The sequence below is a fragment of the Notamacropus eugenii genome, chromosome 5, assembly GCF_028372415.1.
Source record: "Notamacropus eugenii isolate mMacEug1 chromosome 5, mMacEug1.pri_v2, whole genome shotgun sequence".
NCBI lineage: Eukaryota > Metazoa > Chordata > Mammalia > Diprotodontia > Macropodidae > Notamacropus > Notamacropus eugenii.
Genome location: NC_092876.1, coordinates 399,697,597 through 399,985,954, shown reverse-complemented (window position 1 = coordinate 399,985,954; position 288,358 = coordinate 399,697,597). Strand labels below are relative to the sequence as shown.

The 288,358-nt window shown below is 38.9% G+C and overlaps 2 protein-coding genes across 4 annotated transcripts; one reads left to right on the top strand and one right to left on the bottom strand.

The window, feature by feature from the left end:
- The first annotated feature begins 63,184 nt into the window (after window positions 1–63,184).
- CHST7 (carbohydrate sulfotransferase 7) lies at window positions 63,185–130,107 on the top strand. 3 transcript variants are annotated; one of them, XM_072614551.1, is made up of 3 exons: window positions 63,185–66,162; window positions 66,690–66,813; window positions 87,775–88,258. In XM_072614551.1, exons 1-2 carry the CDS (start codon window positions 64,688–64,690, stop codon window positions 66,766–66,768), a joined length of 1,554 nt encoding a protein of 517 aa, XP_072470652.1. In that variant the 5' UTR covers window positions 63,185–64,687; the 3' UTR covers window positions 66,769–66,813; window positions 87,775–88,258. The 3 variants fall into 3 exon arrangements, with proteins under 3 accessions (XP_072470652.1, XP_072470653.1, XP_072470654.1); XM_072614552.1 differs by lacking the exons at window positions 66,690–66,813; window positions 87,775–88,258 and adding an exon at window positions 129,318–130,107; XM_072614553.1 differs by lacking the exon at window positions 66,690–66,813.
- On the bottom strand, window positions 94,330–287,612 carry SLC9A7 (solute carrier family 9 member A7). Its single transcript, XM_072614549.1, has 17 exons — window positions 287,203–287,612; window positions 210,430–210,629; window positions 198,206–198,283; window positions 192,158–192,234; window positions 189,784–189,896; window positions 167,247–167,352; window positions 166,356–166,497; window positions 162,772–162,877; window positions 159,887–159,975; window positions 159,581–159,694; window positions 151,313–151,424; window positions 144,179–144,332; window positions 127,274–127,333; window positions 119,113–119,176; window positions 111,355–111,437; window positions 103,078–103,183; window positions 94,330–94,845 (listed from the first exon to the last, which is right to left on the bottom strand). Exons 1-17 carry the CDS (start codon window positions 287,462–287,464, stop codon window positions 94,597–94,599), a joined length of 2,115 nt encoding a protein of 704 aa, XP_072470650.1. The 5' UTR covers window positions 287,465–287,612; the 3' UTR covers window positions 94,330–94,596.
- Between the last annotated feature and the right edge of the window lie 746 nt (window positions 287,613–288,358).

The following is a 288,358-nucleotide window of genomic DNA, read 5'->3' as shown; positions in this document are numbered from 1 at the left end:
CTGAATGTGGATGGCATTTTCCATCATGAATCTTTTGGAATTGTCTTAGATCATTGCATTGCTGAGAAGAGCTAAGTCTAACAAGGTCAGTCATCACGTACTGTGTACACTGTTCTGGATCTGCTCATTTCACTCAGCATCAGTTCATGCAAGTCTTTCCAGGTTTTTCTGAAGTCTGCCTGCTCACCATTTCTTATAGAACAACAATATTCCATTATATTTATACGTCACAACTTGTTGAGCCATTCCCCAATTGATGGGCATCTCCTCAATTTCCAATTCTTTTCTACCACAAAAAGAGCTGTATTTTTGTACATGTGGTCCCTTTTCCCTCTTTAATGATCTCTTTGGGATACATACCTAGTAAGGGGTTTGTTTATGTTCATCCTTCGTTGCCGAAGAAGACCACGCCATTGCAGAAATTATGACATGACTTGCACTTGACTTTGTTTTGAGTGAGGGAGGGTTGTGCAGGTCACCAGCCTCACTTCTCCTCCAGAGTCATCTGAGTCCAGAGACCTGATATTCCTCAGGATGACTGGAGATGACCCAGAATGCACTGGGAGACATGGGGGGGAGGCCCTTTAGGACAAAGTCTTTGAAGGCACTCATTTAGGGTGAGGCAACGCCCATTCATTGAATAGACCTATTTAAGAAGTAGCCAGGGCATGGCCCCTTTAATGGGACTTTAAGGACTGTTTAAAAACTGCCTATTCATATCCTTTGACTATTTTTCAGTTGAAGAATGACTCATAGTCTTATAAATTTGAATCAGTTCTCTGTATATTTGAGAAATGAAGTTTTCATCTGAGATGCTTGCTGTAAAAATCGTTTCCCAGCTTTATGCTTTCCTTCTAATCTTGGTTGCATTGGTTTTGTTTGTACAAAATCTTTTTAATTTAATATAATCAAAATTATCCATTTTGCATTTCATAATGCTCTCTATTTCTTGTTTAGTGATAAATCCTTTTCTTCTCCATAAAATGGTAAACTATTGTTTGTTCTCCTAATTTACTTATGGTATCACCCTTTATTGTCTAAATCATGTACCCATTTTGATATAGGTACATTTCAAATATATAACATGTGTTATCATTTAATTGTGTCTAACTCTTCCCGATCCCATTTGGCATTTTCTTGGCAAAGATATTGGAGTGGTTGGCCATTTCCTTCTCCAATTCATTGTATATATGAGGAAACTGAGGCAGGCAGGGTTAATTGACTTGCCTTGCCCAGAGTCACACAGGTAGTAAGTATCTGACGCCAGATTTGTGCTCAGACAATATGAGTCTTCCTGAATTCAAGCCTGGCCTCTATCTGCCAAGCCACTTAGCTGCCCTGGTGTACCTCACCAGACATTTATCTTCAGCTGTCAGTGAGACTTTCCAAAAACACAGAAATAACACATTGGCTTTAACCCCTCAATTCTTATACTGGATTGATTCCTAAGCAACTGGCAACTAATGGTTAGGATTCAGGAAGAAATTCCAGCAGTACTTCTAGTTTCTTAATAGCAAATGTTCCTTGATCAGCATTTAGCGCAGTGCCTGGCACAAAAATAAGAACTTAATAAATACTTGTTGATTTGACTTGTATCCTTAAGCTTTATCAACTAGACGACTATCAGTGCCCTGAGCAAGCCTAACTTTAGACCACATGAACCCACCGAGTTTTCTTTTGAATTAGATTTAATTTTCAAGAAACTTTTCCATGTACCCAAAGTTATTCTTCCTAAGCAGGCAGTTTACATATTTCCTTCAGGCAGAAGACAGTTTCAGATTGTTTTCTAGTCCTGGAAAACTTCTTGTCTCTAAACTCTTAAAAAAAAAAGGCTGCCCTGCAGGGTGCATTATTATATTAGCCAGTAAAACTACTTTAGCTTCATCTTTTGGCTTTTAAATGCACAAAATGTGATGTCAGATTGTTTTCCTGCTGTTTCTCTGAAAGAATTTGCATAGCAGTATTTTCAGTAATGTGACGGGGGATTTTCAGTTAGGTGAAAAGAGTATTTTCTTAGATGTGGTAACTAACAATTACCACAGAGGGAATTTATCCATTTCTCTTTTAGGACAGACTCTTGGTTTCTTCTCCAAGAGGTTTTCTATAGAGAGGCATCAAACAAATGAAATCAAAATTAACAAAGGACCTGAGGTATTGGTAAGGAAGCACACTAGGCAAATAGCCCCTGAAGGTTTGATCATACCAGTCCCTTATTTACTAAACTCCCAGGACCAAATATAAAACCTTCTCTTAGACTTTTAAAGCCTTTTATAATCTGACTCCCTCCTTCCTTTTTAGTGTACTCACACCTTAATCCTTTTACTCGATGATCCTTCTGGGTATTCTCACATCACAGGCCATCTCATGGCATACTTTTTTTACTGGCTGTCCCTCAAGTCTGGAAATCTCTCCCTCCTCTTCTCTCTCTTCTGGCTTCTCTGGTTTCCTTCAAGTCTCAGATAAAATCCTATATTTTGCAAGAAGCCTTTCCCAATCTCCTTTAATGCAAGGTCTTTCCCTTCAGATTACTTCCAGTTTATCCATTATGTATCTTGTTTCTGCATAGTTTGTGTCCTTAGACCATGAGCTTGCCTTTATGTTTCTAGTGCTTTGCATAATGCCAGCACATATTAGGTATTTGGTGGATGAGTTGGAAAGAAAATTAAAAAGGCAGAAGGGGAGAAAAGAAGTTTATTTACTTAAAGTCACTTATCTGACTTGAACAGGGATTTTGTTTTCCTCAGGTCATTCACCTGACCAGGAAACTTGAAAAGCATGATTAAAAAAAAAAAAACTTGGAAACTCTATTTCAAATAATTGCAAATAAAAACTGTTCAGATCTATTAAACCAGAAGGCAAAGTTAATATATAGACAGTTCACTAATTAAGTCCAAAGAAAAAATCCCAATATCTTATCCAAATCCAGAGCTTTTAAGTGAAAGGAAAAGTATTTCAATTAGAAATTAAGAGTTTAAATAACAAGCAACCAGTCGGGCTCACAAGATCTGGAAGTTTCTACAATAAATGAAAGGAGATAATGGAATACACTTTTCCAAAGGCAAAAGATGAGGCTTATAAAAGTGGATCTTAAATGGAATAGAGAACATTCAAATATTCCTGATGAAAAGGCCAGAGATGAGTAGAAAATTTGAAATGCAAACATGAGTGAAGGGAAACCTAGAAAAGTAAATTCATTTGAATAACTGGAAGGAGTTGTATGATGACGAAATAGTAACATTTTAAAAGGGGAAAAGAGACAAGTATCCCTTGATAGCCTTATTTTCAAAAGCCATTGAGGAATTATATTAGACAGAGGACCTAGAGTTGTATTGTTTCTCTTCTGATGGTTGTAAGATAAGGGTAAAAGAAAGACATTAATGCAGAAAGAATAAAGAGACCAAACTTGAAGTTTCTCATAATTGGGATGAATGAGAAAGGAAAAGGTGAAGAGGAGTGGACCTCCTATGAACCTCACTCTTGTGTAAACTGGACAAAGGAAGATTGAACACATATATACAGAGTTTGTTGTCATAAAATATTAAATTCCAAAGAGAAACAGATGGGGAAGGAGTGGGGGTCTTAAGAGGGAAGATAGTATTGAAGAAGGATTAGTCTTAAGAAAAACAAACTTCAGCTTTAAAGGGTGGAACCTGAAATACAAATAAAGAGGAAAAAAAAGTTAAAAACGAATGATCAGAGTCAGTGCTAGTGGAGGATAGGAGAGCAAAGGAATAGAAAGAGATTACTTCAGTTATAAACTCCTGGTCCGGATCACATTTCTTCTTTTTACCACCTTCTTCTTTGTGGAAAGGCAGGGATTCTGAGATGAAAAAGTAACTGGAAAAAAAAAATCCACTTTAAGTTTCTCTGATGACCAAAGGAAATGGACATTGGACTCAGATATGTAGGAACAAGAACCATATGAATGATGATCAAGAAACGTGATCAGGAAGTTTTCAAAAGTCATCAATAGCTATATTTTTAAAATGCTCCAAATAACTGATGGAGGAGGTGTTTCTAGAGGCCATCTCTCTTTTAGTTCAGGTTTCATGTTAGGATAAAATGAGGCACTTGAAAATTATTGAACAGCTGACAAAAGGAGATTTACTTTGCTCCAACATAACAACAAGTTATAAAATAAGTATATATATAGAGCCCCTAGCTTATCTGGATGCAACCCCCTTCACCTTCCTATGGAAATGTTTCTGGTCATGAGGCAGGATATGGTGAAGGACATAGTGACTCATTTAGTTTTTGGGAATCCACCAAATCCAAGAGGGCCTAGACTTCATGTGACCAGGAAGCTGAGCCAGGGAAGGGGAGGAGGAATGGGGCAGAGATAAGCAAAAGTGATGAAAACAAAAAGAAAAAAAGAGGGCCATCTGAAATATTTTTTAAAAAATGCCTATGTAGGGAGGCTTTTCTGGTCATGTTCAGATCATCTAGCATGAAGGTACCTAGAGGAGTCTTTATAACATGCCCAGATTGCCTAGCAGGGCAGTGCTCTGTTACCCCTAGGGTAGGATAGGGGTAATCTCCTTTGGCTACCTAGCCTTAAAAGGCTGTTTTTAAAACATGCCAGAATGAGACAGTCTCTCTCTGACTCCTGCTTTTTCCTGTGATCCTTCCTGCTGAGTCCAAAGGGTGAAGGCTACAGTTCATCTACAGCTTGGGTGCCATGAACTAAGCCAGTGAGAGGGGAAGAACTTCCTTCCTCTGCTTGACCTCTCTGAGAAATGGACCTGGATGTTTGTTTCTGTTCTGTTAAATAAAACAGAAAACTCCTTCTCAGTCTCTAGTGTTGGTAGGGGATCCCCTTCAACCCAGGATTCCAAGCAGGATGTTGTAGTCAGTCAACCTGGCCAGGAAGCCCTTGAGAAGGCAGGGTGCCTGGGACTTGCGCCAGAGACAGGTTTGGGGCTTGGACTCAGGACTGTGCTATATGTGAACTGAGTAAAGCTATGAACCTGATCCCCTTCTCTTCCCCAGGAACTGTGGAGGTACAAAAGAGGAAGAGGATTATGCCTCCCATGTACTAAAGAGTTAGTGTCTACATCTTTTATTACATCTTTTGAAGTAAATATTTCTTTGTAAAAGTGAATCTGTTAGTGGTTAAATATAATTAGAGTTTTAGAGACAACTTTCCATCCCATATGCTTGGGAGAATGCAACTGGAAGGGGCAGCCGAAACAACCCCTAGTTCTCAGAAGAATCCTGGGTAAGGGGTAAAATACTACATCCCTGCTCTTCCAGTCATTGAGGGCAGGTATAATCAGTGTTATACCTAGAAGACAAAAGAAAGTTCAGAAGGAAGCACAAATAAAGCTAGCTTTGAATGTAACATGTTGAATTTATTATGTGCTTTTTAAAAAGCAAACTATATGGAAAAGATTTTTGGTTTCATATATAATTCCCCTTTTCAAGTTCTATTTTATGTAGAGAAAGGCTTGTTCTGAGGTGTTCAGAATAAAATAGTAAAATTTTTAAAAATTTGGCCCCAACATAAAAATGTTTTATATGACTTCACATGTATAACCAATATCATATTACTTGCATTTTCAAGAAGTGGAAGAAAGGTGAGAGGAAAGGACAGAATTGGGAATGCAAGTTTTTAAAAATAAATGTTAAAAAAGCTTTACATTTAATTGGGAGATATTTGACAAAAATAAATAACATTTTTTAAAATGTGGTGCCTGCCAAATGCTTAGCAAGACACAACCATCAAATTTATAGATCATTAGGATTACACATCAGAAACTTGCTAGCTAAGAGGAAACAGATTTCCATACTACAAATACACACTTCAAAACATCCTTGAGCATTCAAGAAATTAATGGTAATGGAATCAGAGTATTATCATCAATGGGACAGTTTCCCACTATCACCAAGATGTAACGTTGATCTGTAAAAATTTAAATATGTTTTAATAGATGTCAATATACCAAATGTTTATAATCTCTAAGCTCCATGGAACAAAAAGCTTTCAAAATGTAGAGACTTAGCAGAATAGATCAAAATTGTGTGGAAACAAGATGAGGTAATTATCCCATCATTCTGTCTGCTACTTGAGTTTCATTGATGATGCTTTCCGTAAGTCTATAGAAAGTGAACCTCCCTCCCAATATTTTTAGACAATTACAAAATGCAGTCATATTCACCTGTGCCACATCCTATCCCCAAATACCGACCTTTCCCAGGACTATTTCTATTTGAACCCCAGCAAAAATATAAGAAGAATGAGATAAAAATAACTGACATTTATATCACGCTTGGTTTTTCCCCCACACATTTTCGTTTTAGATCTCATAAGAACCCTATAAAGAAGGTTTTTGTTGTTGTTGAGTCATTTCAGCCATGTCTGACTCTTTGTGACCTCATCTGGGGTTTTCTTGGCAAAGATACTACAGTGGTTTGCCATTTCCTTCTCCAGTTCATTTTACAGATGAGGAATTGAGGTAAACAGGGTTAACTGACATGTCTAGGGTCACACAGCTGGTAAGTGTCTGAGGCAAGATTTGAACTTAGTTCCTCTTAACTTCAGGTCTGGTGCTCTATCCGCTGCACTACCTAGCTTCACTACATATAAAAAGATACTAGAGTCATTTGCCATTTCCTTTTCCAACTCATGGGGAAACATCCACCACTTTATCCTAGCAACTAGTCATGAATGAAGTGAGGAAAGCCGAGGTTGAGTCAAAAATGATTCTCAGATTTAGAGAGCTAGAAGGAGAATTAAATGAGTGAAACCAAGAGAGAAGAGCCTTATTCATATGTTGTTTTATTTGGTCTCTTTTTTCCCTAACTAGATTATAATGATTAAGATCTCCTTGGATTCCTTGACTCTATCTTTTCCTTCTTTGGTCCTCAAGTCTTTAGTTGGTTGTTTGTTGTTGTCCTTTGTTCTTGAAGAGGACCAAAATGACATCACCATGATAAAATGAAGTTTCAACATGTCTGACTGTGGCTAATCAGACCAATACAAGCTCGGAATGCTCTACCACAGGTTGGGCATAGATAGTCTGTGTGAATATTTGGGGTAAGTACTCCAAATCTGCACATCCTGCGTTTACTTTCTGCTGTCTCAATTTTGCTTTGCTCATAGAACACAGCACCCTTTCTGATGTGGGCATGCCATGTTGAGTGGTCTGGTGCCAGTGTCTTCCATGTCGCACAACCAAATCCAAAGTTCTTGAGAGAGACCTTGAGAGTATCCTTGTATCGCTTCTTCAAACCACCATGTGATCTACTGCCCCAAGAGAGTTTTCCATAAAATAGTCTTTTTGGCAAGTGTACATCTTGCATTTGAACAACGTGGCTAGCCCATTGGAGTTGCACTCAGTGAAGCACAGTTTGAATGCTTGGCAGTTCAGCTCAAGCAAGGACTTCAGTGTCTGGTACCTTATCCTATCAGGTGATCCTCAGAATCTTCCTAAGACAGTTCAAATGGAAGCGATTCAGTTTCCTGGCATGACACTGGGAGACTATCCATGTTTTCCTGGCATACAACAATGAGGTCAGCACAACGGCTCTGTAGACCTTCAGTTTGGTAATCAGTCTAATACCTCTTCTCTCCCAAGCTTTTCTTCAGAGCCTCCCAAGCCCTGAGCTAGCTCTGGCAATGCATGTATTAACCTCATTGTTAATGTGTACATCCCTGGAAAGTACACTACCAAGGTAAGTCTCTTCTCCTTGCAATCACCTAAACTATTAGATGCCAGTGTTTGCTGCAAGGGTGCATCCATGAAGTTTTATTGTGTTTAGGTAAACGGAAAACAGTGTTGATGATGAGAAGGTCATGCGATGCACAAATCTTCATTAGTAAATGACCATTGCTGTTGCTGTTTCCAGCTCCATTTCTCCCTAGAACTCCCTGCCAAGTCTGGTAGTCTGAGCCTACTCTAACATTAAAGTCACCTAGAATTATAAATTTGTCCTCTTTTGGCACAATGATGATAAGGGCCTCTAGGTCTTCATAAAACTTTTCTTTGACCTCATCAGGGTTTGTCATGATGGGAGCACAGGCACTGATGATGGTGGCATGGTGTTTTCCTGAGAGTGGCAATCGCATTGGCATAAGCCTTTCATTCTCTTTTTGGCAGGCATACCAGCTTGCTGACTAGATTAGTTTTAATTGCAAAACCCATGCCAGCTTCATGGCCCTCCCCTTCACTGTGGCCACTCCAGAAAAATGTGTATCCAGCTCCAGCTTCAGTAAGCTGGCCTTCATTTGCCAACCTTGTTTCACTCAGGTCTGCTATTTGGATGTGATACCTGTTGAGTTCTCTTGCAAAAAGAATGGTTTGTCTTTCAGGTCTACTGGATTTTTTGTTGTCTATGAGCGTGTGCATGTTCCATGTGCCGATGGTGAGTGGAATCATCTTTGCAGATGTTTTTGTACATTTTGTACATTGTTTTGTGTTTCAACCACATAGTGGGATTCCCTGCCTGCTGCGATAATCAGGCTAGGGTTGAGTAAACAGACAATTATTAGGGCACCTTTTCTAGCTCCTTTCCTCATACCAGGAGGTGAGCAGTACGATCCTTAAAAAGCTGCTCAGACACCCAGGGGGCTGCCGTGTCCCACAGCTGCTTCCAGTGAGAAACAATCCTATGGCCTAGGCTACCTGTATGCAGGGTTGAGACTATAGCTCCCAGTGTATCCACACCTGCTGCTTCATCACTTGCCTGTTGCCACAGGACTTTGAGGCATGATAGTAAAATGGTATGGGTGATGTCTTTTGATTTGTGCATAAATTGGATTTAAGTGAGGCAGAGTTGTACCGAGTTGTCGGTCTCACTCTCTCCTCCAGTCATCATAGTCCAATAGCAGGACAGAGTCAAGATGGCTGGCAATGGATGCAGTGGATGACCTTGGCATCTTTGGTGTCTAATTGAGCTCTAAGCATTCCACATGCCTTCATGGCCATTGGAACAATTTGTTCTCATCTGCCCATTCCATCAGAGGCAGTCTTCCCATTCGTGGGATAGACGCTCCCCCCACAACTCACCAATGAGTTTGAGAACCCTTGGTTACCCTCAACCTGGTTTGGCCCATCTGCCCAAACAGGTTACCGGGGTGTGGCTACTGTGTATGCTGAAGCTTCTTGGAGTCACAGGTGAGAGTTGGTGGAGCAGGTGAACACCAAAGGTGGAAAGAGCCCCCAAAAAGGGCTCAGCAGTCATCACACCAAGGTACTGGTCTTCCCTGCACACAACCTACACCCCTCAAGTCTTTAGTAGCTTAGTGCTGTAATTAGTATAAAAAAGATATTCAAATTTTTTCTAAGGGGGGGATGTTTGGAATTAGGAGGTAAGAGGAAAATAGGATTTAGGAAGGGTGAGGAGATCTAGGAAGAAGAGAGGGAGATCAAGCTGATGCAGAGAAAAGTACAATTGCTAAGAAGGGAATGGACAGAAAGCTTTGGCTTCTTCTATCACACTCAGTTGTCACTGGTTTCAAAACATCAGAGAAACCACGGTTCTGCTACATTTATTAGAAAGGGCAGCTAGGTGGCATAGTGGATAGGATATAGGTCCTAGAGTCAGAAGACTCATCTTTCTGAGTTCAAATCTGGGCTCAGGTACTTACTAGCTATGTGACTGTGGGGGCAAGTCACTTAACTCTGTTTGCCTCAGATTCCTCATCTGCAAAATGAGTTGGAGAAAGAAAGGGTAAGCCACTATAGTGTCTTTGCCAAGAAAACCCCAAATGCGGTCATGAAAAGTCAGATGTGACTGAAAACAACCAAACAACTAAAACATTTATCAGCATCCAAGAAATTTAGAACTGGAAGAAATGTTAGATGTCATCTGGTCCATCCCCTTCATTTTACAGATGAGGAATTGAAGCGTTGGGAGCTTAAGCCTAAGGTCACACTGGCAATGAAATAGATACAAATCCACAAATTCTGATTCTTGAACTCAGTTGAATGGAATGAAGTGTTTCTTAGAGGAAGCACTGCATGTAGGAATGGTCTCGTGTATGGGTGAAGTAGGAAATGTGATCTGAAGAGTGCAGGGACTGTTCAGTTGTCTAAAATATCTCCTTTACTGGAGGTTCTCCTGGACATTTTGTTCTTATAAGCAAATATTTAATCCTTTACCTGCAAAACAAAATTATATCTCTTTAGGGGCTACTGAAGTAATGTTGTTTATGGAGAAAGAAAATTAAATTGTCAACAGTTGCCTCCCTAGTTCTCATTTAACTTTTCATTTTTTCTTTCTCTCTCTCTTGTCTGGCCATCTCCTGCCTCCATGCCTATGAACAGGATACTCCCAGTGATTTTTCTAGAATGTATTTTATGCCTTTTGTATTTCTTATTTCCTTCAAGGTTCACCTCAGGTATCATATCCTTTGTAAAATTTTTGCCAATTTTCCTCAACCAAAAGTGTTCTCTTCCTACTCAAATTTTTCTAGAACACTGTATTCAGATACCTCCATCACACCCTACTTTGCATTTTTATCTGTGTATTTGCCATATCCCCTCCCTGTACCACCTCCAGTAGAATCTAAGCTTGGACCTCAATAAAAGTTGAAAAAATGTGCCTTCCTTTCTCCTTGGCAGACATAGGAGACTATGGTTGTGGAATATTGCATATGCTGTCAAACTGTTGGTTGGTAGAGATGTTGAGTGGAAGAGTTGATGGGATTAGTCTTCCAAGGTGCAGTGTCACAATGGTAACATGATCTTTGCATATCTATAATGGGACCTTATAAGCTAGGTTAAAGAGAATGCATTTTATCCTAGAGTGACTGAAGGTTGTATTATTTGTTTGTTTTAGGAGGAAAATGAGTCAGATTTATTCCAAAAGAAAGTTGTGTTGGCAACTCTATGCATGATGGATCAGAGAGGGGAGAGATACCAAAGAAGAAGATGTTAAAAGTTCAGGTAAGAGGTGATGAGGGCCTTGCCTAGTCTAATAGCAGTGTGAGTAGAAAGAAGAGGAGAGATGTGAATTTTGTTGTGGAAATAGAATCTCTAAGACTTGTTAAGTATTTGGTTGGGTTTGGGACACTAGTGAGGGAAAAGAGAGTCAAAGATGGTCCTAAGGTTTCAAGCCTTGGTAACTAGAGGTTATAACTAAAGTATAGAGGTACCCCTAACAAAAAAAAGAAAGAAGTTGGAGGAGGGACAAATTAAGGGAAGTAGATAATGAATTTGTTTTTGAATATGTTGACTTTGAAGTGCTAGCAGGATATTCAGGAGGAGATACCTTATAGGCAGTTGAAGGTGAAGCACTGGAGCTCAAGGGAAAGACTAGGCTTAGTACAGAACCTTGGAAGTTATCTACATTATAATTAAAATGAAATTTGTGGGGAAACTTTACATCATGACCATAGAACAATGCTACTGTGTCTTAAGACGTATAAGGACGGGGTTCTCTTTCCAACACCAACTGTCCTTGCTCTACTTATTTAGTAAATACCCTTTCTAAAAGTGAATTAACTCTAGCTGATAATTAATTGAGAGTACACTAGAGGGGGATCATAGACAACAAGACTAGAAACTATAGTGATTCTCAGGAATACCCCTGAGAGAAGCAGTCAGTTACTGTTTGGGGACCTGGCCCATTAACATGAGTGGAAATTGGGACAATAATCTATAGGGAGTGCTATACATGCATTTAACCTTGTATGAATTCATCTCTTCACGTTCTTAGGATGATGACTTCTTTGACAAGCTCCACTCCTTCCTTCCATCTTTCCCTCACTTCAGTGTCCACCTCTAAGCTGAGCACAGCAAGTGACCCAGGAGCAATAGTTAATATCCTAAATTTAACCATTCTATGAAAATTCATGGTGCCTTCTATGTTCCTGTTTCCTTATTTTTTCTTCCTAACAACCTTCTTCCTCAAATTTGATCTCAAGGGATGATCATGTTCCTGAATGCAAGCTAGGGGAGAGGTCTACAGTTTGGAGGAAGAGGCAGTACCATCTGGATTCTATGAGTACCTGCTATTAATGCTACCTCAGCAGAAATCTTTGTGATAGAAAAATGCCAGCAATGCCTGAGTACTAGTGAACCAGCTTCTCTTCCTTTCTCAAGAAAGGCCTGGGGCCACTGATTGATTGCTTTTGAAACTGCCCCTGGAAGGAAAGTCCTTCTCACAGGTTAATCCTTATTCAATTTTTCATCTATCTCATTTTGGCCAGTGAGTTACGAGAGAAGGAATTTCCCCACCAATTAGGTTTTTTCAAGAAAGCAATGACATTTCTAGCTATTTAAAAAGTGGTAAAAGCATGTGAAAATGTTGAAAAGACACTAACTTTATGATTGGAAGACATGACCTATAAACACATGCCTATTGATGGCAACATGTTGGGAGCAAAGATTCAAAGGTCTCATTGGCCATGAGATAGCAAGAACTGTGAATTACCATTTCCCACATATGCATCCTACACCTATACCTCATTACTATTGTACTCCAAGTTTGAGACCATTCTTTCAGTGGTCACTGTATTTGTTGAGCAGTGAACCCAAGGTTTTGGGGGAGATTATTTTATACCAACTATTTATGCTATGCCATCTTAGCAAAAACTTTTGCTAAAACCTAATTAAATCTACTGGTTAGTTATTAATGTGCCACAAGTAGGAGTAACCATCTACTTGACTACACCTAGAAGCAAAGAATCCTCAGCCCTCTAGACTGAGTGCAAATTGAAGAAGGAGTTGAAGAACAGGTATTATCCAATGATTCAGTGAGGAAGACTGAGAAAAAGGGAGCTGGAGAACCAGAGGAAAGCAGTGTTGTAGAAGCCAAGGAAAGAGAGAGTTTACAGAAAGGGGTACCCAATCATGTTGAATATAACAGAAAGAGTATGAGGACCAAGGCTATTAGACCTAGCAATTAAGAGGTCACCTTTTAGAAAGCATTTTCAATAAAATGTGGTCACAAGTCAGACTGCAAGAGGGAGAGGAATGAAAAGGTGGTGAGGAAGCAGATTCAGTGAGTACTCATATTCATTCTAAGAATTTGGCATTGAAGGGATGTCAGAATTGAAGGACAATTTTTTTTTTGAATGGGGGACCTGAGAACTTTTGTAGGTAGTGGGGAAAGAGTCAGTAGACAAGGATAAATAAAGATGAAATAAATTGGATGATCAATAGGGGATAGTTTCTGGAGGAAAATTTTAAGGGATGAGATCAAGGGTATAAGTATGTCTTGTCAAGTAGAATATCGATCCCATCTTCTGAGGCTGAAGCAAAAGAAGATAGGATAGATGAAGATTTAAAAAAAACTCTGAGGTGTGAAGGCTAGAAAATGAGAATACTCATGCCAGACAGCTGCAGTCTTAGAAAAGTAGAATGTGAGGTCATTGTTGAGAGAGGTTGAATGATAGCAGAGGTTGGTAGAGTGAGAAGAAATTTTAGATTTATTTCTGAAGGGAGAGTGATAAGAAGTTGCAACCTGGGGTTCAAGTTTCCAGTGTAGGAATGAGGTATCTTACTTCTATCAAGAGAAAAAGAGTCCCCAATCTCACCCAAAGGGAAATTTCCTGAAGTCTCTAATGTAGTAAGCTGGAAATAATAACATGCTCCTCTACATTTTAGCTTCTTCCCAAAGTCTTTGTTTCCCTCCAGGTTCCACTTCTTTCTTTCTTTTTTTTTTTTAATTTTTTTAATTTTTTTATTTTTTTAATGTTTAACAATCACTGCCATACAATTGCGATTTTATCCCGTTCCATTTCTTTCTTGAAGAGAGTCTAGACTACAGATGTTCTCTCTCAGAAGCTGGAAACTAGAAAGAAGGCTCATCTTCAAGCCCTTGACAGTTGCACCCTTTATATAGTCATGGAGCATCTAGTAAACTTTCTTTCCACCAATGGGGAGAATCTTATGCAAATACCCATGCTTAAATCCTGGGTTACATAGCCAATCAGAAATGAACAAAAGTTTACCATGCAGCAGTAAGGGACCTGCTATGGTTAGATAGTACAGATTGGTACAGTTATATTTCTTGTCTTCTTCTAGCAGTGTTTGGTGTATCCAGGTTAGAACTGCCAAGGTGAAAACAGCAAAAGAATAAGAGGGTGAAGAGTTCAAGGATAAAAGATTATATAGATTTATGGAATTGTAGATTTAGAGCTTCAGTCAGCTTAGAGGAACAATGGATAGAGTACCAGGCCTGGAATCAGGAAGACTCATCTTCTTGAGTTCAAATTTGGCCTCAACACTTAACTAGCTGTGCGACCCCTGGACAAATTACTTAACCCTATTCGCCTCACTATCCCCAACTGTAAAATGAGCTGGAGAAGGAAATGGCAAACCATTCCAGTATCTTTTCAAGAAAATCCCAAATGGGTTCATGAAGAGTGGGACATGAATGAAAAGTGAACAATATTTAGAGCTATAAGGGATCTTAAAGATCGTTGAATGCACCCTCCTCATGTTATAGATGAGGATAATGAAGTCCTGAGAGGCTAAGTGATTAATCCAGAGCTACACATAGCTAGTAAGTATCTCAGGCAGGATTCAAATCCAGGTTTTTATCTGCTCCAGGTTCAATGACCACTTCTCTTAACTACCTTACCTCTGTGAAGTAAGGGAAGTGAGGTCAAAACAATGGTAATGAACTAGAAGTACAAGTAAGGATAAAGGAACTGGAGAACCCAGTGAGGACCAGGAGGGTTCAGGAGGCATAAAACAGTGGAAGAGGTGGAAAGACAGAAGATTCTGATCAGAAAGGGCAATTTCAGAATCCAGAATCTTGGAGGTGAAACAGTTTGAGGTGATGTGAGGTCTAAGGTATGATTACCTCTTATAAATGACTGAGACAGAGTAGAGGTAGAGGGAATAGAAGTTTAGAAAGTTGATACTTTCATAGCTCCTGAGCTGAATGGCAGCTCCTCAGTTTCTCTTTCAAGTTCATGCACCACTAGGAGGATCTGCTGCTGGTCAGCCTGGTGAGGACCCCCCAGGGTTGGCTTCTTAATACAGAAGCTCTCCAGGGTTGTTGTGTTTGTCCTTCATTCTTGAAGAGAACCATGACATCAAGATGATGACATGACTTGCAGGTGACTTTGATTTGAGTGAGGGAGGGCTGTGCAAGGTCACCAAACTCACTTTTCCTAAGCATTCTGGATCCGGTGGTCTGATATTCATCAGGATGACTGGAGGTGGCCCAGGATGCACTGTGAGACCTTAGCCCTCCAGGGTACAACACTCTTGACTGAGATCTATGATATTGGTTGGAACATAACCCAGTAGGCTGAGAGGCAGGGAGAGGTTAGATGATTTGCCTTGGGTCACACAGTTAATAACTGAGGCAGGAACTCAAGCACTCTATATAGTATTGCATCATCTAGATACCAGCTGCTGTTCTCTTCTAATGATGGCATTATACTATCCCTGCCTATGGTCTCTCTGCTACAGACCACTCACTTGGACATGTAATCTTCACTGATGCTTTGCCAGATGTTGCCCAGATGTTACTCAGATGGATGTGGCACATAGTCTCTACTGCTGAAAGAAATCCCAAAGGTGCTAAATTTCTGGTTCAGTTGAAATCTTTGGCTATCTCTTCCTTGAACGAAGGGGAGTCACTGCTGAACCCTTTCAGTCCTTAGGTCTCGTTTTTTGTTACTATTACTCTTTGAGGAAAAAAATATTGAAAGTTTTCATTTCCAGGGATCAGCCACAAAAAAAAAAAAGCCTCTCCTCAGCTCCTCTTATCTTGTTCCCTCAGAGCTTTTGCTACTGAAGTCTCCCTCCCCAAAGCAAAATTCTCATTCAAACTCCTTAGAAAAAAGAACAGGGTCCTCCCAGCTAGTTAATGACTTCAGACATTCTTTTATTTGGCTTAAATCTCTTGATCATTTGCCTTGGGGACCCTCAGAGTGAGGCCAGTAAAAGAAATAAACTACAAATTAGTCTAATCCAGGAAATGAATTGATTCTCATTTTCATTTAAACATAAGGGAGAGATATTATGTTGAGAAGTAGGAGTAGGCGAAAAAGCAGATCTGGCTCCCTAGAAAATAAGCTCTTAAATTTCTGATTAGGAAGACTTCAAAATTTGGGGCTGTGGGTTTGAAGTGTTGCTGATGCAATGTTGAGTAACTGTTCCTTCAGTGTGCTATGGAGGAAAAGAACATATTTCTAAGTGCAAAAGAACAAACATTTCCCTTTTTATTTTTTCATCTTTCTTTCCATTGTATGTCAAAACTCTAACAAATAGGTTTATTTGAAATACAAATATCTGACTTCCTTTTGCTTCCTTCTGAGATTTCTCAAGTCTTTACTAACTTTGATTTCAGAATTTGCTTGTTTTTTTTCTCATAGCACTCATCTTCCCACTCATTTTTCAACTCCCTGTTCCACATCTCCTACTCCCTTTGTTTCTTTTTTTAATCTTATTTAATATTTTATTTTTCCCCAATTACATGTAAAAGCAATTTTAACATTCTTTTTTGTTTTCAAATTTTGAGTTCCAGATTCTCTTCCTCTCCTTTTCTCCTCCATTGAGAAGGCAAGCAATTTGACATAGACTATATGTCTCCTACTCCCTTCAACAAGGTTTATTTCATCACGCTTGTAGTCTGTCTGTGTTTTCTTTTCTCCTATATGAAGATATAGAAGTGCATTTTTAGCAATGACTATCTTTTTTGCAATCAGTACTTAACACACATTTTTGCATTTCCTTTTAGATACAGTTTCACTTTTCCAATTTTATCTGTTGTAAAAATAAGTACTTTTATAATGAGTCTCTCTTGCACTATAACCCTTGCAAGCTGCTGTAAAAAAAAAAAAATTCCTAGGGAAGGCTAAAAGTAGAGGGAGAAAGAGTTCACAAAGTTATTAACCAAGCCTCTGTTCTAGCGTAGTCATCTGGAGACTATTATAAGGATTAAGATATACCAAAGAGCTTTCTTTTTATTCACATTTCCTGCTACTCTTGTCTATTCATGTTTTCCACTTTATTTTCCACAGAAGAATTTAATTATTAAAAGCTAAAACTTTTTTTGCCAATTAAACTTATAAACTTCCCAAAACTTCAGTGGTTTCAAAAAACACAATGGTGTCTAATTGGACCCTTCCGTCTCTTTTCCCCCAAAGATTTGTAACTACAAAACATTTTCTACATTTTGTACTATTGAGACTAAAAAGGTCTTTTTCCGAACCAAAGTTCATTCTTTATTAAAATTATTAAACAGACATTTGGGACCATTTTTCTTTCTTCATACAATTTCCACCCCAAACCAGTTTTAGTCATGTCCATTTATGTTACTGAACTGAGCACACACAGGAAGACAAAAGCCTTAGTCTGTCTCCTGTTTCTTCCTTGCATTCATTACTCTTTGTTTTGTACTTAAAGAAGTGCAAGGAAGGGGAGTGAGTATTTTGTTTTATGTTTTTGAGGGAGTTAATTTTCACAGAGTAAATTTTTTTTGGCAAAGTTTTTTCCTTCTATAGCTATTTATGACATATCTATAGTACTTTAGATAAAAGACAGGTTTCCTTCCCTGAAAACTCCTAAACCATGCTATATGTCGTAAATGAAAACTTCTAAAATGGGGCTTCTTCCTATCAGCTTGCCATGGAAATGTCCAAACACTGATAACAGCTTTTATAAAATCCCATTGAAGTTCTAATCTATGATGTAGATTTTTTCTACTTCCTGCATTGGTAATTTAAGTGTCAGTGACATAACAACAAATATCAAATCTCGTCCTCATTTTGTGATAATAGATCATGTTCCTATGCTACTGTGAAGTTCACAATGTGATGTGGTATAGAGAACTAGTCAGGAAGACCTAGCATACTAGCTATGTGTTCTTGGGTAAGTCACTTATCAGTTCCCTAAACAACTCTTCAGGTTGTAAGTTGCAGAACCAGGGCCAACCTGCACTGGTGGAAGAATCCTCCAGTGAGATTTCCCCATACCAACAAAATCACAGGGTTACATTCTTTCCTGTAGATTCTATCCTTTTCTTCCCAATAGCCCTGTGAGGAAGGCTTTGGTGTGCACAAAGAAGGGGCTGCCTGTGGCCACTCTATAAAAGAAAGTCTTTTTGTCCTCATTGACCTGTCATCAATTATTTTCTTCATTTGTCCAACTGGGGAATGAAATAGTAATTGATATAGATTTCTAAGCTCTAAATTACAATTTGATTCCTGTTTTAAGAATGTATTTTAATTAATGGAGTTTAATACTCCTCTGAGTTTTGCATTGCAAAGCCTTTTGACCAAAGACTAGAAATGTACAAGATGCTATGTTGGTCACTGTCAGGGTACCAAGAAGAATGTGACATGGTTTCTGCCATCAAGGAAACTGTAGTATGTTAGCAAATATATGTACACAATAACAAAAACTTGTAAAAATTCGTTAAGAGAGATATGTCTTAATTGAAATGAAGGTGAAGTGAGGCACACAGTTCTTAACACCTTCAATTTATTGATAAGGCTAGCAATTACCAATAAAAGGGGTCTCTTGACTTCTCAGTCAGCCAAAAGACCGGAAGGTAAGGCTTACTAGCTTTCACATGATTTTGGGAAGTAAAAGTCTGAAGCATCGTAGATGATGGAAAACAACATGACTAGGGTGAAGTCAGGAATGCAAGACTAGCAACAACCCCTCCTTCCATTTTGTTGCCATGGAAGCTCATTGGTGATTAGTTAGTTAGAATTACAGTGGTAACAATCCAGACTTTCTTGAAGAACAGGCAGCATTGCAGAGATAACAGACTTTCTGGTGCCCATCTGCATCTTGCAAGACTTATTAGGAGGAAGATAGGTCTCCCTTAATTGTACATGAGCTGTAAGATGGAGACAATACATTTCTTTGAATTAAGGTGATTTATGGAATCACTCAGTTCAGAGAGGAAAGCTGCACTTCTGGATTTAACTCAGAGAAAAAGAAACATGGCTTAGGCAATTTTTATAACATATTTGAAGTAACACAGAATAGAATCAATTATCAAATGGAATCAGAATCAATTTGATTTTTCTTAGATATGTCGTACTATGTGCTAGTTCTAAGGAAAGTCAGATTTCTTCCCATGGAAGAGACTGAAGAAACTGAGAATGAAAACCTTTGGCACTACTAATAATGAAGGGAGGGAAGAAGGAAAGCAACCAAAGAGGAGAAGGAAGAAGCAGTCAGAGAGGTAAGAGGAGAACTGCCAATAATTGCCAGTTGTTTCTGGGATTATAAAAACAACCCTCATGAGATCAACCTTATATTAGGTAGGTCAGACTTTTGAAGATGTCTTTATAGATCTATCATCCCTAGCTAAGGACTTTTTTTTTTTTAGGAAAGAGAAATGGCATATTTTTCCAGAGGAAACATATCTTCATTTTTCTGCTTTACTTCATATGACATATTTACCAGATGCCTAACCATTCTAGTCATCCTTCTCTGGAAACCATTAAAAAATAGTACCTAGAATTGAATATAAATATTCCAGATGGCATCTTTCCAGTCTAGGAGTAGCACGGTAGACAAGGTGTGTATTGTCTGGTATATATTCTTTTATGTTCACTTTTTCTGGTTTTTGTTTTGCTGTCTATTTGGATAAATAGGTTTCTTTACTGTTTACTGTATGTGTGTATGTTTATCGTGGAATTGGTATTTGGTGGGAAAGGAGTCAAGTCTTGGATATAAAGCTTGGGGTCCTCCTTTCCCAATAAAACAATAGAGATCAAAAATACAGCTTGAAGTTAAAATCACCTCCCCTAGAATAATACTATCTAAAGGAGCAGATATAATTCTAGCCTAGTACCCTGTGTCTCTGAGGAAAGCAGAGGGTACAATCTCTGGCTCCAATTTCCCACTTTCCCTCCTGGCAGGAATTAAAATCTTCTTGGAGACTTCAAACAAGTCTTTCTTGGAGACAATAAAACATAAAAAAAGAAGTAGGGGGGAGATGCTAGAGATACCTACTCTTGCCTCCCTTCAGGCTGCGGGACACCCTCTGCTCCTGGTCTCCCATCCTGTTTCTTTTTTGAGGCAGCATCTGTTTGAGGCTGTTTTTCTGGGGGGCCACTTCTGCTTTTTGCACCCTGGAGCAGCAGCCAGAGTTGGTGGTGCCAGTTTCACTTCCCTCCTGCCTAAGCACTGCCAACTCTCCTTACCTGCGGGGGTTTGTACTCTTTCTATCTCTCAAGATAACAGGGTTAGCTTGTCAGTCACCACTGGCCAAGACAGAACACAGAGTTAGAATGGTTCTCCAGGAAGTCAAGTGGGAGGAATGCTTGGGGTTTCTGATCATCACTAAACAGTGTCTCTATCATCTTGTGACACCAGCAAAAAATAACACTATTTGTTACCCTAATTTCTATAATATGTCTATCAATTAATTTAAAAATGGCATTAGCAGAGGATTCTGGGAAGATGGCAGAGTAGGTCAGAAAACTTTCAGCAAAAATAAACAAAAGTTAAGGTAAAGCAGTTATCCTTCTAAGACAACTTGAGGAGACCCCAGGAAAGACTGGATCTCCAGGGATGGACGTTTGTCCTGAGTGAAGTGCAAACACATCCAAATTGATTCTTGGAAATCAACAAACCACAAACCCTGGGGGCACCCTCAGGAATTTTTCATTTTTCATTTCATGGACAGTGTGAGGTTCAGAAGATTGAGTAGGAGAAGACTGAAGGACCTTCCACTGTTGAGGGACACCAATCACAGGTGTACTGACCAGATGCATCCTGGGCTATGGCAGGGGGGAGAAGGAGACAGCACATCCTTGATGAGTTCAGTTGTAGCGGGGTGGGGACCCTGCTGCCTGTAGGCTCTTGCAGGAGAGTAGAGTCCCTGGATTCAGTTCCAGGGAAGAGAGGACAGTGGTAGTCTACAGTCATCCTAGGGGCCCTAGTTATGGCTTAGGGGTGGGGAGGAAAGCTCAAGGTTGGGCCCTGAGATGGACCTCAGAAAATACACCTTGAGTTTAGAACTTGGTTATATTAATAGCTGCTTAAAATAAAATAAAACAAAATTAAAATTAAAACCAGTAAGGAAAGAGAAAATAACCCTATCATAGGTAGTTACTATGGAGATAGAAAGAGCTGGGGTTGCGACTAAGGGTAACTTATGCAGCAAAGTTAAATATAATCCTGAATGAAAAATAAAAGGACATTTAATGAACTGAAAGACTTTCAGGTATTAATGACAAAAACAAAAGAATTTAATGAAAAATTTGACATATAAGATCCAGGAGAAATATTATGCAAACATTAAAGACTAATTTAAAGGAATTAATAAAATCGTTTACTTCTTATATGTGAAAATGTTATCAGTACTCTTATGACTACCATCATTATGTAGGTAGTTCAAAAGAAAGGCTTGGACTGAACTGTGCATGATGGAGTGATTCTAAAAGAATAAAACTGTAAGGATAGTTAGAAAGGAACAATTATCTCACGCAAATGAGTCATAAAAGGAAGAATTGATTCAGAAGAAGCAAGTAGTGGGGAAGGGGATAGTGCTGGAACCTTAGTCCCATTGGAAATGGGTTAAAGAAGGAACAACATGTATCTAGAAGGTACAAAAGTCTTCTAAATTCAGAAAGAAATAAGAGGGCAAGGGAATAGGGTAGGGGGAGAGGATAAGGGAGGGACTCTGGGACAGGTGGGTAGGTTAAGGAATAGGAAAGTAAAGTAGCTGGTAGAAGTAAAGTAGAGGAATGAGGAGGGATAGGGTAAATAAAGTGAGAAAAAACAGGGAGGAGGAAAATATAAAACAGGTAATTACAACTTAGAGTGTGAATGAGAAGAATTTACCCATAAAAGAGAAAAGGATAACAAATTGAAATTTTGAATTCAGCAATATGTTGCTGTCAGAAAACACAATAAAAATGAGAGATACACACAAAGATAAAAATAAAGTACTAGAGTAGAATTTATTATGTGAAACAATAAGGGATAGTAATCCTGGTCTCAGACAAAGTTAAAGCTAAAATAGATTTAATCAAAGCGGAAAAAATATGGAAACTACACTACATGTCACCAATAGTATTCAATATTATTTTAGACTATTTAAAATAACTAGACAGTATCAGCCTGAGAATATACCTGCCAAAACAGACTCAAGAACAATATGAACATAAACATAAAATAACTTTCATACAAATGAAGTCAGATTTGAATATTTGGAGCAATATTTATTGTTCATGGGTAGGTAAAGCCAATATAATTTTTTTTAAATGGCAGTTTAACCTAAGTAATCTATTTATTCAATGCCATCCCAATTAAATTACAAAAAAAAAAAACTCACTAAAAACCTGTCTTACTAAGTTAGAAAAAATAATAACAATTCATTTGGAAGAGCCAAAGGGTCAGAAATTTCAAAGAAACCAAGGGAAAAAGATATAAAGGAAGGAGATCATCAGTATCAGGCATTAAACTATATTATGAGGTGAGAACATCATTTAAGTGTAAAACGGATAATTTTGATTATTTTAAATTAAAATTTCCTTATATAAATAAACCCAGTGTAGTCAAGAATAGAAGAAATGTAGAAGATTGGGGGAAAACTTTCAAAGACAATCTCTCAGATAGGATGTGATTGTGTTGGAATGCTGCTGTGGTGTAGGAAATGATGATCTGGCTGATTTAGAAAAACTTGAAAAGACTTGCACTTATGAAGGAAGATGCTGTTTATCTCCAGAGAAAGAGATAACCAGTGAAAATATGCATAGTATGCACTTACATATATGTGTATGAGTATGTATGTGTATGTTTATTGATATCTATATATAGAGAGATATAGATAAATATCTACACTGAATTGTAGCCTTCTTTGGGTGGAGGAGGGAGGAAGCAGGGAGGGGGAAACCAAAGTAGAAAGCAAAGAACAAAAGAAAACCTATAAGGAAGCAGAGACAAGCTAGGTAGTATTAAAAACAATGTGCAGTATTTATTATACAGATTTTCTTAAAATGGAAATGTTTTCTATTGAGCCCTTTCTTATCTTCTGCTGTGTACATGGAAATGCTCTTTTTTCCTTTTCTCATTTTGCATTTGTTTAAAATGAAGAAAAAATTTACAAAAAAGTAAAATGAAAATAAGAATGGCATTAGCTTTATAGCACTCTGTTGGGAAGTTTTGTGGGGCTTTCAAAGCGTAGGTGGAGAAGACTTAAGAAAAGGATTGGTAGTAAAGGTTGAACAATTGATAACAGTCTGGAAAACTTTTCAGTGAGGGAAATGGGAAATATAAATGAATACAAACATGATGAGGCTGGATCTGTACCAGACTTTGAAATCATCCTTACCCTTTTAGGGTATTCAATTTTGAGGCAAGAATGAAAATGTCACAAAATTATAGACTGTGCAAACATCCAATGGAAATTATCTTTGATAATTGAAGTATGATCTCTAGAAGAAATCTGGTTAGTTGAAGCTGAAGCATAATTCTTTTTTTTTCAATTTATTTATATATTTTTAGTTTACAGCCTTCAGTTCTACAAGCTTTTGAGTTCCAAATTTTCTCACCATCCTTCCCCTCCCCCCTTCTCAAGATGGCATGAAGTCTGATACAGGCTCTACATGAAGCATACATAATTCTTGTTGAGTGGCAACAGAGTCTAGGAAAGAGGACCAGATTTAGAGTCAAAAGATTAGAGTCTGAATTCTGGCTTTAGTACTATAAATATATATATATTTGTATATATGTATATATATGTATATATATATACATATATATGTATGTATATGGTACTTTAGCTATCAGATCTTGGGCAAGTCCAGAGTTCTGCTTTCCTTATCTGTTACATGGACATTTGAATTAACTCCCAAACAATCATATTAACCAACAGATGCTTCTGATTGTATATACACAGACAAATTTCATTTACTTAGTTCTTGATATTTGTGGAGCATTTTACTCTATTTTTTTAATCTTTTGATTTTATTCTAACACTTGGTATCTTACAGAGTTATTGATTTCTGTTTGATCTATCCTACTTTTCTGAGAGTCTATTACTTGAATAAAGTTTACTGCTTTCTGTTCTAAGCTATTTATTCTCCTAATTCTTTCCTGTCAAGCTTTTATTTTATTTTTAATCTCTTACATTATTTCTAATAGGTATTCATATAGTCCTTGTGGAAAATTCTTTTCTTTTGAGTCACTGCTTGAGGTTGTTATAAAGTTACTTATTCCTTCTTTTTGCAGATTTCTAGATCTATAAAATTTTTTTATAGTGGTCAATATTTTCTTTTATTTACTCATCTTTCCAGGTTTAGTTCCTGAATTGGGGCTTTATGCAAGAGTTAGGTTCTATCTCATTCTGTGCTTTTGGTGGAGCAGTCAGCCAAAACTTTTTTGGTTTCACCCTAAGTCTTCTGGTTTCTATGCTGACCTCTACCTACTGGCATTATGGCTCTCTTTCCCAATCCATACTCCCAGATCTGTAAGGTTCAGAGCACTGATACTTCCCACTATATACTCTCTGGATAGAGTGATAAGGACTTTAGAATCGCTGAGCCTGGGGTGCCACAGTTTGGGCTTTGCCTGGCTACATGGGATGTTAGTATTTCCCACAATTTCTTAAATCCCTGCCCTGAGGTTTTTTTTACCTCCCTGGGTCTTCTGCTCTAGCTTCTTTCAGACACAGAGGCTTGCAGATGATGTATGTCTCTGACCTGCAGCTAATCATGTGGAGAGAGCAGATTTGTTTACCTTCACTGGATCTGATTTTTCTGGTAGCCTCCGTAGTTGTTGTTTTCAGGCTTCTGGTTGACTTTTTCTACAGTTCTGGCATGGAAGACTTTTCTCATTAGATTTCTTAATCATTAGTTCGTCTGGTAAAAATTTGGAACTGGGCTGTCTGCCTCCATTCAGCCAGCTATCTTGGCCAGAAGTCCTCCTTTCTTTTCCAGGAGCTCACAAACCATCTATTCAATGATCTGTTCATAAATTTTTTTAAGATTAATATCATTCTTACTAATCTCTAGTTTCTGGGATCAAATCTCTTTCCATTCTTAAAATCAAGGTTTTTGCCAATCTCCAGTCGATAGAATCACAGATCTAGAGTTAGACGAGACCTTGGAAGCTATCCAGTTCAATCTCCTCATTTTGTAGATGTGGAAATTGAGGTTGAACTGAAACAGGAAAGCTAACTGACACACCCAAAGTCACCCAGGCAGGAATCATAAGAGTCTGGGTTTGGACTCACATCGTCAGATTCCAGAACCAGTACCAGTTCAACTGGACCACACTATAGTCTTTTGGTACTTGTTCCATTCTCCCTGATCTTAGAGATTACAGATAGTGGATCTGTGGTTCCATCTCTAAGTTCCTTCAGTCCTTTGAGACAGAAATCATGAGGGGTAGCTAGGTCAAGCAGTGAGTGGAGCACCGGCCCTGGAGACAGGAGGACCTGAGTTCAAATCCAACCTCATACATGTGACACACCTACTAGCTATGTGACCTTGGACAAGTCATCCAATTACCTTGCCTTCCCCACTCCAGAAAAAGAGAGAGAGAGAGAAAGAGAGAGAGAGAGAGGGAGGGAGGGAGGGAGGGTGGGAGAGAGAGAGAAATCATATAATAGAATATGAGCTTCCTAAGGCAGGGACTATTTCATTTTTGTCTTTGTGTTTTTGGAACCTAACATAATGCCTGGCATGTAGTAGGTACTTAAAAATGCTTGTTAATTGATTGCCTGGTTGATGTTTAACAATTATTAAACATTTATAAGCACATCCTTGACTTAGAAGATCCATGATTTACTTGATATAGCTTTTCCCTTCACTGATGTAGATCACTATGCCTTAGCATATGGTTTCATGAATTGAAGTGCCTGAAAAATGTCATCCTCTACTATCTAAACTTCTGATGATGAGACTCTGCACTTAGCTAGCCTAGGACTCAGACAGCAGACATATTAGGCTCTTGCCAGATCCTTATTATGGCTGTTTCAGGTTGGTGTATTGGTAATTTAAATGGGAAGATCTTTCCCATTCATTAATAGACCCAGATGACCTGCCTGGGTCACATAGAAGTCTGGCTCACATGAGTCTAAGTCATATGGAGCCTGTGGTGGGAGGAATTTGCTAAATGGGTGGAACAGGAAGGGTGGGACAGGAAGAGGTGGAGTTAGAGCAGAGCTGAGAGGAAATTGGTCAGAGAGCAGTCAGAGCTAGGAAGGATGCAGGCTGCTGGTTAGTGTGAGTGATTTTTATGATTGTTTGTGATTTGTTTAAGGGAGCTGGCTTGTGGGAAGCCTAGCAGGGGAAAGGCTTGGGGATGGTGTTGTTCTCTACATTGTTACTATGTACAGATTTTTGTTACTATGATGGATTTGGCTTTCTGGTGTCTGATTAATGTTTTGGTTCTGTCTTCCATGTGGAGAGTCTGTTGTATTGTGTGATTCAGAATTGCTCTGGGATGTTCATGGCCACTGTGGGAACTGTGAATATCGCACTGGTGCTACAGTTGGTAGCCCCTATCAAGGCCTCTGTTCTGGTAGAACCCAAGGTCAAGTTCATACTATGATGAGCCATCAGGGCAGAATTTTAGTAGAGGATTCTATACTAACTTTTAAAATAGTTGAGTCACTGGAACATGTTGTGACATCATACCAGTTTCTTGAATACACACAAGACTTCCATTAATACATTCAGTCAAAGGGTGTGCTGATAAATTTTTAGCAACTGGTTCTCAGAAAAGTACAACATACTTTTAAATTTATTCTGAATTATTAACATTTTTGTTATCATTTTCTGAAGTCTAGACAATCAACAAAATAATAAATCAAGTCCTGATTTGTAGCTTTTACTAATTTCTAAGGTGTAAATATTCACACTGAAAGTTTAACAAGGGAGAAACCTCCAGCACACCTCTTACTCCAACTTCCTCTGTAAGTTTCTGAAAACTTCCTTTCCAACCCCTCAGCCTTTCTGAGTTTGGTGTTATCTGCTAACAGAATGAGTCAGGCTTCCTATTCTATTATGGACCCGTTGTTGTATCCCCCTAGGCTGACAGTTATAGGATGAGTGATATATGCAAATACTTAGCAAAATGTAAAGTCATAAGACATTTGCTTTGCTCAAGAAAAAGGAAAAAGTGTTTTGTTTCGTTGTTGCAGTAATGGACCTTCCTTTAATCCTTGGGACCTAGCAACCCTTGATTACCAAGGGCAATTCCTCTGGACCTGAATTTCTGCCAAGATCCAAGTTTCTTCTCTCTTTTTCTGTCTCTATTTCCACTAAACAGAACACAGCCATGGCCTCTTCATTAGGAAACGTTTACCACGCAGGCCAAATACTCTATCTACTAGAAGGCCTCCTCTAGAGCTCTCTAGTCAGAATAAAAAGGACATACTTTTGTGGAAGGAAAAAGTAGGGCTCTCAAATTTATGGATAATTGAAATTAAGTAATGCATGAAAGCTAACATTTACTAAACCTCTACATTTTAAGAGCTACCAGCTGTTGACTAAAATAAAATAACTTACATGTAAATGCTAGTATACACTAGGAGATATAGAAGATGCTCTCTTAAATGATTAGATAAAACTAAATCTGTTCCCTTAGACTAATAGTTTGTAGGTTTGTGATTTGTAATACCTTTACTTCATACTCTAAGACCTTGAACTTTTATGGTGCTTACTGTTGATCTAACATCACAAATTGTATTTTGACTTGTTTTGCTTTTCCATTTGGTAAACACCATGTTCTTGATTTGTAACTTTGATACAAATCCTGTAATATGAGGTAATTTCCAGTACTTTCTGGAAGTATTTTAATGAAAATCCCTAATACTTCAACTTTTTGTGTGTGTCAAAAGAGGACACTTATTTGACAGAGAGAAATCTTTCTAATGGGCAGCTGTCTTCCAAATAGCTATTTGACATAACTCACAAAAATATTGCTTCTAAAACACCTGATCATTAAATACAATGCTGAGTGACTCAGTTTATTTGCCTTGATATATTATACTGTGATGACGTCTTTAAAAATCTTTCATAGGATCATAGAAGCAAAGATAGAAGAGACCTGAGAGGTAAGTTAGTCTGACCGTCTTATTTTCATAGATGAGGAAACTGAGGCAGGTTAAGAGACTTGCCTAAGGTCACAGACATAATAAACATTGGGAGCAGTATTTGTACTTAGGTACCTTGTCCATGTCTAAAAATGTGTCTCTTTCTGCATTTTCATAGGCATAATCATGCCTCATCACCAGTCTTCCAGAGTCATGACTGATCATTTTATTGGCCAGAATTCTTATTTCTTACAAAGTGGTTTGACATAAATTATTTTCTGGTTTCTGCTTGATTCACTCTTAACTGGTTCATACATGTTTTCCTGAGTTTCTGCCAATCCACTGTTTTCATCATTTTTTATGGCATAAACATATTCCAGAGCATCCATGTATCTTAATTTGTTTTCTTCTTCTTTCTTCCTTTCCTTCCTTCCTTCCTTTCTTCCTTCCTTCCTTCCTTCCTTCCTTCCTTCCTTCCTTCCTTCCTTCCTTCCTTCCTTTCTTTTTCTTTCTTTTCTCTAAACCTTGAACCCAGTTCACTCTGAAGCTCATAGATTGGACCACAATAGGTCCCTGTCCAAGCTCCACTTAATGACCCTCCTGGCTTAGAGTAAATGTCAATGGTAACTGTTTCTCTTTGGAACAGCAACCCTGAGAGTCTTCCCTACCTCCCAGCTTATTTTTTTCTTTTTCTTTCTATTTAAAGGGACCATCCCTTGACTCACTTCTTAAAGAGGCCTATTCACTGAACTGGTCACTACCTCACTCAAAGTGAGAACCTGAAAAGATGTTAGCCTAAAAGGGCCAAGGTCTCCCAGTGCATCCTGGGTCATCTGGCCACTGGATTCAGATGGCTCTGGAGGAGAAGTGAGGCTGGTGACCTTGCATAGCCCTCCCTCACTCAAATCAAAGTCAACTGCAAGTCATGTCATCATGTCCCTGATGTGATTCAAAATGAAGAACAAACACATGTAATTTTTCCAGCCATCCCCCTGTTATTGGGCATCTATTTTGCTTCTATTTTTATTTTGCTAAAACAAAAGTGCTACTATAGATATTTTTGTACATATGATTCTTCTTCCTTTCTTGGATCTCTTGGATCTCTTTAGGGGTATATGCCTAATGGTTGTATCACTAAGTCAGAGGATAAGTCAGAGTTTTGGGGATGGGATGGTTCCAAATTTTTTTCCAGAATGATTAGAAGAATTCATAGCTCCACTAACAGGGCACTAGCGTATATATCCAAATGCCATTTTCTTTTTTTGTCAACTTTGCAAGTCTGATGGGTATGAATGCTAAGCAGTACAGGGCCAAGAACTATTCCAAGGTGACAACGAACCACCATGACTGCATACTGAGTCCAGCCATTCAATGAATTCTAAATTCCTTTCTATTCCATTGTCTACCTTACATCTTTCTATCTTGTCCACAAGAATAACGTGAAATATTTTGTTAAATTCTATAGGATGCAGTGTGATGCCATGATAACGGTTCTAATTTGGAGTCATAGTACCTGTGTATTATCTGTGTTACCTTAGGTGAGTCACAACTTCTGTGGAATTCAGTCTCCCCATGCATAAATAATTGGATGACCTTTAAAGCATGTTCCATCTCCAAAGTCCATGATCCTATAGATTGGCAATCTAAGCAAAGTAAACCTACAGAATTTCCCTGGTCTACCAAGAAGTAAGGTTAATCTAGTATGACTTATTTTTGTTGAAATTGTAATGATTTCATGATTATGATCTCCTTTTCTAGATATCTACTAGTCATCCATTTAATTATAACTTTTAGAATTTTTTTTCCAGATATCAAAAGCAAGATCACTAGTCTATAGTATGGTACCTATGTTCTCATTTGTTTTGTGAAAATTGGGACTTTACTCTCTTCCAGTTCTGTAGCCTCTTTTCCCACAATATTACAAAAATCATTTACACTCCTATTTGGCAGTTCTTTCAAAATCCTACGATATAATTAATTTGTTCTAGGTGACTAGAATAAAGCAAAGCTTTCAAGGTGCTCTCTTTCTCTTTAATTATCTGAGGTTTCAACTCATGAGTCGTTTTATGTACTGTCCTTTTCAAATCATGAGTACCTATTAACATTTAGTACACATTTATTTTTCAGATTGTTTAAAAAGGTCGCAATGGAACAGGACAGACAGCTGTTGAATTTTGATAAAGTGAAGGGAGAAGAGAAGGGCAGGCCCAATTTGAGAGAAGTCTGCAATGTAGGTGCTTGAGAGTTAGAACCAACATGAGGGCACTTGTGGAACCTCATAATAGTAAGGATGTTATAATGGATAGAGAAATGGTTTTAGAGCTAGGAAGACCTGTGTTTACACTGCACCTGTGACACATATTGTCTGAGTGACTCTAGACAAATCACCCAGCCTTGTGGCATTGTAAGTAACGTTTTAAACCATAGGTTGCAGAAGAGGCATCACTTTCCCATCCAGAGGGTTCCCTATACCATGAAATCATAGATCCAGTCTCTATCCCTTATTGAAACCTTAACATTTAGCAAGAGAGAATTACAAAAGCAGAGGCAGGCTAAAGATAAACTCTGCCTTCTTCACAATTTTGTCCAGCCCTGACTGTATTGATCATTATCTATTAACATAAGTATCCTTTGTATTTTCTTCCACTTTCTTCTGAGGTGCATATGAAAGAAAAAGGAGATGAAATGAAAAAAAAAGATGGTTCTGTTACTTTGTTCTTATGCCACCTGTATACTTGCTATGCTCTCTAATGGGATAACCCAGGCACCACCAGGTGATGCTAATCCCTGGCTAACTTTCTCCAGGGATACTCTTTAGCCCGCATCAGGATTCTGACATTTCCTTGGGCACTTTGCTGTAGGTGATTTGTATCAGAAGTGGTCAATACCAGGCATCTTATAGATAAGCAAGCAAGTGATACATTAAATATATGTGAGTATGACACTACAAACTCAACACTAATAGCAAATGCAAAACAATCAACAATTGTACCAAAGGGCCGAATTTTCTACCCAATTCCTCAATTCGAACCATTTAACATGTGCAGGGACAAAGGAAAATACAGATAATCTCATCACACAGTTTAACAAAGTTAAGTTCAAACAAGTCAACAAATGAATGATAACTGGAAAAAAACAATGTAACCCATACTAAGAAATCAGCAAAGGTTAGGCATCTAATAGCCAAGCAAAACACAGGCATTCATCTGGATGGGATATGGAGCACAGATGGGTTCTTATAAAATCACGTCCCTTTTTGGAAGAATCAGTATGTGCCCAATGTCCCATACAGATAGGCATCCGTATTTTCTCTAGTTGTTAGATACCTGGCCCTCACTGATCACTTAGCACGGGATAAATTGAAAAAAAAAATTTGTTCTATATCTCTTTCTGAACGTGATGTTTCATTAACTTTACTTGTGGTTTAATCATAAATATATATGTGTGTGTGTGTTATATATATATATATATATATATATATATATATATATATATATATGTATGTATGTATGTATATACATATCTGTAAGACAGATAAACAGCTTTCCTGTAAAGCACACAATAAGGCTGCTAGCATAGGTTCACTCTTGATCTGGTCAGACAGGAAAGACACTAAGAGAACTTCAAAGGGGTTAATAATCTTACTTTATTCTACTCTAGTCTTCTCAGGAGAGTTGCTGATAATGGAAGCACAACTCCTACAGAATCCCCTAATCACCAGTCTCTCGAGGGCTTGAGAGAAGGAGGGCAACTACCCCTATCTCTCCATGGAGGTAGTTTCCCATTCACTGACCAGTGCCCACCTGCTTTATAGGGCAACAGAAAGAGAAGGCATATTGCCAGCAATAGCCTCACAAGCTTACATCACCTCATCTCTGTATCTCACTTGGAAGTCACAGTGAATGTTTATAATTTAAGCACAAATGTTTATATTATGTATCATTATATAATTCTGTGCAAGTGTGGTGGAGATGTTTTGAACTTTGATCGTGAGAACTCATATCTAATACCTGAGAACAAGAGATTATTATGGCTATGGATCCTGGGAAACTGAACTCTGAGAAATAATAACAAAAATCTACTTGACATACACTAAAATCCACCTTACTTACAATATCACACACACACATACATATATATGTACGCCCATCCAGTATACCCTTTTGTGTGTACTTTTTGTACTTTAGTGACTCCTTTTGCCTCTGTGTATTTTTAATCAATTCATATTGCTTCTCTTTCTCCTCACTTCTGCTATTACCTATTTTTGCCCATAGGCTGGGTAAGAAAATTGAAAGAAAAATGAAATTTATTTGTTTTGCCATTTTTAAAGAATATGTGGTAAAGCACATTTGAAAAGATGGGAAAAGAGCTGAAAGTCGGGGTATGCTAGAGCCAGCTGCAACCATCTCTCAAGAGATGATTGTAAAATTGTCAGTGTAAGCATTTGCATCTTGGAAATTAGCAAACTGCTACAAATCAGGGCTTGACATTGTTTTGTTCATTTTCTAGACTTAAGAAAAAAGTGATGGAGAAAATGTTGATGATGCAGATTAAATTTAGAAGTATATTGTGCATAGTTTTTCCCTCAGATAGTCAGTTGTTAGACATTTATCAGTAGTCTCCTGATTGAAAGTCATTGGCCATAATGAGGTTTCTGTACTTCCTAAAGTTTGAAAAGGAGTAAGTAGCAAGGCAAATTTCTATGACAGAAGGTTCTTAGTTTCCAGCAGAGAGTGGAAAGAATCTTGGTTTAGGTATTTTAAGAGAAAACCTCTATCTTGTTCCAGTGCTGTCACTGATTCTTTCATTCTGGGCAACACACTTGGATAGTTCCCTAAATATTGTTTACAAAATGGTCTTAAGAAGATGATTATTGAGGGCAGAGCCAAGATGGCAGAGCAGAAAGATGCATATACTCTAGAGCTTCCCCCACAGCCCACAAAAGACTGTCAACAAAGTCTAGAACAGCAGAAGCCACAAAACAACAGAGAGAAAGAGGTTTCCAGCCAAAGGTAACCTGGAAGGCTGACAGGAAAGGTCTATCTCACAGGACACTGAGCAGAGCTGAGCAGAGCCCTGGCCACATGGCACTGGGAGGAACAGGATCTGAACAGACTCAGAGCAGAGTTCCTACAAGGGAAGGTCTCAGATACCTCAACCCACAAGCAATAAAGAAAGCTCCAAAGGTCAGTGGGGGAGGGCTTTCCCAGCTGGGCGAGAGGAAACAGGGGTTTCTCCAGCAATAGCCCCAGGCGATAGCAAAGACCCTGACAGCAGACCGTAGACAGCTATGGAAGCCAGGAAGCAAACTGGATCCATTGTTCAGGCAGCTCAGCTTAAAATCTCTGGCAGTAGGGAGTAGCTGATCTAAACCTCAGCCCTGAGAGACAGCCCCGCCCCCACCCAAAGCCTCAGGGAAATCTAGCAGCTGAGTGGAATCTCAGCCTTGAACTTGATACTGAGGAGAGGCAATAGGACTGTCCTCTTGACAAAGGATTCTGAAGTCAAGTAACTGGCTGGGAAAATGCCCAAAAAAGGGAAAAAAAATAAGACCATAGAAGGTTACTTTCTTGGTGAACAGGTGTCTCCTCCCATCCTTTTAGATGAGGAAGAGCAAGGCTTACTGTCACAGGAAGTTAAGGCCCCTGCCTCCAGGGCCTCCAAAGTGAACTTAAATTAGGCAGTAGAAGAGCTTGAAAAATGAGTTAGCAGGTTGCTAAAGGAGAACCAAAAAAATGCTGAGGAAAATAATATCTTTAAAAAGAGGCTAACTCAATTAGAAAAAGAGGTCCAAAAAGCCAATGAGGAGAAGGAGGCATTAAAAATCAGAATTAGCCAAATGGAGGAGAAGGTTCAAAAGCTCACTGAACAAAACAGTTCTCTGAAAGAGACAATTGAGTTCAGGGAAATGAATGACTATGAGATAAACCAAGCAGTTAGAAAACAAATCCAAAAGTTTGGAAAAATAGAAGATAATGTGAAACATCTCATTGGAAAAACAACTGACCTGGAAAATAGATCCAGGAGAGACAATTTAAAAATTATGGGACTACCTGAAAGCCATGATCAAAAAAAGAACCTAGACATTATCTTCCATGAAATTATCAAGGAAAACTGCCCTGATATTCTAGAACCAGAGGGCAAAATAAATATTGAAAGAATCCACTAATCACCTCCTGAAAGAGACCCAAAAAGAGAAACACCTAGGAATACTGTGGCCAAATTTCAGAGTTCCTAGATCAAGGAGAAAATACTACAAGCAGCTAGAAAGAAGCAATTTGAATATTGTGGAAATACAATCAGAATAACACAGGATTTGGCAGCTTCAACATTAAGGGATTAAAGGGTTTGGAATAGGATATTTGAGAAGTCAAAGGAACTGGGATTAAAACCAGGAATCACTACCCAGCAAAACTGAGTATAATACTTCAGGGGAATAAATGGTCATTCAATGATATAGAAGGCTTTCAAGCATTCATGCTGAAAAGACCAGAACTGTATAGAAAATTTGACTTTCCAACATAAGGCTCAAGAGAAGCTTGGAAAGGTAAATAGGAAAGAGAAATCATAAAAGACTTTCTAAAGCTGAACTATTTACATTCCTACATGGAAAGAAAGTATTTAGGGGGTGGAGCCAAGATGGCGGAGTAGAAAGATGCACATACGCTAGCTCCGAACCCACAGGACATAAAATATCTGTAAAAAAGATTCTGGAGCAACAAATTCTGGAGCAGCAGAAGCCATAGAACAATGGAGCAGACAAGATTTCTGTTCCAGAGAGACCTGACACGAAAGGTCCGTCGCACCCTGGACCAGGAGCTGAGCCCAGCCCTGCCTTGGCCACCTGGCACCAAGAAGAGCAGATCCAAGCAGGCTTCAGGGACAGAATCTCCAGTGGCCACGTGGGTCCCTCCACCCACAGGTGACAAGGGTCGGTGAGAGAGTCTTTTTGGGTGGCCAGCAGGGGAGTGGGGTGTCCCCGTGGCTCGGGCCCCCTCGGGAGACAGCAGCAGAGGCAGGAGCAGACCAGGGCTCCCCAAGCAGGCAGGAGCCCTGATCCATTGTTGAAAGTTTCTGCATAAACCCCTTGAGGGAACTGAGCCCTGTGAGGTGACCCTGCCCCCACCTGAGCACCTGAACTTGATCTCACACTGAATAGCAGCCCTGCCCCCACCAAAAGCCCTGAGACTGGGAAGCAGCATTTGAATCTCAGACCCCAAGCGCTGGCTGGGAGGATCTGGAGGCAAAGTGGGTATGGAAAGAGAACTCAGAAGTCAAGTCACTGGCTGGGAAAATGCCCAGAAAAGGGAAAAAAAATAAGACTATAGAAGGTTACTTTCTTGGTGAACAGGTATTTCCTCCCTTCCTTTCTGATGAGGAAGAACAATGCTTACCATCAGGGAAAGACACAGAAGTCAAGGCTTCTGTATCCCAGCCCACTCAATGGGCTCAGGCCATGGATGAGCTCAAAAAGGATTTTGAAAATCAACTTAGAGAGGTGGAGGAAAAACTGGGAAGAGAAATGAGAGACATGCAGGTAAAGCATGAACAGCAGGTCAGCACCCTGCTAAAGGAGACCCCAAAAAATGCTGAAGAAAATAACACCTTGAAAAATAGGCTAACTCAATTGGCAAAAGAGGTTCAAAAAGCCAATGAGGAGAAGAATGCTTTCAAAAGCAGAATTAGCCAAATGGAAAAGGAGGTTCAAAAGCTCACTAAAGAAAATAGTTCTTTCAAAATCAGAATGGAATAGATGGAGGCCAATGACTTTATGAGAAACCAAGAAATCACAAAACAAAACCAAAAGAATGAAAAAATGGAAGATAATGTGAAATATCTCATTGGAAAAACAACTGAGCTGGAAAATAGATCCAGGAGAGACAATTTAAAAATTATGGGCCTACCTGAAAGCCATGATCAAAAAAAGAGCCTAGACATCATCTTTCATGAAATTATCAAGGAAAACTGCCCTGACATTCCAGAACCAGAGGGCAAAATAAATATTCAAGGAATCCACAGATCACCACCTGAAAGAGATCCAAAAAGAGAAACTCCTAGGAACATTGTGGCCAAATTCCAGAGTACCCAGGTCAAGGAGAAAATATTGCAAGCAGCTAGAAAGAAACAATTCAAGTATTGTGGAAATACAATCAGGATAACACAAGATCTAGTAGCTTCTACATTAAGGGATCGAAGGGTGTGGAATAGGATATTCCAGAAGTCAAAGGAATTAGGACTAAACCCAAGAATCACGTACCCAGCAAAACTGAGTATAATACTTCAGGGGAAAAAATGGTCTTTCAATGAAATAGAGGACTTTCAAGCATTCTTGATGAAAAGACCAGAGCTGAGAAGAAAATTTGACTTTCAAACACAGGAATGAAAAGAAGCATGAAAAGGTAAACAGCAAAGAGAAGTCTTAAGGGACTTGCTGAAGTTGAACTGTTTACATTCCTACATGGAAAGACAATATTTGTAACTCTTGAAACTATTCAGTATCTGGGTACTTGGTGGGATTACACACACACATGCACACACACATGCACACACACATAGAGATAAAGTACACAGAGTGAATTGAAGAGGATGGGGTCATATCTTAAAAAAACGAAACCAAGCAGTGAGAGAGAAATATATTGGGAGGAGAAAGGGAGAAATGGAATGGGGGAAATTATCTCTCATAAAAGAGGCAAGCAAAAGACTTATTAGTGGAGAGAAAAAGAGGGGAGGTGAGAGAAAAACATGAAGTTTACTCTCATCACATTCCACTAAAGGAAGGAATAAAATGCACACTCATTTTGGTATGAAAACCTATCTTACAATACAGGAAAGTGGGGGGATAAGGGGATAAGCAGGGTGGGGGGGATGATGGAAGGGAGGGCATGGGGAGGAGGGAGCAATTTGAGGTCGACACTCATGGGGAGGGACAGGATCAAAAGAGAATAGAAGCAATGGGGGACAGGATAGGATGGAGGGAAATATAATTAGTTCTTACACAACACGACTATTATGGAAGTCATTTGCAAAACTACACAGATTTGGCCTATATTGAATTGCTTGCCTTCCAAAGGGAAGGGGTGGGGAGGGAGGGAGGAAGAGAAGTTGGAACTCAAAGTTATAGGAACAACTGTCGAGTACTGTTCTTGCCACTAGGAAATAAGAAATACAGGTAAAGGGGTATAGAAAGTTATTTGGCCTTATAGGACAAAAGAGAAGGTGGAGACAAGGGCAGAGAGGGATGATAGAAGAGAGAGCAGATTGGTGATAAGGGTAATTAGAATGCTCGGTGTTTGGGGGTGGGGGGAGGAGACAAAAGGGGAGAAAATGTGGAACCCAAAATTTTGTGAAAATGAATGTTAAAAGTTAAATAAATAAATAAAATTTTTAAAAAAAGTATTTATAACTCTTGAGACTTTTCTCAGTATTTGGGTAGGTGGAGGGATTGTACATACCACACACACACACACACACACACACACACACACACATAGAGTACAGGCTGTGTTGAATTAGAAGAGATGATATCCACAAAAGAAAAAAGATGTAAAAAAAAATAAAAGAAGATGATTATTAACATCCCCAAAAGTTGCCACCACTCTGTTCCCTTCTTGAGTGGTGCCTAAAATGGGACTGCTAGGCAAATGCCAATTTGTAGGAGGTTTAAATCTTGGGTTTTGTATATCTTTGTTCTGTCTGTTCTCCATTTCCTTGAGTAATTTAGGGTTCCTGGTAATCCATAGAAATTGCCTCAAAATATGAGGTGTGCCTATATAGTAGGAACCAAATGAATAAGTCAGCTAATCGACCTCCAAGTTCATTATCACATTATAATAAAGCATATACACTTTAAACATGAAAACTTGGAAGTTTTGACTTTTCTTGCTACGACAGAAAGAACTGTTTGTATATTTATACATCTGATCATAGCATTAATAGTAAGTTAAACACATGAACTTGAATGGCTATCAAACTATCCTAGAAAAATTATATACCTAGCATACTACATCATAGGATATACTTGGCATTTAGGGGAAATTGTTTGAAATTATTTAAAATGAATGATGCAAAGTAGATTAAATCTTTGAAAAGGAAGTAATTTTCCCCCAACCTAGCTTAAGTTACTTCAGTTTTTGCCTGATTGAATATAGAGGCCACATGGACAGGAAAGTTACATAGAAATCAAGGCTTCCAAGATACCTATTTTAGACTTTCCCCCTAGGTACTTTCCACCACTTTCTTGTAGGGTTTATCCAATGGACTTCCCTTTTCCATTTTTTTCTCACTTCCAGAACAATGCCAATTATTGCAGGTATCAGAGAGGATATTGCCCTACGGCAGAGTCCTTCCTCTACCACTTTCCTAATAATACAACCCACCACTGATCTATGTCTTCTCTTGTCAACCTTTTTTTTTCTACATTTGCCTAGAAATTTGTTCACCTACTCCTCCAGGTACCAATCACTTCAGGTTTCCAACTCCCCACTTTGAGGACATGTAGACTCCGTTCCTCAAGCACCAAATCCTCTAGGCCTCATGCACTGTCAAATCCTCATCTCTCTTCACCCACCATCTCTTTATTGACAAAAGCATTCATTAGTGGAACCTCCTCCTGATGGTGTACAAGCCCAAACCAAGTCCTTTGTCCCTTGGACCAGGCGGTCCCTAGTCCCATTTGTCTGAAGGACCCTGGAAATCCTGGCCTTGGGGGGCTTCTTGGATTCCCCTTATTTGATTTAGCATTCTCTTGATGTGCAGGTCACCTATTCTGGTGCTCCCTACCTTTGCTCCCTTCATCTTATCAGGATCCTATAGTCTGGACTACCGGCCACTCCCATCAGGAGTGGCCTGGACTTGATCTACATTCTGGGCTGACTTTCCCCCTATCAAGACCATCCCTGGGGTCCCCAGACTACTTGGTGACACCTGGATTCTTCTCTCAGTTTTTTTCGGTATTTAAGTTCCATCTCGCCTCCATAAAGATGGCTCAGATTCAATCCAGCTCTGACTTCGGCCTGCTTGCTAGTACAAGCTTAGGCTCCTTAAGAGTCAGCTCAATATGGTGAATCTTTAACAAATTTTGGGTTTTTTTGGCTTTAAAAAGGTTTGTGTCGAATTCATTAGAGCAGGACCCAGAGTGTCGGTATTTTGGGGTTCCCAGCACCCCAAACCTCAACACTCCCACCTCCCGAGTGAGATTTCCTTCCTTTCCCAACATCCATTTTCAATCCTCCCCGCCCCCTTCCAACTTACTCATTCTCCTGTAGGCTCTTGTCTTTCTCAGACCATAGTGGTTACCTTCTTCTCATTGCTAGCCTTTGATTTGACCCTTGTGAATCATTCACTCATCTCTATCCCCCTGCTCCCCTCCCCACCCTTATGTACCCTCATATATTATAATGTCACTTGTAGGCAGGGTGTCACCAGATGCTGTCTATATTATCATCCCTCCAGCTATTCATCATTACCTCTATCAGATTTCTGACTTCATTCCTGTCTCCTTGTGTACATTTAGAAAGAAGTCTCTTTTTGTTGTCATTCTGTATCTGTAGCTGTTGCTATACTTGTCTGATGTTCAGCGTTTGTCCTTAATCATAACCTGTATGGTTAAGCTCAGATATGTGGAATAGACTACCCTGAGCTATATTCTGAGCTCCATTGTTCTTCAGAATACATTATCCAATCCCCTCTTATTTTTTTTCTAGTGGAATTATCTAATGTTATTTGGATGTCCTTTCTTATTTCAAGTGTTTCAAGACATTTCTCCTAATAACTTGCAGGATTCATTATTTCTGAATTGAATTGTAAATTTTAACCACCATGTGTCTTGCAGTTTGCAGCCTTCGGTTTTTTCTCTTTTTTTGGAAGGAGTCTGGGAATTTTTTTTATTGGAATTTAATTTTCTATATTTAGAAATTCTGACTAATTTTCCTCTGTTATTTCCTTCATTATGATGCTAAGGTTTTGGTTTTTTTTTTTTCTCCTGCTGTATTCTTCTAGGAGACCTATGATCCTTAGATTGTCTTTGTGCATCTTGTCTTCTAGTTCAATATGTTTTGCTTGCATAGTGAACATATTTTGTTTTAATATTATTATGTTTTGCTTGTCTTCTTCTAGATTGTCCTTCACTTCTACGCATTTAAATTCTCAATTTATTGTTCTCTCTTTTTGTTTCTTTGGTCAATCTTCCCATTATATATTTGTTTTTCTATTCTGTTCATCATTTTTTATTGGGCAGGACATGCATTCTGCTCTCATAATTCTCATTTCTCTTTTAAAACATTCAGAAATAGCATGTTGTAATTCCACATTCTCCTCAAATTCCATAGGATCTTTTGTCTCTTTGAGTGTTAGATCCTTTTCTTTGCACTATTTATTCATAGATGTCTGAACTTGTTTTCTTGATCTGGAGGCCATATTTCCTTCTGTTGTTACTGTTTTTCCTGTTGATTTATCTGTTTATGTTTAAGATGGTTGTGTTTTCTTCTTCCTGAAATCTTTAGTACTTTTAGTCTTTTCCCCCCATTATTTTCTTTGTCACTTACTTCCTAACTCCCTTTTGTGTGTGGTTTCTGAATCTTCCATACTAGGCAATTCATGGTTCACCAGCATGGATTTCCCCTCAACTGAGTTTTGGGTGGCCTGAGTCAGCCCCCATTGGATCCTGTGCTCTTTCCTTTCAGGGTTGTCAGAGTGCTGCTGCACAGACCCCTACATGAATGGTGTCCTGCCTCACTCCCTCCCTGTTTATCAGTTCTTTGGCCTGGCAGTTCAGAATCTGTTTTCTCTGGCACCAGCAGTTCACAGCCTTGCAGGGCTTGTGCTTCCAGGTTGTAGCATCCTTCCCTGCCGCCTCCCCACTTTGCTCCTACGAGGGCTGTGACCAAGCTGGATCTCAAGGCTTGAGCAAACTTCTGCATCCTGGATCTGGGATCTCCATGACACTGGAAAGAGAGAGTGGGGACTGGGGGTAGGGGTGAGTTTTAATGTAAGCCTGTGGGTATATCTTTGGGTATGTTAGTGTAGCCTTGATGTTGGTAGTGTGGGAGGTGAATGAAGGGCACTGAGTGAGCCAAGGGTCAATGAGCATCAGTTCCTGGGTTTGGATTTATTTTTTTCCAATCTTCTTTTAGATTCTTGATGTCTCAAACTATACAGATAATTGATGTTGTTTTATTTTTGGGTGCATAATTTCTGTTTTGGAGAGGTTCAAGAGGTCATGGGCATCAGAAAAAATGTCTGGTCTTCTATCTTGTTTCTCATGTCACCTAGAATTGAGTCCAATGTATACATTATTCTATGCTAGTAGATATGCTTTGTTATCTTTTTTCAAGACCAGCTTTGTTTTTCCCCTCTATTATTAAGTTCAATTTCCTTTTAGTGGCATTTTCATTAATGCTGTAATCACTGTTAAATTGTTCTTTGGATTCTGCTTATTTAGCTCTGTGTCAGTTCATATAAGGTTTCCCATGTTTCTCAGAATCCTTCATTTTTGTAATACTTTTATGTAAGGATTAAGTGGTAGCTCCATACGTAGTTAGATCTGCCTATGATCAAGGACCTGTCCTTGTGAATGGCTAGATGGGAAACAGAATAGATACCTCTAGCTGCTTTTTCCTTCACTCTTCTCCAGTGGAGACTTTCATTCTTGCCAAGAGGGATACTCTTGGTTAGAAACCACCACTCTGCTTTCTTCAGAGAGAGAAGTACCCAGGACAGAAGATTATCTACCTACTCTTTTACCTATTTTTTTTTTGTCTAGGGGATATGATCTGTTCCATCTAACTTTTGATTGTTTTGTCATTTTGGGGGGAAGAGGGACCCAAAGCTCTAAACCCAAGACTTGACCTTTTCCCACTTAATATCAGTTCCACAATGAATACACATAAAGAATAACAAAGGAACTCATTTATCCAAATTGTCACAAAGATGAATCAGAGAAACTATACATAGGAGAATATATACCAGACAATTCAGAATGAAGGAGCTATCTTACTGGGAGTGAGATAACTCAATTTAACAAAGAGAGAGTGGCCTGGATCTTACTCAAGGGGAATACTCCCCATAGTCTCTAGAGTAGCAAGTTGGGAATAGGGACATTATGGAGGCTACCAGTGGGGTTGGCTTCTTCCATCTTCTCCCCTGAAACTGGAAGCCAGGAGCACCTGAATGATGAGTTCCCAAAGTGGGACTAGTGAAGGCTGGAACTCTCTTGCCTCTCTCCAAGTCTGCCCTACCCCTCACACAGGCAGGGCATTCACCGATAAGGACAGAGCCCTATATCGATCGGATTTAGGGCAGGGGTCATACTTACTACACTATAATATTCCATTCCATTCATCTAGATTAGCTTTTCCAGACATTTTTCAGTTACTGAACAGCCACTTTAGTTCTAGTTCTTTACTCTCATAGAGGGTGTGGCTATGAGTATTTTAGTATGTAGTGGATCTTTGTTTCTGGAAACATCCTTAAACTGTTCTATGACCAGTTCTATACATCTTAAGCTACAAAGATTTGTGGAAATCCTTCTGCCATACTCACTAAACTGTAGCAGGGAACATCATTTCTGTAGCAACATTGTTTCTCAAGCCCTAGCATGATAATAAGTAAGTTTAGAAGAGGGGCTCCAATAACGCAGAATCAGCCAAATTCCACCATTGTGGCTTAAGGTATTGGGACTTCACTTCCTGGGAGGGTAATCTGATCTATTGCAGGTGATTAGCAAATCATGACTCAGTGGTTGGGTAGTGGTGGTGATGGTGGTGGTGTTTCCATTTGCATTTTTAGGAGGGATAGGAAGTGAGGAAGTGGTAACTCTTATGCCTGTACTTGGAATACAAACATAGTGTTTGTTCTGGATCATAGGATCATAGATTTTGTGCTAGAAGAAACCTTAGTGATTAATAAGTCTACCTCCCATTTTTACAGAGGAGGAAACTGAGGCATAGAGAGGTTACGTGATTTACCCAGGGTCATACAACTAGCAAATGTCTAAGGGAGGATTCAAATTCAGGTCTTCCTGGTTCCAAGCAAAGTACTCTATCTACTATACTACGTAGCTGCACTACTGAGATGGAAAAATTGTTCATGAGCACTCTAGCTAAGAATGGACTCTGCTGTGATTGTGAACTAGTTCTTTCCTCAAATATTTAGTTGACCTAAATTTTCAAAGTGGCATCGGAACCCATTCAGGTAGCAGAGCTTAACTTTCAACACTCATATGATTGGAAATAAAGTTCTAACTTTTATTGGCTGGTAATAGAGGGCAAGTGGTATCTGGGGAGTAGCTGCTAATTAAAAACAGTTTAATGGGTATCTTCTCTTAACTTCCCATCAGAGAGATTTTTAACATAAATTTGAATGGAGACTAAGTAAGTTCAGCAGAGGTGATCTCATTATTTTGCACCTGCTGAGCTAGTTGCATCTATATTGCCCCAGCTAAGGAAAAATACATATCTAGCTCCAAATAGTGAATATCATTAAGTGAAAACATCACTGCATAAGACTATAGTGTTTAGCAACATATTCCACTTCTTTAAACTCAGATTTTGTTTCAAAGAATATAAATGAATTTTCAAAATAAATGAAAGCATTCATCATTAAATGTGCCTTTCTCTGATCATTTCATTTCTTCCTTGGCCAAATCTTGGCTAAGTCCATAAAATGGAATTCATCAAGAAATTAGGAGTACAAAAGGTTATCTATGCTATACAGGAATTACTCTAAAATGCAGGAATGCTAAAATAGAATTTCCTAACTCTTCAAAACCCTTTCTCCACAATGAGGCCATCAGATGGTTTCTTTTGTGCCCCTGGTCTGCAAACCACCTTTTTATCTACAGAAAACAAACAAACAAAACAAAAAATAAAATAAAACAGCAAAACCCCTTAACTAGGGCCAAGCATGTAGAAGGCAAAGTTTTCATTCAGACATGCTACGCCCTTTTCTTTCTGTGTCTTGGCCATGGTGCTGTCCATCCCTGGAATGTATTTCTTCAACTTTGTCTCTCAGTCTTTGCCATGACTAGAACAGATTCTTTCAACCACATCTCTGTCTGATAATATCATTCCCTTCCTTCAAAGTTCAGGTCCTCTTTGTCTTCCTTGAAGTCTTCCCTCATCCTTCCCCTTCCTTGAAGTTTCCATTCTATTCTGTTTGACATTTAGTAATTTTCCAAGTGGTATCATAGGCATCTGAATACATTTCATATTCCTTCTAGACTGTAAAGTTTCTAAAAGCAAGGATTGTATCTGTTTTCATTTTTGTGTACCCAGTGCCTGATCTCTTTTTGTGGAGCTGATTTTATCATGTGCTGAAAGTTAGTAAGAAACACTATTTAATAGAATATTTGTCATTTACTTTGCTCATGATTGTGTGTTTGTCCTTTGTTCTCAAAGAGGACCATGACATCAGGGAGATGATGCCATGACTTGCAATTGACTTTGATTTGAGTGAGGGAGGGCTATGCAAGGTCACCAACCTCACATTCTTCTCCTGAGCCATCTGGGTCCAGGGGTCAGATATTTATCAGGACAACTGGAGATGGCTCAGGGAGACCCTGGCCCTTTTAGGCTAAAGTCTTTTCAGGTTGTCACTTTGATTGAGATAATGCCCATATAGTCAATAGGCCTCTTTAAGTAGTTACTCAAAGGATGGCCCCTTTAATTAAAAAAAAAAAATCAAACTGAGAGAAGAAGACTCTCAGGGTTCCTAACCAAAGGAAAAACAGTTACTATTTAGTACTTACATTCACTTTGTGCTAGAAAGGCAGAGACTTATTGTTCAGTCTCTGAACTCCAGAGTGAATTGGGCTTTGAGACTGGGTCTTTGAGAAAGAAATTAGCCAGTAAACCCAAGGGGGAAAGGGCAGCTTTTGGCTATTAAAGTGTACCTTCCAGGGGCAGAGCACACCCCACCCCCACCCCCACCCCTACCCCCAGGTAAGGAGGTATTGTCTCACTCAAAGTGAGAACCTGAAAAGACCTTAGCCTGAAAGGCCCAGGGTCTTCCACTGAATCCAGGACCAGCTGTCCTGATGAATATCTGGTTAGGGGATTCAGATGGTTCTGGAGGTGAAAGTGAAGCTGGTGATTTTGCACAGCCCTTCCTCACTCAAATCAAAGTCAACTGCAAATCAGTTACTTGAAAATCAGTAAGGGCCTATTGAGTTGCCTAGCTGGATGCAGCTGGCTAGTGTCTACCATCAAAAAGAGATAAATATAGTTCTAAGACTGTAGCTTAAAAGCTGATAGACCCATCCCTCTATCTGGAGTCTGTGAATTTATTGTTTTGAAAACTTTTTTTGATAAGTAGATTTCAATTTAATTGGTTTCCTTTCTACTGCTATTTTCATTTTTTTGTATTTAAAAACATCTTTTCTAAAAAGTCTATAGGTTTCACCAGTCTGTCTGAAGGGTCCAGGACACAAAACTAGTTGAGAACCCGTACTCTAGTGGGCGGAGCCAAGATGGCGGAGTAGAAAGACGCACATACAGAGGCTGCCCCCACACAGCCCATAAAACACCTACAGAGAGGGACTCTCAATGAATTTTGGAGCAGCAGAAGCAGAGAACAACAAAGTGGAGGAGATTTCCAGCCCAGGGTGACCTGAAAGACCTACAGGAAACATTAGTTGCACTGGACGTTAGATGATGTTAGAAGAGAGGGAAGATTGGTGATAGGGGCAATTAGAATGTTCAGCGTTTTGGGGTGGGGGGAGGGGAGAAATGGGGAGAAAATTTGGAACCCAAAATTTTGTGGAAATGAATGTTGAAAAGTTAAATAAATAAATAAATTTTTTAAAGAAAGAACCCCTACTCTATGAGATAGAAACCCTTCCCATTGGCAATCCAGCAGATGGCAGCAGAAAAAAGGTTAAAGACAAGCAGGTGGTAGCAGACAGCAGCAGCATCAACAGCAGAGATGGCAGAGAGAGAATAGTGGAGAGCAGCTCAGTGGAGATGGTCAGAAGAGAGTAGATACCCAGCAAATGCAGTGAAAGAAAGACGAGAGCATCGGAGAGTCATAGATCGGTTGGGAAAGTATTTGATGCCACCACCACTGGACCCTGACTTTTCTGCAGTATGGGAGGCATGAGCTGTTCTAGCCAGATTCATGCATACCTTATTTTTTTATTGTGCTTTGAAGATATTGGGAGGGTGGGGTGTTTTTGTGTTTTGGTTTTACAAATTGAAGGTTTGTGGCAGCCCTGTCTTGAGCAAATCTATAGGCACCATTTTTGCAACAGCATATGCTCATCGCATCATGTCTCTGTGTCCCATTTTGGTAAATGCTGCAATATTTCAAACTTTTTCATTATTATTAAATGTTATGATGCTCTTTGGTGTCACTATTGTAATTGTTTTGTGGCACCAAGAAGTGTGACCATATAAGATGGGGAACTTAAATGATAAAAGTTTTTGTGTGTTCTGATTGCTCCACTGACTGGCCCTTCCTCCATTTGTCTCCCTCTCCTCAGTCTTCCCTCTTCCCCAAGACACAACAATATTGAAATTAGGCCAGTTTATAACCCAGCAATAGCCTCTAAGTTTTCAAATGAAAGGAAGAGTCAATTGATGTGGCAAACTTCATTGTTTTCTTTAAGAAATTTCCACATCCAGCTCAACTCAACCTTCAGCAACCACCATCCTAATCAGTCATCAGCCATCAACATCGAGGCAAGATCCTTCACCAGCAAAGAGATTAGGACTGGCTGTAGGCTCAGATGATGGTTAGCGTTTTTAGTAATCAAATATTTTAAATTAAGGCATGTACATTACTTTTTTTAGACATGATACTATTGCACACTTAATAAACTTCAGTATAGTGTAAACATAACTTGCATATGCACTAGGAAACAAAAAATCCATGTGACTCGCTTTGTTGCTAATATTCAGTTTATTGTAGTGGTCCCTCTGTTTTATTCTGTGTATTTAAAAATGCTTCAATGGCCCTCTTTTCTTTCTTTTTTTCTTTCTCTTTTTTTTCTTTGGTGACCTCATCTCTAGCCCTTCCTCTCCCTCCCTTATATCCCACAAAATTAAAAAGAAAAAGAAAAGAAAAAAGTTTTTATAACAAATGTGCATGGTAAAGGAACTAATTCCCACATTGGTCAAGTCCAAAAAAATGTATTTTATTTCTGTATTTTGTAGATTATCCAAAGATTGTGGTATTTTCAAAAGTAATCATATTTGAAATACATCTTGCTCTCACTCCCATCCACTGACTGTTATAGTCCCTGGCTTCTTTATATCTATCTATCTATCTATCTATCTATCTATCTATCTATCTATCTATCTATCTATCTATCTACCTACCTATCCATCCATCCATCCATCCACCCACCCACCCACCCATCCATCCATCCATCCATCTGTTTGTTTTTAGCTTTCAACACTTGCTTTTATAAGATTTTTGAGTTCTAAATTATCTTTCTCCCCAAGACAGCATGCAATCTGATATTGGCTACACATATATTTCCACATTAGTCATGTTGGGAAAGAAGAGTCAGAACAAAAGGGAAAAACCAAGAGAAATAAAAAACAAAAAAGCAACAAAAGAAAGAGAAAATAGTATGCTGAGATCTGCATTCAGATTCCATAATTCTTTCCCTGAATGTGGATAGCATGAGTCTTTTGGATTGTTTGTTTTGGATCACTGCATTGCTTAGAACAGCTAAGTGTAACAAAGTCAGTTATCACACAATGTTGCTGTTACTGACACAATGTTGCCGTTACTGTTACAATGTTGCTGGCACAATGTTGCTGTTACAATGTTGCTGTTACTGTTACAATGTTGCTGTTACTGAGTACAGTGTTTTCTGCTCATTTCACTCAGCATCAGTTCATGCAAATCTTTCCAGGTTTTTCAGAAGTTTGCCTGCTCCTCATTTCTTATAGAACAGCAGTGTTCCATATACTACAACTTGTTCAGCCATTCCCCAATTCATGGCATCCCTTCAGTTTTCAATTCTTTGCCACCACAAAAAGAGCTACTATAAATATTTTTGTACATGTGGACCCCTTTCCCTTTTTTATGATCTCTTTGGGATACAGACCTAGTAGTCATATTGCTGGATCAAAGGGTATACACAATTTTATAGTTCTTTGGGCATGGTTCCAATTGTTCTCCAGAATGGTTGGATCAGTTCACAACTCCACCAACAATGCATTAGTGTTCCAATTTCTCTACATCTTCTCCAACATTTATCATTTTTCCGTTTTGTCATGTTTGATAATCTGACAGGTGTGATGTGGCATCTCAGAATTGTTTTAATTTGTATTTCTCTAATCAATAGTCATTTAGAGCATTCAAAAAATGTATGTCTTATTCTGCATCTTGAAGCTTCCGTCTCTCACAGGAGAGAGGTAGCATCCTTCATCACCAGCCTAGTGGAATCATGGTTGGTTATTGCACTCATCAGATCTCCAAAGTCTTTCTTTCTTTTTTTCTTTCTGCAAGGCAATTGGGGTTATGTAACTTGCCCAAGGTCACACAGTTTGTAAATTTGAAGTGTGTGAAGCTGGATTTGAACTGAGGCTCTCCTGAACTCCAGGGCTAGTGCTCCTCTACTGTGCCTCCTAGCTGCCCTCCAAAGTCTTTCAAAGTTACTTTTCCTTATAATATTATTTTTATTATATGAATTGTTCTCCTAGTTCTACTTTTACTCTGCATCAATTCATACGAGTCTTTCCCTATTATCTCTTTAATAGTTTTTAAAAATTATTTTAATTTTTATCCAGAACTTAAAAACACCAAAAAGAATGGGCATTCCTGTACATAGTAGGATAGAAAAAGAGAATTGCACATGAAACAGTACATCTTTATTATGTACAGTTAGCTTTTCTTTTCAAGTATAAGATAAACTTGTAGCTATCAAAGATGTTCTACTTGTCTTGCCTCCCTCCTTTTCTTTTCTCTCCATTAAAAAAAATGCCTTAATGACTCTTTTTTCTCTCTTGGCTACCCTATTACTATCTTCTCTTTGATCTCCCACTCACCCTCCCCCAATTAAAAAAAAAGCTCTTCCTATTAACAAATACACATAAATAAAACAAATTCCCACATTAGCTAATATGCAATGTATAATGTATGTCTTCTCCAGCATCTTGAGTCTTGTCACTTCCTGTAACCAGTGAGTGTTTTATTATGAGTTCTCTGGAACTGTGATTGGTCATTGTATTAGTAAGAGTTCTTTGGTCTTCAAAAGTTGTTTGAAAGTCTTTCAACATTGTCTTTACAGTGTTGTTATTACTGTATAATTATCATTTCTCTCCTTCTACTCATTTTACTTAGTATCTGCTTACATTTACTTCCCAGGTTTTTCTGAAACCATGTCTGCCATCATTTCTAACACCACAATTATATTCCACTACAATCACAGACCATAATTTGTTCAGTCATTTCCTAATTAACCTCCTTAGTTTCCAGTTCTTTGCCATGACAAAAAGAACTATTATATTTATTTTTGAACATATGGGTACTTTTCTTCTTTCTTTGATTTCTAGGTGATTGGCATAGTAGTTGTATCACTAGGTCAAAGACTGTAGAGTCTGATAACTTTTTTGGGTCAAATTCCAAATTTCAGAAGGATAAGAATAATAACCTCAGATATCTGAAGAGTTTGAGATCTGAACTGATGGAGGCAGGTTTACTTGATGCTAATAGACCTATGCTAAGAAAGCAAGTAGTTCTTTTCTCTCTGGAACAGTAACTAGGGACTGATGTGTGGTATATTGTTATGCCAAGTTGATACCTGTAACAGATGATATGAACATGACTAAGTACTCCCAAGGTTTGTTTGCAAAATATGATGAACTCTCGTCCTCCCAGATAAAACCAGAATATTTATTTGAAACATTGCTATCAGGATACCAGAAGGCAAGATTTGGTAAGGTACTCATCACTAATCCAGGGAGGGCTGACATTTCTCTCCATTAAGCCTCTCCAGGTGTAAGGTTCCCTAGGCAAGTTCTGCCCTCTGACTGTCTCTCTCTCTGCTTGCTTCTTTCTCTGCATACTTTTCCACCTTTCCCTCCAGGCAATACAATATGTACTTTTCCAATCAAAGACTCCATGCTGAGAAGTTTGGAAATCAGCACTTAATTGGAAAGATGTGGGAATCTCTGTGGCCCTGGAACAGATCTTGATTGGTTCTGTGCCAAAGCTCCACATGAGACCTCTTAATGGGTGGGGAAGATCTTATGTCCCATTAACCTTACATATATCCATATGTGACTTGGGCCTGGGAAAGCCCAAGCATTAAATCTATTGTATTTTTGTGGGCAAATTTCTATATGGAAAAGTATCATGTCAAAGTACAGATGTAAAGAGCAGCAGTATAGAAATTACTTTCTCTTCTGGTCAGCACTTTCCATTTAGCTTATGGGTGATATGTTGTTATGAAGAGTAATACAGTGTCATCTGAAGATTCCCCTGATCCCCAAATATTGCTGCAAACTGCAGCCCCAGTTGTGACAATCAGTGGTGGATGTTCATATGGGCACCAAATCATTGGAGATGATATGAATGGCACAAGGCTTGGCCTGATCACAAGAGCAGATTCAGTGGTTCAAGAATCAGTGAAGAGTGCAGAGGGTCTGGACAGGCTTGGCTAGATTATGCATGTTTACTAGTAACCTCTTGGCCCCTTGATGAACATTACTTGGAGGCCATCACCATCACCTTGTTTTTAAATAATTAATAATAATAATAGTTGCCATTTACATAGGATGTCAAGGTTTGCCTAGCACTTTATATGTGTTATCTCACTTGATATTTACAACAAATATGTGAAGTAGCTTCTGTTATTATTCCCATTTTACAGATGAGAGAACTGAAACTGACAGAGGTTCAGTGATTTGTCTAGGGTCAGGAAGATAGTAATGCTGAGGAAGTACTTGACCTTAGGTCTTCTCAACCCTAAGTCTGATACTCTACCCAGTTGCCTTGGTGACATATGAAGTTCTGGGTCTTGGAGAATCACCTGGCACTCTACCCTGATTACCTGAAGCCATGCACCTCTAGTATTCCAACAATATCAGGAATAGTCAGTTTCATTTATGTTAGGCAATGACCAGACTATTATGAAATATAAAGTATCCTAGATTGTAAGCAATGGAAAATACAACAACACTATACAGTAACCTAGAAAAATAATGTTCTCAAAGATTAGATCTAGGACTAGGCAGAAAGTGTATGTGTCCAAACCAGCTGTTTCTATCAAAAACACCTGGAGAGACAAAAGCTGCCTTCCTCAGAGCAATGGGTCAGAGTGGCTTTTAGAGGGTATGGGGTCAGAGATATATAGTTGAGGTCATATGCCACAGATGAACTCCTGAAGTTTTTATTTGAATTGGAGAGGTGAGAATATTTAAATGAAATTGGTACTACAATCATTGCTTATGTATGTACATCAGGTGGGCTGATCTTTTGTGAAATGAGGACAGTGAGAGAGCTCAGAAGTAAAAAGCCAGGTAAGGCCTTGGGGAGGTTGAAGTGGTTTGGTTATAAAGGTCTGATACTCTTTTATGTTGCTTTTTTTTTTTTTTTTTTTGGTCTCTGTACCGTTTCCTTCCACTTGGGTGGGCTTTGCCTGTTGTGACAAGATAAGTGATTGGGATAAACATACCTGAAATAAAATTTGTGCTGGGTCAGATGCTCCCATAGCCAGGGTGACTAGTACCCTGACTGACTCTCAGTTACATCAGTTCTGGGCTTTCTTGATTTTCAGGTTCTCTGGAAAAATTATCCTTCCCTCTGTTACTATACTCATTGGTCATGGGCCATAGAAGGAACTGGATGCTATACTTAGCATCTTGACCCAAGTTAGGCTTTACAAATCATAACTAGATGAAACAGTTTAAGAAGTTTAAGTACTGTGTGGTCTGGGGCTAGGAGGTTTTCTTTTTCTTGTATTTCTAATTGTGTACAACTACTATGTTTATTTCTGAATTTGTATATTTTCTTTCTATTTGTAAGTAAACCCTATCAAATTCATTCTTATGGTCTAGAGTCTGAGGTAAAAGGGTAAAGAGGGAATGAATGACAGATTAGGGCATCTAATTATGGTGACAGTAGCAGAAGGGGAGAAAAACAATTAAGGAAGGGTCCAGAAGTTGTTAGAACCCACAGACTGTCAGTGTCTCATGTTGCTGGCTAAGAGACAAGGCAAAAATTGGCAAATCTTGAAAAGGAGAAAGCCCTGGGCCCAAAAGCAGGGATATCCTAGTCTGGATCTAAAAAAAACCTGGTGCCTTGGGAAGCTCAGATTTGCAAGGCTTAAGACCCGGAACAGAAGCCTTAGTATGTTTCTGGCAGTGATAGAATGCCAACTGCTAGACCAGAAAAACAACAAGCTTAGAAAAGCCCAGGTAGATCTCTTATACCTTACTTAAATATTTCATTGTTGGTCAGATAGAACTAGATGTCACACCTCCTTATAGTCATTGCATGAGTCATGCTGGCTTCTGGGACATCCAAGGTGTCCATTCTGTACCTGGGCATTTTGTTAGATGTTCTGAGTCCTACTAAGGAAAGCATCATAGTAAATAATTATTTCCTCAAGAAATAGTAGTAATTCCATACACAGAGTTACCACTTGGAGATTTAGTCATGTACTCACTCTCACCCTTGCTCACACTAATTTCTTTATGGTTTAAATTTTAAAGATTTAATTGGTTGTTCAATAGGTCTAACCTTATATGCTTACGTTCAGTATTTCAAATCTTATAATAAGAGAAACTACTTTTATAGCATTTCCCACAATAGATGCTATTATTACTATTTTTATTGTTAGCCAGGATTAGAAGAGTTGAGGCCCAACATATTTAATGAGGTCAGTCTCTACTTAAGGGCCCGAATCTATCAGAATGCAGCCCACACAGTGTCACCACAGGGTGTCCCCCTCTTCATTCCGGTAGGCTGGGGGACTTGAATGAGATATTCAGTGGTTCGGTAATGACCTTTTGTGTAGTTAGCTAACATGTAGAAAAGAAACAAATGCTTGCAAGAATAAGTGGAGGATGGGAGGAAGTGAGAGGGAGGAGAGGAAGGAGAGGGAGAGGAACCAGAGGGAAAGAAACAAGAAGGAAAAGGAGGAGAAGAAGGGGGAGAAGGAGGAGAAAAGGGGGAGAAGAAGAGAAGGGGGGGGAGAGAGAGAGAGACAGAGATAGAGACAGACAGACAGACAAAAAAAGAGACAGAAAGAATTATTATCATATCCTGCCAAGGGTAATACATATATACATTAGAAAGTAAGATCCAGGAGGATCACTTTCACTCACTCATCTCTCACTCTAATTGGCCAGCAATAGGTCCCTAGCCAAGTCCTACTTGGTCATGGTTTGGGCCTAAATTGGCTCAGAATGCATGTAAATAGCAATTGTTTCTGTTTGGGCCAGAAACCCAGAGGGTCTTCCTCCTCCCACATAGATTTTTTATTTTTGACTAAGTAAAGAGACCATTCTCAGCCTCATTTCTTATTAAGCTTTAAGCACTGAATGGGCATTTCCTCAGTCAAACTGAGACCTGTTAAAGACCTTCCCTCACTTAAATCCAATTCATTTGCAAATCTTGGTATCACCTCCCAGAGGTCATGGTCCTCCTCCAGAAGGAAGAATAAACAACCCAAAGAACCTAGAGGGCAAGGACTCTCACTTTTTGTCTTGATACCCCAGGGTCTAGCACATTATCTAGAACCTAGTACGTGTTTGCTGTTGCTGAGTCGTTTCCGCTGTCCACTGGGGGTTTTCCTGGCAAAGATACTGGGTAGAGCGCTGCTTCCTTTTCCAGCTCGGAAACTGAAGCAAAATGACTTACCTCAGATCACACGGCTAGTGCCTGAGACTGGATTTGAACTCAGGTTTTCCTGACTCCAGGACAGGCACTTTATCCACAGCACCACCTAGCTGTCCACCAGGGGCTTAAGAAATGCATATTAATTAATTATTAATACGGATGCTGAAGAATCAGATAATAAGTAGCTGATTAAGAAACACTTATTAATTGATTCCTCAATGTTCATATTCAGTGAGTCACTAAAGTAAATCGATTTTTCCTTCAAAATATCTCTCCCTTTCCGTTGTTATTGTCATCACAACAGGAATAAAAGCCTGGTTTTTATAACTTCACACTTATTTTGCACTTCCTTTTATTTGTTTTTTTACTCCATTAGATTGTAAGTTCCTTGAGAGCAGAGACTTTCTTTTTCATATTTGTATGTCCGGTGCTTAGTACAGTCCTGGCACACAGTACACACTAAATAAATGTTCATTGACTGACTGCTAGTTAACGATTGGGAAGACTGATGGAGTTAGGGAAGACCACCCTACAAACTGTTCTCCCTGATTCCAATTCACAACACTACTGTATTGTGGTATTTGGAAGAAAAACTTCAAGTTAAAATTTAGCCTAACAATATTCCTCAAATTCCCTTCTCATCATATCACTCCTTGACCTGCTTAAGAAGTCACAATAACCTCTTTTTGTGAACTGAGATTTCTAAAGCCCTCTAAAAAAAAGTTTTCTAGAATCGTTTCCCATTGCTCTCGAACAAACTCTCCACTGAAGTCACACTAACCTGATTGAAGGAGATGGGACAGAGCATCCTTCACACATACAAAGCCTGTTCCTGTTCTCCTAACGGTCTGCCACGCCAGTCCTTTCCCCTCAGTTTTGCCTGTCAGAACCTTACTCATTCTGAAGTGCTCTGCTTGTATACCTTCGTAAATCCTTCCCTGACTACAGCCTGTATTGATTTCTTCCTTCCCTGAACTTCTCTAAGCACTTAGTCTGCCCTATACCATTTAATATTTATTATATTCAGTCTTGTATTGTTTTCTACCGTTTTCCACGAGTCCCTCTTATATTCCCATTTTGGCTGTGAGATCTTAGAGGGAAGAATCATGATTTTTTGTTTTGTTTGGGGCTCACCTAGGCCCATCAGTATTTGATTGAGGCATTTGCAGTTGTCTCTATACACATCTATTCAATGCTGGTAGTTAAGGTATTGCAGGTCTCACATGATCCTTCTTTTTAACTTATTCCTAATTTTTCCCAAGAATCAGGAAAAATGCAGCATGGTGCAGGAAGAATGCATCCAGAAACAGAACTTCTAACTTAGCAGATAGCTAAAGGATCAGTAAAAAGCATGTTTTTAAAAATAAGTGATTAAATGATGTTTTAGTAAATAAAATTAAAAACTAAGCTTGGAAGCACAGACCTTATACACTGCCCCATCTTTAAAAAACTACAGCATTTCTTAAATAGAATTGGAGCATCTTATCCCTGTGTTGTGCTATTTTTAATAGGAATCCCCCCTTTGGCCTTTTCAGCCTACACTGTACCTGTTTTATTTCCTGCTGGAACTCTACTTCCTTCATCTTCCCAGTCTTCTTACACTTTAAATACTCTCTGCTCCTCAAGTATTCTGAGATAGAGTGATACTGGTTTCCTTGATGTTCCTGGGGCAAGGTTCTCCATCTCCTGCGCCTGAGCACTTTTCCCCAGCACTTAGCATAATGCTCAACATAATGTTGTTCAGTAATCTCCAACTCTTCATGATCCTGTGGACCATACTGTCCATGGGATTTTCTTGGCAAAGATACTAGAGTAGTTTGCCATTTCCTTTTCCAGTGGATTAAAGCAAACAGATTAAGTGACTTATCCAGAGTCAGATAGCTGGTGTCTGAGGCCAAATTTTAACTCCGATCTTCCTGGCTCGAGGTCCAGTGCTCTATCCACTGAGCCATCTAGTTGCATCTTATGACTGGCAAATAGTAGGTGCTTAATAACTGTTTATTCACTGACTGACTGGCTCTCTCCCATTCCCTCCAAAGTAAGGGGAAAACATCTTCTAGATGGGTCAACTCTCAAAGAGATGTTTGTTGAATTGGATATGTGTAAATCCTTGAAAATTAATATTTACCTAGATTTTTGTTACAATTCAATCCCTTGAGCATTTATTAAGTGCCTACTATGTGCTAGGCACCAGGAACACAAAGGTAAAACCAAAGAGAATCACCCTTAAAGAATAGTCCAAGGTCATTCTTAAGAGAAAAGTTTGATGAAGAGAGAAATTTTATTCTGAAAGATTGGGGAAGAAGCCCCAGAATGGTAATACATTTAAATTAAGAGAGATAGGGAAAAGATTAGAAAAAGGAAGCCAAGAGTGGTCCAAACCTTACAGAACTATGGGTTAGGGTGACCTTACAAAGAATTTTCAGTGGGGAAAAAAAAGTCAAGATTTGATATAAAGGAAGAAAACTGCAGGAGCAAACTTGCCTGGGTGGTTTTTATGTGTATATTACATAAAGGTAAAATAACAAAGTCTTAAAACAGGAAGGTTTAAATTTTCTTTCTTCAATTAAATGTTTTAGAGCATATTAATTAAGTCACCAGACTCTCTGTCTCCTCTGGAATTCTTAGGCATCCATTAAAAAAAATTCTAAGTTGCGAGACAGGCTTTTGCTGTCAGCAAGAGAAATTCTCTTTGCCTCAAGAAGATTGGTAATTGTGTTTCTATAAAATTCAACTTTTCATACACCTTGTGATCCTGAAGGATTTCGGGGGGAAAATCATCTTGTTTTGTTTTACCTAAGGATATCAGTATTTGATTGATGAATTGACAGTTCTCTCTCTATATACGTATCTTTTCAATTCTGGTACTTTGGGTATTTCAGGCCTCATGTCATCCTTCTTTTTAACTTCTTATCTTCCCCAGGAAAAGTGCAGCCTACTGCAAGTCCATGTAAAAGCAGAACCTTTAACCTGGCAGTGGAAGTGACAGTAACCTTAAGAGTCTTAAAATTTGGAAGCAAAGTTAGGGTCCTCTCAAAGCAGGAATCCCTCCTACAGTACCACCTACAGCTTAAACACTTAAAAAAAAATTTTTAGAGACAAGAGGAAATGATTTGTCCAGGGTCACACAACTAGTAAGTATCAAGTGTCACGTGTCTTGAGGCCTCTTTTGAGCTCAGGTCCTCCTGATTCCAGGGCTGGTACCCCATCCACTGTGCCACCTAGCTGCCCCATCTCAAATACCTTTAATGACAGAAAACAAACTACATTTGGAGGCAACCTATTCTATTTTCTGGCTACTGTATTAGTTGGAAAAATCTCTTTATCTTGCTTGTATCTACCTTTCTCTAATACATATTTATCACATTTGTATAGCACTTTATGGTTCATAAGTTATCTTCCTTACAGTAACCCTGTGATACAGCATGATTATCTCCATTTTACAAAGAAACTGTAGCTCAGAGAAAGTCAGTGACTTGCCCACGGTAAGAGAGTTAGTATATGTTGGATATGCCAAAACCGCTGGCTCAAGTTTCCCTCTCTGGAATGACAAAGAGTAAGTCTGTGTCCTCTTTCACAAATCTGACCTTCACCTCACGCTACTGTAGCAAAAAGAATACTAGAGTGAGAATTAAGAAACCTGGCTCATAGTGCTAGCTCTGACATTGGCTAGCTGTATGAGTTAGTATAAATCAATTAACTTCTCTCAGCTTCAGTTCCCTGATTCGGCAAAGGAAGGGGCTTGCCTCAGGCATCTCTGGAGTCCTTTTCTGCTTTAACATTTCCCTTTCTGAATATTCAAAGACTCCTCCAAGGCTCTCCCTATAAACCTTTTTGCTCCAGCCTAAACATTTCCAATTTCTTCTACATGCCTTATATAATTTCCTGATCCTTACCCCCTTTATTTGACTGCTCCATTTAAAGTGTGATGCCTAGAGTGGGACATAATACTCCTGATGTTTCTTTTCCTGCAGAGTATCTTGGGACTATCAGATTCATAGAATTTTAGAGCTATAAAAAAGTCATAATCAAGCTCAAAGCGTTAATTGTTCAAATAAGAAAACTGACCCCAGAGAAATCAAGTGACTTGCTCAAGATTACAGTGGTAAAAATCAGATGCTTGAATGTGGACATCATATTTCTATTAATGCAACCTGACTGAACTTTTTTAGCCACTCAGTTAAACCAGGACTGAAAAGTTCATGTCACCTAAAAATCTCTTTACTTTTGTGTGAGGTTGTGGGAAACAAGGAAGTTCTGTTCCCAATTTTGGGTGATCAGGGTTGTTGACCTAACACAGTCAGGTCAGAAACTTGTGCACAGGCTTGAGGAGCTGTTTGAGGGAAAACCTATCAGAGAGGAGAGAACATGAAGTCATGTGGCAATGGATGGTGTCACAGGAGGTCCAAAATTCGGAACCAGTATAAGAAGCTTTCATTAGTCTGAACAAGTGGTAGTCTTCCTGTAGCCTTACTGGGAAGCTACCTGTTCATAATGAACATAGAAGGCACTCCCTCCTCTGAACTCTATTTTAATAAAATTTTTTTGTGTTTCAAGTGCATCTCTAACGAGGTTTTTAAAAAACAGGAATAGCTGCCAATTGCATTATTACAACTTGTGGTAATGATGGGATACAGACTCTGGGAAGCCCCTTGAATCTTTCCACATAATCTGGCTTTTCATACCCAAATCTGTTACCCTTAACCTAGCCTAGCCTGACCCTTCCTTATCTGTTACCTCAGGATTGCCCCACCTGCTTCCCACACCAATCCTCCTTGGTCTATTATCTCCCCATTGCCTCCAGCTGTTTCCTGCTCTTGATCTCCAGTCCCATTAAGATCCTCCTTGGACTCCTCCTCAAGACCCTCCTTAAACCCCTCCTCCCATCACCCCAGGCTACTGGTTGGTTGGCTGGTTGTTGTCCTTTTTTCTCTGAGGAGGATCAAAATGACAACACCATGATAAGCTCAAGTTTCATTGTGTCCCACTGTGGCTGGTCAGACCTATAAGAGCTGGGAGTGCTCTACCACAGATTGGGCACAGATAGTACTCAAGAACATTCGGGGTGGATACTCCAAATTTGCTCATCCTACATTTCCTTTGTGGTATTTCAATTCTGCCTTGCCCATAGAGCACAGCACCCTTTCCGATGTGGGCAAGCCATGCTGAGCAGTCCTGTGCCAATGTCTCCTATGTAACAATCAATTCCAAAGTTCTTAAGAGAGACCTTGAGAGTGTCTTGGTATTATTTCTTCTGACCACCATGTAATTGCCTGCCCCATGTGAGTTCTCCATAAAATAGTCTTTTTGGCAAGTGTATGTTTTGCCTTGGAACAACTTGACCAGCCCATTGGAGTTGCCCTCTCTGAAGCATAGTTTCAATGTTTGGCAGTTTAGTTCAAGCAAAGACCTTAGTGTCTGGTACCTTATCCTGCCAGGTGATCTTCAGAATCTTTCTAAGACAGGAACTGATTCAGTTTCCTGACATGGCACTGGTAGACTGTCCATGTTTCAAAGGCATACAACAATGAGGTCAACACAATGGCTCTGTAGACCTTCAGTTTGGTGGTCAGTCTAATACCTCTTTTCTCCCATACTTTGCTAGATACTCAGACTACTAGACCACCCCCAGACCTCTCCCACAGTCTTTCTGTTTCTAAGTTCTATCTAGCCTCCATGAAGGCGCTCAGATTCAATCTAGTGAAGATTCTGTCTGGCCCTCTTGTGAATACAAGCATCACAAATGGTTAGGCTTCTTAAGAGTCAACCCAATATGGCGAATCTTTAATAAACTTTGTTTTCTTTGGCTGTAATAAGGCTTGGGTCGAATTCATTCGGGCAAGACTCTGGTGTCGGTATTTGGGGGTCCCAAGCATCTCAAACCTCAACATTATGGCTCCCTGACCTCAACAGTTCAGTACTTTAAAAAAAAATTTTTCCCATCACCCTTTTTATAATCATTTCATATAAGTTCACTAACAAGAAATGTTTAATATTTATAGTAATAACTTAAAATTATACACGTTTTAGTTTCATTGTTATAGAAGTGTACTAGGGGCTACTTGCTCTCATTCTCCCTCATTCTCTCTTTAGGCTACATATTTTACAATAATATAAAAACACTGTTTTAGTCTGAAGTCCTTAGTCTAAGGAGAACTTTAATAGTCTTTAACTAGGAGTTCAGAAACAATGTCTTGAACTGAAATACTTTTACATTATTTTTATTGAAGGTCTAATCAGTTTCTAAAGGGAGAGGTATCATTAGTAGCCCAGTCTGCTTCAAAGACTCTTCATGAAACTGAGCAGATTAAAGAGCAAAACTCCTTTGATTAGTTTGACTAGGAGCATCTTGAGTTTATTTTTAAAATTATTTATTTAGTATTTTATTTTCCTCAATTACATTTAAAAACAATTTTTAACATTCTGAATTCCACTTCCTTCATTGAGAAGGCAAGCAACTTGATACAGATTTTACATATGTAGTCATGCAAAACATATTTTCATATTAGTGATGTTGTAAAAGAAAATATAGACCAAAAAACCCCCAAGAAAAATGAAGTTTAAAAAAGGATGCTTTGATCTGTATTCAGATTCTATCAGTTCTTTCTCTGGGGATGGATAGCTTTTTTCATCATAAGTAATTCAGAGTTGCCTTGGATCTTTGTTTTGCTGAGAATAGTTAAGTCATTCAGAGTTAATCATCTAATATTGCTGTTATAATATGCAGTGTTCTCATTCTATTCACTTCACTTTGCATCAGCTCATACAAGTCTTTACCAGTTTTTCTGAAAACATCCTCCTCATCATTTTATATAGTACAATAGTATTCCGTCACAATCATATACCATTACTTGTTCAGCTGTACCCCATTTGATGGGCATCCTATATATTGTGGTGGCTCTTTGTCCCCAGAAAATAACTGATATAAATATATTCATACAGACAGGTCCTTTTCTGTATTTTTAAAATCATTTTTGGGGATAGAGAACTAATTGTTGGATCAAAAGGTATGCATAGTTTTATAGCACTTTGGGCGTAGTTCTAAATTGCTATACATAAATTGCTGTTCACAATTCCACCAACCATTGGTGTTTCAATTCCCTCCAACATCTGTAATTTTCCTTTTCTGTCATACTACTCAATATGATAGGTATGAGGTGGTACCTCAGAGTTATTTAATTTGCATTTTTCCAATCACTAATAATTTAGAGCATTTTTTCATATGGTTATAGATCACTTTGATTAGTTCATTTGAAGACTGACTGTTCATATCTTCTGACCATTTGGGGAATGGTTGAGTTTGTTTTTAACTAGAAAAAAAAGGAAAATTCTTAGAGGTAGTAGTTAAAGGGAAGGGACTAAAAAGTTTTAGGAAAATAATTTTCCAGGGTGCACCAAAAGTTAAACTGTTGTTCTATTTGATGAATGGAAATTGCTGCCTAAACTTTTTCCTCCTGTTTAATCTTATCAAATTTTTTTTTTTCAGAATATTACAAACTGCAAAAGGAAATAGTCTCTTTGGATCTCTCTAAGCAGTGATGCTTTGAATCATATAATTAATATATTTGTCTCTGGCACATTATAGAGTGCAGAATTTTTTTTTCACAGTTTTTATAGTATTTTCACATACTGTAAGAAAAGGAATTTCTTGTGTGACATCTGGGGGTGACTTGTCGGTTGGATTGCATTTTTCTGATTATTGAGGTGATAGAAACACTGCTATGTGTTATAGCTGTTTGTATTTCCCTTGTCATTTCTTTGGTCAGAGGATGGGACTGACTGGGGGAGAAGAGTTGGATCATAGAATTTAGAAAAGGAAGAGAAGCTTTAGGAGTGGTCTAAATCCAACTCTCATATTACAGATTATGAAACAAGGCTGAGAGAGGAAAGGGGACTTGCTCAAGACCTGGGACCCATCCTGTGACTCTAAATCCTGTGTTTTTTTCTCCTACATTCTTTTGCTTTCTTAGATTGCTAGTGATGAGCTGAAATACAAGTATATGACCAAAAAGGAGGGTTCCTGTTTGGTTAAGAGTAATAGAATGTATTATTATGTTTTTACTAAAGTCTAGTTTGAACCAGGTGGATGAATTAAATTTTTTTCTTCTTTATTAGGGATAAAGACTTTCCTTCTGGAGATTCATGAGGGATCTAGGCCTTCTAGATCTGTGGTTTATTCTTCATTCTCAAAGAGGACCATGACATCAGGGAGATCATGACATGACTTGCAGTTGACTTTGATTGGAGTGGAGAGCTGTGCAAAGTCACCAGCCTCACTTCCCTTCCAGAGCCATCTAGGTGCAGTGGCCAGATATTCATCAGGATGACTGGAGATGCCCAGGATGAAATGGAGGATCTCAGGCCTAAGGTCTTTGAGTGAGGCAAAGCCTATTCAACAAATAAGCCTCTTTAAGGAGTGAGTCAAGGGATGGCCCCTTTAATAAAAACATAAATAAATAAACTGGGAGGGGAAGATCCTCAGGGTTGCTAGAAAAAAGAGAAAGAATTACTATTTACTCTGAGCCAAAAGGTCTAGATAAATTTAAAGGTCAATCTAGGTCTAGAAAACTGTAGCTAGATAGAGCAGCTCACAAAGTGTAGGCACTACCTGGTCTTTGATTAGCTCTTTTTCTTTGGCATACACCTCTAAATAATCTTACCTTTGTGAACCATTTAAAAATTCATACAAAATACACACACACATATACATAAAAAATAAATATCCTGGACTAGTTCCAAAGAAAACCTAATATAACACTTCAGATGCTGGAGGTTAGGAAGGCCTAATTGTCCTGGGATGAAACCTATGAATTAAGTATCCTTTGATCCTCAAAATATCTGCACATTTTGCTGAAGAGGAAACTTAACTTGAAAAGGTCTAGCGACTTGTTAATGGCCAAAGAGTCAGTGACTGGCCAAGCTGGAACTGGAATCCAGTTTAGGGATTGTCTATCACACTAGGCTGTTGCCCCTCTAAAAAAAAATCATATTTCAGCAAACTATTCCTACCCCCTATTCTTCCATGGGATGGTTGAGATTTCTATGTTTCATCTGTTGTCGAGTTACTTCAGTCCTTTCTCACTCCCCTTCTCCCCTCTTTGAGGTTTTCTTTCCTTCTCCAGCCTACTTTACAGATGAGTTAACTGAGGCAAGTAGGCTTAAGTGACTTACCTAGGATACACAGCTAGTAAGTGTCTGAGGCCAGATTTGACCTCAGGAAGATGAGTCTTCCTGACTCCAGGACCCCCCATTTTGCTACCTAGCTGCCCACATTTCATTGAAGTAATAAATAAATCATTCAACTCTTCTGATCCTCAGTTCCCTCATCTGTAAAGCAAGGATAACATGGGCACTATTTCTTGTAAATCAGTTCCGGATTACTGTGAACTATTAATTGTTTTTAGTGGCAAGAGACTACTATAGTATAGTAGAAAGTATACAATACTTGGAATCAGAAAACCTGCATTTGAATCCCAGCTCTGTGGGTAAGTCACTGATAGTCTCGGACCCTACCTTTTTTCTTGTAAAATCAGAGCTGAACTTAATAATCTTTACTAAGGTCCCTTCCAGTTCTGAATCCTATGATCCTATAACGGAGATTCCAAACCTCTGAAAACAAACCCAGTAAGAACTTGTCTACCTTTCTCGTTGTCTTCTACATGCTCTTCTATTGGTTATTTCAACAGCATTCTGTTTGGTGGTTCCGGACCTGTAGGATGGGAAAATGGGGGGCCATCTCACTATTTCTGTAAAAGTACTAACATAGTCAGCTGTAAAAAAAAAAACAAAATCTAAAACAGAAGTCTACACAAAGTTCCAAAGGGAGGAGCTTTAAACTACTGCTTGTGAAGCTCTATATATCCACCCATTTATATCTATCTATCCATCCCTTTATATCTATGTCTATCTATCCATCCATTTATATCTATCCATCCATTCATATCTGTCTATCCATCCATCCATTCATATCTACCCATTCATCCATTTACATTTATCTATGTTATCAATGTAGGTATGTATGTATCTATCTGTATCTATCTATCTTTGGGACTGCAAGTACCTTAGTTTTTATCCTAGGGCAGTGGGTGGGAGAGGAGTGATGCGCGTAAGTACGCAGACACCCGAGGCTGGGGAGGCAGGAGAGGGAGCGGAAGAGACACGAAAATGATTGGTCGGAAGTCCAGCCCAGGGAAAGTTTAGCTGCAGGCCTTTCATCCATCCATTATGCAGATCCCCACCACACCGCACCTCAAACTGTGAGCTCAGCCTAGAGCACATGCTCCACCACCTGGCGTACGCGGAGGCCCGGGCTCCGAGAAGGGTGGGGTTTGTATACACACTACCCCGCTTCCACCCGACCGCTGGGTGTGGAAAAGTGAAATCTGGCTCTCGGGGCTCCGGCGGGTGACCCCACCCCCAGCGCCCCGCCCAGGTCTTCCTGGGCTAAGAGATTGCGGGGCCCCCAGGAGGGCTCCCCTTCCACCCTAGAAGGGAGCAGTTGTCAAGTCTCCCCCCATATGTGCCCCGCCCCCCCGCAGGCACAGGGCGGAGTTGCCCGAAGGGGTGGGCGGAGAGAGAGGGCAGGAGGGGAGGGACGGCCGCCGCTGGGCTCGCCTCCCTCTTCCAAGTTTCGCTATGTGGTTGCACTGCCCGCGTCCTCCCGCTCCGCTAAGTGAGGAGAAGCCGGCCGAGGGGAGCCCAGAGGCATGGCCCGAGGGGCAGCGCGGCCCGCCAGGAGGTGAGAGGAGAAAGGGAGCCGCAGCGGGCAGGACCGCGGGAAAGGGGCGCCCTTGTCCTCCTGCCTCTCCATCACCCCCTTCCCCGCCCGCCTCTTCCTGGTTCTCGGGCGGCGACCCGGAGCCCCCGACTGGGGGTGAGGGGGCCAAGGGCAGGGCAGCCTGAGGAGCGCCAGGGGCAGGAGCGGAGGAGCGCTGGGGGCAGGAGCCGCGGGGCCGGGGCGGACAGCACCGACATGAAGGGGCGGCGGCGGCGGCGGCGGCAGCATCGGAAGCTCGTCTTCTTGCTCGTCCTGTACACTCTGGTCCTGCTGCTGCTGCCCTACGTCCTGGACGGCCGCAAGGGCGGCGAGGGGGCGGCCGGCCGGCGCTGCCCCAGCCTTCCGAGCAGCCTGGGAGTGTGGAGCCTGGAGGCGGCGGCGGCCGCCGGGGAGGAGGCGGAGGCGGAGCGGACTCCCACTTTGATCCGGGCCGGAGGGGCAGCCTCGGGGAGCCTCGGCAACGGGAGCGACTCCTCCCGACGGCCGCCGCCGCCTCCGCGCGAGAAGCAGCACGTCTACCTGCACGCCACTTGGCGGACAGGCTCGTCCTTCCTCGGGGAGCTCTTCAATCAGCACCCCGACGTGTTCTACCTGTACGAGCCCATGTGGCACCTGTGGCAGGCGCTCTACCCGGGCGATGCGGAGAGCCTGCAGGGCGCCCTGCGCGACATGCTCCGCTCGCTCTTCCGCTGCGACTTCTCCGTGCTTCGGCTGTACTCCCCGCAGGCGGACCCCGCCGCCCCGGCCCCGGCCTCCGCCAACCTCACCACGGCCGCCCTCTTCGGCTGGAAGACCAACAAGGTCATCTGCTCGGCGCCCCTGTGTCCCGCTGCGCCCAGGTCGCGGGCCGACGTGGGGCTCATCGACGGGGCCGCCTGCGAGCGCAGCTGCCCGCCCGTGTCGCTGCGGGAGCTGGAGGCGGAGTGTCGGAAGTACCCGGCCGTGGTGATCAAGGACGTTCGCCTGTTGGACCTGGGCGTGCTGGTGCCGCTGCTGCGGGACCCTGGCCTCAACCTCAAGGTCATCCAGCTGTTCCGTGACCCCAGGGCGGTGCACAACTCCCGCCTCAAGTCCAGGCAGGCGCTGGTGCGCGAGAGCATCCAGGTGCTGCGCACCCGCCAGAAGGCGGACCGCTTCCAGCGCCTGCTGTTCGCGCAGAGCGTCGGGGGCCGCCCGGGGCCGTCCCTGCTCCGGCCGCAGCCGCCCGGGCCGCGGGCGGACTTCCTCCTGAGCGGGGCCCTGGAGGTGATCTGCGAGGCGTGGCTGCGGGACCTGCTCTTCGCCGGGAGCTCTCCTGCCTGGCTGCGCCGCAGGTACACCCGGCTGCGCTACGAGGACCTGGTGCTGGAGCCCCGCAGCCAGCTGGCCCGCCTGCTGCGCTTCACGGGGCTGCCCACCCTGCCGGCCCTGCAGGACTTCGCCCTCAATATGACTCGCGGCTCGAGCTACAACGCCGACCGACCCTTCCTCATTTCGGCCCGGGACGCCCGGGAGGCGGTGCACGCGTGGAGGGAGCGGCTGAGCCGGGAGCAGGTGCGCCAGGTGGAGGCCTCCTGCGGCCAGGCCATGCGCCTGCTAGCCTACCCGCTCAGCGGAGAGGAAGGGGCCGCCGACCAGGTGCGGCAAGGGAAGCCTTCGGAGAGGAGCCGCGGGACGCAGAAGCGCCCCAGGTAAAGCCCCTGTACGGCCATGGTGCAGAGAGGGACTGGCGATCTAGTCCTGGAAGACTAGCTCAGGGCGCTTTCGAGTGAGAAACACTGTTATTTTGTCAAGAAACAAGCTTTCCCCTTCTTCCTCCAGGCCCTCCCCCATTTGCCTGGAAAGAAAACAAAACAAAATCTTTTTTTTTTTTAACAAGCAAAACAAATGACCACATTGCCGGTGTTCAAAAGTGGGTGTCCTCGATAGCATCTTAGATCCATTACTCCCTGTCGGGAGTTGAGCCCCCTTTCCAATAACTTTTTAATGCTCTGAAAACCTCACAGTTTTCTGTGGGTCTCGGATTTCTCATCTGTAAAATGGGGCGATTGGGCTAGTTGAGATTATCTTCCTTTTCTAAACCCTTGGCATCCCTCCTCCCACTGTGGGAACTTTAAAGCAGGGGAAGTAGAAGTTTGGGAGTATTGTCAAAGTTTGTCAAAGAAAATTCTTGTTAAAGGACTCTTTTTTTTTTCTTCTTTCTCTTTGTAAAGTTTAGATGCCAGGTGGATCCTCCGGCCATTTTTCTGTTTTGTAAGTCCTTGGCTCTGTTTGTTATTGTTGTTAGGACCTGCTAACCAGCCCTGATTGAGCAGAATGTGTTGGCAAAGAATTTGGACAAAGTAAGGAGTCAATTTCTTGTTCGGAAGGCTGATTTCAGACATTTCCCCTAATTGACAATTCTCTTAGCTGGGCAGAGAATGCTTTTCTCACGTGTTGTAGAGCAATGCAGAATACAGTATTGTAAGACTGAGGATAAAGATGAGGAAAACTAGTGGTGGGTGGAAGGAAATGACTTGTATTTCCATTCATTATTTTATATTGTAATGGAGCATTCTCCTGGGACCCAAGGGCAAGCAAGATTGAGCCTTGAAGTTGGTCAACCAAAAGAGTTTTGGGTCGGGATCTGTTACTGGGGATTTAGGATTTTTAAAGTCCCAAGGACTGATGTTTTTCTAAACTCATTAGATGGTTTCCTCAGTCAGTTTCTTTAGGGATAGGGAAATCCGCATTCTTTCCCAACTTCCTGGTTGAAGAGAGGTCGAGCACTTTTTTTTTTAACATCTCAACATCCTTTCACCAGTTTATCTTTTGCTTTTCTGATTATAACTATCATTTTGATTATTTTGGTAGGCTTTTCTGCCTTTGCAGCATTCCTCCTCCCCACCAACTTTTATTTAAAAGTCAGCTAGTAATCTCACGTTTTTACTTTAAGATTTGTATTTGTGGCAGCACTGTAGTGGGGTCAGGATTCTGAATTCAGAATCCCATCTCTTCATGGAATGTGCTTTTGGAACCCTGAGAAAGTCACTTAACCACAGTGGGCCTTAGTTTCCTCAAACATAACATGAAGAGGTTGCACTAAATATGGCCTTTAAGGTACTTTTTAGTTCTAAATTTAGGACCCTGTGAGGTCAGGGAGAGGCATTGGTAAAATAGGCTCTCTTAGAATCAGTCAGCTTGAATTTTTTAAGCTCCTATTTTTTTGCCTCTCAGGCATTGTGCTGAGTGCAAAGAAAGAAAGGCAAAATAGTAATATAGAAATATAAAAAGGCAAAAAAATAGTTTCTAATCTCATGGAACTCATAGTCTAATGGAGGGTAAACTTTATTACAACCAAGATTATGTGTGTCTGTGACATAAACTGGAGGTTCTCCAGAGGGAAGGCACTAGCACTAAGGGTGATTATGAAAGGCTTCTTGTAGAAGGTTGGAATTCAGCTAAGATTTGAAGGAAGTCAGAGAAGGTAGGAAGTGGAGATGAGGAAAGGAGAGTGGCCTATGCTGGGGGGTGTGGGGGGAGACAGCCAGGGAAAATATTTCAAATTAGGCTGAGAGACAGTTTTAGAAAACTGTGAAGTTCTTTGGTGGAAATATGATTTCAGAACTGTGGTGATCCTTCTCATTTCCTCACTAAGGAATTACTGCTCAGCTTCTGTACACAGCTTTGATGACTTCACTTTATTTGGGGCTCTACAGTTTACAGAGTGACTTCCTCACAACAACCCTAAACAACAGCCTGTCTTTCCCTGACTTTTGTAGGCACAGGAATTTTAGAGCTAATAACCTTTAAATACAAATTTATAATTAAACAACTTAAGTCATAACCTTTCAGTGCTTTAGGCCTCCAAGGCTGTGTGTGAATTACAGAAAAGGTTTCTACCTGCATTTCCTCTCTGAGAGTTCCCTTTATGAATGAAATCACAGATTCACTCTCTATCCTTTTTATCTATAACTGTAAATACAACTCAGGGTTGTAGAATTGAAATGGAAAGGAAACTCTAAACCTGCAACTTTGCCCTGCTGTGTAACGGATGATTAGAGCATCTTTTTGTCCAATCTGTTTATACAAGATTACTGGGTGAAAAGGAGTTATGGTTAAGATGTGATAACCAGTTCCTTCATCGATGGCCTGACAACCAAGACTGAGGAAACCTTTGGAGCTGAAGGAAAATCATTTAAGTTTTTCAGACCATTGTCAAAGTACAGACCCTCACTCATATTTGCTTTTTTTTTTTTAATCAGCCATGTTAAAGGATAAACTTTGCCTTTTCTGTGGTGCCTCTCCTTCAGAACCTCCCCTTCCCCCCATGTCAAAGATCAAGCTCTTTTGGACCCTTCTGGTAGGATTGGGGTTTTTTGTTCCTCTTCTTTGATTTCATTGTTGTATGGAAATGCTGATAAGGAAACTTACCACAAATTCAGGTCAGCAACTGTGCTGTAGTGTATTATAGCTTTAGAGTTTTCCTGAGACAGTAAGATGAAGAGACTTTCCTAGGGTCACCCAGCTGGTTTTTTAGAGCATTGGCTCTAGAGTCTGAATGCCTGGGTTAAAAATCCAACCTCTGATTTTTATTATGTGTGTGACCTTGGAGAAATCACTTAAGCCTTCCTGCATCTCAATTTCACCTGGAAAATGAGGAGGTTGAAGAAGGGAGCCTCTGAGGCCCCTTCCAGCTGTGCCATGCTGTTGAAGCCATGGGAATAGGTGAAATTATCAAGGAGGAGAATAGAGAGGAAGAGAAGTAATGACAGAAGCCAGAAGAAAGAGGAGGAACCAACAAAACAGAGAGGAGGAATAGAGAACTAGGAAGAGAGAAATCAGAGTTCAGTGTCAGCAAATCCAAGGAAAATAGAAAAGATGAATGTTGACATGGTGGTCAACTTCAGTAAGTACTCCTGAGAGGTCAAGGAGGCTAGAAAAAGGCGACTGAATGGGATGGGGAACGAGATATGCTAACTAACGTGTACGATCTTGGGCAAGGCAGTAGGAGGAGTCCGGAACCTCAGCGGTACACTAAATGCTCTATATCACTAACCACTGGCCTTTCACAATACCTATGGACACCCACAGACATAAACATATCTCTTTCCTTGAGAAATCTCTGTCAGCAGCCCAATGAACGTCCGAGATGTCTGCTTCAGGCTGACTAAGGGGCTGTTTTTGTGGCTATTTTTAAAGCTCTCCCAAAAGACCTTTTTACCCTTTTAGTAGGAAGGTAAATCCTTGTCAGAAGGTGGTATTTCATTTAAAAAAAAAAAGATCTTTGCCACACCAGAATAATAATATTCAAAAAATATTATACCCTTCACAGTAGTCTGCATGGGAGGTTTCTTTTGTACTCCTGTGATAACTTCCATTGCTTCCTGTATTTTTGAAAATTTACTGTGGGACTTGCGCTCAGTGCTTGTTGCTAGCATGTTGTTTTGAATGTTCTTAGTAGTAATTATTTTTTTTGCCTTTCAAGGCTTAGTCTGATTTTTTTTTCCCTGCAAAGGAACCCAAAGTCATTTAGACTCAAATTGGATTAATAATCGGGGTAATATTAATTTTGATTTGAAGAAAAAGAGGTGGCATGAGGAAGCCTATTTTTCTTATGTATGAGGCCCATAAGTTGTCTCAAGGGACAGTTTGCATGAAATACAAATATTCAGCAATACCTCCAGCAGCTACAACATCCCTGGAACACAGATATTTCAGCTTTCCAGGACAAGAAAAACCCACCCTCATTTGAAAGCATAAGTTTGGGTAATGCTTATTAAAAACCTCCCTCATTCCCATGTAGTTCTGCCACTTGTATACATTATAAATTATATTATAAATACACAGTTGGATTTTTAGGTACTTACTATACTCATGTAATAGGTGACCTTGCCTAAACAGCTCTAATGTTTGGGTGTTCTTTCCATTGACAAAATGGTTTTTGATTTTGAAAAAAGTCCAATTTTGGTATGAGATTTTTAAAAAATATCTTTCATCAGGGCAAAATGGTAGTAGAGGCAAAGGTACCATTTTGACACTTGGGTATTTTCAATAATCAGGAAGCTGGAATATAGTGAGGAGTCAACCTCACATTGAGGTATGGGTGGAATTCTTGTCATAGTAATAGCTGAGATCAACAATTGTGGCTTCTCTCTTAACTTTGTTAAGGAGTAAGGAGGTCTGTTATCTGTCACAGCTTGCAGTGAATTGGTTGGAGGAAGAAGATGTAAGTTGCCTGGGCTTTTCTCTGCTCCCTGGCTTTCTATTAAACAGCTATCCTTGTAAGCGGTGCCATCTTTAGTTGTCCTGATCTGTATCTCACCGTTGGACCCAGATGGCCCTGGAGGAAAGAGTGAGGCTGGTGCCTTTGCACAGCCCTCCCTCACTTCAATTCAATTCACTTGCAAGTCGTGACATCACCTTCCTGATGTCATGGTCCTCTTCGAGAATGAAGGACAAACAACCACAGTCCCTGTAAGGGCTGTTGTAAGTTTCCTGGCTTCCTCCCTTCTCTGGGAAGGAGCTGCTGATCATGTGAGTAAGAAGTGCCCCGGTTGGAATTAAACAACTTCTGCCCCAGTATTTGGACAGTGAATTGTTATTTGGAAAGAACACAGAAGCAGGAGGACTTTTTCAGGAGCTAAACAGGAAGCACCCTAATTGGCTAAAAATTGCCAAGCTCAGCAATGTTTCATGAGAAAGGGTGTTCTTTAATGCTTTTTCCCTTCTCCACAGGCCTGTTGCCAACAGCTGCGTCTGTTGTGCTTTGGAGCCTATGATGTTCAGGCTGAAGATCTAGTCCCCTAGTAAGTGCTGAGATGGAAATCCTAGCTGACTGAACATTTTAAAACTGGAGGATTAAGAATCATATAGAATAGGACTAACACAGTGAATTAATTTCTTTTTTTACCCAGAAGTTAACAAACCCCAAATAAACCTGGGTATTTCCATATACATAGCAGAACAGAAAAAGAGGATTAACACATTGAATTTCAGGGCTAAACACAGAGTTCTCGGATTCAACAGATTTTATTTTTTCAACAGTGAGAAGCTTTGGTATAAAAATGTATCCTGAGAATTGCAATTATGGTGGTGGAGAAATACTGTTTTCCTTGTTGATCTTGAACTTCCTTTTTTGAACATTATGTTAATGAGACTTGTCCAGAATACCACTTCTCCTGCCTGGTGTGTAAGAACAAATGGCATAGTGCATTGTGATCTTGAGGATGATGGTGGGAAGGCAGTCTGAGGCAGGCCAGTCCAAACAAGTCTTATAGCGGGTCTGTGCTCCATGGGCCAGGAAGGGCTGTTTGCTGCCAGCACTTTGAGATTAACTATTGTTTAGACTGAGTTGCAGATATCTTTAACTATACATTGCACATGCCCAAAAGTAGTTACCTGTAATACTGGGAAATAAGCCATGGAACAAGTCTGAAGTGTCTTGGAATAAATATATGGGTACTGTGGCATAAAAAAGAATAACATTGCCCTGATGTCCTGATTTAATATTCTTTAGGACTCACTGAGATGCCAATCTTGAGGAATTCAAAAAGATGAGAGGTTAATCTGAGGATGCCATTAAGTGACTCCTACAAAAATAAAAGCATCAAATTTTAAATATGAATGAAAGTAGATTTTGCCCCAGAGGAAAGCCATATTTTTTTGTCATATGTTCCCAAGAAGGGAGTTGCTCTTCAAAGAGGAGAGGGCTGTTGAAAAAGTATCAATGCAGAAACACATTGCTTTAGGGGGTCTTCTCTGCTCATTTTTCCTTGCTTTAGTAGAAGATGAATTGTAAGTGCAGGAGAAATAGTCATTTGCTTCACACCTAGGTAAGTCCTAGTAGGATTTACCCACTATCAAAACAGAGATAGCCCTCAGGGGACTGAGACAAGTTGGCCTGAGATGATGGACTACTGTCTTTTAGCAACTAACCTCTTCTCTGCTGTGATGACTTCATAGATGACTGGCTCTTTCCCCCTCCCAGGGGTAGTGTTAGGGAGAAAGGAGAAATTAAAATGTCTGAACTTGGCTGTTTGTTAACAGTCCTCACTGTTTAGAAGTAGACTGAGGGAGTGGGAGTGGAATTGGGGTTACTGGTTTGGACAGGGTGATGATTGAGTTTAGATCTGCAAAAGGGACCTTTAGAGATCATAGAGTCCACTCCTCTCATTTTCCAGATGAAGAAACTGGGAGTCTAGAGAGATTATAACTTGCCCACAGTCACACAGGTAATCAAACTCAGGTACATTCATTAAAAATGTCCTATTTGTGGAGTAGAAAAATCTATACCAAAGGCCTGTCACTAGTTGATCCTGAAATTCAATTAAGCTAGTTAGTCAGTAAACATTTATTAAGTCTCTACACTGTGCCAAATGCTGGGGATACAATGAACATCAAAACTTAGGCCTTGCTTTCAGGAAGCTTATTTGCAAGTACATGAAGGAACTAAGGGGGGAGACAACATGCAAATGCCTATTAAAAAAACAAGGTAGATACAGGATAAATAGAAGATAATTGGTAGAAGAAAAACACTAAAATTAAGGGGAATCAGGAGAAGCTTATAGAGGTGTTATTTTAGCTGGAATTCAAAGGAAGTCAGGGAAGCCAGGACGCTTTTGCAACAGCTAGTGAAAGTTCCTGGAATCCGCAGGGTGATGAATGTCTTGTTCAAGGAACTGCAAGGAAGCCAGTGTCACATGGATTACACAGTGGTGGGGTGTAAAGTATGAGAAGACTGCAGAGAAGATGGGTTGTGGCAGATTTTAAAGGACTTTGGATGCCAAATAGAGTTTACTGAGTGGGGTGTTAGCATGATCATAGCTGTCCTTTAAGGAAGATCATTTAAAATTATTTTATTTTATTTTCAGGTCTGTACTTTCTCTCCTATATCTTCCTCTCTCCCCATACCTCTTTGAGAAAGCAATGAAAACAAAACTCACTATAAAATATATATAGTCAAGCAAAGTAAAACAAATTTCTACATTGTCCATGTCCAAAAAATACCTTGCTCCCCTTTCCCCCCCATTCCTTTCTCTTTCCACACAGAGTAGCTTTTTGACATATATGGTACTTTGTGGTACCCTTTACATTCAGGATCACACAGCTACTCTGAAGCTGCATTTGAATTCAGCCTGAAATCAGCCTCTGATTTCTTATCCCTGTGTTCTCAGCCCCATGTTCTTGTCCCCTACGCCATTTAGCATAAAATAAAGCAAAATACAGAAGGTTACAAAGGAAACAAGTTGTATTCATATAAAGGTGTTATTCCCATCCAGGTTCACAGATCTCTTGAAATCTACTCATGGATCAAGACCCTCTGGTATTCAGCACAGATTAATCCAGCAAGCAGTAGTTAAAGGCCTACAACATACAAAGCACAGTGCTAGGGGCTGGTGATACAAAGACAAAGCACAGTAGTCCCTTGCTTGCAAAGACTTGATCTTTTATTGGGGAAGAATCACTGTCACAGTAGCTTGGCAACTAGGTGAGGCATTCCTTGACCATGGCAACTTGTGAAAGAAGTAAAAATATTATGTGCAGGGGACATATGAACGGTACAAAAATGTTTAAGGCAAGGCTTTCTGCTTTCATGAATTCAGGAAGCAGGGAAGATAAGGACATCACAGTATAGTCTAAAGAGCATTGCTTGCTCTGAAGCTGGAGACCTGATCATAGACCTGACTCACTACTTGACTACTTGGGCGTTATGGGCAGTTGCTTGACCCATCTCTTCTGTTTACCCATTTGTAAAATGAGGAGCTTGGGCTAGCTCTCATAAGATCCCTCACAGCTATAAAAAAAATGATATGATTCTGTGCATATAGACAATTATAAGTTAGTATATGATAAATGCCCCAAAGTGGAACACAGGAGTTAAAAGAATTAAGATTTCCAGTTGAGGTGATCTCTGAAGACTTTCTAAAGGTGGGATAGTATTGGAGTTGGGTCTTCACTAGGCACTATGAAGGGGACAGATGGGTATTTAAAGTAGAGGGAACCATGTGAGCAGCAGAAGTCAGGACAGCTTTGGGAAACAGCCGTCTCATTTGGTTGGAGCATGAAAGTTTGAGTTTAAACCAGAGGTTCTCAGATTTATTGGCCTATTGCTTCCTTAAAAAAAGAGAAATTACTCAGTGCCCTCCAGGAAATCTACTTTCTTTAACGCTTTAATGTTTTTTTTTGAAATTTACATCATTTCAAAAAAATAGAAAATACATATTTTTAAAAAGACATCTTTAAATTTAATGATTTATTGTAAATTTGTGGGGTTTTTCCTCTATTGAAATTTGATGGTGCAATATTGCATCATGTAACTGTATAGTATAGTATTGTATTATAGACAAGTCATTACATGCACATATTCTTGCTGATGATTTCTGGACACTGCATGGCACTCTGGCCTACCAACACTATCTTGTTAAGTCCTGTCAGTGGACTTGACCATTGATCAGTTAGTTTTAACTCATTTTGTGTGTTTATTTGGAAAATAATGTAATCACCACTACTTTAACTCTGTTACATAACAGCTGTAACATGTACAAATGGTTTTTCAAAATATTTTTATCTCTTCTTTCCTTATGCTTCCACTGCCCCCTTATTTTTATTCAACACCCCCCAATTGCACTGAGGCAACTGCTGCCCCTTTGGATTGTTCTAGCACCTCCCCTTGCCCCCCCCAAAGTGGGGATATATCACCCAAAACTTTGAAAGACCTTGAATGTGAGACTGAGGAGTTTGAGTCTTATTTCCCAGGCACTAAGAACTTTTGAGGTTTTTGAGGAAGGAAATGACAGGACCAAAACAATGCTTTAGAAAAAGATTATTGTAGTGTTCAGAATGGGTTAGAGAGAAGAGTCACTGTAGCCAGGGAGACCAGTTAGGAAGCTATTGCAGTAGTCCAGATAAGAGGTAATAGCATGTGAACTAAGCCAGTCAGAGTGACACAGATACGTGAAACACTTTGAAGGAAGAACAGTTAGGGCTCAGAAGAGGGGCAGATAGAGGCATCAGAAAATACTACAAGATTTGGAGCCTGAGGGGTGGGAACCATGAGTACCATTCATCAAAATTAAGGAAGTGAGGAGAGGAATGGGTTTGGTTTTAGACACTGAGTTTGAAGTCTAGAAGCACATGCATTTAGAAATGCATCACTGTGGCAGAACTGGCAAGATAGTAGTGCTGGGGATATAGATTTAAGAGTTATCTTGAATAGGTGTGTTAGTTAAAGCTTTGGGATTAGGTGGCATAATGAAGGGAATACTATCTGATGTAGAAAGGGGAGAGAATTTAATACAGAACTTTGTGGAATGCTCACATTTAGGCAGATTTGGGGAAGATGGGACCTGAGAAAAGGTTATTAGATTTGGTAATTAGGGGAATCATTGTTAACCTTGGGGAGAATAGTTTTGGGAGACGTTGAGAGGGAGGAGGATGGAAGGAAGCCATGTTGCAAGGGGTTGAGGAGAGGGTGGCTTAAGTAATAGTTGTGTGGGCAGACTACCCTCTCTGGGGGTTTGGCAGTGAAAAGGAGAGGAAGGATCCTCTTGTGTTGGCCAACTAGTTTAACTGAATGAGGGGTAGAGTGATTAGATCAGAGCCTGGGCAAGAACTGGCTCAAATCCAAGGACACAAAATCTTATAATGCATCTGATAGCTTAAGGGGAGTTGTGAGGGCTACTCTTCCTCTTTCCCTCTTTAACTTTCTTGATAGAAGATAAGGACGCATTCTGACGTTTGATGATGAGTCAGTCTGAGAATAAGGTAGAAATAGAGAAGAAATGATGGAAAAGATGAAAATGAGGATTAATTATAGCTGCCCAAGAAATAAAAGGCAGCAAGATTTTGATATGAAGGTACGTGTGGCATTTGATTGAAGATAATATTTTTTCCTTTAAAAAAATTGCATTTATTTTTCTCTTCCTCCTATTCCTTCCCAATTGGAAAAAAAAAGAAAATCAAAGCTCTTGTAACAAATATACAGTCAAGAAATGTAAATTCCTGAATTGGTCATGGCCAAAAATGTGTGTCTCATTCTGCATCTTGATTCCATCACAATGCTAGCATGCATTAAGTTCTTAACTGTTTGTTGACTCTGGAATCATGATTGGTCATTGGATTAGCAGAGTCCTTAAGTGTTCCAAAATTGTTTTCCTTCTTACTATTATTATTGTTTAAATTATTCTCTTAATTTTGCTCACTTCACTCTTCATCAGTTCCTATGTCTTAGGTTCTCTGAAATCATCCTTTTCACAGTTTTTTTCTGGAGCAGCAGTTTTCTACTAAATATTTTATTACTATATTTTCATATAGCCTAATTTGGCCAGCCATATCCCATTTGATGGCTTCCAGTTCTTTGCCACTATAAAGAGAGCTGTGAAGCTAATATTTTATCAAAGATATGACTCGGGTAAAGCTTGTTAATGCTGCATAATAAGGATAAATTATTAAGGCACACTACTCAAGACTCATGTTAGTGGCATTTGAGGAGTTATGTCTGCTAGTCCCTTGGGAAGGGAAGAGGGTGGAATCTGGTTTTATTAATATAATGACCCATGTCCAGTCCCTTGGGGTGGGGGATTTGGACTCTGCACGCATAGCTACCTTGTTAAACCATAGCCTTTGAGGTGGGAGCACTTTCTGATCCCATACAAGCTAAGATAATTTTTCCTTAAAGGTATTGAAACCATGGTCTAAACTTGGTTGGCTCAGGGGATTTAAAGGCTCAGGTTGTCAGCATCACTTCTGGATCAGATTGAATACAAAACAGCCACAGGTTTACTGTGAAAGAGCTTCAGGTGCCTTCTCTGATCTTGGCAGATTGATCACAATAGGTAACTAGGGGAAGGGTGCTTGGCCCAGCTGAATGAACTCCTGGGGTCCTCAGTGAGTAGTCTGGTTGAATAACTTTCTCCTGTTAAGTAAATTTCCTTTTCTTAACTACTGAATAATTTACTAGTCTCATTTTGTTGTAGTATTGAAACTAAATGGCTTGAGGATTGACCTGAGTCCTATCCCAGAATAGCCTCTATTAAGTGTTATGGAGATTTAATAAAGCCCTTAGATAAATTTAGATGTAGTCTAAGTGGTTGTGTTAAGGTGTTGGATCCCTGAAATAGTGACACGCAGGTCCTGCCCAAATGAATTCGACTCAAGCCTTCTTTCAGTCAAAGATAAAAGCAAAGTTTGTTAAAGATCCGCTATATTGTGTAGCTCTTAAGGAATCTGAACATTTGTAGCACTCGTATTGGCAAGCCGGACAGATTAAATGTGAGTACTTTCTTTTTTTTTTTTTAAATTAAATTATTTTATTTGTTTTCAATGTTTGACAATCACTTGCATATATCTTAGGTTTTTTCCTCCTCCCTCCTCCTCATTGCCCCTTCTCTCTCCACTCTCTCCCTGAGATGGCGTACAATCTTATATAGGTTCTACACGTACTTTCCTATTAAATACATGTTGCATGGAAGAATTAAAATGAATGGGAGAAACCATAAAATAAAACAAAACAAAACATAATCCAGAAGAAAGTGGTCTGTTTCTATCTGCGATCCAATTCCATAGTTCTTTCTCTGGATGTGGGTCCATTGGAAATTTTTTAAGTCCGTGCATTTCAATGAAGTACTAAGTCTACCAGAAAAATTCCTTCTACATTGTGATTGTTTCTGTGTACAGAGTTCTCCTGGTTCTGCTCCTTTCACTCAGCATCAGTTCATATAAGTCCAGGCTTCTCTGAAGTCTTCCTGTTCATCATGTCTTATAGCACAATAGTACTCCATTACATTCATATACCACAACTTGTTCAGCCATTCCCCCCAATTGATGGGCATCCCCTTGATTTCCCGTTTTTGGCCACCACAAAGAGAGCTGCTATAAATATTTCTGTACATGTGGGACCCTTTCCCATTTCTGTGATCTCTTTGGGATAGTGTTCCAGAAATGATATTGCTGGGTCAAAGGGTATGCACAGTTTTGTACCCCTTTGGGCACAGTTCCAAATTGCTCTCCAGAATGGTAAATCTGAACACTTTCATGGAAACAAATATGATCTTATATACAGAAAGACTGGGAGGGATCCAGGGGTGGCCAAGTAGTCTGGGGTGTCTTGAGGAGGAGTCTAAGGAGAATCTTGATGGGACTGGGGTGACTAGAGGTCAGATGCCAGGAACCCAGAGAATGGGATTTTGATAGGATCAAGGGTGGGAAGTAGCCGGAGGCAATCTAGAGGTAACAGACAGTGGAGGGCTAGGCTAGATTAAGGGGTAATAGACATTTTGGCACAGCGAGGATTCCAGGAGAGTTCAAGGGGGTTCCCAGACTCTGTATGCCATCAGCTGCACAAAAGAGGGAACTTCATGAAGTATAGCCAGTTCTGTTATAATGTGATATATGCATTACTAAAAAGGCATTTGTGCTACACACAATTGCACAAATCTCCTGGGGTTTATGGGGGGAAAAATGGGATTAGGGATGTAACACTCAAAAACTTTGTCAGTACACGTTAAAAAAGATAGGTATTTAATAAAGAATAGTGTCAGATAATTAAGAAATACATAAATATTAAGTAAACAGTAATCCCTTCCATGACTTTGAACTGTAGCTGAACCTGCACCCCAACTCCTTTAGGGTTGGTTTGGCAAAGGTGACAGCTATGAATGAGAGCTACCTCGGTGGGAAGCAACTCTGGGACACTGACCTGTAACCATGACTGAAAGGGGTAGGTGGAGTGGGTACATGCCAGCCAGCTCTCCTCTGCCCATAGCATCTATTGCATCAGGAGATATACAATAAATAGCGTTCTTTCCCTTGAAAAAGATCAGAAGTTAACTTGTGAAAATGTGTGTCAGAAAGGTTGCAACTTATGGGTTGTGATAAAGTGGTGTAGCGTTCTTCTTTCTCACTGCTCGTCCCAGACAAAATCATGCATTAGGTCAAAATGTGCTCAAATTTGTTCCCTGCTATGTCAGTTGAGTGGGAATAATTTGCACTTTCAAAACAAGCCTTACAGTAGAAGGGAATTTTGGGTGATATGGAGAGGGTTAAGGACAGAATTTGGAGGATGATGAGAACTAAAGCATCATAAGTCACAGAGGTGGAATTTTCAGTGTATGAATTAGAATTTCAGTTGAAAGAAGTTTTTTTCCTTTGTTTTGTTTTTTAAAGAACCAGGGAGAATTGAGTCTGGAGGCAGAAGGAAAAGAGCCAGTAGAGAGGAAGTGTAGGTATGAGAGGAAGAAAAGAGTGTGACTCATGGAAAAAGAATTGAGAAAGGATGAGGTCAAGCCTGTAAGTAGAGGAACAACTTTTCTGCTGAAGTAAAAGGGGAAAGAAAGAAGAAAGAGAACATGAAAATAAAGAGCATTTTGAGGTGCTGAGAAGCGAAGTTGAAAGACCAACCACTACAGGAACAGAGATGAAGACAAGGAATGATGAACTGAAGACTCAGTTGAGTTGGTGGTCTTATGATAGACTTAGAACTGATATTTCATGAGGTTCTTCAGCAATGCTAGAACCCAATGACTTGGGATAGATGTTGAGGGTCACAGAGCATTGAGAATGACAAAAAAGGCAGACAAGAGCATGATGAATTCAAGGACACTTGAAATCGCATCCAGGCGCGGGGAGTGAGACGAGTGAAACCAGTAGAAGATTGATACATTGGAATAATAAGAAGCAGGAAGACTGACATTAAAGAGTGGTTTCAGTAGGTTTGCACATGGGAGAGGGGAAAACAATTTACATAACAGTTCTAGGAAGGGATTAATGGAAGCAAATACCTTGGGATCCTCTTCGCGTCTTCCTTTTTTTTGGTTTATTTCCATTCCCAATTATGATTGTTGTTTGTGTATTTATGTTTTTCCTCTCTTTGTTTCCTGCCTTTTTTATAAAGATTAGGGTGGTAAGAGATAAGAAGTTTAATACCAATTCAGTGTAATATGCTTTCTAAATTCTTATCCTTTCTTGGTTTTTACCATATTTTATTTTTGAATTTTTGGTTCTGAATTTTGGCTGTAATACTTCTGGGTGTTTTCACTTTGAGTTTTCTTTAATGAGGACTGGTGGATTTTTCCAATTTCTACTTTGCCCTCTAGTTCTAAAAGATCTGGGTGATTTTCTTTTATTATTTCTTGAAATATAAAGTCTAGGATCTTTGTTTTTGGTCATGGCTTTCTCTCCCCAGTCTCTTTTCCAGGTCAGTTGTTCTTCTGTGAGATACCTTACATTTTCTTCTAAAGACTGGAGACTTGAAAGCTTTGAGTGCTCCCCAACTGTAGACTCAGGGCAAAATCTGATCATTGCTTTTCTTATCTGAGCTTTGCAGGCTTCTAACTTAGGTTTGAGCATCAGCAACATTCTTCTTGACTTCTTTCTGATTGAAAGTTCTAGTAAACTGTTGCTGGACTCAGCCACTATCAATCAGCTAGAAAGTTCTGCTCATTCAGAGTGACGGAATTGCAAATTCCAATTTGGTGTGGGATTCCTTCCCTGACTATTTCACTTCAGGTCTCAGACTGGAATGAAGGTTGGAGCTGAGACCCCATTCTGCTCCTGGGGTCAGAGCTACACAGCTACTGTTTGCTTCTGAATTTGTTCCTTGATTACTACACAGTCTAGGACCTGTTGCCATCCCTTACCATGGAATACTGTCCATCCTGGATCTGTGACTTGGAACTGGGTAAAGAAAACAGAGCTGCCCCTTGGCATCTATTCCCACATCCTACACAAGGTCAGGGCCTTTCTGTATGGATCTGGGATGTTGCCTTTCCATAGTGCACAGCCTTGGTTTTCTTTCAGTTCCTGTGCTCTGAAATGCTTCCAGTAGTGCATCCCTGATCAGACACTATCCCCAAAGCCCACTGACCTCTTTGTCTTGCTATGCTGGAAAAATTACTGTGATCTTATTTTGGGTTTTCCCAGTCAGGACTTGTTCTGGTGATTTTCTAGATCTTTATGGAGGAATTATATTAGAGATGCTATACTTCTTTCTTCCTGTGCTGTGCCATCTTGGCTCTGCCCCCAGGGAACTGAGATCATAAGTGGCAAAATAGATCTGCATTGCTAGAGGGAGTTGCTTACTACATGTGTGAATCACAGATTGGACCAAAAAAATAATAAAGGAAAAGGAAAGAAAAAAAATAGATGTGTGGCTAAAGTAGATAGTTATTGGAGTTCTTTTGTCAGTGGAGATAATGAAGTCTCCAAGGATTTTGACATGAGCCCAAAATGTCACAGTATAGAATGGAGTATAAATGTATTATGGAGGCCATTAGACAAAGATGTGGCATGAGCATATGGTGTGGACTTCAAAAAGAGATGTGGTTGAGTTTGCTGGGGGAGGACATTGACCTGGAAGTGGAGTCAGCTGATTTCTCTTATTTCACTGAGTTGGGGAAGTCAGGAAAAACCATAAAAAGTAGTTCCTTTCCAGAAAAAAGACGGGGAACTTAGTGTTTGTTTTTCTCATTCTACGACATACTAGAGGTGATTACAGTTAAATACTATTAGGATTATCATTCATTCCCATTAAATTGATTCCCCCTCTAAGTACCTAGGTATAAAGCTATGTTGAAATATTTTTTTCAAATAGAAAAAGCTCTGTTTAGACTGTAAGACTGTTTAATCTATACTCTAGTTTCAAATCTACATGGCATCAGTCTTATACAACTATCCATTGACAAGTGTGATTGGTTTAGTAATAGTTAACAATAATAGCTAGCATTTATATATACTGCTTTAAGGTTTGCAAAACAGTGTACAAATATTATCTCATTTGATCTAACAACTCTGGGAAGTAGGTACTATGTGTTATCCTCATGAGGAAACTCAAGCGGACAGGTGAAATGATTTACCCAGGGTTGTACAGCTGCTAGTGTCTGCAGCTGTATTTGAACTTGGGTCTTCTTTTGCCTCCAGGACCATCCATTGCAGCATCTAACTGCCTTTTGCTTTATAATAGTGCCTATAGTGGATCCATGGTTTCATCTGGTGGGTACTCCCTCCACCAGTGCACATCCCACTCTGTCCTTTCTTGATCATATTTTTCCATAAAGCTTCCATAGAGATACTGCTCAATGTGCCGTAAGATTTCATTTTTGAAACAAGTAGAATGTTGGCTCCTCTAGGGCAAGAAGTGCAAGCCTCTTCCCCTCCCCTCCCCCCCTTTCCTATTCCCAGTGTCTAACAGTGTTTGCTGGGAACATAGGCAGTCAGTAAATGTTTACTGAATTGAATTAGTATAGTAGGGTTACGGCTGAAGCACTGGGACGGTCGATCCATTGGTCTTCATTTCCCCTGTGACCTGCCCTTTTTTTTTTTTCTCCTTTTCGGTATTTAAATAGGCTCATTGAACTTTTTCACTGTGGTGGTGTTAGAGGGTAGATCTAATGCCAGTAAGATGTTAATTCAGATTTGATGTTGGGATGAAATGAGGCACTTTTAAGTCATTGAACAGTTAATAAAAGGAGGTTTTATTTACTTTGCCCTAACACAGCCTTGCACTTACGTTCTGTAGAGGTCTTTCCCCCATCACCTTCTAGCATCTCCTGGTCTGGTCATCAGGGCAGAACATGATTTGTGTGATCTTCAGACATTTCCAATTTGGGGGGGATCCTAACTTCACATGGGTGGGACTTACGGGTTTTTTTGTAACCTTTTTTCCCCCAATTACATGTAAAAACAATTTTTAACTTTTTTTTTTTAAATTTGAGTTCCAAATTCAAATTCTCTCTCCCTTTTCCCCTTCTTCAGAAGGCAGGCTGTTTGATATGTTATATATGCAAAGACATGCAAAACATTTCCATATTAGCCATGCTGCAAAAGAAAACACAGACCCTTACCTCCCCCCAAAAAAATAAAATAAGAAAAAGTCTGCTACAGTGTGTACCCAGACTCTGTCACTTCTTTCTCTGGAGGTGGCTAGCATTTTTCATTATGAGTCCTTTGAAATTATCTTGGATCATTGTATTTCTGGGAATAGTTAAGTCATTCACAGTTGATCACTTTACAATATTGTTGTTACAGTGTACAATGTTCTGGTTCTGCTCACTTTGCATTGGTTCATGTAAGTCCAGGTTTTTCTGAAAGCATCCTGCTCATCATTTCTTGTATTCCATCACAATCACATGCCACAATTTCTTCAGTCATTCCACAGTTGATGGGCATGCCTTCAATTTCTAATTCTTTGTCCCACAAAGAGAGCTACTATGAATCTTTTTGTACATATAGGTCCTTTTCCTTTTTTTTCCCTCTCTCTGAGATACAGACTTAGTAGCAGTATTGCTAGGTCAAAGGGTATGCACAGTCTTAGAGTCCTTTTGGTATAATTACTAATTATTCTCCAGAATGGTTGGGTCAGTTCACAATTCCACCCAGTTTATGCGTGGGACTTTTAATACCCTTAGGAGACCAGGAAAGTTGCCCCAAGGAAGACAGAAACTTTGTTTTGTCTTTTAGGGAAAAATAATTTTTGTTGTGACAATCAACTCCTCACCTCCCCCCAAAGTTAAATATGGTCAAGGCAAATAAATTCATTGGCCATGTTAGAAAAAGCCTGTCTCATTATGCACCTACTAGGCCACATCACCTTGCCAGGAGGCAGGAGACATTGTTCATCATTAACCTTGTAGAGTCTTGATTGGTTACTGTGCTCAATAACAAGTTTTCTGAAGTTTTCCCAAGTTAATCTTTACATCATTGTACTCATTGTGTAACTATTTCTTCTGAATCTACTCATGTCACACTGTATCAGTTCATTCATATCTCAAGTTCTCAGAATCATTCATATTTCTCATAGTGGAATAACATTCCATTCCATTTCACATACCACAGTTTGTTAAAATCCCTCGATTTCCTGGGCACTCACTTATTTCCAGTTCTTTGCTAAAATTAGATGCAGAGCTATCAATATTTTTGTATAGATGGGTCTGTTCCTTTGTCTTTGATCTTTGTGGAATACATGCCTAGTAGGCATTAAGATCCCTTATATACTATAAATAGCAAAGCCAGGATTTGAAGTAAAATACGTTTATATTTGGAGCTTATCACAGTTTAAGATGATGGACTAAATCAGGGGTGGGGAATCCACCGCCATGAGGTATAATGTGGCCCTCTAGGTCCTCAAGTGCAGTCCGTTGACTGAGGACCAAGAGGGCCACATGTAGCCTTGAGGCCACAAGTTCCCCACTGAACCCAATTTCTACCAGGCCACTTTCTAATCTTAGTAGCAGTCTTGTTGAATGGAATCCTCCTTCCACTAGTTTATAGCTTTGGGTTTATCAAAAATTGGATTGCTTTACCGGTTATCTTTTCTATTAACCAATACCAAATAATTCTAAGGGGCCACCAGGCTGCCTAAGCAGGGAGCGTACTGGCCCAGGTTGGAAACAGAAAAGGTCAAGGTTTCCATGCTGATGAGTATTGGAATTGAGTCCAGTATAACCATTATATATCCAGCCTGGGGGAGACAGAGACCCCATCTTCCCACTAAAACATTCCCCCCCCTCCAAAAAAAAGGGGTGCACATCAAAATATTGACTTTTGTTTATTGACTATTGGCTAAATGTTTACTGATATCTGAAAATGTTTTATCTCATTCTTCACTTCTCTGCTAACGAATTGATTATTCTGTTATTTTACCGAAGCTATTGTAAATTCAGAGCTGATGATCTGGGATTTTCTAAGTAAACCGTTTACGTAGTCTGTAAATAGGTCTGATTTGTTATCCTTTGCCAGTTTCATATTTCTCTCTCTGGTCTTGTTGCTAGCATTTTAAGAATGTCAAAGCAGGGCCCCTTTACTTATGGGGCACATGTCAGAGTTTCACAGTTGCAAATACAACTAATACATGGTTTTACATATAGAGTGAGACATAAACTAGTTTTGACTTTACTTTTTGACATTACTTGGGTAATTTTAAAGTGATTCTTTTTAAGTCAGTCAGAGGAAGAGAAACATTCACACACTTTGGTGACATCTACATAAACTCACGACAAAATATTTTTCAGCTGAGGATATCAGTGTCTCAGTGGATCAGCTTTGTAATATACACTATAGCATAATGGGTGCATTTGTAGAACTTAGATACTAATGGTGAAAGTTTGAGCTAATAAAAGAACCCCCAAAGTGAGCAAGTTTTGAATTTGAAAAGAGGAAAGAAACAGTTTGTGAATTATTTATTTTTTGTGTTAATGGAATGACATAGAACACATAAATGTCACATTAAAAAAAAACCCAAAACTATTTTTATACATGTTCTGAAAACTTCACAATATACAGAAACCCTGATGAGACCTGAAATTCATTGCACTAAAACAGTTTTTTCAGTCTTTTATCATACTAAATATCTTTATATATATATGTATATATATTACTGTTGACTTTTGAGAGAAGTAAAACCTGCATTTTGCTCAGGGAGTGAAAGTCTAGGCAAGTAGAAGAAAAACATTTTTATCATAGAGTATATAGCAGCTTAATTTTTAACTTTAATACTTCATCGTCAAACTTAATAATGAGAAACTAGTGTGGTGAACGATAATCTAAAGTTTAGAACTTCAGTGATGGTATCTTAATTTTAAACCATAGACACCAGAGGTCAGTCCTGACAGAACCTCCAGAGCCTTAAATTCAGGTATGAGCAGAGCTCTGTCTTTACTCTTGTTTTCAACCTGAAGGTGACCGGGAGATGGGAACCTCTAGCCTCTGAAACATCAGTGTGGCAATCTCACTAGGAATGCATACTTTTTCAGATTTAAAGATAATCCTGATCCAGGAGTTATCTTAACCAGCTGCTTTGGTATAAATAGAGGCCAAAAAGCGCGTCTTTCAGGGGATAGGAATAAGGAGAGTGACAGGAAGTATGATTTCATGGGGAGAAGGAGAAAGTTCTCCAACCCATGCATTTCAGCAAAGCTAACTTCTCCTCAAGGATAAATGATACGTCTGGGGTGAGAGTGATGGCCTGTTTCAGAGGTAGCCTTTGAACTCAGCTCTTCCTGGCTTTGTGGCCAGCCCTCTATCCAACAAACTACACTACTGCTCATAAAATCTGTATGGAGGATAAAGGGACTGGTGCTTGCACTGGATCCAAGATGCAGGGGGAAGAAACTACAATTTTTCAAATTAATTAATTCAAAATATCTTTCCCTTTCTCATGCTTCCCGCCACCCCCCCCCTTTTTTTAACCAATTTATTGTCAAGGGTTTAACAAATCTATTTACACTTATTTAGGTGAATAAGATGTTTAAAAAGTAGCCATCGTTTTGTTATAAATATCAGATCTGACCAGGCTGTTGTGGTTGCTTTTTTTTAAATGCCTTAAAAAAAACACAAAGCTGTCCACTGGCCTATATGTCTTCAAGTATAGATCACCAGATTGACCATAAAGTAAATGACCCTGAAGTTCAGCAAAGCTTGTTTTTCAAGTTTTTTTAAACACAAAATCTAATGTGTGTATATAAATGTACACTTTCTATACAGAGAGCTAGTGACCAAATCTGTATTTATTAAGTAAACTATCCTTTCATTGTGTCAACTGCCACTAGAGAAAAATCTACATTTCAATTCCTTGATGTGTGTGTGTGTGTGTGTGTGTGTGTGTGTGTGTGTGTGTGCGTGTGCGTGCGCGCCACTCTTGTATATTGCCATACATATGCTGTAGGCTCTTGTTTTCTGGGGCTTGATTAGAGTATTTCGTGGATGGTCACTTTCATTAGCATTAGAACAGCATCAGACTTGGTATGCATCTGTCATCTACTAAAGATGTGTGATATAAGAAACAGGCAGACATATCACAAATGGAACCAGTGACTTCTTTCCCACTAATGTGAAAACAGTTTTTGAAGGGCTACCAAAAATATGATGGAACTTAAACAGTCTTAATTATTATTATAACAGTTTTTTTAAGAGTCTTAAAAAAGGATTTACATCTTACCAAGGAACACACAGGCTTATAAAGATGGTTAAGTAGTAGGCATCTAAATTTAAATTCCACTATAGAATCCAAAGAGCATGCAAGCCAACAAACCAGTCCCAGTCAGATGTAGATGACATCAGAAAACATAGCAATGCTGGATTTGAGGTTTTCAATATTCTTTTCCCCTCTTCTTTTCCCACAACATGCAAACGCAGCTTCTCAGGCCATGTTTTCTCATGCCACTTTCACAAAATGAAAACTTTTTCAGAATAGATTTTTAGCATCAGATTTGAGTGTTGTCCAAATTGAGTTAAAATATTCCAAGGCTAAAGAGGCCTTACATTAGTACCATGCTTTCCATATTCTTTTCTTACCAACTCTCACCTTTTTTTCTCCCCTTTCTCCCCCCTAGGTAAACTGCAGCATTGAAATGTACAGTCCAGAAGGATAAAGAATCACTGCCAATTACTTTGCACAGCTGGGGTATTGAGACTTTACCTGACACTAACTGCTGTACAGTTCTGCATAGCAGAAAAAATAGTGAGCAGTTAAACACAAGGGACACATCTGCAAAGACTACATTTCCAATAAGGAAGTGACATAGTGCAATATGGATACGATGGCCCTCCAATATGGAGGGCTTTATTTTCCAGCTTGAACCTGCCAGTGGTGATTGCCGCCCTTTGAAGGTGATGACATTCCCGGTGACGAATGAAGAGGAGACTTAATTTTTTATGGTTTCAGAATTAATGCTGTTTACATCACAACTTGGACAAAAATATTGATCTGAAAACCATGGCAAGTGTGGTCTTGCCCTATGTTCATTCTGTAACTTAAAGAAAACTTGTTTTAAGGTCTTAATGGGATCTTTGAAAAAATAAAAAGAGATTCTCCTAGCTGTTCTTTACCTTCCATTCTCTAAGCCCATCAAAGAATTAAATGAATTGTAGTTTTCACTCCCAAGTTCGTATTTGTAAGAATTAGAAATACTATTAAATAATAAGTTCAGAAAGCAGCCATGAAGACTCTAGATTGATGACATCAGGTGCTCTATACATACAGCACCGGATGGAAGCTATGGAGAGGTTGAAAGAAACCTTAGGACTCCTGGCTTAACAGTGGAGGCAAAGCTAAAATGCCCCTACCCAAATCAATTACACACCCTGCTCACCACTCTTAATTGTGCCACTTACTAGTTGAAGTTGGACTGCTACAAGACCACAAATGTGCCATTAGTGCTTTAGGTTAAAAAGCAGGAGAATAGAAATCACAGGCAGAGAGGTCAGGTTTACAGTATTTCCCTTGACACTAAGGCACAACCAGGCACATTAAAAAAGAATTTTTATGTCTAATGCTACCCTGATTTTTGCACTCTTTAAAAAAAAACAAACCAAATGCCCCAAACCCCCACAAATTCTTAAGTGAAACTGAAAGAGCCTAGGATCAGGCCCCAGAGAACACACTCCATCTTCTCTTATGACATGGTAAGAGTTGAAAGCAGAGGGGCAGTCCTGGTGTGTAACCTGCAACAAATTATTAATCCTAATAATAGATTATGCTCCTGTGGGGTTTAGTCAAACCATAGGGATTTTTTTTTTTTTACTTTTGAAGCAAGAAGAAAGAAAGGGATAAGGGAAAATAGGATGGGAAATCCTATTTTATAGGACTTTGGAGAAGTCAGTCTAAGCAGAAGCAATGAAAAATGTTCAGTAAACTATGCAGGAAGGGTTAGACTCTGAGGTGCCTAATTGCAGACCTTCCTGCTGAGCTGTGTAGGAGGCCTGGCAGTCATGTTTTTGCAGAACACTGAAGCCCTTACTCTTGGTACAACATAATATATTGCTAAAGGGTTATTAAGTTTTACTGTTGTTAGAGGCTAAAAAATTCTCCCACCTAGTTTATAAAACTCTGCCTTCTTTCCCCCTACCCCCCCCCCCCAAATGAAGAGTACTTATCATTGTAGGGAGTTATGGTTCTTATTATTTCACCTGAAATAGGCTGTAGATTCTTGGTTACCTCCCCATTGAATCACTTCTTAAATATGGTGAAACTTCCAACAACGTAAAAAGGAGAGTGGGTCTATAAGACAAGTTTCTTCCCATTCCTGTGGAAGGACATATAGCCCCATTTTGAACAGATAATTCCAATGTTACATTTTCAATTCAGAAGAAATAACACTTAACGGAATGGAAACGTATTCCTCTCACTTTCCTTCAAAGCCTATAACTTGTAGAATTCAACCCAACAAGCTATATGTAATTCAACTGTCATAGAATAAAACTTGAATCTTGAATGTTTTTGAAATTAAAAAAAAAAAAAGCCTTATACAACTGACTTGGGGCTTCCTCCCTCCTCTTTACTAAAGTCTGTGAGACTTTGAATAAACTGTTTAGGTTATCAACCACCACTGCCAGGAGTCCTAAAGTTCTTTTCAAAGGCTGAAGGATCCCACTTGATGTCCAAGACAAACTCAGGTTTTCAGTGCCAAAAAAGAAAAAATGAACTTTTCTGTATTTTGTTCTAATTTTGGGGGGCAGTGGTGGGGTGGGGAGAAGATGGCAAAGAAAATCATTCTAATAAATTTCAGCAGTGTTCTCACTGCCCAGTGCTATATCTCGCTGAAGCTACAACTCGTCACGCCCCCCCGCCCCGCTGCCAGCCAGTAGATTCTAATGACTAACATATTAGAAGATTGCCCATGACATTAGCAAGAGAAATTGAGCATGAGCCAGATTCAACATGGGAGGAACTCATTGACAGCCTGGTTGGCTACTCCTGAAGTGTGATTGTTGTTCTTTAGTAAAGAGATTCATTATCCAAAAGCAGACAGAGAACAAGTCAAATTCACTGTGTGGCTGAGAGAGAGAGAAAAAAAATATTTTTAAACCAGTAACCTGGTTCTGCAATTCAACTCCCTCTCAAGCTATTTCTTAAAATATTCTCTTGGAACTAACCTGGTCAGTTCAAACTGATCTGTGTTTAACTGGATTACGTTGTCTTCCTTGACTACATTATTAGCAAACATTTACTCAGCAAAGGTATTGGCCACAGTAAGCACTTGATGGAGTATATTCATTTCCCATTAAGGGGAAAAACCTGGAACAACATTAATAATATTTCTTTTTTTTTTCTAGTTTGGGGAACTTTCAACCTTCTTCCTTCCCCCTGAAAATCTTGTCAGAAATTTCTCTAATGCCTTATTTTGCACCTGGGGTTGTCTTTTTCTGATTTTCGAAATTATTTCAAATGACAGATGATATTTCACCGGCCGGAGGCCCAAGCTAAAGAGCTTTTTGTCATTAACTTAATGGAAACATTTTCTCCTTGCAAGATGCTCTCTGGCTATCATGCATCCAAGCTTGTCTCGTTGGTCCAGTGAGCGCTCAGGCTGGCCAAGGCCTGAGTGAGTCACCTGTGACTTTCTTGTATTTATCTTCAAGAAGACCCTAATTATGCCCTTTACTACAATTTTATACCAATTTCATATCAAAATGCCAGAAACTGCTTCTCCGAGAGAAAGCTAAGTCTGAGTCTTCCAAAGGAGTCATTGACTGGGGATCTTTTTGTTCAGTGGGGAGAGGGTTGAGTGTGAGAATGACGACAATGAAGATAAATGCCCTAAATTATGGTACTACTGACATTTATAAGAACAAACCTCCTCCTTCCTTTGAGATCAGGAATCCTGTGTTCACTATGAGTCTGTTCCATCGGTGTTAACATATCAGCCTAGATTCAGAATTGGCTCCTAATGTACACTAAAATGTAGGGGAATGATCAGAGCCAGTTTGAAGAGGAGGAAATCTTGAGCATCCTTTCAAGTATTTATTCCAAGATGATAGGAGTTTTCTAGGTGTGATATCTTTAGAGGCAGCATCTGGCATGTCTCAGAAACAGAAGGCTGCTGTGATGCTGCCCTGGTAACAGCAGAGTTGGCAAGAGTTTTTAGCACACAGCTGTCTTTGACTTGAAGCAAGAACAACAAACTTTTTTACCACAAACAGGAATCAAGGTCATGGGGGAAGGCTTTATAATGGCCTTTCCACATAGGGACACGCATACCTTGGCTCCTTCTCCATCAAGATTTTCAAACACCCCCTTCTCAGTTGGAATTTATGGAACGTCTTTTCCATTTTCTAATCCCCTGAATGAAAATTCTTCCCTCCTGAGTTGCTGATGAATGTGTGACTGCTTGAGCAGCCACAGCACTTCAGACTTAATTGTTAAATGGTAGGAACCTGTCTCTAATGTGCTCCCTAGAAGGACAGGCACATCATATCCCAGAACAAAATAGGCTTTGCAGCCCTACATTGGAAAATGAGGCTCAGAAGTACCATGTAAAATATCTTTCCCCTCAAGATTTCCGTTTTTCAGATCTGTGTGGATCACTTAGTCAAATGTTCCATTATCTGTTCATTTTGGTTTGGTTTTCCATAAGGCTGGTAAAAGACAACTTGACCTCAAGTGAACGACAGTAATTACTGCTCGTTGTGGGCAATTGGCTTTCTAAACTTCTGCATTTTCAGGTACATCTAAGGTTGAAATCATGTTGTCAAAGACAAATCTTCCCAGGACCTGCACGGAGATCATGGTTATTCTATTTTCAAGACCAAGAGATGGGAATTGCCCAAGAAATGAATGTTGCAAAAGCCACACAGTATTAGAGGAAAGTCACAGAAAAAGGACAAGAACTTCTAAAGAGATTTCTAGTTCTGATAAATTCTCTACTGCTCCTATTCAGGTGGCAAAGAGTGAAATAAATGTGTGTGGTGAAGAAAAACCCACAACACAGATCTTTTGTGTACGTATTTGAGGCACAGATGAATTCAGATTATGATGGTAGAAACTCAGCAGGTTTTCCCCACTATGGCAATTTCCTGTAATTAACTTTTCCTAGAAATTTAAGACGGTAGTAACTTCATGCCATTCATGGCAGTGAGGGCATGGTGTGAGCAGGTTTGTTTGAAGTAAGGCCCACCCAGCCCTCAGGATGTCTTTGCCAGTGTGTTCCTTCCTTCTAATATTAATTTTAATGAATAAACATTGAATTTGGGGTGGGAGAGTCTTGGGAAACAAAACAAAACAAAAAACCAACACTGCAGAAAAGCTAGTTAGGGAACTTGTCCTTAGATAAGACTGTGCCTTACAGGGAAAAGATTCTATGTTGCCCCTTTGTACCAAGCTGCACACACACAACCATTCATGTAACTGTCCTGCTTGACAGCTCTAACTGGGTGGCAGAACACCACAACAGAAACTGCTCTGCCAAAGATTTTCTGAGAAAGCTGCTTAGCGTGTCGGTTGGTGTTGTAGCTCAAGTACTTTCCTGACTGTCCAAGCTCCCTACAGAAGCAGTTATAATATCTGATTCTGAATTTCATTCAAAAGCACAGAGATGAAGGTTCATCCACCACAGTCTTACCAGATGCTCTTCTATTGAAGAGACATGACTGAGGAGGTAGTTTCTCATTTTAAGCATTAAATTCTACATGTCCAGACTCTACCTTAGCAGTAAATAATATTTATAAAATCATTTTGAATGCACCAAAACTCTGGTTTCATTTTGAATTCTAAAACTTTAGGGGACTATGTGAATGCCCCACTTAATGAGTACCCACTAAGAAAAATCAGGTAAAGGCAATTTACAGTGTAATGGGAAACTATCTTACTTGGAGTAATTAAAAAAAAAAAAACAACTGATGTGTTCTCAGTACATTTAAATAAATGGGGTCCCTAAATATTCTAGTATCAAAGCTGAAAGATGGGAGAAAAAGATACTCCTGCAGAGAATTCTTTTGGTATTTCGGTCCTTTTAGGTATCTTTGACAGGCAGTAGAAATTACATAGAAAAAAATCATACTATTAACAAAGCAAAACCAAAACCAAAACCGTCCATTCATTCACACAGTAAGATGATGTTAGTCTCCTTAGGTACCAAGAATACTGCCCTCTTGTTTTCTTTTCTTACCATGACACTGAGTGGTGCAAAGATGACCAAGATGATAAGTCTTTTAACCCTGTAGCAGGAAAAGCTCCCTTAGTATAGGCATTATTTGGATCAAAGAAAGGGCATCTCTCAACTTTACCCTCATATCACTTTCTAAGAATTTCAGCCCTCCAGCTAACTAGCCTTGCTGTTGCCAGCATGTCAGGTATTTGTCAGTTCAGAAAACATTCAAGAGAAATTCGATGGTCTTTTAGAAAACTTTTCATTGTAGTATAGTTCTTGTGCTGGGAAATCTATTTTCTGCCATCTCATTTCCATCTTTTTCCTCCCCAAATCAAATTCCTCTTACCCACCAGAAGGTCCTTTACCCTTTCTTGCCCTAAGCTTCCTTAATGTCCAGTCATTCATTACAACCATTTCAGCGCAAGAGAATAGCTAAGTCAATCTTAGTCAAACAGCTCCAAGTTAGGTTCTAGAAGTCGGGCCTGCTGTGACCTTGAATGTCTTTTGCCCTTTCCAAACATCTTTCTGACCCTAGGTCGCTTAAACCAAAACCAACTCCTCCTTGCCCCCCTTCCTTTCCACCAAGGTGCCTTACTTTGCCTTTGGTTTCAAACACTCTAGGGACACTAAACATCTTTCTCATGAAAGTATTCAGAGAAACTATGCCTCCTTTCCATTCTTTTCTCATGATGAAAAAGCCATGAATCCCAGAATAAGATGTTCATATAGCCCCAGGCTTTGGAGCTGCCATTTTATAATGTTTCTTTTACATGTGAAACATTTAACACTGGTTTTCCCATCTCTTGGAGGTCCATGCTTTACTTCCTTCCATTGAGATCCTATTTTTCCCTATCACCCACTTCGCAGCCTAAGAGAGACCTGAAATAAACTAATGACCTGAATCATTTTTAGGGGTACCCCCTCCCCCCACTTGCTTCTCCTTAGCTCAAGGACTGCAGATGAATGTGTTAATAGACCATTACAGCATGCTATTTTTTAAAAAAAGGATTCAGTGTACTACTGTGTAAGAAAGTGGGAATAGGTTCATATTTGTCTTGATTTGGAGACACTTTAACCCCACCATCTGCATCTTTAATTAGCTTTTTTGAGGGCGTGTAGGGGGAGAAGTCACATTAAGGTTTCGATCTTCGGACCTCAGTAAAACCACTGGTAATAGAAGCGTTGAGTTCCGGTCACTGAGCATCCTCCACCACAAATGACACGAGGGCCTGTAACCCCTCTTTACCCTGGCTGTGGGCCTACCCTTATGCTTGAGGAATTTGGGGGTCATGCATTGTCTTCCAAAGGAAATACCAGTCGGGTGCCCCTGCTTGAAACTTCATGGTCTCCCATTCCCAGGTCTCGTTCTAGAGCCTCCTCTGAACTGCTTTTCGTTCTTCCGCCCTCCAGGCTTGAGGTGGCCCTGTGGGAGCCTGAGGAGCCATTCGCTGTGATGGTGCTGTCCCCGTAGGTCAGAGTGAGATCACCATCATTCAGTATAAAATCAGAGTCTTCATCTCTCAGTTGTTCCTGATTCTGAGGAGATAAAAAAGTCCCCCAAAAGATAATGAGAGACCCTGCTACCTTTTACTGTCAGATTAACTACTATAAAAAATAAGCAGAATCAAGCTATACTAGATCTGTGATTCACTTATGGAGCCAGACACTGGGGATACGTAGAAAGGCAAAATCCATCTTTGATCTTTGTGCACCGCCCCCCAACACCTAAACAAAAGCTCACCTAGTGAATAAAACGAGCTATGTTGTAAAAAAATCTAAAAGTCACAAGTTATATTTAAGGAACTAGATTATAAGCTGACTATTAAAACTTTCAATTGTGCTCCCCCCAAAAGCAGGGGATAATAATCACTGGGCACCATTCTTAGAAATTTTCCTTTATTCCAACTTTGCCATTACAAACTATATGACTGTGGGTAAGTCACCTCTCTAGACCTCGAAGGTCCCTTCCAGTCCTCAATCTATTGTCCCAGTCTCTTCATCTGCCCATGTAATTCTGCCATATTGCAAACACTAGTCCTGTGAACACAACCAAGACAAACTCTTTGAAATGTGTCCCAGGCCAAGGTTTGGGGATGTGCAGAAGAGTGACCACAATGGACATTTTTCTTTTTAGGATAGAGCTCTCTTCTCTTCCAAAATGTGGTACAGAGGGTGGAGTCCTGAAACGTGAAACCAGAATTAGGTCTCGGATACTCTGGGCAAATCACACAACCTCTGTCTGCCTCAGTTTCCTTAACTGCAAAATGCTGATAATAGTACCTGCTTCCCAGGATTTTTGTGAGGATCATATGTGCTTAGCACAGAACCTGGCTCACAGGAGGCACTTAATCCTTGTTTTCTCCTTCTCTCTTCTCCACATGGAGAGGAAAAAAGTGACAGGAGTGGGGGAAGAGAGAGAAAAGCCCATTACTGATGAGAAGAAAGGTCTTCCAGAACACTCTTGCTTATTCAGAAGTAGAAATTAATACAGTATGTTCTCCCACAGAAGGAAGGGAACTGTTTGCCATCAAGGCTTGGTCATAGTGAAAGTAACAGGACTGAGTAACATGTCTCTACAGAGGCTGCGCTCATTTAAAATAAAATACTGCGTGGGAAGTGTTAAAAGGCAATACAAGGCCCCCAACTCGCCTCCCTTTAATATATCTGCTATAGGAAAAAAGTGGAGGATTACCTCTCCCTTTCATACGCTCAAAGCCCAGTGGATACTGATAAATTTTAACCTATTTCCAGGATAGTTAATTAATATAGTCTTAGAAAAACCATGTAGAACATCATAGCACTTGACACTTAGCAATAACTCCACCTTACACATGTGGATAGCATTTTACAGTTTTTGAGGCAAGAATGCTGATCACTGAAGGCCTGGGTGATTCATGGGGAGTGCTGTAGCACTCACTGCCAATGCCACTCACATGATACTTAGTAATAATATCATTTTATATGTGTCTACAACACTTTACTGTTTTTGAGGTAATATATTGTTATTTAATTTGTTCTATGTTTATGCTGTTTGTCTAAGCAGAATATGGGCACTCCAAGCAGAGAACGCATTACATTGTTCTATCTAGTAGTGTCTAGGTCAGGACTTCTTAATGGGGGTCCATGGATAGATTCCAGGAGGTCTGTGAACTTAATTGGGGGGAAGAAAATCACTTTTTTAATATTTTTGATATCCTTTATAATCCCATGTATTTTATTTATACCAGTAAAAATATTATTTGGAGAAGAGGCCTAGAGGCTTCACTAGACTTGTAAAGGGACCTATAACACAAAGAAAAGTTAAAAACCTCTAGAGCAGGTGATAAAAACAAATTGCTAAATGAATGAACATAGTCAGCTATGCCTAAATAATTCTTCCCCCATGTCCTGCCTTTTATCAGACACTGGATCTTTACTTTCTGCACTTTCAGTTCATATCCAAATTGCATCCTGTCTGCCAGTAGGCAACAGGTCTTCGTGCATTACCTCTCCATTATGCACATTCCTAATGTGACTCCACTATACTGACTCACATTTTGAATGTACAAATGCATAGTTCTCTTTTCTGTGGCAGAAAGTCTATAGGACTGAAGAACTAATTTTAAACAGAGTCAGAAATCTCATCTCCTGCCAGGCCTGGGGTAGGAAGATCTGTGTTCGAATCCAGCCTTAATAATCCATATAATAGTTCCATGATCCCAGGCAAGTCACTTTACCTGCTTGCCTCAGTTTCCTCATCTATAAAAGAGGGATAATAATAGCACCTGCCTCTCAGGGTTGTTGTGAGGACCAAATGAGATAATATTTGTAAAGCACTTGTAACACAATGCCTGGCACGTAGTTAAGTGCTATATAAATGTTAGCTATAATTATCTTCATCGTTATTTTCTACGTCCCCATGCAGATAACCCTATTGTCATTTTGAACTGAATGCCAAAACCTATCTTTCTGCCTAACTTGTGGATTTCTGTTAATGACAACATCTGGTCAACCAGGTTTGAATATTTGAAACCACCTCTGTTTTTTTATTCTCTCTCGCCTGCCAACACCACCCACAACTGCATAGTTACAAGGCCTGTAGATTCTGCCTTCATAATCGCTCTCACATTTACCGCTCTCTTTTTCCTTTTCCAGTCCTTCATTATTATCTCAACTACAGTAATAGGTTCCTTCCTGGTCTCCTTGCTTTCTCTCCAATCTATCCCTTCCTAATGCTGTTACAATCATCTTCCCAATGCACATATTTGACCATATCCCTCTTTGCAAAAGTCTGCTATTCTCCATGGCTTACCAACTATAGCTTGGAATTCAAGGCTCCTCATAACCTGGCTCCAACTTGCCTTTCTAGTTTTATTTCACATTATTCCATTTCACACATTTGAAGTACCAGCAAAAAGAGATCATTACTAGTTATTAAGTTCTCGTGGACCTTTTCCCCCACTCTCTGTTCCTGGAACAGAGACTCTGCCCCACAACAAATCTTTTATCTGTTAAATTCCTTCTTCTCTATGGCCCAGTTCAGTTACCATCTCATCAGTTCAAATGACTATATGTCTAGAGCTAGAAAGTGCTTCAGAAGTCATCTACAACATCCTCACTGAAATTTATTTTTCTAATTAAAATATTTGTCTTTTCCCTTCCACCTCTCCCAACCTCTCTTGAAAAGAAAAAGAGAAAAATTAAATTTTTTTTTTAAACAAACACTTATAGTTAGCAAAACTAACTTCCACACTAGCCATGTGTAAAAAATGTATAGATCTAATTAATTACTTTGACAGTAACCAGGATTAGGGAACTTGTGGCTTTGAGGCCACGTGTGGCCTTCTAGGTCCATGGGTGTGGCCTTTTGACTGAGTTGAACCTTTACAGAACAAATCCTTTTATTAAGGGGATTTGTTCTATGACATTTGGATTTAATGGTTAATCCAAATGATTAATTATTAATCTCTCTGTCTGGAGGTGGGTAGAATGATGTCATCTGGGATCATGGTTGGCCATTACATTCATCAGGGTTTTTAAGTCTTTCAAAGTTGTTTTTGTTTTTATAAAGTTATTGTTATCACATCAATTAATCTTTAGCTTTTGCTTGGATTTATATTTGGTGATGTGGCTGGGATGTATTTGGCTTAAAACTATGAAATTCCAAACTTGGCCAAAAGGCTTGAACACATTAGAAAAGATGTAGATACTAAGCAGAAACCAACATCTGGATGACTTCCTATTTGAAACCAAAGCTTCTACTCTCTCTTCCAGGACTGGATGACTTTCTTCACGCTGATACAGAATTGCCTCTGAACTAAAAGAGACCCATAATATCATAACTACACTTTATGGCTCCCTCTGGACTCCTCTGACCCCTCTACCTACATGGGAAATTCTGATATCACAGGGATTAGGGGTGAGATACCCCCTTGATCTGGAAAATCCTGGCCCTCCCTTCATACCACAGAAGAAATCTGAATTATTACGATATTAAAAAATAAAATGTTGATATTATACAATGCTATAATATATTTCATGCATTTCTCTATTTCTAAGAAATGCTAATTTTGGTTAATGGTCTCTTCCCTTACCTTTTAAATTGTGGATTTCTACTAATTTTCTGCTCATTTTACTCTGCATCAGTTCACAGAAGTCTTCCAAAGTTTCCCTGAAACTGACCCCTTTGTCATTTTGTTATAGCACAATAGGATTTCCTCAACTGATGGGCATCCCTTTAGTTTCCAGCTTTTTGCCAGCACAAAAAAAGTTGCTAGAAATATTTTGGTATATATATATGCATTTGTCTTACAGATCAGTAAACTGATAGAAGCTAAACCTCTCATGGAGGTTAAATGACTTGTTCCCAAGGTCACAAACACTGAGTGGCTCTGCTGGGATTTGAACCCAGGTTCTCCATGGAGCCTTCCCCCATCCTCCTCAGTTATAAATAAGCAAGCACTCACCTTCTTAATCTCTCGTACTACTCTACTTGGGACTCCCACTATGCTCTATATTATAATATCTATTGTGGTAACTTGTGTACTTCAGTTATCTTCCACTCGATAGAAAATTACTTAAGTGTAAAAGAATCTCTTTCAACTTTGTAACCTCCTATCCCCAGTACAAGGCAAAAGCACAACATACATAGCGAGTATTGAATAAATGTTGAGTTGATTTCTGTAACTTCTGAAATTGATTCAAATTATCTTAGGAAGCCAGCCCTGGTTCCACAAACTAGGATAGATGTCTTCAAGCCATGTGTAGGGATGGGACAGGACAGGGAATAGTTAATTTTCAAATTTGATGCACAGAAGTATTATCTTAATGAGTCTTTAAAGTATTCTCAACTGGGATTCTTAAAATTATGCTAATTAACATGATTAGCAAACTGCTAATGCATACAGCCCAATTAAAATAAAAGGCAGCAGGATTTCTTTGAAAGAGAAATCAAATCAGGAGAGAAGCACTGCTGAACTGCATGGAACATGAGACTTTAATGCTTAAGTGGTTAGGGTTTCATTAATGGAGAAAAGGTGAGCTTGAATCACAGACTCTACTCAGATCACAGAAAGTACCAGGGCTGTCTACAATGTCTTATTTGGCTGGTTGAGGTTGCCTACGCAACCTTTTTTAAACTGCTTAAACATAAGGAAATTCAAAACAATGTAACTTGTATTCATTGTTAACTATGCCATTAATAGGATATATAATTACAAAACTAGCCTTTTAATTCACAAGGTCACATACTTCTATTATAGGAGATGATCACCATCTCCTGAGCTGACCAAAACAGGGAATGACATTTAGAAATCCACTAGGGAGGCTTTTAAAATTATCTGGAAACTGGAGATATCACCATGCAGCCAGTATCATGATGCACTTTAAAATGGGGTATAGTGAGAGACATGTCAGTTTAACCTTTTTAGCAGATTGAGTGGAAGTAAAGACGCCCAGTAGGGGAAGGCTCAGTAAAATCTTGGCAAAATTAAATGTGGATGAAAAGGCTTAGAGCTAGAAGAGACCACAAAGGTCATCTAGTCCCCAACTCTTTTATGTTACAGATGAAGAAACGGAGGCTTACAGCAGTGAAGTCACAGAGTTAATAAGGTCTTGAACCTACAAATCCATCCATCTTTCACTGCGCCTCCAGGCTTCCTCACAATTGAAACAGGGCTAGTGGCTCTATACAGAAATATTAAATACGACCATTTCTCTTTGGAAAATCTCCCAGAATTCTTTCAAAGCTCAACTCAAGTACCACCCCATCCAGGAAGCGTTCCTAATTCCCTTAGTTGTTAGCATCCTCTCCCAACCCAGTTTCCTTATGTTAGAGGAAACATGGACCCAGAGCCTGGAAGGGCTGAGTTCAAATCTAGTACTACACAAGTAAGCTGTATGATCCTGGATAAGTAATTTAACCTCTGTGAGTCTCCGTTTTCTTCATCTGTAAAATAGGGATGATAATGATAGCCCCTACCTGCCAGGATTGTTATGAGGATAAAATGAGATATTTGTAAAGTACTTTGCATATCTTAAGGTGCTAGAGAAAGGTTTGCTATTAATGTTACTGCTACACTTATTTATAAACATGCATCTCCCTGAACAATCTACATTCTTTAAGAGAGACACGATTTTATTCTTTGTCTTGGGATCTCCAGCTCCTGCTACATTGCCCGGAACGCAGTGGACAAAGCAAGTAATGTTCTTTAGGGAATGAACAATTAGTTGATGTGTTAAATTTATGTTAATGACTTATTCCTAAAGTACCCAGGACTGCTCTGCATAAACTCTAGTGGCTTACTATTACTTCTCAGATGGAATACAAACTCCCCTCTCTGGCATTTAATGCCCTTTATAACCTCAGTCCCAACCTACCCTTTCAGGTTTATACAGTTATTCCTTCTACATCATGGGGATAAGGGGCGAAGTGCCCCCTCAATTTGGAAAATCCTGGCCCTCCCTTTGTAGAAGAAATCTGAATTATTACATTAAAAAATAAAATAGGTTGATATTATACAATACTGTATTTCATGCATTTCCCAACTTTTTTCTGTATCTTCAGCTGGTTTTTGCCTGGTGTCTGTGGCTTCTGCAAAACTCCTCCCAAATTCCCATTTAATTTCTCATGTTGACCCTCGATATATCGAAACCTCGATGGCAAAGCCGAGATGTGGAAGGGATAACTCTACCTCATCACTCCCTTTTGCACACTCTGAGCCCTGTCTTCTGGGCATTCTTGCTGTTCTGTTTCCTGCTTCCTTCCTTGCCTTTGCCCTAGCTGTCCCCTGCACTGCCAAGACTGAACTCTCACCTCACTTAATGCTTCTCAAAATCACTATTTTCCTTCAAAATTTAGTTCAAATACCACTTCCTTCAGGAAGCTTTTTATTAATCTTTCCTGTTACCAGTATTCCTCCCCTCACCACTTACCTTGTATTTAGTTTTATATACTTTCTCTATTTGTTCTGTACATATCTACTTTACTATATACAGGACATACATAGTTTACATATTTATCTTCTATGTACCTATAAATATGAACACACATACATATACAAACATCTCTTTGTATCTACAGTACCTAGCAGAGTGCTTGTGATGACTTTTCAGTCTATCCGACTCTTTATGTCCCTATTTGGGGTTTCCTTGGCAAAAATATTGGAGCAGTTTGCCATTTCCTTCTCCAGTTCATTCACAGATGAGGAAACTGAGGCAGAGTTAAGTGACTTTCCCAGGGTCACACAACTAGTAAGTGTTTGAAGCCAGCTTTGAACTAAGGAAGATGAGTCTTCCTGACTCCAATTCCAGTGCGCCACTTGGGATGTAGTAAGCACTGAAATGCCTGATAGATTGAATGACAATTTTACTACTCCCCAGAAACACATTTGCATTTTAACATAGGTCTTCGGGGACCAATGCCTTTACCCAAAGGAGTAATAGATATAAGAAAGTTTTGGTACTCTGGAGGCCAGAGGAGAATTATTTTGGGCGGTGGGGGTAGCAGGAAGGAAGGTAAATCTTTTACTATCACTGAAATCATACTATGTATATAACTGCACACTTCACCAAGACATGGCGAAAACTCTAGATTGGACAGACATGTAGCAGAACCCTATTGAATACGGTATGGTACCATGGAAAGAGTGCCAGATCTGGAGTCAAAGGAAGTGGGTTTAAGTCCTGTCTCTGACATGGACAAGTCACTTACTGGTTCTTGGTTTCCTTGTCTTTAAAATGAGAGGGTTGCACTAGATGGCCTGCAAAGTCTCTTCCAGCTGTGTAGCTATGATGCCATGGAGAGCAGATTAGAATTTTGTTGTTCATTCATTTCAGTTGTGTCTGTCTCTTTGTGACCCTATTTGGGGTTTTCTTGGCAAAGATACTGGTATGCTTTGCCATTTCCTTCTCCAATTAAACATAGTTAAGTGATTTGCCCAGGATCACAAAGTTAGGAAGTGTCTGAGGCCAGACTTGAACTCAAGAAGATGATCTTCCTAACTCCAGGTCTAACTCCAGGCTCTATCTACTGTACCACCTAATTGCCATATTATAATTAGAACCTGCCTTAGGAGGGAGGTTGAGGGAAGTGAGAATGTGGGGCAGAGAGCAGCATGACAACATTATAGAGGTGCTGTGAGAAAGATGCAAATTTACAAAGGCTTTCATAGCATTTTAGAACAATTAACACAAATGGTATTTAAAGACATAAACATGACAGGTTATTTTTTTCTAGTTTCTTTCCCTGATGTAAAGGACAGATATCTAACCCCAATGTGCTGTACTTACTTCATACACCTGTGGGCTGGTCAGGCATCGAGCTAGCAGGCCACACCATGCTGGGAGGGTTGTAGTTAATGGTGGTCCACTGTGAGTGAGAATAGGTTTCAAGTAACTTTAAAAAGGCAAAATCAAGGAAAAAAAGAGACTGGGGAATAGACGTACACACATAGAACAAGACCTGGTAAAGGTTGCTTTATCTGGCATCCTATCAACTCCCAAACTTTATTACCTACTACTTACTCACTTCACCAGTATCATAGTCAACATTCATTATAATGAATTTTAAATACTTTCTGAATCAATGAAGGATTACATTAATTTCAGTAGGGTTAAAAAAAAAACTTTCAGATTCTCAGTTTAACCACCAAACAAAAACCATTTCCATACACACAGAATGCAAAAAGAGGTTTCCATATGAAAACATGATTCTCCATTTCATACTGTTTTTGTTAAAAAAAAAAATTCTACACGTTCTAGTTTGTGCTTCCTTTTGTCAGGAGAGTTTAGGTGTAAGCTATCTTTTACTATCTCAGAATTTTCTTAAAATCAGCACTCTACCCACAGCACATATGGGAACTCAGGTAACCAGGGCATCTGAAACATCAGAGCACTCCCTTCCCCAGTTGTGATGTGCTAAGATTCACTTTTAAATCAACACCCCAGCCTTCAACACTGTAGGCAGGTCTTATAAAAGCAGAAAGAAATTGGAACACTAGAAATGGTGACTACTGTCATTTGCCATCAGTGGGCCTCACATTTTTTAATCTGTAAAATGGCAGTTTTAGTTGAGATGGCCTCTCAGGTCTCTTTTAGCAGGGAAACCGTGATTTCCCCAACGTCATTCCACCTCATTTCTAGTTCCCTTGCCAAACTGCCAAGTCGTGTGATCTGGGGACAGATCAGTCTTGCCAGTGGATGTATAAAGATGTAGCAAAAGTTAGAGTATCTAAGGCAACTTAGCACCTGATTTATAACAATGCACTGTAATCCTGTGCAGTATTACAACATAAATTCTATTTGGAACTCCACTTAGGTGGCTATCATAGAATGTTGGCATCTAGAAGGGACCTTAGGAGATTATCTAACCCAATAATTTACTAGCTGAATAGTTGAATAGTTTGCTAAAGAGGTTTTTAGGTCACTCATGGAGATCTTGAGAATCAATACTCTCATTTTAAAGCTCACTTAAAGGTATGCTACTACTTTGAGTAGTGAAACTGAGACTGAAAATCTGCAGTTCTCCAGTCCACTGAGTTAGACTATGTTAGAAGTCTCTTTTGTAAGAGATTCTTACTTTAATTTCAATGGACACTAGGGCAAGGTCTGCATCTGGATATCTATAAATGCTCAGCCACTTTTAAGGAACAAGGTCAGAACTGGAATATATTAACTGCAATTGAGTGTGTGGAAACCACAAGATATCCATCCCAATACCATCAACAATGGGTGTGATTTTGGTGAAGGTGCTGGGTTTATCTTTGGATTCCACAATGAAAGAGAGGGAGAGTTAGGATTAGATAAAAACAAGGGCAATCATGAAGAAGAAAAAGAAAACAGGAGGGCAGTTGGGAAAGGAAGCTGGCTACTTTCATTTGGAGCAGGAAAACAGAAAATGGACTTGAAATATTCAAGATTATATTTGGATTAGATGATGAAGAACTTTTGGTTTTGAATAGTTTACTAAAGGGGCTTTTAGGGCATTGCTGGAGATCTTAAGAATCAAATGAACACATGATTGGAATGGTTTAAAATCATATTTCCATGGGGAATGGAAAGAAATAACATGATTCCATAAGCAACTCTGCCTTTATATAGTTGAGAAATCACTTAAAAAATTCTAGTTCATAGAATAACTGACTTAAAGACCAGAAGGAATCTCTTCCACCTTCTCAAGAGGTTATTTGACTTCATTTACTGCTTCAGGCAGGCCATCAGCGAAGCCATTCAAAAATATGCTTGTGTAGTTTTTTTTGTTTTTTTTTAAAGCATCTCTATGGATGAAGGCCCTGTGAGCTCCCCATTCAGGTGTGAAAGCCTACACTCACACATACAAGTAAAGACTGCTTCTTAACGTGTCCCCAAACTTTTTTGTTATAACTAAAACCCATCCTTTTTTGTTTCATATTCTGGAGAAAAAGGCAGGGTTGGGGTGGGCTGGGAGGGCAGCGTAGCCAAGAAGGTCAGCCTTGTAGTCCAGAAGACTAGTGTTCAAATTCTTCTTCTGACAAACATTGGCTGGGCAACGCTGGGGAAAGGAACTTCTCAGAGTCCCAAACAACTCGAAGACTAGCAGTTACAGGCAAGCTGCTGATATGGGGCTCAGTAGAGTGTGTTTCCACTCAGAGAACTCCCTATACAGGTCCAGACAAACCAACCAACCAACAACAACAACAACAACAAAAAACATGGAAAAACTGAACAATTTTTTGATATCAAGTGACCTCCTGGTTGTTTCTTAACAGAATCTTTCATATTTCTTAAGATCTTTTATGATCATCCCTAGTCTTTTCTTCTTTGGACTATGAAGAATTCCCCCCGCCCTCCCACCCTTTTTGGTTTTCTTAAAGGAATTTTTTTTTGAGAGAGAGAGAGAGAGAGAGAGAGAGAGAGAGAGAGAGAGAGAGAGAGAGAGAGAGAGCGAGAGAGAGAGCGCTTTCCTATGAATTCTTCATTTTACCTTTTTAAATGCAGAGACCAGATTGAAATCTTATTTATTATACTGAATGACTTAACTAAAAGAAATCTTCTGTCCAGGTCTATGGCCTTTTGTAGTGTTCACTTGAGCTTAGCTATGTCAATACAAGATACCAGAGAATGCAAAGTCTGGCTTGTTTTAATTTGCAACTAAAACAAAAAAAGAAAAAATCCATTAAAATAAAATCCACTCCTGGAAAGGGTTCCAGATATGTTAAGATTGCCAAATGCTATGACAGCAGGGACTCTCTCCTAAATGGACAAAATGTCTCAATTCCACTTCCATCTGTCACTTCCTAATGACTGTGTCATTTCACTGTCTCTCTTACACAATATCTCATATAAGAGAAGAAGGAATCACTATCTTCTGGTTAACTTGCAAAATGACCCATTTTTAATGCCAAGAAAAAAAAAGGGAGGGGGACTTTTCTCTGACTTAATGTAACCTTATAATCTTGGGTTTCACGTCCAATCAAATTCCAAAAGGGTAATGGAATTCTAAAATTCAGGTTAGGAAAAATCTACCAGAAACTCTTTAAATTTTCATCCAGTGTTTAAGCAAAAAGAAGACATTGGTTCTGGAGTATAAATGAGATCCTGGTTTCAAATGCTGCTTGTCATTTACTGTGTGACCCAGGGAAGTCAATTAATTTCATTGGGTTTCAGTTTTCTCATCTGTAAAATAATAGCTTCTGGGATAAGAACTCACTGTTCAACAAAAATTGCTGGGAAAACTGGATAACAGTGTGGCGGAAATTAGGCATAGACCCATGCCTGATACCGTACACAAGAATAAAGTCCAAATGGGTACATGATTTAGGTATAAAGACTGATACCATGAATAAACTGGAGGAGCAAGGAATAGTGTATTTATCATATTTATGGAGAAAGAATTTTTTACTAAAGAAGAGATAGAAAGCATTATGAAATGCAAGATGGATAATTTTGATTACATTAAACTGAAAAGTTTTTGCACAACCAAACCCAATGCAACCAAAATTCGGAGGGATGTAGTAAATTGGGAAAGAATTTTTACGGCTAAGCTTGGGGATAAAGGCCTCATTTCTAGAATATATAGAGAACTGACTCAAATGTATAACTATACAAGTCATTCCCCAATTGATAAATGGTCAAAGGATATGACCAGGCAATTTTCAGAGGAAGAAATTAAAGATATCTATAATCATATGAAAAAATGCTCTAAATCACTATTGATTAGAGAGATGCAAATCAAAACAACTCTGAGGTACCACATCACACCTATAAGACTGGCAAACATGACAGAACAAGAAAATGATAAATGCTAGAGAAGATGTGGGAGAGTTGGAACACTAATTCATTGTTGATGGAGCTGTGAGCTCATCCAACCATTCTGGAGAGCAATTTGGAACTATGCCCAAAGGGCTACAAAAATGTGCATACCCTTTGACCCAGCAATATCACTACTAGGACTGTATCCCCAAGAGATCATAAAAATGGAAAAGGGTCCCACATGTACAAAAATATTTATAGCAGCACTCTTTGTAGTTGCCAAAAACTGGAAGTCAAGGGGATGTCCATCAACTGGACAATGGCTGAATAAATTGTGGTATATGAATGTAATGGAATACTATTGTGCCATAAGAAATGATGAACAAGAAGACTTCAGAGAGGCCTGGAAGGACTTATATGAATTGATGCTGAGTGAAAGGAGCAGAACCAGGAGAACTTTATGCACAGCAACGACCACAATGTGCGAGAGTTTTTTCTGGTAGACTTGGAACTTCGTAATAACCCAAGAACTTATTAAAAAAAAAAAATCCCAGTGGTGGTTTTCTAAGGCAAAATGCCTTCCACACTCAGAGAAAGAAATATGGAAGTCATTCGCAAAATGTAGCAGATCATGTTTGTGTGTGTGTGTGTTTTTGTGTATTATGTTTTGATTTGTTATATGGTTTCTTCCATTTATTTCAGTTCGACTACATAGCATGACTATAGTGAAAACATACTCAATAGTAAAGTATATGTAGAACCCATACAGAATTGTATGCTGTCGTGGGGAGGGAGGGGGTAGTGGGGGGTAGGTGTGGGGGGATAAAATCTTAATTTTATGGCAGTGATTGTAAAACATTAAAAAATAATAATTAAATTAAATTAAAAAAAAATAGCTTCTGAGGTCCCTTCTAGCTCCAAATCTATGTTCTTAATGATCCTAAAATTCTAAGTGGAGGTATGAGGCATGAGCAGGACAAGTTTAAACTTTTACCCTTATCACTTTAAAAGGGCAGTTATAGAACGCTTTCTGATTACGCACCAGAGGGAGCTCCCCTAACTAAGGGGAAGCAAGAATTCACTTCCAGTCCTAGGTAAGCACTACTTTCACTCTTTGCACTTCTCATTTTCTAGCATTTTGTAAGCAAGTAAAGTAGACTGGCTTTTTGATAGGGGGAAGGGGCAGCAGAGAACATAGGTGTCTTTAAAAGAGAGGCTTAGCTTGGAGAATGGGAAGAGGTGGGAGAAATTACATCAGATGGTGCACCCTGAGTCTTGATGCTCTCTGGGGGAATGTTTTATGGACTATCTGTTTCAGTTATGTCTAATTCTTTGTAACCTCATTTGGGGTTTTCTTCGCAAAGATACTGGAGTGGTTTGCAATTTCCTTCTCCAGCTCATTTTACAGATGAGGAAACTGAGGCAAATAGGGTTGTGACTTGCCCAGAATCACACAGCTAGTAAATGTCTGGGGTCAGTTTTGAACTTGGGAAGCTATTAGTAAAATGTGTTTTAACGGAATCTTAAGGCCAGGGAAGGTTTATTGAATTTAAAAAATTTTAAACTTTAAAATTTTTAAAATCAAAAAATTTAAAACCAAAAAATTAAATTTTAAACCTTCATGAATTGCTTTAGGCTTGGCTTATGATACATTGAGAAAGAACTTCAAATTGAAAAATTTATGACAGAAAAATGTTTGACTACTCTAGCTAGATAGTACTAATTTACATCTCTATGTTGTAATGACAGTTGAGGCCCTTCTCTTGTTGCCTGGATCACTGATTTTCATCAGTGGAGGGAATTCCACAAGGCAACTCCTTAGGAGCAACTAAAGGTCTCAGAAAGTTCAGTGGTCAGTTATTCCAAGATCATCCATTTTAAGGAAAATGCTCAAGCCATCCATGAAACTCCTTTACTCCTTTGTGAGAATTGGTTAAAAGAATGTTGGTTTTCCACCATTAGAAGGTAATCTACTTCAGGACAAGAACTGTATTTCTTTTTTGCCTGTATTTGTAGTTTTAGGGCCTGGCACATAGAAGCCATTACTTTAATAAATGCTTATTTAACTGTTGTCTGGGATACTGAGAAGTTACATGGGTGGCTCGGGATCACGCAATTTGTATATTACAGGTGGGGCTTGAACACAGGTCTTCCTAGTTCCAAGGCTGGCCTGTAGTCACTATACTAAGCTGCTTCTCTCTAGGTCTCTTAATTGATTATCTTACTTTCAATCACAATGTAATGATGACTGACAAAGCTTTGTGTTTTTTTCCCCTTAGTTTCCTTTCCTGGTTTCATTAAAGCCTTTAAAGACTCACATGCCTCATTAGAGGCTTAGGGGTTAGCCACAAGGTAGGTTCCTTTCCCTACCAATCCTTCAAAAAGCCATTTGTTGTGGGTGTTACAGAGAGTACTCTTGTTCAGGGACAGGTTAAATTAGATAAAGTCAGAGGTTCCTGAGACTCCAACCCTAGCTTTCTAAATTATATTACTTCTGCTGAGCACAGACATTCATAATTGCTGACAATTGATACAAATATTTAAATCTTAAAAAGGAATAAAAGTAAGAGGTCTATGCTTGACCTCAAAAATCAAGTGCTCAAGTCCAGGATAGGGGATACAGGACTGAGATAAAATGTTACATGAGAAAAGAATGGAGGGTTTAACTGGACCTCCAGCTCAGATTGAGTCATTAGTGTGCCAACGTAGCTAAAAAGTTCATGTGATTTTAGACTGCCTTAACAGAAGGACACTGTCCATAATGGGATCTGTCCAGGTCAAAGCATTTCAGGGCATCTCCTTTTAGGAAAGATAATGAGGAGGTGCAGAGTACCCAGAGGAAAGTAACCAGGATCGGAAAGAGAACTGAAATCATGTCATATCAGAACTGGTTGAAAGAAATGGTGATTAAAAAGGGAAACAAAACTTGGAGAACATGTAGGGGGAGGATGGGAACCATAAATGCTATGTTCAAATATATAAAGGGCAGTCATGTGAAAGAGCTAGTATTATGATGCCCTTTAATTGAGGAATGGCTAAACAAAATGTGTGATATGATAGCAGTGGAATATTACTGTGTTCTGAGAAATAATAATGTTCAGGCAGATTTCAGAAAAACCTGGAAAGACTTGCATGAATTGATGCACAGTGAAGTGGCCAAAACCAGAATATTTTATATAGTAACAGGCATACTGTATGATGATCAACTGTGAATGACTTAGATATTCTCACCAATGTAATGATCCAAGATAATTCCAAAGGATTCATGGTGAAAAATGCCATCCACTTCCACAGAAAGAACTGATAGATTCTGAATGCAGATTGAAGCATACTATTTTTCACTTTCTGTATTTTTCTCATGTTTTTTTCTCCCTGCTGTGGTCTGTCTTCTTTCACAAGACTAATATGGTAATAAATTTTGCATGATTGAACATGAATAACACATCAAATTGCTATCTCAGGGAGGGGGGAGGTGAGGGAGGGAGAGACAGAAAATCGAACTCAAAATTTTAAAAAATGTTAAAAAAATAAAATATTAAAAATTATCTTTACATGAAATTGGGGAAAAATAACATTTTTATTAAATAAAATTTTATTAAAATTATTAAATAAAAATAAAATTTCATTTAAAAAAGAAAGAACTAGTATTATAGCTATCCTAGCTGGCCTCTGCAGGTAGAATGAGGAGTAATGAGTAGAAGTTGTAGAGAAGTAGATTTTTGGCTTGGTGCAGCCAAGAATGGGCAGCTAGGTGGCATAGTAGATAGATCACTGGGCTTGGAAGAAGAAAGGCTCCTCTTCCTGAGTTCAAATCCAGCCTCAGATACTTACTAGTTGTGTGACCATGGGCAAGTCACTTAACCCTATTTACCTCAGTTTCCTCATCTGTAAAATAAGCTGGAGAAGGAAATGACAAACTACTGTAGCATCTTTGCCAAGAAAACCCCAAATGGGGTCACAAAGAGTCAGATACAACTAAAAAATGACAAAAAAGCAACCAAGACTGGAACCTGGGAAGTGGTAGGCTCTCCTCACCAGCAGTCTTCAAGAAAAGGCTAAGTGACCCCACTATGATGGGAATGCTCTATAATTATTTATGTTTAAGTAGGAACAAGTTAAGTTAGAGAAACTTTGATGCCCCTGCCAACTCAAATTCCATCCTTTAGAGTCTATCCTTACTATGCTTATGCATGCCTGAGCAAGCATCCTCCTGGCCCAAGAGTGGCACTGCATAGAACATATCTCTATCAGTATTCACCAGTAGCCATTAGCCCCAGGATCAAGAAACACTTGAGCATCAACTCCTTAAGCACAGAGAGATGCTACTTAAAAGGATACTTGTGGTCAAAGCTATACCACAGCCTGAATATCCAGGCACTTTCCTGCTTTGTTCGGTTTCCTCTCGAAGCATCTGGACCATCCTAGAAACAAGAAAGAACACAGAATGAATGCTCAGCTAGTTGCAAAGCAAAATGCGGTAAATGGAAGAAGAAAAAACAACTTTCTTATCCCTTTGTTTAAGGCTAAAAAGCAAGTATTCTTTAGCCCCAAAGTTTTGAGGATCTAGAATAAACATTACTATATTAGGGAAGGCAAAATGTTTGACCAAACCCAGAAAGAAGACAAACCTAGGAAAATAAGGAGACTTAAAAACAATCCTATATATTCAGAAACCCATTATATGCAGTTTGCATGCTTCAATGTGTCTTTTTCTTCTGTGTTTTCAAATGTAACTTTTCCCCAGAAGTGCTTGAGGTCAGCTTCTACCAGGCAGAACAGGTAAAATCCCCCTTGTGTGGAGGCTGCTACAAAGAAGCATTCTGTAGAACAAAAGTATTTTCATGTACCCAGCAGATGGCCCATTCACAAACAATGCTTTATTGATCCAGTTACACAAATTCCCTTCACTGGATGACTAGGGACAACAAGGGACTCTCTTTGTCCGGAGCCTGTCCAAGTACTAGCTTTCGTGTACTGTAGCAGGGGAATTTGTTTTCCTGCTAGCCACATTAGGTTCATATATGGGGGAATATATGGAACACATTGAGCTACTGCTGAACGCTTTACCATTTTGTCCTGCCATCAAATCTCTTCAATTTCCCCTACTTTCGCTTCAACATCTATTACCAAACTGAAGCTACTCTAAAGCTTTCAAGATGGCTATCCAAACTTGACATTTTAACAGGTTTAGGGACTCCTCCCAACCCCTGACAATGCAAGCACAAAAAGCCTAAAAACACTTGCCACTGAGTGTGGACTGGAATGGGTGGTAACTGGAACCACAAAGACTTGCTTCCATGGCTGCCCTACTACAAACTTTATAGATGAGATGACTTAGGACTCTGTATACAAGGGATAGGAGCAGCTAGGTGTCACTGAGGATAGAGTACCTGATTTGAAGTCAGGAGGACCTGTACTCAAATTCGTGCTCAGACACTTAGTAGCTGTGTGACCCTGGACCAAGTCATTTAACCCTGCTTGCCTCAGTTTTCTCATGTGTAAAATGAGCTGGAGACAGCAAACCACTACAGTATTTTTGTCAAGAATACCCCAAATGGAATCATGAAGAATAGGATGTGACTAATTGACAAAAGCAAACGAATGAATGAATAAATGAGAAAATAAAGAGGGATAAGACCAGTTATCATCATCACAACAGGCAGCTTTGTGTAATGAATGAAAAACAGTAATATGGTAAAAATGCAGCTGCACTATGAGAGTACTATAATTCTCCACGGGAGAAAAAGGCTACACTCAGCAGTCATGACCCTAGGAATAGCTATGCTACAGACCTGATTAGAACAATACAGAAATCTATTCCTGTTTGCTGAGGGAATAAATGGGCGTGTGGAGGGTCTAAACTTCCCAACAGCCTCTAACAGCATTCCGATTTCTTTTCAAGGCTATTTTTAAGGGCTGAGTCATCAGGGGATCAGGAGTATGTTTCTGCCATGGACACAGAACTGTCTGAGAGCCAGCACGGAAGAGTGGATAGAGATCTGGCCTCAGACTTAAGAAGATCTGGGCTTCAAGGCCAGTCTCTGACACATCCTGGCTGTATGATCCTGGCCAAGACATTTAACCTCTTAATGCCCCATGGGGAACTTTCTGAGACTATAAGTTGCAGCACAGGTATGGATCTGCACTGTTATAGGGAGTTTCCTCATTAAAAGTTCCTGTTAAGAATGAAATTAACAACGATGATGATGATAACTGCCAACGTTTATGTGTGCCAGGCATTGTGCTAAGCACTTTAGAATGAGCATCTCATTTGATTCTCACAACAACTCTGGGAGGTAGATTTTATCATTATCCCTATTTTACTGTTGAGGAAATTCAGGCCAACAGAAGTTAAGTGACCTGCCCAGAGTCACACAGTAAGAGTCTGAGGTTGGCCTTCCTGACTCCAGGCTCAGTACTCTATCCACTGCACCTCCTAGCCACCACACAACTCTTGTCCTAGTTGCATCCCCATGGAACTGGTTTAGAGTCAGTAAGGAGTGCAGCACATTTAAGGCACTTTTCCAAATGAGACAGTGTCAACCTTGAGGGTACCCCAGGGACCAGTTTTTAACATGTTTACGAAACCTCTGGAACAAAGAGTACCCGGTGAAATCTCTTTAACCTTTGCAGATAACATTATGCTCATCCTGGGAATTCAATGCCAAGCCAGAGGGAATGAAATGTAGAAAGATCTCAAAGAGCTATATGAGTGAGCAAGAAACCTGAATTTCAAAAAAGAGCAAGATCACCCATCTGGGGGAAAATAATCTGAATTATTCTTACAGGGGGACTGGCCCTCAGCTTTTGGCTCTAGGACTGGGTTTAGGCCATTCCCCAAAGACAATGACACAACGTACTGCTGTAGCCAAAAATGCCGGGCACTGTCAGGAGGGGTATTAGAAACAAAAAAAAAAACAAAACTCATTTTCTGCTGCTTATGTAAGAGCATGGAACATCTGCACTAGAACACCATTTATAATTTCTACTCTTTTCATCTTTTCACCTTCCAGTATCACAGGGTCTAAAGTTATATTCCCTCTATTCTGTATTTATCTTTTTTTATTAATGTATTTTTAGTTTTCAACATTCACTTCCATAAGTTTTAAATTTTCTCTACCTCCTTCCCCTTTCCCCCAAGATGGCATGCAATTGGATCTAGAGTCTACACACTGTATTTATCTTGTACGTATCAATTTATGGATCTGTTGTCTCCTCCATTAGGCAGGTTATATCTTTCCTTCTCATTTTCAGTTCAAAGCACTTTTATTCTCTTTACTTATTACAAAGAAGCTTGGTGCCCCATTGCTACATCTTCATCTCTTCCAGGCTGAGTATGTGATTTGAAGTACTATATTCATATAACAGAATTCCATGCCAAACAAAATGATTCGTCTATTTGTTAACCGAGGGATCTTATTCACAATAATTACATTAAATAAAGGGCATCCAATAAGAGAAATATAATCAGTGTTGTTTATTACTATCTCTCAGGGATGAAAGATAGATTCTCTAAAACAAGAGATCTTAACTTAGGATCCAAAGATCCCTAAGGCTCCCTAAGGGGTCCATGGATAGTTCAGGGGGTCTGTGAACTTGGATGGGAAAAAACGACATCTTTATTTTTATGAATCTCTACCTAAAATTTAGCATTTCTTTCAATTATGAATTTTTTAAAAATTTATTCTGAGAAGAGGTCCAAAGGTTTAACCAGGATGCTAAAGTAATCCAGTCCATGACATAAAAGAGTTTAAGAATCTTTGCTCCATAAGGTTGGGCAATGATTCTTCAGCCCTCTTTTCCATAAAATGGTCATCAACCAATCAACGAACATTAGGTAAGGTCTTACTTTATAGGCACTATGCTTGGTGCTTTGGATGCAAAAAACAAAATATGTGTTTTGGAGATTTGTCTCATCCTATGCTCAGCAGGATGGATGTATATTTTTAACTTTTAAAATTTCTTTGATATCTTTTGTTTTAGAACACAACCTTCATTTTCAAATATCTGTCCCCTCTCTCCTTTCCAGCGAGCTATTCTGTTTTAAAAAAAAGAAGGTTGAAGGGGGAGGGAGGAGAAAAAGTTGCTCAGCAAAAGTAACCCACACTAATGAATATTTAAGGTCACCCCAAAAAAGGTGTCTGAAGCTCTATTCCCCAGCTTTCTACACCTCATTACTTCTATTCTATCAGCTGAAAACCCAGGACCCATCATCCCAATTATCTGAGATGGTTCCAAATCAGCTTCTATCACTTATTTGCCTCTAATAGAGGTCCATTACTCATTCACTACCTTCTGAAGGAAAGCTAAAAGATCATCATACTCCTGTATTTTACAGGAAGAGATTTAAATAGAACTCTACTTAGAAGCTATTGTACCACCAATTCTGGGAAAATTACAAGAGCTAGGAGAGCTGGACTGGGGACAGCAAGATAGGGGACAAGAAAACCCAAAGATCTCCAAAGGAGAGCATCAGCAAATACTGAGGAGAAGGGTGGAAAAGTTGGAAAAGCTAATGTCAATGGCTGTCCAGGTAAAAGGGATTTTTTTTCCACTGGCTGTCTCTCCTGCCTGGAATTGCTCTTTCTTTGCTTCATCAATGAATAAAACTGAAAGGAACTTGGGGAAGGAAGTGAATGATGTGTCAGGAGTTGCAGCCAGCATAAATCTCAGATGTGTTAAACATTAAAAATCCACTCCTTACTGGGATGGGGACAACACCCTCATGATAGAGGCAGCTGGGCTCCAGCTGACCTTTTTCTTTTGGTTGCAAAGATGCCTCCCCAAGCCAGTCCAAGGAAACAAAGCAAATGAGATTTTTTTTTTTAATGAGTCAGAGCTGCTAGGGAGGTGAGGCTTGAATCTCGCCTGTAATATTTTTGTGTTTCTCTCGTGGGCAAAATATTCCAGCCAACAGCTCATTTTCTCCTCCCAAATGAGCTAATATTTTTCTCTAGCAGTGACCCTTTTTATAACCTTGGGTTTCTAAAACTTGAGAGGAAAATCCTGTAAGCAGCAAATGATAAATGTTTTTCTCTTCATGGTTTAATATTTTTTTTTTAAACAGGAAGAACATATTCAGATACTACATGGCAAAGGGAATTGGCTGTTTTCTATTCAGATGGGAGGCAGAGATTTTGACTTTCCCTGTTCTCTGCAAGGGTTAGGCTAGATGGCCATTGATTCTGTGATTTTAATTACATGTTTAAGATCACAGCACTCAGGGATCCTCTCAAACCAGGGAGTCACTTTGGTCCCACTGCTATCCTACTACTATCTAAGAAAATCTACAACACTGAGCATGAATTATAAGCAATAGTAAGTCTGTTTCTGCAAAGGGGCATGTGTGTGTGTGTTCATCCTTTGCTGCCATCAGAGAAATGATGACATGACTTGCACTTGACTTTGTTTTGAGTGAGGGAGGGCTGTGCAGGTCACCAGCCTCACTTTTCCTCCAGAGCCATCTGAATCCAGTGACCAGATAGATATTTAACAGGATGACTGGAGATGACCCAGGATGAGGCCATTGGGGTTAAGTGACTTGCCAAGATCACACAGCTAGTGAGTGTCAAGTGTCTGAGGTGAGATTTGAACTCAGGTCCTCCTGACTCCTGCACTAGTGCTCTATCCACTGCACCACCTAGCTGCCCCTAAACAGGCATGTAACATTTCTAAGAGAGATTGGGAAGCAGTAGAGACTCAAAGTATAACTTCCCTCTTTACCCTTATACAACCTGAGCTTCTGTCATGGGCCTCTTAGGTGGACCCCAGCCTCTGGTACCTTGCTAAAAGACATGGTAGACCAAAGGCCTTTAGTTGGTATCTGTGGTCTAAGGAATATCTCCCTGCCATGATTATCTACAAAAGGGTCTCAGAAGGATTTTCACAATGCTACTAACGAATGACTTTTAGGGCTGCTAACCCTGATCTGTGACTGACCTCAACAAATTTCAATGTTGGTAGGAAACTGAGGGTGGAAGCAGAAGAATGATATTCTGAACTGTAGGAAACTAATGATAAATAATGACTTGATTAGCCAGGGACAGCAACAGGGAAAGTTTGCAAGCAAAGCTTTGTACACATGAGGGCCTCAGTATGTATGTGCTGCAGAACACAAGTTGTATGAAGCTATCACCCCCAGGTCCAACTGCAATCGGTGCTTAAATCAGCACTGACCTCAAATTTCATCTAATGAAGAAAAGTTTCTGGAACTCCTTGGGCCTGAGAATACATCCTATTCACTTTAATGTTAAAGTTACTCTGTTAGATTTAGGACTGAGAATCTACTGTCTTCTCAAATGTCTCCAGTTTTAAGACTGGTGGCACTGTCAATAATTATTAAAAACCTCCTGATGCATTGTGCAGTGAATTCAGCCATATGAACTCCAAAGAAATAAATTGAGTTTTCTCTGTTTTAGGGGGATTCAATAATGACATCCCCAGATAGTGGCAAAGAAGCTGGACTGTTTTCACAGCTTACAGGGCTTTTAGAACAGTGACTCAAAGCCCTTGGCTTTTCAGCTGGTCTTAACCTGTCTTCTCAGAAAAACTTTTATCTTTTCCCAAATGGAGACCTTCAAAAGGAACTTCAGTTTCCTATTTCGCAGAACTTTGTGGCTATTTCCAAATGTAGCATGAAATTCTTTTCAAGGAAATTAGTGAGTCGGCATTTTATTAAATGCCCATTTTTGCCAGGCACTATGCTAAGCACTGGGGATACAAAGAAAGGCAAAAGAAACTTGCCTGCGAGGAATTATTTGTGAGATTTCCCTGGAAGACAATTTAAGGGTCTTCTATTCCCCTCAATTAAATGATCTTCCAAGTGCAGGCCTTTTCTCTCCCTTTCTAAAGCCTTAAATCAGAGCCAAAGAGCGAAAAGACAGATTTTCAAAAGAATCTTTGAAAACAAGCATTCTCACATCAATTCTTTTGGGACACAAGGGGCCAATTTCAGCATAATCTCCCAATGTGGTGCAAAGCAGACTCAAACCTTGAAAAGACTTCTCTTTATGTCCAAGTGCTCCACATATCTGCTTTATGCTCCTAGGCAGGGGGCCTGGAGCTGACTTACGAGTCACACATAACCCGCTCTGTTAGTGAATCTGTGTGCACCATCACTATCTCAATGGGAATGAAACCCACCCAATTCAAGTTGGAAAAGACAATAGTAGAGATTTAAGAGAAAAAAATCCTGAGCTCTGTACTCTCCAATTTAACCTGATTTATAAGATGGAGACGTTGAAACGTGTGTAGGAAATCTCAAATACTTTGAGTACTTTAAGGGATAATGCAGGGATAATTTTAATGCAAAGCTGGTTCCAGGGGAGGCAGCATTTAAATGAGGGATTCTTAGCCTTTTTTCATGGACCCCTTTGGAAGTCTGATGAAGTCTATGGATCCTTCCTCAGAATAATGTTTGGGTTTTTTTTTTTATACATAATTAAAGGAAATGCACATTTCAGTTAGAGAGGAATAATAATAACCAGTACTTCTATGTACTTTAAGGTTTAAAAAACCCTTTGCCAATTTTCTGAATCAGATCTTATCCTCACAAAAATGCTAGGAGTCAGATGCTATTATTATCCCCATGATGAGGAAACTGAGACAGAGGGCAGAGAAGTGACTTGTCCAGGGTCACACAGCTAGTAAATGTCTTAGGCTGGATTTGAACTTAGGTCTTCCTGACTCCAGGCTTAGCACTCTTTTTTTCACTTCTACCGGTAGACCCCTGATTTAAAGAAAGCGCACACTGCCCAGTTTTACTTGCATTTACACATATCAGGTTCAAGAAACAAATCCACAGTTATGAATCTAAGCCATATGACCCACCCAAACCTTGTCCTCAGAAACTAGTCTCTGACAGTCTCTAAGCACTCTCCTCTCCCATGTCAATCATTGAGGGAGCATAAACTCAATACCACCATGGGCAGGGAGGGAAAACAGCCCAGGAAATCAGGTATAGCTGGTAAATGAATGGTAGACAAGTTCTTCTGAGGTGAGAAAGAGCAGCTATGATCACTGCATTTTTTTGCTCTTGCTTTCTGACAGCTGGTTGTCTCCCTAGGAGAGAAGGAAGAAAAATCATTACTGACTTACCCCCTGTAAGACTTGAAAGCTGGCATTGCTGGGTGGCGGGTCTTGGTCTGGATCAACTCCAACTCTGTAGCCATGTCAGGGGGAAAAACAAATAGAAGAACAGAAAACATAAGTTATGTTTAGATGGCAACAAGCAATCTCAGTAGAATGTAACCAAGATGTCAATCACCTTCCCAATGCAGCCTGAGCAGTTAGCTAAAAAGACAAGAAAGCTTTCATGCAAGAGTCATTTGGAGGAAAAAAAAGGAGAGAGAGAGAGAGAGAGAGAGAGAGAGAGAGAGAGAGAGAGAGAGAGAGAGAGAGAGAATACACACACCATTCCTCTTTCCCAGAAGGTAGGGGCCTTGTTGCCAGAAGGTTCCTTGTGTGGTGTCCATGCTCAGTTGGCACTGTTGACATTCAATAACTCAAATTTGTGTTTGCCTGGCTTCTGATGATCCTTGTAAAGCAAACAGTTTTATTCCTCTATAGATGAGTCCTAAATAAGGACTTGATTTCTGGTTCAAAGATTTACCTTTGCTGTTTCTTCAATCAATTTCCCTTCCTGTTCAGAATCATCATATTCTGATGCTCGGACCAGCAAAGGATGATGAGTCAAGCCTAAGTTCCCCAGGGAGCCCTGATATACTAGCATCCACAAAACACATAGGGTGGAAAGATGAACTGAGCTTAGCTACCCAGCATGCCAAGTCAGGCACAACTGGTGGATTATGGGGTCAAACATGAAGCTTTCTGAATGACAGTGGAACATGACTCAAAAATTAAAATCCATGCCATCTAAAGCAATGACAACAATGAACTCCACTTTCCCTAATCATTGGAAAAAGACTATTATGATGACAGCCATAGGATAGTAGGTTTCTATATTTAGGGCTGTCAAGGACCTTGGAAGCCATGTAGTTCAACTCCTTCATTTTACAGATTAGGAACCAAGAGGTCAAGTAGCTTGGCCAAAGTCATACACTTGCTAAAGGGCGGAGATGGAAACTCCAAGTTTCATTGTACCATATTGCTTCCCCTTTTTAACCAATTTCACAGACACAGTGGGAAGGATTTCTAAGGATATTTAAATACCAACTTATTTCCTTTCTTACTTAACCCAAGCCTTTTACTTGACTTCATTTTGAGGAGAAATATAACAAGAATAACACAAGGTGGTGCTGAGGTAGAAGGGAGCAAGGGACAGAAATGGGACAATGCCTCATGAAAGTTCCTTCTTACCAAAAATTGGGAAGGGGAACAGGAGGAAAACCTAACTTCAAATGGGAATGCGTTGCTCTAGTGGGAAGAGATGGGATGGAAGCCAACATGAGTGAGACTAAGGATCTAGCACCTTGAGTTAACATGGGTCCCACAGAGTCACAGGCATGTAGCAGTATTTCCACTATTCCCACCACCTGTGTGATCCCAGACATTTTGTACTCAGGCCAGTGAGAGCACAAAGGAGGTACATGGAAAAGAGAACACAAAAGTTGTAACACTAGCCCATGTACACTCACAGACCCAAATTCCCTCTTCTGCCTTAGGTTCTAGCCAGCATTAATTTAATCATTTTGGGACCAAAGAAATTGGAAAAGGAGCATGAAGAAGGCAAAGGGGAGGAACGGCCCCCACCTTCTGAAGCAGGTGTTATTGTATATTAAAACCACTAAGATATCAGATTTCATAACAATGGCTGGACCTTTGTGGATATCCTACAGGTGCTTCAAATTGGATGAACTTTCCTGCAGTGCTTGGAAGGTTATTCTTTCTATCATAGCTTGTTATCAAAGAGGCTCAGTGTATCTGGACATCAGCCCAGAGTCAGAGATTAAACCCTATCCAAATGTGTTCAGACTGAGAACTTTGGGGGAGGGAGGCAGGGAGAACACGGGTGGCTCTTTCAATGTGTAAGCAATCCAATCTAGGGGTCACAGAGCAGTCTAGAGAAGCAGCAGCCAAATTCCGATGGTTTTACACTGGGATCTAAAAACACCTGCTGTACAGAAGTGACCTTAGGGAGGGCAGCACATTCAATCATACTGTCACTCATGTCTATGAAAACTATACTTAGAGCCCTTTCATGCAAATTAGAGAGATAAAAACCCTCTGCTCAAATGTATTACAGGCACGGCTGTGGAGTCAACATCAGTCCCCATTCACTGGGAGGCTACAAGCCATTGCGCTCAGGATTAATTTACTTTGATTATCTCCTAGGCACCAGGTGCAGGGACACAGGAGCAGAGAGCCTGGTTACCCCTAGAGAATAGCTCAAATTGCCCACCAGAATGCCAGGTGAACAAGCAAGCCTTGGTCTGACCACAGAGAGACTATTGTGGAAATAGTAGCAACAGATTATGTGATCTGAAGGGCATGTCTGTTAGTTGCAGTACAGCCAAGAACATGGCCGTTCGGATTGGCCAGTAACAATCTCTCTATTCTGTACAGCTTATTTTTGGGAGGTGGGGGTAGGGAGAGGTGGAGGAGAAACTCCCGAACTTCTCAAACTTTACAAGCAGTTTCTGTGATCACAAAGATAAAATGAATTTCCTTTTCCAGCCCAGTTGAGATGGTAAGCTTTATGGGTAGGAAAAAACAAAATAAAACAAAAAACTTGCTTGAGTGAGCCCTGCACTAGAGGGGAAAAAATATTAACAAATACTATAAAAGTCGCCAAATACTACCCCTTCCATTGATTCTACTAATCTGTTAATAAAAGGAATAAAACACACAAATACCATGTCTCCCCCTACTCCATTCCTGAATCATATTGAATCAATCTTGACTATTTTCATTCAGTTCTGGAAACTTCAGTGAGATTTACTCATGCAAAAGGGAGCAAGACCAGACCTCACCCCCAGCCCCTACTACAAGTACTACACTAGGGCAAGGAGCACATATTAACAGAATAACAAAAACCACTGAGCAAATCTATGCCAAATCAGGCCCTGCATACGCTCAACAATCCTACTGCACTCATACTGAAAACATGGCGCATTGAGTAGTCACTCAAGTCCATCTTTGAAGCAGGTGCAATCAATACAAGTTATTGATATAGTCAGGCATATGTTTCTTGAGCATCACTTCTTTTTGTGTTTTTTGGAGGGGGCACAGCAAGGCAATTGGGATTAAGTGACTTGCCCAAGCTAGTAAGTGTCAGGCGTCTGAGGCCAGATTTGAACTCAGGTCCTCCTGACTCCGGGTTTGGTGTTCCAGTCATTACACCATCCTTGAGCATCATTTCTAAGCTGAGCATCAATCCAGCCTTCAAATAAATGAAAGCTCTCTGGTTCTCTATCCAAGGACCTAACCTACAAATTCTACTGAGATCCTGAAAAGAGATAATTTCATAGGCTTGCAGGATCACAGAATGAGAGCTAGAAGGGGTCTTAGATATTGTTCTCTACATTTTACAGATGAGGAAACTTCGGCCGAGGGTGTATAAGGAACTTGTCCAAGGGGAATAAGGCAGAGTCAGGATTAAAACCCACACTTCATCTAAATCTAAATCCAACTCTCAGGAAGAGAGTTCAAATCTTGCCTCATTTACTAGTTGTGTGACACCCTAGAAAGTCATTTAACTTTTATCTGCCTCAGTTTCTTCCACTGTAAAATAAGAATATTAATAGCATTTATCTCCCAGGATTATTGTGAAGATCAAATGAGATAATGTTTAAAATGTTTAGAGCACAGTGCCTGGCAAACAGTAGGTGCTTAATAAATGCTTGCTTCCCTCTTTTCTTTCCTTCTGCCCTCTCTCCCTTCCTCTCTTATTTCTCTATCCCTTCTTTCCCTTCCTTCCTTTTTCCTTCTCTCCCTCCTTTCTTTCCTTCCCTCCAAGCTTCTTAGTCAATACAGTAAAACCTAGGTTCATTAAAATACTAAAGAGCAAGAGTTCTAAGGTTCATTCGAAATTTCAATTTAATCCAACGATCTTTGTTGGTGAAAGTTTCCATGTCTTCCATCTCTTCTCCCACCTCAGTGAACAGTAAATCAAACACAACTTGCAGGGTTGCATGACCAACAACATCACTTCACACAAACACAGACCTGAAGAGCCTGGGCTGAATCTGTATGGATCTGGATGGAGGCTTAATCCCTGACCTACATTTTATTTTCTTATAATTTTCTGGTCTCCCATGGAAGAGTTCAGAGTCAGGGAGAGGGAGGAAGTCTAGTTAGTTGGCTCATCTTTCACCGTAATTTTACTCTAACCAGCCCCTTGCAAATGCTCACTGTCTATGGTTATCCATACTTTCTCGGGCTCTTCTTCAAACTTTACCCATTCTTCCTGTTTGCCCTTTATTTTTCCTCCCATCCCGCTCCCCCCACCACACACACCCCGTGGCCAAACTGATTTTCCCAAAGCACAGGTCTGACTATGCTCTTCTCTTGCTTAAGATCCTTCTTGCTCCTAAGCTCCAATCTGAACTTTTTTGTGTCCCTTTTAAATCTCTTAAGAGCCTGGTTCTAGTCTACTTTTCCAAGTTAATTGGCTCATTACTCCCCTTCACTCACTCTGCATTCTAGACTAACTGACCCGTGCACACAGAATGCCATTTCCAGTCTCTGGTGATTTGCATCCTGCCTAGAATGCCTTCCTTTCCTCCTTCCGCCTCACAGCATCCCTACAAAGCTCAGTGCAGGGGCCACCTCTTTTTAGAAGTCCATTCTTATCTCCTTCATTGCTAGTGTCATTCCCTATGCCTCTCAAAATTACTTTGTATATACATCTTAATATTTTATTTTCTGTGTATAGGATTAGGGAATGGACCTTTGATTTCATTGGTAAGGAACTGCGCCTGGCTGAGGAAACCCTCTCCACCAGTGCAGTTACCTTTTTAGCAATTTGTGACCTTAGAGACCAGCCTAGAGCAATGAGAAGTTAAGTGATTTGTGGTTATACAGCTAGAGTAAGAGGCAGAACTTGAACCCAGGACTTCCTGATTTCCAGGCTAGCTACCTATCCACTCTATCATGATGCCTCTCTGTCTGTGCATGTTTTTTGTAAATTTTAAAGTCCTTGAGGGCAGAGCTTGTTTTGGTTTTCTTTTTGTATCTCTTATGCTTAAAATCAGTGTTTGCTCGGCACATAGTAGACATCTAAAAAAGTATCTGTTGAATGAATGTGTGGCTAACTTCAGATAGCAGCCACGTACACTTGTCATCAATAGCCTGCTAGGCCCAGACTGGCTCTAGAAGCAGTTTAAGCTTTTGGCTAGTCTCCAGACCAGGGATGCCCCAAGCTCTGTTGGAACTCTTATAGCTACTCCAGCCCTGATGCCTTGTGTTACCCCCAGTTGACCCTAGAATAAGGTGAACTAGAATAAATGCCTGGGGTCTCATGCTCTTAGTGCAGGGTAGTAATTCAGGGAGTGAATAGGGTCTGGGAAGAAGGGAAAAGGTTCTAACAACTGATTTTAAAATAGAGATCTGAAGTTCTTCTCTATACCATCAGTCCATACCATCCCTACCCCACCAAGACAAAGTAAAAGGGTAGGATTTATCCATTCTCCTTTTCACATATCTACGTACTTTTTTCCTTTTAGAGTTCCTTTATGGTTTACTTATCCCAATTTTACTTATGTAAACATTTTGGAGGGATAGAGAGGTAGGTAATTTAATTCAGCCCCTGTGGATGAATCAGATCATTCTTGCAGAGTAGGAGGAAAGGCTATTTGCCAGGGTGCTTACCTTGGCATGTCTGCTTTGATGCTAGGCAATAGTAAATACTAAGTATTGTATAATATTCCTGGATGGTTATATTTTCTAGTTTTAGATGAATTGTCCACAGAAAACATTTATTTGGTTGCCTCTCTGTCTGCCATAATGATTTCTCCCCAGCTAGCAATTTACAATAATTTGAAACTTTATACTCTGTTTTATTATTCTGAAACACTCTAGCAAATCTCCTGATATACTAAAGTTAATCTCATCAGAGCACCAGGAAAAAACTGCCCCCCACCCAGGGAAAAAGGTGGATGTAGAAAGGACCTTTATGCCAAAAAAATCCCCCAAAAACTCAAACCAAAAACAGGTCAAAATTTGAGCAGATTTCATCTGGAAAAATAATCCATCAGGCAAAAGTTATTTCATTCCTGAACAAAATACCTCAAGACATTTATAAACTTCTTTTAACATAGTCCTGAAGGTCATTTTTTTCTACCATTTTTTCAGTGTTCAACGTGTAGGTTGTCTAGAAGGTACACTGTATGACAGGCTGCACTGAAAATTTATTTTTCTTTTACTGGGAGGACATATAGGAATATCTGACTTTTTTAAAAATATGAAATGTGGAGGTCTGCCCGGGGTCTCCTTTTGTAGAAGATGAGCATGGAAGTTTTTATAAATGGCCGAGAATACAAATCCACAACCACAGTGGTTGGTTCCCAAATTTAAGTTTCCTTAAACTTAAAATTAGCAGTATGATTTTAAAACAATGGAGGGAAGATGGAAGAAGGTTTAGGCTCGATGATCTCTAAAGATTCCCAGGTTTAAAATTTTCTGAATCAAAGGATCTAGGTTTACAAATTTGACTGAAGGACTGCATTTCTATAAGATGAGAAGATTTCAAGGCAATGGTTTCCCCAAACCTGACTGATGTCTAAAGTCAGAGCAACAAGGAATGAAAATAACTATTTGACAGTAGAAGCAATTTAAATACTACATTGGTTCTGAATGAACTCTGTGTGGTTATCACTGCACACTTCCTAGAGATCAAACACAAAACCCTATTTCAGGCAGAGCCATGCCTGTGACAGGCAGACAACACCCATTTCATCACCGCCCAGGGAGAGGCAGTTTAGCAACACCAAAAGTAGATGTCGGCTTCTTCTATAAGTAAGGGGACTCAGGACAGGAAGAAGGTACACATATTAAAAAGGAAGAAGAAAGGAAACTTTAAAGCTGTTGTTCCAATTGCTATGGCCCTGACAGTTGAATCACACTTCAGATGGAAACTGATAAACTGAAATGATCAGTTATCTGTTTTCGGTTTGTTAGGAGATAAGGGTCACAGGTTTTTTCCTTGCTTTGTTTTTAACATGTGAATTCACCAAAGTAGGGAAAAAAGCAACAAAGAAATAACAAAATTCAAACTATAAGACAATGTTCAGTCAAAATTCAATCCATGTTTTAGGAAAAGGACCCACATGTACAAAAATATTTATAGCAGCTCTTTTTGTAGAGGCCAAGCACTGGAAATCACAGGGATACCCATCAATTGGGGAATGGCTGAGCAAGTTGTGGTACATGAATATAATGGAATACTATTGTGCTATAAGAAATGATGAACAGGCAGACTTTGGGAAAATCTGGAAAGACTTATATGAACTGATGCTGAGTGAAAGGAGCAGAACCAGGAGAACATTGTACACAGTAACAGCCACGGTGTGCGAGGACTGATTCTGACAGATTTAACCTTTCACAATAATGCAAGGACCTAAAACTTTTTCAAAGGACTCATGATGGAAAATGCCATCCACAACCAGAGAAAGAACTATAGAGCTGGATTGCAGAGTGAAACTAACTCTTTTCTCTTTTGTTTTCTTTCTCATAGTTTCTTCCATTCATTATAATTCTTCTATGCAACATGACTAACGTGAAAATGTGTTTAATAGGAATGTATGTGTAGAGCCCATATCAGATTGCATGTTGTCTTGAGGAAGGAGAGGGAAAATTTAAAACTTATGGAAGTGAATGTTGAAAACTGAAAATAAATAAATTAAATATTAAAAAAAAAAGATTCAATCCATTTTTGCACCAGTCAGTCCCCATTGAAATGGGAAAGCTCAGCTCAGTTGTCTGCTAAGTTAAGAATGATTCTTCTACCTGGTCATTAGAAGACTGTGTTTTTCAAAAACTAGCTGGATTTCTGAGGGTGGCTGAACTCAAGGCAAAGTTCAGTTTCATAAGAGAAAAGCAGCTAACTCCAATAACGCAGGGACAATGAGGTAACTATCAAGCTGGAGAAAAAAGAGAATCCTGGGAATGACATCTATTTAGCTCATTTGAAGCAAAGTTATGGATTAGGATTAACATAGCCCTTTCGTTTTTATTATGAAAGAGAGAGAGAGAAAGAGAAGTGAGAGGCGTTTTGTGAAGATAGAAACCTTGCATTAGAAAGACTGGAAAAGCCAAGCCCCAAGTTAAATGTTATTATGCAAAAAACTCATCATGTCACCTGAAATACCTCCAGCGGATTTCATTGAGATCCTCTTCTGACAGATCCTGGACACCGACTCTGGTACGGTACAAGAATGTAATATAAGTGTGATAGAAACAGACCAATTTGGGTGGGTTACTTGGTCAAATGTTCACACCCATAGGAAGGCAGGTGTGGTCTGGTTTAAGAAAACCAACATAGGAAAATCCATACAGAAACAGATGAATTAAAGAGTGATTGTTCACATTATCAATGGATTTTTAAGCACTGAGTGGAAGGTCAAGACACAGAGAAACTTAAAGCTACATAACAGTGTTAGGAATCACTGCCAGATGAAGGTGAATTAAAGACTGAATGGGAAGATATGATTTGGTATATTAAAAACAATTTGATTTACAATAAACTTTTCAGAAATGTCTTTATTTTATTGCATGAAATGAAGTATACCTACACCAAAAATGCAATGTTGAAACTTAATTACATAGCACATGCTTTTAAAGGAAACACGAATCTGAACTGGCTTTGCTGTTTAAATAGCACAAGGTTTATTGAAAGATGCTGGCATTGTTTATGAAGATAAAGCCTTCTGCCTGCTCAGAAGAAAACAACTGATTTTCACAAGTTCACACACTCAATTCCTAGTTGATACACTTTATTTATGGGTCTTTTCTCACTGCATGGCCCTAAATGTGGACAAATGACTGGAGTAATAGTAGACCACATTTATAAAATAGCACTTAAGAGTTTACATTAGCCCATTTACAAAAAACCTGTCAGACAGGTAGTACCAACATTAACATCTCCATTTTACAGAGAAGAAAACTGAGGCTCAGTGAATTTAAGTGACTGGCAAAGGTTACACAGTAAGTAAATAAGGGAGCTGAACTCAAATCTAGTTCTGATTCCAAGTCCAGGTCTCTTGTCACCATTCCTCACTGGGCTGTAAAAAGTGAATGTCCAGGATTCTCATAATAGTACCAAGCAGGAGTCCCTGTTGCCACTCATGCCTCCCTTAGGTAATGTGGAGGACAGAACTGACAGTGCTTCTGGTATGAGGCCAAGCTAATTCAACTTAGGGCCAACCACATGGTACTTTTAAAGACAGTCTGGAGTCTTGATTACTGCCACTCCCTAAAATCAGGATAGCAAGAAAAATCCCCTGTCTCTTCTAATGCTCCTGAGCACCAGTATTGGTGGCACCTTCAAACTTTACTTAAAAAAACACAAATTCTATTAATTGCATAATAAGCCTATTGACTCCACTTGCCTGGATTATTTGCAATTTATCCTACTTCTCAGGACTTCTTTATTTTCTCACTTGTTATCAGTCAAAGCACCATTATATATAATATATATCACGTAAGACTTTAGTGTCTCTGGATTATGATATTAAAGTCTGTCCCTTTGCCCATATCCATAACTTAGAGATCTTAACTAATATTTTTAAAGAATCATAAAATTGTGCTACTTTTGACAAAACAGAGAGGGAGTAAAGGGGGAGAAGGGGAGGAATAGGAAAGAAAGAGTATAGAGAGGGGAGATAGGAGAGGAGATAAAAGAGGGAGAGAAAGGGAGAAAGGAGGGGAGGAAGGAGAGGAGAGAAAGGAGAGGGAAAAAAGAGGGAGAGAAAAGAAGAAAGGAGGGGAGGAAGGAGAGAAGGGAAAAAAGGAAAGGAGAGAAAAGAGGGAGAGAAAGGGAGAAAGGAGAGGAGGAAGGAGAGAAGAGAAAAGAGGGAAAGAAGGGAGAGAAAGGAGAAGAGTGGAAATAAGGATAGGAGAGAAGAGAGAGAGACAGAGGGAGGACAGGAAAAGGAAGAGAGAGTAAGAGGGAAAGGGAGGAGAGGAAGAGGGAGAGGGAGGGAGGGAGACAGAGAGAAACATAGTTAATTTTTTATTTTCAGTAAGTGGTAGACAGACCATGAAGACTTTCAGCTTCTTTTTCTTTTTTAAATTATTACTTTATTTATTAATATAAAATATTATTATCTATTATTAATAGATATTTTATTGTTAATTATTATTAATTTTAATTATCTCACTCTTCATTAATTTTTCCACTATAGGGCAGCCAGGACAGTGACAGAGAAGCAGCATTTTTTTCCTTGCCAAAGTCTCACAATGTGACAAGTGAATATTTAGAACTTTGTGCCTCCATTTGAAGCAACGAGAATCATCCTTTCTACATAATTTTGATGAGTTCATGGTTCTTTTATAAGGATATTTCTGCCTTTGCAAAATAAAAATGGATTAAACATTTACACATGAATTTTAATAAATGCATCGAATAATTTACAAGCATTTCTTGTCCACCAACTCTCCAGCAAGGTTTTCCTGAATTCTCCCAAATAGTTAAGAGTTGGTTATAGTTCCCTTTCAGATATTATGATGAGAATAACACTGCACTATTAAAGAGATAGCTTTGCACAAGGCTCTCACTCTCCTATTTACAATGAACTTCTAATGGAAGGACAAGACTGTGAATGCTTATCTTTTGGAATGACAGGAAGGGAGTCTGTCAGATGTTCTGAACTGATAAGAAACAAAGATCTTGGAGAACCCTCTCCAAAAGGCCATTTAATTTGGAACAAACTATTTCTTGGAATAACTGTCACTATAAGCTACAAACGCATGGTGAAAATAAGTGAAGGTGGTAGATGCCTATCACTGCATCTTGCAGAAAGAATGGGAAGGAACTATGCCAGCCAGAAACAAATTCCCTCTTCAACCTTTGAGACTCTGGGGCACCACTAAGCAGAGGAAACCTCAATCCTATTCAAAGACTGAGAAAACAATCATTTCCACTCAAATTACATGTCTGAGAGCCTAGAAACCAAAAGAGGTTTTGAGTCTGTAAGCAGCCTTACATATTATTAAAGAAAGGTTGGGAGTAAGATGTTGTCTTGTTATCAAGACCAGTAATACCTTTAAAAATTGTTGCTCTTTAGTTGCTTTTAAATTGTGTTCAGCTCTCTGTGTCTCTGTTTGGAGTTTTCTTGGCAAAGATACTGGAGTGGCTTGCCTTTTCCTTCTCCAGTTCATTTTACAGATGGAAAAACTGAGGCAAACAGAGTTAAGTGACTTGCCCAGGGCCACACAGCTAGAAAGTGTCCGAGTCCAGATTTAAACTCAGGAAGATGGGTCTTCCTGACTCTAGGTGTGGTGATCTATGCACTTTGCCACCTAGCTACTACTACTCAAGTAGTATTTTTTCATCATCAGATTTAAAACCTTACTAAGAGCTTTAACAATTTTAAGGGGGAAATTTAATATTTTCCCTTCATAGTCTGCCCTGAGCCTTCTTCTCTTTTCATTGCTATGCTATTTCATTTGGCTATCCCATTAACTCCTCAACAGGTTCAATGGTCATTCTACAGAGATATAATAATCAGATATCTTGCCCTAATCTCTTTTCTGTGCCAGTTACATGTCTCCAACTATCTTCTGGATATTTGAAAGGCATGTCTTGTAGTCATCTATGAAACAGATCAATCCCTTCCTGTCCCAAAGTGAGGTTAGTGACCTTGCACAGCCCTCCCTCACTCAAATCAAAGTCAACTGCAAGTCACGTCATCATCTTGATGTCATGGTTCTCTTCGAGAATGAAGGACAAAAAACACAATTACTGTGGAGAACATCACTGTTCTTCCTCCAAGCACCCAGACCCACAGCATCAGTCATTTTTGACCACGAACTTTCACTCACCCCACATATACCAGCTATTGTCCAATCTTGTCATTTTGACCTTTCTAACATCTCCTGTACATGTCCTCTTCTCTCCACTCATATATCAAACATAGTGCAGCTCTCACTGGGTCTAGTATAATAACCTTCTAATTGGTCCCTTCAGTCTCATTCCACTCCATTCCATTCTCCACTCAGCTGTCCAAGGTGATTTTATACAAAATCTAAGTCTAAACATGCCACCCTCTCTGTTCATTGAGCTCCAATGGCTCCCTATCACCTCCAGGATCAAATACAAAGTCTTCCTTATAAATCTTGTCCCAGGAATGATTTCTCATCATAGTGTGAGCTAGTCAAAGCCAAATGGTGTCCTAGAAATTCCATATTTTGCACCCTTACTTGCCTAAGAGCAGCTGCTTTGGGAAAAAGGGTTTGGGTTTGGGTTTAGAGATAGGATGTTTGTGGTATGAAGACACAAAGGGAAATATTAAAAAGAATTGTGGATGGCAAAATAGATTCATTCTATTTCCCCCAAAATTCATTCTCTTTTACAGCAACCTAAGCAATAATTTCAGAATTCTGAAACTGTATGATACCTTTTCTTAAAGAATTTATTAGCTATCGATATGCCCTTACAAAGAAAAAGAAAAACAGACCACAAGTTGCTGCAATGATTGTGCCAACATGACCCAGTAAAATTCCAGGAGACATTTAAACAACAAAACACCAACAGAATTCGGCCTGTTATTTAAAACTCTTCATAACCTGGCCCCTTCCTACCTTTCTGGCCTTTTTACACCTTCTTCTATCTGTTCTACAATCCAGGTATACTGACCTACCTGTAGTTTCTCAAAATGACACTCCCTTTTCTGTCTCTATTCCTTTAAACTGGCTGTCCTTCAGACCTGGAATGTTCTGCCCCTATCATTTCTACCTCTTCTTCAAGGTTCAGTTCAAATCTCAACTTTTGTGGGAGGTCTTTCCTAATTCCCCCAGCCGCAAAAGACTTCTTCTCCTTTAGGGTAACCGTCCTCTACTCTATACACGGGGCAACTAGGTGGTGCAGTGGATAGAGTACCAGGTCTGGAGTCAGGAAGACTCATCTTCCTAAGTTAAAATCTGGCCTGAGACACTTACTAGCTGTGTGACCCTGGACAAGTCACTTCACCCTGTTTGCCTCAGTTTCCTTATCTATAAAATGAGTTGGAAAAGGAAATGGTGAACCACTCCAGTATCTTTGCCAAGAAAACCCTAAATGGGGTCACCAAGAGTTGGACACAACTGAAAAAAGAGTTTGCCCAGGGTCATGTAGCCAGTATTCATCAGGGGCTGCATGACTTGAACCCATCTTCCTGACTCCCAAGGAGGATCTCTATCCATTGTGCCACCCTGCCTTTCACGAGATAAATATAATAGGTGTTACCCTACTTTTACAGATGAAGCAACTCATTCTGAGAGAGGATGAGTGACTTGGCTGTGGTCAGAGAGGTGGCAGGTATGGCAGGCAGGATGGAATGCAGGTGTTGTGACCCCAAGGCTAGTTTTCTATGCACTGTGCAACACTGCCTCAAGATCCATTTTCATCTCTCTTTTCATTCACAATGAAAGGTTTCATTAAATGAGCTCAGTGAGGCTACAACATGAAAGAAATATACAAAAACACATCCTAAATTGCTACGCAAATCTGAGTCACTTCCTCTCCTATAATAAGTTTCCCTGGGTTATTCAATTTTGATAATTATTTCCATTTTCCTATTACTTAAATGTACTGCTCTACCCCTGGATCTCCAAGTGGAAAGTCCTGGGCTTTTGTACCAAAGAACAAAACCAACTGATATAGGAACATTGTCCAATTCTGTGCAATATGTGGGGTTCCAATGGAACTGCCAGGAAACCACAAAATCCTGCAGTAATATGCCCCCCATTCTGTGGCAGTTAACAACAAAAAGGGATCATTCTATGGGAACGGAATGGAAGACAGTCCCTGGAAGCAGCCTATTACTTATTAGCTGTGTGAATAATCTGGGGATGTCACTTATTTTTTCTATTAGTTTCCTTATCTGTAAAATGGAAATAAAAAGACATATATATTGTGATCACATGAGGTTGTTGTGGGAAGAGTGTTTGTGTGAGCTATCATTATTACCATCAGGGAATTCAGAGTGAAATCTGGTCTTATATTTCAACTTTGCTCCTCCATCTCTGCACCCCCTGCACTCCCCCCCAAAAAACACAGAGGAGACTTCAAAATTATTTCAGGCTCAGGTTTAAGTACTTAGCTGAGGCAGAACTAAATAGCATCTATTAGAAGTCTGGTACATTCAACTACCTGTTGTTTCCCTAGGCAGATAGGTGGGGCACAGTGGATAGAGTACTGGACCTGAGTTCAAATGTGACCTCTGACACTAACTATGCTATCTTGGGCAAGTCACAACTTCTGTTTGCCTCAGTTTCCTCAAAAATGAAGATAATAGCTTCTGTGTGGATCAAGTGAGATGATATTTATAAAGTGTTTGGCACAGAGCTTGGAACATACTAGGCTCTATGTAAATGCTTAATCCCTTCCCCCTTTCATTCCACCAGAGCTTTAGTGTCTAGAATCTGAGTTTACTTTTGTTGAAAAGAAGGAGGGGGGAGGGGGAGAATTGCTTAAGAGGTTTATGATTTTAAATGATTTATTTTGCAACGATCTGGCTTTCCCCTCTCCTATCCCAAGGCTGATTCTGCTTTCCAAATGCTGTGTGGCCCTCACCTGGCCTGCTTCCCTCTGTCTGGTCCCTGGAAGCCCATGCCAGGTGGTGCATTCTAGTGGGGCGGCCAGCTGTTTTACTCCAGTAACCTGACCTGTAACTGAACCTGACACAGAACACTGATTGGCCTATCACTGTGATTTCTTTCTGGCTCTCATAGAGGAGTCCTGAATACCTTCAAGAATTCTGTTCCGGTTTGGCTTTAAAAAGCAAAGAAAATGAACAAACAAAAAAACCCAACACACTTGGAACAACTGGAGGAGCCTGTAAGACATGAAAGTTAGTTTTGCAAACCACTTGGTTTAATTTCATTCTATGTTCATGCTGAACTGCTCATAAAAGCAAACCTTTGGGAAAGGCCTCTTTATTGTTTACCTACAGAAGAAACAGACCCCAAATGGTCGGACAGCCCCCTCTGTCATGATTTCCTATCCACCTATATAAGGCTTTGGGGCTTCATTCTTAGTAATCAGAGCACAGATTAAAGAAACAAGGGGATCACTGCATCTGTTTTTGCCTAAAGATTATGCACAGGATCTGCGATATTGCAAATCCCTGGTTCTTTGTGCCTCCACTTCAACTGAATGAGCATATACACACAGGGATTTTTTAAAAATCCATTCAAAGATTTTTTTATGCTTAAATTAAGTCAGAGAGTATAATCTTTCTTTGATGTGGCTGGTATTCCTCTGCAGATAAAATAGAGAAGGCTCTTTCAATAACTCCTTCTGGACCCTCAAACATATCACATGACACACACAACAATCCATAATGTTCATAAGGAAAAACTGGAACCCTGGAGAAGGCTTCAGTGGGGGGCCTACATGATTCCGATAGGTCCAAGTATGTTTCTGAATACGCTTCTGCTGATGAAGGAAACAAAAAAATCTATGATTTTATGCTTTCTCAGTAGCATGCCAAGCAAAGGCAAAGTGACCTTAAAGCTTCCTATTCCCAGCAGTATGCAAAGTTAATGATATGTATTTTTAAACAGCCAAAATTAGGTTGAAGCATGAATATGAGCTACTAAGTCCTATCAGAGGTATATGTTAGAAAGGAACAAGTATCATATAGTCATCCAGCAGCTCTTCAAGCAGATACTAGATAACTGTTTGACCAGGATGTTGTAGATGCGCCATAGCACAGTGGTAACAATACTAGATTTGGACTGGGAAGACCTACATTTGGATCCTGATTACGCCACTTACTAGATATGTGACAGGGTTGCTGGGTAGCACGGTAGATAGAGCACTGAACCAAGAGCCAGAAAGACCCCTCTTCCTGTGTTCAAATCTGGCCTCCAACACTTAATAGCTCTGTGACCCCAGGCAAGTCACTTCATCTGGTTGTATTCAGTTTCCTCATCTGTAAAGTGGTCTGGAGAAGGAAAACCCCAAAGGGAGTCACGAAGAGCTGAACATGACTGAAACAACTAAATAATGACAACCACTATGGGATACTGGGCAAGTCTGAAACGCTTCTCAACCCAGCTTTCTGCCATATGTAAAATAGGGGTGATAACTTATCTCTTATGCTTGTTGTGTGGTATTTTATGAAACAGAATCTGGAGAGGCATTCAAGTGGATGTCAGGTGGTTATTTGATTATGTTGCTGTAGAGATAAAAATAGAACACAGCGCAAATTCCAAGAGAAACCCACCAAATTGTACGTAAGGATCCCTGAGGGTACAAATGGACTTAGTTTTAAAATGGAATGTTACTGTATTTGATTTTTTACTTATTTTGTTAAATATTTTTCTATCACATTTTAATATCATTTAGGCCACCCTCCAGAGTGCTACAGTAAGCAATGCAGACTGTGGGTTGTGTGTTAGACTGAGTCAGCGAGGGCTGGGTTTGAATCCTGTCCCAGGCATCTAGTACCTGAGTGATCTGGGGCAACTCCCTCAACCTTTCTCAGCTTCAATTTTGTCATCTGTAAGATGGCAATAGTCATAGCATCTACCTCACAGGATTGGAAGAAGGAAATATGGAAAACACTCTGTAAACTTTAGAGGGCGATATAAATATTAGCTATTATTATTACACACAGCTGAAAAGGTTTTGTGTGCCAGATGGCAACATGGCTCTACTATCCAACAAGCTGCTGAATTAAATTTCTGGTTTGCCCCCAGAAAACTGGTCAGTAGGTTCTTATTTATTTTTCTGTTCACAGTAAATCCTAAAGGTCATTTAATAAGGCACAGAAGGTCTCATGATCTATGTTGAAATGAAGTAGTACTCAAATGTTATGTTTTTTGTTATAGGAGCAGAGAGGATTCACAATTCAACAAATCTAATTCATGCCAACATTCATTAAGCACCTACTATATGCAAGGCAAATACTGTGTTGAGGATGAAGAGCTTATGATCCAGTACCAAGAAAGGTATATAAACATAAAAAAGAGCCACAGTAGAGGATGAGAATTCCAGAAGAGGTGGTTTATCATTTCCTTCCCCAGGTCATTTTACAGATGAGGAAACTGAGGCAAACAGGATTACGTGACTTGCCCAGGGTCACACAGCTACTAAGCATCTGAGGCCAGACTATAACTCAGGGACATGAGTTTTCCTGACTTCCTGTGTCATCCAGCTTCCCCCAAGGAGTTCATACCTTGCACATTAAGTGATGGAGAGTTACAGAAGATAACTTCAGTAGATCAGTAAAGTGATCAAAGCTTACACTAAGGCAGGGATTCTTAAAGAGTGGTCTGTGGATCCCTGAGGATTCTCAAACCGCTTTCAGAGATCTGTGAGGTCAAAACAATTTTTACTAATGTTTACTAATGATACTAAGGTATCTGCCTATTACAATGTTCCTGAATTTTCTAACTATACATTGGTGTGAGGCCATATTTTCTTCCTATATTTTATACCAAACAGATACTTTATATAAAGATACTTTGACCAAAAAAAATTTTCTTCATATGTTTCAACCAAAATAACATATTGCAATAAACTGAATGCAAAAGAAACATGAGAATGCAGTTGTCTTCTATTAATCTAGACAGAGATTTGTAAAAACATGGAAAACACCACTATTCTCAATATTTTTCATAAAAATATTTTAGTTATGCTAATATGCAATGGTCTTGTGATTCATTTTTGTGGGTAAAATATTTTTGAAATTTCTCAGTTTTAGTTGCTAATATAGTAAACATCAACAGACATAACCCACAAGGCAAAAGTTCTTTGTGGTCTTCGATAAGAGACCAAAAGGTTTGAGAAGTGTTGGCATAAGGGCTGACATACATAAATGACTTCTGAGGTCCCTCCCAACTCCAGGATCCTCTGATTCTGCCTCAGCAAGTCAAATGTGCTGCTTCTGGCCATTTGGTTCCTCAAGCTCTTTCTTAGAGATAACCCAGTATCCAACTGCCTCAGCCCGTTTTTTGTTCTCTCCTCAGTGGAGAGGGCACACAGCTTGAGGGTGCCCTCTTGAGAAGATTCTGTCATAAATTTACTTCAGCATCTCTAAAATAGCTTTCATTATTTTCTAAAGGAAGAACAAATGATCTCCTCCCTATAAACTGTACACATAAGCCCTACCTTAAGAAAAATGTTGGCATGGGGCAATGAAAGAAGCATTGAATTTTGAGGCAGAAGGACTGGGTTTCATTCACTCCCAATTCCAACATTTAATAATAAGTGTGACAATGGACAAGTCACTTAACCATTCTAAGGCTTGGTTTTCTCATCTGTAAAATGGAGATTGTAACACTTGTTTTGAGAGGCAGCAGGAACCTGTGGATGGAAAGCCAGACTTAGAGTTAAAAAGTCCTCCCTCAGAGACAACTAGCTATGTGATTGTGGACATTAATAATATAATAATACATAAAAGCTACATTTATATATCATTTAAATATTTATAAAGCACTTTATAAACATTATTTCATTTCATCCTCACACTCCTGGGAGGTAGGTGCTATTATTATACCCATTTCACAGAGGAAGACCTTGAGACAGATATTAAATAACTTGGCCCAAGGTCATATATTAAGTATGTGAAGTTTCATTCGAACTGAGGTCCAGCATACCATCTACTGCTAAAATAACTAGCTGTGCCATCTGACTGACAAGTGACTTAACAGCTCAGTGTCCCAGGCAACCCGCTGAGACTTTAAGTTTATATGATCATTGTTGCTCAGTTGTGTCTGACTCTTTGTGATCCCATAATGGGGGTTTTCTTGACAAAGATACTAGAGGAGCTCACCATTTCCTTCTCCAGTAGATTAAGGCAAACAGAAGTCAAGTGGCTTGCCCGAGGTCACCCAGCTAGTAAGTGTCTGAGGCTGGATTTGAACTCAGGTCTTCCTGACTCCAGGTTCAGCACTCTAACAACTAAGACATCTAGCAGCTTTCCTTAAGTTTTAGAGCAGGTACTAATCTGTATTAGCAGAAGGGTTTTCTCATTGGGAATTCCCTATACCTATGAAATCACTGGTCCTGTCTAACACACACACACACACACATTCACACACGTATATGTATATATATGTACACATACACACAAATATAGATATACTATATATAGATATACATGCTACACATACACATACATACCCATGCTTATGCTAACTGCCTTGAGTTGAGAGAAAGAGTATAGAATCTTATTAGTTTTGAGAGTTTCAGTTATCTTTGTTACCCCCAGAACTCTAACAAGTCATTTGAATGTAAGTTCTTAACCTTTTGTGAGAAGCTATTATACAACCTTAAGCTAGTCATTAATTTGAAAAAGATAAATCAATCTGCCCTCACCAACAATGTAAAGTAGGCGTGGTGAAGTGTGTGAGCTCTCTCTCTTTCTCTCTCTCTCTCCCCGTGTATGTCTCTCTCCCTATTCGAATACCCTCCACTTGGGACAGCTAGGTGGTGTAGTGGATAGAGCACCAGTGCAGGAGTCAGGAGGACCTGAGTTCAAATCTCACTCAGACACTTGACACTCACTAGCTGTGTGACCTTGGGCAAGTCACTTAACTCTAATTGCCTCATCCTGGGTCATCTCCAGTCATCCTGATGAATATCTGGTTACTGGATTCAGATGACTCTGGAGGAGAAGTGAGGCTGGTGACCTGCACAGCCCTGCCTCACTCAAAACAAAGTCAAGTGCAAGTCATGTCATCATTTCTCTTATGCCACGGTGTTCTTTGGCAACGAAGAATGAACACACACCCTCCACTTGGTGATAAGAGCTGTATTCTTCTCCAATCAAGACCAGCGCTCCAAAAAGGCCCTGAAATTAACCTCATAAAATATGTGATAACATATTAAAATGTTACCTCTTCCAGGGAAATTCTTTGTTTTAATGGGGGTTCTAGACTGTAAGATAAAAAGGACAAAGTTCTGGTGATATCCAGAGTATAGACAGTGGTGTAGGGGAAATGGCCCTTTCTCACTTCCATAAAATTATCTCTTATTTCCCCCACCCCACCCCCTGGCCAAGGAAAACGTCCTGTCCCTAATGGTGAATCTATATTGACTAATTGCAGAATATTAGAGCTGGAAGAGACCCTGCAGGTCATCCTGTCTATCTCCCTCATTTTGCTGATGAGGAAACCGAGGCCAGACAGGTATTAGGTTCCCATGAAACTTCACTCGGACTCTGTTCACCTATATAGTCTGGTCATGATTTTGGCTACAATGGAATATTTTGGACTAGACCTTCAATAGATTCTACATCCAATAAGGAAACTCCCTCTATCAGCGTGAATCAGTATCTGCTCCATAATTTTAAGAGTTGCCTATGGACACTAAAGTTAAGTGCTTTGCCCAGGGCCATGCAGCCTTAGATGGCTTTTCTTAGGATGGTTAGTCTCTAACTATCTTTCCCCTCCTGGCTTTTCAGACTTTGCTATCATGCCTCAACTGCCTCAGAGCCTAGGTCCTCTTACCCTGAAACATCTCTCAGCCATGCCAGCCCCTTCTCTCATTGGTGAGTTCCTCTCAGGGCCTCCCATTTTGAGGAGAAGGCCCAAGGTGGTCATTCTTAATTCCCTTCCTGTTTTCTGGACTTTGAAGCTGTGGTCTTGGGTGCTAGTGGTGTGACTCTGGGCAAGGCACTCACTTAGGTATCCCTCTCCCCACACCTCCCCACTTTAAGTTCCCTTTGGTGTGTCATCTTTCCCCATTACAGCCTTAAAGGCAGCGAATGTTTTTTTTTTCTTCTCATATTTGAATTCCTAGTGCCTAGCACGCAGTAGGTAGGTGCTTAATAAATGCATGCAATTGCCTTGCCTGTCCACTAAGCCACACTGCCTCTCACAGTGGAGGAAAAGGATCAAAGAAAAAATTATCTAGCTGGAATGACATGACGACAAATTACTATGCCTTTTCTACTAGTGTAGGATGGGAACTATGCTGACCGAGCAGAAAAATATCAGACTGAGGACAGAGTTCTCCCAAGGGCCAGCTACGTTCCTGGCTAGAAACAATGCTTCCTTCTTACTTCCATAAATACGGCTGAGAATGTCTGGGCTTTGCCTCCACAAGACTTCTAACAGCTCTACAGGAAGTCATTATTTGTAAGGGAAACCACTTTGAAGGCCAGCAAAAGAAAGGAAAAAAAAAAAAAGGCAAGGCCCAATTGCTATGATTCTACCATATGAGATTGCCATCTTCTGGCTCTTGAGAACATTACTCCACATGGCTCCCCTGGCTAGAAACCCTGCAGCAGAGAGCCCCATCCAACCTGGAGTGATGCAGGCAATCAATCAGCATCTTTAAAAGCATGCCTAGCAACACTAACGATTACAAAGGAGAAAAAAAGTTCAGGATCACAGATTTTTAGAGTCAAGAGAGTCACTAGAAATCAGCTACCTCATCAACCAACCTTTCAATTTATCCCCCAAGCAGCTGCCAAAGAGATTTGTTTTTAAAGTACAGGTGTGAACATGTCATTCCCCTGCCTTAATAAACGCCAGTAGCTTCTTATTTCTTCTAGGATCAAATACACACACCTCTGGTTGGCATTTAAAGCCCTTCATGATTTGGCTAGTTCAACCTTTCCAACCCAACTGTCAAGTACCCCTCTTTACTGACTCTAGAGTTCAGCCAGGATGGTTCTTCTTGGTTGCTTCTCACCTCCACACTTCAGTACAAGCTAGCCTCTCTTCCTGGAATGTACTCCCTCTTTCTCTCTCTACCCCTACTGGTGCCTTCTCTCCCCCATCATCATTATTTATTCTATGTGTATCACTGTTGTTTTCATTCAGTTGTTTCATTTGTCCAACCCCATTTGAGGTTTCCTTGGCTAATATACTAGAGTGGTTTGCCATTTCTTTCTCTAGTTCATTTTAGAGATGAGGAAACTGAGGCAAACAGGATGAACTGAATTGCCCGGAGTCATACAGCTAGTAAGTGTCTGAGGCCAGATTTGAACTCAGGAAGATGAGTCTTCCTGACTTCAGGCCTAGCTGCTCTATGTCACAAACATATACATACATACACACACACACACACACACACACACACACACACACACACACACACACACACACACATATATATTGACTCCCCTGATAAAGTATAAGATCCTTTAGGGCAAGTTCTGTTTCATTTTCATTTTTATATACTCAGCATCTAGGACAGAAGGTGCTAAATAAATGCTTGAAAAAGTAGGTTTCACACTTTTTGGACTCAGGACCTTTTTACCCCCTTAAAATTGACTGAAGACTAAAGAGTTTTTGTTTGTGTACATTATATTTATCAATATTTACCATATTAGAAATTAAGACTGATAAATTTTACATTTTAATTCATTTATAAAAGACAATAAACCCATTACATGTTAATAGATATTTTTATGGAAAATAACTTTTCCAAAATAAAAAAAAATAGTGAGATGAGTATCATTATTGTCCATATTTTTGCAAATCTCTTTGATATCTGGCTTAATTTTCTTATCTGTTTCTGCATTCAATCTGTTGTGATATGTTGTTCTGGTTGAACTCTATGAAAATCCAGCTTCACACAGATATAGTTGGAAAAAGAAGGAATACTTCAAGAGACAAATAATATCTTAATATTATTATGAAAGGGGAACTAGGTGGAGCAGTGGATAAAGTGCTGGATCTAGAGTTAGGAAGATCTAAATTCAAATCCTGCCCGAAGGACCCAGAGTCACACAAATGGTAAGTGTCTCAGGCAGGATCTGAATTTAGGTCTTCCTAACTCTAGACTTGTCCCAGTTCTTCATATTCTGTTGCATTCCACTCTTATGTTACTAGTTGAAAAATACCAATAACAATCTTGAAGAATGTAAGATGATGACTTTTACCTTTTAGCCAAATCATGTATAATGCAGTGAAAACGTGTACAGGAAAGTGTGATGTTTTTGGTAACTTTATCCATTAAATTTTGTCATTTAGAGTATGCATTTCAGCAAAACAATATCTGCCAGTAGAAATATATCTGCCAGTATTTTATCACACTTTTATTAAATATGTAAGGAAAGTCCACCTTTGGATGCCAATTTATAGTTTCTGGGACCTCCCTCTTAGTTACTGAAAACTGAAAGTAAAATTCCGGGTTTTTTCTTCCAGAAAATAACACTGATTTATTGAAAATTCTGCCCCATCAACAGAAGAGTTTTAATTTTGTGACTTCTGTCTTATTATTTGGTGGGGGAGGTAGTTTCTTTTACACATAATACCTCACACTCTTGCTCTAGAGATCAAGAAAAAAAAATTTTAATTTGTTACCTATTAAGTAGAGAAGTGGTAAAGGAAATGGTAAACCATTCTAGTATCTTTACAAAACAAACAGATCTCAAATGGGGTCACACAAAGAGTTGGACATGACTAAAAACAACTAAATGACAATTATTATGAAAGTAGTTCTAAGTTTAAAGGAGAAAATAAAACTAAGGTTGACTCAACTTAGGTCTACTCAACTGAGGAAATACTAGATGTAAAGTAGGTCAAAAGAAACACTGACTATCAATAAGAAATCCTTTCCTACCCAAAACACACCTACAAAGCAGAAGGCACCAGCCACAGCACGAGATTATACTATATCATACACACACACGTGCACGCACACCCATGTCAGTTTGGAAAGGAATAATAATCACAACTCACATTTATATAGCTTTTAAAATCTGCAAATAATAGGAAGTTACTTGGGAAATTCCCCACCCCTTTCAAACCACACCATATAGCAGCTCTCTATTCTGCTTCTTTATAAGGCAAGTGTTAAAGAGAACGCTCAAAGCTTTGCTTCTACACATAACGTAAGAGAAGCTAAAGTTAGTTTAAAAATCAAATAAAAAAGAAGTTCTAAGTGAAAGACCATTTGATACTCTTAGTACTAACTTTTCTTTTCCTGGACCACAGAGATCATGTATTCTTATCACAAAAAAGATCTTTCTTCTTTCTCTCCCTTTACATTTTGCCCTAGCTTTAATCACCGAATAGGTGTTAACTCAGTCAAACTGTTAAAACCTTAGCTTGAAAAGGTCAACATCTCTCACTGCATCCAGGGCCATCTCCAGTCATCCTAATCCATATCTTGCCATTGTACCCAGATGTCTCCAGAGGACAAAGTGAGGCTGGTGCCTTTGCACAGTTCTCCCTCACTTAAATCCAATTCACTTGCATGTCATGGCATCATCTCCTTAATGAAGGGCCAACCACCACCAAAACAACAAAATTTGCAAAGCACTTTACATCAATGAGCTCATTCAGGATTATTATCCTTACTTTACAAATAAGGAAACTGAGATTTAGAAAGGGTAACATGTGCACAGACATAAAACTGGTTAAGTAGTGGAACTGGGCTTCAAAACCGTGTCCTTCTGCTTTTAAGGACAACATATTATCCACTACAACATGCTGCCTCTCGTAACAGTAATAGTATACACAAGAGAGATATGGCCTACCATATGCTGTCACCCACTTTTCTATAAACCGCAGGTTGGTTTTTTTTCCGACCTGCTGACAAATTGATGACTATGCCAAAGGTTCCTCATTAAGTAAACTTCCTTCACATCTCTGATAAAGTCTTACCTTCTGTAAGAAGCCTTTCCCAGTCCCCTTCATCCAATTGCCTCTCCTCTGCCGATAATCTCGTTTCTCCTGCCTTGATCTTGTTTGTACGTAGTTGTTTGGATGTTGTCTCTTTCATTAAATGGTTTACCTCTTGAGAACAGAAGTTCTCTTTTCTCTTTCTTGGCATCTCTAACATTTAGCCCAGTGCCTGGCACCAAGCGGGTGCTGAATAAACGATAACTGACTGATTGAAACTTGAACCTGAGCTGTGTCCACTTTGTTATTCTCCCATGCTTGAGAAATTCAGATTTATTAATAATTGGACAGATTCCTAATACCATTTTAGCAGGCTTAAAAGGATGGAACACTTATCTTTAAGACAGTTCAAAACACTCTACAGCCTTGTTACGCTTCTTAAAAGAAAAAGTCACACAACGTTAAAAAAAATGATCTTAGGACATGCTTTTCCTAGTCAAAGAACCAACTCTCCCTTTCCCGGTGGACTGACCTTATGTTTAGCCATGACAACATGGGGGTTGTGCCTCCACCGATGATCCAAACCGTGAAGAAAACGATCAGGAGAGTGGTGGAGAACATCATCTGGTGGGAGTAGGTTGCAGTGTCCCGAATGGCGAGGGCGAAAGCCATCGCTCCCCGAAGGCCTGCAGAGACCCACAAAAGCCATGATATGCAACGCAATGGTGACAACGTATTTTCCATAGAGTCAAAGTTGATTCAAGTAGCAAAAAATCATTCAAATACCATCCAATTCTATCTAAGGAGCTGAGAGGTTTATTAATCAGATTCAGAACTTCACATTCAGAACTGCCTTTTATATATTGATCAAATAGAATGACAGCAAAAAAGCATCATGCCATCTTTCCACGGGCACAATTCAAGCATCTCTACTACGTTCATCTTTTTTTTCTTTAAGAAAATGAATCTTAAAACTGATGGAAGTGATTGTTGAAAATTGAAAACAAATAAATAAATAAATTTGGAGAAAAAAAAAAAGAAAATGAAAAGAAATAACTGGAACCCTGTGGACAGGGAGCTCAAACTCTTGCTGAAGATTAGGGCAGCTGTTGGGAGCCTGAAAAATGCTCTGTAATGAGTATAACAGATAAAAATATTAGAATAGTAACTCACATTTCAAAGTAGTTCAGAATTTCACTAACAAACTGAGAAAACAGAGAAAAGGTAACATAGAACAAATTCTAAATGGGCATGTCTTAAAAATAAATATCCAAAATGTCAGTCCATGCCCTCTTTTTCTCTTGAATTCAATCCCCCGTTACCCTAGCAATCAGGTAATTTATTTATTATTTATTAAGAATCAATGAATAATTTTGCTGTTGTTTAGCCTTTCTAGTCGTGTCTGACTGTTTGTGACCCCGTTTTTGGAGGAGGGAGGTTTCTTGGCAAAGATACTGGAGTGGTTTGTTATTTCCTTCTCCAGATCATTTTACCGATGAGAAAACTGAGGCAAACAGGATTAAGTGACTTGCCCAGAGTCACACAGCTAGAAAGTCTCTGAAGCCAGATCTGAACTCCAGAAGATCAATCTTCTTGCCTCCAGGGTTGGCACTCTATCTACTTCATCATCACCACTATCACTGAGGGGTAGGGGTAGGTGCTGAAATAGTGACATACGGCTCCTACCTGAATGAATTAGACCCAAGCTTTCTTTCAGCCAAGGGAAAAACAGAGTTTATTTCAAATCCATCCTATTGCCCAGACTCTTGAGAAATTTCAGCATTAGTGAAGGGAGCAGAACCAGGAGAACTTCGTACATAGCAACAACCACAGTGTGCAAGGAATTTTTCTGGTAAACTTAGTCTTTCACAGCAACACAAGGACCCAAAAAATTCCTAATGAACTTGAGACAAAATGCCTTCCACATCCAAGAGAAAGAACTATGAAATAGGATTGCAGAATGAAGCAGACCATTTTCTCCTGTGTTGTGTTTTGTTTTGTTTTTATGGTTTCTCCCATTCATTTTAATTCTTCTATGCAATATGACTAAGGTGAAAATGTATTTAATAAGAATGTATGTGTAGAACCTATATAAGACTGCACACCATCTCGAGGAGGGAAAGGAGAGGGAGGGGAGAAGAAGGGAAAGGGAGGAGGAAAAAATCTAAGATATATGGAAGTGATTGTAGAAAACTGAAAACTAATTAATTAATTAAAAAAATAAGAGAACTCAGCAATGGCTAGGCTCTTAAGGAATCTGAGCATTTGTGAGGCTTGTATTATTGACAGGCAGGCCAGACTGGACATTATATACAGAAAGACTGTGGGAGGGATCTAAGGTTGGCTAAGTAGTCTGGGTAATTGGTGAAGGAATCCAGGGAGGTCTTGATAGAAGTGACCTGTAGCTGAGGTGACTAGAGGTTGGACTCCAGGATCCTAGTTAACTTGGGGTTTACTGGGTAGATCTCTTTCTCAAAGACCAAGCTTTAAACCCGTTTCACTGGGGAGCTCATAGATTGGACAACAACAGGTCTCTGCCCAAGTGCCACTTAATGGTTATTTTTGAGGCCCTCCTGGCTCAGTTAATGTAAATAGTAACTATTTCTCTTTGGGAGAGCAACCCTGAGGGTCTTCCCCTCCCAGTTTGAGGTTTTGTTTTGTTTTTTTTTTTAAATTAAAGGGGCCATCTCTTGACTCACTTCTTAGAGTTCACTGAATGGGCATTTTCTCACTCAAAGTGAGAACCTGAAAAGACCTTAGATTAAAAGGTTGTCTGTTGCATCCTGGGCCATCTCCAGGCATCCTGATGAATTTCTGGCCACTGCAGCCAGATGGCTCAGGAGAAGAAAGTGAGGTTGGTGAGTCTGCACACCCTCCCTCACTCAAATCAAAGTCAACTGCAAGCCATGTCATCATCTCCCAGGTGTCATGGACCTCTTTGAGAATCAAGGAGAAACACATGTATGTGTCTGGAAGCAAAATTTGAACTCAGGACTTCCTGACTTCAAATTCAGTGTTCTATCCATTACATCAGGTAGTTGTCTTTACCATTGGTAAGGGGTTACTTGCAAGTTTGTAGTGCATGTGCCACAGCCCTCCTTCCCCCCATTCCTAGAATGATCTTTATTACCTTTTCCTCTTGGGACCCTACTCTGCTCCCCCATCCCTTCAAGTCTCAGATCAAATATGCTCTTTCTTTCAAGAGGTAAACTAGAGGTAAAATTAACTGGAATATAGATTTCCCAAATACTTTTCTTTTGTACTGGGCAAATTCTCTTTTTATTTTATTTTTTAAAATTTATTTATTTGACATTCATTTTAACAAAATTTTGGGTTCCAAATTTTCTCCCCTTTTGTCCCCTCCCCCCCCAAACACCGAGCATTCTAATTGCCCCTATCACCAATATGCTCTCTCTTCTATCATCCCTCTCTGCCCTTGTCTCCATCTTCTCTTTTGTCCTGTAGGGCCAGATAACTTTCTATACCCCTTTACCTGTATTTCTTATTTCCTAGTGGCAAGAACATTACTCGACAGTTGTTCCTAACACTTTGAGTTCCACCTTCTTTACCTCCCTCCCTCTCCACCCCTTCCCTTTGGAAGGCAAGCAATTCAATATAGGCCAAATCTGTGTAGTTTTGCAAATGACTTCCATAATAGTTGTGTTGTATAAGACTGACTATATTTCCCTCCATCCTATCCTGTCCCCCATTGCTTCTATTCTCTTTTGATCCTGTCCCTCCCCATGAGTGTCGACCTCAAATTGCTCCCTCTTCCCCATGCCCTCCCTTCCATCATCCCCCCCCTCCCGCTTATCCCCTTATCCCCCACTTTCCTGTATTGTAAGATAGGTTTTCATACCAAAATCAGTGTGCATTTTATTCTTTCCTTTAGTGGGACGTGATGAGAGTAAACTTCATGCTTTTCTCTCACCTCCCCTCTTTTTCTCTCCACTAATAAGTCTTTTGCTTGCCTCTTTTATGAGAGATAATTTGCCCCATTCCATTTCTCCCTTTCTCCTCCCAATATATTTCTCTCTCACTGCTTGATTTCATTTTTTTTAAGATATGATCCCATCCTCTTCAATTCACTCTGTGCACTCTGTCTCTATGTGTGTGTGTGTGTGTGCATGTGTGCGTGTGTAATCCCACCCAGTACCCAGATACTGAAAAGTTTCAAGAGTTACAAATATTGTCTTTCCATGTAGGAATGTAAACAGTTCAACTTTAGTAAGTCCCTTATGACTTCTCTTTGCTGTTCACCTTTTCATGCTTCTCTTCATTCTTGTGTTTGAAAGTCAGATTTTCTTTTCAGCTCTAGTATTTTCATCAAGAATGCTTGAAAGTCCTCTATTTCATTGAAAGACCATTTTTTCCCCTGAAGTACTATACTCAGTTTTGCTGGGTAGGTGATTCTTGGTTTTAGTCCTAGTTCCTTTGACTTCTGGAATATCCTATTCCATGCCCTTCAATCCCTTAATGTAAAAGCTGCTAGATCTTGTGTTATCCTGATTGTATTTCTATAATACTTGAATTGTTTCTTTCTAGCTGCTTGCAATATTTTCTCCTTGACCTGGGAACTCTGGAATTTGGCCACAATGTTCCTAGGAGTTTCTCTTTTTGGATCTCTTTCAGGTGGTGTTCTGTGGATTCCTTGAATATTTATTTTGCCCTCTGGTTCTAGAATCTCAGGGCAGTTTTCCTTGATAATTTCATGAAAGATGATGTCTAGGCTCTTTTTTTGATCATGGCTTTCAGGTAGGCCCATAATTTTTAAATTGTCTCTCCTGGATCTATTCTCCAGGTCAGTTGTTTTTCCAATGAGATATTTCACATTCTCTTCCATTTTTTCATTCTTTTGGTTTTGTTTTGTGATTTCTTGGTTTCTCATAAAGTCATTAGCCTCCATCTGTTCCATTCTAATTTTGAAAGAACTATTTTCTTCAGTGAGCTTTTGAATCTCCTTTTCCATTTGGCTAATTCTGCTTTTGAAAGCATTCTTCTCCTCATTGGCTTTTTGAACCTCTTTTGCCAATTGAGTTAGCCTGTTTTTCAAGGTGTTATTTTCTTCAGCATTTTTTTGGGCCTCCTTTAGCAGGGTGCTGACCTGCTGTTCATGCTTTGACTGCATATCTCTCATTTCTCTTCCCAGCTTTTCCTCCACCTCTCTAAGTTGATTTTCAAAATCCTTTTTGAGCTCTTCCATGGCCTGAGCCCACAGAATATTTAGTCTGGATGTTTGGGATACAGAGGCCTTGACTTCTATGTCTTTGCCTGAAGGTAAGCATTGTTCTTCCTCATCAGAAGGGAAGGGAGGAGATGCCTGTTCACCAAGAAAGTAACCTTCTATAGTCTTATTTCTTTTCCCTTTTCTGGGCATTTTCCCAGCCAGTGACTTGACCTCTGAATATTCTCCTCACACCCACCTCACCTCCTGATCCTCCCAGCCAGCACTTGGGGCCTGAGATTCAAATGCTGCTTCCCAGCCTCGGGGCTTTGGCAGGGGCGGGGCTGCTATTCAGTGTGAGATTAAGTTCAGGTGCTGAGGTCTGGGCAGGGCCGCCTCTCAGGCACAGTTCCCTCAGGGGGTTTATGCAGAGACCTTCAACAATGGATCCAGGCTCCTGCCTGCTTGGGGAGCCCTGGTCTGCCGCTGCGTCAGCTACTGCCTCCCGAGGGGGCCTGAGTTATGGGGGCACCCCACTCCCCTCTCGACCCGCCAAGAAGACCCTCTCACTGACCCCTGTCACCTGTAGGTGGAGGGACCCGCGCGGCCGCTGGAGATCCCATCCCTGAAGCCCGCTCAGATCTGCTCCTCTCCGTGCCGTGGCCGCGGCAGGGCTGGGCCGGGCTCCGCGTCCGCAGCACGACGGACCTTTTGCGAGAGGTTTGCAGGTCCCTCTGGAACAGAAATCTCCTTTGCTCCACTGTGCTGTGGCCTCTACTACTCCAGAATTCGCTGTGAGTTCCTTTTTACTGATGTTCTATGGGTTGTGGGTTCGGAGCTATGTGTATATGCGTCTTTCTACTCCGCCATCTTGGCTCCGCCCGCAAATTCTCTTTTTAAAAAGAGCATATCTTGCCTTCTAACGGTAAACTGCTTGTCATTAGCCTCCAAGAACGTTTTAGAGAAGGAAACATGGTTTGTTTGATGTTTTGGGTGGAGGAGAATTAAATAGGATATGTAATAACCAAGTAAATATGACCTATCTCTACCTTGTCATCAGACTGTTGCTAATGAGAAGTTATATTGTAAAACTTTAGCTATTTTAACCCTTTCAGAATGAGTCTGGTTGGAGCACTCAATTTTTCCATATAGCTGATTAATAACCCCTTGAAATCAGAGGTTCTTTTCCTGGGTTCTGTGAACTTATTTTTAAAAAATATTTTGATAACTATATTTCAATATAATTAGTTTCCTTTGCAATTCTATCTATTTCATTTAGTGCATTTAAAAACATTCTGAGAAGGGAGTCTATAGGTTTCATCAGACTATTAAAGGGACCCCCCCCACACACACACGTAGAGAACTGTTGCTTTAAATATTAGAGGCCTAATATTTTAAGTGTGTCAGATTAGAAAATTCTCTCTAAAATATATGCTAAATTATTTTAAGTTGGCTCATAGAAAAAATCTGTTAAAGTATGTTCAGTACATTACTGAAATAGAATGCACACACACATATATATACACATATATATTTGCTATTTTTATCATTCAAAGTCGATATTATCAATAGCTGTTAATATATGTTACAGATGTGGCTACGGATGCAGACGAAGTACTGCAGATGCAGTAAAAGCCGTCCTGGGATGCCGAGCGACTCTGGTTGTCATGTCAACCACTGTGTCTTCAAAGGCAACTGAGGTACAATGTAGGTGGTTGGAAGAAAATTAATGGTAGTGAATGAACTAGTAAAGATGCTAGGAAAGACTGCTGGTTTTTAGTGATTTCTTGGCGTAAAAAATTAATAGTTCATCTGGATAGGTATTTAAAACTGCATACCCAGAAGTGTGCACAATATTAATAAGAAAAATAAAAAAATAATAATAACAGTAAATTATATTTATATAGCACTGTTGTTATTCAGTCGTTTTCAATCATGTCCAATTCTTCATGACTCCATTTGGAGTTTTCTTGGCAATGATACTGGGGTGGATTGTCATTTCCTTCTCCAGCTCATTTTACAGAAGAGGAAACTGAAGCAAACAGGGTAAAGTGACTTGCCCAGGGTTGAACAGCTAGTTAAGTGTCTGGGATCAGGCGAGTCTTCCTAAATCCAGGGCTGGCTCTCTATTCACTGTATCACCTAATTGCCCTTTATACAGTATATTGAGCTATAAAATCTACTTTCTAAGCAAGAATCCACTGAGGTAGGTGGTATGATTGTGACTTTTCTTACCTTACAGATGATCAGACTGAGGTTTAGAGAAAGTAAATGGCTCATTGAAGGTCACACAGTTATTTCATAATCACTCCCCCCTCCCCTACATCACTCTGACTCTAAGTCCAGAGGTCTTTCCATTCTATGGTGGTTCACTGTAGGGGATATAGAGAAGAATCTAAAGGTCCTTGTCTTAGAAGAGCTTACAAATCCTATTAGATAAAGTACACCATTTATATCAATCGAGCAACACTCAAGTTCTACTTAAAAAAAAACCAAACTTACCTGAAAACATCATCATATGCTGAAAGTTCCAGCCGATCTTATGTCTTCTGCCCAGATTCAAGAAAAAGGAGAGAGGGTAAATGTGGGCAGCTCTTCCCAGGAAGATGGCAATCTGATCACCAGGTGAAGGTTAAGAATCCACTAAATTAAGTTTTTGATAGAACATTTCAGGATCCTTCCAATGAAACAAAAAACTTTGGAATTCCTTCCTACCTTGTTGGGATCAGGAGGAGAAACAGGTTATATCATTCAGTCTCTCCTAAATTCACCAAGTACACCTGGATTTTCCATCTTTCTCATTCCTCCCCTCGCCCCAAACTGCTGGTCAGTCAGTCAGGGATTTTTACATTACTAATGAAAAAGCAATGAAACAATTTAAGCTGATAATTGGTCTTGACATCCAGCCTCAATTTCAACTACTTCTATCAGCAATGGACCCTAACTAGACTCCAAAGCTACACGCCCATAAAAATGATGTTCTAAGTTTTGAAACATATATTTAAAACTGGATCTATTACATGAGGTGGCTCACAGCTGATGAACCTATATTTAAAACAATTATGTAACAACAGCAAAACCCTTGTTATCCCCTATCCAAAGGGGTCTCCATTAGGCTTCAGCACAAGGTCACAGTAGGCGCAAAGTTGTATGGCAGGATACTGCTAGAGAAGCATTTATTTTCTTGAAAGAAAATTAAAGGGGGCTAAATTAACCTCAAAGTCAAATGCCAAAAAGTTCAGGATAAAAGAGGGAAATCTGTAAACAGACAGCAGAGGTCTTTAATAACTAGAAATGCTAAGGGAAAGCTTTCTCAAAACATTTGTAGTCATCAAGAAAATACCTCTGATTACATACAAGCAGTTGATACATGATTAACAAGGGAAGAGAATGATTTCTTCTGGTGATAGTCCAAGTAGCACTAAGAGTCTTCACAAGAATTAACACGGGGGATTTCTGTAATCAAGTATAACAACTTTGAGAAATATGAGTGGGAAGGGAAACTCTACAGTTGAGATGTAAGAATGAGCTGGATCAGCTTTCCAGTGCTCACTGCATTTAACAGAACACTGTATGAATTCAAGATTCCTCTCTGGTCTGAAGAAAATATCATGATGATGTTGAAAAGAAAGACCTTGCTTTTCCTGCCCTTCTCCTGCCCCCAGCTTTCACAGTCGGGGAACTCTTCTGGTTGGTTTCCCCTTCTCTGCCTCAAAGCTACAAGATCAGGCGGCTACGGAACTGTATACAAACGCACAGAGAGGTAGGCTCAATGTATGCTTGAATGGTCCTGTGACCACCCAGACACAATTTTCTCATTTGAAAAATATGGATAAAGGGTTATCTCAGTGAATGGTTAACGAGTGACAATAACTAAATGGGACAGTCCAGAATTTTGTGTAACAAAAACCAAAACCAAAAATCAAAACACGAAGTTCACACAGGACTTTGGCCCAAGTAGGATTGTAGTTTAACAAAAGGAAAAATTTGTCAATATTGAGAATGGTTCCAAAGTGGAATGAACAGATTCTCTAGGAAGGTAGTGAATTATCCCCTCCTGGATGCTTTCAAGTGCTTGCTGAATGACCACTTGATGATCTGAAGGAGGGATTCCTGCTTTAATAGTAAAAATTATAGCTATACTTGACTTTCGTAAAGTACTTTATATGGTAGCTCATTTGCTTCTTCTAAGTAGATGCTATTATCCCCATTTTACAGATAAGGAAACCGAGGCACAAAGAAATTAAGTGAATTGCCCAGGGTCACGTAGGTAATGAGCAAGTGATTGGGACAGAATGTAAATTCGGGTCTGATTACAAGTCCCTTCACTCTATCCACGGTACAGATTAGCTGCTCGAGTAGACAACCTAACTCATCCCAGACCAGGTTAATAAAATAAAGGGCACATTCCAATGTTGCTCATGGTCCTAGTCACAATAAAGTCCCATTTTGTCTAAAGCCAAGTAACTTGTTTACCTTTGGGAGTTTCTAAGCTACTCTATAAGCATAGGTAACTTTGGCAATCTAGATTTGGGCTTGTGGATTTCTAAAGTTATTAAATGGGCAGCTAGATGGTGCAATAGAGAGAGTGTCAGAGCTACATAGGAGAATTCAGATCTGGCCTCAGGTACTTACTAGCTGTGTGACCCTGCGCAAGTCACTTAACCCTGTTAATCTCAGTTTCATTATCTACATAACAAATGGGAGAAGGAAATGGGAAACCACTGCGGTCTTTGCCAAGAAAACCCCAAATGGGGTCATAGAAGAGTTGGACGTGACTGAAAGATGACAAAACAACAGAGTTATTAAAACATGCTTTGATAAACATCTTCTTCCTACACAACAATCAAAAACATATCTAAAGGTAGAATTGCTCCATGTCTGCTCTCCTGTCTCCATCCAAGGTCACAGGAGACCTCTGACTCATTAGAATTGGACAAAGTAATGCAGAGAGTTACATCCTGAATTCCAGGTTTGGCTTCCCCTCTACAGACAATCTCCTCCAAGCAAAAGGATGTTTCACTGGGAGAAATAAATCCTTCCCTTCTAATAATACTAAAAAGATACCATTTGTGAAACTATTGCTCTGGTGTTTAGGCTCCTTTCCATTCAGGGGAAGCCAAAAGAAAATTGAAATATTATAGTGTAATGGTAATGTTCATGGGTGAACTGTTCCATTTCCTTCAAAAACTATGCAGTTGTATCAAGGATGGGAATGTTTATCCATTTGGCTTACCTTTTTTCTTTTTTCTAAAACCTTCCCCTGTGTTCTCTATCTGCCAGTTAGCTCTCTTTGTTCTAGCCTGGTGCTAATGATGCCAAGGCCTGGGTCTAAAAGCACTGCTGGAGGACAGCTGGCTTTGATTTGTTCCATGGCTACAGCAAGCTGTCTTTCAAATTTGAGCCACTGGCCACAGATGGGCCAATGAGGCGATTCATCGTTGTTCCTGGAAAAGTAATTGTGGGTTCTGGTGATATAGGCTCAGGAGAATCAGTTCTGTACAACAAAGACATCAATTTTCATTTCCTTTTTTTTTTGTTGAGAGTTTAATTAGCCCCTAGCAAATACGAAAAACTAGTTACTTAGGCTACTGGGAGAAACTGTTAGAATGCCATGACCTTCTCTGACCATCAAATTCTCTATGCCCTATCCAAAAACAACAGTATCAAGGACTTCCCATGGTCCTACTAACATTTTTTTTGACTTTTATGGAGTAGGTAACTTCAGCAACATGGAAATGGTGTTTGAAAATCAGAGGCCCTGCCAGGGGAACATAAGCTCTGCTAAGTCCTATCAGGCCAGAAAGACAAGCTGCAGATCTATAGTCAAAGGATGAGTTTAGTTAAGTTCAGAAATCCTTATAATCAGGTTACGTTGGCCCAAGAGTGATGCATTTCAGAGAACAACAGTCTTCAGATGCTATCTCTACTAAAGCATTCCCTCTTCAAGATCTCTTTCTTCTACTCTGTATGTGCCTACACATGTTGTTGCTCCCATTAGAATGTCAGTGGTGTCAAACTCATGGAGAAATGGACCCATGTGGGCTATGTATTGACTTAGAAAACCACTAATACCTCTTATTTTGTTAAATATTTCCCAGTTATATCTTAATCTGGTTTTTGAACTCAGAAGTATTGCAGACCATACATGGCCTGTGTTTGACACCTCTATCCTAGAGGATAACGACCATTTTTGCCTCTTTTTCTATCTCCAGAACATAAAGTTTAGCGCATGCTATGTGCTTAAGAATGACTGGTGCTAAGTCATAGGGAGATGGAGAGATATGTCAGGAAGCAGCCATGACAATGAAATCACAGATCCTTAAATTATTCTGGTATGAAGTGAAAACAGATATTCCTATGATATTTGATCAATTAACTCAAGGCAAAGATCATAGCATATCAGAGAAAACAGGAATTTTAGAGATCATCTAGGCCAATGCCCACATTTTACAGATGAAGAAACTGTGCCCAGGGTCACACAGTAAGTAGCTATATCAAGTATTTTTGACTCCAAGTCAAGGATTCAATCCACTGTGCTACCCAGATGCTCATTAAGTGACTTAGACAAAGTAACACAGATAGTAAAGTAGGAGAGCTGGGATTTAAATACTCTTTAAAATTTAAATTAAATAATATTTAAATGTAAGTATTTAAATTAAATAATAAATGCTCATTATGATAATTATTTGCAAAAAAGTTACTGTATAAATAACTGTAGTTTACGGACTACTTTTGCCTGTTATAAAAGAGGAAGAAGTACAAAAATTCTATAGAGTCTGTTAACCTCCTCCAAATGAAATCAAAATATACTGACACACTCTGACTTTAATCCAAAGGTGGGAGGATGGGCAGTGAGAAATATATTGAAAAAGAGGGGGCAGGAATAAGGAATGAGAGAAACCAGAGTCTAAGTCTCATGCCTATATGTTATAGATATTTTCTTTTGAGAAAAGAATCCGCAGGCACTAGATATTCCAAGTACCAAATAATGAAGCTTATGTTTTAACTGAGAGGAAATGACTGATTAATGTGTACAGTCAGACCTCTGATTTGTTGATGCATTGATAAAGAGTAATACAAAGACAGAATAGGAATGGGGAAAAAAAAAGGCGTGAAATTAAAACAATTCCAATCCGATCTACTTAAATAAGCTAGTGATGATGAAAAATCAGATATGGATGAAAGACAAGACACACGTATTGATTACAAAAACACCAAAGAGAAGTTACAGGTAGAAATCAATTGTCCTAACAAGGAAATCGAAAGAGTTTAAAAAATATCTTAGCAATATTGGACTTTCATGTCAAGCAGAAACATATAGCTATTAAAGGCAACACTGGTTTAAATTATGAACTCCTTTGTTAGATATTGCAGAGAAGGATGAAGGAGAATTATGAGTATTGTTCACCTTTTAAGTCAGAGAAAAGACATGTAAGGTAAAAGCAAGTTATAGAAAGCTTGGCAAGAGATCCAACTAAGCAAAGTTACACCCAAGACTTTAAAGACAAAAATGGAAAGAGAAAATTATAAGAAAGATGGAAACAATCAGCAAAGATTTTTATTACAAACTTTTTTTTTAATCACCAGGAATAGTAGTGCTACCACCTTTGGGCTATAACATCACAGTCCCAGATGATGTTACGATGGAGCTCAAAATACTGCTAACATGTACAGAAATGGGAAAAACAGCTAGGTTGGACTAAGTATACAGACCTGTGTTGGAGCTAACATGATTATAAGGATATGGAGTGGTTAATTCCCAAGTTATCTGAAAGAGGGGAAGATACCAAAGGCATGGAAAAAATCTTGGACCTTATTACTAACAACAAAGGCAACCAGAAAAAGGCCAACAATGAATCTATATGCCTACCCTCCCAACTACATAAAATCTTTATGAAAATTGTCACACAGATCAGAGGCATTCCTGATGAAGGTAACAGTATGTAACAGGTGGGCTTTCAGAATCAATATGCTACGAAAAACATCATCTTTACTATCACTGACTAAAAGATGTAAAAATACTAGCTCACGCTGTGTTTACTGTTTGTTGATTACAATAAAATATTTGGTTCATCAGAGCAAAAATGCTCTCTGAAAGACTCTAACAAAGTATATCCTGTGTACACATTAAAATTACTCAAGATTTCTTGAAATATATAAAAAAGAACTTTGTTCAAGGACCCTCCGATCACAAATATCCATCAAGATCTATATATAAATATCTGCTAACTTCTCCAAAGTTATTTTCTATTTTAAAGAAAATTTTTTTAACATTGTCATAAGAGACAAAGTACATTGAAGGATTCTTAGTGGATGTAAGACATCACGAACCACTCCAAAATCTTTGCACTAACTATCCACACAAGAAATAAAAAGTGGATGAAGAATGTCAACTATCCAGATAATGCATGTGGTTGGGTAGATAACCTAAAGAGTTGACCTATCATTCATATGTGTATATACAACACATACCCATTATGTAGACTACATATTATATGTAATATATACACGGCAATCTAAAATATACACTTATATATGTGTATGGGTCGCTTAATATTTACACAACTGTATATAAATATATATACATATGTGTATGTAGACATATGCACACATATGCACATATACAATGCGTGTATATACGTAATAGTCAGACGAGAAAAAGTTAGTAATTTGGGCTAAGAACTCAACAGGTGGCACAAGACAGGCAGTACTGCAAAGCTCCTATAATTAACCTCAAACTTCTCCTGGAAACAAAGACCCACCTATTTATGACCAATATCATTGTAGGGCAATAAGTCATAGAACATTATAGTCTCTGATGAACCGAGTTTCCTCAAAGGGCATTGGGAGAGGTATAAGGTGGGCATAAAGCAGCTACATCATAAAACAAAGAAAGAACAAAGAAAAATGAGCATAAAGGATGTCATCAGGGAAATATATAGATAAAAAAAATACAATGGGCTCTTCAAGTGGTACGAACAAGGATAATGACTAGATAATCCATGCTGTCCACTGGTAACCCTGCCATGTTAAGAGGAAATGAGAAATGCCTCCAGAATATTGGGTGGACCTCTTGTGGCAAACCTAGGCCACGTATATGGGTGATAATCTGCATTGTTTAAGGGAACATCCACATCAATGACATCATAGACCCATTTGTGGATTTAACTACCATCCTATGAGATTCCCTTAGTCTAGGTATTAGATATCTTTAGGAAACTGAGGAAGAGAGAGGTTAGGTGATTTACCAGATGTGATGTGAGAGAACCAAGGGTAGTACTCAAATCTTTGATTAAGGCTAGTACCCTTAATCAACACCATTCTGTCTTATTGTAAAAAAAGGCCAATTTCCATTTTTTTCAGAAAATTGCAATCCTTTCCCTGGGAACAAAACACTATTCAGGTACTCATTCTGTGAAAGGATGCATGTACCCAAGGCTCTAACTACAGGAATGGAGGAGGTTCTGTTGACATGGCAGAATGGAGTAACTTTTGTCCTGCTAAGATCTTATCACCTTATCTAACATTTCACATCTTCAGTATCCTCTTTTCAGGTAAGATCTGATTTGCGCCTTCCAAGAGTCATCAAAATAAACTTGGATATTAAATTATTATGAACATGGCTCTTACTCAATTTGTGATACATGGATTTTATGACCTAATGTTGAATCTGTGAGTTGTCAACTTTTTTTTGTTAATTAACTAGATCCGGGGAAAGTCCACTCTCTCCAGAGTGTAATCCTTTTCAAAAGGTTCTCCAATAAAGCTTGGAGAAGGGACTGTTTCCTTGTCATGGCTGGAGAAAGCTAAAGAAGATGGAGAAAAATGAAACTACTGTTAACTTTATCTTGTGAAGAAGATGAAGATGATTCTTGTGAAAGTGACTCTATTATCCTGAATGAACTAAATGGTGGTAGACTATAAATATATATAGCTATAGTCTCAGAAATTAAAAAATAAAGTCATTTGTAGTGAAGATTTGAAGTGATTCTGGCTATGATCTTTCTTTAGTATCGGTATTCTGCCAACGTAATAACAACATGGCTATGAATCATGCAACATTACAGTTTCTAAAGAATTAAAATAGGTTTCCTTAGAGGGTAATAGGAGAGTAAAGTCAATACATTATAAATTCAATAACTTTAATATATATATTTAATCCTAGGAAATTAAGGGATTTGATAAAAAGATATGAGTAACTACTACGGGAAAAGAAGGTTTCTTCCTTTAAAAAATCAATGACATTTGATGAACTGGAGTGGAGGCTCTGAGTTTAGCTGACTGAAAGAAATATAGAGATTTTATCAATTAATTAGGAAATATATAACTATATCCCTGAGTTAGCCAGGACCTTGGGATGACAATATTGATTGTGGAACGAATCAAGTAGAAAGTTGAAAGGCAGGGTCTGTGATAATCAATGTTCAGCAACCAGCTCTCCAAAAACGTATGAACAACACACTTTTAAGTTTAATCTGCATTACCAACACTTTAAGTGTAGACAATTAACAAAACAACGAACCAACACTGCATTTTGTAGCATTTTCCAATTTCCAAGGTATAAATACTCACCCTGAAAATTAAAAAAAATGTTTCTAGATTGAGTTGACTCCAGCACACTCCAGAAGAATAACTTATAAATAAAGATGGTGAACAGTATAACACTATTTACATGTTGTTGCAGGCATCCTTCCTAGAGTGACTCTGGAAGTTTACCCAACAATCCTAGTAAAAAGAAATACTGGTCATAGGAACAGAAAAGGATACAAAAGCTCCAATGATGAATATAGGGCTGAAAATGTGCTTCTGGAAGGTGAACAGGGCTAAGCCCATGTAGGAGAATATGAAGTTCTCTGCCAAGAAATGGAGCACCTCAAAAAGCTGCAAAGATTTAAGGGAAGGGAACAGGAAAAAAAATATGTATATATATAGATATATACACACACATGACATATACATGTATATGTTGACACATACAAACATATGTGTTAATCTTCCTTTATTTATTACAGTATTAATATAATTTGCATTTCTTTTCACTTAGAAGAATGACCTCTGGCAAATCTCACTCACTTGCTTGGTTCGACTTCTCGACTCCACTGACAAGTTGTTGTAGGTATAATGAGCTTGGGTAATTCCACAGAAGAGGACAGCGACAACACCTGTCAAGAGACAATGGGGGTGGGGAGGATAGGTTGAGTCCAAAAAGAGGGAGTAAGAAAAAAGCTCCCTAAACAAAGAGGGTATCAAGTAAGGTCAAATATCAAACTTTCTCTGAACTAAAAAAAAGAAAATGTTATCTATACTGAGATTTACATGTCTGGAGTTCCCTCCTCTTTAACTTCTATATATTCCTTAAGTCCCATTTCCCTAACCACTCCAATTAGATGTGTCATCATCCATCTTCCTCCCTGGAATGCCTAGTGCCTCTGTTATCTATACCATTGACTGTGCATTTAATTATTATTATTTTTTTTTCCTGGAAAACTTTTTATTGTAGGTGGGTATATAGCAGTGTAGATGTAGTATATAGCAGTGGGACAGCTGGACACAGTTTAGATGATTCCAATTTTGTTGGCAACATCTAAAGCATCGTAGTCTGGAGCAAGCTGGACGTAGGCTTTCTTCTCTCCAGGCTGGATCAATGTGTTGACATTGGTCACGTCGATGTCATACAGCTTCTTTACCGCCTGCTAGATCTGATCTTTGTTGGTCTTGACATCCACAATGAAGACTGGGGTGTTGTCCTCCATCTTCTTTATAGCAGACTCAGTGGTCAAGGGAAATTTAATGATGGCATTGTGATCATGCTTGTTTCTCTGAGGGGCACTTTTCTAAAGGTATTTGGGCTGCCTCTGAAGTCTTAAGTGTCTTGGGTCACCAGAAGGTGGGGAATGTTTGGATCTTCTCTTTGTGGCTATGGATACCCTTCAACATCTTCCTGGCCTTCAAGGCCTTGGACTTGGCTTCTGTCTTGGGAGGGACAACGATTTCTTTCTTTGCCTTTGGTGCCATCTTGAGGGAAAGGAGCTGGGCATTTAATTATTGCCTGTGCATTGTTAGCTATCAACTCATGAGAGTATTTCTAATAGTCTGAACTAGATTTAATTCCTTGAAGGCAAGGTCTAGATTTTACTCATCTTTGTATCTCCCAGAGCCCACCAAGTACCAAAATACAAACATTTTATAGATAAGCAAAGCTTTGAAGACTATGAGTCCAGGGCTTTAATCCACTTTCCAAAAGAAATTATCCATAGGACCAATTTTAGGACTAAACCTACAAGTCTAAGTCTCCTTCCCTTCTCCCAACAACAACAACAAATCTCACCTCATTTAGTTAGCTCCGACCCATCTGAGTTTGTTTATTCTAACCACCATTCTACCCAAGCTATCTTGCACACTGAGGTGCTTCTGACATCTGTCATATTTATATATAACTATAAATATCATGGTGAAAAGGGAATGATGGAATGCTATATAGAAATATATCATGTGGGATATGTAAAAATATGATAGAATAGTCTGTTTGGACTGCTTGGTTCATGCTACATATTTGAAACTGTGCTTGATTATAACATAAGGCTTTCTCATGGTAACTGGAAAGGTAGAGAAAGTGAATAGTCATAGCTAGTAATTAGATTCTTTCAATTTACAAAACTAATGACATTCATTGGTGCTACCTTTGTTTCTTAGACCTAGAAGTTTTCGGCTATACATATGACGGGGGTGGGGAGATGTACAAAATAGCTGGGGCAGGAGAGATGATATTAATGCTAGAGTACTCAGAATCCATGACTGAACAGACCAGAGATGACAGTCTTATTCACCTCACTGTATGTATCTGTGAAGAAGCATAATATGCATTAGAAAGGAAAAAATGGATATTTAATGAACTGAAAGACTTTCAGATATTTGTGCCATAAAGATCAGAACTCAATGGAAAATTCAATATGTAAGATCCAGAAGAAATACAAGGAAAAATCAAAGACCATTTATAAGGGACGCAACAGAGGCAAACTATTTACTACCTCTATGTGGAAATGTTATCACTATCCTTGGGACTGTCATCATTACTTAGGTAGTTTGAAAAAAAGGCTGGGGGCTGAGCTGAGTACGATGGGATGATTCTAAAACACAAAACTGTGTAGGAAAAGGTAAAAAGGAGCCATTACATGAATGAGAGGAAAACTGATAGAGAGGAAGCAGGTAAGGGTGGAGGGCTGGTAGTGCTGGAATCTTACTCTCATTGGATCTGGGTTAAAGAAGGAACAACATCAAAGGGTATCATTCTTTTTTTCTATTCTACTATGTTATTAAATGCTTGTTTTATTTTTTAAGTTCAGAATAAACTAAATTTTTAAAAAAGTGAAACATTCTGTTCCTTTGTCTATGTAAGGTGTGTGTGCATGTGTGTGTGTGTGTGTGTGTGTGTTTTCTGAAGCAATGTAATAAAAAAGCAGATTAAGGAAGGAAACATTTTCACTAAATCTCTTCATATACAAAATACATCAACTAAGGCTTAAAGTTAATGCTCAAAGATTAGATTCTGAAAGGGATCTGTCTTAGTTCTGACAACAGAATAAGTTGTGACCTTTTAAAAAAAATAAAGTACAAGGTTTTTAGGAAGAGGTAAATGCCACAATGGACCAGAATCTTTTAAAAACAATACCTAAAAAAGCACCCATCCCTGAGAAGTCAACCAAATCAATAACTGTTGTCAATTTTCACAGAAGGTCACTCATTTTGGGGAGTCTGTGCAAAAAGAGACAATTCAAAGAAAAGAACATTGGCAGTGGGGTCAGAGAGCCTTTAAATCCTGACTTTTACCACTCACTGCCTGTGTGACCTTGGGGAAGTCACATAATTTCCTGTTGCTTCAGTTTTGTCATCTGTAAAATAAGGGGGCCGGATTAGATGTCCCTTTGAGGCACCTTCCAGCTCTCAAACTATGAACTCACCTGTAAATCCACAGGCTTCTGCTAAAAGGAAGGTACTCCAGGACATTAAGAAAAAGAGAGCGGTCTCCAGCAGGGGGAAGCAGTGAAGCTTGGTAAACTTGGTCACGTTAGCATCACGTTAAGGACTGATTTATTTATAGGCAACTTGAAGTTACAAAGAAACGTACCATTAAACCGACCTTCCCCTATTCCTCCCCTTCCCAGTTCCCCATAACAAACAAACAAACAAACAAAACCAATCCACACTTCCCTCTAACCTCAGCTGTACAGTTATTTGAGCTACTGAGAATTTTTTAAAAATAGTCAAAATTCAACCGTTAAGAAAACCTGAAAGCTATTTTCCTTCGCTGCCTGGAAAATTCTTCTCTTGTGCCTCCTGACACCTCCAGTTTCCTTTTGTAAACCTCAGCCGAAGTTCTACCTCCTATCAAAGGTCTTTTCTTCTATTACTTCCCCCCCCCACACACACTCCAATCCAGAGAAAAAAATAACTTGTATGAGTTTTCTATTTCCTTATCAATGTACACGTCAATTCCCCCTACTGGCACATAAGCTTCTAAAAGTGGGGAACTGTTTTCATTTTTGTTGTGTCCTCAAAACACAGTGCCTGGGACATAAGATAGGGATGGAGATGAGCAGGGGGTAATTTCATTGATATAGGGAACTTCCAGGTGAGAAAACTCCCTCTACCAATGCAGGTTGGCACTTTCTCTGCAACTCATTAAGGCATTGATTTGTTCATGTTACACAGACAGGATACTGTCAGAAGGCAGGCTTGAATCCAGGCTTCAAAGCTGGCTTTGAGGCCAGCTCTCTTTGTACTGACTAAACCATACTGCCCCTCTATGGGTCTGACACAGAATAGTTTACCATTTTCAGTTCCCAATTCTATAACACAGCTTTGTGAAATTTGATCCAGCCCATTACCAAGAAGTGGCTTAATTCTGTCAAACATTAAGCACTGAGTTCCTAACATGTACGGGGCATTGTGCTAAATAACAACTATTAAAGGACATACGAGCATAAGGCAGTGCTCCTATTCTGAAGAAATATATCATCTTATGTGGGCCACAAAGCATATACATTACAAAAAAAAGTGAATTTGTACAAGGTGGCGTATGATTTAGTGCCAAATAAGTGATACTTTTTGTTGTTGTTCAGTCACTTTCAGTTGTGCGTGACTCTTTCTGACCCCATTTGGGGTTTTCTTGGCAGAGATACTGGAGTGCTTTGCCAATTCCTTCTCCAGCTCACTTTACAGATGAGGAAACTGAGGCAAACAGGGTGAAGTGATTTGTCCAGGGTCACCCAGTTCGTAATTGTCTGAAACTAGATTTGAATGTAGATCTCCCTGTCTTCAGGTCCAGCACTCTATCCACTGGCCATCTACTTGCCCCTAAATGAATTTATAATAATAAAAGCCTACCTTCATATAGGTCCATGTAAGTCTCCTTCTGGTTCCCACTTATAGCCTGGGCCCAAAGCCTTCTTCCCTGGGTGTATGTGAATACACATACATATACATAGACACATATATAAAATATATAACCATTTATCTCAATATCATATGTGCGTAAATATGTATATTTTGGACAAAGTTAATGTAGGAATATTTCTGTGACTGTGTTTTCATTTTTTCCTTGCTTTCTCAAGGGGAGTAGATGGGAAACAAAGATGTGAAAATAAAATTAATTTAAAAATGAATCAATCTCATTATTTTATAGTTACATACTGATATTCAATGTTTTAAGGTGTCTGACAAAAGGCTGTGCTCTAATGACTGCTTCCGTACAAATTGTGGAAAGGCCTCAGGTTCTAATTCAATATTGTATTCTTAAGTTAGGTCACCACTGAAGCCAAAGCAGCTAAATGTTTTGGCATTACACAAAATAAGTGGTGGAGGATCCAGGGATGAAATAATTATTACAAGTAATTGTTAGTTCTAGAGTATTAAATGTAAATACATGTGCCAGCAATTAGCTATATAATCTCACATGAGTCATTGAACATCTCTGGGACTCACTTTCCTCATCTGTAAAATGGGGAAGATGAAGTGTTGAAGGAAGTGATCGCTGAAATTTAATGATTTTTCAATTTTATAATCATGGTACAAGGTGAAGGTGGTAACACTGGTGAGATGGCAGCTCAAGGAAGGAGGAAGCTTGTTCTGAAACAAGAAAACCTGACAACTCAATCTACATCCATGCTTACTGCAGGGAGATTTGCAATGAATAAAGACTCACAAAGCAGACATGTCCCCGGTTTCATCAGATTCTCAAAATGCCACTGAGTCTTTCCAAATCTTCCCTCATTTCCAAAGTAGCCTGTGGAAAATCTCTCCAAAGAAACCATTTTGGACTCTATGACCCTGATGAAGGCAGCCCTTTATCTACTGATTCATGCTACCAAGAATGAAGCAGGAATTATGAAGATAAGTATTCTATACAATACACAATGATAAATCCTAAGGAGTACAATTTTATATACTTGGTGGCTGTTGCCTTGTTCTGTTGATTTATAGACACTTTAGAAAGCTTTGTATTAGGCAGGCAAATCATTTATGGTTATAGTAAATAGGAGATTTATGGTTTATGCCTGGAAACAGAGGTGACCCAATCATTTAGTGAGAATGAGACATAACAGATGCATGGTTTGAATGCTACATTAGCAATAATAATACCAACTGAAATTCATATAGCGCTTTAAGGCATCTGCAAAGCAGTTTACAAATGTCCATCTCATTTTATCTTCATAATAACCCTGGCAGGCAGGTACTACTATTATCCCCACCTTACGAATGACAAACCTGAGGCTAAGTGGTTAAGTGGCTTGCCTGTGGTCACACAATTTGAGGCTGTATCTGAACTCAGGTTTTCCTGATTTCAAGCCCAGTGTTTTGCCCGCTACACCCCCTAGTCACCCATAGTATCCTCTAGATATTAAAGCAATCAGAGGAAACGGATGTTTTATGGATGATTTACAGGAAGACAAAGATAGAAGTCATGGAGAGCTGTGATCTGTATCAGCAGAGCCATACCCATGAGATCACAGACCTAGTTCTATGTAAGTCTGTTTATTTGTGGTCACTTACAACCAGGCTCAGGCATGACATATCCTTGGTCAGGAATATACCCCTGGCTTCTTTGGGAAAATCAGCAAGCAGATCGTTAATCAGGTTAGGTTTTCCAGGAACATAACCCCATAAACTATAAGAATATAGAGAAAATTTCCACTGAGGCAGAAAGACAGTTTTCACCAGATAAAATGTAATCCAGATGTCTGTGCCAGGAGCAGAGGCCAGACAAACATTTAGATATTCACAGGCAAAAAGGCATGAGAAGGAAAACTTATTGATGGAGGGTGACTATCTCCCAAATATCTTTGTGTGATAAACATCCAGTAGCTGCACATTGAAAACAGGATGAGATACTCTTTCTTCATCCAGAGCAAGACGTTTCAAGGGAGATCTAATCCAATTTAGGTGCCAGATTGAAGGCTTTAATCTAACAGCCAATCAGCACTCTCTCTCTTCAAAGTCTAATGCAACATAAAGGCAGAGCCAGAAAAACCACCGAAAAGGATATTAGAGCTGTCACGACTCCAGTCACTGCTCCCATGGCAAAGGAGCCACTAAATATTCCCAGGAACACGCCTACAGATTTAAAAAATGCTGCTGCATCAAAAGCATGCGTATTCAACCCAGTTGGCTGGTAGGCAACAATAGACCTGGAGTTTGAGGGAAGAGGGGAAATAAAAAAAAAAACAAGGCCAAGTAAGGATTAAAAAAAATACTGCATTCTAAATGTTTACATCAATAAAAGAGAGAAAGAGCAGACTAATGAATTGGGTATGCAATGAAAAAAACTAGAAAAGAACAAATTAAAAATCTCCAATTAAACACTGAATTAGAAATCCTAAAAATTAAAGGTGAGATAAAATGTAGAGTAAAAAACCACTGAATTAATAAATAAAACTTGGACTGGTTTGTTTATGTAAAAACAAATAAAATAGATAATCAGTTAATTTGATTTAAAAAGAGAAGAAAAATACTGCATTCATTTGAACTAATTTCTTTTCTAAGTACAGCACTATCTCACCTTGGTTTTTTGAAATCTGAATCCTGTTGACTAAAGACTATAATGACACATTAACAGTAAGCTGATAAAGTCCTAATTAGATGTGATTCAGTATTTGACACTGTACCATGCAGCAGCACAGAACGGTGAAGAGAGGGATGGCCTCAGTTATGAAGAACTCAGTTCAAGACCCACCTATGATACATGCTAGCTGTGTAATCCTGGCTAGGTTATTTATCAGTGCGCTAGGGAACATTCTAAGACTGTAAGTTTCAGAATTCAGGGCTCTCCTTACAATGACAAGTCTTATCCCCCCAAAAAGGGATACAAATAGACTTTTGTATTTCAGTCTACAGCATATCAGTCAAGAAACACCCTCTTATTAGTAGTATTACTTACGAGGATAACACTATGGCCACAGCATCATTTAGGACACTTTCTCCAAAAAGAAGGGCATAGAGGTCCACATCAGCATGTAGTTCATTAAATATGGCTAGTACAGTCACTGAAACAAGAACAAGGATACACATAAATTCATTAGGAAAATTCTTTCTCTTTCCCTTGTAGACCAAGCTAAGCCAGCTTTACTGAAGTTAATCCCTTGCTATAATAATAATAAAAAAAAGTTGTTACCTATGGAACAGATAGCAAAGATATTATCCAACTTGTCTATGGCAGACATCAGATACTTTATGATATTGCTAACCTTCATGAAGTTCTGGTCATACTAGCATTGTAATAATGAAATCTAGCATTTATATAGCAGGTTAAGGTCTGCAAAGCACTTTGCAAACATCTCCTTTGGTCCTCACAACAACTTGGGAGGTAGATGTTACTATTATCCCATTTTATAGATGCAGGAATTGAGGCAGAAAGACTAAGTTACTCACTCAGGGGTAACACAGCCAGTAAGTGTCTAAGGCTGGATTTGAACTCAACTGTCATTGACTTGAGAGTCAGTGCTCCATTCATTGAGCCACCTACCTATAATCATGCCAGGTCATTCATTGGGCAGGTCATCAATTCTGAGAATTTGTCAAAAATTACACTTTTAGTTAATTCCAGAACACTGGCCTTATGCAACTTTAAGTCAGTTATTTTTAACTTTTCTGGAGTTTTAATGCCCTATTGATTGGATTTCACTTCTTATTGCTAACATAGTAAAAGCCCTTTTATGACAACTTGTATTCATACATTTTTTTTTAACCTTTCACGTCATTTCCCTTCCATGATGAAATATGGTTCTGTGAAATTATTACAGGAACCTAGATTTAAAGTTGCAAGGATGCCTTGTTAAGGGTTTATTTGATCTAACTCCATCAATTTATAAATAAGAAAACTAGAAGATGTTTGGCAGATTTAAAAACTGGCTAAAGAAGACTGGTGAAAATTCTTTCTATTTTAGAGCACTGGAAAAAAAATGAAAATGGATAGAAATTAGTTTAGATTTGGGAATTTTATGATGTCTGATTAGATCATGGGACACATCCTAGGGTTATTTCAAAAGAAGAGTCCTGAAGAGTTATTCTAAACATTCAGAACCACCTCAGAAATATCAAGAAGGTCTATTCCAATCAGATTTTCTTTTCTACAAAGACCTTGCTATTTTCACACCACAAATACTAAGTGACTGAAAAGTTGATCTTTTCCATATTCATTCTGATAGAGCTTATCAGGTTTGAAAAAGCAGGGGAAAGTTTAGTCATTAGATATTTTTACCCACCACACTCTTTCCAAGAGAGTTCCTTATGTGTTGGTTTACTTATTAACACAAGTTAAGCAGTCATGTATGTACCTCCTTTAGGCTTATTCTCCTTAATTAAATAATAACACCTTTTCTCATTTCTTTATGTTTTTTCTACAGGTTGAGAGAACAAGAATAAGTAATGTAACAAAAATGTTGCCAATCAGATCCACTATCATAATGATCATTAGCACAACAAAGTTTGCATATGTTAATTCAATTGATCCTTACAACCATCCCTAGAGATAGGAGTTATTTGTTGCTGAGTTGTTTCAGTTGGGTCTTGAGTCTCCGTGACCCCATCTGGGATTTCCTTGGCAAAGATTCTGGAATAGTTTGGCATTCCCTTCTCTAGCTCATTTTTCAGATGAGGAACTGAAATAGTGTTGAGTAACTTGCACAGGGTCATATATCTAGTCATAGGGGTGGAGAACCTGCATGTCTCAAGGCCACACGTGGCATCCTAGGTCCTTGGGTGTGGCATTTTGACTGAGTCCAAGTTTTATAGAACAAATTCTTTTATTAAGGGGATTTATTCTGTGAAGTATGGATTCAGTCCAAGGGTCACACTTGAGGACCTAGAGGGCCACCTGTGTCCTCAAGGCTACAGGTTCTCCACCCCTGATAGGAAGTATCTGAGGCCATATGTAAATTTAAGTCCTCCTGACTCCAAAACTGGTGCTATCCACCACACCACGTACCGATACCTGAGTCACTTAGCTGCCCTGGTGTTATTATTATGTATATTTTACAGATGAGGAAACTGAATCATGGAGTAGCTAAGTGACTTAGCATTATGCCTGGTACAAAGGAGGTGCTTAATAAATTGAATAAATTGAATTGAAATGACTTACCTAGAGTTATTCAGCTAGGAAATGTGTGAAGCCAAATTAGATCTCAGGCCACTGTGCCTCCAGGGTCAGTGCTCTATCCATCCACAGTGCAGCCACCAAACTATTTAGAACTTGTCCTGAATTTATGGACAGTTAACTAGTAAGTCATTCTACCTGTCACTTAACTTCTCAAGAGAAGCTTTGCCCTCTAAATCTTCACTAATATCCAAGTGTATTATCCAACAGTACTGTCTCTGAAGGTATTCACAAAATTCTTAAAACAAAATTTTAATTGACTCATTTTAAAGCATTACAAGAGTATCAGAGAATCATACAGCTGGGATGAACCTTAAAAGATCTTATAGTACAACCCTTTTACCTTACAAATGAAGAAACTAAGGCCTTAGAGAGACAGAGTGAGTTATGTACACAAAGTCACATAGTCAATGGCAAAGTTGGGACTTAAAGTCAAGGATGACTCCGGGCAACAAATGCCAGGCCTGTGAAATCAGGAATACCCCAGTTCAATGCTAGTCTCAGTTACTGGCTGTGTGATGCTGGGCAAGTCCACTTAATGCCAACCCTCTGTAAAATGTGGATAATAACAACACCTACTTTTGAGGATTGTTGAAAGTATAAAATGAGCTATTGGCAGAGCACTTGGCAAAATTAGCTCTCATTTAGGGTTTCTTTCCCTACACCACTCTGCAGCACTGTTAGGAGCTGGGGAGTATGGAAAGGGAAGGAATATGAAAAATGATCCAATTCAAAATATCTGTGAATTGTTGTTCAAACAAACTGGATATTTAGCAGTTTGGGGCAGGTAAAGCATGGACTTGGAGCTTTCTTTCTCATTATTTATTATCTTTAGCTGAAACTGAATCTAATTGGGTCTGCTGTCACCAAGCTGAGAAAAGAAATAACTAATTGGAAAATAAGAGATTTCTATTAACACTAACCATGAAATTAGGAGGATGGGTTTTTTTCTTTGCTGTAAGTTTTTTTTTTTTATTGTGTCAAGAGGTACTAAAGAGGTAGACTTTTCCTACATACTGACTTTCTACAGTCAACTGGAAAAAACAAAAAAAGAATTCTAAGACCTACTCAGGTGAATGTAACTTGGTAGGTCCAAGGGGACAGAGCAACAGGCTGGGAGTCAGGGGATATGTGTTTTCATCCTAGATCTGCCATTATCTTCTTTGATTCCCAGGATTATGGATTTAGAGCTTGAAGGGACCTTAACCATCTGTATCTATTGCCAAGGCAATATTCACAGCAGCAACGATGACTATGAATATGCCGGCATAGTTCTGAATCACAAAGTATAACAGACTCTCCATATAGAAGGCAGAAGAAAAACATTTATTCAGACACCAGAAAGCCAAATCCCAACACTAGAAAGCCAAATCTATCATAGTAGTCAAGAAGTCAATACACATTTGCACTGCAGGCGACAAAGTCATTCCCAAACCTACCCCCTACCCCACCCTGCTTCTGGGGCCTTCCCACAAGCAAACACTCACAACACTAGCTGTGCCTGCCTGTGTCCTCTCTCTCCCTCCACTCTAACTGCTCTCATCAACTCCCTCCCAGCTCCACCCTTCCAGTTCCACCCATTCAGCATGTTCTTCCCACTACATGTGACTTAGGCTTTCATGTTTCATTTTCAAATGAAGAAAGTGAAGCTCTGAATGACTCAGTGATTGTAGCCAGTGGCAAAGGAAAGATCTGAACCCAGATCCTCTGAAACCAAATCCATCACTCTTTGCAGTCATTGGGAAAATCATGATACGTTTAGGCTTTCGTTTCCATGTCTGTAAATGGACAGTTTAGGCTAGATGTTCCCTAAGGTCTCTTGTAATTCTATGCTTCTATGATGCTAACTATATATACTAATGGTAACAAACCATCTATTCTAAATTATCATTATAATGAAGGACAAGGATTGTAATCCCAAAACATCATTCTTCCTCCAAATACCCTAACAGGCTAGCCAAAACGAAAAATGGACACACTTGAATTTCATCCTTGTGTTTCTCCTGTTGACTTGATGGTATTGTTCAGGTTTCCAATCTTAGCCTTAGATTGTAAGCTTTTCACTCCCCAAGTTTGTCAAGCAGAGACCCATCTGCCCGGATATTAAAGCCTTTTTTCAGATTTTTAGCTCCTATGTTTCCTTCTGAACCTGACCCTCAACAGATGGGATAGAGGGAAACTATGCTCTTGTGTCTTCTTCACTGATTATAAAGGTTCATTTTTTCCAACAATGGAAAAAAGGATGGAATAGTAAATGGCAGCATTGAAAACCCAGAATCTCAGAGGTGGAAGAGGGACCTCAGAGGTCAATTAGTCTGGTTCAAGCTGAATAAAAATTCTTTCTAGTACATAATCAGCAAATAGCCATCCGTGCTTTGCCAAAAGAACACCAATAGGGCATGGGGGAAGGAAACCAACCACATCCCACAACATTCTATTTACTTTTGGTCAGCTGTGATAGTTGAGAAAATTTTTCTTACTTTGTCTCATTTGCTGATTTTCACCTTCTACCCTCTTCCCCTAGTTCTATCCTCTGGAATCAAAGAAAACATATGTAATACCTTTACTGTGAACTAGCCCTTAAAATATCTGAAGAGAGATATCACTCAGTCCTCTGTTTTAGCCTTCTCATCTCTAGGCTAGAAATGCTACAATACCTTCAATAGGTATTCAATATGCATAGACTGAGTGCCCTCCTGAATGCCTTTCTTTGGATGCTTTACAGTTTATAAATGTGCTTCCTAAAATATAACTGGCATTCAGAACTGAACCCAGCACTCCAAATGTGGTCTAACCAGGACAGAGTACAGAAAGACTTATCACCTCCCTAGTCCTGGACCCTCTGCCTTTCTTAACTTAGCTTAAGGTAGCATAGGCTTTCTTAGTTGCCATATTACACTTCGTGACTCCTACTAAACTTGCAGCTCAATAAAAGCCCCATATCTTCTTCAGATGAACTACTCTCTAACAATAAGCCCTCAATTCGCATTTGTGAAATTATTTTTTGGAATACAAGTGTTAATAATTTACATTTATCCTTATTACATATCATTTAAGTAGATACGGTTCATTGTTCTAGCCTACTAAGATCTTAAAAAATTCTCTATGTACTTCCCAGATTTGCATCATCGACAAATTTTATAAGGGCAGTTAGGTGGCGTAGTAGATGGAGCACTGGGCTTGGAATTGGACTTATCTTCATGAGATCAAATCTGATTTCTTACTAGTTTACTAGCTGTGAGCCTGGGCAATTAATCTGTTTGCCTTGGTTCCTCATCTGTAAAATGAGCTGGAGAAGGAAATGCCAAACCACTCCAGAAAACTCCAAATGAGGGCACAGAGAATTAACAAACAAAAACAAATTTATAAACTGTATCATCTATTCCACCTTTATCCAACTCATGAACAAAGACACTAAACATCACAGAAACAAGCAAAGATCTCTATGGCACTCCAGTGGAGACCACCTTTCAAGCTGATATTCAACATTTAATAACTACACCAGGTCAACCAGTTCCAAAACTTATTAATTGTACTATCTGGCCCACATCAATCCATCTTTTCCACAAGAATAGCATGAGAGACTTTATTAAATGATATGCTAAAATTTTGATAAAACTTTGATAGAAATTTACGGTGACCAACCAACCTGGCAATTCTGTCAAAAATGGAAATGAGATTGGTTTGGTCATGTTGGTTCTCTGGTCACTGCCTTCCTTTTCCACATACTCATTAACCAGTTCTAATTTAATAACATTCTAGAAGTTTATAAGGAATTGAAATTAAATTCACTGGCCTATAGCTGACAAAGTTCATGTTCTTCTTTGAACCTAGGGACACCTACTCTTCTCCAATCCTTTAGCACCTTTCTCATTATCCAAGATCTTTCCAAGATCAGTGACAATACTCAGCAATTACATCTGACAGTTGTTTCACTACCATTGGTTGCAATTCATCTGGACTAGAAGACTTGACTTTATCAAGGACCGAAGGTACTCTATCTCCCTATTTATCTCTCTGACATCAAAACTGTCCTTTGATCACCAGGTTCACTCTCCTTGGTAGAGAAAACAGAAACAAGATAAAAGTTTTATCTTCTCTCCATTATTATTTATCATTATTCCAATTATTCTGAAGAGTGAGTCCATCTCCAGAAGATCTGTGATGAAGCAGACTACTCATCCTCACGGCAAGGTGAGGGTGTAGAAAGAGACATTTTTGGACACATGGATTTCTTTTGCTTCTGTTCAGTCATTTCAGTCATGTCTGACTCCCCATGACTCCATCTGGGGTTTTCTAGGCAAAGATGCTCTAGTGGTTTGCCATTTCCTCTTCCAGCTCATTTTATAGATAAGGAACTTAGGCAAATAGGATGAAACAATTTGTCCTGAGTCACAAAGCTAGTAAGTGTCTGAGGCCAGGTTTGAATTCATGAAGATGAGTCTTTCTGATTCCATGACTAGTGCTCTATCCCCTGCACCACAAAGCTGTCCATTTGTTTTGCTAGATATGTATATTTATTGTAAGGATTGTGCCCATCTCCCCTACCCCAGTTCCCATGGGAGTCAATCTGAGGAAGAGAGGGGAGCCAGCAATAAAGCTGGCCCCCAAAAAAGGAGAAAGAGAAAAGTATAATAGGAAGACTAGCCCATGAGGACTCAGGACTTGTTTCTTGCACAATATACTCTGCTGCCTTGACCACACACATGGCTTCCTGAAATGCAGAATAGAGGGGCCTCCCTCCCATTTCAGAGCATGTGTAGTCATCCTATTTCCTGTTGGTTTCCTGCACAATAAAGATCTTTTTTTAATTGCCTGCTGGTGAACCAGAACTGAGCATACATACAAAGGGTTTAAACAGATGTCATAGATCTCTCTTCCTTGGCAGCTTTCAAGTGGGGATAGGGAAGAACTGCTTTGGGCTTCTGGGGCAAAGGGGTATCCCTGGGTGGGTTAAAGCTCCTTTTCTGTCTTACCTCCATTTGCTATGTGGCAATGCAATTTTTCTTTTCTTTCTGTTGTACTTATTCTTTCTTGATTTGAGGTCAATAAGAATCAAAGACAGATCCTTCTGACTCCAGGGCTGGTGCTCTATCCATTGTGCTACCTAACTCAATGAGGCAAAGTTAGGCTTGACATAAAGAACTTCATAAAAATTAGGACTCTCCAAAAATGGAATGAGTTGCCAGGAGCAGTGTTCGGTTCCCTCTTCTTGGAGGTCTTTAAATGGGGGCTGGATGATCCCTTGTTGGAGATGTGGCAGAGATTTCTTTTGGGTATGGGTTGCACTAGTTGGCTACTGAGGTCCCTTCCACAATTCTCAAATTCTGTGATTCTGGCAAGTTTCCTACACTGATCATACCATAGCTTAACGGCCAAGAAGTACCTAAGAGCTCTCAGGTTCATACTGCTTTTCATTTGTTGTACCTGTTAAACTCTATTGTATTTCTATAACGATAAGGAAGTGTTAATAAGCATTAACAAGGCCAAGCCTTGAAGAACATTTCACAAGACAAAAACTCCAGAATGAGATAGAGAAAAGAAAAAGTCAGTCTTGAAAATTTTCTCTGATGCACTTAAAGACCAAAATATGGACAATAGAATAAGAAGTTCAGAGGAAATAAAATTTGTGCGCACCAAGAAAGAGGAATAAAGTTCAACAAAGTATAGGCAGACTAGGGCACTAGGTGTATGGTGAACTGATTCTCCAGAGGTGCCCATCAGAGCTATGCAAGGCCAACAAAGAACATAGATAATTCTGAGTATTGATGTTACTCTGACACTGCAGTGGCCATGGCAAAAAAGTAAAAATAGGGTAAGGTGGAGGAGTCTATGGACCAACACTCCAGAGAGTAGTAAGCAATCATGCTATGCTCATCTGAGGCCTCAGTGGTCAACTGCTCAGCATTTGGCACCAATTAAGCACTGGATAAATGCTCGTTTACTGAATGACTAATAAGAGGTGAGGTAGGGAATGTGGAGGTATACTAACAGACTGCAAGTGAAAGAATATTTGACAAAGAATGGGTATCTAAAAAGATAAGCTGCTGAGAGCAGACTCTCCACATCTTGCTAGCAAATGAAGTAGCAAAGATATCAGAAACAAACATGCTGCACAAAACACCAAGGGCCATTTGGAAGCCAAGAAAGTCAGAACAACAGCTATGGGCTGATGACAGCTTAGATCAAGGATCTTCAATTATTCTACTTAGGGCCTGTGTGTGTTTGTCCTTTGTTACCAAAGACAACCATGCCATTGGAGAAATAATGACATGACGTGCACTTGACTTTGTTTTTGAGTGAGGGAGGGCTGTGCAGGTCACCAGCCTCACTTCTTCTCCAGAGTCATCTGAATCCAGTGACCAGATATTCATCAGGATGACTGGAGATGACCCAGGATGAGGCAATTGGGGTTAAGTAATTTGCCCAAGGTCACAGAGCTAGCGAGTGTCAAGTGTCTGAGGTGAATTATCCTACTTAAAAACAGGGAAAAAGCTACAGAGTAGGAGGTAAAGGAGAGACGGCAGTAAAAACAAAGGACCCAGATGATCTCCCAACTGGATTAATTTGGTAAATCCCAATGATTAAGGGCAGGTCTAGAGTTAAGCTAATCAGCTTTAGAAAGGACCATAAACAGGCATATAACTGGTTTCCCTCCAACTGTGGCCTAATTCCTAGGAATAAATTTTGGGAAGGAAATTGCCCCTGGCATTCCCTGAAACAAAGAAAAATATAACATGGTTCTCTACTGCTGTAGTGAATGTGACAAAAAGGTAGAAAAGGAAAGAGTTCTTTGACAGTCTACAAATATTAACTGTTAATACTCCAAATGTGAGAAAGGTTCTTATCCGATGACCAAGAAATTGAACATTCAACCTGGGAGTCAGGAGACCTCAAATCCCACACTTCCTAGCTGGTGACAACAGGAAAAGTCACTGAACCATCTTGAACTTCAGTTTTCTCATCTGTTAAATGGGATTACAATAATTCTTATAGTACCTACCTCACAGGTTTGTGGCAAGATTCAAAATTAATAGGGTATACAAAACTTTGCAAATATATAAAACTTTGCAAATGTTAAAGAACTAATATCCCTACAGGCAGAACTGAGTCATAGCAATATCAATAAGTTTTTCCATGAAGACATAATAGGGTAGTGAAATGAATGCTGAACATAGAGACAGAAAGATATGAGTCCACATACTTCCTCTGAAACTAATTGTCTGTGTTATCTTGGACAAGTTATTTAATCTCTCTGAGCCTTAGTCTCCTTTGTCTGTAAAATGGGGATAATAAGATTATCTACCTGACGGAGTCGTTGGGAAGATGAATGAGAATGTATAAATAGTCCTTTGCAAGTCTCCTATCACTATATGACAGACTAATTATATAAAGGAAACTGGGCGGGGGAAAGAAACCTGTAGGTCCTTGAGGGCACAGGAGGACAGAGTAAACTAGACTACTCGGGAAACTGCGCACAGTGCATTTCCTAATACTAAACTTCTCCCTGACACAAAGAGAGCTGCTGCTGCTGTTTAGTCATTTTTCAGTCGTGTCTGACTCTCTATGACCCCATTTAGGATTTTCTTGGCAAAGACACTATAGCAGTTTGCCACTTTCTTCTCCAGATCATTTTACAGATGAGGAAACTGAGGCAAACAGTGAAGTGCCTTGCTCAGGGTCATACAGCTAGTAAATGTCTGAGGCCAGATTTGAACTCAGAAAGAACAGTCTTCTTGACTCCAGGACCAGAACTCTATCTACTGTGCCACCTAGCTGTCCCTCATTTTCTTTGAATGATTCTTTATGACTTCAAATAAAAGAATACCACAGTCTTTGCGGCTCACCAAAAGGACCAGGTTGGGTTTTGATATTACCAACAATAAGAACAAAAATGCACTAGAAGCAGGTAAATTTACTGTGAGAAAGAGGTATGACTAGAGAAGAATACAAAGCTGGTCATGAAGTGACAGCAATGGATAGTAGATGGACAGCCACTAACTTCCACATAATGTAAATAGACCTAGTCCAGAGGAATCAAACATGTAGCCCACAACACTACCGAGTGGGGCCTGAACCAGATTAAAATGTAAGAGGGAACTATTTAACAAAATAAATTAAAATACCTTAAAACATAGATAATGCTAATATGAGGTTTTCTAAGTCAACATGTAGCCCACTGGAATTATTATGTCTAGGTTGGTGGCCCCCTTTTCTATTTGAAATTGATACCCCTGATCTGAAAGAAGTCCCCAGCTGTAGGCTTCATCAGGGCAGGGGCAATGGTTTTGCATTTCTTCTATCCTGGGCTTAGCACGGTGCTTGGCACAAAGCAGGTACTTAATAAATACTTGTAGACCGCTGGCAGGACTTGAAGGATGTGACAGTGCAGAGGGTTAGCAATGGGTACTGCTGAAGGAAGCATCTATAAATTAGTGAGATTACAGATGTTAATATATGGAAGAAACCAGAACAAAGGAAGGCCGGGTTCCATTGTACCCTGTGCTAGTCAATTAAATCTGGATTATCATGCTTAGTTCTCACAGCCACATTTAAGGAGGGACATGACCAATAGAAGTACATCTAGGTGAACGACCTAGAAGATGAGGGGTCCCAAATCTTTATCATAAGAATAACTGAAGAGACTGAGGTTGTTTAGTGTAAAGACAAGATGGAGATGGGGAAGAAATGACATGATCACAATACTGAAAATATTTTAAGGACTTTTACCTAGAAGACAGATTAGTCTCGCTGCTCAAGAAAAAATTAATTTTTCTAGCTCTCTAAGATATTTTTTGGCAGTTTGATTGGTATGGCACTGAATAAGATTCAAATGACTGGAAATTAAACTGAGTTAAAATCTATCTCACTTTAAGAAAGAACTTGTTAAATTTTATGGACCATGTCATAAGTTGCTTGTCATCTCTATGCAGAAGTAGATTTATGATCTTGGGCAATGGGTGGAAAGACAGACTTAGATGGGGTCCATTTGGACAAAAGATTACATTTCTGTAAAGAAAAAGAGTAAAAACAAAGAAAGAAAAGCAGAAAGAGGATACTAATAAAAAAGCACCAAACACTGGAAGTAGAGGACAGGAAGGGCATTGAAGGAAGGATTAAAATGAAACTCAACTGAGAAGAGAAAGGCCTCTAGGAATTATCTGCTGAGGGCCTCGGCCTCACTCTTTCACACAGGTTTTACAAGACACAAGTCTATGCCTCTTCTCACCATTTCAAGGATCTAAGCCAACTCCAAAAAATTCACAATGGAAAATGCTATCCATATCCAGAGAAAGAACTTTAGAGTCTGAATGCAGATGGAGGCATACTATTCGCTCTCCTATTCTTTTACTGTTTTATTTCTTCTTTCTGGTGATTCCTCCTATTAATTCTAATTCAAAATTTAGATAGTGACTAATGTGAAAATATGTTTAATATGAATGTATAAGTAGAGCCTGTATCAGACTGCAAGCTATCTTGGGGAGGTGGAGATGAGAAAGTAGGAGAGAAAATTAAAAACTCAAAATCTTATGGAAGTGAATGCTTAAAACGAAAAATTACTTAATTCTATGTTTTTTAAAAAGACAGAAGTTCGTAGGGGTACTGGAAGGTCAGACAAGCTCTTCCTTTCAAACCATTCTGAGGGCACAGAAACTCTCACTGAAGGGGTTTTAACTGGTATGGAAAAACAACAGTCCATTGTGATCATTACTTTATAGTGAGAAACAAGGGACAGTGTATAACTTGAAAAAAAAAAGTGTACTATATACCTCAAAATATAAGAAGTAATAGTATGGAAGCTTTCTAACAACATGGACTCTAAACTTTCTCCTCTGTTGTAACGGATAAGGATAGAAACTAACAAGTAAGGTAGTCTTGGGCAAAAATCAGCTCCAATCCTAGGACCAAGTCTGCTGATGAGTCAAAGGAAGCTGTGAAAAAACTCATGTTTCTTCCTTAATCTTTGTGTAATAATAAACAGCAAGGTGACGCAGTGGATAGAGAACTGGGCTTAGAACTGGGAAAACTCATCTTCCTGAGATCAAATGTGGCCTCAGACACTTACTAGCTATATGGTTCTGGGCAAGTCACTTAACCCTATTTGCCTCAGTTTCCTCCTCTGTAAAATGAGCTGGAGAAGGAAATGGAAAACTACTCTAGTATATCTGCCAAAAAAACCTCAAATGGGATCACAAAGAATCAGACACGACTGAAACAACTTAAGAACGTCTGACTCTAGAGCCAGTATTCTTTCTATGGGGGTAGCGAGGTGGCACAGTAGATAGAGGGCTGGGCCTGGAGTCAGGAAGGCGGAGTTCAAATATGGCCTTGGACACTAACTGTGTGACCGTGGGCAAGTCACTTAACCTTGTTTGCCTCAGTTTCCTCCTCTGTAAAATGAGCTGGAAAAGGAAAGGGCAGTATCTGTGCCAGGAAAACCCCAAATAGAGTCACAAAGAGTCAGACATACGTAAGTAAAAATGACTATATATAATAACTAATTTTATATAGCGTCTAACATACGTTATATTAAGCCCTGCATGAAGCACTTTACAATGAGTACCTCATTTGATTCTCATAACCCTGCAAGGTAGGTGTGATTATTATCCCCATGTAACAGATAAGGAAACTGAGGCAGGAAGAGGTGAAATGATTTGCCCAGGGTCACACAGCTAGTAAGTATCTGAGGCCTGATTTTAACTCAGGTTTCCTGAATTCAAGCCTGGCTCTCTATCTACTGAACCACTTAGTTGCCTAACTATAGTAGGAGATATGAATGCATTCTCAAGACTGCTAACTGGGCCAGAAAAGGAAAGAGAAAAAAAGATGATCACACAATTCAATAATAAAACATTAACTATGTGGAAAGAGAAAAAAAGATGATCACACAATTCAATAATAAAACATTAACTATGTTCAAGGCATGATGTTCAGTGCTGAGGAGGCAAAGATAAAAAAAAAAAAAAGATACCATAAAGCCATGAAGAATCATGTCTACCCCAAAAGACAAAAGAAAGCAAGATATCTAAGATGGGGAAAAGTGAGCAAGTGATATTTGGGGAGAGTCAAGGGAGAAATAATACTTACATGAAGGCAAGAGGATAATGAAATGTGAAGCAGTAAATATACAGCTTTGTAATCCAGAGGAAAAAGTGTCCTTGGCCTACACTTGTGTAGTAAATTCATTCCAGGTGAATTTTATTAATTTTTCTAGCTCTCTAAGATATATTTTGGCAGTCTGATTGGTATGGTACTGAATAGGCAAATTAATTTAGTTAGAATTGTCATTTTTATTATGTTGGCTCACCTTATCCATGAACATTAATATTTTTCCATTTGTTCACGCCTGACTTTATTTTTGGAAAAAGTGTTTTATACTTGTTTTCATATAGGTCCTAAGTTTGTCTTGGAGATAGACTTCCAATATTTTATGTTGTCTACATTTACTTAAAATGGAATTTCTCTATCTCTTACAGCATGCTGGACTTTGCTGGTAATGCTAATGATTTTTTGATCAGAAATGCTGATGATTTAAGTGGGTTTATTTTATATTCCACTACTTTGCTAAAGTTATTAATTATTTCAACTAGTTTTTTAGTTGATTCAATAAGCAGATCATCATATCATCTGCAAAGAGTGATAACTTTTATTTTCTCATTGTCTATTTTAATTCTTTCAATTTTTTTCTTCTCTTATCTCTAGTACAATATTGAATAATAGTGATGATAATGGGCATTCTTGCTTCACCCCTGATCTTACTAGCTTATCATCACTACAGATAATTCCTTCTGATGATTTTAAACAGATACTACTTATAATTTTAAGGAAAGCTCCATTTACTCCTATGCTTTTTAGCGTTTTAGACAGGAATGAGTGTTGTATCTTGTCAAAAGTTTTTTCTGCATTTATTGAGATAATCATATCATTTCTTTTGACTTTGTTATTGATTATGATCAGTGATAGCTTTCCTAATACTGAACCAGCCCTGCATTCCTGGTATAAAGCCCACCTGTTCACAGTATATGATCCTTGAGATGTATTCCTGTATTACCAGCAAGTTCATTTCCATAGCTGCTTGCTATCACTTAAGAGTTGTGGGTGGGTCTAAGTTACTTGTTGACTGGATCTCTGAAGGATGTGGTTGAAAGCAAGACCACAAAGGCAATAGTTCCAGGGCTAAAAGAGAAGTATTAGAAAGAGGGGGAAATAGATCTGTCAAAAACTTTTAGAGGACAAGGAAACATTGATGGATCAGTACACGGAGCAACCTATATTCTACAGCCCAAATGCTTAAGAAGAAAGAAGGGAAGATTCTGAATCAAAGCTGTTATACACCTATGACTGGGGCACACAGGGTTGAAGTATAGTGAACAGACAAAAGAGTAGAAAGGAGCCCATATTTGGTCAATGATAACTATAGAGGTTTTTAAAAAAAAATATGTAATCAACTGAGCTATGTGCATTTTCTAAGGTGTGGCTTTGGTATTTCCCAATAAGGTGTGGCAACAAAAGATTAGATTAATTACAGAGCAAACCTTGACAGTGTGAAATATGCTGGGTTCCTTTCCCCAGAATATTCATTTCTGAGCACAGCCTTATCTCTATCAGTTTTATGATGCTAATGAAGCTGGTAAAATTTGGCAGTGTTATGCCCTAGGCTCAGGTGTCAGGAAATCATTAATAATAGAACGACTAACTAACCTTGCATTTGCCAATGCTTTAAACCCTCCCTTCTCTTCTCCCATCCACTCAAAACACTTCTAGGGACTGGCACATTTCAGCATTAAACAGCTTTCAAAGGTGTAGCACATTTACCTATTGCTTACAGGTAATTCAGACTACTGAATGTATGAACTAAAACTTTTCCCCCCCTATTTAGTAGCATTGTATTCATATCTAGCTGGCACTGAGGATAGGACAGGATAGAACACCAGCCCTGGAGTCAACAAGACTCTTCTTCCTGAGTTCAAATCTGACCTCAGACACTTACAAGCCATGTGACCCCAGCCAAGTTACTTCACCCTGTTTGCCTCAGTTTCCTCATCTGTAAAATGAGCTAGAGAAGGAAATGGCAAATCATTCCAGTATCTTTCCCAAGGAAACCCCCAAATGAAGCCACAAAGAGTTAGACATGATTGAATAATGACTAAATTTGAACTTGTATCCATGATGACAAACATTTCTGAAATACAGATTTTACCTGATACAAACAAAGCTAATCCATAAAATTTTCATATTAGAAATGATCTTAAATGGTCATCTAGTTCAGGAGTTCTGTGTCATGGACCCTCTTTGGTAGTCTGGTGAAATCTATGGATCCCTTGTGAGAACATTTTAAATGCATAAAATAAAACAAAATACACAGAATTACAAATGGATCCTGTTTTATTGAAACAGTTATCAAAATATCTTTTAAAATGTTCATGGGTCCCCGGCTAAGAACCTAGCTTTAGTTCAATCCCTTGATTTACCAATAAGGAGCCAAGTAACTTAATGTTGAGTAAGTTCAGTGACTTTTCCAAGTTCATACAACTTATTTGTAGAAGGCCTTAGAACTAGAACCTAGGTTTCTACATATCCAGTCCAATGCTCTTTTTGGTAACCAAAAAAAAAATTACATGTTATTGACACGCGAAAGCACACTAGAAAAGGCCAGGCCAAAAACAGTGGTGATTTCTGTAGGTCAAATACCAAGAAAATGATTTTGGCCTTTAATATGATTCCTAGGAGTAGCATAGTAGGGAAAGTGTGGCACCTATTTAGAGCAGTTCAATATAACCAAAGAAAGGGAATAAATGCATACATCTCCTACTATGTGTACATGAGTGACACAAGTGAACAACAAGAAAAATCAGTAAGTAGGAAGGCTAAAGTAAACAGTCTCTTCTATTTATTCTGGCTCTAAAATTTTATGATTACAATTTTGGAAAAAGGCTATTACGTTACATTGTTCAGAAAATCTTAAAACTCTACATCCCTCACTTCACTTTTATGAGATGCAGATGAATATCTTCTGGGGTTAATATGTAATTAGCCACAGGTTTCACATTATCTAGGGCACTGATATCCAACTTGAATAGAAATGGGCTATCCATAAGGATCCTTGTAGATTGACTTAGAAAGTCACAAATGAACATTATTTGTGTCCTAACTGTATTTTTATTTATTTTGTTAAATATTTCCCAATTATATTTTAATCTAGTTGAGACATTACTTGAGAGTGCTGAGGTCCACAAGCTACATGTTTGACATCTCTAATCTAGAACGCAGCATAAATACTGATATTCAGAATGAGTAGTCATGAATATATTCAGTATCCAAGTTTTTAATGAATGAGATCTAAGATAAATTTTAGAAAGATTTCTATAAAAAGCAGTTACAATGAAAAAGTTTTGTTGTTTTAATAGTTAAATGATTTATCTACCATCCCCTGGGTGACTAATAACTGAGGTGGTGTTACTGTACTAAACGTTTCTCTTTTACAACACATACACATTTATAAGAATTATAAGGATTGTCTAAAAAAGAAAACTAATTTAATTGAAAGGTGGTTGACTTGAACCCAGCTAAGAAAAAAGCTATTGTTTTCTTCATGGGACAGTATTATATTAGTGGAGAGAACACTAGACTGAGAACTGAGTGATGTGTTTTTCAGTTCTAGCTGTGTTATTAGCTATGTGATCTTAGATAAGTCACATTCCCCTCCCCTCGTCAAATGGTCAAACTTCCTCATTTATAAAATGAGGGGATTAAACCAGCTCAAACTTTTCCTACAGGTCTAAAATACTATTATACTAAACTTTAACATGTCAGTTCAAGATACCCAGAATGCACTGAATATTAATTATTTTCATGAGACTGCTTCTGCCCAGATTGGGGTCGTAAGTATTAGTAGGGTGTTCAATGACCAGACAAAAGACCTTCCCAAGTCTACCACATTTAATATGCTGAACACTACTGAGATACAGCCAAGAGGCTAAGCCATTAATAATAAAGTCCTTTTCCAGAGCTCTTAAGTCACAAAATTTTTCCCTCCAGCACCAACATAAGGCAGGTAAATGACTTCCCTTTATTATTTCTTTTTAATGGAAAACAAACTCTGTTGAGTCTTCTGTCTGTTTCATCATTCTGTTTCATAACCTTTAGAATGCAATCAAGTAGGAAAAGAAGCTCATATTCTTTAAAAAACATCCATTACCTGCAAGAGAAGCATACACCTACTAATGAGCCCACATGTTCACTTGGGGAATCTTAGAGTTTTCAAAGCCTGTCCTGTACATAAAATCTTTAGTCCAAAGTCACCGTTCTTAGATTAAGATCCATTAACTTTAAATACATACAAATGGATAGATGGAGAACTATAATTCAATATATTTCCTTTGTAATCTCATGTATTTTGTTTTATGATTTAAATACATTGGTCTGAGAAAGAGTCTATAGGCTTTCACCAGACAGTCAGAAGAGGACTTGCACAGCCCTCCCTCACTCAAATCAAAGTCAACTGCAAGTCATGTCATCATCTTGATATCACTGTCCTCTCAAACACAACCTGTGAGTGAGTAGCCTCTGCTCCGCTCCCCTCTCCTCTCCTCTGGTGTTCTACCCAGGCGTGGGTACACGCCACGGCCAAAAGCTGCATTTTTCATTTGGGTTTACTGCCTATATTTCTTGCTCAAAGATCAAGTCTTAAATCCAATTCACTCTGGAGCTCATAGACTAGACAACAAGTCCCCACCCACCCAGCACAGAGCGAATGTAATTAATAAATAGTTACTGTTTCTCTTTCACCCAGGAAGCCTGAGGATCTTCTCCTCCCAGTTTGATATATATATATATATATATATATATATATATATATATATATATATATATATATATATATATATATTTTATTAAAGGGACCATCCCTTGAGTAACTACTTAAAGAAGCCTATTCATTGAATGGGTGTATCTTACTTAAAGTGAGAATGTGATAAGACCTTAGCCAGAAAGGGCCAGGGTCTCCCATTGCATCCTGGGTCATCTCCAGTTGTCCCAATGAATATCAGGCCACTGGACCCAGATGGCTCAGAAGAAGAAAGTGAGGTTGATGACTTTGCACAGCAACCCCTCACTCAAATCAAAGTCAACTGCAAGTCATGTCATCATCTTGATGTCATGGTCCTCTTCAAGAATGAAGGACAAACACAACAACAACAAAAGAGGCCTATGACACAAACACAGAAAAAGATAAATGTCCTTGCTTGTGCATAGAGACATACGTATACAAACAAGGAGGAAAAGAGGTGTGTGTGAAGCAGCTTGAACCTCGTTCTCACCTAAACCAGTCAAAAAAAGGAAGAATATATGCAAACATAATTTGGCACAGAAACATAGGGAAATGGAAAAACAAGGAAATAGGTGAGAAAGAGGAGAAGGGAGGAAGGGGAACTAGAGATAGGGTAGATTAAGGGAGGGATTAGTTCTAAGCAAAACAAATTCTTAGGATATGCTAAATGTATATATCTATATATAAGATTTTTAATTTTTTAAAATTTTTCCTTCTTAGACCAAGGTCACACATTTTTCTCTTTTATGTTTTTCTCAAGTATATGTAAAATTTTTTAACCTTTTTTTTTCAATTTTGAGTTCCAAATTCTCTTCTCCTCTTCTTTTTGCCCCCCTCCTTGGAAAAGCAAGCAATTTGATATAGATTATACATGTGCAGTCATGAAAACATATTTCCTTATTAGCCATGTTGCAAAAGAAAACACAGACAAAAAAACACCAAGAAAAAGAAAGTAAAAAATTATGTTTCAATCCGCATTCAGCCTATCAGTTCTTTCAAGCCTATAGCATTTTTCATCACAAGTCCTTCAGAATTGTCTTGGATCCTTGTATTGCTGAGGGCAACTAAGTCATTCACAGTTGATCATCCTATAAATATTTCTGTTACTGTATATAATGTTCTCCTGGTTCTACTCACTTTACTTTGCATCAGTTGATATAAGTCTTCCCAGTTTTTTCTGAAAGCATCCTGCTCATCATTTCTTACAGCACAATGATATTCCATCACAACCATATACCACAACTTGTTCAGCCATGCCTCAGTTGATGAGCATTCCCCCCAATATCCAATTTTTTGATAGCACAAAAAGAGCTGCTACAAATATTTTTGTAACTGTAGGTGCTTTTCCTTTTTCTTTGATCTCTTTGGGATACAGACCCAGTAGTGGTGTTGCTGGATCAAAGGTTATGCACACTTTGATTGCTCTTGGGACATAGTTCCAAATTGCTCTCCAGAATGGTTGGATCAGTTCATAACCCCATCAACAGTACATTAGTGCCCCAATTTTCCCACAGCTTCTCCAAACATTTATAATTTTCCTCTTCTGCCTTATTAGCCAATCTGATATGTGTGAAGTGGCACCTCAGAAGTATTTTAATTTGTATTTCTTTAATCAGTAGAGATTTAGAGCATTTTTTTATATGACTAAATAGCTCTGATTTCTTCTTCTGAAAACTCATATCCTTTGACCATTTATCGGTAAGGGAATGACTTGTATTCTTAGAAATTTGACTCAGTTCTCAATATACTTGAGAAATGAGCCCTTGCTGTAAAAAAATTCCAGTTTCCTGCTTTCCTTCAAATCTTGACATGAAAATATTTATAGCTTTTTTCAAGGAGGCAAACAATGGGAATCTGTCATTGTATATAAATGTGACATAATACTATGGTGCTGAACTCTTATCAGTGTAATGACAAACCAGAATTTTAGAAGACTGAAGATGAAACATGCTTCCCTCTCCTGATAGAGAATATAAAACATGATAAATATTTTTAGGACATGACCAGTGTGGAATTTTGTTTGGCTTGACTACATGTTTATAATGGGTTTTGTGTTTCTTATGTTCACAATAGGGGTGGAGAAAGTGGTGGGGGATGAGAAGGCAGACCTTGGCTGATTGAAACAAAAAAAAATTTTTTTATAGAAAACCTGGGAACTCTGCTCAATAAAACAGCAACCAAAGCCTTACAATGAAGTATAATGTCCAAATACTGACAAAGAGGTGGCAAACTCATTGTAAATGGAGACATAATTTTTTAGACATGACCAATGCAAAAATTGGTTTTGCTTGCCTGTACATATTTGTAACAGGGGTTCTGTTCTTCTTGTTTTCTCAATGAAGGACATGGGGGCAGAGGAGGAAGGGCAAAGAGAAAGCTGATCTTTGCAAATAAAATAAATATTTAATTTTAAAAATTAACATATTTAAATTTTAATTAAGTAAATTTTGCTAAAAGTGGAAGTGCAAGTTCGCCCCTCCATACTCAGTAAAACAGAGTGTTTCCCTATTACCTCCAGGATCAAATATAAAATCCTCTGTTTGGTTTTTATTTGGCCTTAATCTAAAGCATATTACACAATGGCATAGGCCTTTCTACTTCCTTTCCTTCTACAAAACTATTTCTTTACCAAGATCCATTATTGATAGTTGCCAATAAAGAAATTGTTCATTATAAACATTTTCTACAGATGGACTTAATCACAGGTTTAAATGCTAAGGGGTGTGCATGTGTGAGTTTCAATTGTTTCAGGTTCTAAGAAAAGGCCAAGTAAGTAATGCCTGAAAGGATATCTATCAGATGAATCAGCAGCAAACCACTTTAAAATCTATCCTCTGCACAGCTGAAACACCGCAGGTATTAATGACAAAAAAGCATTTAAGGAAATAAAATTACATTTGCTCTAGGTAATGATGGACATTTAACACATCACTGTCCACAAGACTAGCACGTCGGATTTCCATGATATTATTACAATAAAGTAACATCTGTTTCCTGGATGGAGTGAAAGCCACAAGTTAGAGATAGGAAAAACCAGAAAAGCACTAGGACAAACGTTTATTTTATTTAACTGTACAAAGCAAGTACTTTGCTTAAGTATTAAAGTATACTAAACATTATTGGGGATATTATTCATAAGTAGAAGTGGTTATTTTTTAAAAAGCATCAATAAAACAACTGAAAGATAAAAAAATAAAGTATACTAAAATGGGATAGGGGGGAGACAGACACAGAGGGAAAGAGAGAAATAGACACACAGAGACAGATAAAGAGAAATAAAGATATAGAGACAGAGACATTGTGAATCAGAAACAGATAGAGACAGAGAGAGATCTAGAAATAAAAACAGAGAGACAGAGAGAAAAATCAAACTATGACCATATGCTTGAGAATGTCCTTAAATTAAAATGAAAATAAAAGGAGGAAATAGAAGTCACCCAACACTGCTAAAAAATGTCATTTTAAATGATGCGTCAGAACTACTGATCTCTCACTGCATTTGCCACTCCATGAAAAAAAAAACACAAATCATGAATTCATGACAGTTGTACTGTTCTCAACTTCTGAATGATATTAAAAATGGTGTGACTAGAATGATCCTAATTTGGTCTTATTGTAATGCCTCATAATGGTGTGGATGCCACCTTGGGCTTTCCAAGGCTAGACCAACTGAGCACACTGTCTGGCAGATGCTACAGAGAAAAGGACTAGGCGTTGACTGTTCAAGGTCCAGCTGAAGCTTCTGAACATACACAACATCCTCTCACACAGCTGCCATCCAGCCATTGGAGTTACTGCCATACCCTTCAGACTGGTCTCCCTGCCCCAAGCCTCTTCACTGGGCTGACAAAGTGACTTTCCTGAAAGTGCAAGTGCAAGTTGGCCCCATCTTATTCAGTAAACTAGAGTGGCTCCCTATTTGATCCAGGATCAAATATAAAATCCTGTTTGGCTTTTAAAATCTGCCACTCTCTCTCTTTCCAATCTTCTTACACTTTACTCCCCTGCATGTAGCTTACAATCCAACAACACTGTCCTTCTGTTGCTTGCACGCAGCACCCCATCTCCTGACTCAGCCTTTTTACTGCCTGCCCTCCAGGTCTGAAAGACTCTCCTTCACCGCTATTTCTCAGCTTTTCTCAAATCTCAGCAAGACAATTTTCCCCATCAGTGCCTTCCTTCTGAGACTGCCCCCAATTTAAATTGTATGAATCTTGGTTGTACACAGTTTGCATGTCGTATCTCCCATTAGACTGTGAGTTCTTTTAGGGCTCATACCATGTTTTTGCCTTTTGTTTTGTATCCCAACACTCAGCCCTTCATAAATGCTTCCTGACTAAAAAAGAGGCTTACTACCAGAAGACTGGCCATGTAGGGATGGTTTTTTGGTTTTTCTGGCTATAGTAATTTAGAAAGACCATCTGATAAGGCACGGAGGTAACTGCAAACAGCATTGGTAGGAGTACCCATGCCAAGGGTCAAGGGGTTAAATACCTGGATCAGTGGCAGAGATAATTGCTCCAAACAAGAGACAATCTGTGTAGTAAAATTTGTCAGAGAGTTGTCCTACTAGCTTCATAAGCTTCACCACACCATACATGAGATTCCTGTAAGAAGAAAAAAACGATCAAATTAGTAGGGTGGTTTCCTAGGGAGTTTAAGAAAAAATGAAGATAGAATTATCTACCCCAGTACCCTAGAAGAAAGGCATCCAACATGAAGCCTGAGAGCTGCATACAGCCTACAACACTCCCAAGTAAGGCCAGAATCACATTAAAATGTGATTGGGAAATATTTAATATGACAAATAAAAATACAATAAAACATAGATAATACTGCATTTTAAATCCAAGTCAATAGGACATCAGTAGGGATCCTTGTGTATTTATCGGTAGCCCCCATTTCTACTTGAGTTTATATCACTGTCCTAGAAAATGGCGATATAAGCACCTAACACTCAAAGACTACCAAATTTTAACTGGAGAACTGTCCTACTGTTTGCTCCCTCTCATTTGGAACATTTGCCACAGAATAAATCAATCACATGAGTAAAGGTCTAAATCAAAAGTATCCTTAAATGAAAACCTGGTTCCCCTTTGGGGGAAAAATAGGGAGATGTCAGTGTACTAGACATATGGTAAATAGGCTAATAAAAATATAGTCGATAATAATGCATGTCATTTACCCCAAAACTTTAAAAAAACTTATAAAGAATAAAAGGACGCTAGCACTAGGTAACTCTTTGTAGTAGGTGCCATTTTCCTGAGTCACTGGAACACTGTATTTTTAAAGAAGCGATGGAAAAACAATCAGAACAGCTGTTGGACAAGGTTTTCAATTAGCACTGGAGTCTCTTATCTAAGTTAGAGTTTCAGTTTCTAAAGAAGATGCTGAGGAAATGCATAATTGAGGAATAAAGTGGGTAAAAGCACCTGCCACACGCCATGACATAATGGGAAATCCACAGAATTCTAAGAAAATCTTAAAATTAATTTTAAAACTAAAAAATTTAATTTTATAAATTTATTAATAAGTTTACAAATTTAACCAAATTAATAAATTAATTTTAAAATTAAAATTAATAAAATGGGAAGACAGAGGAGGAAAAGTGGGCAGGCCACTTGAGATGTGCGTTATTTGCTGGCTGCCTGATACTAACCTTCGCCAACAGTTGTCTGAAAGCCAAGAGCAGAGTCCAATTTGAATAAACTCAATAAAATATCAGTGTAGAAATAACTATTGGAGAATTCAAGAAAGCTCATTGGTTTTATGAATCTGCTGCTTATAACAGCAACAGCCAGAGAGAAGATCATAGTGTACAGACATAGGCAGTATTACAATGCTTCCTCATTTCGCTATAGGATAGAGCCTGTCTTAGTATAAAATAAGACTTCAGCTTCCCTATACTTAAATAGTGACGTAGTTAATCCAGCTTCCCTTTGCAAGGCTTTCTTCCCAATTTTGACTGTTTTCCCCTATCTTAAACCTTCAGAGCTCCCTCAAAGGACCTGGGAAACTCATTCATTCTAAGGTGTTAAGGATTTAATAATCTCTCCCAATAGTTTTTGCATTTTAAGAGCTATAGGATGGGACTTTTAAAGTCAAATGACCAGACCCTTTTAAGGTAGAATTATAAGAATGGCAGTTTTCAAATCAAATTCATGAGGAAATGGATTTTTTTCTAATAGTTAAACCAATCCTAATCCAACTGAAAGAGTTGGATTACCCAAGGTGAAAGTCTATGCTAAAGAAAAAAGGCAATTTCTGAGTGGCTTAAGGTCTAGTAAAAGACCTAAGTAATCACACTATGTTCTCAAAACTAATTTTTAGACAATGTTTAATGTTTCAAAAAATTTTTTTATCACTGCTCACTAACTAAAGTACTCTCAGTTCCATTTATCTGGAATAATGGGAGCCTCATGCCATCAAATTGTTCAGAAAAAGAAAAAACACAAAACTATCTGACATGACAAACTCTGAACTACAACAGGTCAGAAATTAACTTTCCATTATTTTCCCTGTCAAAGTATCTTTGTTTCCACTACACCAACAGCATACTTAATCCAAAAATTGTCCAGTGAGTTTTCATGAAGATATGACTATTAACCAGTTTATTTAAAGTGCCTAAAACTTTGAGAGAGTTAATCAAACTAATTAAATAATTAATTAAAATCATTAAAATTAGATAAAATAATTCTGAATTTACCAGAATTTCTCATCTAAGTAAAGCTAAATTTCACATTTTAGATCATTATAACTATAGTTATCACTAAAATCACAAATACTGGGCTTTTTTTGGACTCACATGTATTTTACAGCATTTCTGAAAAAACACATTCACTCAGTTCTATAAGAAAGTCTCACTTACCCAATAATGAAACAGGAGACGGCAGTCCCTAAGAAAGCATAAGCCAGAATAGACCCAAGATTCCTGAAAAAGTGTCTCTAAATAAGAAAAATATAAATCACTTTGAGACTTTTGACAATATAGACAAGCCCGCCACATCTCGCCAAAAAAAGAGAAAGCTTACCTACTTTACCTACAAGGTCAGTTCTGATTACCTTAAAAGGTAAAATAAAGTAACACTTGAGTGTCAGCTTAAACATTATGACAAGGAAAATTAACTCCTTGGCTCTAACAGCTAAAGAATAAATCAGGAAAAAACTAAGAAAAGTCAATGGGGATGCTTTAGCTAATCAAAACTAAAACAGAGCTACTGCTTAGGCTTTACATAGATGACCAACGGCCAAGAATCAGAATACACCTAATACTCAAACACTGGCAAGACAGACACCCCTTACTCCAGGAAGATTTTCCTGATCTATTCTATATTGACCTCTTTCCCATGAGATTTGACACAGCTTTTTTGTCTATGCCTCTACTGAGCACACTAAGCTGAAGTTCTCTCTCTGACTATGTCTCTCTGTCTGTCTTTTCCTCCTGTCAGATGAAGGCCCCTGAAGGTGAAGGGTAGATCATGTCTCATCAGTGCCTATTAGCCCAATATTCTGCACCCAGCAAGTTCTTAATAAACATCTGCTGAATGAAGCAAAATCAAATCTGTCCATCTTTGGTGATGCAGGAGTCACCTGGCATCTTGTATGTCCTCAAGGTCAATATCATGGACACCATTTAGTTCAGGTGTTGGCACTCACTTGAAATGAACCTAGGGAAATGTCAAGATTTGACTTGAGAAAATGGGAGATGAGAAGACTCAGGGGAAAACCATAACTATTCAGATATTTTAAGGGATAGGTTTCATCTTAGAAACAAGTAAATGTAAATGTATTTTAAGTAATCCAAAAAAAAAAAAATGAATGGTTTGTCTCCTGGGTTCATACTAAAGGCATGGCAAATTCTCTTTTTTCTAAGGTCCCAAGATTTTGTGAGTTATCTTCACAGTTACATGAGGTCTCTTTTTCTGGGTTACTTGGTCATGATTTAGAATATTCAATATCTGGGGCATTTCCACTTGACAGGCAATAACCACTATAAAAAACAAAACCAAAACATACCTAGAGATTAAAAAAAAAAAAAAAGCTCATTTTATAAAGGAATGAGGAGCCTGATTCATCAATGAAGCTGCTGTCAACCAGAAAACAAAACTGAAAGAGCTAGGGCAAAACTCATTGGTTAGAGAGACCTGCTCAAACCTAAGTCTCAGCAACTGCCTTTGTTCCCATATTCCCAAAAGCTTCACAATGGCCACAATGGGGATGGGAGAATATGTTAATGGATCTTTGTCAACCCATCAACGCTACCAGAAAAACAACTCAAAACCCATACCTTGCTGACCACAAGTATAGTCATTGTATTAAAAGTTATATTATTTTTATTTATCTCCAGAACATTATATTTGTCCCTTAAATCAGTTATCTTATGATTTAAAAAAATTAATTCATTTACACAGCAGCAGAACTTCTTAAAAAATTAGATTTCAAAGAAATTGAGAACCATGAATCTACTGCTAATAGCTCCACACAGAGCTTAGTTGGGGAAAGGGTGTGGGAATCTAAGGGAGGCAAGGGACATGATAAGAAGTAATCAATAACACAAGTTCACTCAATCTTTGACAATCCATACATAGTTGATTCAGGGTTAAATGTTAGATAGTACCAGAATTTAAGAATACCTCAAAGGACCAAGCTATGACAATTAATGTGGAGTGAGTTTTGGTTTTTTTTATCCATAAGGAAAAGACAATTGAGATGAAAGGATCAAATTTTTTATTTCAAAATAAAATGCTATCTGCTTACAATTACTGTATTTAAGCTACATTTGCAATATTAGAGAAATTACAGTAAATTATAAACAATTATTTTAAAATCATTTTGTTACTTGATGTAAATGAACACATGTAAATGAACACAGCTTTCCACCACCACTCAGCATGCTTTACCCATACTTTTTTGTCATTTGATTTGTAGTCAAGTAATTCAAAATTACATTATCATGAACCAAAGCAAAGCACAATAACAAATTAAATCCACTGCCAAAAAGAGAATGTGTTTCAAAATAGGAGTACTCTGTGTGTGTGTGTGCGTGCGTGCTTATTGGCACATAATATATAGATTTTCTTACTGTCGTTACTGTTATAATTATCTAGACTTTAATGTATCTCAAGAGACACGGTCAAAAAGCGATCTCACGTAACTCTTTTTTTGGAAGAATTCAAAATATATTGATATTGCTTAGTGACCTTGAGAAAACAGGGAGAAGGGAAGGAGAAAGAACTTGGTACCTGTTTCTCCATTATCAAAGTACCTGACTTTGCTGCTGTGGTGTCTAACTTTGGCTGGTTCCATAAAATCTCCCAAATCTTCCATGTTAATGAATGGAAAGTGGGTGGAGGAAATGGGAGATAACACATGGATGTGAGAAGGGTAAAGGGATGGAAGAAAATGGACCTAAAAGGACTTAAACCCAAGGAAGACTAGGATCCATCAAGGAAGTACTTATTAAGTGCCTACTATGGTGAGAGGATTTCCCATTGAAAACCCACTTTGTACTATTACTACATGCTAACTAGTCTTACTATGCTGATGCCAAACTAGATTTATTTTCCTGCTCTTTAGGTACTCAGAAGGCAGTGTAGTAGAGAACTAGTCTCAAAGCCCAAAAGACCTGGGTTCAACTATCCCTTCCTACACATACTGGTCATGTGGCTTCTTGATTGATCCACTGGTCTGGAAACAGATTTCCTTTCTCGGATAAGCACTTTAGGTGAATTATGACAATTCACACTGATAAAGAACTTTCAGATTTACTAAGTGCTTTTCCTCATAATGATCCTATAAGGTAGGCTATTTCCATTTTACAGATGAGGAAATTGTTATAAGTTTCCTACATAATGACTTTGGGGCATTAGGTGGCTCAGTAAATAGAGTGAGATTCAACTTCATGAGTTCTTAACCTTGTTTGCCTCAGTTTCCTCATTTGTAAAGTAAGGTGGAGAAAAAAATGGCAAACCACTCTAAGATCTTTGCCAAGAAAAACCCAGATGGGGTCACAAAGGGTCACAACTGAACAACATAAAGTGTTTTTAAGTTATAAGAAGTTAAGTGACTAGTCCAGGAGGAAATAGCTTCTCTGTGTCACAGGCATGATTCAGCCATAGGTCTCTTAACTCTAAGGGCAACATTCTAATACCACATATTTGTTGTTTTGTTTTTTTAATGTCAATTTCCTTTTTTCATTATGAGCTTGAATGTCAACAAAAGAACATCTCAATGCACAAAGAACAAGGGAAAAAAAAGAATTGTAAATGACATACTTTTAAAAAGAAACACTTTGTCAAATAATGTGTGCATAAGAGCAAAAACAAAGATGACGATGATTTCCTGAGTCAGATAAATGAGACGACAACTTTGTGATGAATAGATGGGCATAAGCCAAAGAGGCCTGAACATATCTGTTTACACATCAGCAGTTAGTGATGAAATATTTATAAGGTTTAATTGACGGGAGATTTAATACAAGTTGGCATGTATACAACAGCCCACACCACCGAAGTGCCCATACAGGAAACTCTTCAAAAAGGGAAAAGACAGTAAGCTGAACACCAGTGATGACCTAATCACTAGCTTTTAAAAAGCAGCTTCAACTCTGCACCAGCAGAGCTTATCATTTCTTTTTCTTCCAAAGAGAATGTGGCTGTCAAAAAGGAGGCTCTGGGGAAATTAAGGTGCTTTTCACATATTAATGTGGTTTTCACCATGTGAATCTCAATTTGATTGCAAAAATGAACTTGAGACAAGCAGTGTGGCGAGTGCACAAAGAGCTGGTCTTCAAGAGAGGCAGCTTAGAGAGCCAGGAAGACCCGAGTTCTATCTAGCCCTGCCTCTGAAACATACTGGTTCTGTGACCCTGGGCAGGTCCCCTCAGCTTTCAAGTTGTAGGCAGCACTATTAGGTTGCAGAAAAAGGGTCAAGATGTATTGACAGAAAGAGTATTCTCACCTGGGAGTTCCCTATACTAGTGAAATCTCAGGTCTAGTTCTCGGTCTCTATGAATTTGATCTTACATATACACATATATGTACACATGCATATACCATTTATACATGCACACATACAAAACACATATGTACCCACACAAATACATATGTACAATATACCATATACACATATGGGTATGTGTGTATGCCCACACACATGCATGCATCAAAAATATGAACACACATATTTCTATACCAGTATGTGCCACATACATGCATGCACACACATGTATACACACATATATACCCATAACATGCACACTTCATATACACATGCATGTATACACACATATCTATACACTGATATCTACCATATATACGGCATATACCACATATACAAACATATTTACACATATACCATATACACTTATGTACGTACATATATATAGACTGATATATCATATATATCAATATATACCACATATACACATATGTATATACAACATACCCACACACATATATACCACACATGTGTATATATGGACATGCATCATGCATGTATGCACACATGCATTCATATAAACATGTATATACAATATAACCATGCGTATACCACATTTATACACATATACCCACACATGTATGCATAATATACACACGCTTATATATAAACCACATATACACAGATGTATCCACACATATACCTATATATACATATGTATACGTTTATACGTATATACATTTATATTTTTTAAAACACTCCACATTCATTAACAAATCTCAGCCGAATGAGAACCTCAGTAACAAATGCTCTGTTCATGTAGAGAAAGGATTTTCCATGATGTAATGAATATTTCTCATATAAAGCTATGTGAAGGGTCATGGAATTGCAGAAGGAGCATGACTGACCCCTAATAGCAAAGAGATTACTTTTTAAAAGTTCACGTGGCATGGAACTCTACAGGAGTTGGCAACAAAGGAGTTAAGTCTGCTCAAAGTCACAACTGCTCTGCCAACAGAACTGGTTGGATATGCAGGTGCTCCTCAATCCACAAGAATGCTGTTGAGCTCTGCTGGCAGCCAACAGCTCACATCCTGGGGGGTGGCTAAGAAGGACTTCCTTTAGCCCTTTGCCAGAAAAGACTGATAACAAGGCCTAGGTCTGTTCCTCCAAGGGATCCTGCTGAAGGAAACTCTCTAATCTTGCGCACAGGCTTTAGAGTTAGGAAACAGAAAAAAAAAGTCACAGATATTCCACACCAATTCAGCTCCCTTTCCCCTGTAACCTCTCATCAATCTCCTCCTTCAAGAAAAGGTTGTATGGTGAAGTGAGGAGAGCCAGGAGAACACTGGACACAGTAACAGCAGTATTGTATGGTAAAGAATTGTGGGTGACTTAGCTATTCTCAGATATGCAATGATCCAAGATAATCCCAAAGGATCCATGAGGGAAACTGCTACCCACTTCCACAGAAAGAACTGATGGAGTCTGAATGCAGATTGAAGCATATGTTTTTAAACTTTAATTATTCTTGGGTTTGGTTTTTTTTGGTCTGCATTTTCCTTTGTAACATGTTTCATATGGAAATAACTGTATGACGGCACTTGTATAATCTATATCAAATTGCCTGCTTTCTTAAGGAGCGGGGAGGGAAGGAAGAGAATTTTGAACTCAAAATTTTTAAAAATGAATGTTAAAAATTTTTGTTTATATGTAATTGGAGAAAAAAAATAAAAAAAAAGGCTGTGTGTGAAATAGTAGCTTTAACTCAACATTCCACTATTCCCGATGACCCTTCAATGAAGGAAAATCAGATTTTGAGGCAGAAAATCAGATTTCAGGTTACACTGTTAATTGAGTGAGCTGTATTTACTGAGTGATCACTGGGTGTTATAGAAGAATATAAGAGAAATGAGATGACTTGGTAGTAGATTTTTACCAGAGATATTACATGCTTCAAATTATTAAAACTTCTTACCTTCTTTAAACTATATCCAGCATGGAAAATAATTGGAGGCAGCAAAATATTGAAAAATACTTCTGGATCAAAAGTTACCTAAAAATGTTAAAAAAAAAAAAGAATTTCATTTTTCATGAAAACACATTTGTAATAATTCATTTAATATTTCAATAAGGATTTATTCAACAAGGATTTTCAAGGTACTGAGAATAAGAGATTAACGTGGATGCCCACTGTCTTGAACAAGAGATCAGCCATCAGAGAACAGAGAGGCAAGATGAGCTCTCCCATTTTTACATCTTTACCTTCCAATCCTGAAGCATCACTTTAGTATTTAACAAGCTATAATGATTAGATTCAGTTTTGACAATTCATGGAAAGTGCTTTACCAAATTTTTCACACATAAGTCATTGAATAAACTATTAGGTCTTATTATATTAGTCCAATTATGTCACCCCAACAGGTTTTGCTTCTTTATCCCTTTTCCAAATTTGCTCCTAAGTCTCTGGATTTCTCCTCCATTTCCCAGAAGCCTACCCACCCTGAAAAATATCTCTGTCTCTGTGGCCTTCTACCCATGAAAAATCCCTCCACCTTTCTGGCCCCCTCCTAAGACTGGGTATTTCTTCCTAGAACCTCCATTCTGAGTAGATGTCCAAGCCACTCTTTCATTCTTCTCTGAGCTCTGCTCCTGACTCTAAGGACTCTTCCAGTGTGACCCCATATACCCTGCTTTCCCACCTTTTCAGCTTCCTTATCTATTGGGATCCCCCACCAAAATTTAAGTTCCATGAGATGAGGGACCGTTTTCTTTTTTCTTGCATTTGCTGCATTTCCAGTGGTTAGATCAATGCTGGGCAAACAGGAAGAACTTTATAAATGCTTGACTTGATTTGTTGACTTGAAAGGGCAAAGTGATTATATACAGACAAACATAAAGCATTTCAAAAAATTCCATTACAGGTATTTTATGGGCTATAGGGGAAGAGCTAGTGTATGTGTGTCTTTCTACTCCGCCATCTTGGCTCCAACCCCGTTTCAAAAAATTCCACCAATCATAAGTTGCAATGATGCTTTCTGTAGACCCGATTTGGTGGGGATAGTGTAGAACCTATTTAGAACAGAGCAGTATAACCAAGGAAAGGGAATAAGCACTTATACAGCTCCTACTATGTGCTAGGCATGGTGCTAAGAGCTTTCCAAAGATTACCTCATTGGTTCCTCACAACAACTCTGTGAGGTAGGTGCTATTATCTTCCTCATTTTACAGATGAGGAGACTGAGGCAAACAGGTTAAGTAACTTGCCCAGGATCACATCGTTAGTAAACGTCTGAGGTTCAGGTCTTCCTGACTAGATCCAGGACTCTATCCACTGTACCCTCAAGTATCAGAAAAACCAACACAGAGTAGAGGTCCCCACTAAAAGCTGTTTTCTAAGTGGGGAGTCTTTTGACTCTGTAGTTTGGGGTTTCTTTACAATACATAGATTACAGTTTGTGACAACTACTAATTTCTATCTAATAATAATTAGAAAACAGTGCTTTCTTATTATATCCAGTAAAGGTTTGTACACTTTCCAAGCTTGCTTCAACCTTCTAGGTATACAGACTAATTTCTACCTCTTATCACAATTATTTTTCTTATAGAAACTGGCAGTTTAAATTTATTAAGCTGAAAAACTACTGAATTCATTCACATTAGACACTCCTCCATTTCTTTTGAAGTGTCATTTTTGTCCACATATAAGCGGGTAAAATAACTTCTGATAATTTCCTTTGTACTCCTTCATCTGTTGTGATTTCTCCTTTTTTGTTTTTGATACGCAGTCTGGGTTTCCTCTTTCTCTTCTGATTGGACTAATGGATTATCCATTTTACTGGATTTTTAAAAAGTTTCAAGTTTTATTTATTAATTCAATGTTTTTTCTTCCAGTTTTGTTCATGTTTTCTTTGATTTTTAGCATATCTATTCTGATTTTTGGTGGGAGGTTTTTTTTTTAATGTGTTGGTTTTCTCAGTTCATTAACTTGAGTCTTTTATCTTTGTGGTCTGCCTTTGAGGATGCTTATGGAAAAAATTGGTTTTACCCATGTAGTCCCATACCTCAGGTGAAGATTACCTACCCTGCCCTTGGGCATTTGTCAACTCCTGGCTGCAGAGCTGTGACTAGGGATCAAGCCTTGATCTTGGAGAAATTCCCTGAATTTCATTTTTCTACTCTGATTCACTCTCTCTGCTTTAGTTGTACATATATAAGGTCCCCTACCTCCTTACTCGATAAACTCTGTTGGCTTGCTATCAATATAAAATAAACTCTAGTGGCTTGCTATGAGATCAAATAGAAGGTGCTTTTTCTGGCATAATTTAAAAGCTTGGTAACTTGTCCCCTTCCTGCTTCTCCAGTATGCTCTGCTTTATTCCTGCAGTCTATAAACCAACTACTCTAGTCTTCTTGATTTTGTTACCATGACACTCCATCTCCCATCTCCATAATTTTCCAATGGCTGTCTTTCACACCTGGAATACTTTTCTTTGTCACTTATGCTTCTCAGCTTCCTTCAAAATTCAGCTCGAATTATTAATAATATCATCCAAATCCAAAATCTTCTAATATCACAACATGCCAAGAGAGGATTAATCATCTTGAACACCTGACACGGACCAAAGATCTCTTTCTCATAGTAGTTCAGTTGAGTACTGGGCTAAATATAGTGCGGTTTGACGGACAGGACAAGTATATTTGAGTCATGCATCTTTGACTGTATTCCAAAGTTTAAATGATCACAGGATTTTAGGGCCAAATCAAAACAGACAATGTACACAGCAGAACAGTGCTGGGCCAGGAGTCAGGAGGAATTAGGTTGGAAACTTTTATTATTTGAGTGACACCCTGTGCATGCAACTTAACCTCTCTTGGTCTAGGTAACTGTTTATAAAATGGGGATAGTAGCTGTAATACTCACCTCACAAGACTATATTGAAGGTCAGTGTATATGGAACACTTAGAAAACCTTCAAGGACTACATAAATGATAGTTTTAAAACTTGATATTATAATTCAATATCAACTTGGAAGGAGGTCTCTAGCTGAACATCTAGGGGATCTGTGCTTGTACCTAGGGTTCTAAAATTTTTATCAGTGGCCTAGATATAGGAAAAGATTGCACACTTATCAATATCTATCCCTGACACAAAGCTGGGAGGCACAGAACTTACACTGAACCAGAATGAAAAAGATGAAATTAAATAAAATCTTACACCTGGATTCCTAAAATCAATCTCATGTCCAAGATGGGAAACAGCAGAGGTAGATAGCAGTTGGTTTGAGGAAGATTCAGAGGTCTCAGTGGACTATAAAGTTCAATAAGTCAAAAATGTGATACAAGGCATCATCTCCAGGATGGATGGATTATGCAATCCTTTGGTCAGACACTTTAGAGGCATTACATTTATAAAGGACATTCCTAAAGCTGCAAAGTATACAGACAACCAGGCAGCCAAGATGATCTAGGACTCTGAGTTCAGGGCATATAAAGAATTATGGATATTTACCCTGGAGAAAAGACTGGGGATGAGAGGATGGGGGAAAAGAGGCAGGAAGAAGACATGGTGTCTGTATTCAAGTGTTTTTCAAAGGTTGGCATATAGAAGAGTGATGAAACTTGTTTTATTTGACACTCAGAGGACAGAAGTAGGAACGCTTCCAAAAGCTGCAAAGAAGCAAATTGTGGCTTGATAGAAGAAAGACCTTCCACACAACTACAGGTGCCCAAAGCGGGGAATGGCTTGCTTTGGAAAGTATTAGGTTTCACTTTACGTGGAGGCCAGATGACACTGGTAGGGGAGAATTCCTGTTCAGGGATGGGTTGGCTTAGATGGCCTTCACCGTCTGTTCCAACTCTAAAATTCTACGACTCTGAGAAGGACAGAAGCTTATGGATCACTGCATCTAAATCTGTCATTTTACTGGAAAGGATTCTGAGGTCTAGAGGTAGCTCAGGTGCCTTAACAGGAACCACAGAGCTAGCTAGTTAGTGCATTTTTTTTTGTTGTTGTCGTTCAGTGTTTCAGTCTTATCCAACTCTTCATGACCCCATTTGGGGTTCTGTTGACAAAAGATCTTAGAGTTAGTTTGCCATTTCCTTCTCCAGCTCATTTTACGGAAGAGGAAAACTGTGGAAAACAGGGTTAAGAGATTTGCCCAGGGTCACACAACTACTAAGTGTGTAAGGCCAAGCTGAACTCAGGTCTTTGTGACTACAGGTCTGGTGCTGTATATCAGTAGAAACTACTTATGTGGCATAATACAGCCTAGCTCTGACTCCGAGTCATCTCTATCACACCCCATACAAATGCTCACTGAACATTTCCAATTAAATGACCCCACAGGCAGTCATGTGGTAGAGTCAGTTTGTACTGGTAGAATAGATTGTTAAATTTTCAGTGTGAGTATTTATTCCTTAAAAATCAGCAAATACTACCAATCAGAGCTTGGTTTATTTTGTTGATTATCCAGACTTAAGAAAGGAATGATGAAAACGTTAACATTGAAGATTAAAGTTAAGTAGTGTATTGTTTACAATTCCCTCCTAGGGAGCCAATTATGAAACATTTACCAGCAGAGCCTGCTGATATGCATCTCAGTGTTGACATAGTCAAAGAAAATGACCATTTCCGCACCCCTATCCCCAACCATCCCTCTTCTTAATGTTTCTGTTTCTGTAAAAGACACCATCATCCTTCCATTTCCCCAAGTCTGAAGGCTTAGAGTCATCCTCTTCTCCTTCCCTTAGACCCCCACATCCATTCCATCACTAGCTAAGTCCTGTCAATTCTGAGGGCAGCTAGGTGGCACAGTGGATAGAGTGCTGGGCCCAGCCTCAGACAAACTCATCTTCCTGTGTTTAAATCCAGCCTTAGACACTTGCTAGCTGTGTGACCCTGGGCAAATCACTTAACCTTGTTCACCTCAGTTTCCTCATCTATAAAATGAGCAGGAGAAGGAAACAGCAAATCACTCCAGTATCTTTGCCAAGAAAAACCCTGATGGATCATGAAGAGTATATGACTGACCAGTAACAACACCTCTTTAATCACACCTTACCTCAACTACTATAATAGCCTCCTAATTAGGCATTCCCCTTTTCAATACATCATCTGCAAAGATGCCAAAATGGTATTCCTAAATCACAAGTCTGACCATGTCCTTGGTCTACTCTAAGAGCCCTGCTGGTTCTCTAATGAATCCAAATCAACACAAATGCTCCTGTGTGACATTTATAGCTCTTCCAAATCTGGCTGTACTACCTTTCTGGACTTACAATACTACTCTTCATGCCCTCTACATTCATGCCAGCCTTGCCCAGTTGCTGTTTCTTATTTGTGACATTCCATCTTCCATTTCCACACCTTTGCTCAGACTATGTCCCTCATGCCAGGAACGTACCCTTTTCTCAACTCCACCTCTTAGTTGAATTTTCTTCAAAGCCCATTTTCAGCTTTTCTTGGTCTCCCCCAAGCTGCTAGTGTCTCATCCAAATCACCTTCTATATATTTTGCATTTATTTATGTGACTTAATTTACTTATGCTACTACTTATTTTGTATTTACTTACATCACGATCCATCCCGATAGAAACCAAGCTGCTGGTAAGTGGAGGACTTTTTTTTTTTTAAATTTAATGTCTCTACTTAGTCTACCGCAATGCTTGAAACAGAGATGACTCTGCCTGTTGATTGATGGATATCCCAACAGCACCTACTAAGGAGAAGTTGTGAAGCTGATGCAGGGATGGTTCTAGGTCTCCTGAATACAAGCTGAAGCTCAACAGTTACTCAGTCTTTGTATACATACCAGTAGAACTGCATATCTGCCTCTCCTGACTTGGTTTCAGCCTTCGGAACAGTATGCTCATTCCCAGTAATTTATACATTCTTATTTTCAAGTAGTTTTTAGTTGTATAATGTAATTTGTAACTCAAAACAGTCATATGAATAACACGAAGGTTACCTTTGACTGTAAAATACTATGAATTATGTTCATGTCCATGTATATACTACCTAATTTAAATTTTTTTTTAGTCCAAACTTGTTATTTCAGTCATGAAGGAAACTCCTGGTAAGGGAACTCCTGGTGATGAAATTCCCTCTTCCATTATAGAAGGGATTTTCACTGCTATAAAATCTTGGAAGTTGCTTGGAACACTGAGATTAAGCCACTAGCCCCCCAGGGAATCAGCTGAGCATTTATCAAGGCTTACTACTAGCCAGGGACTGTGCTAAAAGCATGTGATAACAAAAGGAGTAAGGGAGAGAGGAAGTAAGCAAGCATTTATTAAGTATCTATTATGTGCTGGACACCAAACTATTTGTAAATGCTTTACAAATATTATCCTGTCTTCCTAATAACTTTAGTAGGAAGGTGCTGCTGTTATCCCATTTACAAGGGAAGAAATTCAAGCAGACAGAAGTTGTGATTTGCTTAAGGTCACTGAATTCAAATTTGAAACCATGTGCTTCCTGACCAGCTAGGCAACTGGGTGGCTCAGGGGATAGAAAGCCAAGTCTGGAGTCAGGAAGACCCGAATTCAAATCCAACCTCAGACACTTACTAGCTGTGTGACCCTGGACAAGTCACTTAACCCTGCTTGCTTCAGTTGCCTCATTCACAAAATGAGCTGGAGAAGAAAATGACAAACCACTCCAGTATCTTTGCCCAGAAAACCCCAAATGGGCTTCATGAAAAGTTGAATGCAACTGAAATGACTGAACAACTTTCTGGAGCTCTATCAATCATTCATTGTATTATACAGGTGCCTCTTTCACAAAGAGGGGTAAAAACACTAAAAAATAAAACAAACAAACAAAAAACATCTGTCCTCAAGTATCTTACATATTAATAGGAGAAAAACCAGCTAGTATGTATCAGACGCAAGGCTTGAACTCAGATTCTTTGGATTACAAGGCTGGTTCTCTATCTACTGTGCCACCTTACTTCTCAACAAATACCAACTGAATATGTAACTATGTCTTGATCTAAATTCCATTACATATAACTCAAACGCTAAAAAGAGCAATGAGTACAATAGGTTTTAAGATTAGCACTGAGCTAGGTTACTTTAAGAAAACCCAGGGCCCTCCATAATACAGAAAAGAAGTAAAGAGTTCTACTTTTACATTTAAATATCAAACAATCAAAGTGCATATTCACACAAAGGCTTACACTGTTCTCCCAAAGTACATAGCTTAAATTATCTCTCAGTTGAAGGTTGCCTCTCCCCCTCAACTCCTGATTATTCACATTCAAAACACAAGATTTTTATTACTGACAGAACTTTCTAAAAAAATTTTCCAACACTTTTGTGACTCCTCTCTACAATATCCCAATAACACACAAATATTTCATATATCTCTTTAAAGTATACCTGCAAAATTTGTTGTTGTTGTTCAGTTGTATCTGACTCTTCATGACCCTATTTGGGCTTTTCTTGGAGGAGATACTGGAGTGGTTTGCCATTTGCTTCTTCAGCGTGTTTTACGGAGAAGGAAACTGAGATAAACTGTCCACAGTCCACACAGCTAGTGAATGTTTTAAGAATGGATTTGAATCCAGATCTTCCTGACTCCAGTCTCAATAACCTAGCTACTCAAAAAAATACCAAAACACATATTCTCATTCTATTACCTGCTTTATCACAAAGAATTATGCTCCCACTACTTCCAACCAGAAAGTCCTTACAAGGACAATTCATCAGGGTCCTTGAGTTCTCTGACAAGTGTGAGAACAGTAAATAATAAGGAATGGAGGATGAAATGTGTGTCAAAAACACACCTGAGACAGACTGATCATTGAGTAATCCTTCGGGATTCTCCATGCCCAAGACCCCAAGCAGCATTACAGCATGGTCTGGGCATACAAGAAGTCCCTGTGTCCATACACAGAAGCCAGGTACCCAAACACAAATACTCGATGTTAGAACATAGCCACACTGAATTGATCTCACGTAGCTCCCTCATTCTCCCTCCTTCAAAAATAATCAGCTCTACCACAGCAGCATCTAGTAGGCTTACGTAGAAACACTAACAAATGAGCCCTGACTCTCAGCTTGCATATGTCGACTTCAGCCTCTGTACCCTCCTCAGGGGTATGGGCAGCAGCTGCTGCGTTCCCACTCCCATGACTCAATAGCTTTGCCTTCGTTATTGTGGTATCACAATCAGTAACAACAGCGCTTCCCAAGAGTCATTTAAATAGATGGATTACTCAAATTAGCAGAAAAATTTAACATTTGTTCCTTGTTACCTAAAGAGAGGAAAGACTAAAAAACTGAATTCAGAGAACTCCAGGGTGAGTAGCTTTCTCCTTAAAAATAAAAAAGAAAAGCATGGTATATAGTTTATCGATTTTTTTTTCTACTGGAAGGACTATTTAGAGCTTTTTTTTTTTTTAAGATCAAAGAATCAATTACTACCAGGACACAATACAACGTAACTTAAACCTATCTTCACAGATATTCCATTCACTGATTAGCACAGTATCTTACAGAAAGCAATTAGTTTATCAGTTTTTAAGTTAGTAGGTCAAGAAGTATTTATTAAGAACACCGTACTATGTACTAGGTACTGTACTAAGCACCAGGACAAATAGGATCCTGGTTCTTGCCTTCAAAGAACTCACTTTCTAACATTATTCTAAGAAGGGTCCCACAAGTGTCATGAGATGGCCAAAGGGATCTAGAACACAAATAAAGGTTAAGAACCCCTGGTCTGGATCTAGAAAGATGGACCAGACTAGACTGCCCCTGCTGTTCCCTCTCCACAACTAAGATGAGACTTTGAGCATTCTTGGTCACTAGAGAATTCACTCCCTGGTTGGGGGCAGGGGGTGGGGAACACAACTTTATATATAAAGCAATAGACCCTGTTTTAATAAATATGTATCTCATGCTTCCCCTGATAATCATTAATGTAGAGAAACAAAAAACAAAAACATCCTTCCCTCAGAATAACTCAGTCACTTATAATGTCAACTGAAAAGACATGGGGGTGGGGGTGGAGAGGCCAAGAGAGAATGTTTGAGTTAAGATTATAATATGATAAATTCTATACCTTCATTTATACCAAAGACTTAGGGGACACTAAGCCATTGACATTAACCATCCACAGTGCTTCTCCTGGAGTCTCTTGTAAACATTAGAGAGGGACAGAAAGTAGTCCTTGAAATCATTTAGTCCATAGGCAAAGCCAAGATGACAGAGTAGAAGGAAGGACCTGCCTGAGCTCTCCCCCAAACCCCTTCAAAAAATCTGTAAAAAAAATGACTCTAAACAAATTCTAGAGCAGTGGAAGTCACAAAATGACAGACTGAAGCAAATTTCCAGCCCAAAACAACCTGGAAGGTTGAGGGGAAGGGTCTACTATACCAGGCTGGGAGTGGAGCACATTTTGGCATGGGCCAAACCTGTATGGACTGAGTAGGAGCAGGCCTTAGGGGACTGAATCGCTGGCAGCTGCTGTGGATTCCAGACTTTTTAACCCACAAAAGCTAAAGACAGTTTCAAAGGTCAGGGGGGAAGCGTTTCTCACCTGGCTGAGAGAGGAGCATGGTCCAGCCCCAGCCCCAGGGTGGCTACACCACTGCCGAAGCAGAGGCTGCTTCTGGAGTCCTCCACTTAACAAAGAGCTCAAAAGTCAAGTAACTGGCTGGGAAAATGAGCAAATGGGAAAAAGAAAGACTACAGATTCTTACTTTCTTGGTGAAGAGGTATTTTCTTACATCATTGGTGATGAGGGAAAACAAAACATACAGCCAGAAGAAGACAATGAACTCAAAGCTCCTGCATCCAAAGCCTTTAAGAAAAATATGAATTGGTCTCAGGCCATGGAAAAGCTCAAAAAGGATTTTGAAAATCAAGTAAGAGAAGTAGAGCAAAAATTGGGGGAAAAAAAATGAGAGTGATGCAAGAAAATCATGAAAAAGAGTCAATAACTTGCTAAAGAAACCCCCCAAAATGCTGAAGAAAATGATACCTTAAAAAATAGACTAGCCCAAATCACAAAAGAGGTCCCAAAAGCCAATGAGGTGAAGAATGCCTTAAAAAGCAGAATGAGTCCACTGAAAAAGAAAGTCCAAAAGCTCACTGAAGAAAATAATTCTTTAAAAATTAGAATGGAGCAAATAGAAGCTAATGACTTTATGAGAAATCAAGAAATTATAAGACAAAAACAACAGAATGAGAAAAAGAAGAGTTCAGAGGAATGTACTAGGAGAAAGAGAAAGGGAGAGGTAGAATGATGTAAATCATCTCACATAAAAGAGGCAAGAAAAAGCTTTTACGATGGAGGAGAAAGGGAAGATTAGAGGGAATAAGTGAGCGTTCCTTTCATCAGATTAGGTTTTAGGAGGGACATAAACCTCAATTGGGTATGAAAGTTCATCGTAGCCTACAGGAAATCTGGGGGAGGGGATAAGGGAGAGAGGATAATGGAAGGGCCAGCAGACTGGAGGAAGGGGTAATTGGAAGCGAACACTTTGGGAGAGGGACAGGTCAAAGGAGAGAACTGAATAAATGGAGGGTGGGACAGTATAGAGGGAAATACAGTTAGTCTTTTACAACATCAGTATCATGGAGGTGTTTTACATGACCCCACATATATAACCTTTATCAAATTGCTTGCCTTTTCAATGAGGGTGGGTGGGGAGACGGGAGGGGAGAAAATGTAGGACTCAAAGCTTTAAAAATAAATGTTAGAGGTTGTTTTTATATGTAAGTATAAGATATAAGATATATAAGCAAGGGGATATAGAAATCTATCTTGCCCTACAGGAAGATAGAAGGGAAGGGGATAAGAGGAAGGGGGGGTGATAGAAGGGAGGGCAGATCGGAGAAAAGGGCAATCAGAATACACGTTTTCCTGGGGTGGGGGTGAGGGGAGATGGGGAGAAAATCCAAAATTCAAAATTTTGTGGAAATGAATGTTGAAAACTGAAAATAAACAAATTTATGTAAAAAAAACATAAAAAAAGAAATCATTCAGTCTAATCCCCCTTTCCATAGATTAAAAAAAAAGGAGGTGCAGAGGTAAAGGGACATGTTCAAGGTCACCAAGTTTTTGGCAGAACTGAGACTAGAACTTAATTTACTTAATTTTCAATCCAGTGTCCTTTTCATGGCAAATATTGCTGAATATATTTGCTGAGAAAAGGAAAGAATAAAGGTAAGGTTAGACCTATGATTTCACTGATATAGAGAACTCTTTTTAACAATGTCACTTTCTCTGCAATTCATAACCTTAGAGATGTCCAAGAACCCTAAGAAGTATGAAGGGTCACATGACTTGCCAAGAGACACAGAGCCAACACAGGTCAGAGGCAAGATATGAACCCCAGTTTTCTGGGCTCCCAGGCTGACTGTATCCATTATGTCTTCAAATGAATGAATGAATGACAAAGCCCGAAAATCTTAATTTTCCAACTTCAAGTACCACAGTTTAATTTCAGTAATCAAGTAAAAGCAATTTAATCTCATTTTCCTGGAGAGAAATTCTCAATAAATTTGCATTCCACTTGGAGCCAGGTTTACAAGAGAGAAGAGGAGAAAGAGAAAAATAAAAAGAAAGAGACAAAGAGGGAGAGAGGAAGGAAGGAAGGAGGGAAGAATGGAAGAGGAGAAAAGGGAGAAGGCAAGGGAGAAAAGAAAGAAAAAAAGGAGAGAGGGAAGGGAGGAGGCAAGGGAAAAGAAGGGAATGGAAAGAAAGAAGGAAGGGAGGGAGGGAGGATAGCAAACAGGACTTAGGGATTATCATCCATACCAGACTATAGGTAAGAAAAGACTCAAATGTTCAGGTGTTAGCTTTTTCATGGGCACTTAAGAAAACCACAGAGAGAGCATAGTACAGTAGAAAGAGTACTGGATTTGGAGTCAAGACACATAGGTTCAAATCTTGGCTCTGTGACCTGTGGCAAGTCAGCCTCTGTGGACCTCAATTCTTCAACAGCAGTTGGAAAGAAGGCTGAACCTAGAGTAAGGAAGACCTCAGGTGTTGCAGTAATAATAGTAAAAGAAGATATAAGGGAGTTGCATTAAATGTCCTCTAAGTTCACTTCCAACTTTTAAATTGTGATCCCATGACCCCAAATCTGAAGTTGGAAAAGCATGGCTACTACATCTGAAGGCAATGCCATCCACTTAGAGAAGGGCAAGGATCAATAACAAGACTGAAGGTTCACCAAGTCCAACTGACCTTTCTCAGCATGTCATTCTGCTCAACATTGTTGATCTTTCCTGGGCTAATTTCTCCTTTTAATGTATACTCGAAGAACTTCCCACTGACATTGACCAGCAGAGTACTGAATGGCCTGTCTTCTTGAGAACAGCTGAGAGACTTATCATGGCCACTGGTAGCAGGAATGCCGTACCGTAGGATCACCCCAACAATAAGTCCTGAAATATAAGAAAGGGGGAAAGTACATTCAGAGTCAAGTAACAGAGAAACATTACATAAGCAAGGGAACATTTTCAAAAGTTGAGTGTATGCTTCAGGATAAAGGGCAACAGTCAGCAAGCATTTATTAAGTGCCTACAGGGCACAGGATTAACATAATTCAACAAAGTTCTTTGTATGTCTCCTAGATGCACTTCGATCTTGACTGCATTATATTTGTGCATATGTAACACACAAATTTTAACCCCTTCTCTAACACCAGTCAACACTGGCTGAATCGCCTTCAATACTCATTCTTAGTTAATGTCTACCAAATTACACAATAGCTGCCATTTGTAAGCTAATCAAATTATACATTTTCACAATGCTATGAAAGAAAAGTGCTTCCATTTCTTTCTCATATTTAGAAGCCTTTCTTTCTGTTCTGTAGAGAGTGGGAAGGCTGAAGGAAGACAAACAGATTCAGTTGTGCCAAGACTGCTCAGGCCAGCAGCAGCCAAATTACCCTACTATTCCCACTGGCAACACTCCTCCAAAGTACTCATATCACCACCTGACAACTTGGACTATGCCCTCACATTTTTTAATTGTCATCAACATCTTTTATATTGGTCACACTCCAGAGGAAAACAAGAAACAATCTCATTTTGCTCAAACCACTTCAAACCTTGGAGCTCAGAAAATAAAAGCATTAATTACACAGCTTAGTGAGTCCAACCATTAACTCTCTTTCCCTGAAGATGTTACATAATTTAGCAGTTATGATTGTAGAACTATGCAACTGCCTACTTGGGGCCAGCAAATGCTACTCCCCTGCTTTCCACATTATCCATTTCGATTCCAAGTAGGATGGACTTCCTTTAAGGTAAGGTGGTGGGAAAATCAAATAAAAAATTTTTTTAAAATAAAATAAAAAAAGAGTACAATTCTGAGGTGGGACCCACTGCTCAACAATTTGAAGATTAATCAAATATCCAGGCAATGTAAAAACTAAGTATGAAGAAACATAAATAATCAACAGTTACTTTCCATAATCACATCTAAATAGGAAAGTTTTAATCTTTTTAGCTCCTACTTTTTTTGAAAATACTGAAAGGTGACATGGCAAAAGGCCCCAATATTTTAATTTTCCATGAAGATGAATGCTTAAAATGATACGTATCCAATATGGTACAATAGCTCTCATCGCCTTGGGCAAGTACTAGAGGGCAGGATTTGGAGTCAGGAGGACAGTGAGTTCAAATTCTGTCTCAGACACTCACTAGCAGTGTGGCCCTGGACAAGTCACTCTCTCAGGCTCAGTTTCTTCCTCTGTAAAATGTGGGCAGTACCTCATAGTGTGCTACTGTTGGGATCAAATGAATTAATATGTATAAAATCCCTTTGCAAAATTTAAGGTGTCGTACACATGTTTAACTACTATTGCTTCCATAGAGTTTAATTATTTATTCCAATTATTATGATGGTAACACCATCATTAAAATACTGAGAGCCCCATGGATATGTGCATAAGTACATTATGGAAGTGACAAGGGAGGAGGAGGCGACAAAACACTGAATTAAGTCGACATTAGTAGAACTCATGAAAGTAAAAGGTACTTACTACATGGGTAGTGACAAACTCAAATAGAAATAGACCCCTGCTAGCCACATGCTGACTCAGAAAACTACAAATTAACATTATTTGTGTTATATGGTATTCCTTGTTATTTTGTTAAACATTTTCCCACTGCATTTTAATCAAGTTCTAGCTACACTATTCTTTTTTGGCAATGAGTCTTCCACCTTTGTACTACATTATTTTTCATTTTCACTTTTTCAAATGTCCCCAATACAAATAACTTTTACATGATAAACTGCTCAGGCCATCTAGTTACATGCTGATAAGCTTCATATAATCACCCTTCTTCATTCACCATAAGGAGAGGCTGCCTATGTATAGTTTGGAAAGAGTTATTGGTTAGTATGAAATTTTAGTTAGGTGGATATACTAGAAATACAATTAAATCTGCATCTGTTACTTTTGGATACCTACCATTTGCTTTAACATTTGCTGCAAAGAATTTATGGAAATAGAGATTTTACCCAAAGGGATTCTAAAGTGCCTATACTTATGTTGTGGTGCCTTCCGGTCCAAGTCTTATTCACTCTTCATGAGTCTAATCAACCTCTACCTCTTAAAGGAGTTGTCCCGTCCCTCAACTATGACCATACAAAGCCCATCTTTCCCTTTCTGTGAAGTCTTAAAATTTAATTTACTCAACAACAGTTTCCTAACCCAGACTAAACTGTGGATTAATATTTTAGCAGATCAAAAGTACTCATTGGTGTAGGTACATCCTTTCCCTAATGCATATGACAACCTTCATATGCCAGCTCATCCAGGATAATTCTGGTTTGTGTTTTCCAATAAATCCTCTTTAGAGGTTCTGTGCAATGCACTAGAAGTGTTCTTATGTGTTGTTCTGTTTTTCAGTAGCTTAAGGGAATCGATTTGACACTTAGGCTACCCATTTGTCTCAATATAACCAGTCTTTCTTTTCCAGTTACATTTGTCCTTGATAATGTATTTTAAACCACCTCTTGCACTCTAATCACTGCTGGCAATATGTAGTAGCCTATTTAATGCCAGCCGTGCATCTTTCCATTGACGTTTGGATTATTTGTAATTTCTTCTTTCAAGATCATGATGTTCTATGACTCATGGCCATGTAGCACTCCTGGGAGGGTGGTAGCAATAAAGACAGTGCTGCTGTAGTAAGAAGTCTGAGACCACTGAAAGCAATGCATAATTTCACAAATGTAAGCAAGTCCAATCAGCTTACTATCTGATTGTGGGCCCAAAACAATGGCCATCTTAAGATCTTATCTCAGATGTAATTAAACTCAATAGATTGGCCATCCCACTTAATATCATCATAGTTCACTCTCATTGTATTTTGCTCCCCTTTTCAGTTATTACAATCCAGTCAAAGTGGTCTTCTCTCTGCTCCTTACATACACTTCCTCTCCATGTCTCTCTACTGGATATTTCTCATACCTGGAATAAACTCTATCTGGAATGGATTCCTTTCGTACCTCCACCTCAAAGAATCCCTTTCTTCTTTCAAGGCAAAGCTCAAACACCAACTTATCTTCACTTCCTAACTACCTTGAATTTAACTATCTTGTATTCATTTATATTTGTTCTTTTTATACTCATTTTGTACATACTTTTATAGATATATGTGTGTCCTGTTAGTACACAAGCTTTCTGAGAGTAGGGCATATATAACTCTTTGTAGTTACATCCCTAGCTCCCAGTACAGTACTTGGCACACTGACGATTGTCTTTTAATTTACTAAATAAGCAGTAAGCATTTTTAATCCATTTAGTTCTTTCCTATATGACTCTTGGCCAACTTCTTGAGTAATCATGGATCTCACTGAGAATGCCCTATCACGTTCTGGGACTTGATGTTATCTACATAATAATAACACAAAACACAGGATGGGTCTCACCAAATAGAGGAAATCTTTCTTCTCTCTGAAACTTACGGAGGATATTGTCAATGACAATGATAAACAACCAGACTATAAGCTTTCTAAATAGATAGAGGAGCAAGACAGGGATGCCCTCTTTCTTGAGGTTCTTTGGTATACTTCTAGAAATGCTAGCAAAAGAGATATGAAAAGAGAAAAGAAATTCAAGGCATAAGCATTGGCAAAGAGGAGTCAAAACTACTCTTAGTTACTGAAGACACGATGGCTTAAAATAATTCATGACATTCAGCAATAAAACTTAATTGGTTCAATAAAGTAGCATGATAAAAAAAGTAGAATTTCTATATAACAAAAACAATATGTAGAGGGAAATATTTTAAAAGGAAGTACCATTCAAAAAAACCAGGACATAGTGATGAACGAGTACCTTCAAACAAGCTTGTATCTCCCTGTTTCATACTTCACTTGATGTTAGAAATCAGTAAAGATGTGGGGGGGGGGGGGGGGGGGGAGGGTGACCTCAGTTATTACTATGGCTATAACTATCCAGGATTTATAGGAGCTAAATATATGCACAAGATCACTTCCATTTTTACAATGAAAAATAATGACTTATTGTATTTTGTAGACCTCTCAGTTGCCTGTGTGGCTGAAAAAATATGGTTTTCTATTAAAGATACTTTTTCATAGCCTGCCCATTCCCTTCTCATACTTTCATCAAGATAGATGAGCATTTCTCATGAGAATATACATGAATATATTCCTAGACACATTAGTATTTCCCTCTCAGAAAGACTCTATGAAGATGAGAAAGTAAGCACATGAGTTGAAGTCTTCTCAATCACCATCTTTGGAAATATTAAAATCTATGATTTATTCCACTCTTTGGAATCTTCCCCGTCTTGAGATAGCTTGTAAAAACAACCCTAAAAAGCTTTCAAGATTGTTCCTTGAAGCATAGCTCTCTTCAAGAAGCACTTGGTCTGATCCAGACATTCTTCTAGATTTTCTTTTCCAAATGCCATTTCAACAAAACAATTTTTCTGGTGTTCAGACCCAAATGTGGTACCTCCACTGTCACTGATAAAGATAGATCAATAAGGAAATGTGAATATATATTTTACATTTTTCTCCTCTTTGTGGTTCTCTCATTTCTTCTATAAGTCATCTTGGGATTAGGTTCAGTATATCTTTCTAAAAGATCTGTTTTTTGCTTCCATGGCTTTTCACTATCTTAAGAGGCAATATTCATTGTCATCTTCCACCATCCTCTGTAATATACATATAATATATATAATGTATAAAATATATATTATATACATATAACATATGGCATATATGACTATAATATGTATCATACATGATATAATATATAATACATAATATGTAATAATATATAATATATATATTTTTAGATTGGATCTCAGTCTAGACTATTCAGAATCCTTTTATCTAAAGATTATATGGTATACACAATCAGTCAAGTAGCCACTCAACTGCCTGATCCTCGTACTGATCAATGTAGAAGCTTTAACTTGCTCACATTTTTTCTGATGTGGGCTGGTTCAGTTTTCCACAGGTAGTGTGGTGGCTTTTTGACCTCAGGGGCTCACCATATTGGTGGCAGACTAAATATGGACACCTAACTACTTTAAGTTTTACTACAGTTCAGAATTCCCCAACTCCCCACCATAACCATGTATCAAATCATCACATTTGGTCATAGTATTTTACAAATGAGGTTGTATTCTAAACCACTGTTACCCTTGGTTGCCATGTCCTTCCACCTGAAAAAAAAATTAAAGAAATCAGGGGTTTTCAAGCTAAGATGATTTCTGGGCTCTTTTGGATTATTCATTGTGGTTCCTACTTCATCTCAGTTAAGCCTGGCAGGAAATGATAGGAACCAGAATTTGTATAGTTGCTAACATATGAGTAATAATCTAATTTCATGGAAATTTTGACATTTACTATAGCTGAATGATGACCTGGTCACACACGGAAAGCTACTATTTATATGACTCACAATCAAGAACCTGCTGTATGCTATTAAGAAGACAATTTTATCTTCTGGAATATCGATCAGTGCTCATTTGATCCAGCACTTTCCAAGTCTCTTAAGTACAAAGGTCTGATCAGTCTACAAATATCTGACTTTTTGTTTTTCAGACCTGAGCCCAGACTTTCTTTTCCCACACTCATGTAAGCACTGTCACTAAATATTAAAATATACCACCAATTTGGAAGATCTTCTTAAGTTACTGGTAGAATTCCTCTACCTCGTAATTCTCTGTGACAGATGTTGGCACATAAACTGCAATTATCTTCAGTGGCTTTTTTATTTATTCTCTTCATCGTTACTAAAGGTAAGATGATCAAGAGACCAAGGAAATTAGGTTGCTTCTTGTCTTGGGGGAGCAAAATGAAAGTAATTCCATAGTCTCCTTTGTTGGACTATCCAAAGACAGTCTGTTTATCTGGGTCTCACTTTCTCCATCTGTAAAAATTAGGAGGATAGGCTAGATGGCCTCTGAAATACCTTCCAACTGGAAAGTTATGATAAGGCCTAAAACACTATTAGAGGATGATCCTCACCCAGAAATTAAACACTGTGAACAAAGAGTCTCTGCAAGCAAGTTAGTATCTTCCTTATTCAGAGAAATTATCAGAAATCCCTATCATCCTCCTCAGCATCATCATCACACTTTGGTATCTGAACTAAGATCATGTACTAACAGTGAATGTAAGCAGGCCACTTTGTCTCTGGCTCTCACCTTTCTCATCAATAAAGTAGGGAGAATAATACTTGTAATAATAATAGCTTATGGGGTTGTTAGGAAGAAAGTGTTTTGTAAACTCTAAAGCATTAAATATATTTTATTATATTATTATATATAACGAATTATATATAATATATGGTATGTATATTATAATGCTATTATATTATATATATTATATTAATATATTGTTTCTCGTAGACAAAACATCACAGTGATTGACTTCGGTCTAAAAAAGAACAATTAAAAAATGAGACACCAGGAAACACATCAAGTACCCACAAAATATATGAATATATTATATCATATTAAATGCTACATTAAATATATTTTGAGCTGCCATTGTAGTTGATCTTTCTAATCCTTTCCTAATCTAATTTTCATGTTTTACCTATGATTTCTGTTAGAAGATTTATGATTTATAATTCACAAGTCACTTCAGACACTTAAGTTGCTCTACCTCATTGCCAACTTTTGAGCATAATTTCATTAAAACAAAAATTCCAGCTAGATTCTGGTTATCTCAGGATTGCATTTTTACAAAATGGTAAAGGATAATACAATGGATGATCATGAAGGTAGAAATACTTCTCCCTCAAAGAAAGAGAGAGAGAGAGAGAGTGAGAGAGAGAGACAGACAGAGAGAGAGAGACAGAGACAGAGAGAGAGAGAGAGAGAGAGAGAGAGAGAGAGAGAGAGAGAGAGAGAGAGAGAGAAGGATGCCTGAGCTTCAAGATATTGCTAATTTCTTAATAGAATCTGATGTTGTTCAGTCATGTCTGACTCTTTATGACCTCATGGACCATAGCACATCAGGTTCTTCTGTCCTCCACTTATCTCTTGAAGTCTGTCTAAGCTCATGTTCATTATTTTCATGATACTATCCCTCTTATCCTCTGCTGTCCCCCTTTTTCTTTTGCCTACAATCTTTCCCAACATCAGGGTCTTCGTCAATGAATTCCATCTTCCCATTATTTGGCCAAAGTATTTAAGCTTCAGCTTCAGTATCTGACTTTCCAGTGGATAGCCTGAATTAATTTCTTTAAGTATTGACCGATTTGATCTCCTTGCTGTCCAAAGCACTCTCAAAAGTCTTCTCCAGTACCATAATTTGAGCATCGATTCTGCAGCACTTAGTTTTCCTTATCACTTGATCAAGACGTCAGGAAGTCTATTTTGGGGAGGAGTGGGATGTGATCTAAACAAAAGGGGAAAAAAGTCTTTTTCTGAGAAAACTGACAGCATTTGGTGATGGAGAAATGGTCATATCAGTAATCCTAAGGCACAGCAAGTTCTTCCTCTTGCCCTCCTGCCACAATCCCAAGCGAAGAAGGTATCAAATGTGTATCTTCTTGAGGGGAATTCCAAGAATATCTTTCACCCAAGTAATCTAAAACCCCAAAGCTCTAAATTTTCCAGTGTAACTTTAAGCATAATCAAATGCATGATGAGCCATAAAGAATATCACTTCTGTAAGACCCACCATGATTTCTTAGTACAACTTGTACATCTTAATACAACTTAGTACATCTCTTACAGTTTCCATAGACACATTTTAACCACCTAATGCATTTTCAGGACAGATAAGTAGTGCAATAGATAGAGGGCTGAGCCTTGAGTCAGGAAGACATCTTTCTGAGTTCAAACCCAGCTTCAAACTCTTAATAGCTACATGACCCTAGCAAGTCACTTCACCCTGTTTTCTTCAGTTTCCTCATCTGTAAAATGAGCTGAAGAAGGATATGACAAAACCATTCCAGTATTTCTGCCAAGAAAACCTTAAATGAGGTCACACAGAGTTGGACGTGACTGAAAATGACTGAACAACAATTGTACTTTCACAATGTCTACTAGGATAGAGTCTACAGATGTGAAAGATACCATGCAAAAATGCTCTGTTGTTTTTTGTTTTCCTTTTAAAAATCCTAAATACCACCAAATACTAAATATAGGATGGGTGACAGACAGCAGAGGTCAGACAAAGAAGTCACTGACCTACAACAAGAGAAGGGAAGGGACTATCTAAAAGGTAAGCCTGGAGAAGGGGACATAGGGAATTAGACTCAACACTCTGGACTAGGTCAAATGATCAAGGGACCAGTGAAATTCTATTTCTTCTTGTCTTTGGGAATACAATGAAACCAACTCCACAAACTCCTTTGCTGGCTTTTCCAAAGACAGCCTGTGAGCCTTGGTCTCTGGTCATCATGTAGGTTGCACTACATGACCTCTGAAGTCTCTTTCAACTCTAAATCTAAACTAAACCACTAATAGAAGGATAATCTTCATCTAGAAAAAAAAAAACATTCTAAAGAGAAGAGTCTCCTCTTTGCCAGGGATTAAATGCTTCCCAGAACCTAGCACAGCATCGGACATAGTAGGTCATTAATGCTTATCAATTTCATTTATTGCTCCACTTCAGCTACCAACTTTTCAATGCCACTTGAGAACCACAGAAGAGCAAGAGGGTGCAAAAGCATTGAAATACATCAATTGTCCTAGTCACCTGGAATTTTTGGCCTTCCAGCCAGGAAACAGTGACAATACAGTAAAAGAAATGTTCCAGGAAAGGGGACGGTACAATTGTCTTTAGATACTTGATTGTTTGCCGTGGACAAAACATCACAGAAATTGACCTCAGTCTAAAAAAGAACAATATAAAGTGAGACACCAGGAAACACGAAGTACCCACAAAATGAAAAGACCAGTAAATGTTAAATGTACTGTGTGTGATGTTCTGTCTTATAAATACACAGAGTTGGTAAGTTTTCATCAGTCTTTTTTAGTTCAAATTTTGCTGTAATTAGGAGCTTTGCTACCCTACATGGAGAACTCCAAATACAAAGGAGGATTTCTGTAATAGGTATCTCAGCATAATATGTGTGTTCATCCTTTATTGCCAAAGAAGACCACGCCATCAGAGAAATAATGACATGACTTGAACTTGACTTTGTTTTGAGTGAGGGAGAGTTGTGCAGGTCATCAGCCTCACTTCTCCTCCAGAGCCATCTGAATCCAGAGACCAGATATTCATCAGGATGACTGGAGATGACCCAGGATGAGGCAATTGGGGTTAAATGACTTGTCCAAGGTCACACAGTTACTGAGTGTCAAGTGTCTGAGGTGAGGTTTGAACTCAGGTCGTCTTGACTCTTGCACTGGTCCTCTATCCACCGCACCACCTAACTGCCCCATAGCGATGAGACAGAAGCCAGACTGAGCTTTGAATAATTGATTGTGTGTGTGTGTGTGTGTGTGTGTGTGTGCTTGGAGGTGAGAAAGGAGGAAGAGAAAATCAGGGAGAAGAGAAGGAAATGAAGAACTGTAAAAGTGTCCAAAGTCCTAATCCTAATCATGTCTTTTTCATCTTAATAGTTCCTGCCATCCCTAAATCATGACATTCTTGCTATCAGAACTAGGAGTGAAAGAGAGTTAGATGACCCGGCTGATAGAAAATAGACCTGGAGTCAGGAAGGTGTGAGTTTAAATTTGACCTCAGATATGTACCATGTGATCCTGGGAAAGTCAGTTAATCTCTGTCTGCCTCAGTTTCCTCATCTGTAAAATGGGGGTTGTTGTGAAAATAAAATAAGGTTTTTGTAAGGCACTTAATAGTACCAATAGTACATAAATATCAGCTATTTTTAAAATGGAGTAAGAGGAAATAAGAACAAAAATACAAAAAGAAGATCTTTCAGAGTAGTACGTTTCCATTCAGAGGTCAAAAACCGAATTACCAACCTCTTAAAGAATCATTCCTCTCCAAACAGCTTTTTCACCAATCACCCAATGAACCAAATCACATACACTTAATAGTCCAGACCAAGTAACAAACTTACAACAAGGTGGGTAAAACTTGACACCCATTTCTCAAACTCAACAACTCCACAGTCCAAACACCTCCTTCTCAAAATGAAAGAAGGAAACAAGCATTTACGAAGTGCCATGCTGTGTACCAGGCACTGTACTGAACAGTTTATTTGAACCTCACAACAACCACGGGAGGTAGAGGCAATTATTATCCCTATTTTACAGTTGAGGAAACTGAGGCAAACAGAAGTTAAGTGATCTGCCTAGGGTCACAGAGCTAGCAAGTACTTGAAGAGACATGTACTGTATTATTTGAATACCCATTTCAGAAATAGAAATTTATACAGTCACTCTGTCTTTGGAACAGATGACTTTTGAGTATCTTGTATGTAAGAACTGTTTACCCTTCGGACTCCCTCCCAACTCCCATCCTGGGGCTATTTTAGATCGTAACTCAACTGTTCTATGATGGCTGGGGTAGGGGGAAACTATCTGAACTTTTCTTGTTTTAAAAACATTTTTTATTTAAAGTTTTGAGTTCCAAACTCTATCCCTTCCCCCCTCCCTGAGATGGTAAGCTATCAGATATAGGTTATCCATGTGCAATTATGTACAACATTTCCATATTACTAATTTTGTACAAGACTCAAATAGAAAAAAAAAGGAAGTGAAAAAAAGGAATGATTCAGTCTGTATTCAGGCAATATCAATTCTTTCTCTGGAGGCAGATAATATGCTTCATTAGTCCTTTGGGATTGTCTTGGATCACTGTATTGTTGAAAACAGCCAAGTCATTCACAATTCACAAACAATACTGTTACTGTGTACAATGCTGAACCTCTTTCCATCTATCATATTCCTTATGCATCTCCTTTTTCTTTTTCACTGTGCACAAGAGGCAGCTTAAATGGTACAGTGGTTAGAGTACTGAGCCTGGAGTCAGGAAAATCTAAGTTTAAATCCAGCCTCAGGCACTTACAAGTTGTGGTGACTCAGTTTCTACATCCATAAACTGAGGCAAACAGAGGTTTAAAGAGTTGCCCAGGATCACACCACTGTTAAGCATCTGAGGTTGGATTTAAACTTAGGTCTTCCTGATTCCAGGTACAGTGCCTTATACCCTGAGCAAACTAGCTACCTTTAAATAGAATTAAAGGTCCTAGCTTATAAAACTTTGAATTCCACACCCCCCTCAAATGACCAGCAAAGTATCCTCAACAACTCAATTTAATTCAAGCATGTATTAAACACTGTACGGGACATTGTACCAGGTCCTGGGGATTTAGTGACAAAAATGAGGCAGTGCCTGACCTTGATGAGCTTACATTCCAGTAACGGATATAGTAATAAGCATAAAAGAAGACCATCTGAACAAGGAGACAACATAACTGGGATAGGGTAGGGTGTAAGGGATCAACAAAGATAGCTCCCAGCCTGAGGCTGAGGAATATAAGGATTCTGGCAGGAGAGAAAGGGAAGAAGCACATTCTGGGGATGAGGAAAGGCCTTATTCAGGGATGTGGGAGCTGGAATGCTGCATCTGTGAAATATTAAGTGGGTCAATTAGGCTTGAACATAGAATGCATGAAGAGAAGAGGAATGGGAAATAACTCTAAGAAAGGGAGGTTGAAATCAGAACATGCAGGACCCAAATATCAGGCTAAGGAGTCTGCATTTCATTTTTTGAACCAGTAATCTGTGAACTTGTTTTAGATTGTGCTTATCCCACCAGGAAAAAATAAAAACAAAAAAACCAAGAAATTTAGCATGTACTCCCAATATATTTCATAGATTATATATACAAATAACAAGATAGATACATTTACAAATTATATATAACACACAAATTATATATAGTATAGTACCACTGTATTAATGTACTTTTACATGACACACAACTTTTTAAAAAGAGGTCAAGATGAAATAAATAATATTTTCAAGGTCTTGAAGTTTTATTCATAGTATAAAGTTCTTTGTTTTCACTAAAATATTACAAATAATTCCTTAGTAACAGAAATACAATGGTTCTGTTTTATTAGTTTTGAAAATCTTGGTTTAAGGCTTCATATTCTCATCATAGTGTATACCCAAATGCATAATTAACACTCAGGGTAAGGTTCATCATTAAGAACATTGGATATAAATCCATATTTCAAGTAATCGTCTTGACAATCTCAATTTTTTTGGCTGATTTATCAGATCATATTAGATCACTGTATTTCCCTCATAACGTAAGGGACAAACAATTTGTACCGAGTGGGAGATATTTCATCTTTGCCATTTCCTTGTTCCTTATTTATGTTCCCATTATGAATACCATTTTTGCAGCCAACTTTTTAAGCCATTGGCCTTATAAATGCTAGTTTCACTATAACTAAAGAGCAAAATCCAAAACCGTGGAGGAAGAATACTGCCATCTCGTCACAGAGAAGTGATGGGACCAGTATAGATAATAAGACCCACATTTGGGGACTTTGCTTTGTTGGACTATGTTTACTTGTTACATGAGTTTCATACATCTTTTGTTTTCTTCAGGAAGAGGGAAGTAGGAGGGAGAAAAAATTAAATGCTTGAAAACTGAAAAAAAATATTTAGTAAAATACATAAATGTGTGTGTGTGTTTGTCCTTCGTTGCTGAAGAAGATCATGCCATCACAGAAATGATGACATGACTTGCACTTGACTTTGAGTGAGTGAGGGAGAACTGTGAAGGTCGCCAGCTTCACTTCTCCTCCAGAGATATCTGAATCCAGCGACCAGATATTCATTTGGATGACTGGAGATGACCCAGGATGAGGCAACTGGGGTTAAGTGACTTGCCCAAGGTCACACAGCTAGTGAGTGTCAAGTGTCTGAGGTGAGATTTGAACTCAGGTCTTCCTGACTCCTGCACTGTTGCTCTATCCACTGTACCACCTATCTGCCCCAAAATACATAAATACATGTCCTTGAACACATGCAAACTGAAATATGCTACAATTCCCAAATAAGTGAGATCACTGTCAGTCATCTAGCATTTGGATTGGGTAATGGTGCCAGTATTAATACATTTGTTAAATTTGAGTAAAGTTTAATTTCTCTTTTTTTAAAGATAAGAAATATAGAGAAAAGAAGGTTTACTATTTTTTTCCTTTACCCTAATGGCTCATCTAGCATACCACATAGGATATATCTGCCCCGCTTTGGAGACCACTGCTCTAGGCAATAAAGAGCCACTCAAGTTTTGGGTAAGACCTGTGTCATGGGAAGATTATTTTGGCACCAGTGTAAACAATGAAGAGAGGTAATGACTGGAACGTAGAAAAGGGTTATATACCAGAAAAATTGTGAAGGCAGAAAAAAAACCCACCAAAGTTTAGTAACTGACTGGATATGTGAAGTAGATTTTTGTTAGGAGCAGAAAATGATAACAAGGTTGTAAACCTGGGTACTGGGAAGATGGGCGCCTTTGACAATAATAGGGAAGCCTAGAAGAGAGAAGGATTTGGGGGGAAATATGCCAAGCTCTGCTTTGGACATCCTGAATGTGAGGTGCCTACTGGATCAACAATTCAAGATGTCCAATAGACAGCTGGTGATGGATTCTGTGGTTCAGGAAAGAGATTAGGGATGTGTGTATGTCTGTGTGCACACATGCATGCATAATACATATATGCGTGTGTATTATACATATGTGCCTTGTGTTTTATGTATGTAAATACGCATTGTGCATAGTTATCTGAATATATGTGTGTATACATATACATATATATTTGCATAGAGAACAAATGAAGTTTTAGGGAGGAAGGACACCACCCCCATCCCAGTATATCTGTATGCAGCAGCAAAAAGTAGATAAGGTGATGATGAAAATAAGGGAGAGAAAAATAATAATACCCTCTGTCTTAAAGGCTCTCAAAGAAGGAGTCTCCCTTACAAGATTCCTTAAAGGATGTAATAAAATTTGCTTTGTTTAATGATTCTTTAATTATTAATAACAAGTAAAGTTGCCAATAATACATGCTACCATCAATGCGGACATGTAATGCAAAGCCCTAATAGAGGAAGAATCCCCTATAGATGAAGTCTTCCAGTGCTCCTATGTGTAGATCACATTATGGTGATTGAATGATGCCCTGTAAGAATGAAGAGCCTATTGTGCAAATTCTGGTATTCAATTGGCTGAACAGTTCATAAAGCTGATCTATCATTAAACATCAAGCCCTCTAAAGAATACAGAACCTACTGTGTAAACCACGGTATTCAACTGAACAGGTCATAAAGCTGATCCATCTGTAAATCCATCTTGGACAGGCACATTAAATGGACAATTAGCTTTGCCCAGAACGAAACCAGAGGCAGAAAGTGGACCATATTGCCTTTGGGAAATTGCACAATGCTCTTAATGATCTCAAAGGTCTCCCTGCAACAAAGGTTTTTTGTTTTTTTTAAAATACCAATATTCCTTTGCTAATTCTGTATGGCTTAAAGTCATGGAAAACCACATTTTCTGAGGAATAAGAGTTGATGTCAACTGTCCATACCCTTTGGCCCAGAGATCCTACAACTGGACCCATACCTGAAGGAAGTCTTTCACCTTCTTGGTCCCACATGTAACCATCTAACCATCATAACACTCCAAGTAAACCCAGAGTTGGAAATACAATGAATGTCTATCATTTGGGGGATGTGTATTTGTACATAATGCAATACTATTATGCCTCAAGATAACCATGAGGAATTCAGAGAAACATGGAAAGACTTAAATGCATTGGAGGGAGGACAACAGGTGAAGCACAGGGCATACACTGTCCATGACGTGTTGGTAGTCTTTTCAGATTTTCTTTGTCATGACAGTAGGTGGACGGGGGAGCAGGGGCAGGTATATCTAGAAATGGCTGATGTAAAGATACAAAGTTTGATCTCTATAACCTATAATATATACTACCTCCCCTTAGAATGGAAGCTCCATGAAGGCAGGGCAATTGTTTTCTTACTTATATTGGTATCTCCTGGGTAGAAGAGTTATCTGCAAGACGGTAAGAACTTAATATGGTTTTTTTTCTATCTTTCCACACACCAAGACTAACCTTGATGCTCATTTTAGTCATACATACAAAAAAGTTGGCAGAAAACATACAATGCCCTAGGTCAGTACCTTGCACACAGCAGAGTTTCCAGAAATGTTTGTTGAATGAATAAATCATTTGCCCAAGGCCCAGAACTCCCTCAGGGATAACTAAAAATGTCAAGATGATGGATGTTCAATTGGACAGAAAGTTAAAAGCTTATGGATGGGTTACCTTCTATTTATTTGCCTTGACTATTCACTTGAAATTTCCAAAAGGGTCTATGATGTCAGTCCAGTTTACAAAGATAAGCAGGGCTAAGGTTGCTGAGTATTTCCCCACAGGGCCTCCCATTAAGCAAGCCTTCCATTTGAAAGCAAGATTTGAATAGAAGAAAAAGGATCTTGGTAGGCTGTCTGTCATTTTGCATTCCAAAGGCCACATAAACTCCTATCTGCCTGAGCGGCTCAAATCTGTCTGCACACACAGGGATTGTGTCAAGATTCTTTAGCAGCCTGGAGAAAAAGCCAAGAGATTTAAACACAACCTTGTACAACAGGGAGCACCAAGTAACACCTGGATTGGTGGTAGTTTAGAGTTCATCTTTTAAAAAAATGACATTTTTTTCCAGTGAATTACACATCATATATTCCAGTCTAAGCATATATTTCATTTAACACGAAGGGTAGAAGACACAAAGGTTCTGATAAGGCCTGACAGAGACAAGTCAATTAAAGGAAAGGTGTAAGAGCTCTCTGCACAGCACTTCACCATGGCCACTGTTAACAAGCCCTGCTATTGCCCAAATGACCAGACATGCTGGCAATCACCTCCATCTACCTTTGTTCCTAGAGGACCTAATCACTAACATGAGTTAACAATACAGACCATAACCCCTCAATGCCTGCCCATCCTCTGAGACTCTAGCCTGGAGCACCACTATTTGGCCGTCCAAATTTACAATACCAGTAAGACTGTTAAAAATTCTTCCCCACGTAGGAGATTTATAGGAAGAAATAAAGGTGGTTCAGCATCGGCAGTTAGACGCTGGGCCTGGAATCAGGAAAACTGAGTTCAAATCCAGTCTTAGACATTTTACTAACCGTATGACCCTGGACAAGTCATCTTAGCGTCTGTTTGATTCAGTTTCCTCATCTGTAAAATGAGGATGATATAATAACACCTACCTCTCAGGGCTATTGTGAGGAACAAATGAGGTAATAATTGTAAAGTGCTTAGCACAGTGCCTGGCACAAAGTAAGAGCTATATCAATGTTATTATTATTTAGCAAGTTAAATATCTGGATATGTGTGTATGTGTGTGTATAATGTACATATATCTGAAGGACTTGTATTTAAATACAGTCAACCGTATGAATCCTGCACAGATCTTAACTCCATTAAAAATATTCAAATAGGTGCAGCACCTGCCTTAAAGTTTTCATGTCCATGAAAGTAAAAAGATCCACTGATAATCTCTACTCTGAATCCAACACTCATATGTTAAAACCACTTTATAGCACCAAACCTGATGTGTTTGATATGTTGGTTTATAGTTGTTTCATGCATTTTATTCTTTAATCTTAATTTTACATCTTGTTTTCATACCACCATTACCAAATATATCCCACCTGATGACTTTGCACAGCCCTGCCTCACTTCAATTCATTTGCAAGTCAAGCCATTATTCTCCTGATGTCTGTCAAGGGTTCCCTTTGAGAATGAAAGATGGACACTACTCCTCCCTGCAAGCTAACCCAAATAAAAAACATTGAAAAAAATATTAAAAAAGCAGGTTAGCAAAATCTATGGACATCAATAATGTAAGACAGTATATTCAATATTCCACGCCCACAGTCCTGCTGCCTCTGTAAAGAAAGGTAGAAGGTATGTTTTTCCCCATGCTTCTTTGGGGTTGGGCTTGGTCATTATTTTCTAAAAATAATTTTGATTTTATATCTTCTACATTTCCTAATATATTCTTCCCTTTCACCCTTCTCAGAAGGTTATTCTTTAAAAGGAAAAAAAAGAGAAATAACAGCCAAGCAAAATTCATCAATACACTGAAAAAGTCTGACATTATATGCAATGTTTCATTCCCATAGTTCTCCACCTCTGAAAAGTTGCTTTCTCCAACCTCTTCTTTGGGGCCAGCTTTGTTTATCCTAATTACAGATGTTCAGTTCTGAGTATTTTGTTCTTTCCATTTATATCATTTTAGTCAGTGTTTATTTTTTTCCTGTATTAATGTATTTTAGAAATAAGGGAAGAGTTTTAACAACAACCATGCAGAGAATATCTCTGGGATTTTCAGGTGAATGTGTGTGTTTGTAGCATTCACATACACATATCAATAAAGAGACTAGATCCTGTCGAATCTCAACTCTGTCTGGGGAGCCACTTCTGTCACCTTGGTTTCAATGACCATCCCGAGACAAATAAATACAAAATTTATATATCCAATCCTCGCTTCACTTCCAAGGTCCAGTTAGTCCCACATCACCAGTTGTTTGCTGGATGCATAGCTCTCCACTTGCATGTCTCTCAGACTCAACATGTCCAATATACAATTCATTATATTTTCTTATAACCTCACCTATTTTTTCTAACTTCTTTATTTCTATCAAGGGCACTGTCATCTTTCCAGTCATCCAAGTTTGCAACTTCAGCATCATCTGTGAGTCTTTACTCACCCCCTACTTCCAGTTAGTTCCCAAGTCTTTCTTTCTACATCTCACATTTGTTCCTTTTCCTTTGCTTACATAGGCACCACCCTAGTGTAAGCATTGATTACTTCTTTCCTGGACAACTGTATATATTCACTGTGGTCAGCATTTTCTTCTGTTGACTCATATATTTAGGCAGTTTCTGGATTAAGGTCTTATGCTTAGGTCAGACTGTTCTCCCATAGTCTTGGTTGGTACAGGAAGGCCCATCTTGGTATTAAAAGCAGTGGCTATGACTGGTTCTTGCCTTCCATAAGAATTCATGGGTTTTGACTCTAGTCTTCTGATGACTCCACGTAGATTCTGGCTTTTGATTCTCCTCTGTTTCTTTCTCCTTGAACAATCCTAAACCTGGAGATGGCTCTATCCCTCTCTCTGAGCCTGACAGGCCTCAATCAGATGTTGTTGATGGTGCTGGTGGCAGTTCTCCTGAAAGACCTCAGGTACTTGGCTTCCCAAGCACTGCAGCATGAATTCCCTGCCTGAGCCTGTTTTATTCCTGCTTCCTCAGCTGGGCACTGAACTTTGTTACTTCTACCTTCCATTTACCCTTGCTTGTCTGCAGTCACAGCTTTGGATTCCTTCAGTCTTTTTGTACTATATAATGGACATCATAACTGTTTCTTTTTTGGTCTTATATATTGTTCCTTATGGTGCATTTTTAGTGCATTACTGAAGGACAGGGGAGGTTTTAGGCATCTTAGTTTCTCCTTGGCCCCATTTGAGGTTTTCTTGGCAAAACACTAAAGTGGTTTGCCATTTCCTACTCACTTCACCCTGTTTGCCTCAGTTTCTCATCTGTAAAATGAAATGCAGAAGGAAATGGCAAACTACTCCAGTATCTCTGCCAAGAAAAACCCAAAGGGGCCACAAAGAGATGGACATGACTGAAAAACTACCAAACAACAACAAAATCAGTGAACCAACTCAGTGAGAGTACAGAAGCAGCATAACTTTCTTTTTTTTTTCCCAAGGAGCCTTTTATCTTTTATTAGACTCACCTTAAAATAGGCCTACTAAAACATCATTCCAGTTCTTTGTTTCACCCAACAATATGACACATAAATAATTTAGCCCCCTCTTTTACTTTCAAAACTAGTTAGATTCCATTACCTGACAAACTTTTGGCTTGCTTTACTGACAGCTTCAGCTCTCACAAGGTAGGGGAAGATATCTGATTTCATTCCAATAAACAAGAAAGAACTGGCTGATGAAGGGGAAATGATGAAAATCTTTAGCAAAAGTAATTGTGCCATGTTAACCCAGGTGAGAAATGCTGAACACAGTGGATCATCAGGCACCAACTCTAGATTTTAAGATATCAGATTTCAATATCTTCCAAGAAAATAAATGGTAAAATCCCGTGATCTCATTCTCTAGGAGAGAAAACAGCTCAGGAAGGATCAACAATTATAACCAAAGAGTTAAGTATGATCTGGTGAAGGACAGGGGAGAGTATCTAAAGAGGCATATGTGGCTTCATATGGATTTTTGGGGGGGTGTTTGGATTCTAAAAGAAACTGTCTGAGAAAGAAAAGGATAGACACACAAAGCATAGGTCTCACCATAAGAATAATTTCAGGAACCCTAGGTTTCAGAATATGCTAATTTTTTCAGAAAGGCTTAGGACAACAACAAAAGAGACTTTCTAAAACTATGTTTGGGGCAAGAGAGAGAGACAGACAGACAGATGAGCTTACTACTTAAACCAGATAGTAAGTTAGGTATCCATAGAAAGAGACAGAACTATTCAACTCCTACTTTGCTTCCTCATTTTTGCAACAGAAAATAATCTTCAGACAAGAAAGGGTAGAACAAATATTAAGTGGCAATAAAGTTAAAGGTGGGAGGGCAAAAAAGATGGGAGCATCTAACTGTTCTGAATTCAAGTTTTCTGACAAATTAAAAAATTACAGATGCAACCTAAACGAAGAGTTTTTAACTGGGGCTCTATGAACTTTTTAAAAAAAAATTTGTACATGACTAACATGGAAATGTGCTTTGTATGACTGTATATGTATCACCTCTATCAGACTGCTTGCATTCTCAGTGGCAGAAGGAGGAAGAGAAAGAATTTAGAACTCAAAAGTTTTAAAAAAAAAATGAATTTCAAAAATTGTTTTTACATGTAATTGGGGAAAAAATAGAATATTAAATTAAAAAATTTTGTAATAACTGTTACGATATAATTCATTTCCTTTGTGATATTCTATGCAGAAGTCCATCACCTTCACCAGAATGCCAAAGGGTTCCATGATATCTAAAAGGTTAAAAACCCCTGGTCTAAGCCATTGTCAAGGATTTCTTAGTGTATATTTTTGAAATAAAAAAATTCTAATTCCATATTCTAAATGCTATAAAACTATAAACTTTGAGGCTGATCCCTGGCAAAAATCTAGCATGGCTTATTCCGTGAAGTTTGGGGGAAAGGAAAGCATCCATCAGCAGGAGTGAAGTGGTTTCATTGAGAACAATTCATGACAAATTAAGCTCTTTTCCTTTTGTGATACTATTTCTGGAAAGGTTGATCATGATACCTTATAACTTTACTATTTGACAATCTGTAAATAAGATAGAGAAGGTTGGGTAGTTAAAGTGGTTTGAGAAATCCTGATTAATGGAACAGAGCCAACACCGGGAATCTAATGGCATGCTTCAGGGCTCCAATCTTGGCCCTGTCATATTCAATATTTTTATCAATGACTTGACTGAAGGCATACTTATCAGAATTACAGATGACAAAAAGCTAGAAGGAGTTGCTAATTCATTAGATAAGGCAATTAGGATCCCAAAAGATCTGGGCAGACTCCAACAAGGAAATGAAACTAACAAAATGAAATTTAATAGGGACAAATATAAAATTCCATGCTTAGCCTTTTTTTTTCTTTTTCTGAATCAAATATATAGTAGAGAATGAGTGGGGAGACTTGGCTTAATAGAAATTCACACGAAAAAGACTTAGGAGTTTTAGCTGATCGCAAGGTCATCCAGTCAATAGTGTCATATGACTACAGGAAAGACATGTAATTTTTAGAGACATTTAGAGTGTCCAGAGCAGGGGTGGGGAACCTGAAGCCTTGGGCCACATGTGGCCCTCTAGGTCCTCAAGGACCTGAATCTAAACTTCACAGAACAAATCCCCTTAATAAAAAGATTTGTTCTGTAACACTTGGACTCAGTCAAAAGGCTGCACCCAAGAACCTGGAAGGTCACATGTGGCCTCAAGGCAGCAGGTTCCCTACTTCTGGTTCAGAAGAAGGGAGGTCAGAATCCTGTGCATTTTGGTCCTGTAAAGCCAGATTGTACAATCATATTTTTGGAGTCACATTTTGAGGATGGACACTGTTGAGCTAAAGTGAATTCAGAGGCAAATTAAGAGTTACCAGAATGGTAAAAAGACCCAAATTATGTCATATGAGGAATCCTTGAAGGAACTGAGGGAGTGAAGGCTAGAAAGCACTTGGGAAGAAATGACAACACTTTCAAATATCCAGTCGAGCAAGTACTTATTTAAATGCCTAACATGTACAAAGTACTATGCTAGTATGTCGTTAGTTGTTTCAGTTGTGTGTGATTCATTATCCTCCCCCCCCCCCCCCAGGTTTTCTTGGCAAAGATATTGGAGTGGTTTGCCATTTCCTTGTCCAGTTCATTTTACAGATGAGGAAACTGAGGCAAACAGGGTCAAGTGACTTGCTCAGGGTCACACAGCTAGTAAGTATCTGAGGCAAGATCTGAACTCAGAAAGAGGAGTATTCTTGACTCCAGGGCTGGTACTCTATCCACTGCGATAGCTAGCAACCCTGTGCTATGTATAGGATATGAAAAACAAACAGCCACAACAAAAAACTGGGATCTCTGTTCTTAAGGAGTTCAAAAAGATACAGTATAAAAACAAATATATTTATGATTGTATGAGGAGAAAGGGGAGAGTCTGGGAAAAATAACTAATTAGCACTGAACCTGTGAAAGGAAGGAAATAAACAATTAAAGTGACTTTCACAAATAACACACAGGAGACACTAGAGTTTTGGGATTCAGACCTCTAACAGGTTCAGTGCTAATTAGTTATTTTTCCCAGACTCTCCTACACCATTCCCTACTCCAACTCCTACAGCATTCCCTAACAACCCTTCTCACAGTGGCTGACGAGAAATGGGGGCAACTATCCCTACATCTCAATGGGGTCAACTGAGACAGACACAGCTTGTGGACTTCCCTAAATCCCCTCAAGCCTCAATAGGGGCTGGTTGAGGCAGGTACATGTGTTCCTCTATGCATTACCCAAATCCCAAATGGGTTTCCCCATGGGTTCCCCTATGGATTTCCTGTGGTGTCTCCACTATTGCTTTATAGGACAAGAAGGCATCTTGCCAACATTAACCTCACAAGTTAACTTGAACAATATCATAATTCTGTGCAAGCGTAGTAAATGTCACATTGTCACCCCTTTTCTCATGGCACAGCCTTAGTAGCACTGTTTAACACTATGATTCTAGGAATTACTATCTAGGATCCTTGGGGCTATTCTGGGAGTTAAATCTAACACCTGAAAACTAGACATTTCCATGGTCATGGATCCTGAGAAACTAAACTAAAAAAAGGATAACAAAATCCTCCTTACATACAGTGCCAAACATTGGCTAAGTGCTTTATAAATATTATCTCACTCCACAACAAGTAGGGAGATGCTATTATTGTCCCTATTTTATAACAGAAGAAACTGAGGTAAATAAAGGTTAAGTGACTTGCTGAGGGTCCCATAGCTACTAAATGTCTGAGATGTGTGACCCTGGGCAAGTCACTTAAACCTGATTGCCTAAAAAAAAAAAAGAAAGAAAGAAAACTAAACAGAAAACCTTGAGTGAATAACTGACTCTTCATCGTTAAAATTATTTAAGTCCCCAGAGTCATTCACAGGCTTGAAAATGAGATCTCCTCCCCCAAAATTGATTCCCATCTTGTCCCGTTGCACCAACAGTCTGAAAAAAAGGATGGTGGGATGGTCTCTTTGAATTTTCTCTTTGTTTAAGTTCTAGACATCGTGCTCATGGAGCTCCAGATCTGTAGCCCTGCCAGAGTCCAACAGCTTCTCAGAAAAAAACACGTCTTTAAGGTATTTCCCTCGTGATAAAGAAAGCCAAAGCCTGCCAGAGTCTTCTTCTCTCCGGCTCTGGATCTCTAGCTGTTGCCCTAACAAATTCTTCCTCTTCTCTGCCTTCTTCAGTGTCTCCCACTTTCCAGTCCCATCCATTATCTTATGTAAATTCTGATGCACACACTTTTTACCCCACTTAATCAAGTGACAGAGGAAGAGTAAGGTCTAACAAGGAGTACACAGGCAAAGAAATAGCATAACCTACCTGAGTATAAATTACACGTCCTTTACAGGAATAATCTAGTATTTGCTTTAATTCTTAAATGCTTAGTGTCAATTTCAATTTGATATGACAACCTCAAAAAAGACTTGGTAACCTCTTACTTCCCTATCACTCTGTCCATTTTCTAATGCATTCTCTTCCTATTTTTCTAATCTCCTTTCCTCCTTTTTGTTCTCTCATGAATTCAGTTTTCCTTTTTTTTTTTTTTCCTTTTTTTCCCCTTTTTGTGTTCTTGGCTTTCTTTTGCATTTTGGATAATATTTTTTTCCCCTGCTCCATCTTTGGCCACATTCTAAAGCTTATTTTCTACTTATTCATCACATTAAGACTTCCTTCAGATTTCATCCTCAGTCTTCTTCCCTCTACGTTACTACCATTTTACATAGGTTAAATATAAAATAAAGCAAACATAGTGGAAAATACAATAAAAACTGTGTTGATTAGTCTTCCAAATTGTTGAAAGGCAATATATTTAATATCTTCCTAGAACAGATTATAAGCTGAGTTTCAATTAATAAATATTCACAATTTTGCTTTCATTAAAGAAACATTTAACGGGAACATCTAGTGCATGGACCATCAAAGACAGTTAACCTTTCCACACCATGACTTTCCCCATCATGGTTTCATATATCACAGGTTGGCATAAGAAATTAAGTGGGAATTTTTGGGGAATTTTGCAGAAACTGCAGGTGACACACAAAAAGTTTTAAAATTAGAGATGCATAAAATATAAGTATAGCATTGTATAATACCAACATATCCATAATAATTCAGATTTCTCTGGTATGAAGGGCGGGCCAAAAAATTTTTCACAGATTCTTCAGATTGTGAAGGAGCCATGCTCCTCATCCTGGATAGAATGGGATAACTGGAATGTTCTAGCTCAGTACACACACACATCTATCAAAAATGATTTACAATTTTTAAAAAGGGAATTATAAAATTCCTAAAAATACGAGACAATTATTTCTGAAGAGATGGTGAAAATGGATTATTATTAATAAGAAGCAATGCTGTTGTCTGTCCTTTAGTCTCGAAGAGGACCATGCCATCAGGAAGATGATGCAATGACTTGCAAGTGAATTGGATTTAAGTGAGGTAGGGCTGTGCGAAGTCACCAGCCTCACTTTCTCTTTCAGAGTCACCTGGGTTCAGTGGCAAGATATAGATCAAGATGGCGCTGGATGCAATGGGAGACCATGGTCTTACTGCAGAGTAGAAAAGTATTAGTTCTTGGCCTTGGTTAACATCTCACCTGTAATCCTTTGTACCTGGTCTGACCTTAGGTAATTCACAAATAGCTAAGGACTCTTTTCTTCAACTATTAAATAAGGTATTGAAAACAAATGGCTAAAGTACCTTCTAACTCTAGAGCTATGATCCAAAAATATCTGTTCAAGGCCTGTATGTTGGAGAGTCCTGTAAATACACCTTTTTCTCATGTTTCCTATGTAAGGACTATGGAATTATGGGCTAAAGGAGGTCCTTCAAAAATATACCTGGATCCTGGATATTGTGGGTTAGGTATAAACCTTGTGCTAGTGACTTTTAAAAACAAAGTACTCAGAGAAGAAGAGCCAAGCTAGGCCACATTGTCCACTGGAGGAAGGAGGGAGAAAGTGGGGGAAATGAATGAATGAAAAGGTATTTATTAAGTACCATGTGCCAAGCACTATGATTTCAAATAGCTAAAGTGAGACAGGTCCCTGCTCTAAAGAAGCTCATGTTCTAATTGCACTAGACATCACATAAAGGAAGATTTAGTTCACAGCAGAGAGAGAAGCCCAGAAGTCATAGGGGTTCAGCAGCAGGGTGGATGGTAAGTTCCATCATAAAGAGAGTAGAAAGAGGTTAAGAAGGCATGTGAAAGGAGCAAAGCGCCAGACCTCTCTTCTCTGGTTCCATCAGAAATAAAAAAGGAGAAAAAGAGGTCATTTATCACATATTTAGAGTTTGTAAGGGCATAAAAGGCAATGATATCCAAGTCCCTCATTTTATGCATAGGAAAACCTTAGTTTAAGTAGTTAAATGACTTACCCAAGGTCACATATGTCAATGACTGAGCCCCGTTTACTAGTTTCACTACTCCAGACAGATCACATGCTCCTAAGCAATATTTTTGCTTAGTTTTTCCTTAGCATAAGGCTCCCTAAAAGAAGAAGGCTGCATCTCACTTTCTACATTTATGGTTCTCCTCCATCTCAAGATCAGTCTTCAATCAAGGAAGTTGTATCCAGTTCATAATTAGATAGACAATTCTTCATTCAATCTGTAACTCAGGGTGGGTAAGGGTGGTCACTCTTTCCTTAATACCTATTATTTTGGCTAAAGTAGAGAAAATTTTGTACTCCTCTCCCATTCCCACTGCCACTCCAAATAGGCAAATGATAATAAGGTTTTCAACTGATAACTTAGCACATTTCTGTGCATGGCTATAGTAGTATCTTTAAAAATTATTCTGAGTCCCCCCCCAAAAAAAATCATTTGGGAGGTGAATTCAGGTCTCCTAATAGAAACAAAAAGCTGGTGTACATTATATCTCAAAACAGAACCACAAAAGAAAAGCAAACAAGACTGTCGCTTCACACATTAATGACAGGGCTACCTACTTACAAGAATCACAGACTTCAGAGTGAAACAGAAACTTAGTGGTCATTACTTTTCACAAATTAAAGGTAAAATCAATTTGCCTAAGGTCACACCGATGTCAATTGATAAAGCCAGGATTCAAATCGCATGTCCACTAACTCCAAATCTAGAATTGCATTGGCCCAAAAGAAATTTAAGTTTACTATGCTTAATTAATTTTCCAAATGAATTAAAACCACAAATATAGGAGGATCGTGGTTTTTGTTTCTTTTTAAAGGAAACTATAGACAAGTTTCTATATTGTTTAAAAAGGCCAGAGCAACTACTGATATTGTAGACCACCCTTCCCCTGAATATATTCACTGAGTACTCAACCAATAAGCATTTATTAAGGCCCTACTATGTGCCAGGCAGAGGACAACTAGGTGGTACAATGGATAGAATGTTAGACCTAAAGTCAGGAAGACTCACCTTCCTGAGTTCAAATTTGTCTTTAGATACTTATTAGCTATGTGACCTTGGGCAAGTTGCTTAATCTTGTTTGCCTCAGTTTCCTCATCTGTAAAATGAACTGAAAAAGGAAATGGCAAATCACGCCAGTATCTTTGCCAAGAAAACCCAAATGGAGTCATGTAGAGTTGGAAACAAATGAAAACAATTGAACAAAAACAAATGTGCCAGCTAATTGTGCAATGTGCTAAGGATACCAAAAAAACCCAAAACAAAACAAACAAACAAACAAAAAATGAAAAAGAAAAGGCAAAAGACATGCTCTGTCCTCATGGAGTTCTATGACACTGCTCTCTCTTGATTCTCCCCCATCTGTCTGACTGGAGCAGCTAGGTGGTACAGCAAATAAAGTCCTGGACCTGAAATCAGAAAGACGAGTTTCAATATAGCTTCATATGCTGTGTGACTCGACAAGTCACCCTCTACCCTCAGTTTCCCCATCTGTATCTCCTTCTCAAATCTCCTTTGCTGGGTTATCATCCACAGCCCATCCACATATTTTAAATCTCTGTCCTGGGCTCTCCTCTTGATTTTCTATTAGTAACCTGATTTATCTAATGGATTTAATTATCATTTCTACTGAGAAGACTACCAGATCTAATATTCAACTCCATTCTCTCTCCTGCCCATTAGATATATCAAATTGGATATACCATTGGAATCTCATACCCAGAATGTCTAAAACAGAATTTTCCCTCAAAATGAATCACTTTTCCAAACTTTCCTATTTCTGTCAAGGGTACCATCATCTTTCCAGTCACTCAGAATCATCTTTAACTGTCTTTCAGCACACAAATTCAATCAATTGCCAAATTTTATCTTTTCAACTTCCACAACTTCATCTCCCACATGCACACCTTTCCTCCTAGGACGTTACGTCTATTTTGCATATCTATGAGGGACACTCTAAGGGGTAAGATAAAAAGCTGGCTGGGCCAGTCAGAAAAACTGGGGTTTGCCACCTGTATCTCCCACATACTCAGCTTCTCTATGACTCCAGGTTGTCAAGCAGGAGCTGATTTTCTCTGGCAGCAGCTACTCCCCAACCAGAGCTCCTTACACCAATAAAATCACAGGTTTGGCCAAACAACAAACAACCCCAAAAAACTTGAGATTCTATCAACAAGTGTTAATAGAATGTACACTCTGGGACTGTTTAATTTTTGTCTTTGTATCTATCCCTCAGGGCTTCACTCAGGGTCTGGCATGTGGTTAGGATTTAATAAATACCTGATGTCAACACCATAATTGTTAAATAGGAGAATATGAAAAACAGAGGAAGATTATTTCAGTTAGTTGGAAGATGCAAATTAAGGAAAGCTGCTCTAAATGTCATGCTCCAAATATACCAAGATAATAGTAACTTGTCAGTAGTACATCAACTGTATACAGATAGTTCGATCAAAACCTAACATTGCTACTGGAAAAATAACTCATTTATTTGGTACTCCTCATGGCCAACAATTCACATTTTTAAGATGGATGGCCGTGCAAGGCGTAACCAAGAAATCAGATTTTTTTTTTTCTCTGTAAAGCTAACTGGCTCTTAAGTAGTTAGCTTTAATTGAGTGAGCTAACTGGTCCAGAGTTATTTATTAGCCATAAAAATGTGAAAATTTTAAGCAAGAAAAAATGTCTAATTCTATTATATCAAAAGCAATTAGAAATTGGGATAAAGTTCTAGGGCACGGTCTAATGAAGGTAACCAAAGAGATACACAGAAAAAAGGCAAGAATATATTATATTAAATGGAAGTAGCTCAGAGAAATATCCTGGCTCGGCTCAAGAGACCTTTCAAAAATCCATTAACCTCAAGTTTTATTCTTTTTGAGTCACTTACTTCCCCCATGTAGTAATGGCTAAGGAGGTAAAGAAATTTCTCCTGAAAACTGTTGATACTGAGGGATTCTGAATACAAGTAGAAATCTTAATTCAAACCCAGTAATAAATTTAACAGGGATGCACATAAGGAATATTTTAGTTATCAATTTATTTTACTTTCTTGACTATGGCTAATTTTTAGCTACTCATTTCCACACATCTGTTTGCCATTATTTTTCCCCACACACATCTGGTTCCCATCAATTTTTGTACCTTAATTATCTCTTTTCTCATATTATTAAAATATGCAAAATGCCAAAAGCTTTACAAATAACCTTCTTCATTCTACAGGAATGTGAGGATATAGACTGCCAACAAATAAAATCCTGCTGGGAAAGATACAATAAAATATAAGCTCTAGTTGTCTCAGCCCTCCAGGAATTTACCATGTAGTTGAAGGTAGAGGTTAGAATAAGTCAAATGCTAGGGGATATTTTATTTTATTTGGTGATGTAACACCCAAAGGTCATCCTTAAAGTTTATTCATACCTGTGAGTAACATAAGTGGGCAACATAAAGGCACCATGGAAAATATCTAGGTTTGAAACCCACCTCAGTCTCCTACCCGCTATATGGACATGGACAAATCACTTAATTTTATTTCAACTTAGTTTCCTTACCTGTAAGTAAAGTACAATAATACCAAATTTCCAGTGAAGATGGCAGTGAGGCATTCCAAGTGAGCCAGTCTCACATATCCCTCAACACTATCCCCTCTGATAAAAAAAATCTTTTTTTTTTTAAAGCCCAATATAATAATCTACCAAAAAAACGAAACCCAAGCAATTTGAAGAGAATTTTTAAAAAATCAACAACTTTAGGGCAATTGAAACAGCTACAGTAGCAGAATCAAGCTAGAAAAAGAGGTAACAAAAGATGTCCCCAACAAAATTCTCAAGTGGATAAATGCCATTTATAGGATATTTAATCAATATTTAACCCATGCAAAAAATCCACAGGATTGTGAAAATTAAAGAAGAAAATGAAAAAAATTAAAATATGCTCAAAAGATGTGGAGGATATAACAATAATAATAAAAAGACCAATGTAACAAATATAAAAGAAAATCTGAAAAAATTAGTAGGCAATGAGTTATTAAAACAGAAAGCAAAAATGAAGATAGTTTATAGATGAGACGTTCTTAACCTAAAAACATTATACTGAGAAGGGATCCCCAGACTGCCCAAGCATTTTATTACATTAAAAAGGTTAAGAACTCATTTAGAGGAAAAAAGTTCAGAAAACAGTTATTGAAAGAACACAGAAAACAAAAGCAAATTCTAAGATGCAACAGCCTCAGATTTACTGACATCTCGGAAAATATTTTTTAAAAACAGAAGAAATGGAACCCAATACTCCATAAAATCCTTCAAGAAAAACTCCCAAAATTGTAACAAAAAAAACCACCCACAAAATAAAAAATAAACATCAATAATCTACAATTACAAAGGACTCTAACCATGGAAAAACTTAAGACTGAACTCTCCTAAATACATTATAGTTAAACTCCAAAAGCACATCGATAAGGAAAAAATTCTGCAAGGCAGAAATAATATTCAACGAGAAAACAACCAGGACAACAACCTATTTCTCTAGAAAAACAAGAAATAAATAGAAAAACTGGAATGTGATGTGTACCCAAAAAGAGTGGCTGCAGGGAGGATGGAGAACATCCATGAACATAGGATTATCTACACAGCAAAACTAATTTTGCTATAAAGAAAACAAGATATGGCCTTTTAAAAGTATTTGGACTTTAGGGCAGCTAGGTGGTACAGTGGATAGAGCACTGGCCCTGAAACTCAAGAGAACCTGAGTTGAAATACTAGTTGTGTGACCATGGGCAAGTCACTTAACCATATTCCCTCAAAAAAGAAAAAAAAAGTATTTGGACTCAGAAAAATTTGCAGAAAACCCCCTGTAGTTTGATATCTGAATAATAATACTTCATTGTCTGCACCTCACAGGTTTACTGTGAGGATCAAGTAAGACATTGGGCATAATACCATGTAAAATATTTTATGTCAAACCATATAATTATTATTATTATTTTCAAGTGAAAGACATAGGAATTAGGTTACAAAGGAATTCTAAGAAGGAAAAAAATCACTTTATGTTAGAGTATACAGGGAAGGCTTCATCTAAAAGTGTAACTTGAACTTTGCTTTGAAGGAAGGATAAGATTTAGATAAAAACAGAAAAGTCAGATCACTTTAGGTGGAGGCAAGCTTAGAGACAGGAACGGAAAAGCCTTATTCAGGAAACATCCAGTAGACTGTTAAGGCTGAAACAGAGAGCTCAACCATTCCCCAAATGATAAATAGTCAAAAGATATGAACAGGGAGTTTTCAGAAGAAGAAATCAAAGCCATCTATATGCAAATATGCTCTAAACCCCAAAATGTTCTAAACCACTACTGATTAGAAAAATGTAAATGAAAACAATTCTGAAGTACAATTCTCACACCTTTCAGAAATGTCGAAAGCTAGAGGGGAAACAGGTACACTAATGAACTGCCAGTAGTTCTGGACCTTCTGGACAATTTGGAAATAGCCCCAAAGGCTATAAAACTGTGCATACCCTTTGATTCAGCAATACCACTACTAGGTCTGCACCCCAAAGAGATCAAAGGAAAAGGAAAAGGATCCATATGTCCAAAAATATTTATAGTGGCTCTTTTTGTGGGATGCCTATCAACTGGGGAATGACTGAACCAGTTACGGCATAATATTGTGATAGAATGCTATTGTGCCATAAAAAATGATGAGGGAGATGGTTTTGGAAAAACACGGGAAGACAAAGTGAAGTGAGCAGAACCAGGAAATCACTGTGCATGGCCATAGCAATATTGTAGAGTTGATCAACTATGGAAAACTTAGCTACTTTGATTAATGCAATGATCCAAGAAAATTCCAAAGGACTCATGATTAAAAAGTTCAAGGGTGGTGCAATGGATAGAGGGCCAGTCCTGCAGTCAGGAAGACTCAGCTTCCTGAGTTCAAATCTGGTCTCAGATACTTACTAGTTGTGTAAGCCTGGGCAAGTCACTTAACCCTGTTCACCTTAGCTTCTCTTCATCTGTAAAGAGGAGGAAATGGCAAACCATTCCAATATCTTCACCAACAAGACAAAACAAAACCCAAACAGGGTCATGAAAAGTCAAACAAGATTGAACAACAACATGAGGAAAAATGCTATTTACCTCCAGAGAGATTACTAATGAACTCTGAGTACTGTAATTTTCTCACTTTATTTTTTCTTGTTTTTTTATTTTACAATATGGCTAATATGGAAATATGTTTTGCATGATTTCATGTTATTACTGATATCATTTGCTTGCTTTATCAATGGGTGAGTGAAAGGCAGGAGAGAGGGAACGAATGTGGAACTCATTTTAAAAAACGTTAAAAATAAATGACCAATTAAAAAATAAAAATAATTTCCACCAAGAAAGAGAGAGATCACATACAAAATGCCAGAAGATAATGTTGCAGTCAGATGAGCCTCAGGCCATAAATATCTTAAGAGCTAGTTAAAATAATCGTAGTTTATCTTGAAGGGAATGAAGAGTTACTGAATATTTTGGAGGGAGGTTAATCAGCAGATATGCAGGAGTGGGAACCCGCAGCTTCGAGGCCACATAAGACTCCAGGGCACAGATTCCTCACCCCTACATTAAGGGTAGAAAGAGACACTAGAGATGGGGATGTTTATTAGCAGGCTACTACAATAGTTCAGGTAAGAAGCAATCAACATAGGGCTAAAACTATATTTGAAGAAAAAAAGGAGGCAATGCAAGAGACTTTTTAAAGAAAAGAATCAAGGAAGGGAAAATGGGCAATGATTTACGGCAGTATCACAGACAGACAATATATGAGCCTACAGGGAAGTTAGGCAGGGGAAGTAAGATGACTTTAGTTTTAAGTGTGTAAAATGTTTTAAACTGCTCAAAATATTTTTAAAGTGGTTGGTACAGTCTTGTGTTATCTCCTATCCCATCTCAGTGGGACATCCAAAGACAAAGATACCACAGGCAGCAGAAGCTGAGAGTGGTCCGAGGCATAAGGGTTGGGAATCATCTAAGCAGAAATGTCAGCTGAAGCTACAAATGTATAATCAGGTCTCTAAAGAAGAGAGTGGACAGAGAGAAGAGTAAAATAGCCAAGGACTGACCTTTCAGGCATGGTCATGCTGACTGTGGAAGAGGACTAAAGGAGAGGCAAAATGGACGGACTAGGGCAGATGCTGCCTCAGTTTCCTCAATGGTAAAATAAGCTGGAGAAGGAAATGGCAAACCACTCCAGTATCTCTGCCAAGAAAACCCCAAATGGAGTCTCAAAGAGCTGGACATGGTTGAACAAATAAAAAATCAAGACTAAAAAGGAATGACCTTGGAAACTTCTCTGGATGGGGCATTTTATAAGACCAGATTCACAGCCCATTTATAAACCTCTAAAATAAAGATATTTGTTCCACTGCTCTTTACCCCATTTCCTGAAGTTATTCTTTCAATTACACCATAACTTCCACCTACCACACAATGTCCATGGCTAGCTACTCTAAGGAAAAGAGGAAACTGTCCAGTAGCATGTAACATCCCATGTGTGTTCCTTTGTATCCCCAAGGCCTAGCAAAGTGGATAGTACATAGTAGTTTCTTAATAAATGTGCATCTAATTGAACTTGGAGCTAAATTTTTATTTTAAAATGCAATTCCTCTTGGCATTTACCTCATTCTTGGTAAGAATACACAACAGCTTTTTTTTTTTAATGTTCAAACAGTGCACTAATCTGAATATGCGAATGTCATATTACCTTACTTTGATAGCAAAGAAAAAAAATTGACCTAGCTTTAGTGATATCTATGGCACTAGATCAAATAACCCCCACCCCACCCCAGAGATTATCATGGGAACGAATACACAAGAATTTATAAGATAAAAAAATTACATAAAAAAAACCAGTCCTCCGTTCTGAACTTAACTGGTTAGTCTGGGCACAATTTCTAAACCAAAAAAAAATGTATAAAAGATGGGACTAACAGATAAACAAAGATTCCAAATGAAGATAACTAAAATTTCTAAGAAATTCAACTGTCCAAAAGGAAATAAAAATAGCCCAATGACAAAGTTGCTGGGGGATAACATGGGGCCTGAGTTACCCACCAACTGGAGTGCCCAAATTAACCTCTTGCAACATACTGGCACTTTACCTGGTGCTGCACAAAATGTAGAAGAATTAAATATGGTGCTTGCCCACAAAGATTACATTTTAGTTAAGGAGGTAAAACTAGAGTTCTTTGTCTGGAACTCCACTTTACCATCTAGGTGGCATAGCGGATAGAGTCCTGGACTTGGAGTTAGGAACGAACACTTGATTTCACATCCTGCCTCACACACTTACTAGTTCCGTGACCCTGGACAAATCACTTATCCTCTCCAAGCTTCAGTTTTCTCATGTGTAAAAGGGATATGATAATGGTGCCTACCTCATACGTTGTGAAGAACAAATGAGATAACATGTAAAGGACTTCTCAAACCTCAAAGCATTACAGAAATGTGATTATTATCATCACTGTCATTTTTTTCTCTATCTTTTATCATAATTTTCTTTATACATTGTTCTATGGCCCCTAGGAAGCTCCCAGGGTGCAAGAGGTCTGTCCCTTTTAAGATATCTTTGCCTAATTGTTGGTGGAGTTGTGAAATAACCCAACCATTCTGAACAGCAATTTGGAGCTATGCCCAAAAGGCAAACTGTGCATATCCTTTGACCCAGCAATAATACTATTAGCTCTGTATTTCAAAGAAATCATTAAAAGGGGACAAGTATCTACATGTACAAAAAACAAAATGGTGGAAATTGAGGGAATTGATGGCATTCCCAGCAATTGGGGAACGGTGGAACAAGTTGTGGTATATGAATGTAATGGAATACTAATGGGTGATAAGAAATGAACAGGCAGCCTTCAGAAAAACCTGGAAAGACTTGTATAACTGATGCTGAGTGAAATGAGCAGAACCAGAAGAACACTGTATACTGTACACAGTAATAGCAACATTGTACGTAGATCAACTCTTAGCTCTTCTCAGCAACACAATGATCCAAACAATTCCAAAAGACTCATGATAGAAAACACTATCCACCTCCAGAGAAAGAACTATGGAGACTGAATGCACTGAATTCATTTCTTTGTTGTTTTGGGGGTGTTTTCCCATGGTTTTTCCCTTTTTTCCATTTCTTTTTTCATAACATAACTAATGTGAAAATGTGTTTAACATGATTGTATGTGTATAACCAATATCAGATTGTTTGCCGTCTTGGGAAAGGAGGAAGGGAGGGAGGAAAATTTGGAACTCAAAATCATATAAAAAATGAATGTTGAAAACTATCTTTACATGTAATTGGAGAAAATAAAATACTATTAACCCAAAAAAGAAGAAATTCTAGGTAATTGATTTACATAGGCTGTCTCTAAATAAAATCTGTTTTGGCTTCAAAAAAAAAGATATTTTTACCTATATGTCATCTAACACACAGTGCCTTGCACATTTTTCTTTTAGTTAAGACCTGACTGTAACAAATAGGGAACTACCAATGTGGTAATGTCTTCCTTTAATGGAAGTAACTTAAAATCTACTCTCCAAGTCACTTAAATTTCCTCAGGGAGCTGAGATGTTAAATGATTTTGTACAAGGTGACACATGTAATTTGCATCAGAGACAAGAATCCAGGTCTTCCATCCACTATTCACTCTACACTGCCTATCCTTTAAAGGAAAGACGTTTCATGAGGTAGCTAGGTAGTACAGTGGTTACTGTCAGACTTGGAATCAAGAAGACTTGGTTCAAATGCCACCTCAAAAGTTTTCTTCATACATTGTGTGACCAGCTGCGTGACCCTGGGCAAATCATTTAACCTCTGCCTCAGTTTCCTCTCCTGTAAAATGAGGATAATAGCATCTATCCCCCAGATTTGTAGTGAAGATGAATTGAGATAATATTTGTAAGATACTCTGTAAACCCTAAAACACTATAAAAATGCTAGCTACTGTTAACAATTATTTTTATTATAGTAGGTGCTTAATAAATATTGGCTTAATGAAGACTGACATAAAATGAGATACCACAAGACTGTATGAGATGTCACAAGATTACATAATTAAGTGGTAAAAGACAGAGTTCATACATTTCCCACCTATGAATAGGGGAACAGCTCATCAAAAAAATAGGAAGCAGAGTATCACATAAAATAAAATGGGCAATTTCAATTACATAAAATTTAAAAGGTTTCGCATAAATAAAACTAGTGCAGTTAAAGTTAGAAAAGAACTGGGGAAAAAATCCTGCAGCACTGCTAAAAATCTCAAATGAAAGATAGAAATGAATTGATTCTAATTTATAAGAACAAGAGCCAATTGATAAATGGTCCAAGAATATGAATAGGCAATTCTCAAATAAAAAAAATCCAAACCATCAACAACCATGATTTAAAAAATGTTCCAAGCCACTAGTAATTAGAGAAACGCATATTATAACAACTTTGAGATTCTACCTTAAACTCATAGAATTAGCAAAGATTACTAAAAAAAGGAAAATAACAGTTGTTAGAGAGACTGTGGGAAAACAAGTTGTTATGAGTTTGGCCACTGTAAAAGCAATTTAGTACTAGGTCTAAAATTCACTAAATTTCACAGACTCTTTGACACAATGATCATACTACTTACTAGGTATATACTACAAAGATTGAAGAAAGATGAAAACATTTATAACTATTCTTTTTGTTATAGCTAAGAATAGGAAACTAAGGGGGTGCCTATCAACTGGAGAATGGGTGAACAAATGATGGTATGTGAATTAGTGGAATATTACTTTGACTTAAATGACAAAAAGGCCAGTTTCAGAGAAACCTGTGAAGACTTGTACGTACTGATGCACAGTGAAGTAAGCAGAATTGGAACAATTTATACAGTAACAATACCATAACGACAAGCAACTTTTAAAGATTTAAAAACTCCAATTGCCACAATGACTAACTACGATTCCGAGGTTCAGTGATGAAGCATGCTACTCACCTCTTAACAGAGAGGTGACAGACTCAAGATAGAAAATTAAACATAAAAAAACATAATTTTTTCAGACATGGCCAGTATGGGAATTTGTTTTTCATGACTATGAATTTGTTACAAGGGTTGTTTCCACTTTTCTTTCCCTTCCCCTCAACATTCCTCCCAGGAGGAAAGAGGATAGCAACAGAACTCCCCCCATCCCCCAAAAACAGAAATAGAAAAAAAAAGAAAGTCATTGAGAATTTTTTTCATGCACAAGAAAGGGAAAAGAAGTCCAGAAGGAAACACAGGTGTTAACACAGTTTTGGAAATTACATATTGCATTTTATTAGGAAACTTAAAAGAAAAAAAGCAAGCTATAGATAACAGAGGTCAATAATTCCATGTACAACCCTTTTTTTCTGTTCTCTGTTGTATATGGAAATGCTCATTTTATTTGGTGTTTGTTAAGCTCAGAATTAAATTTAAGTGTTTTTTAGAAACGAATAAAAGGAAACAGATAAGAAAATTATTTGAAAAAGCAAAAGGCAGACTATGGCAGCTTGGGTACTATCATTTAAATTTAATGTACTCTTTAAAAAAGATAAACTATGCAATAGAAATTCAGTTTTATATACGTCTCTTTTCCTATTACTTGTATAGTAGAAATTTCTGTGGACAGTTGCTGAATTCATAACAAGAAATAAAACATACAGTTCAGAAGCAGCAGATTGGTGAGCGGCTGAATTGCCAGGGAAGGCAATGAAGTTTCTTTGTATCGGCTTCCATGGACAGTACAATAGAAGTAGTATGGCACTGTGGATAGAGAAGCGGTCTAGAATTCAGAAAGACCTGGGTTCTAATGCTGCCTCTGACACATAGTAGCTGTGTGAACCTTGTTTTTGTGGTTGTTGTTTCTCCTGTGTTTTTGGAGGGGACCAATGACATCATGGGGTGATGTCTTTTACTGGCTAGTGAATTGGGTTTAAGAGAGGCAGAGTTATGCAAAGCCTTCAGACTCACTTTCTTCCAGAGCCATCAAAGTCCAGTGGCAATTCAAAAATCAGGACTTAATTAAGTGATTTAATCTCTCAGTGCTCTAGGTCAGACATGTCAAAGGCTGCATGCAGCCCAGAGTATGACTACTGCCATATCAAAATGTGGTTCCTATGTGATTTTAATATGCTGATCTATTAATAAAAAAAAGGAAACACATAAGCATGTGTGATTTTCTAAGACAATCTGCAGTCTTCGGGTATCCTTATGTACAGTATATCATATCCTGAATTTATTTCAGTTTGACACCATTGTTTCAGGCAAGTCAAAACTAGAGAGAATGTCTCAACCTGCATGACTAGATGGAGTTTCCTTACCTGGGAACACTCAACACCAAAAAAATCACAAGTCTAGGTTCATCCATGGTCAAGTGCCTTCATTTTTAGTTTGGTGATTTTTCAAGCACCACAAATATTTCTATCAATGAACACCATTAGGGGATTTTTCTTACCTAACACTGCTTCAACGGTTCAGACAATTTTTGGGAGGTGAATAGGAAATGATTTTACTAAAGTACTAAAACGTACAAATATGGATGGGTAACTTGTGACTTCTGATAGCACAAGGTTAAACAGTAGAACCCAAGTCATCTCATGACCTTTTTCTTCTATTTCTATTTCCAAAAAACTTGAATAAAACAGAATAATCACTTCCTTTTATGTCAAGAAAAAAAAATCTGCTAAAACTGCTTTCCATCAACCAGCAGAAGATGGGGATGAGAAGACAGGATCAGATTTTTAAACTGGAAGGTATTTTAGATTTGAAGCCCCTTATTTTATACACAAGGGGAGCAAGGCCAAATTTGCTTTAGTTTTTCTAAGATGAAGAATTTAACTCATAGTATACATATTTTTAAACTGACTTCTGTATTTATGGTTGCTTTTTTTTTTTTAGTCTGGTTTGGGGTAAGGGAACAAATATGGAACGGACATATTAAGCAACCCATTAATAAACTTGAATATAGAGATAGAGGTATACATCTTCTTGGCTCCACCCCCATCTTTTTCTCTGCCTGGCCTCTTCTTTCCCTTCTTTGTTGATTCACATACTAGAAAGGTAAGAACACATGTGACTAATGAGACCTCAAAGCCCAAGGACTCTTCAGAGTTTGGTAAGAGAACACATGGAGGCTTTGAGTGAGTTACATATCCAAAGTACCATAGCTTATGGTACTTAAGGACTTTGTAGACTGTGATCAAGAGCTACTGCCAGGAATCTCTGAGGAATTATGGAGAACAGCAGGTGGGTTTTTCAGTCATATCTGACTCCTCATGACCTCATTTGGGGTTTTCTTGTTGGGGTTTTCTTGGCAAAGATACTACAGTGGTTTGCCACTTCCTTCTCCAGCTCATTTTACAGATGAGTACCTGAGGCAAACAGGGCTAAGGGACTTGCCTGAGTCATACAGCTAGTGAGTGTCTGAAATCAGATTTAACTCAGAAAGATCAATCTTCCTGACTCCAGTCCCAGCACTCTATCCACCTAGATGTCCCAACAGCAAATATACTGCAGGAGGAGTGTAAACCATACAACCAACCCAATTTTCAAAACTAGGGGTGAGGAAAGGAGAAGAAAAGTAGGCTCTAGAAACTTCTGAAGACTAGGGCACTGACATTAACCCTCAGTAAAATTACAGCTTAATAGATAATTTGTAGATATTTACAAGAAAAGTATTTATAATAATTTAGTAGTATTTCTAATGATATTAAATAATAGTAATAATACTAATAAATTATAATACTGAAAGTATTTATAATAATTTAGAAGTAAAGTATTTCTAATAAAAGCCAACATGTGCACACCAAGAGCAAGTCATGCTAAACTAATCTTATTTTCTTTTTTAACAAGGTTACTAGACAGAGCAAGGGATACCACTGGCAGGATACAGATTAACTTCTACAAAGGATTTGAAAATGCTGGGAGGCTGGATGACAATACAGGTAGTTGAATCCAAGGCTATTTGAATGACCATCCCCACTGAGCCTGTGCTTGATTACTGCATCATCGTCAATCTTGGAAGAAAGATTTATTTGGGGAAGCTTCAGGAAGCAGAAATAGGTAGAAGTTAAAGTGAGGCAGATTTTGGCTCATATGAAATAATTCTAAAGATGAGAGACGTCCAACAATGAAATAGGATTTTCTGGAATAGAGAGTTCCGGACAAGAAATGCTCATCAGGGAGGCTGGAGAGTTCAAAGGTGCCAACCTCAAAAAAAAATGGTGACCACTAATCCATAGATAGCAGGGCAGGCTGGTGGTACAGTGGATAGAGCACTGGAACTGGAGTTGGGAAGACCCAAATTCAAATCCAGCCTTCAGACACTTCCTAGCTGTGTGACCATGAGCAAGTCACTTAACCCTCAGCTTTTTCACTTGTAAAAAGAGCTGCAAAAGGAAATAGCAAACCACTCCAGGATCTTTGCCAAAAAAAACAACAACCCTCAAAAGGGGTCATGAAGAGTACAACAGGGGTGAAAAAAAGGACTAAACAATAACAACAAAAGAAATCGATACAGAAGGATTCCTGCCAGACTGCATATTGACTTAGTTTTAAAATAGAATGTTATCTCTGTTTTACTGTATTTTTACTTATTTTGTTAAATATTTTCCAATTACACTTTAATCTGGTTTGGCAATATTCAGTGCTGTGGAGCAACCTCTGGACTTGAGTTTCACGCAACTCAAATCTCAAAGACTCCATGTTTTTAAATGAGCTGATGCTATTTAAATGTCATGGAAATCGGTGACAGTTCTACCTTGGGATGACCATTGTGATTTCCACTTTTTTTTTCCTTCCTGTACTGAAGCTTCCCTGACTACTAAAAAACGCCAGAAGCTCTATCTGGAACAAAGTAAGGTGGTTCATATTTGTAAAAAAAAAAAAAAGGCATGTAATTTATCTCTGGGGTTTTTTTTTTTGTTTATTCACATCTTCCTACCTGAAACAAGGTGGGACGCAGTGCTGTCCTAGACAACATCAGTTATCCTAATCACCTTAGCTGAGCCAGACTTCATTCAATGGTTCAGATTATCTAAATCTTCCATCAATAAAGTATTTTATGAAGAGTTATCTTTTGACAACCCCAAAGTCAAATTATACTGAATTCAATATTTAAAATTTGAATTTATATTTAAGTTTGTGTTCTTTACTTAGGGCAAAAGATGTTTTGATTAATTACTGATATACCAAAGAAAGTACATGGCATTAGCAGACATTAAACAACTTTAAAAAAAATTCCATAGAAGAACTAGATCCCAAAACATCAATCTATTTAGGTTTATATAGTCTTAAGAAAGCCTACTTCAAACAGTCTCTACTTTTCACTTCATCCTTCTATGCCATTCCATAAACTGACTGGTATATTCCCAGAAGAACAATTTTTAAATTACTGATCAAAAATTTGGAAGTGCAGTTATGACTAAAAACATTTTCTGAGTAAAAAACCCCAAAACCTCCATTATTGTTTAACATTAGAAGGATCGGAATTTAAGCATACTTCCAAGAACAAAGCCATGTCAACTGAAATGGTGCATTGTTTTTGTCCATAAGGTAAAGAAAATAAAGACAGTAGGATGAAAATTTTTATTTCAAAGAAAATCATATTTTTGTATCAGTTGACATGCCTGGTCCTTCTAGTATTAAAAGACCCATTATGTTTCCAAGCCTACAAATTGGGCATGTTAGACAAACTGAGTATATCCAGAGCACCAATGGACTACCGTGAGATGTGCAGACTAACTTCAATTTATTTCAAAGACCTGTGATTTTGATATTACACCATCATAGGCCCATGTATATTGGATAAGGTGGCCAAAAAAAAATCACCCTCTATTAGGACTGCTGAGACTCTCCAAAGTTATCTATTACTAGTAGAAGCCTGTACTCAAAGTCTTTCCAGCATGGTAGAATTTGTCAGAGTTTATACCTCACAAACATGGTCAGTGTTATCAATAATATAAGGTCATAACTTAAAAAGAACTGAGAACATTAATAACTAAATGCTAATATTTGGTTACTAATACTAATTTGCTTACTAATAAACAATGACCAAAACTAAGAAAAAAACCCACTAAAAACAAACCTGATTTCAGAGGAACGATGATATGTGCCTCCCACTTCCTGCAAGTGATTTATTGTGTTTGTCCTTGGTTCTCGAAGAGGGCCATGACATCAAGATGATGACATGACTTGCAGTTGACTTGGATTTGAGTGAGGGAGGGCTGTGCAAGGTCCCCAACCTCACTTTCTTCTCCTGAGCCTCAAGATGAAGAATCAGGCGTATTTTTGGACATGGACAATGTGGTCATTCCTTTTGTTTGATTATGCATATGTTATGAAGATTTGTTTTTCTTTCCAATTGGGAGAAGGGAAGGAAGAGAAAATAAATATTTATTAATTAGGAAAAAAAAGTTCAGGGTCGCTGACACATCACAAAGAGACAAGGGAGTAGAACTTGTGCAATACAACAAATATACAACAGGAAATTAGAAAGTTAGGAAGGAAAGAAGGGAGGGAGAAAGGGTGAATTTATTAAGTGCTTATTTGATGCATACATAAAAATATGACAATTCCAGACACAGACTACCAGAAGGCTGGAAGGAGCTGTCTGTGGGCAGGCTTCAGGTTCCATGCAAAGAAAGCCTCAAGGGTGGCTGAATGTTCCAAGATGGGGAGGCCCCAGGTGAGAGGGCAAATTCTACAATGAGACAGCATTGTTTTCAAGTCCAGGAACCAGGAAAAAAGGATCAGGAGGGGAATGAGGCTGGCCTAGGCCTCTCCACAAAACAGAGGCTCCAAGAGGACCTCATTCATATTAGAAGAAAACAGGCCTTACAGAGGAATGTTCCAGTTTGAGAAGGCTGTTATACTGGATGGATTTTTTCTGGAGGCAGTGGAGTTAAGTGACTTGTTCAGGATCACACGGTGTCTGAGGCCGAATTTGAACTCAGGCCCTCCTGACTCCAAGGCCAGTGCTCTATCTACCACACCACCTAGCTGCCCTGATAGCTGGACAGTCTAAGGCAAAGGACTGTAGCATGTCTTCTACGCAGACCCTATAACTAAACATTTAATTTAATAATTTTGCTTGTTACCTCAGAATATAGAAGAGATTTTGGAGGACTATCGGGAGAGTACAGTGTTCTTTTAAAAAAAAGTTGGAATGAAAAAAAAATGAAAACATGAAAAAAAATTGGAATGACTTTCTGGCAAGCAGAGGCGCTCTTAATTTATTCAGTGTCTGAGGAGTTACTCAATGTTGGTCGTTGTTGATAATGACAACAATACCCCTCAAACATTGACGCATTTTTAAAAGAACTGGCCTGACCTTTTAGTTCTTTATATTTCCCTTTGCTTACAGAAAGCTAAGAGTGAGTTCAGCCTCAGATATCAAACAAGGGCCCGCCCCAAGAGGCAAGAAGTTGTATTAAGTTATTTGAGGTATTCAAAGCATATGGCCCACTTGACACTTGGTTGACAGCAATCTCAATTACATCCCAGAAAAAAGAAAACCCCAATTATTGTATTATTAGCAGAAACTTTAAAAGGAGCTTCAAAACCTCTGTGATTATAGACAATTATTAAGACAAGCAGAATAAAAGACATGCCAATTGGTTTCTAATGGTGGGAAACCCCTCTCTCCCCTCCTTGACGATCAAATAAAGATAAAGACAGTGAGTACTGAGAGAACATCATTCAGTCAACAAAAATTTCCTAAGCACAAGATCTTAGAGGTGCATGAAGCCTTCATCTGGTCTGGTAAAGTTCAGCTGCCCAGAAAGATGGTCACCTGGCTCCTGCGTGAACATTTCTTTTAATGACTGTCTCTGAGGCAGCCCTTGCATGTCACACAGCTCTAATCAAAGCACAATATTAGGAAACATGTCAAGTTTAGATGAGAAACAAAGACTATCCACAAGTAGCTTACAGTCTAGTAGGGAGGAAGGAACATAATAGCTGTATAGTAACAGGTTGGTGTTTGTCCTTCATTGCCGAAGAAGACCATGCCATCAGAGAAATGATGACATGACTTGCACTTGACTTTGTTTTGAGTGAGGGAGGGCTGTGCAGGTCACCAGCCTCACTTCTCCTCCAGAGCCATCTGAATCCAATGACCAGATATTCATCAGGATGACTGGAGATGACCCAGGATGCACTGGGAGACCTTGGCCCCTTTAGGCCAAGTCAGGTACTCACTTAGGGTGAGATAACACCCACTCAGTGAATAGACCTGTTTAAGAAGTAGCCAGGACATGGCCCCTTTAATGAGGCAAAGAAAAATAATTAAATCAGGCTGGGAGGGAACACAATATTGTTCAAAGAGTGACTGTGAATGACAAAGTTATTCTGAATAATATGAACATTCAAATCAGTTATGAAGGACTTAGGAAGGAAGAAGATATCCATTTCCAGAGAATGAACTGATACATGGAAGTATATATTGTAATGGTTCCATACATATATTTCTAGCAAATGTTGGCCTTCTCTAATTTGGGTTTAGGAGGCAGGAAATTGGGAGGGAGACAACTTGGAATGAAAAATGTAACAAAAATATAAGTGAAATTTAAAAAATATACAGCTATCGTACAAAATGTCACAAAAGTCTACAAACAAGGTAATTCTTAGTACTGCATCAGAGGGGTGTAAAAGAAAGTGTTGTGTGAAATCTAACAGAAAGCAGGTATCAGTGGGGAAAATCAAGGAAGGTTTATTTATTTGTTCACACGATCAGAGTCCAGTCTCCTCATTTTACAGATGAGGAAACTGAGGCCTAGGGAAAGTAAATGACTTACAGGTAGTTAAAATCAGTCCTAGAATTTGAATTCAGATCCTCTGACTCCAGAGCTAGTACTGTCAGGAAAGAGCAGGTGGCATTTGAGTCAGGCTTTCAAGAATGGGTAGGAATGGCAAAGGCAAAGAGGAAGAATGAGGGCATTTAGACATGGGAAATGGTATCAACAAAGGTACAATGATGAGAAAGAAAAAAGTAGGGGGGAGAAGGGAGAAGAGAACAGTTTAGGTGAAATATAGAAAGCAGACAGGGGAATAATACATTGTCCCAAAAAATCTTAATGCATTTTTAAACTACTGAAGCTTAAAATTGTATTAAAATTTTGGGGACACCCTCTGTACAAGGCTGGGAAAATTAGGAGGCTCTAGAATATGGTGGACTTTGCATGCCAGGCCAAAAGAGTTTGAACTTTACTCAGCAGGTGGCTGAGAGCCACAGAAAATTTCTGAGCAGTGTAGTAGTACAACCAGATCTATACATACACAAAAATTAATCTTCCAAAAGATTGCAAGATAAGAGTCTATGCAGGATATAATCTATTCAGAGATAATTAGGACACAATAGGGAAGAGGGAATGAAGATCTACCAGACAGGGTTGCTGTGAATATGTAAAACACTTTATAAATGTTAAATCATTATATATTAGCTATTATTACACCACTAGCTGGTAAAGTGGATAGACTATTGGGTCTGGAATCAGGAAGATGAGTCTTTCTGAGTTCACATCTGGCCTCAAATACTTATTAGCTGTGTGACCCTAGATAAGTTACTCCACCCTATTTGGCTCAGTTTCCTTATCTGTAAAAAGAGAACGAAATGGCAAACCACTCCAGTATCTTTACCAAGAAAACCCAAATGGGGTCACGAAGAATCATACACAACTGAAATAAATGAACATTATTACATTAGGATGGTGGTGACAGGAATACGAGGGTGAGACCAGATGGGGATGGTCAATAAAATTTCAATAGAACTGAAAGAGCATGGCAGGTGATTGGCTATAGGTATAAGGAGAGGGGAGAGTCAAAGAATCAAAGTTTTGCTCCTGGAAAGCTGGGTAAATGGTGGTGTCACTGACAGTCAATCTGACTGAAATAGTGAAGTCAGAAGGAAAAAGATATCCAGGGGGACAATAATTAAAGACTGGCTTTAGACATGCTGAATTTGACGCACCAATGAGGTATTCATGGATCTCCTGTAGGTAAGGGAAATGTGGATTTGTAACTCTGAGGAGAGGAAAGGACTAGAGGTGTACACTTGGGAGTCATCTGCACAGAAACTGTAGTTGAAAATGTGTGGGTGAATAAATTTTTTAAATAGGAAACCAGTGATAGAAAAAAGGCCAAGGACAAAGGCTTATGGGGAACATGAACAATCAATCAAGAAGACAAAGAAAGTAGAGAATTATGGAAAACCTGTAGTATAGCGTCCCTTACAGAGTATTTGTCTAGTAAGAAATTATGTTTAATATCACTATATGCCACAGAGCGGTCAAATCCAGTGGAAAAAAGACCACTGGATTTGGCCACTAGGAGGTTGTTGGTGATATTTAAGAAAGCAGTTTCATTAAAGTGGTTATTGGTTGAGGTGAGGGTCAAGAGCCAGGTTTGCATGGTGTTGAGGAAAGAGTAGAAGAGTATAGGAGGAGGGAGACAAAGAAACTTCAGTGAATATAGTGGCAGAATGAGTAATGGGTAGAAGAGTCTAGAGAAAACTAAGAAGTTGGAAGCCAATAGGAAAAAGTCAATGGATGAGGAAAGAATAAAGACACTTAGAGAGAGAAGCTGACAAAGTCCTTGATGAATACGAAGGAATGGCATTAAGGACAAATGATAATGATAAGTATAGAGTTTAACCTATAATTTTTCTTTTAATTATCTTGCAAAATTCCAAAAACAAGAATTTTATCTCAATCAGATTAACTTCAACCTTTTCCCCTCTGGCTAAAAAGAGCTACCATTTTATATAGCTCTTTGAAGTTGGTAAAAAGACTTTTACTTATGCTATCTTATTATATCCTCCCAACAACTTGTGAGTTAAGTGATAGCACTTAACTCACTTAACTCACTTAATTATTATCCCCATTTTACAGATGAGGAAAGTGAGGCTGAGTAAGATTAAGTGCATTGCCTACCATTACACAGTGTTCCTGACTCCAGGTCCAGTATTCTCTCCTCTGCACAACCTACCAGTGTATAACAAATTACAGTCATAGGGATATATTCTGACTGAATTCCTTCCTTTCTTCCTTCCTTCCCTTGCCCAGGCTCACACAGTCAGTAAATATCTGAGGCTAGATTTGAACTCAGGTCCTCTTGATTCTAAAACCAGTGCTCTAACCATTGTACCACCTAGCTGCCCCTGAAGCCACTTTCAAATCTGAAATATCTGTATTAGAAAATTCACAAATTAAAAAAAATGCTCAAATATGAAAAACAAGAAGTGACTGACATCCAGATCAGAAAAATTCTAAGACTGTACTGATTGAATAAAACTGATGGGGAAAACCTCCAGTCTTCTCCTCCTTCCCTGGAGTCCTCTTTATAATGGTAGATTCAGAAGCTACAACATGTGTTTCCAGTGTAACCAAGCCAGCAAAGTAGTGGAATTTTCAAAGACGCAGCTATTTCCCTTTCGTCATCATCACACCAGGCAGTAATCAGGAGCAGCGGGGAATAGGAGACTTCAGCATGAACACCAGCCTGGGTTTCAGAAGCCAAGGAGTGAATGTCTCCCTTATATGCCAGGGACAGTCATATTCCTGTTAAAGATGCAATTAATAAAGAGCTTACTTAAAAATTCAGTGCCAACTGAAGTGTGCTTCATCTTCAAAAGTCATGGTTTTTCATTTCAGACAAATTTTATCATGAAAATCCAGCATCCAAAGAGGAACGAGCAGGTAAGCTATGCCATTTTCTCCCATTTCCTCTATGCTGTGGCAACAGTGGTTTTGAGATGTCACATGCTATAAAATGCAGCTGCAGCCTGGGTTAAAATTAGAAGGTACTAATACCAGGGGAGAGAACTCCAAACCGTTCTGCTGCTATATTAAATGAGGCTTTTGGAATTGAGGTGGGGGTGGGAAGGGACAGTTGTAGTCACATTTGAAATTCAACCCAATTTATCCAGAAGATCTCTATTCCGAGTCATACAGTCAAAAGAAGACGGACTGCAGTTTTGAGTTAAAACACCTGGATTTGAGTCCTGTTTTGCCACTTACTAGTCATCTGACTCTACAGAATTAATTTTTCTCTCTTCTAGACTCACTTTCTACATTTATAAAATGAGGTAAATACTTGTACTATCTTACCTCATTGGACTACTGAAAGAAAAGCAGGTTTGTAAATTCTCCAGCAGCACCAGGCCTAGTCAGAAGATCCCTCTTCCTGAGCTCAAATCTGGCCTCAGACACTTACTAGCTGCATGACACTGGGCAAGTCATTTAACCTTGTTTGCCTCAGTCTCCTCATCTGTAAAACGAGCTGGACAAGGAAATGGCCAACCACTTCAGTATCTTTGACAAGAAAACACCAAGTGGGGTCATGAAGAGTCAGAGATGACTGAAAAAAACAAGGAAAAACAACAAAACCTAAATGATGTGACAGGTACTCCTTGAAGATGTATAGCTAGGCTTGGAAGTTTATAGGAAACCACAAAACTTAAGTATCCCTCACATTGATGAGATCAGAGACCCTGTGAATCACTGAAATAAAGATGGTTGTTAAAAATTTGCAAAGTCAACACTCTGAATTTTTAAATCCCCTGAATTTTTAAAGGTATAAAAATATTTTTGCTACAAAAGATAGTTTTACTAGCATACTTTATTAATTTCCGTTTTGAAAAAAAGCATCAAGTGCCCTTCCCTCATTGAAAATGTCTTAAAGTCAATAATTAACACATATGTAGCATTTTAAAAGTTTACAAAGCACTGCAGATTACTTCTTTTGAGTCTCGAAATGAAGGGGAATGGGAAAGGGTGGGGGGAGCCGGTAGGGATAAGCACCATAAGTTTTATCTCCATTTTATAGAAAAGAATACCAAGGCTACAAGAGGATGAGTGACTTGCTTATGGTTAAACAGCTAGTAAGCTCTCAGTGTCAGGATTTGTACAAGTATTTCAGACTCTAAATCTCCGCCATCCTTCACAGGGTGATGTTACTAGATTAGAATGAACTACCAGAAAGAACTCAACTTGAAAAGCATTGGAGCATAAATAGGAGAAAAGGAGATCAGCTACCACTTTTAAACCAAAATTAAGACAATGAGAAACCTCCAAGATCAAATCAGGTTCACTGTTTTCTCAGAATGAAAAGATGGCAAGTCAACAAGATGGGTTAATCTATGGGAATCACACTGTCAACTTTCAATAATGTGTACTTGTGCATTTCTTAGGAGGGACATAGCAACCCCTTTCAAATATCCGAAACACTGTCATATAGATAAGACAGAAGCTTGGTCCCAGAGGAAAGAGTCAAGAGACATGGGTGAAATTTCAAAGAACCAAGTTTAGGCTTCCTAAATTACAATTAGAGTCATCTAGACATATTAGGTGCTCTTTCATTTGAGTTCTTCATGTAGAGGCTGTGTGACTTCTTATTAAAAATGACATAGATTCTTATTTGTCATCTCCATGTTCAAGACATCTGAAAGCTCCTTATCTGACCATACATAATCTAATGGCTTTCCACTCTCCCTCTGCCTTCCTCCACCAAATCCTATACTTTAATTACTCCATGACCTCCAAACCCTCCACTCCTCATTTTTTCTTCCAGGACATCACACTTGGATTGGCCACTCTATCCTATCCTACGTTCCCAATCTTTAGCTTCTGGTAAACTACTTCAATTCCACATTGTCCTCTTCTCAAGTCCCTGACCCCCTTACCATATCACCAATTTCAACCTGCCAAGCCTCAGCCCTGGATCGCTCCTTCCATCCACTGCCTTCACTCTTTCAAATGCACATACTGCTAAATGAAGGCAAAGACTATTACATAACTTTTTAAGCTGGATCCACTATAAATTTATGTTTACTACACAACTTCCACTGGGCTCTCAGTGTTGCTAGGCAACCCTTCTACATCTCCTTACTCACTATTTTACTCTCCACAGCAACTCTTCTAACCCTTTTCATTACTCCAATGGTTCGTCCTTACCCTGCCATCTTAGCTGAGAATTTTGCCTCATATTTTACAGAAAAAAAATTGAGTCCATCACCAAGACCTTCTTCTTTTCTGTTCTTCCTCATCTCATAAGACTTAGATACTTTCTGCTACTATCTCTTCCTTTCACTTCTGTCTCACACTAAGAGGCAAACAACAAGGCAAACTCCTTTATCTGCACAAACAATCCCATTCTGTTTCTCCAAATGATTGTCCCTTCCATCACTCACACTATAACTTGTCTTTGTTATTGATCACCTCTTAAGTGCCAGGCATTGTGCTAAGTACTAGAGTTACACTCCTTCCTTAGTCTCTACAAACAAGTCCATGTCCCCTCCATCCTTAAAAAAACCTTCAATTGATCCTTTCATCCCTTGTTAATTATCATCCTCTACTTTTTCTGCCCTTTAAAGGTAGCTAAACTTTATGAGAAGTCCATCTACAATAGATGTATCCACATCTCTCATTCTCTTCTTAACTTCCTACAATCATTCTGACCTCATCATTCTACCAAAACTGCTCTCTCCAAAGTTCCCAGTGATCGCCTAATTGCTAAATCCAATGACCTTTTCTCAGTCTTTGGTCTTTGTGGCCTCTCTGTAGCCTCAACACTGCCCATCACTCTCTTCTCTATAGACTTTCATGACACTACCTTATCATGGTTATCCTACCTGTCTGAACCTTCTTTCTCAGTCTCTTTCACTGGATCCTCATCCAGCTTACACCCATTAACCATGGGTATCCCACAGGATTCTGTCTTCGTCCCTCTTATTTCACCCCTCTGTATTTCATTTGATGAAATTATCAGCTTCCTGGATTTAAGTATCACTTCTATATTGATGGATCTCAAATCCATCTTGTCTAGTCCTAACTTCTCAACTGACTTCTAGCTTCACATCTTCAGCTGCCTTTCAGACATCTTGAACTCAATGTCCTATAAACATTTTAAACTTAATGTGTTCAAAATTAAATTTAGTATCTTTTCCCCTAAACCCTCTCCCCTCTCAAACATCTGTTACTATAGAGGGTACCACTATCTTTCCAATCCTTCAGGTTTTCACCCTAGGCATCACTGCTGAGTCTTCACCATCTCTCATCCCTCCCTCATATCCAATGTGTTGCCAAGGCCTGTTGATTTCACCTTTGTAACATCTCTCACATGCACCTTCTTCTCTCCACTGATGCTTCGACCCCCCTCACCACCTCAAGCCTGGACTATAACCTGCTAGGGGATGGGGGAGGAGTCTGCTGGTTTCAAAACTCTCCCTAATCCAGTCTATTCTCCATTAAGCCAAAAAAATGATTGATTTCCCTAAAATGCAGGTCTGATCATGTTACCCCATACTCAAACTCTAGTGGCTCCTTACCATCCTCAAGATTAATTTAAAAACTCTATTTCATAATGATGTCAGCAGGGGCAAGTGATCCATTTTGGGCTATTTGTATAGAAAATGACTGCTATGCTTTTTTAAAAAAATCCATTTTGTGTTCATAGTTTTAAATCACCTAGCACCTCTATCTTTACATTTTTTTACATCTTACACCCTATCCCCCGTACCCTTCAGTGACACCAGCCTCCTTGCTATTTCTTAAACAAGATACTCTCCAACTTTCAGCTCACAGTTTTCTCTAGAAGTCTCTCATGGTTGAAATACTCTCCCTTGTCACCTCTACCTCCTGGCTTCCTTCAAATCCAAACCAAAATCCCACCTTGTACAGGAAGCCTTTCCCAATCCCCATGAATTCTGCTGCTTGTCCTCTGTTGTTTCCTATTTAGATGGCATATAATTTGTTTGCTTGTTGCCTCCCCCATTAGACTGTAATCTCCTGGAGGTGACACACCATCTTTTAGCTTTCTTTGTAACTCTAGTACTTAGCATGATGCCTGGCACCTAAGAGGTGATCAATAAATACTGACTGACTGACTGACATTGTTCCGGGGCACAGTTTGGATTAGATGGTTTCTGAGTTCTCTTCCAGCTCTGAGATTTTGATTCATACATCTTAAAATATTTTATTTCAAATAAATCAAAATATGATTTATATACTTCAGAATATTTTATTTCAATATTGAGGGTAAATGCCTCAAGAGGTACTAGTGGGAAAAGCAAACAGTCAAATCTAGAGCTGAGAAAAAAAAAAATTGCTACTCATAGAATAGAATAAAACCATAGAATTTTTAAGAGTATAATGGGACCTTAAAAATCACTTACAAGTCTTTCATTTTATAGATGAGAAAATTAAGGCCCAGGGAGGTAAGAAAGAGCCTCACCAGGATATTAGTGAGGCCAAGACCAATCCACAGAAACATTTATGAATTAAGTCAGAGGATAAGGGGACTAAAGTCCCTGTCCAGTGCTAAAGACCCTTTTTCCAGGATCCTAGGATGCTTTATGAATAAGAATTCCCATTCCACTTTTTATAAACAATATTTGACACTCATCTTCAATGTGTGAATGGGGAAAAGTTAAAGAGCTTTAATGTCTATTCATAATACCCTTACACTTTTACTTAGGGCTTTAAAGTCCTAAATAAAATTTATTTCAATTCTAAAGAAAGCTAAACAAATGACTGACTATAACTAACCATACCAAAAGCCCAGGCTTCTTACTGAAAAATCAAATCAGCATACCTGAAATGCTCCATTGTAGCTTTCCAAAGCATCCTCTGAGAAAATGACCAAGGTTCAATGTAATACAAGTGTACATTTTTGACAGTGCATAAACAAATCATACTTTAAACTAGGAGCAAAAGTTATGAGAAAGAACTTGGTGAAAAGTTTCCAATTCCATTCAACAAAGTTTTTATTTGCCTACTGCAGTAAAGCACTATTCTGAGTACTGAAATATAATGGGGGGGAGGGAGAGTGAAAAAAAAAAGAAAATTTTTGCTCTCAAGAATTTTTGCTCTTGGGGAAAGGAGAAGGGAATAAGATACATTGATATAACTCTTTAAAGTTTGCAAAAATAGCTTTACACATATTATTTTATTTGATCTTCACAATCTTGGTAACTGAGGCAGGTGAGTGGCACAGTGAACAGTGTGCTGGATCTAGAGTCAGAAATGGTTCAAATCCAGCCTCAGACATGTATTAGCTGTGTGTCCCTAGGCAAATCATTGAACCTTTCTCTGCCTCAGTTTCCTCATCTGTAAAATGACTTGGAAAAAGAAATGGCAAACTACTCTGGTATCTTTGCCAAGAAAAACCTAAATGAGGTCATAAAGAGTCAGACACAACTGAAAAATGAATGATCATCAGTGTTATTATTATAATAAATTAAGTACAAGAATTTTCATACTCTAGCATTTTATAGCTAAGGAAACTGAGCCCAGAGAAATTAAATAACTTGCCCATGGTCGTAAAGTCTAGTGTCAGAGGCAACATATGAATCCAAGTCTTTCTGACTTTCAACTCGTTCTGACACCTGGACCATCAGAAATCATTTAAAAATCCAGCACTTTTATTTACTTTGTCATGCTCCCTCCCTTTTGAGACTAGTAGGGTATTTCCATTTTACAGATGAAGAAACTACAGCTTAGAGCGGTTAAATGATTCACTGAAATGTACAACAAGGAGCAGAGCTGGGACTCCCAGTCCACAACATCAAGCTACCTCACTAGAGAAGAGATAAATTTTCCTGCCAGTCTAAGCTGGATGATGGGAAGACTTGCTCAATACTTTTAGCACCCTTTGCTCAGTCAGCAGACCAAAAGGGCTGGGCTGATGCAACTACGATGCATTCACTGTTGTTAAAGGATCCTAGATTGAGAGCTGGAAAGGACTTTGAAGGTCACCTCATTCAATCCCTTCATCTTAGAGAAAGGGAAACTAAAGTTCCCATAAGTAGAGTGATTTGTCATAAGGGTGGTAAAGTGGTAGTGGTGGTGGTGGTGGTGGTGGTGGTGGTGGTGGTGGTGGTGGTGGTGGTAGTAGTAATAGTAGCAGTGATGCAGTTAGGTGGCATAGTAGATAGAGTGCCCACCTGGAGGAAGACTCATTTTTCTGAGCTCAAATCTGACCTCAGATACTTACTAGCTGTGTGACCTTGGGCAAGTCACTTCACTCTATCTCAGTGTCTCATCTGTAAAATGAGCTGGAGAAGGAAATGACAAACTATTCCAGCATCTCTGTCAAGAAAACCCCAAATGGGGTCACAAAGTGAACATCACGACTGAACAACCCCAGTACATTAATAGCACCTAATATCTCTATAGCACTTTAAGGTTTCCAACAAACATTACATATCTCATTTTATCTTCATGACAACACTTGGAAGTAGGTGCTAGAATTAGCCCCATTTTAAAGTTAAGGAAACTGAGGTAGACAAAGGTTAAGTGACTTACTCAGGGTCATACCATTTCTAAATGTCTGAGGTTGGATGTGAACTTGGGTCTTCCTGACTCCATGTATTACCTAACTGTCCTCTGACTCTTGGAGTGTCATACTTTCTTCTGTACCATGACGTGCTTTCCATGTGGCTCTGTGTATGAAATAGTATTATAGTCTCATCCTATCATACTAAACTCCTTTTATATTATATTAAACTACTTTTTAATACTCCTGTAAAAGTACACATAATTGCCATTTATATATTTCATAAACAATGAGTATACACAAAGAATAACTGGTTGGTGCAGGAAACAACCTGGGATGTCATCCAGTCCAACCCTCCCATTTTACAGATGAGGCTACTGAGGACCAGAGAGACAAAGAAACTTGCCCTGAATCCATTGGCTAGTTAGGGTCAAAGCAGGATTACCAGATCTTTAAACTCCTAAGGACAGTAGTGTCTGCATTATACTCACCTCTCAGTTCTATATCTAAAATCCCAAGACATGATACTTAGATCCTAATAAATACTTGGAGAAGATTAATACCCCCATCTCCAAGCCATTTTAAGGCAGGGTATCTATAAGTTTCCTGATTAATATTCATGATATCCCTGGAAGATAAAAACAGGGCAAGTAACATCATCCCATTTTTCAGATAAACAAATGAAAGCACTGTTCTGAAGGAGAGAAGTTCATGTTGAGTACAGTTATCTCTTCCACATCACGACTTTCCCCATATTGATATATTGAGGGTTGGCATAAGAAATTAAGTGGGAATTTTAGGGGAGTTTTGCAGAAGCTGCAGGTCGTAAGTGAAGGCCAGGAGATGACACAGAAAAAAGTTTAGAAACTCAGAAATGCATGAAATATATGTATAGTTTTACATAATATCAATCAAAATTTTACAGTAAGGTACTGTAAACCACCCATAAAAGAAAAATAAAAAATTCAGATTTCTTCTCTGGTACAAAGGGAGGGCCAAAAAATTGTACATGGATTTCCCAGAACACAGGGGCATCATACCCCTAACCCCTGAGATGTGGAAGGGATAATTTATTATCACCTCCATTTTAAAGATCAGAAAATCTGAAGTCTCGAGATACGCAGTAACTTGTCCAAGATTACACAGCCAATCAGCAGATAGAGACCAGAACTCAGTTGCTGGGGTGTCTATCTGTTAGTTTACTCCATGTCAGGTCAAGTTTCATTGCACGTCAATGCAAAGCGGATACATCAACAAGTGTCTCAACACTACCCCTTTAATCATTTCAACTCCACCTCCAAAGCATTTTCCCTTAACTATGCAACAGATTTGGGGCTGAAAAATGATACACTCCAGATTTAGGAAAAACCCGTCACATCAACACTTTGTTTCCCAGGAGGTAGGGGTAAAACTGTGACCTTAATTTAAAATATTATAGTAAGTTAATACCACTACCACCATTACACACAAAGTGCTGAGAGGACATATCTACCCAAGATTAATATAAAGACAGGGTTTTTCCAAGGGCTTGCTCCTTGATGCAGGTCAGTTGATTGGATCTTTGGGAAGAAAATCCGTCCTTGTTAGATGCCAAAAATCCTGAAATATGACATTTGGGATTAAGGTGGAAGGTGGGAGGAAAGTATTGACAGGCAAATCAACGAGTTGAGTTGAAGAAGACGTGTAAGTATCAGCTTTGCTCCCTCTTCCCTCAAGAGAATTTTTAAAATTGTTATCATGTTTTGTTTACTCATCATTTTCACCTTCTCATGTCTCTCCCACCCCATGCTACCCAGAGAGCCATCCCTATCAATAAAGAGGATAGAAGAAAAACAACAAAATTGACAGAAATCGTTCCCAACATCAGGTGTAGACCCAAATTAGAGTCACTACAGTTCTTAAAAGTTTCAAAGGACTCTCTGGGAAGGCTCAAAATAAGAAGAAAATACTTCCTAAGACACGAGGGGATTAAGTGAATACCCAGTAGCCAGCAGCGCCATCTTACACACCTTTCCAATCCTTTTCCTTCTTGCTCACAGATTCAGTCAATCAATAAACATTGATTAAGTACTTACTATGTGCCAGGCATGTAATAAGCCCTGGGGATATACAGAAAGGCAAAAGTCCATCATCCCTGTTCTCAAGAAACTCCCAGTCTAATGAGGAGATAACAAACAAATAATTTGTACAACATGTATATGTATGTATGTATGTATATGTATGTATGTATGTGTACACACATACACATATGTATATGTGTGTGTGCCTATGTACATACACACCCATATATACACACACACACGGGTATGTGTGTATACACACACACATATGATAAAATTAAAACTATTCAATCAACAGGGAAGGCACTAGAATGAAGGGGGATTGGGAAAGACTTCCTGTAGAAGGTAGAATTTTAGCTGGGACTTGAAGGAAGCCAGGAAAGACAGGAGGCAGAGAGGAAGAGGGAGAGCCTTCCAAGCATGAGAATGCCCAAGGTCAGGAAGTGTCTTGTTGGAGGAACAGCAAAGTAGCTAGTGTCACTAGATCAAAGATGGCTTCCAGGGAGGGCAGGTTAAGGTGTAAAGGAGATCAGAAAGGGACAGGAAATAGAGTTCCTGCCAGAGTTAGAATAGGTACAAAGTAGGCTGAGAAGCTCAAAGGTGGGGTTCCTATTGAAACAAATACTACATATCCATATAAAGTTTTACGGTTTATAAACAAAACTCCTGCCGGAGTGGAATAGCAATGCTTGGTGCTGCAGATTGTCATTTCATTGTAAAAATAAGGACGTAAAAGAATGTAAAGAAATTAATCATTTTTAAAGTTTCCACTAAGAAAAACTGCTAGCTGAAACACAATAGGAGCTAATAAAACTGATCACAACCTTTGAACCAGTGATCAAAGAATTAGGTCTATATCACTAAGAAGGCTTCCAAAGGGGGGTGGGGGGAGACTGACTCCTGTGTGTGTGTGTGTGTGTGTGTGTGTGTGTGTGTGTGTGTGTGTATAAATGCTGACAATCTGGAAACAACCACCTACATGTCCAAAGGTTGAAAAAATACCTATACAAATTACTTTACATAACTCTAATAGCCTTTGAAATTGTAAACTACCTTCTCTCAGATACTCCTTCCTGTGACTTTTGTGACTTTGCTCTGTTTTCCTCCTACACCTCTTTGATCACTCCTTCTCAAAATCCTTTGCTGAATCATCATCCACTTCCCACCCCACTCCCACTACTGTGACTATGCTCCAACAGCCCCCTTCTCTTTTCACTCTCCACTTTCCTGCCTCTCTCTGGGGTACCTCCTCTTTCCCATGAGTTTCATTTTTGTTTCTTCACAGTAGAACCGTGGGAAAAGCATTCGATTAGAGTCAGAGAACCTGAATTCAAATCCTGGATCTTCCTTCACATGTGACCTTGGGTAAATCTTGGAACCTCCACGGGCTTCAGTTTCCTCACCTGCAAAAATGCAAAGGTTGGACTAGAAAAATCCTACTGTCACTCCCAGCTCTTGGTCTGTGATCCTGTGACTTACAGATCTATACTTCCAGCCTTAGATTCCATGGCTTACAGATCTATACTTTCAGCCTTTGTCTCTCTTCTGAGGGTTCCACCTGACTAACTTCTTCAAGGACATTTCCAACTGGGGGGTCTTGCAGGTATCTCAAATTCACATCCAAAATAGAATTCTTTGTTATCGTTTATTACACTTTAATATCCTTACATCCATATCTTTTCTGAACTTTCTATTGGCAGGATGGCACTATTATCCTTCCAGTCACCCAGGTTCAAAACATCACTATCATTCTACATTCCTCACTCTTCCTCATCCCACACGTCCAATCGATGGTGACAAAGAGCTGGAAACTCAGAGTGCCCATCAACTGGGAAATGGCTGAACAGATCATGGTATGTGGATGTGATGGAGTACTATCACAATGTAAGAAATTAAGAAATAGATGATTTCAAAGAGATGTGGAAAGACTTTGTCAACTAAGGCAGAGTAAATAAAAAAGCAGCTCAGAAGAACAATTTACACTGTAACATCAATATTATAAAAACGAATGATTTTGAAGACTTTTGAAAAGCAATGAAATGAAAAGAATCAGGAGAATGACTTACATAATAGCAACCACACCGTACAGACCAAGTATTGAAAGCTGTCAGAATTACAACCAGCTGTGATTCAGAGGATGAAGGATAAAACATGATATTCACCTACTGACTGAGAGGTAACAGACTGAGGGTACAGAATAAGACGTGGAATTTTTTTTCTTAACAAGGCCATTGAGAGAATTTGTCCAAGACTTGTTACTTCTACTTCTACAACATCTTTCACATCTGTTCCCTCATCACCTCTAGTATAGACTAACTGTCCTCCTAACTGATCGCCCTGCCTCAAGCTTACAAGAAAAGTTCCTGAAGCTCAGGTTTCATCCTGTCACTCCCCTGTTCAAGAAAATACTTTGCCTCCTTACTAGTTCTAGGATCAACTACAACCTCCTAGAGGGCCGTTGGTGGATAGAGAGCTAAGCCTGGAATCAGAAGACACACATGCAAATCCAGCCTCAGACACTGGACAAATCACTCAACCTCTATTTGCTTCAGTTTTCTCAACTTTGGGGAGTAACAACAGCACCTACCTCATGGGTTTTTATAAGGATAAAAATGAAATAATACTGGTAAAATACTTTGTAAACTTTTTGTAAATACTACCTATTTTATATGTTATCAATTATATTAATATTAATATGATTATGACATTAATATACAGAATATTAATTATATTATTAATTTTATTATAGTAATACATTAACTGGTTTAAATTATATTTATTAATATACAAACTGATTCAAGAAAAAAGTAGAAATTAAAAGACCACAGTAATGTTTTACTTAATTTTTTTTAATTAACAGAAAATTATTTTCTCTCCCTCACATTTCCTTACTCCACTGGAAAAAAATTAAGAAAAGTAAATATGTTTAGTTAAGCAAAACAAAGTTCCTCAATGGCCTGTTTAAAAAATACATGTCTCATTCTGTACCCTAAATCTATCATCCGATTCTATCAAGTTTAACCCTCAGTCCTCTGGAGTTGTCTTTATAGAATTGTCGCTATTGTATAAATTGTTCTCCTGGTTCGGTTTATTACATTCTCCTTTAAAAGTCTTTAAAATTGTTCATTTTTATAACATTAATTTTCTAGTACAAACTGCTCTTCTGCTCCTGCTTAATTCCCTCTGCCTTAGTTTATATAAGTCTTTTCATATTTCTCTAAAATAATCTCTTTCCTCATTTCTTCTAGTATAACAGTATTCCATTATATTCATACACCCCAAGTTGTTCCACTATTCCCCGATCGATGAGAACCCCTTCCATTTCCAATTCTTTGCCACCACAAAAAGAACTGCTATAAATATTTTTTGCATGTATTTTTGTACATCATTTGTCCCTTTTGGATAGATCTGGCAGTGGTATAGTTAGGTCAAAGAGCATGTTCCCTTGAATAACTTTTTGAAAATGTGAGGCATTGATCTAAATCTTATCTCTTCCATACTGCTGGTTTTTGTTGTTTTATTTTATTTTATTTTATTTTTTTACCAAATAGCGAGTCCTTATTTCAGAGGTTGGGTGACTCTAAAAGAGGTGAGAAATACATTTAGTGTAATGATCAATTAATGGAATGAATGTGATGTAATATAACTAATGACTAATTAATAAAATGACCAATCTTGAATCAAGAGAACTGATGATGAAATTATAATCTTCTCTTCCCAGGGAAAAGATGGTTGAGGACAGGTGACAAATGGGGCTGAAGAAGAAGCTGGAGGTCCACTACAGTGGATAGAAAGTTGGCTCTTGAGTCAGGAAGACCCAAGTTCAAATGTGACCTCAGATACTTAACAGCTGTGTGACCCTGGGCAAATCACTTAATCTTTGTTTGCCTCAGTTTCCTCAACTGTAAAATGGGAGAAATAATATAGCACCTTATTTTGTAGAGTTTTTGTAAGAATCAAATGACATATTTATTTTAAAAAGCACTGAGCACAGTGCTTGGCACTTCTGTTGTTGCTCAGTCATGTCTAACTGGTCATGACTCCATGGTCATGAATATACCAGGTCCTTTTATCCTCCACTATCTCCCAAAGTCTGTCCAAGTTCATGTTCATTGCTTCCATGATACCATCTACCCATCTCATCCTCTGCCATCCCCTTTTCCTTTTGCCTTCAAGCTTTCCCAACATCAAGGACTTTTCCAATGAGTCTTACTAGGTACTATATACTTCTCTAAAAGATAGACCGTAGGTTATTGAGAAGGTACACTCATAGAGATAATTTCTTCACTAGAAGACTCTTATTCCAATAAAGTCACAAGTTCAGTGAAAGAGAAAAAGAGAGAATAAAAGAGAAGAGGAAGAAAGGGAGGAAAAAAGGGAGATAATGGAGGAAAAAAAGAAGGGAAAAACACACAACCACCAGCCAAAAAAAATCAGGCTGAGATCCTTGATGATATAAAAGATTTTATTAAATGAGCAAGAGTTCTTTGTTAACTCAGTCCTTTATCTGTAATATCTAGAGATCTCTAGAAAGGTTTTACTTAAGTCTGATAACAGAAGGCAGTGTTAAATATGTTGAATCAGGAATCCAATCTACAGCTGATACAATAGGTATGACTTGCCACAAAATAAATCATTTAGTCTCTGTGGGTCTTACAAATGAGGAGATCAGTGGGATAAGTCAGGCAATCCATAAGCATTTATGAAGCATCTACTATGTGCTAGTGGATAGGGTCCAAGCAAAACAATCCCTACCAGCAAAGAGCTTACTTTCTAATGGGGGAAACAAGTACCTGTATAGATATATACACCACAAATAGGAAATGAATATCAATCGGTCAATGAACATTTATTAAGCACCTATTCAATACCACTACTAAGTATGTATCCCAAAGAGATCATAAAAAAAGGGAAAAGACCTACATGTACAAAAATATTTATAGCAGCTCTTTTTATGGTGGCAAGAAATTGGAAATTGAAGGATTGCCCATCAATTAGAGAATAGATGAACAAGCTGTGGCATATGGATGCAATGGAATACTACTGTATTATAAGAAATGATGAGCAGGCTGATTTCAGAAAAACCTGGACAGATTTCTATGAACTGATGCTGAGTGAGGGGAGCAGAACCAGGAGAACATTGTACACAGTAAGAGAAACACTGTATGATGATCAACTATGAATGACTTAACTCTTCTCAGCAATGCAATGATTCATCCAGAGAAAGAACCGATAGACTCTGAATACAAATCAAAACATACTATTTTCACTTTACTTTTTGTGCTGTTAAGTACCTACCTACCTACCATGTGCCAAGCACTGTGTTAAACTGGGGCCACTATATGTATGTACATGTATATATATATATATATATATATATATATATATATGTGTGTATATATATATATGTATATATGTATATATATGTATATGTATGCATGTATATACATATACGTATGTATGTGTATGTATTGTGTTTATGTGTGTACACACACGTACACACACACACACACATATGAATGGTACTTTGGGAGGGAGGGCATTAGCCAGTAAGAATATGGATTCAAACCCATGGGCATTTGGGAGGCAGTTCCCACCCTTCAAAACTACCTTGTATATTTTTGTATTTTCAAGATTCCTTTCAGATTCTAAAATTTTGCCAGCTTTAAGGAGTCAAGATGAGGCAACCATAACAGCTCAGAAAGGCAAAATTTCTCTCTCTCTTTTTTAATCTAAGTCTTCTCCTTACGGAGAACTAAGGGATTCTGGAATGGGCCCTTCCTTAGGAGAACAGGTTTTGAAAGACTCCCTGAAAATTTTCAGTTATACAAAAACTTAACTAGCTGATTCCTGACCTAGTCTATTCTTCAACTACCTTTAAGTGTATTAAGGAGATACCTGATGTCCAACTAAGAGTCTGGAGAAAGCTGACATCCCTGAATTAGTAGCTGAACGACTTTAATTCAATTTTTTAAAAAAACATTTTCCAAAACATGCTACACATAAGGATAATCTCATATTTAATCTCAACAGAAGACTCATCATAGTATAATAGACAGAAGACCCAGATTCTAGTCCCAGCTCTGCCATGGTGGCACAACCCCTGTGACAAAGTAGAACTAGATATGGAGTCAGAGGCTATCAATTTAAATACTTGATCTCTTCCTACCTGCATGACATTGGGTAAGTCACTTAATCTCAGCAGGGCTCAGTTTCCACAGGGGTGAAAAGAAGAAGGTTTTAAACTATATGACAGCCAAGGTCCCTTCAGGGTCTAATGATCTATAGATAATACTTCTATCATGAAAGTCAAGGGCATTTTTTTAAACCTTATTTGTCTGTGGACAAAGTATTTTAACTGTGAAGCGTACAGAGATTTTGTTTGAACTTAGATTGTTATACAATTTCCAAAGACCGCCTACACATCAATCATTTTTCAATCAACTAACAACCTCTACCTGAACTCTCCTGGTGTTTGTGCCTTTAAACTGCATGCTTGGAGAATACAGATAAATATCCACCTGCCAGAAACTTTTCTTACTCTTCTAGGACTCTCTCAGCTGTCATACCACTTCTGCCGATAAGAGTGCTAGAGGAAGAAAGCTTGCTTTCATCAGCAGAGTGGAATATGAGGGAGTCAGAATGATTAACTTTAGTGCAATGAATAAGGGAATTGTCCCATTTCTATGGCAGTATATTTTGTGATGTGTTTATGCTAGCAAAGAATTAAATATTGGCAACAAAGCCATATAACTGAGTCTGCTAGTGACTGGAAGGCATCCTTATGAAGGGTGGTGATCAGTTATGACAGATCCATATTAAAATGTGTGCATAACACCAGGAGCTCATGTGACATTGGATACGCTCCACGGGCAAAACAAGCATTATGATTGGTGTAAATAGGAACTGGGATATCCATACGAGGCCTCCATAAGGATGGGAGCCATATGCTGAAGCATGTGCCATGGCAGTAGGTGCTAAATAAAGACCTAATAAATTTGGGGTACAATGCTAACAATAAAGAACTCTCATTTGAAGATTTAGGCATTCCAAAAAAAATTAAATAACCCAATGGCAATCTTGAATTGGCATATTAAAAGAACAGAACATGGTTTTACAAAAAAAAAAAAACTTTGCTAGAGAAAATTAACATATTAGTAGTTGTGGTAGCTATTCAGTAGGGTTTCGTAAGATCATAGATTGAGAGCTTAGAAATCACTTAATCCAACTCCTTTCATTTTATAGATGAGAAAACTGAGGCTCACTGAAGACAGGGCCACAAAGAACCACAGAGTTTACAGGTGGGGCTTGCTGGGAACACCTTCCAGAACCAAAACACACTTGGATAAGACGAGGGATGGACTTAATTTTATTGAATTCTCAAAAGTAGGTCCCATAGGAAGACCTCATGAGCTTATCTGTAGATTTTGAGGGTTTCTGGATCAGCCATGCCCCTTCCAAGTAGATAAGACAATATTCAGTCATCTGTTCTGACTACACCTCGCCCTGCCCCTGCTGTAACCCCTCTGCCCAGAGCTTTTCATGTCTTCTTCTCAAACCTGGTGTACACGTTCTTGTTGATACTTTAACTAATACACCTCCATTTTCACCCACTGCTGAAAGTCATTAGCTTTAATGTCAGCAGCAATGCTTATGTTTATATACACACAGAGGTAACAAAACATACCTGCTTTGGAAACAGCTTTTGGCAACTCTCATGCAAACTGTTTTGAGGATTAAATGAACTTGAAGCTGCCTCTGACCTTGGATTTTTGCCACTGCCCACCTTTGTATCCCTAGAGTTTTCCCACTCATCCAGTGGGTTCCCTAAAATAATACCACTGTATTTTTGGGTGACAAAAGAAAGCTTTTCAAGAAATCTCAGATGGCAGGAGAGATAAAGTAGAAAACAGTTAAAGAAACTCAACTGTATCTTATTATACAATAGTTCCACTTATCAGAATAATCTCATTTTCTATTTTTTAAAAATATACTTTACTGATGCGTTTATCTCATTTCATATTCACAAAAGTTTTGTGAGGTAGTAGAAGGCTGGTAATCATCATTCCCACTTTACAGATGTGGAAATTGAGGTTGTTAAGTAGGTTGAATGATTTGCCCAAAGTCATCCTAAGGAGCTAAGATTCAGACTCATGTGTTTTGACTTGTAATCCAGGGTTCTCTGTACCATATCAACGCTGTCAATTTGACAATATCTACTAGGCTTCTTTCCCCTAGAGGAGCTAAAAATTAATACACTTAGCATTCACACAGCAGTTCACACAAGCAATTTTGTGTAGCAATACCAATGTAGCTACAAGCACTCAAGGTGTTTAAAGAGTCTTCTCTTTTGCTTAAATATCTATTTTTTTCTCAGAGACAGATCATCTTACAGCTAGGAGTTACCTTCGAAATCAACTAGTCTACCTTTTCCTCTGTTCTCAATTCAAAAGAATAAAAAATCCTTTTAAGCTAGTTTCCTAAATCCTTCTCATTAATTTCTTTTTGAAAACCGGGAACTTATACCTACCTCTGTACCTTAGACAAACTAGTTTAATTCTACAGTGTGTAAAAACGACACCATACAGCATCGCTTGTATCATTAGCCTTCCCACTGGAAACTGATGCTGAGAAAGAGAAAAAAAGCAAGAAAATGCTGCTGAGCATGATTTCCTATGCTTGCAAACACAAGTAAAAAAGCTGATGAGTAACTAGAAGCCTATTCAACAGTAACCACATAGCTATATTCTCCTTTTCTGTTAACAAGTTAGTCGATCCTTATTTAAAGCCTTAACCTCTGTCATCAAAGTTGTAGAATGAAAGCCAACCCTCTGACTACTTCACATTGGCAGAGTCTATTTTCTGGCTAAAAAAGTGACAAGTGACTCAAATCTTGATGGATTCCTTTTGGCCCATTTCCCCTCCCCTCCTCATTCCACTCTATCTCATTCTATCCCTCATACAACTACATTCTTTATATTTACCAGCTATGTCCTAAAGCCTGTAACAAGGAAGAGACCAGAGCACAGTCAAAATACCCCTGTATTTTATTTGATTAAATTCATGCTTTAATCATTTTGAATTCGAAGCAGGTCTAGCCCAGTCTAGCCCTTCACTCTGTTTATAAGTTTAGGCTCTAGGAAATGGAAGAGGGTATTCCCATCAGTACAAGATTAGAGAATATAAACCAATATGGAAAATCCCTAGTTCTAAGAACAAGGCAGATGGGCTTGATTCTGGGAGAACCTTCCTCTCAACTCCACAAAAAAAATTCTTGTTGGTGTCTGAGTAACAGAAGAAATCCATTTGACCCATACCTTGTCAAGGACAACCCAGAACCTACCGAATCTCCAGACAAGGAAATCAGAGAAAGGAAAAGTTCCTACCCACAAATAGCACAAAATGTCACTATATCTAAAACCTCTAAAAAGGTAAAAGTAGTTCTTTTACCATATACAATATATTGCAGTTAGGGGAAAAGTAAAATTATTGTACCCATTATACAAATAAAGCAGAATCAAGGTTAAATGCTTTACATGAGGTCACCTGTGGTGGATGGTGCTGGTAGTCAAATCCAAGTCCCTTGACTTCAGCTGAAAGTCTCTTTGAATTCCTAAACTGTGAATTCAAAAACTGCAAGGACCAGGTCTTATTTAAATCTCAAATTACCCTTTACACCTAACAATGGTTTGCATACGTAGGCCCTTAATAAATTCTTACCAAATGACAGACTACATCTAACAACTATAACCCTTTTTTCTTTTTTTAAATTATATTATTTGTTTACAGTAAACCTCACCTTTTTCTAAGCAAGATGTATTGCTTCCTTTGGTGGATGGTTGGGAATGGAATTGGGGAAGAGGGACAGAATATGAGAATGCAAGGGAACCAGGAGAAAATACATTACAGATGCACAGCGTTAGACTAAACGTGGCATGTGATCACTAACACTTAAATTAGAAGTATCCTTGTGGTGGTAAAGAACTGGAAATTGCAGGGATGCCCATTAATTAAGCTGTGGCATATAATTGTGATGGAAGACTACTGCGCAATAAGAAACGATGAGTTCAATGATTTCAGAAAAAACATGGAATAATAAAATAAGGAATATGTCATTATTATATTATATATAATGCAATAGATTATAAAAAATGGAATAATAAAAATCCCAAAATAATAAAAAACAAAATAAGCAAAACCAGGAGAACATTGTATACAGTAACAGCACTTAAGAAAAACTGCGTGAATAAGTTATTTTGCCTGTTATAAATATCCAAATTAGCTGTGAAGGACATATGAAGAAAGACACTATCTGCATCCATAGAAAAATAAAAATATGTACAGAATAATTTTACATATATATAAATTTGCATCTAATGGTAGCTATTTCTGGGGTAGCGAGTAGAGTGAGGGGAGAGGGAAGAAAAAAAGAAAAAAATTACATGAAAATTTTGTCATATGTTTGAAAAAAACAGCAAGTTGTACACAGTAGATTTGCAGTTCTATATACAACCATCTTTTTTTTATTGTGCTACATTATGGAAATGCTTGTTTTATTCCATAAATTAAAAATAAATTTTAAAAAAGTAACCCCAAAACTAAACACTCTTCTTGGCCATATCGAGTGCTAAGCTACGTAATTCCAGAGCAATAGCATTTTTAGAAGATTAGTTCTCAAGAGAATTTGTAACTCTCTGGGATGACTCCACAATTAGAGTCACTTGTAACCTGTCAAATGTGTGGCCATGGTTCTCCGACTGAGATTCTGGTGTCTAAAAATGTAAGAAAACTCGACCCATCGGAAAAAACCATGTAGATAATAATCTAAATTCATAAACACATACATGTTTTCATGACTTTCATTTGAGGGTCCTTTTAAGTGAGCTATTGCTGGAAATCTTATTACACTACAATTAAGGTCTACCTACCCGTTGCCTCAGGAAGGCTATGACGGTGGTTACACAGTTCAATTCAACAAGCATTTATTAAACATTTATTATGTGCCCAACACTGAGCTAAGTCTACCATATAAATAAAGGTCAAAACATTGTTCCCTGCTCCCAAGAAGCTCCTACTCTAGTGGAAATAACATGAAAAAAACTATGAACATACAAGATGTATACAGTGTCAATGTGGAAGGTAACCTCACAAAGATTCTGAGATACTTGTTCCAAAGGCATGGAGATGGAAGATGAGATCAGCAAGGACCAGACTGGCTTCAAGTAGAATGAAGAGTTATGTTAAACAAACCTAACACATATGGTCCAGAGCCAGACCGTAAGAGAGTTTAAAAGTCAAACAGAAGGGTTTGAGTATTATTCTAGAGGTGGTAACTGAAATTTCTTGAGCAGGGAATTAACATTCTAAGATCGATTCTGGAAAAATATCTATTTGGCAGCTGTGTGCAAGTTGGATCAGGCAGGGGTAAGACTTGAAGTTAACTCTTACACTAGGTGAGGCAGAGGTGATGAAGATCTCAGCAAAGATAGTGGTTAGCCAAACTCTGGCAGGTCTTACCAAAATGAAAAAAAGAAGCTTCAAGTACCAAAAAAACTTCAAGTACTTCAGCTTCATGACTGAAGGGGCTGGTTCTCTTTTTACCTCCTTCTTCAGGTCTTTATATTAAACATACTCCCCAAATGAAGTCCAGATTCCTCCTCTTCTTCCTGTCTCATCTACTTAGAGAACACATCAAAGCTTTACAACTGGAAAAGGTTTTCGAGCCCAACAAGCTCATTTTACAAGTTGGGGAAACTGAGGTCCAAAGAGGTTAAGTTATTAGCCAAAGGTCACACATGGATAGTAAGCATCAGAGGCAGCTCTTTGACTCCAAATCCAGGGTGCTTCTGACACACTACACTGCCCCTCGCAATATCTAACTACCTCTTCTAAGCAGAGGACAGAGGAACTATCTTTCCCATTTTTACCTCTTCTTTAGGTCTGGTGTAACCATTTCCAGCTATCTTCCAGTTACTTTCATCTGGATATCATAAAATCATCTCAAATTCAACATATCTTAAGGGAAACTAATTTTCCTCTAACACCATTACCCATTTTATTGTCATCGTTCAGTCATTTCAGCCATGTTCAACTCTTTCTGACCCCATTTGAGGTTTTCTTGGCAAAAATACTGAAGTGGTTTGCCATTTCCTTCTCCAACTCATTTTACAGATGAGGAATAATGTTAAATGACTTGCCCAAGGTCATTTAACTAGCAGATGTCCAAGGCCAGATTTGAGCTCGGGAAGATGAATCTTCTTGACTTCAGGTCTGGTATTCTATTCTACCTAGCAGCTCTATAATCACCTCTAGCTTTCCCTGGTTCTGTCACTAGTACCAATACTTTCCTATTCACCTTAAGGTATACTACATCAGAAGTGTCCAACTTGGGCTGCAACAAATTGGAGAATATTTAACAAAATAAATCAAAGTAAAATAGAACACAATGTTCACATGTGGTTTTCTAAATTAAGATGCAGTCCAAAGAGATTAGATACTGTTTAGTGATGCCCTTTTCTATATGAGTTTGATACCACTGCATTAAAATGGTATTATTTTAACTGAGGTTTTTTCCCCCAAAAGGAAAAAAGTCAGAAATCTGAGAGCATACCACCGATGGTACACCATACTACCCATCTTTTGTTTCTTCTTCCTTAAATAAAGGTGTCTTTTGTAGTACATAAATTAAATAGAATTTCCACTTCTTTCTTTTAATAGATATTTTGGAATAGCTCTAAAAAGCTGGAAGAATTTGATCAATACACAGAAACATGTATAAGCACCATCAAGATGAATATTCTCCTCAGAATGTATTACGTACTTCACAATCTCAGAATATATTAATGTATTCTGAGTTAAATATAACTGTCACATATTTCTGTTTCTTGAAAAAAATAAGCCCCAATAGCTCATCAAAAGATTAACTTAATCACATTTCTTGCTCTCTCAAAGGGTGAGGGAGGAGCAGGAGGGAAGGAGAGAATTCAAAACTCAAATTTTCTTTAAAAGAATGAATGTTAAAAATAAATCATTTTGAAAAAAGGATCAATCTAACTCAATTAAATAATAATAATTCAACAGCTAGACAACAATAAAAATGTGAATGCTGAAAGGATGAATAATAAATTTAAGTAAGGAGATTATTCTATCAATTCCATAGGTTTTCTTAATTTGGCTCTTCAACACTGAGCTTAAAGGTTAAGCTCCTGGGAAGAAATGTGCATTCATTCAAATATTCACCAATTTACCACAAGCAAGAAAATATTTTAGGTTCTAGGGACAAGAAGGTATCAGGTGGAACTGCAACACCCCTGCCATCAAGGGGTCCAGAATGTATGCCGAAATTGTAATAATAAGAGGTAGAGCATAATTGGGGTAGCTGGGTGGTACAGCCGGAGTCAGGAAGACTCAACTTCTGAGTTCAAGTCTGGCCTCAGATACTTTTTACTAGCTCTGTGACCATGGACAAATCATTTTGCCCCATTTGTCTCAGTTTCCATATCTTTAATTGAGCTGGAGAAGGACAGGACAAACCACTCCAGTATCTCTGCTGACAAAACCCCAAGTGTAAGAGTGGGATACAACTGGAAAATGACTAAAAAACAATATTACAATTAAGCATAGACCTATACAAGTCAAACAGTCATTTCAAGTGACAATTCCATAAGACATCAAGAAACAAGAAATAAAATCATACATTCAAGATGGGATGTCAGCAGAGTGAAGACGTAGATAACAGTGGAGGAAGCAGCATGGTGTAATGGCAAAGACTGGTCTTAAAGACGGAAAAATTGGGTTTGAATTCTGGCTCCAACATTTACCAGAACTAAGTCATTTTAGCTTTTTGAACCTCAATGTCCTCATCTTTAAAATAGGATAACACTTGCACTACCTGCCTTATAAGGGTCATGGTTAGGAACTGTTCACTCATCTCCCATCCTTCATGATCCATTGGGGGTTTTCTTGGCAAAGTTACTACAGTGGTTCTCCATTTCCTTCTCCAGCTTATTTTACAGATAAAGAAACTGAGGCAAAATGGGTTAAAGTGACCTACCCAGGGTCACACAGTTGGTAAGTGTCTGAGGCCAGAGAGGAAGATGAGTCTTCCTGACTCCAAGTCTGGCATTCTATCCAACTAGGTGTCCCTATCTAGCCATGGTTAAGAAAAGCACCTTGTAAACTTTAACAACAGAATGCAAACGTGAGCTACATGTAAATACAAAAGGCCCATAAACACCAAAAAATAAAAATCTAAGGAGTATGAATGAATTAGAATTCACTTATTAATCATGAAGTCTTTATCATTGGCCAGGCTCTGTGCTAAGTACTCTTAAGTGTCCTAGGGATACAAACAAGCAAGCAAGACCATCCTTGACCTCAAGGAACTGCCACTCTAAGAGGAGTGGATATTGGCTGGAGGGGTGGTACGCTGGCAGGAAGCAACAATGTTGGGAAATGGTCAGGGAGTGATGTGGAGTCCTGATTCCCAGCAAGGCAAGGTGAAAGTTCCTGTCTCTGAGCCCACAGTCCTAGGAGCAGAGTCCAAGAATGATGGGGAAGGAATGAGGAAGATGACCTGAATGCAGACAGAACCGTTTGGAGATGACTCAGAAGTGTCTTGGGATAGGCTGTGGGGGAGGGGGTGGAATTGGGGGAGGCATGAGGATTCAGATCTTTGCACCATATAAATGTACCAAATAAATATTTTCATTTTAAAATAAATTTAAGAGGTTTTACATGGTTGCATATATATATATATGTGTATATATATATATATATATATATATATATATATATATATATATATATATATATAAAACCTATATCAAATTGCTGAGGGAGGAAGGAAGAGAGGGAGGGAGGAAGAAAATTTAGAACTTAAAATTTTATTAAAATGAATTTTTAAAATTGTCTTTACATGTGATTGGAAAAAATAAAATATCTTAGAAAAGGAAAAAAATATTGAAATCAGTTTCAGAAGAATGATCAGTCAATGCAGATAGAACAAAAATAGTTTCTTTGGTATAACCCATTTAAGCCAAATCACCCATGAAGATTAACTTCCCAAAACTCTTAACAATATTTCCAAAATATATCATCAGTCTTTTTAAAAGAAAGTAAACACGAATTTACTTTTACCATATGCTCCTTTTAAATAAGGCATGAAACTATTCCATATTTTTATAAATAATAAGTTTATATATAATTTATTTTAATAAATAAGCAATGTAGAACAAAATAAAATTTGTCTCTGATGTAAGGAATTCACATGAAGACATATTACCAAATGGCCACTACATTCTGTGAAACCGTCATGTGTTTAAGTGAAATGTTACAGGGGATACTTTCATTTTTGTAGAAGTGTGTTATAAAATGTTCTAGGCAGGCAATTGGCCAAATCTGACAGTTGGAGAAGGAGGGGTATTGTAAGCTTTAAGCAGAATTTGGTTATGACAGGTATGTTTTCATGACCAGCTACATTGGTCAGAGCAAGCTGATTAGACTGTCTTCCTTTAACTGACATTTGTCAAGGGTTCTGTGATCAGTTGGTTGCCTCTCTGTAACCAAATAATTCTCAACACACACAAGAAATTCTACCAAGAAGTCACACAAACCTGGGACAGACCAAAAATAAGAATTCATTGAGCCAAAAAACAAAAAGGAAAGTGAGGTTTCTCCCCTAAAAAAAACTGTTCATTTTTTGATTAGGCAAGCAAAAAGCCCTTTCTGAAATTTCTGTCGATGGGTCCATTCCATGATGGCTCAGAATGCAGAGGCAGCTAGGTAGTAGTGGGTAAGAGTGCTGGGCTAGAATCAGGAAGACTTGAGTTCAAATCCAGCCTCAGACACTAGCTGTGTAACCCTGAGGTCTCTTAACTGATGTTTGCCTTAGTAAATGGTGAACATAACAGCATTTAGGTCCTACAGTTGTTGTGAGGATCAAATGAGAAAATATTTATCAAATGCTTTACATAGTATCCAGCACACAGTAGGCATTTAATAAATGCTCATTCCCTCCGTTTATTCCTTGATCTTGTGTACTTACTAAGCCGCATTTTAGTTTTGCGTAATAATCCAAACATCAACATCAACATAACACACATGCACACACACGCACGCACACGCGTGTACTCATCAATATATAGAATTTAGGGTAGATTAACAACAAACTTATAGGACTAGCAAAGGAGTAGGTGCAGGTCACCAGCCTCACTTCTCCTCCAGAGCCATTTGAATCCAGTGATCAGATATTCACTAGGATGACTGGAGATGACCCAGGATGAGGCAACTGGGGTTAAGTGACTTGCTCAAGGTCACACGGCTAGTGAGTATCAAGTGTCTGAGGTGAAATTTGAACTCAGGTCCTCCTGACTCCTGCACTGGTGCTCTATCCACTGTACTACCTAGCTGCCAGCAAAGGAGTATTAGGGGAAGGGGTGGAGGTGGAGGGGGCATGATAGTGGAGGTTAAAAACAGGCAGAAGAATAGGATGGCAAAAAAGAACTAAATATTCTGGCATCAAATTAGTTGTTATAAAAATATTATGGGGGAAGTGAAACTACAGTACACATGAGTGAAGTTAATTGGACCCAGTCTGTTTATAGCACCTTCCCCCGCCTCAAAAGAAGAGCTGGCCCCACTGAAACATTTGCTAATTATACCACAAGGCATGACTGCCCCAGTGTTACCACAGCGCTTAATCACTAGACACTTTTACACTATTTGGAATTTCCCTTCCCTCATGAAACAAGTTATGGGTTTGTTTTTCCCCTGATGAGTAAAGTTTAACTCAAAGGTCCAAGAGAAACAAACCAATGTCATCTGTGGTCACCTACCTGGCCTTTGAGAATAGGTGTTCACAGAGTTCTCTGGAACTGGAGGTTTTTAGTGTGGGTGGGTTGGTCTTTGTATAAGGTATTGGCAGGTATATCAGCTTACTGTGCTTGGACAACAAGCACCAGCTGAGACTTTTCATACCATGAAAACTATTTCTAACACAGGGTACTATCATTTTCATGAGGGGGGAAGGGGATGAAGGGGGGGTGAGCTCCTTCCTCATCCTCCACTCCCAATAAAACCCACTAAAGAATTTTGAAATTATTTTCAGCAATCCAAATGTCACAGAAAGTTAATCTCATTCTAATACTTAAATAAGTGGGAGTGGTGGGTAGCAAATCTCGAAAAGACTAATAACTTCAAAGTATTGCTTTTGGAGGTAGAGGAGGGAGCCAACAGGACTGAAACTAAAAAACCCTGTTTTCAACATTGTAATACAATTCAGTTCAACAACCCTATGCGCACTATACTGTGTCAAATTCTAGTGATATAAAGGGATAAAAAAAATAAAACCAACAGCCCCTACACTCAAAGAACTTACATTCCACAAGCACACACACACGTGTGTGTACATATACATACACAAACATACATATACATACATATCTCTACCACATGCTCTATGTTTCAGTCAGGTTGAATTTCGCAAAATTCTAGATATTTTGCCACCTACGTGCTTTTGCTCACGCTATTTCCTATGCCTGGAACACCCATTCGGGCTATCTCTGATTTTTAAGACAAAGGGACTTTAAGAGAGGGAACATATACTACCAGTTGGGGGATGGAAGGGAAGAGAAAAATCAGGAAAGGTCTAGCATACATAGGAAGGGGTATTTGTACTGTTTTAAAGGAAACAAAGAGATGGTGGTATGCAAACGATTCATTACAGATATAGAGGATGAACTATGTAAAGGCATGGTTACAGAAGACAGAATATCCTGCATGGACAGTGGCTAGCAGGCCACTTTGACTGGATCAAAGGGAAGGACCATGAAATAATACTGTAGAGGTACTTGGGAGATGTATAGAATATTTCAAATGCCAAGCCAAGCCGTTTCTATTTTATCCAGAAACAATAGTGAGCCATTGAAGATTTTTCAGTAAAATAATGACATGGTCAGATGTGTGTTTTAGGAGCATCAATTCAGCAGATGTGTGAAGGACATATTGGAGAGGTGAGAAACAAGATGACATATTCAGAGCATACCGTAATTATCCAGGAAAACAGGTATTCTAAGGCAGAAATTTTTGGTGTTCACAATAGAAACCATTTTCCTGAAAGTTTGAGAATTATTCTCACAAGTTATTAGCCTTTTGTATAAAATACATGGCTACTGTGCATTTCCGTTGGTTTTTTTACTTTTTAGTATCCAAAGAGGGATGTAAACACCATTCACTGCAGCAAAGAGAACTGGATTCTAATTTCCCATTGTTTAAACAAGAAAAAGGCAGTTTTGGAAAATTATGCTTTGTTCATACTTCTGAATTGGAAATTCCGGTCGCAATTATCTTCCATGAGAAATTGGATAATGACAATGGTTCCATCTAATACTGTGATGCTTAACAGAACACAGAACACCTGGGAAAGAGATGTTTTGCCTGTCCTTGTACAGATCCCATCCATGTTCCCATGTTACAAACGTGCTCATCCAATGTCACTTCCTAACTGATCACAACACAGACAAATACAAAATGACAGGTCACTAAATTTGTTATGCCAGCTCAAAGCAATAGTCATAAGGAAACAGCAACGTGGAAAATGGATTCTAAGGGAGATTCCCACTGTATTCTACTGAAAATTTTGCTTTGTTTCCCAGCTGGTGGGGGAGGTTCTAGTGAAATGAATGTTAACAAAATGAACCAGTACACTGCAGCGTGACACCAGTGACTAAAAACAGGCTGGGATGAGTTTAAAAAACATCAGCAGAGGAAAATTCCATGGCTTATTGTTTAAAAAAAGAAAAAAAGGTTTGAAACTCATCTCACTCCTGAGCAGGAATGCTAACCAGAAAATAAATTAAAGTACTCACTTATTATCATCCACTTTCTTATCTATAGGCCTGTGAAACTAATGGAGCTTTTAGCAGGTACTTTACAACTGTATAAAAGAGCTGGTCTAGCTGCCGGAAGATAAAAATATTTCTCTCATTATCTACAAATAAGAAGAGATAATTTGGTTCATTTGTATTCAGGCTGAGAGACAAAAACAGGTGATCTTCTTGAATGACAGCATGCTCAAACTCTCCCAACACAATTTGCCCCAGAAGCCTCCCAGGCACCTGCAGTCCTCTGCAACAGCCATTAATTATCTAAGATTCAGACACAAGGTCTATACAGTACAATGGTTAGGCACAGAGTGGCGATGTACATGTCCAGACCTACATTTTTCAGTATCGTAACTCAGTTTTACTTCAGGTCATGTTACAATGCAAGACCTGTTTGGGCATTTGATTCCACAAAACTGGAGGGCTTGGAAAAGCACCTTCTTAACCTTTTCTCCTACAGAGTTTCAGTGCAATTATTCGGTAGCCAATGAGCTCTAGCTACTTAATAGCAGCAAACGAGAAACCCTGGGCTGTCAGTACCAGGGCCAGTGTAAGATTCACATTAAAGTTTCAAAGACCTGCTTTCCATTCGGAGAAGAGAATCCCTGATGGAAACCAAAAGAGTTTGGCAAAATGTTGTGCAGCCCTTTGTAAATAGTGGTTACGGTCCTATTATAAACTAACCACATTATCTAAGATTTTCATTGCATTCAGTACAACTCAACAAGTGTCTATACTAGAATGCACAACATTATAGTGGGTTCTTTGTCTATGATAAGGATTTGCGAGTCAGGAGACCAAGGTTCTAGTCTGTATTCTGCCACTGAAATGTGTATCTGAATTCACATCATACAGAGATTTAAATTTCTCCTCCGCTACGATACAATATTGCACTGGAAGTCAACCCCACCCTTTCTAAATAAGGGTCATCCAGGAGGCACATAAGGAATTTAAATCACATCCCTCTTAACCAGACACTTTAAGCAATTAGGAGGGATTTTACAGCTAAAATCTATTTAATGAATACAAAACAGTTCTCCAGCCTCAGCAATTCGCACTAGTGAGACACAGCTGCCCTATCTCCCAGATCAAGGCCCAAGGCTAAGTGGTTTTCTAAAAACCACTGGCTACTACAAACAAGCATTACAATGTTGCTCCATTATACTGTGCCAGCTCTGCACAAGGACTTTATGAAGCTACTATTTAAAAAGCTAGTGAAATTCACTAGCTAGATTTCTTCAATCATCCTGTCAGATGCCTCTCCCTCTTGCTCTCTCCTTCAGGTATGACAAAGGAGATGAACATGATTCATAAGCCTCCCATTTCGTGATCAAAACAACACGAATGAAAAAGAGATGACAGAAATGGACCTCATACTCTGATGAATCTTAGCGAGCTATTATATGATGGGTGCATGTTTCCAGTAGGCCCTACAAGACAAAATCTAAGAGTTCTTGCCAGGCAACACTTATTTTCTCATCCCCTACGGTCTGTTCACCGTAATCCACCCACCTATTCCCTAGAAGGGTGAAGTTTTGGAGGAAAGAGGGGTAACGAAAAAGAGAAAGAAGCCGCTACTAATTAGGTCATCAAATCCACACCCACGGATTCACAGCAGCCAGGGCTAGATTGTCCCTAAGAGACTACTGGCAAACCTGTAAGTGACAGGCAAATGAGGTGCACCTATTTTATATGGAGGCTGTGGAAGGGGATGCAAAAGCTGAAAATTGTCTATAATGGATGTCCTGGGAAGCCGGGCGCGGGGAGGTTGGGAATCCACCTCTGGTCAGCGCAGCAAAGACAGTGAACTCCCTAACCTTAGGCTCAACGTCGTGGCCGCGGTGGGAAATGGAAGAGATTCACATTCACGGGGGAAAGGGGTGGAGAAAAGCTAAGCTCGGGGTCCAGCGCACGCCCACATGCTCCCGAGGCGAGGGGGGCAGACCCCTTCTCCTCTCCCAGGCTGGAAGAACCAGGGGTGCACGCCCTGCACCATCTCCGGGCCGGAATTCGGGGCTGGGATGGGGGCGGTGCCCGGGGAAGGGGGGGTCTCACCATAGATCATGGCCAGGCCGGTCTCGTGCAGGAAGCGCACCCGGCGGTGTTTGAAGAGCCAGATGGTGAGGATGGTGAGGGTGAGGAGCAGGATGAAGGTCAGGAGGCTGACGCTGTCCTGCCGGTGGCTCTCCTCCGCCTCCTTCTCGGTGGCTATCTCCTCCATGGCGCCGCTGTCCTCGGCGCGCAGACCCCTGCACAGCAGCGGCAGCAGCAGCAGCCCGAGCCGCAGAGGCGGCGGGGGCCCCGGGCTGTGCCCCATGCTGGCCCGCTCTGCTTAAAGCCGGGGGTGCAGCCGCTGCGGGTCCGGTGCGCCCTGCCACCGCCGAGGCAGCGGTGCGCTCGCTCCTTCACCCGAGGGGCTCCCGCTCCCGCTCCCGCTCCCGCTCCGGCTCCGGCTCCGGCTCCCGCCCCGGCTCCTGCAGCTCCCGGGGCTGCGGCGGCCCCGCCTCCCGCTGCTGTCACCACCTGGAGAGGGAGGGGGAAGCTCAAGTGCGCAGGATCCCCAGACCCCTCCCACCGCCCCTGCTCCTGGGTTCCAGGGCCCGCCCGGCCGGCCTGGCCCCTCCCGCAGCTCGCTCCGCCTCTGAACTGCTGCCCCCTCTCCCACAGCCTGCGCCTAGCCCGGCCTGGCCGCCTCGGGCGCTGTCCGCATGCGGAGCTCGTGTCCCGCTGTGCCAGATGCCGGGCTTCCTTCTCGCTCAGGGATATTGACGGATTTCAGGGGGCCATGCTCTGGGGCAACGTTACATCTCTATTTTCACCAAACCTTTGACTTCAGTAATCCTTGAATTCATCCTTAGTTCAAAGAAGACCATGCCATCTGGCATGACTTGCGCTGGACTTCGTTTGGAGGGAGGGAGGGCTGTGCAAGGTCACCAGCCTCACTTTCTCCTCCTGAGCCATCGGGGTCCAGTGGCCAGATATTCACCAGGACACCTGGAGAAGGCCCAGGGTGCACTGGGAGACCTTGACCTTTCAGGCTAAGACCTTTTCAGGTACTCACTTAGAGGGAGGTAATGCCCGGAATGGCCCCTTTAATGAGCGAAAGAAAAAGCGGGGAGGGAAAGAGCAACAGTTACTATTGATAATCACTCTGAAGCCAGGAGGGTGCAGAATACAAGCAATACTCTGTAGGAATATGAAAATAATAAAT

Bases quoted from the DNA above. Each gene is read 5' to 3' on its own strand.
- SLC9A7 (XM_072614549.1), bottom strand. From the start codon at position 287,464: ATGGGGCACAGCCCGGGGCCCCCGCCGCCTCTGCGGCTCGGGCTGCTG. The intron at 166,498-167,246 runs GTAAGTAATACT...CTCAAACTCCAG, and splicing joins GTGGCCATAGTGTTATCCTC to GTCTATTGTTGCCTACCAGC. The intron at 103,184-111,354 runs GTATCCTTTTAA...GCCTTTTTAAAG, and splicing joins TGGTATAGCTTTGACCACAA to TTACTTGAAACCTATTCTCA.
- CHST7 (XM_072614551.1), top strand. From the start codon at position 64,688: ATGAAGGGGCGGCGGCGGCGGCGGCGGCAGCATCGGAAGCTCGTCTTC. The intron at 66,163-66,689 runs GTAAAGCCCCTG...TGTAAAGTTTAG, and splicing joins GGGACGCAGAAGCGCCCCAG to ATGCCAGGTGGATCCTCCGG.